General features: G+C 47.5%; 4 protein-coding genes, 1 non-coding gene and 2 pseudogenes across 8 annotated transcripts; 3 read left to right on the top strand and 4 right to left on the bottom strand.

Annotated features, from left to right (window-relative positions):
- Positions 1–57976: 57976 nt before the first annotated feature.
- On the top strand, positions 57977–68756 carry CST7 (cystatin F). Its single transcript, XM_032143083.1, has 4 exons — positions 57977–58283; positions 66071–66243; positions 67727–67843; positions 68464–68756. The coding sequence occupies exons 1-4, from the start codon at positions 58148–58150 to the stop codon at positions 68539–68541; spliced, it is 504 nt and encodes a 167-aa protein (XP_031998974.1). The 5' UTR covers positions 57977–58147; the 3' UTR covers positions 68542–68756.
- A 2556-nt stretch (positions 68757–71312) lies between these two features.
- Positions 71313–102234, bottom strand: APMAP (adipocyte plasma membrane associated protein). Its single transcript, XM_032143082.2, has 9 exons — positions 102069–102234; positions 93347–93463; positions 88437–88552; positions 81721–81813; positions 79771–79887; positions 78502–78676; positions 77832–77966; positions 77221–77413; positions 71313–72387 (listed from the first exon to the last, which is right to left on the bottom strand). The coding sequence occupies exons 1-9, from the start codon at positions 102161–102163 to the stop codon at positions 72178–72180; spliced, it is 1251 nt and encodes a 416-aa protein (XP_031998973.1). The 5' UTR covers positions 102164–102234; the 3' UTR covers positions 71313–72177.
- Positions 83580–83686, top strand: LOC116461596 (U6 spliceosomal RNA). Its single transcript, XR_004246128.1, has one exon. It is a non-coding gene; the product is annotated as a U6 spliceosomal RNA (small nuclear RNA).
- Positions 102235–115464: 13230 nt separating the features above from the next.
- On the bottom strand, positions 115465–170419 carry ACSS1 (acyl-CoA synthetase short chain family member 1). The gene is made up of 14 exons (XM_058433025.1): positions 169457–170419; positions 159785–159881; positions 140130–140329; positions 132735–132910; positions 132211–132363; positions 130675–130822; positions 129295–129432; positions 124408–124500; positions 123232–123344; positions 122806–122932; positions 122010–122137; positions 121799–121862; positions 118474–118592; positions 115465–117170 (listed from the first exon to the last, which is right to left on the bottom strand). The coding sequence occupies exons 1-14, from the start codon at positions 169767–169769 to the stop codon at positions 116991–116993; spliced, it is 2049 nt and encodes a 682-aa protein (XP_058289008.1). The 5' UTR covers positions 169770–170419; the 3' UTR covers positions 115465–116990.
- Positions 170420–182152: 11733 nt separating this feature from the next.
- On the bottom strand, positions 182153–193416 carry VSX1 (visual system homeobox 1). Of its 4 annotated transcripts, none has more exons than XM_032142412.3 (5): positions 192948–193371; positions 190709–190787; positions 190096–190219; positions 188953–189133; positions 182153–183273 (listed from the first exon to the last, which is right to left on the bottom strand). In XM_032142412.3, the coding sequence occupies exons 1-5, from the start codon at positions 193369–193371 to the stop codon at positions 183176–183178; spliced, it is 906 nt and encodes a 301-aa protein (XP_031998303.1). In that variant the 3' UTR covers positions 182153–183175. The 4 variants fall into 4 exon arrangements, 3 of the variants coding, with proteins under 3 accessions (XP_031998303.1, XP_031998304.1, XP_031998302.1); XM_032142411.2 differs by lacking the exon at positions 182153–183273 and adding an exon at positions 186727–187813 and having other exon boundaries at positions 192948–193416; XM_032142413.3 differs by lacking the exon at positions 188953–189133.
- A 5673-nt stretch (positions 193417–199089) lies between these two features.
- On the top strand, positions 199090–200471 carry LOC131382197 (V-set domain-containing T-cell activation inhibitor 1-like; annotated as a pseudogene).
- Positions 200472–260913: 60442 nt separating this feature from the next.
- On the bottom strand, positions 260914–261941 carry LOC116460982 (magnesium transporter NIPA3-like; annotated as a pseudogene).
- Positions 261942–288358: the final 26417 nt, after the last annotated feature.

The raw sequence follows: 288358 nt of genomic DNA, 5'->3' as shown, positions 1-288358 counted from the left end.
CAGGCAGAGCACTCTGCTCTCTTCTTGCCACCCTTCCTGGAACAGAGCCAAAGCTCCTGAAATTACCTTTAACTGGATAGCTGTTTTCCACTGAAGCTTTCTGCTTCTGCTTCTGTTTCTGTTTCTTGGGCTCGGTGCATCAAGTTTCCTGGTTTCCATTAAAAGCCAACACCATGACGAGAAAAGAGAAAAGCTCTGGAAATGGCACAGGGCCTTTCTTTAAGGGATGTGGTTGTCAGCTCCGTGCATGAGACTGGTGTGTGATTGGACTCTCTGTTGGCAGCCTTCATGGAAATGTGCCAACTTGTGGTCTCCAACTTCCCAGCCAAGCCTTGTTCACAAATGTGTGAAAAATAAAGCTACCCTTTTTCAAGTTTTAACAGCAGCTGTAAACTCATTCCAAGTCTCATGGTTAAGAGGTATGGGACATCTTGTTTTTCAGCCTGCTTCAGCTTAGGGGCACAGTCCTTGGTCACTTGTATTTATACATGATAGGTCTAGCTTCTATATTACTAACATAATTAAATAGCATCATCTACCTTCACTCCTGGAAAACTGAGGAATTTTTAGGAGCCCAGTTCACGGCATAAATCAGGTCTTGAAACATAGACTAGTGCTCCCTACAGACAGCCTACTAAATTTCTAAGACACAAGTGTGGCAAATAAAGTTAGCTGACAGGAATTTCTCCTTTTTCTGGCCAGCAAACCTCACTGGTGTTCACACAACTACAGCCTAACTCCAAGGGGGTGAGTGTGCACCATAAATTGGGCCATATTGAGTGAAAGTTCTCTGCAATTGCACAACTTCTCCAAAGCATGTAAGCACTTGAGTTACCAGGATGGTAAAACAAACCTAAATGACTTCTAATGCAAGATCATTCAAACATAATGACTTCTAATGCAAGATCACTTAAAAATATAAATTTGAAATCCTACACAAACCTAATGACCAAACCTAAATGACTTCTAATGCAAGATCACTCAAAACTATAAATTTGAAATCCTACACAAATTTTAGGAATTTGAATGTAGTACTTAAAAACTGATGGCATAGCAAAGTAGGGTTTATCTCAAAAATGCAACGTTGGTTTAAAATTGTTGAATGTAGTTTACCACATAATGAATAAAAGAAAAAGTCAAGATTATCAGTAGATGCAAAAAAAAAGGCATTTGATAAAATTCAATAGCTCATGAATTAAAAACTCTTAGCAAACATTCTGGGAAGATAGCAGAATAGAAAGCAAATCTGTCTCTCCACCAAGATAACAATTGCACTGGCAGAATCTCTCTGACATAGCTATTTTGGAACTCTAGAGTCTATTTAAGACTGTAACTTCAAGGAAAAGGTTAGGACATTCAATTGCAGTTAACTACAGTCAATTCTAGCTCTTGGCTACCCTTAGTACCAGCTATCCAGCCCCAGCCCCCAACCCTGTGGCAGGCAGCTGTGCACATGCTCCTGGAGCACACAACTAGTGGATTCCAGAGTGGACAAAAAGATCCTGTCCTCCATATGTCTGAGATTGGTGCCCTGATTGCTGCTTCTGATTACAAAGATGCACACAGACAGAGGTATTGGCCATTGTGGCACTCCCAGGCCCTCACCACATTGTTGTATGCCCTTCTCCTTTGGCCAAAGTGACATCCAGGGCATTTAAAGGGCTGGCGCCCTTCCCACCCTACCCTTTGTTTTATTTTTCTTCCCTGCTTGGGAGCTAGGCATTGAAAACTAAACCACTCAAAAGCAACCACTTTTAAGGGGGGAAACAGACCCAAGGAAAGGCAGAGACTCAGAAAAGACCTGAGAAGATCTTGAGTTTACACTTTAGGTTGATCCTTGGCACAGAGATGCCTTATAGCAATCACAAAAGAATAACACGATATAAGAAACCAACACATTAAAAAAAAACAGCAAGCCCTAGGGAAGGGAAAATATCTGATTTTCAGCGTTATCATATTATTAGACTCAAAGTTCCAGTTTGCAAAGCTTTAGAAATTAAACAACACACTCTTAACCAATGGATCAAAGAAGAATTCAAAAAGAAAATTAGAAAATACTTAGAGACAAATGAAAATAAAAACACAACATACCAAAATTTATGGAAGACAGTGAAAGTAGTTCTAAGGGAGAAATGTATAGCTATCAATGCTTACATTAAAAAACAAAAGATGGATCTCTCAAATCAACAACTTAACTTTATATCTTAGGAACAAACTAAACCCAAAACTAACAGAAGGAAAGAAATGATAAAGACTAGAGACAAGTGCAATAGAGAATATAAAAATAAGAGAAAATTAACAAAATCAAAATTTGTTTTTTCAAACCTTTAGCTAGATGGACTAAGCAAAAAGAGAAGACTCAAGTTATTAAAATCAGAAATGAAAGTGGGGACATCACCATCAATTCTACAGCAATAAAAAGGATTATAAGATAGTACCAAGAGCAACTACACTCCAACAAATTAGATAACTTAGACGAAATGGGAAAATATCTATAAATACAAAATCTACCAAGACTAAAACCACAAAAAAATAGAAAATCTGAATAAATCTGAAACTACTAAGGATATTGAATCACTAATCAAAAATCTCCTGACAAAGAAAAGCCCTGTAGCTGATTGGTTTCACTACTGAATTCTACAAAACATTTAAAGAACTAACACCACTCCTTCTCAAACTTTTCAAAAAAGATTGAAAAGGAGGAGACACTGCCTAATTCATTCTATGAAGCTAGTATTCCCTGATACTAAAGTCAAGTAAAGATATTATGAACAAAACATCCTGTCATGATAAAAGCACTACAAAAGTAGTAATAGAAGGAAACTACCTCCAGATAATAAAAGCCATATATTAACACCCTACAGCAAACACCATACTCAATGGTGAAAGACTGAAAGCTTTTCCTCTAAGATTGGAAACAAAGCAAGGATCCCTGCCATCAAAACTTCTATATAACACTGTACTAGAAGTCTTGCCAGAACAATTAAGCATGAAAACAAAATGAAAGGAATCTAAATTGGAAAGAAAGAAGTAAAATTGTCTCTGCTCATAGATAATATTATCTCATATGTAGAAAACCCTGAGGATTTCACCAAAAAACTGCTAGAATTAAGAAACAAATTCAGTGAAGCAGCAGTGAAGTCCACACAAAAAAGTCAATATTTGCATTTCTATATACTAACAATGGAAAAAATCCATAAAAGAAATTAAGATAATGACTCCATTTGTAATACTTAGGAATTAACCTAACCAAGGAAATAAAAGTTTTGTACAATAAAAACTACAAAATATTTCTGAAAAAAATCAAATAAGGCGTAAATAAATGGAAGGCACTCATGATTATAGATTGGGATACCTAATATTGCTGAAATGTCAATACTAGGCAAAGAAAATCTACATATTTAATGCAGTCCCTATCAAAATTTCAATGATGTGTTTTAGAGAAATTTTTAAAAACCCATTCTGAAATTTATACTGAATATCAAGAAACCCTAAATTGTCAAGAAAATTCTGAAGTTGGAGAATTCACACTTTCTGAGTTCAAAACTTACCATAGAGCTACAGTAATCAAAACAGTGTGACACTGTCATAAAGACAGACATCTAGACCAATGAAATAGACTAGGCAATCCAAAAATAAACCCTGACAATAATGTCCAAATAATTCTCAACAAAGGTGCCAAGACCATTCAGTAGAAAAGATCTCTTTTCAACAAATGGGCTGAGCAAACTGGATTTCCACATGCAAAATGATGAAGTTAGACCTTTACCTAATACCATATACAAAGATTAACTCAACAGGGATCAAAGATCTAAATGTAAGAGGTAAAACTATGAAACTCTTACAAGAAACATAGGGGGAAATCTTCATGAAAGTGGATTTGGCAATGTTTTCTTAGATATGACACCAAAGGTACAGGCAACAAAAGAAAAAAATAGACAAATTGGATTTTATTTTGTAAAAATTTTAAAATTTTGTGCATTAAAAGACACTATCAACAAAGTAAGAAGGCAATCCATAGAATGGGAGAAATTATTTGCAAATTATATCTATCTGATAAGGGATTGTTATCCAGAATACATAGAGAATTCCTAAAACTCAATGACAAAAAACAAACAACCCAATTTAAAAATGGGCAAAGAACTTTAATAGACATTTACCTAAAGAAGATGTAAAAATGACCAATAAGCAGACGGAAAGATGTTCAATATCATTAACTATTAGGGAAATACAAATCAAAACTCTAATGAGCTACCACCTCACATCTATTAGGATGGCTACTATCAAAAGAAAACAGAAAATAACATGTGTTGGTGAGGACGTGAAGCAATTGAAACCCTTGTACACTGTTGATGGGAATGTAAAATGGTGCAGACACTGTGGAAAACAATATGGAGGTTCCTCAAAAAATTGAGCATAGAATTACCACATGATGCAGCAATTTTACTTCAGGTCATGTAGTCAAAAGAAAGCAGAGTCTCAAAAAGATATTTGTACACCCATTCACAATAGCTAAAACATGGAAGAAATCCAAGTGTCCATCAATGGATGAAAGAATAAGTGAAACTTGATGCATACAGAAAATGAAATTTGGTGCATACAGAAAGTGAAATTTGGTGCACACAGAGAATTTATATGGAATCTCACCTCTGAAAAGGAAAGAAATTCTGACACACACTACAACATACACAAACCTTGAGGAGTTTATACTAAATGAAATAAGCCAACCCCAAAAAGACAAATACCATGGGATTCCCTTATATGAGGCACTTATAGTAGTCCAAATCATAGAGACAGTAAGTTGGAATGGTGTTGCCAGGGGCTGGGGGGGGGGTAGACTGAGGAGTTAGTGTTTAATGAGCATAGAGCTTCTGTTTTGCAAAATGAAAGAGTTCTGGAGATGGATGGTGGTGATGGTTGCACAATGATATGAGTGTACCTAATACCACTGAACTCTACACTTAAAAATGGTTAAGGCCAGGCATGGTGGCTCACACCTGTAATGCCAGCATTTTGAGAGGCCGAGGCAGGTAGATCACTTGAGGCCAGGATCTCGAGACCAGCCTGGACAACATGGCAAAACCTTGTCTCTACTAAAAATACAAAAATTAGCCTGGCATGGTGGCAGGTGCCTGTAATCCCAGCTACTCGGGTGGCTGAGGCACAAGAGTCACTTGAGCCCAGGAGGCAGAGGTTGCAGTGAGCTGAGACCACCCCGCTGCACTCCAACCTGAGCGACGGAGTGAGACTCAGTCTCAAAAAAAAAAAAAAAAAAAGATGGTTAAGAGGAAAATCTTATGTTTCTTATGTTATGTGTGTTGTTATGTGTGTTTTATCACAATAAAAAAACTGGAAAAATATCTTTGATAAAAACGTTTGTTAAGTCTTAGCACATTAGGAGTACAAAGACATTTGCCCAACCTAACAAGCTGAGCAAAAAGACTGAGCAAACCTCATACACAATGCACAAATGTTGAAAAGCAGTCCCCTTTAAAATCAGAACATAACAAGGACATCTGTGTTCACAACTTCTATTCAACATCCACTGGAGGTGCTTAGCCAGCAAAAGAAGACAAGTAAAATTCCTTTTTAAGCATGTACGAATTGGAAAGGAGGAAACAAATGTGTCATTTACAATTGATTTGGCTGTCTACATAGAAAACCCAAGGAAAAAGAAGTGACAGGCAAATTATTAGAATTCAAATTTAGCAAGAGCCCTAGATAATGAGATCATATTCAAAACTCAGCTGTATTTCTATAGACCAGAAAAACATAGAAAATTTGAGCCGGGCGCGGTGGCTCACGCTTGTAATCCCAGCACTTTGGGAGGCCGAGGCGGGCGGATCACGAGGTCAGGAGATCGAGACCACGGTGAAACCCCGTCTCTACTAAAAATACAAAAAAATTAGCCGGGCGTGGTGGCGGGCGCCTGTAGTCCCAGCTACTCGGAGAGGCTGAGGCAGGAGAATGGCGTGAACCTGGGAGGCGGAGCTTGCAGTGAGACGAGATCGCGCCACTGCACTCCAGCCTGGGCGACAGAGCGAGACTCCGTCTCAAAAAAAAAAAAAAGAAAATTTGAAAAATAACAGTTACAATGGTTTACCATTTAATTAAATCAATTTTTAAGGTGCATAAAAATAAGTCTAACAAAAGATACATGAGACTTTATGAGGGGGAAATGCATAAGATTGATTGAGAGACATTTTAAAAGATGTAAATATTTTAAAATACATTTTATTGTGTATATTTGAGATTGACAATATGATGTTTTAGGATATGTATGGAGAGGAAAATGGTAAATGAAAAGCTATGGATAGGAAGACTTGATATCACAATGTTAGTCCTTCACAACCATCAGCCAGCGGATTTAATGTAATCCCATCAAAATCTTCGTAAGATTTTTTTGGGAAATTGACACGTTGGTTCTAAAATGCACGTGGAGAGTCAAAGGCCTTAGCAAAGCCCACACCCACCTGATGAGGGAAGGTCCAGGGGAAGACTTGCCCTACTTGAGACTTGCCCTACAACTCAATATAAAGCCAAATAATTCACACTGGGATAAAGAGTGGGCAAGAACAGAACAGAATGCAGAGTCCAGAAACAGACCCCGAGTGCACGCAACCTAGTGCAAGGCAAAGGCAGAGCTTCAGACCAGTGGAGAGGGACATGCGTGAGTGCCGTGGAAGAGAGTGAAAATGGGTCTCCAGCTCTGCCATACACACAACCGATTCCAGCTGGATGGAGACTAAATGCGCATGTAGCACCATGAAGACTTTAGGAGCTAACACACGAAAATATCGTCAGGACTCTATAGAAGAGAATGGTTCATTCAACAAGACATGAGATTCGATACTGGTACATTTGCTGTTGTTATTTAAAAATGTTCGACAGATGCCAGTCTACAGAGATTGGAAAGATAAGTCGCACACTAGGAGAATATTTGCAAGGTATGTTTTTTAAAAGAGATTTTGAAGCCACAATATATGCAGATCTCCTTAAAAATATAAAAATTACAAACTATCTAATGGGAAAACACATAGATTTGCATTTCACTGAAGACAAACCCCAAATGGTCAGTAAACAGATGAAAAGGTGCTTAACTTCATTTCTAATCAGAGAATTCAAAATATAACCGTAAAGAATTACAATTTCACAGCAACCAGACTAGGGAAGAAATGACAACTTTAAATCTGAAAATTTAAGACTGGGCCAGAATGTGGAGTTAGGGGAACTCTTGCTCATAGGAAAAGTAACTGGTACACCCAACAAGAAAACCATTTGCCCTCAGCTAGAAAGGCGGCAAGAGATCATTTCCTGCAACCAGAAATTCTGTTTCCCAGCAATGCCCTAGAGAACCTTCTAAAAAGTGCATTGCTTATGGCCACATATACATGCAATAATAATACTAAAACCTGGATAGAAAAGCTGAATATCTGCTTCCGAATAGTTGGAGGGAGGGGACTGTAGTTAGGGATGTGCAGAAATGGCTTTCAACTGTGCCAATAATGTTTGTTTCTTTAAAAACTAAGTTAATCTGAAGCAAAGAGGATAAATCATGAACACTGGTTGAATTTGAGTGACAGGTGTACAGTGATAGGACCGTGACGCTTTTCTGTAACTTTGAAATATTTCATAATTTTAAAGTCAGTATCAGTTTTAAAGAGCAAGAACCTCGGTTAGGTTTGTAGTCCTGGTAGAGTGGCTGGTCTTTCATCTATGGAGCCAGAATCTGCCCTGAAAGTTATGAACAGGGAGGAAAAATATCCCAAAAAGAAGGTGCTGGGTTAGGACCTAGGCAAAGGGGGAGTGTGGAACTTTACAGTGGTTTAGCAGGAGGGAGGCCACTACAGCGTTCGGGAGTCTAAGTGTGCGTTTGTGAAATCTGCCCTCAGTGTTAAGGGGAGTCAGGTGAACTCTTAACCCGATTACATATGATCAGTGTGGAAGCAGACAGGGCTGACAGAGCCAGGAAAGCCAAAGTGGGTGAATCTCCTGGGACTCCAGGACTCCTTTCTTTGAAGACACTGGGCTTGGTGCACAGCTGGCCTCTGAAACCCATGTTTCTGGGGAGAATTCCTGCTGCTCCCTTATATACCGAAGTCCCCCTTTCATGGCCCCAGCAGCAGCTCTGTAATCCTTGTCTACAGGTGGGAACAGGGAGGCTCAGAGGGGTTCTGAACGCTGCCAGTGTCACGCATTAGAAAATGAGAGGTCCTGGATTCAAATCCAGGCATGGCTGACTCCAAAGCCCATTGGCCTTTCTCCTTAAGCCTCTTTCTCCCCACAGACAGCAGGAAGCGAAGGATGAGGCCCAGGTCCCCAGTGGAGTCTGGGGGAGCTGGCCTAGGCCTGAAGATCCTTAAAGGGGCAGGGTCCTGGAGGCTTCCCCACCCGTTTCCCTCCCCGGGCCTGAGTCACCCTCACAGGGAGCTGCTGGACACAGGGGTGCCAGGGGTCACCCCACCCTAGCTGGTCTGAAAACATCCCCAGGAAACCACGGGAGAAGGCAGGCCCACGCCGCCGGGCCCCCAGCATGAGGAGGGCTGACCAGGGGGTGGGCAGATCATCGAGCAGGAAGTCTTCTTCCTGCCAGACCTCAGGGCTGTCTCCCTGGCTGTACACTGAAGCCATTTTGGGTTCTCCAGATTTTTTTAAAGATAAAGCCAACTGCTCCATTCCGTTTTGTGGTGCTCTTCATCTTATCTGTGTGGAGTAATTTTGGCAGCTTAATTATATTCTCTGGGAAAATGTATTTGGATAGAAAAAAAACATCTCCAGCCCTGTGAGTGAAGCCGGCCTTCAGGGCCGCCCCTCCTGCGTCCTCCTCCCTCAGGAAGCCTAGGAGGTCTCCCCCACAGCTCCCCTGCAGGCTGGTGCTGAGCCTGTCAGGCAGGCTTGCTGGACCCATTCAACTCCTAGCAGCCCCACCTCCAGCCTCTGCGGGGAGGTGGAGATGGAGGCCCTCGCCAGCCACACCCTCTGAGCTGCTTGCCATTCCCCAGGATCCCGAGATGACTGGCACCCACCATTCTCTTCCCAGCATCCCTGGAGCTTCCAGGCAGCCGGTACTCGGGATGGGGTGAGAAGCAAGGCATCGGGAAGGGCCCGCATACAGCCACAGCAGCAGCAGCAACCGCGCAGCCTTTGGGGAATGCCTCCTGGGGGTCAGAAGCCTGAGGGCTCCTGTCCTGGGTGATCCAGCTTCCTTCCAAAGGGCCCCGAGGTTCTCGAGACTCAAGAACCCCTACGGGAGCCCCTCCCGGCCTTTGCGATTGTGGCGGCCACAGCTTCCCCTGTGGAGGTGGTCCTCACAGGGGTAGATGGGCCTGAGACGTGCACAGAATCCGCTCCCATGAGGGCAGAGGCCAGCGGGACCCCAGATGCCACCCTTCTGTCGTCGTCTCACAACAGGAACATCATCGCTCGAAATCTGGCCCTGGGTGTAAACCACTCCATCAGGCCCCTGGGTGTAGACTGATCTCAGCCACCCACCCTTGCTGCACGGACACCCCCAGCCCCGCAGATGCCCTGCAACAGACGGAAACGTCCTAAAAATTCCAAATGTGTCACGTCTCTGGGAGTGCCCACAACGAACACCCATTCCCTGCATGCCTTTGGCCAACCCTAATGGCTACAGGTGCCCAGTCCAGCTATGTCAATAAGGACACCCTGGGGTCACCTCCTCTCCTTGAAGAAATACCTTTCTTTCCAACAGCCAGGGCCCCCGCTGTCTCCGGCCACGGGGGTTGTCTTCTGCCCTTTTGGACAGGTGCTGTTTCTCTTTTCTACCCTCACTGGGCTCTCACCCGCCGGCAGGCTGTGCTGAGAGGTTCATTGAGCCAACAGGGGCTAATCTCCGGGATGCCTCCCACTCCCTGGGGCCTGAGCAGCATCTGTGTGAGGAGCCGGGCTGGCTGGTGGAGAGCAGGGAAACCCAAGGGAGAGGGTGAGCAGGGTCTTGAGCATGGGCTTGAGCGAGCAGGCTTGGCAGGGGTTTAGAGGGGAGGGCAGTGGCCCCAAACTGTGCCAAACTCTGGCCCGTTCATGGGAGGTCTCATGAGGTCTGGATAGGTGGTAGGGCTCCCTTGGGGTCCTGACTCAGTTAGGACTTGGCCCATTTGGGGAGCAAAACATCTCAAGCTGTCATTTGGCCACAATGCCACATTTTATGACTGAGTGGCATGAGAAGCAGAGTCCCCCAGACGCGGGCATCCCAGGGTGGGTCCTCGCCTGGGGTCACCTGATGAGTGCTCGGGGTGAGGTCAGACTCGGGCATCCCAGGGTGGGGTCCTCCGCTGGGGCCACCTGATGAGTGCTGGGGTGAGGTCAGACTTGGGCATCCTAGGGTGGGGTCCTCGCCTGGGGCCACCTGTTGAGTGCTCAGGGTGAGGTCCAGATTGGAGGACGCTGGCCAAGGCCCTGCCCCCATGTGGGGGGATGGACATCCAAGGTGGGGCTGGAAATGCGGGAGTGACGTGTAGGAGGGAAAGGAGGTGGAGGTGGGAGAGAAATGGGGGAGGACCCAGCAAGGCACAGGAACTGGATGGCACCTTATAGCATGGAAAATCACAGCATTTCCTCCACTGTGTGGCAGCGCCCCTACATCCAAAGACCTCGTATGGGTTCCACTGCTGCTGAAAGCCAAGTAAACTCTCAGACCAACCTTCCAGTAGATAAAAACTCTAGGCAGAACACAAAGTCAACCACCTGCAGGTCTGAGGAGCCCCCGGGGCAGGCAGATGCCAGTCAGGCGCTGACATGTGGAGGAAGGGGGGCCTGAGGGAGTTTCTGATGCCCACGGTTCCACCCTGTGGCATCCCCCACCAGCACCTGAGGCAGCTGGAACTCTAGGAGCAAATGCGCAGAACAGGAGAGGACAACATGGGGCTGCCACAGCCTTTCCGAGAGCAGGCAGGTGGAGCCCCAGGTCCCGCACAGCCTGCCTGACTCTGCTGAACTTGAATCCAGAGCATCTGCCTGGGATCCCACGAACCCCCTGTGGATCTTGCACAAGCCCCTGAACCCTCCCAGCAGCAGCACACCCAGAGCTGTCAAGAATGCAGACTCCCAGGCCGTGCCCTAGCTAAACTGAATCAGAGTCTCTGTGTGGGGCCCAGGACTTTTTTTAAACAAGATCTGCACCTGACTCACATGCATGCCAACGTTTGAGAAGCAAGCCAAAGGTTCTCTCTATCTCTGAAGTAATAGGTTTGGGGTCTTCAGTCTTTAGTTAGGGGATGGGAGTGTGAGGCTGCAGGGCCAGCGACCTGGGCCACATTGGAGCTCTGCAATCTGGGTACAATGCTGGGCTTACTCGCCAAACCCAAATTCAGCTGCAGTTCGCTTGGAAGGCAGAATTAGGACCCCTTGCTGCAGTGAGGCTGAATCGAGGTCATGCATGGAAGCAGCTTGCCCATAGCGAATGCTCTTGGTGCTTCATAACTATTAGCTGTGGTCGTGGCAGTAAGGGCCAAGGTGTGCTCATGGCTGCAGAGCAAAGGGCAGGGAGACTATCTCTCTCTTCTCAGGTTTCCCAGGATCCTAAGGATGCAGTAAAGTTACTGCAAGACCACTCCAAGCTCAGGGTGCACCGGACACTCCCCCTGCAGGGCTCCCTGTAATGGGAGTTGTTACATGGATGATTTCCACTCCCATGAAGCAAACTGCAGGACGAAAAAATGCTGAGAATGGTCCATTTTTCCCACCCTCTGTTCCTTACTAAATGCAGAGTCCAGTGGTGTCCAGATACATGGGGCCCTGTTCCTGTCCTCTGCCCACATCCCAAATCCACCCAGGCTCTAAAGCTGCCTCAGGGATGGGGCAGTCAGCATGGGGTGCAGATCAGCCTTCAGTGGACGTGACCAAGAAGAGGCAACTCAGCCCAGCCCACATCAACAGCTGGAGGAAGTGTGGCACAGTAGAGACAGGCCCAGGCTCTAGACCCAGATGTCTGGGATTCAGATCCTGCCTTGCAGCGCTGACCTTGGACAGTCATGTGACCATTTTGTGCCATGGTATCCTCAGCCATGAAATTGAGAGAATGACAGTTTATCATTACATTATGCCTCATAGGATAGAAGTGGTGTGAGGATTGATAGGAGCTTAGGAAGCTCAGGAGGGGGCCTGCACATATTAATGCTCAATGAATGCTGCTTGTCATGACCCCATTTGGGATCCATAAAAACACAAAATCTAAGCAGGTATGTTCTCACAGCTGAGAGGGGAGGGACTTGTGTGGAAGTCGATCATACAAATCGGGTCATTTTTGTCTCGCCAAACTAAAACAGAGTTGAGAGGCCAGGGGAGAAAACCACTCAAGGCACAAGACATTGCTCAAGAATGTAATTCTCTGCAAGCCTGGCTGCTGAGACTGCCTGCTATTGCCTGAAACCACTTTTATCTGTGGCTACTGAAACAAGCTGCTACAACTCTAAGGCTAATTTTGCCCACCAAGGTCACTCACCAGTCAGAGCCTACCAGCTCCCATAACCTTAAAAGTGACAATGAACATCCTGGACAAACAATACATTCCTTCTTTGTGTAAAACCTGCAACCTCCTCTTTGTCCTTTGGACATAGTGAAGACCACCCAATCTGTGAGAATACCCCTGAATACTATGTTCTCAGTTGCTATAAAGAACTATGAGACTGGGTAATTTATAAAGAAAAGAGGTTGAATTCACTCACGGTTCCACAACCTGTACAGGAAGCATGGCTGGGGAGGCCTCAGGAAGCGTATAATCATGGCAGAAGGCGAAGGGGAAGCAGGCATGTCCTACATGGCTGGAGCAGGAAGAAGAGAGAGCAGGAGGAGGTGCTACGAACTTTTAACAACTAAATCTCGTGATAACTCACTCACTATCACAAGAACGGCAAGGGGAAGTCCACCCCATGATCCAGTCACCACCCGCCAGGCCCCTCCTCCAATACTGGGGATCCCAATTTGACATGAGATTTGGACCGGGACACAAATCCAAACCACATCAGCCTCAAACTACTATTATTGCATCCCAAATAAAACAGTAAATTTAGAGATTTGTCTCCACATTTTTTATTTGACTTCAACACTTGGAACCATTGTTCTTCACTCAATACTACCGAGCCTTTTGCTGGGAGGGCACGAAGACCTGGGCCAGCCCTCAAGAGCCACCAATGGTACCCTGTCTGTCATGCCACCTGTGTGACAGGGTGGGGAGGGAGACTGCAGGACTGAGTCAAAGACCATGCAGCCCTAGGGAGGGCTACTTCCAAGGTGTCTCATCAGCGGGGTGGGAAGACAGTGCTGGGCCCCTCATTTAAGAGAGACATTGACTAACTGACCAGGAATGCCTTCCTAAAACCAGGCTGAGGGTGCTGCAATAGACTTTGTTTCTGACTCAGGGAAAGCAGGGCCCTCCAACCATGAAGTGGGCTGGCCACCAAATGTAGTCACGCAAACACTGGAAATTTTATGGAAGAGCCGTCCCGGGATCCCCTTACACACGGCTTACACACGGCTTACACACGGAGATTGTGGGATTCTAGTCACAAACTTGTGACTCATGTGGGAGATATGTGTGTTCCCCACATATATCCTGTGGCCATGGGAAGCTAGACCCATCTCTACAAGTGCTCTGAGGCCAACAGCAGCCACGTGGCCCCTTTCGCAGCTCTAACCTGCTGTGGTGCAGACTGCGTATGTGTATTGTGTTGTTGCATGTCAGCATTAAGACATGCACAGCTGCCACTTGACGTGTGACCCTTGTCTGGAGGCAGATTCAATCAAAACAGTTGTGAGAAGTTCCCATCTCCCTGGTGGGGGAAATGAGACAGTGTTAGGAATGGGCTATGACACAGCAGGGAGGTTACGTTCTTGTGGAAATTCGTCACCAGTCAGGGATGTGTAATAAAGTATCTTCTAGTGAAATGACATGATGTATGGGATTTGATTCAAAACATTCCAACAAGAAAAAAATGGGTAGTTTGTGTCTTGGGGCTGGGAGGCATAGATAACAGAGGCCCGGCAACGCCTGCCAAGGGCAGAAGCCATGATGTGAACACGGGTACTCATTATACTGTCCCTTCTACTACTGTATATGCTGGACATTTTTATAATAAAGAATTAAATCATTTTGATCACTGTTTTTAAGGCTTGTCTGTGTGTAAAAACACACACAAACACATACACACACAGTTTTTCCTCTGCATTCTGTATGGCAGAAGCACCTGACAGCAACAACTCAAGCTCATCCTGAGAATGACCCTAGGGTCTAAGAAGGATGTGGGCTGGGTCCTGAGCTAGGGAATCAGGAGTGGCCAACCTGGAGGCTCACACCTTATCTGCAAAGGACTTTTGCAGATAAGACCCCTGACTCATTCCTTGGAATGTAGAACATGCAAGGACGTAAGGCCCTTTGTTTTGGGTTAAATGGAGGTTGCCAGGTGAAGGGTGCTAAGTGAAAATGCTAGAGAACTGCGTGCTTTTTGTGAATGGCAGTAGTTTTCCTGTCCAGCCAACCGCTCCTGGATTGCCCGGTATGTAAGTCCTTGATAAACCCCACATCTCGTTCCACAGCTATGGGTCTCTTCTTCAGCCTCTCGGTCACATTGGTGTCAACAGGATCCAGCAGGATATTTTTATATGGCAATCAACACAAAATGCTTCCGTGACCAAATATTGGGGAGCCTCCCCACGCACTAAGCAAGCGATTCTGCAGCAGACACCAGTGGGGTGTCCTCTAATTCGATTCACTTCCAACACTGTCTACCTGGAGACAGTGCCAAATCACACAGTGGGAGGGCTCAGTTCCCAAGGGTGCTCCCCAACCCCATCTTCTGAGGCCAGTTGTGAGCCCCAGGTTATGACCTGTGCTTCTGATGAACTAGCTATAAATCAGGGGTTCCCATAACCCCTTGCTTGGGTTCAGCTAATTGGCTAGAGTGGCTCACAGAACTCAGAGAAACACATTTAGTGGTTTATTATAAAGGATATTAGAAAGGATATAGATGAAGAGATGTGTAAGGCTAGGTATGAAGAAGGGACACGGAGCTTCCACACCTTCCTGGGCACCACCCTCCAGGAACTTCCATGCATTCTGCTATCTGGAAGCTCCAGGAACCCAGTCCTTCTGGGGTTTGTGGAGGCTTCACTGTGTAGGCATAATCGACTAAACCACTGGCCATTTGTGATCAACTCAACCTCCAGCCTCTCTCCCCTCCCTGGAGGTCAGGGGTTGAGGCTGAAAACCTTAACCCTCAAACCTGCCTTGGTGTTTAAGATGACCAGCCCCACCCTGAAGCTACCCAGGGCACCCAGCCACCAGCTATCTCATTAGGATACAAAAGACATTCTTTGTGCTAGAGATTCCACAGGTTTTAGGAGTTGTGTGTTAGGAAATGGGTCAAAGACCAAATACAGATCTCAGGTATCAGAGTGAGTAACCACCTCCAGCAGCCCATCCAGGCTCGGGAGGGTGGATGTGCACAGGCCTCCTCCACCTGCACCCAGGGACCTCACAATGCGGCTGGAATTGGCATGGGTGGAAGTATCTATGCCTGAAAACCAATAACGGCCTCTCTCTCACTTTCTTTTTCTTCATATAACCAGTAGAGAAAGAAAAACAAACAAACAAACAACCTTTTTATCTGAGGAATGCAAAGCCCCTTTAAATTATCAGGCCCAGAGCAGCTTTGGAATGAAACAGCAGTCAGTGCTACGTGCGCTCCTGAAGCTAAATCATCACCTCCTGAAGGCAGCTGCCACATGGGCTCTGGACTGATGTCATGCAGCCATCAAACACCATGGGCTGATGCCATCACTCACACCCTGCAGCTCGACAGCAGGAGCCATTCTGTAACCAATGTAGGATTTTTCTTCTCAGTCATTTTGCAAGCCAGGGACCCCCCCAGCCAGTGATACCCCACTTGGGCCTCACTCAGCCATGCTGGCATTACCAGCTCACCTGTGTTATAGCTTGTACTTACATTCAGTGGTTCCCAAGCTCCTGTGCCATGCCCAGACAGAAAGAGGATACACTGGACATTGAAGGGTGAGGAGGGCAGAGAAGATTTTTATCAAGCAATGAAAACAGATTTCAGCAGAGAGGGGACCTGGGGCCTCTTATGGACTCAGAATGGGGAATGCATGCTGATTGTGAGCATGCAAAAAAGGTTAAAGGGAGGACACCACTCAAAGGTGGGCACAACAGTGTAGAAAACCAATTAGGAAAGGGTAGGTATATGTAAAATAGGTGAAGGCTGGGGACCAATCAGAGGAAATCACGCCAAACAGGAAGACAAGTTCTCAATCTGATCCAGTGATTTAACTTGTAGCTCGGCTTTCAGGGTTTGGACTGGAGCTGGGGCTTCACTGGGACCTGCCTTTATCTGCCTGGGCATTTGGCTGCCTCCTGCCTCTATCATTTCACCCCTCTGAAGAGGTACATCTAACTGCCATAACAATAGGGATGATGACTGATCTTAACTGCTTCCTGCCAACAAGGGGCGCTGTTTTGGGAAGACAACAGTCAGATTCTTATTGCACAGATGCAATAACCATATTGCCATAACAAGAATACTCACGAATAGTTTCCAAATTCTAGAGAAACCAGGCAGAGCAAAATAAATATGCACCAAATTTTGTTCACAGGGGAATATCTTACTTGATTCAAAGGTAGGCATGACAGTGTAGAAAAACAATTAGGAAAGGGTAGGTATATGTAAAATATGTGAAGGCTCGGGACCAATCAGAGGAAATCACACCAAACAGGAAGACACATTCTCAATCTGGTCTGAGGATTTAACTGTAGCTTGGCTGTCAGGCTTTAAACTGCCTTCAGCTTGGAGGTGGGGTTTCACCAGGACCTGTCCCATCTACCTGGGCATTTGGCTGCCTCCTGTTGCTATCATAATCAAAGCTCTTCCTGTGAACCACTGAGCACTCCTGTCAAACACCTTTATATCTGCATACTCACTTTCCCCTGTTTACCTTAAGAGCCTGCTTATAACAAAAGCTTAACAGGAGCACTTCCCAAGGCAACTTGGAAATGTGTCCCAGGCAACTGGCCTCACTTTGGCTCAAGTAAACTCTTTAAATTACATTTTGTGTCTCAGCCTCTTCCTTTTAGGTCAACACAGTTGATTACTATTTCCCAAAACCCCTCTGAACAGAGCCTTCTAACTCCTGCTCTCGCTGATGCATGCACCTCTAGACGCACAGATTGGATCCTGTCCTCCAACTCCCAGTGGCTTCTCACAGGCAGCTGGCCTCACTGCAGTGGAGATGCATGCTCCCCCTGGGGAAATCCCCTGGGATTTCTACCTCCAAGCATCTCTCCCACACCACCCCTCACCTGGAGGGCCTTCTACACCCCTGCAGGCCCATGCTGCTAACCTTCAGGCCCAGGCTAAAGGGCACTTCCATGGAGCTTGTTACCTGCTGCTGGCCACAAGTTCTCCCATGCCCCACTAACCTCTGCTTCCAAGGGCCCATAGCACACATTACCTGTGCATTCCAGGAGGCCTGGGCTCCTACCAGTGGGATGGAGCAGGGACCCCTCACAGGGGCCTGCTAGACCACCCCACACATGGAAATAAAGGAAAATCTTGAGTTATTTCAAGGGTCTAATGAGGCTGGACCTGCAATCAGACAGCTTGGAGTTGGTGGGGGTGGGGGGGTTCTGTTTCCTCCCCTGATGCTGGGCACCTCTGTGACTGTCCCAGCAGCTAGGCTGGCCACACATGTGGGTCACAGCTCAGCCAGCCTACAGGCAAACTCACAGAAGACACCTCCATCTTCCTGTGGAATTCTCTCAGGGACCCTCTCCCACCTAGAGGGCTGATTGGTTGGTGAGTATGCTAAAAAAGGTCTAACTGCATCTCAGTCAAAAGTAGATGAAGTTGTAGAAAGTATAAAGCACGCATCAAAATTCTGCTAATGAAAAGACAACATTTAGAAAATAAAAAGACAAACCACAGATTGGGGAAAACTTTTATGATGTGTATATCTGATAAGGGACAAATATCTAGCATATATAAAGAAATGCAAATCAATAAAAAGACAATCCAATTTTAAAATCATGAAAATATATTTTACAACATAAAGTATATTGATGTCCAATAAGCACATGAAAGTATGCTCAGCATAATTTGTTATCAGGGAAATGCAAATTATAACCACAATGAGATGCTGTTCCACATCCACCAAAGTGGCTAAAATTAAAGACAGATAGCATCAAGTGCTGATGAGGAAGTGGAGCAACGGGAACTCTCTCATTCATTGCTGGTGAGAATACAAAATGGTGTAGCCACTTTAGAAAATGGTCTGGCAGTTTCTTATAAAACTAAACACACACCTACCCAATGACTCAACAATTCCCCCAAAGAGAAATGAAAATATATGTCCACACAGTTTATTGTGCAATGGCAGATATGGCAGCATTCTTCATAATAGCCAAACACTAGATAAAAGATAACATACATCAACAAGTGAACAGATAAAATGTGGTCTGTTTATAAAATGTAATACTACTGGTCAATAAAAATGAGTGGATGACTAACATACACAGCATGTTCAACCTCAAAAAACATTACATTACACAAATGAAGTGTGATACAGAAGAGGGTGAACTATATGATTCCACTTACACAGAGTAAGAACAGGCAAGGCTGACCTAGGTGATGGAATTGGAACAACAGTTGCCTAGGAAGCAGGGTGGACTGACTGCTGGGGGCACCAGGGAGCTTCTGTGTGACAGATTCACTAATTAAATTGGGATGTGGGTTACCCAAGTGTACATATGTATCAAAGCTCGTGGATTCTCAGATTTTATGTTTCACTGTAGATAAATATTACCTCAATCAAAACAAATTTGCCAGCTGTTCTGGTTTAAATGGGTCTCCCAAAAGTTCAGGTGTTTGCTTCTCAAAAGAAGACATACATGCAGCCAACCAACACATGATAAAAAAGCTCAACATCACTGATCATTAGAGAAATGCAAATCAAAACTACAATGAGCTATCATCTCATACCAGTTAGAATGGCTACTATTAAGTCAAAAAAACACAGATGCTGGCAAGGTTGTGGAGAAAAAGGAATGCTTTTACACTGTTGGTGGGAGTGTAAATTAGTTCAGCCATTGTGAAAGACAGTGTGGTGATTCCTCAAAGACCTAGAGAGCAGAAATATCATTTGACCCAGCAATCCCATTACTAGTTATATACCCAAAGGAATGTAAGTCATTCTATTATTAAGGCATATGCATGCATGTGTTCATTGCAGCACTATTCACAATAGCAAAGACACGGAATCAACCTAAATGCCCATCAGTGATAGACTGGATAAAGAAAATGTGGTATATATGCACCATGGACTATTATGCAGCCATAAAAAGGGATGAGATCATGTCCTTTGCAGGAACACGGATGGAGTTGGAGGCCATCATCCCCAGCATACTAATGCAGGAACAGAAAACCAAATACTGCATGTTCTCACTTATAAGTGGGAGCTGACCAGTGAGAACACATGGACACATAGGAGGAAACAACACACGCTGGGCCCTGATGGAGGGGTGGGAGGTGGGAGGAGGGAGAGCATCAGGAAGAATAGCTAATGGATGCTGGGCTTAATGCCTAGGTGGTGGGATGATCTGTGCAGCAAATCACTGTGACACGTGCTTACCTATGTAACAAACCTGGACATCCTGCACATGTACCCCTGAACCTAAAATAAAAGTTGGAAATAAAAAGAACTTGAAACAGAAATTCATCGAATTTAAATAAAATTTAAAATCAGTAACTTAAGAAATGTGTTGGAACTTGGTCCCCAAAGCAATAGTGCTGAGAGGTAGAACCTTGGGAGGTGACTGGGTTCCAAGGGTCCTGCTCTCAGGAATAGATTAATCCACTCTTTGATTGATTAATGGATTAATAGGTTATTGAGGGAGTGGGTTAGTCATCACCAGGGTGGGTCCTTTAGGAAAACTGATTTGGCTGTCAGTGCATCCCTCCAGCCCTGTGATACCGTCTGCCCATGCCAGAAGCTACTGTCATGCCCTTGGACTTCCTAGGCTCCAAAACCATTAGCTACATAAATTTCTTTTTTTATACAAATTACCCAGTCTCTGGTGTCCAGTAGTAGCTACAGAAAACAGACTAAGACACCAGCCTCAAAGATCAACATTGGATTTATTTGGATTTGGTGTCACAGAGAAGTCAAGGCAGGCTGAGGTGACTCCATCCAACAGAACTCAACCCCTCAGCCATGAAAGACCTCAGTCTTGTGCCTCAGGGCAGTGACTACCTGCCAGGGACCTCCTGGCTCCAGGGTGTTGGAGTTTATGACCTGGGTTTGGGGAATGATTTGTACAAGTGTGTATTTCAGATGAATTTGTCATTATTTCTTCTCATTTTCTCCACCACCTCCTCCTCAGACCCCCCTCCATGCTCTGACCTTTCCCCACACCACCTCACCTCTGACATCTTTGTCTTTATTGGGCTTCCCCAAAGCAGACTTGGCGTGGGCAGTTTACTGGGAGGACTACTCCAGGTAGCAGGACAAGGGTGGGTGGCAAGGCCAGGAAGGGGGCTCACTATTGCCCACAGCTCAGCCACTGTCTCACCCATCCCACTGGGAGCTCTGACACTGTGGAAGGTGCCCCTCGGGGCCCCCCATAGGCAGGCAGTGTTCACCCACTGGCCCTGTCCCTCCCTGGTTGGGGCTGGCTGCCTCCCAGCCCTCCTGGTTCTGTGGGTGGGGATGCAATGTGCAGGTAACCTCTGGAGGAGCCACACACTGCTGACATCCTATCCCCTTGTCAGCCCCAAGACACAAAATGGAAAAGCTTAATTCCTGCTCCTTCCCCAGGGGGCTGGCAAGCTGTGGACCCCAGCCCAGTAAACTTCAGGGGTCAGCAGTGGTGTGCCCACATGGGGCCTGGGGCGAGCCCCTTGCCTGATTTCTGTAGGGCAACATCCCTGATCTGCACCCCACCACTTACAAGTGATGGTCTGGACCCGAGCATGAGTCTTCACAGGCCACGTCTATGCATGCCCTTGATGGCCAAGGTCTTGTTTCCAAGCTCAGCCCTTTTGTTTCTGATGAAGTAAGTTCTCACTGCAACCTTGGGTGCCCCCCATAGAAAAGTGGCCATCATCATTTCTGATGGAGAGGAATTGCCCTCTAGCCAGAACACATAAAGCAACTTAATCCACCCCACGGCAGAGCATAGCGCCAGCCTCCATCCTGGCAGCCCAGGAGCATCCAAGTAAACTGGACACCAGGGAAGGCTATGGGCTGCAGAAGGTAATAAAACATACTGACACCAGCAAGAGTTAATTAAAGATTTTACAAGAGTTCACTCAAGGAAGGCCTTTGAGTTCAAGCCAAACCCCAAAGCACAGAGAAATTAATGAAATCCACACTCATCCCTGCCTGGACATCTTCATCAGTAACAATAAGCACCTACAATTAGCACAGGTTCACTCTTTCTTTAATTACTTAATTTGCAAGAGCAGAGGGTGAAATTCAGCATTCCCCAGCCTGCAGAAAGAGGTACAGGTATTGTCCAGGCACACATTTGTCTTTTAACAGAACATTTTAGCTTTGGGCAGTGAAGAAATAAATTGGGCAAAGATGGGTTGCTGGGAGCCAGGGTTCATCCAGTTTTAATGGTGACACCACTCTCTGGGGACTTGGCCAGGACCCCAGCCCCAGGTGCTCAGCAGAGTTAGTGATACGTGGGAATGGAAAGAGTCACAGAGGGTACTCTATGGCCTGGCCAGCCCCTGAGAAGACCCCACCTGAGAGGGAGCCATGCACCGAATGCAAGCAACCTGCTCCAGGGAGGCACCTGCCCCTGGCTAGCAGCCAGAGTGCCTGAGGCCACCTGCAGAGGGGCTGGTATGGCTGCCCTGAGAATAAGACAGGCATCCTCAGGCAGGACGCCCAGGACACTGGCTACCACTCTAGACCTTCTGGCTCTTTTAGGGACAATCGTTTCCCCAGGAAACTGTGTAAGCTTAGACCAGCAATTCTCCAGGTGGCGTCCTGGGTGGGCAGCACCAGCCTACCCTGGGAGCTTCTGAGAGAGGCTGGAGAGTCCCCTGCACAAGAAGCCCTGCACACGGGCCCAGCCCTGTGCTCTCCATCTCTTGAACAGAGATCAAGCAGGCATTGGGTCGGGGGGTCCTGGGAATTTAACATTCACTGTAGTGCGGTTTACTTTGAAAAGTGCCAAAACAATAATCAAATTCATGGATGGATAAATGGATAAATACAGGATAAATGAAGAAAGAGTTCACTGTGAAATCTAGCATGTGGGCATGTGAGTGTTCACTGAACAATTCATCCAGCTTTCCTGGAAAAGTTTAAAAACCTTTATAATAAAATGTTGCAGGAAGAAATTAAATGAAGAACTGAGTGAGATCCCTTCCAATCCTGGATTGCGGTTCTCCCACATCAGGTGGTAACTGACACCCACGCCAACCACATGGAATTATCTGCAAATCCAAGCCAGCCGAACATACCTAGGGCAGAGCCCCCTGGAGACTAAGCATGATCACCAAGGATGGGTCAAGGGCGAGGGAAGAGGGGAAATCAACCCTAAACTCATCCACACAAAGGGGGCTTTGCTCAAGAAAGACCAATGCAGAAACTGCAACCTGGAAATTTACACAAGAGCTACAGAAGTTAATGATAGAGCAAAAGCCGGTGAAATACATTTATCCTCAGTTCCGTGTCAGCATTGGGCAGATGAGTGACACCTGGGAGCTACAGATGCCTGCGGGGAAGATCCACAGGAGCTTAATTACGCAGTCATAATGGGTCATCGGAGCAGAAGGGGATTGAGGCAGAAACGCCATCTCCATAAATTTACATCAGCACTCATGCTGGGAGAAACAGGAGGGAGGTCCTGGAGAGGAAGTGGGTGAGGCGGAGCAGGAGCCTCAGCTGGGTAGCCTGCCTGTGAACCCCGTGGAGACACCATGCACAAGGTTCTACCTGGGTGCATGGGAGCCTGTGAAATGCTCATTCCTGGGCTCCACACTCTGATCTACAGAATGAAACCAGAAATAAAATTCTAAGTCCCCCAACCAACTGCTGGACCCCTCCTCTCGGCCAAGGACATTCTAACATAAACCTGAACATCTAATTCTGGCCATGATGGGAAGTGGGGGCCGGACAGGCCTCATTATTTCCTCCTCCCATTTGAATTCAGGCACAGCTGACCAGCATTCACATCAAAATAGGGCAAGATCCTGTAGCAATGAGACACCGAATTCCAACCTAACTCTAGTATAGCCTCACATGACAGGCAGCAGGCCCTGAAAGAAATCGAAGTATTTTACACTCACTAAAATATCTTTCTTTGACAAGTTTTGAAATGTCCCTGCAAAGCTGTCTCTTGTGGGGAGAATCCACATTCTGTAGAGAATCTCCTTCCTTTCCAAGTCTCTTCCCTCATCCATGAGAGAATTAACTAAGGGCCTGGCACCCTTTCAGGTCTGATAAGAACTCTGGAGCCACTACTTGGAGGCTTCATCTGCATGATAAATCCTGCTCTCCACAATCCCCCATCTTAACTCATACATTCCCTTCTATTGATTCCAGGTCTTTAGATAATAACTCTTTCAGCCAGTTGCTGATCCACCTGTGACCTGGAAGCCTCCTCTTTGAGTTGCCCCGCCTTTCTGGACTGAACCAATGTACACCTTCCATGTATTGATTGATGTCTCATGTCTCCCTAAAACTCAAAAACAAGCTGCAGCCCGATCACCCCGGGCACATGTTCTCAGGACCTCCTGGGGCTGTGTCACGGGCCCTTGGTCCTTATATGTGGCACAGAATAAATTTCTTCAAATATTTTATGGAGTTTTTCGTGGAGAAGAATGAGGGGTCCCTGAGGAACACTGGCTGCATGTTCCCGGGTTTGCTGGCTGTTCTGATGAGCAGCACTGGAAGAGCCAGAAAGCCCCAGGGACCCCACCCACACCCCAGTGCCTCTCTGGGCTCCAACCCACTGACCCAGGGGCCACTGCCAGCACCGTCTCTGCCTGCTCTTGCATGCGGGAGGCACAGGCCAGGGCTGCTGCCCTCTACCTTGAGCCTAGCAGCAGCCTCCCCTCCTGTGGCCAGCACGAGGCCCCCAGGGAGCCTGAGCCCCAGTGTCCAGGGCCACAGCTGCCTTAGCCCTCCCTGTTCAGATGGCTCATGACCCTGCCCGGCCCACAGCCCGCCCTCCCGCCATGTGCCCTGGCACAGAAACAGACAAAGACCATCCAAAGGAGCCTAGGGGCTCAAGGCATGCAGCAGTGGGAGGCAGCACCACCAGGCGGGACCTGCATGCAGGCAGGGGTGGGAAAGCCTCATAGAGGAAAGAGGGGGCTTCAGAGGTGCCCCAGTGGGGGTGGCTGTTAGGCAAGCAGGAGGGGCTGCTAGAAGTGGGGTAGCCCCTGTGACTGGTCAGCGGATCATGTCTGGCTTTCTTCTCTGGCTGATCCTCAGTTGAAGAAGGATGAGGGAAACTGGCAGTTACTGGCCAAGCCTGTGGGCAGTAGTGGTCTGGCTTCCTGGGCTGGTGCTACAGGCTACGGGTCTGAGTTCTCCTGTCCTGTGTGCTCTGGCCATCACCTATTAGTATATTTCATCTCTCTCTGGGGTGCCCGCCCAGAGACACTGCCTGCGCTGCAACCTGTGTCTCAGGGTCTGTTCTGGGGGACTTAGCACAAGATCCTCCCTGGGGAATGAGGATGAAGGGTACCTGGGGAATGAGGATGAAGGCTACCTGGCTGTAACTGGTCTGAGCTGCAGGGCACACCCTGGAGCCCTTACCAGCCCCCCTACTGTGGCAGGCCGGGTCCCACTAACACAGGCCTCCATAACAACTGTTTGAGCATTGACTGAGTGGTTAAGTTAAACACTAAAAGCTGAGAGAGCCAGTCCCCTTATACAAAGGCTGGAATGTAACAAAAGGCCACCAAGAGTTTTGCCCAGGCCTTTCTTGGGCCTTGAAGCATGACAAGATAACGAAGGAATTCTTAACAGGACCCGTTTAGGATTGAACAAGTTTTTATTGGGGTCTGAAGAAACTCCCCAGACCTCCACAAACAAGTTTACTGGGGTCTGAAGGAACTCCCCAAACCTCCATGATTTAGCAGGAGACAAGATAAATCACCCCAGCACCTGGACCCATCCAGATTAAGTCAACTTACTGAGGCTCCAAAGGAAGGTCTTCAGGACTCAGACCTCAGTTATAGATTAGAAGAAGTTAATCACTTATGTCTTTAGATGATTTCATACTTACACATAGACATATAGCTTAGAAGGAATATAAGCTCTGGAAAACTTTGTAATTTTGAGTTGGTCTGGTGATATTTTCCAGGCCTTCTCCCTATACCGGGTTACAGAAATAAAAACTCTCTTCCTCCGCAGTTCATCTGCATCTTGTTAATGGGCTGCCAGGAATAGCAGCCCAACCCTCAGTTAGGTCTGGGAACACTACCCCTCAACATACACACACAAAGGGCCGGACGGGTCCGGCCGGAGCTCCCTGGCAGCACAGGGGGCTGCTTCTTCCTCCTTCCTGATAAGCCCTGCGGCCCCCAGCGATGCCCCTCCTAACACTGGAACCTGTGACTGTGTGCCTTGAGACAGGAGATCGGCTTGGATCATCCAGGTGGAGCCTAAATCTTATCATGTGACTTCTCAAAAGTGAGGAACCTTTCCCAGCTTTGGTCAGAAAGACATGAAGAGGGCAGAGGGTCAGAGAGCTGCCTCCCTCAGCCATTGCCAGCCCCCAGGGTTCCCCTGAGGCCCCGGTGCCAGCAGCTCCCTGCCCTGCACCTTCCCCACCCCATCCTCAGGCCTCAGCTCCCTGCCCTGCACCTTCCCCACCCCATCCTCAGGCCTCAGCTCCCTGCCCTGCTCCTTCCCCACCCGTCCTCAGGCCTCAGCTCCCTGCCCTGCTCCTTCCCCACTCATCCTCAGGCCTCAGCTCCCTGCCCTGCTCCTTCCCCACGCATCCTCAGGCCTCAGCTCCCTGCCCTGCACCTCCCCTGTCCTCAGGTCTCAGCCTCTTCCAAGGCTTTCCCAGATTTCCAGGTCCCATCCTTGGGGGAGAGGCTACTAGTTCTAGGCTATGAAACCCGATTTGAGGGCTGTAGCTGGAGGTGCTCTCAGCAGGGCAGGGTGGGGTCGTCTTAGGATGGACACGGAGTCCGGATCCACATACAGCCCTCGGTTCTCTCAGTGCCAGGAAACAGGTCACACGCCCATCTGCAGGGTGAGCCACTGGACGTGTGGCCCTGCTGATGACTGCAGAACCAACTTCTTCCCTTGGAGCAAACCGTTCTGGGGTCAGGAAACTCCAAGAGTGACAAGAGACCCATGGGGGACCACATGATGTCTGATGGGCAGCAGAACCCCCCAGACCCTGCTCCAGCCACAGTGAGCAGCCTCAGTGCCCTAACAAGGAGCACCCCGTGCCACAGGCCATGCCTCTGCTCACGCCGTCCCTCTGCTTTCACCCCTCTCTTTCCCTTCCAAGAAAACTCTTACACCATCATCACGATCTAACTTAAATACCCCTTCTACGGAGACTGTGCGTCCCACTTGTTACAGGTGAGCACCCAGTGGTCAAAGGAGAAGGCGCTCTGAGTAGGAGCCTGGGAGACGCGGGTGGTGGGAACCGGGGCTGCGATGGGCCTGCACAGATGTCCTGCCATGAGCCACGGCAGCCCTTACGAAGGGCATGACTTTGTGGTAGTGGCTCTTTTCTGCCAAGGGCAACTCCAGAGAGGCAGCTGGGGGATGAGCGTCTGAGTCCTGCTGTGGGGCCTGAGTGGTGCCCCAAGTCCACCAAGCAGCCTCAGGTCAAGTGAACAATTCCATCCCCAGCTCCCTGCGGATTCTGCAGACAGGTTCATCCCTGTCTAAGTGATGTCTGTCCTCCCCTCCAGGAGCGAGCCTTTTGGATCCAGCCTGGGCCTCAGTCAACACTTAGGCAGGCACCAAGAGTTCTGCAGACAGACCTGCTATCTCCCGACTGCCACCTGGAGTTCAAGGGAGAAACCACTGCAGCCTTCAAAACCCCCAGGAGATGCTTAATGCCAGCAGCCAGCCCTGAGAAGCTCTCCAATGAGCCCGCTGGCCAGGGCCAGAATGCAGACCCCACACTGCTGAGTGCAGCATCAGAGCCCCTGAGGGCGCTTCGTGCCTGCAAGCCATGAGGCGCCAAGGTGCAAAGGGCAATAGGAGTCCTGTCCTGCCGATGCCAGGTGCTTCCCATGCTGGTGACCAAGCCCAAACCCAAACCCACAGGCTGGCCATGGTGGTCAGGCTGGCCCCCCAGGGCTCCAAGCTGTGAGCTCCCAACTCCACAAGACAAAATTCCACATAAAGAGCCAGCCACTTCATCCTTCTATAAAGTTCTCCAGGCTACCGAAAGGTAGGCTGACTGATTTCACAGATAAAGATACAGGATGCCCAGTTAAATTTGAATTTCAGATCATGAATGATTTTTAGTGTAAGCGCATCCTATGCAATATATAGGACATACTTATACTAAATATTTATGTGTTGTTTATCTGAAATTCAAACTTAGTCTTTCTACTGGCCACTGCAGGTAGCAGGGAAGCCACACCAGACCTGGAAGTCATCCCTGGGTGAACACCACAGTGCTGGGCACAGCAAGGCAGGTTCATCTGCCTCCAAGGACCAACCCCACCTCCGCCTGCTCAGAACTGACCATGCATAGCCCCTGTCATCAGCTCTAACCTTCAGTCCTGTCTTCCATCACCTGGGAAAGGCTCTCAGTTCTTCCAGTAAATATCATTTCCAGCCTCTCTAACCCTCCCCCATTCCTGATGATCTGGCCACTGGCAACTTGCACCCCTGATACTGACCCAGCCACAGAGCTGCTTCTCATCTGTGTCAGTTACAGCCCCTCCATGCCGAAAGCAAAACCGGAAAACTCAACTGGAATCATCTTAAACAGTAAGGGGATTTATGGGAACTCCTACCTGGAAAATCTAGCGGTAAGTGAGCTTCAGGGTGGGCTTGATCTAGGGGTTTGTCATGACTGAGTCTCTACAATTCTCTCCCTCAAAGCTTCTCCTCAGCCTGGCTGCCCCTGTGTACCAAAAAGGCTGTCAGCAGCTTGGGGGCTACACACAGCTTCATACATATCCATGGGAGGGAAAGTGGGACAGAGAGAGGGGTAGACACTTTTCTCCCACAATGATAGAACATAAGTTCTTCACAAGACTCTGACTGAGCCACCTTCCATCCCTGCCCACCTCTAAACCAACTGAACCAAAGTGGGCCAAGAAGAATCGCTGCATGAGCTGGAATGGGCCGGCCCCTCCTGCACCTGGCACTGCAGGACCAGAGTCTCCACTGCCCCAGCTGTGCCCAGCATTGCGGGAAGCAGGCGGCCCCTGCGCAGGTTCATGAAGCTCACTTACTGCTAGATTCTCCAGGTAGGAATTTCAGAAATCCCCTTACTGTTTAAAACCATTCCAGTTGGGTTCTCCAGTTTTGCTTGGCTTTGTTTTTCAGCATGGAGGAGCTGCAGCTGACACAGGTGAGCAGCAGCTCTGTGGCTGGGTCAGTATCAGGGGTGCGAGTTGCCAGTGGCCAGCAAGTCAGGAATGGTGAGAGTTAGAGAGGCTAGAAATGGCATTTCTCCGAAGAACCGAGAGCGCTCCCAGGAGGCTTAGACTTTAATTCTCTCTGGACACACTTGAGCAGATGACGTTCCAAAGGTGCCACACCAATACGTCCCTCCCATCTGCTTTCTGGTGATATGACCTGACACTGTCCCACCAAGAGGTGGGGTCTGCTTGGTTTCCCATCTCTTGAATCTGAGCGGGTCTGCAATTCTGGCAGAAGTGATACTAGGTGACTTTCGAGGCTAAGTCATAAAAAAGGATGACTCCCACTTGCTGCTCCAGGGAACACTCATTCTCAGAGCCCGGCCACCACGCTGTGAGGAAGCCCAGGTGGCCACCGGGCAGGCCACGTGGAGGCGTTCCCGCCCCAGCCTACCGAGATCCAGCCAGCAGCCGGCGCCACTCCAGACATTTGAAGGAAGAGCCTTCCATGATGTCAAGCCCCACCCTCGGATCCCCCAGCTAGCATCCCAGACCTGGTGGCCACAGGCCCCCATCACGTGGTCCCGATCCCTGGCCTCAGAAGGTCTGAGAAGGATGGAAGGGATGGTGGCTCGAGGACTAAGCTTTGCAGTGACCCGTGCAGCTAAGTTAAGTGGAACCCTCCAACCCCCAAACGCGGAGATTCTCCACGTCAGAGGCCCGGTGGGTGGGTGAGGGGCCTGCCAAGCCTGGAAGATTTATTTGCAGGATTTTCCCCACGGACTGATAACTGAAATCGCAGAAGGCCTTGAGGCTTAGAGGCCCTGTCTCATGCCCAAAATTGCATTTCCCCAGAAAGGGCTCAGGGCGGCTGAGGTCCCCGCCGCCGCTGTGGAGCGGGCTGGGAACTAGGGCAGGTCCCGGCACAGGGGCGGGGGCGCTGCCAAGGGCTCACAGCTGAAGAGGGAAACCCGGGCCTGCTGAAAGCTGGGAAATGCGCTCAGGCCGGGCCGTGCTCATGGCTGGGATCACAGCGCCACCCTGTGGCCGACGCTCTCCTTCAGCTCGCAACAGTCTGGAGAAATGGAATTGCATTCTGCACGGAGAAATATAGACCGAAAAAGATCTTCCAGCCCAGCAGCCAGATAACCACCACTGACTTTTAGAAGTCGAGTGCAAACAGAACAGAAAGGTAGTGAACGCCACCGCTCCCGACTCCTCCCCTTCTTTGGAAATCTGCCCCAGGGGGTTTTGTGTTTCTTTCATACATTGTTTTTGCACAGAAAAAGTCTCTCTCTTGCACACATGAGACTCCTGAGACCACCTCACTCCTGCCCTGCACACTTTGTGCACAGTCCTGGATCAGCGATGCCCTTCAGTGTCTCCCGGCACACGCAGGCCACAGCCAGAGGCCACCCCCACCCCATTGGCAAGTTGGCGTCTGCAGGCAGAGTTCACGGGTCACTCAAACCCAGGCCTGGGCGCAGCAGAGGGCCTGAGTGGTCCTTGCCCAACAAGGGGGACAGCCTTGAGGACCCAGGAGCCAGGACCATGCTGCCGGGGCCTGATCCCCAGCCTTGAGTAACTTCTGGCAACTTCTTGCTCTCTGCATGCCGTTTCCTTGTCTGTAAAATGATAGGATTCAATGAAGACACAGCTGGTTCAAGAGATCTGCTGTACAACGTGGTGACTCTAGTTAGTGACAGTGTACACCTGCTTGAACATTGCTGCATAGGATCTTAAGTGTTCTTATGGAATGAGACCACTACTTCTCCTGTTGTCCTTCCCAGCTTCTCCCCCACCTCCACATTTCCCTAGTTTATAAGACAGTAGAAAAGGGAGAAAGCAAAAAGTTGGAAAGAAACAGAAGTAAGATAAATAGCCACACAACCTTGGCGCTGCCACCTGGCCCTGGTGGTTAAAATAATAACAATAATATTAACCCCTGACCAAAACTACTGGTGTTATCTGTAAATTCCAGACATTGCATGAGAAAGCACTGTAAAACTTTTTGTTCTGTTAGCTGATGTATGTAGCCCCCAGTCACGTTCCTCACACTTACTTGATCTATCATGACCCTTTCACGTGGACCCCTTAGAGTTGTAAGCCCTTAAATGGGCTAGGAATTTCTTTTTCGGGGAGCTCAGCTCTTAAGACGCGAGTCTGCCGATGCTACCGGCCGAATAAAAACCTCTTCCTTCTTTAATCCGGTGTCTGAGGAGTTTTGTCTGCGGCTCATCCTGCTACATTTCTTGGTTCCCTGACCAGGAAGCGAGGTAATTAATGGACGATTGAGGCAGTCTCTTAGGCGGCTTAGGCCTGCCCTGTGGAGCATCCCTGCGGGGAACTCCAGCCAGCTGGAGCGACGCGGATCCTGAGAGCGCTCCCAGGTAGGCAATTGCCCCTGTGGAATGCCTTTTCAGAGCAGTGCGTGGCAGGCCCCCATGGAGGATCAACGCAGTGGCTGAACACAGAGAAGGAACTGGCGCTTTAAGTCTGGACATCTGAAACTTGGTGAGACTGGTCTTTGGAACTTGCCCACTCCGTTTGAGTGGAAGTGTGGCCTAATCACCCACCGAATGCCTGTACTGGTACTTTGGTTTTTGTTTTTGACTTGACTTGAATTGCTTGATACTTTGGTTTTGTTTTTGATCTGGCTTGGATTTCTGGATACTCTGATTTTGGTTTTGATTCTGGTTTGGTGTAAACTGAAAAAGTGTGTGTGTGCCCTTTTTACCTGTTCTTTGTTCTGTGGTGTGTGTGGTGTGAGCTTGGTGTTTTGTCTCGAGGAAACATGGGTCAGACACAAAGTAAGCCCACTCCACTAGGAACTATGTTGAAAAATTTTAAGAAAGGATTTAATGGAGACTATGGGGTTACTATGACACCAGGGAAACTTAGAACTTTGTGTGAAATAGATTGATCAACATTAGAAGTGGGTTGGCCATCAGAAGGAAGCCTGGACAGGTCTCTTGTTTCTAAGGTATGGCACAAGGTAACTGGTAAGTCACGACACTCAGACCAGTTCCCATACATAGACACTTGGTTACAGCTGGTGCTAGACCCCCCACAGTGGCTAAGAGGGCAGGCAGCAGAAGTGCTAGTAGCAAAGGGACAGATAGCCAAGGAAGGATCCCGCTCCATCTGCTGAGGGAAACCAACTCCCGAAGTTCTGCTCGACCCAACATCAGAAGATCCATTGCAGGAGATGGCACCAGTGATCCCAGTGGTGCCCTCCCCTTACCAGGGAGAGAGGCATCCCACTCTTGAGCCCACAGTGCTTGCGCCTCCGCAAGACAAACATATCCCTAGGCCACCCAGAGTAGACAAGAGAGGAGGTGAAGCCTCCAGAGAAACTCCTACCTTGGCAGCTCATTTAAGACCCAAAACTGGGATACAAACGCCCCTGAGAGAGCAGCGGTATACTGGGATAGATGAGGATGGTCACGTGGTGGAGAGGCGTGTTTTTGTGTACCAGCCCTTCACCTCTGCCGACCTTCTCAACTGGAAAAACAATACCCCGTCCTATACTGAAAAGCCACAAGCTCTAATTGATTTGCTCCAAACTATTATCCAGACCCATAACCCCACTGGGGCTGATTGCCACCAGCTGCTCATGTTCCTCTTTAACACAGATGTAAGGTGAAGAGTGCTCTAAGCAGCAACTAAGTGGCTAGAGGAACATGCACTGGCTGATTACCAAAATCCCCAAGAGTATGTAAGGACCCAGTTACCAGGAACCGACCCCCAGTGGGACCCAAATGAAAGAGACAATATGCAAAGGCTAAACCGATACAGGGAAGCTCTCTTGGAAGGATTAAAGAGGGGATCCCAGAAGGCCACAAACGTTAACAAGGTCTCTGAGGTCATTCAGGGAAAAGAAGAAAGTCCAGCACAATTCTACGAGAGATTGTGTGAGGCCTATCGTATGTATACTCCCTTTGATCCTGATAGCCCTGAAAATCAGTGCATGATTAACATGGCTTTAGTTAGTCAAAGCACAGAAGACATTAGAAGAAAACTGCAGAAACAGGATAGGTTTGCAGGGATGAATACATCACAGTTATTAGAAATAGCTAACCAGATGTTTGTAAACAGGGATGCAATAAGCCATAAGGAAAACCACAAAGAGAATGAACATCAGGCCTGGTGAAATGCCAGCCTGTTTGTTAGCTGCAGCAATCAGAGGGGTCCCCCTAAAGAGGCAAGGGAAGGGATGCCCCGGGAAAGAAACTCAGCCTTGAGGAAAAGCTCCGGTCTACAGCTCCCAGCATGAGCGATGCAGAAGACGGGTGATTTCTGCATTTCCATCTGAGGTACCAGGTTCATCTCACTAGCGACTGCCAGAGAGTGGGAGCAGGACAGTGGGTGCAGCACACCATGTGTGAGCTAAAGCAGGGTGAGGCATTGCCTCACACAGGAAGCGCAAGGGGTCAAGGAATTCCCTTTCCTAGTCAGAGAAAGGGGTGACAGACGGCACCTGGAAAATCAGGTCACTCCCACCCTAATACTGCGCTTTTCCAATGGGCTTAAAAAATGGCACACCAGGAGATTATATCCCGCACCTGGCTCGGAGGTTCCTACACCCACAGAGTCTCACTGATTGCTAGCACAGCAGTCTGAGATCAAACTGCAAGACGGCAGCGAGGCTGGGAGAGGGGCACCTGCCATTGCTCAGGCTTGCTTAGGTAAACAAAGCAGCCGGGAAGGTCGAACTGGGTGGAGCCCACCACAGCTCAAGGAGGCCTTCCTGCCTCTGTAGGCTCCACCTCTGGGGGCAGGGCACAGACAAACAAACAGATAGCAGTAACCTCTGCAGACTTAAATGTCCCTGTCTGACAGCTTTGAAGAGAGTAGTGGTTCTCCCAGCACGCAGCTGGAGATCTGAGAACGGGCAGACTGCCTCCTCAAGTGGGTCCCTGATCCCCAAGCAGCCTAACTGGGAGGCACCCCCCACTAGGGACAGACTGACACCTCACATGGCCGGGTACTCCTCTGAGACAAAACTTCCAGAGGAATGATCAGGCAGCAGCATTTGCGGTTCACCAATATCCACTGTTCTACAGCCACCGCTGTTCTGCAGCCACTGCTGCTGATACCCAGGCAAACAGGGTCTGGAGTGGACCTCTAGCAAACTCCAACAGACCTGCAGCTGAGGGTCCTGTCTGTTAGAAGGAAAACTAACAAACAGAAAGGACATCCACACCAAAAACCCATCTGTATGTCACCATCATCAAAGACCAAAAGTATATAAAACCACAAAGACGGGGAAAAAACAGAGCAGAAAAACTGGAAACTCTAAAAAGCAGAGCGCCTCTCCTCCTCCAAAGGAACGCAGCTCCTCACCAGCAACGGAACAAAGCTGGACAGAGAATGACTTTGACGAGATGAGAGAAGAAGGCCTCAGATGATCAAACTACTCTGAGCTACAGGAGGAAATTCAAACCAATGGCAAAGAAGTTAAAAACTTTGAAAAAAAATTAGACAAACGGATACCTAGAATAACCAATGCAGAGAAGTCCTTAAAGGAGCTGATGGAGCTGAAAGCCAAGGCTTGAGAACTACATGAAGAATGCAGAAGCCTCAGGAGCCATTGCGATCAACTGGAAGAAAGGGTATCAGTGATGGAAAATGAAATGAATGAAATGAAGTGAGAAGGGAAGTTTAGAGAAAAAAGAATAAAAAGAAATGAACAAAGCCTCCAAGAAATATGGGACTATGTGAAAAGACCAAATCTACATCTGATTGTTGTACCTGAAAGTGACGGGGAGAATGGAACCATGTTGGAAAACAATCTGTAGGATATTATCCAGGAGAACTTCCCCAATCTAGAAAGGCAGGCCAACATTCAGATTCAGGAAATACAGAGAATGCCACAAAGATACTCCTTGAGAAGAGCAACTCCAAGACACATAATTGTCAGATTCACCAAAGTTGAAATGAAGGAAAAAATGTTAAGGGCAGCCAGAGAGAAAGGTCGGGTTACCCACAAAGGGAAGCCCGTCAGACTAACAGCGGATCTCTCGGCAGAAACTCTACAAGCCAGAAGAGAGTGGGGGCCAATATTCAACATTCTTAAAGAAAAGAATTTTCAACCCAGAATTGCATATCCAGCCAAACTAAGCTTCATAAGTGAAGGAGAAATAAAATACTTTACAGACAAGCAAATGCTGAGAGATTTTGTCACCACCAGGCCTGCCCTGAAAGAGCTCGTGAAAGAAACACTAAGCATGGAAAGGAAAAACCGGTACCAGCCACTGCAAAAACATGCCAAAATATAAAGACCGTCAAGGCTAGGCAGAAACTGCATCAACTAATGAGCAAAATAACCAGCTAACATCATAATGACAGGACTAAATTCAGACATAACAATATTAACTTTAAATGTAAATGGACTAAATGCTCCAATTAAAAGACATAGATTGGCAAATCGGATAGAGTCAAGACCCATCAGTATGCTGTATTCAGGAAACCCATCTCACATGCAGAGACACACATAGGCTCACAATAAAGGGATGGAGGAAGATCTACCAAACAAATGGAAAAAAAAAGGGCAGGGGTTGCAAACCTAGTCTCTGATAAAACCAACTTTAAGCCAACAAAGATGAAAAGAGACAAAGATCCCTTTACATAATGGTAAAGGGATCAATTCAACAAGAAGAGCTAACTATCCTAAATATATATGCACCCAATACAGGAGCACCCAGATTAATAAACTAAGTCCTTAGCGACCTACAAAGAGACTTAGACTCCCACCCAATAATAGTGGGAGACTTTAACACCACACTGTCAACATTAGACAGATCAACGAGACAGAAAGTTAACAAGGATACCCAGGAATTGAACTCAGCTCTGCACCAAGCAGACATCTACAGAACTCTCCACCCCAAATCAACAGAATATGCATTTTTTTCAGCACCACACCACACCTATTCCAAAATTGACCACATAGTCGGAAGTAAAGCACTCCTCAGTAAATGTAAAAGAACAGAAATTATAACAAACTATCTCTCAGACCACAGTGCAATCAAACTAGAACTCAGGATTAAGAAACTCACTCAAAACTGCTCAACTACATGGAAACTGAACAACCTGCTCCTGAAAGATTACTGGGTACATAACGAAATAAAGGCAGAAATAAAGATGTTCTTTGAAACCAACGAGACCAAAGACACAACATACCAGAATCTCTGGGACACACTCAAAGCAGTGTGTAGAGGGAAATTTATAGCACCAAATGCACACAAGAGAAAGCAGGAAAGATCCAAAATTGACACCCAAACATCACAATTAAAAGAACTAGAAAAGCAAGAGCAAACACATTCAAAAGCTAGCAGAAGGCAAGAATAACTAAAATCAGAGCAGAACTGAAGGAAATAGAGACACAAAAAAACTCTTCAAAAAATTAATGAATCCAGGAGCTGGTTTTTTGAAAAGATCAACAAAATAGATAGACCACTAGCAAGACTAATAAAGAAGAAATGAGAGAAGAATCAAATAGACGCAATAAAAAATGATAAAGGGGATATCACCACTGATCCGACAGAAATACAAACTGCCATCAGAGAATACTACAAACGTCTCTACACAAATAAACTAGAAAATCTAGAAGAAATGGATAAATTCCTGGACACATACACCCTCCCAAGACTAAACCAGGAAGAAGCTGAATCTCTGAATAGACCAATAGCAGGCTCTGAAATTGTGGCAATAATCAATAGCTTACCAACCAAAAAAAGTCCAGGACCAGATGGATTCACAGCCAAATTCTACCAGAGGTACAAGGAGGAGCTGGTACCGTTCCTTCTGAAACTATTCTAATCAATAGAAAAAGAGGGAATCCTCCCTAACTCATTTTATGAGGCCAGCATCATCCTGATACCAAAGCCTGGCAGAGACACAACAGAAAAAGAATTTTAGACCAATATCTTTGATGAACATTGATGCAAAAATCCTCAATAAAATACTGGCAAACCAAATTCAGCAGCACATCAAAAAGCTTATCCACCATGATCAAGTGGGCTTCATCCCTGGGATGCAAGGCTGGTTCAACATATGCAAATCAATAAATGTAATCCAGCATATAAACAGAAACAAAGAAAAAACCACAGGATTATCTCAATAGATGCAGAAAAGGCCTTTGACAAAATTCAACAGCGCTTCATGCCAAAAACTCTCAGTAAACTAGGTATTGATGGGACGTATCTCAAAATAATAAGAGCTATCTATGACAAACCCACAGCCAATATCATAATGGGCAAAAACTGGAAGCATTCCCTTTGAAAACTGGCACAAGATAGGGATGCTCTCTCTCACCACTCCTATTAAACATAGTGTTGGAAGTGCTGGCCAGGGCAATTAGGCAGGAGAAGGAAATAAAGGGTATTCAATTAGGAAAAGAGGAAGTCAAATTGTCCCTGTTTGCAGATGACATGGTATCTAGAAAACCCCATTGTCTCAGCCCAAAATCTCCTTAAGCTGATAAGCAACTTCAGCAAAGTCTCAGGATACAAAATCAATGTGCAAAAATCACAAGCATTCTTATACACTAATAACAGACAAACAGAGAGCCAAATCATGAGTGAACTCCCATTCACAGTTGCTTCAAAGAGAATAAAATACCTAGGAATCCAACTTACAAGGGAAGTGAAGGACCTCTTCAAGGAGAACTACAAACCACTGCTCAATGAAATAAAAGAGGATACAAACAAATGGAAGAACATTCCATGCTCATGGGTAGGAAGAATCAATATCGTGAAAATGGCCATACTGCCCAAGGTAATTTATAGATTCAATGCCATCCCCATCAAGCTACCAATGACTTTCTTCACAGAATTGGAAAAAACTACTTTAAAGTTCATATGGAACCAAAAAAGAGCCCGCATCGCCAAGTCAATCCTAAGCCAAAAGAACAAAGCTGGAGGCATCATGCTACCTGACTTCAAGCTATACTACAAGGCTACAGCAACCAAAACAGCATGGTACTGGTACCAAAACAGAGATATAGATCAATGGAACAGAACAGAGCCCTCAGAAATAATGCTACATATCTACAACCATCTGATCTTTGACAAACCTGACAAAAACAAGCAATGGGGAAAGGATTCCCTATTTAATAAATGGTGCTGGGAAAACTGGTTAGCCATATGTAGAAAGCTGAAACTGGATCCCTCCCTTACACCTTAAACAAAAATTAATTCAAGATGGATTAAAGACTTACATGTTAGACCTAAAACCATAAAAACCCTAGAAGAAAACCTAGGCAATACCATTCACGACACAGGCATGGGCAAGGACTTCATGTCCTTTTTCTTCATGTCCAAGAAAAAAGCTCAGATCTGCCGACAGCAGGTATGTTACTTGGGATTTACTATCTGACAGGGGGAGCGCAGCCTGGCATCAGAAAGAAAGCAGGTCATTTGCAATCTACCGGAGCCTAAGACCAGAAGGCAGGTGAGAGAATTCTTAGAAGCTGTGGGGTTTTGCAGACTGTGGATCCCAAACATTGCAGTATTAGCCAAGCCTTTGTATGAGGTCACAAAGTGGGGGGACCAGGAACTTTTTGAATGGGGATCCCAACAACAACAAGCCTTTCATGAGTTAAAGGAAAAACTTATGTCAGCCCCAGCCCTGGGGCTACCTGATGTGACAAAGCCTTTTACATTGTATGTGTCAGAGAGAGAAAAGATGGCAGTTGGAGTTTTAACGCAAACTGTGGGGCCCTGGCCGAGGCAGGTGGCCTACCTCTCTAAACAACAAGACGGGGTTTCTAAACGATGGCCCCCATGTTTGAGGGCCTTGGCAGCAACTGCCCTGCTAGTACAAGAAGCAGATAAGCTGACTCTTGGGCAAAACCTGAACATAAAGGCCCCCCACGCTGTGGTGACTTTAATGAATACTAAAGGACATCATTGGCTAACGAATGTTAGACTCACCAAGTACCAAAGTTTGCTCTGTGAAAATCCCCATATAACCATTAAAGTTTGTAACACCCTGAACCCTGCTACCTTGCTACTGGTATCAGAGAGCCCTGTCAAGCATGACTGTGTAGAAGTGTTGGACTCAGTCTACTCTAGCAGACCTGACCTCCAGGACCAGCCTTGGGCATCAGTAGACTGGGAAATGTACATGGATGGGAGCAGCTTCATCAACCCACAAGGAGAGAGATGTGCAGGGTATGCTGTGGTAACCCTGGACACTGTTGCTGAAGACAGATCATTGCCCCAGGGCACTTCAGCCCAGAGAGCTGAATTCATTGCTTTAATTTGGGACTTAGAACTCAGTGAAGGTAAGACTGTAAACATTTACACTGACTCTCGGTATGCCTTTTTAACCCTTCAAGTGCATGGAGCGTTATATAAGGAAAAGGGCCTATTGAACTCTGGGGGAAAGGACATAAAATATCAACAAGAAATTTTGCAATTATTAGAAGCAGCATGGAAACCCCACAAGGTGGCAGTTATGCATTGCAGAGGACACCAGCCAGCTTCCACCTTGGTGGGTTTGGGGAATTCCCGTGCTGACTAAGAGGCTTGAAAAGCAGCATCTGCCCCCTTCCAGGCATCAGCCACAGCCCCCCTGCTCCCTCAAGCACCTGATCTTGTACCTACTTATTCTAAAGAAGAAAAGGACTTTCTCCAGGCAGAGGGAGGACAAATGATGGAGGAAGGATGGATTCAGTTACCAGATGGGAGAGTAGCTGTGCCACAGCTGCTAGGAGCCACAATTGTACTGGTTGTTCATGAAACCACCCATCTAGGTCAGGAGTCACTTGAAAAGTTGTTAGGCTGGTATTTCTACATCTCACATTTGTCAGCCCTTGCCAAAACAGTGACACAGCGGTGTGTTACCTGCCGACAGCATATGCAAGGCAAGGTCCAGCTGTTCCCCCCGGCATACAAGCTTATAGAGTAGCCCCCTTTGAAGATCTCCAGGTGGACTTCACACAGATGCCAAAGTGTGGAGGTAACAAGTATTTACTAGTTCTTGTGTGTACCTACTCTGGGTGGGTGGAGGCTTATCCAACACGAACTGAGAAAGCTCGTGAAGTAACCTGTGTGCTTCTTCGAGATCTCATTCCTAGATTTGGACTGCCCTTACGGATCAGCTCAGATAATGGGCTAGGGTTTGTGGCTGACTTGGTACAGAAGACGGCAAAGGTATTGGGGATTACATGGAAACTGCATGCTGCCTACCGGCCTCAGAGTTCCAGAAAGGTGGAGCAGATGAATCAGACTATCAAAAATAGTCTAGGGAAAGTATGTCAGAAAACAGGATTAAAATAGATACACGCTGTCTGTGGTATTATTTAAAATTAGATGTACCCCTTCTAAAAGAACAGGATATTCCCTTTATGAAATATTATATCATGGGCCCCCTCCCGTATTGCAGGGACTTCCAGGCGCTCCCTGAGAGTTAGGTGAAATTGAGTTACAGCAACAGCTACAGGCTTTAGGAAAAAATACACAAACAATCTCAGCCTGGGTAAATGAGAGATGCCCTGTTAGCTTATTCTCCCCAGTTCACCATTTCTCCCCAGGTGATCGAGTGTGGATCAAGGACTGGAACGTAGCCTCTTTGTGCCCATGGTGGAAAGGACCCCAGACTGTCGTCCTGATCACTCCCACCACTACGAACGTAGAGGAAATCCTAGTCTGGATCCACCACAGCCATGTAAAACCTGCAGCGCCTGAATCCTGGGAGGCAAGACCAAGCCCGGACAACCCTTGCAGAGTGACCCTGAAGAAGATGACAAGCCCTGCTCCAGTCACACCCAGAAGCTGACTGGTCCACAAATGGCCGAAGCATGAGGAAGCTCATCGTGGGCTTCATTTTTCTTAAGTTTTGGACTTATACAGTAAGGGCTTCAACTGACCTTACTCAAACTGGAGACTGTTTCCAGTGTATTCATCAGGTCACGGAGGTAGGACAGCAAATGAAAACAATCTTTCTGTTCTATAGTTATTATCAATGTATGGGAACGTTAAAAGAAACTTGTTTGTATAATGCCACTCAGTACAAGGTATGTAGCCCAGGAAATGACCAACCTGATGTGTGTTATAACCCATCTGAGCCCCCTGCAACCACTGTTTTTGAAATAAGATTAAGAACTGGCCTTTTCCTAGGTGATACAAGTAAGAAGACAAAGGAATCCCCAAACAAGTAACTTTAAGATTTGATGCTTGTGCAGCCATTAATAGTAACAAGCTAGGAACAGGATGTGGTTCTCTTAACTGGGAAAGGAGCTACAGAGTAGAAAATAAATATGTTTGTCATGAGTCAGGGGTTTGTGGAAATTGTGCCTTTTGGCCATGTGTTATTTAGGCCACTTGGAAAAAGAACAAAAAGGACCCGGTTCATCTTCAGAAGGGGGAAGCCAACCCCTCCTGTGCTGCCGGTCACTGTAACCCACTAGAAATAATAATTACCAATTCCCTAGATCCCCATTGGAAAAAGGGAGAAGGTGTAACCCTGGGGATCGAAGGGACAGGGTTAAACCCCCAAGTTGCCATTTTAGTTCGAGGGGAGGTCCACAAGCGCTCTCCCAAACCAGTGTTTCAAACCTTTTATGAGGAGCTGAATCTGCCAGCACCAGAACTTCTGAAAAAGACAAAAAATTTGTTTCTCCAATTAGCAGAAAATGTAGCTCATTCCCTTAATGTTACTTCTTGTTATGTATGCGGGGGAACCACTATCAGAGACCGATGGCCTTGGGAATCCCAAGAGTTGGTGCCCACTGATCCAGCTCCTGATATAATGGGGGCTCATCCAGGATCACATCAGGACTGGACGGCTCTCACTGGACTATACTGGATATGTGGGCACAGAGCCTACATTCAGTTACCTAATGAATGGGCAAGCAGTTGTGTTATTGGCACTATTAAGCAGTCCTTTTTCTTATTACCCGTAAAAACTACTGGTGTTTCTGTAAATTCCAGACATTGTATGAGAAAGCACTGTAAATCTTTTTGTTCTGTTAGCTGATGTATGTAGCCCCCAGTCACATTCCTCATGCTTACTTGTTCTATCATGACCCTTTCACGTGGACCCCTTAGAGTTGTAAGCCCTTAAATGGGCTAGGAATTTCTTCTTCAGGGAGCTCAGCTCTGAAGATGTGAGTCTGCCAATGCTACCGGCCGAATAAAAACCTCTTCCTTCTTTAATCCGGTGTCTCAAGAGTTTTGTCTGTGGCTCGTCCTGCTACATTCTCATCATCAATAAGGATGTATGGTAGTGTAGATGTTCATTGGCTTGATTTAGCCATTCCACAATGCAGACAGGCATACTGCAAAACTTCATGCTGTACACCATGTGTGTTCAATATGCATTTGTCAATTAAAATAAATTTTGTTAAAGAGAAAAAGGAAGAAAGTCATACAGTGTTAAGGAGGTTCCTGGTGCCTAGTAGGACTATAAACACCTTCCTCTCATCATTATTATTTCTATCATTGTAATTAATGATATTACATTACCCTGTGGCCCCCTGGCACCCTTGGTGGAGGCTGTAGTTTTAGAGGCCACAAGTCAACTCAGATCCCTGCCCTTCTCACAGGGTGGCACGGCAGGGCCACTGGGACAGGACAGCCCCACTATGAGCACTGCATGATTCCATCAACCCACACCCACATGGCACAAATGCCTCCCTGCAGGAGCCTGGCCCTCCCAGCCTCTCCTGGGTCAACCACGACCTCCCTCCCAGTGAGGGGCTCTGATGGCCACACCCTGCTGTCCCTGCAGCCCTGCAGCTGGGTGTGGTGAGGACTGCGTGCTGAGGTCCACACTGATGTCAGCACCAGCTGCAAGGACAGAGGGTCCCCTTCCCAGAACTGAGCACACTTGCTTCAGATGACCGCTCACAAGGACCCCAACTGACAACCCACCAAGCCGTGTTCTAGCCCCTACACTCATCCCTGCCTCTGCAGAAACAACAGACACTCAGGGAGTCACAGGTCAGACCTGCAGGACTTCCCTCCAGAAAAGGGGTAGCCTCCAGCAGTGTCCTAGGCTGGCAGTTCCAGAATGTTCTCAAGTCACCAGGCGGGCACATTTGCAAGCAGACAGCTATGCAGATGGTCAGACTGTGACCTGAGCTGTCAGAAAGGCCAGGGAGTAAATGAGCCTCACTCCCCTGAACCTCGGTTTTCTCATGTGTAAAGTGGGGACACTCACATGCACCTGAAAGGGTCATGATGAAATGAATTGAACCAATGTGAGAACGCACACAGGAGGCCATCAGTACACGTCAACAGCTCTGATGATCTCCATCCACTCAGCCACCTCCACGTTTGCTGCCTCCAACCACAGCTCTTGGGGTGGCTCTGGATGTCAGTATAGCTGAGTCGACCCCGGGAACACAGGTGCAGGGCTACACAGCCGGCTGCTTTGACATGACTTTCAGGAAACATGGCTTTTCACAATCACAATAACAGCTGCTGCTTTTTGAGTGCCGTGTGGGGACTGCTCTAAGTGCCCCAGGGCACTGTCTCATTTACCCTCACAGGGCTTCCAGCAGTGGCCATTTCACCCCCATGTGTCTTCAGATGAGATGGAGGCCAAGGCTGGCTTCACATGTGCGGCACTTCCTACGGCCCCAGAGATCCTGGCTGGGGCCCTTCGTGCAGGGCAGAGTCCGAGGTTCAGAAGGCCTGTGTGCCACCTGCAGTCACAGAGGCAGCTGAGCTGGGGCCAAACTCAGGGTCCCCGACAACCAGGCCCGCACCCATCCAACAGGCCTGACTGCCCTCGGCCTCTAGCACCCCTAGCCAGGGTCAACAGCATGGGACCCGCCCTGACAGGAGTCCTGTCTTGACTGGGCCCAGGGATGCTGTGTCACATCAGGCCTGCCTTCCCATGCATCCTCAAACCGCAGGGTGGGCAGCTGCAGGCCAGATCCCCAACTCCCTTCAGGGTTCTAGGCATTGCCCTGTTCTTCATTTCTGTGGCTCCCCACCTGTCCCATGCAAAGGTCCTCAAACCCAAGCCCCAGATAGCACCAGAGATGCTCTGAGCAGAGGTGGGTCCATCTGCCTTTGTAAGTGAATATGAGCATCTGCACACTATACCTGCCTTCTAAAGGCTCTGAGAAGTCCTGCATCAAGAGACTGCTTGGTTTTCTTTACCTCCACATTCCTCATGTGTTTTTGTGCAAGAGAACATATGGGTACACACACCTGACATCTGAGAGTTTGGAAGCCACACTCCTGCTATAAGGAAAACAGAAAACAACCTAGCTGTCAGGGAGCTCACACTGAGCCATGCCCCGTCACTCCTCTCCACCTCACATGAAGCCTAAGAGATGAACAGTTAAACCTCTCCTTTATCCCTTCTTTTGTTTGGGTTTATTTTGTAACAGACAAGGAAGCTAGAGTAAGGGGAAGTCCAGTGAGCCCCCTGCATCCCACAGCCGGCACTCAGGAGACCCCTGAGGCCTCCCAGGAACATGGCATTTCGTGGGCCAAGGAGGGTGGCAGGGTTCCCGGTACAGAGAAGGGCTGGGCACCACTTCTCCTTCCTGAGCTTTCTGAAGGCCAGAAGGACACCACCGTGGCTGGGCATGTGGCATAGGGATCAGTGCCTGGGAGAAGGGGCCCCACTGGCCCTGCAGCCCTTGGAGGTTGCAGAGGGATTATAATGATTCTCATTGTCATCATTATCAGTATCATATGGATCTCGATGCTTTTTAAATATCTGTGTATTTTAATCCCCTGTAGTTATTATTCTTATTGATGCTAACTTGTCCCTTCCCTGGGCCAGTGGGAGCCTCTTCAGCTTGGCTCCCCTGCCTTTGACATGACCCTGACAGCCTTTGAGGGTTTCCCTGCTCTCTGGAAGGGGAGACGTTTCTGGCTCATCTTGTACATTTCCTGCCCTGACCTGGAATCAGCCATTTCTCCAACAGCCTTAGTCCTTAGTGAGAAACCACTTTTGGGGTGCTCACTGCCACCTGGTTGGTCACTTTTTGTGGCCTCTTCAGTGCAGAGTTAGCAAGGGTTTGTAGCAAACTTTAGTAAATGTGGCAACAGGCTCTGTGGTGGCTCCACTGTCCCAGCCTTGTGCTGTCCCTCCCCTTCAGTGTGGGTGGGACCTGTGACTCACTTCCAGCCACTGGAATATGGCAAAAGTTATGGGAGGTCACCTCCATGTTAATGGTGAGACTGTAACCCATTTTTCCAAGATGGAATCTCTCCCATGCCAACTTTCAGGAAGCCAGTGGCCCTGTCAGGAAGGCCCACATGGCTGGGAGCTCAAGGCAGCCTCCAGCCAACAGCCAGTAAGGAGCTGAAACTGACAATCTCAAGGAACTGACAGCTGACAAGCCCTTTAGCTGAGAAGCAGCCCCTTCCCCAGTTGAGCCTCTGATGAGACTGCAGCCCCTACCAGACCTACATTGCAGTCCCAGCCACATTGCCCCACTCCAGCCCTGGCCAGCTTGGTGAGACTCAGAAAACCCAGCTCGGCCAGGCCAGACTCCAGGCCCACAGAAACCATCCATGAGACAGAAAAGTATGTTGTTTGAGCTGCTAAGTTCATGGTCATTGCTGCAGTAGATGACTAATACAATAACAGCACACTTTGTTAGATTCTCCTTACAGGTTGCAGAATTGGTCCACAATCATAGTAACAAGGCAAGTGACCCTGAAGGCAGGGCCTATCCAGGGCATCTACACAGCAATGCTATCTGTACTGAGATGTGACCTACTAGTAAAACACAATGTGATTGAACTGACTGTGTGCCGACCTGTGGGAGATGGGGTACAGGACAGTGGGGGAAACCCAGCTGCCAGCTGCCCAGGGGTCCAGGCCACCCACACTCCACCTCCCTCTTCTTCACTCCAAGGCCAGGCAGGGAAGGGCTCCCAGGAGACACACAGAGGAGAACAGAAGACAGCCTGTGACTGCTGGAATCCCTCCAATTACACAGACAGTCCTTCCTGCCCACCTGAGTGAGAGCAAGGAGGATCCCTGCAGCATGGGCTGGCCTTAGAGGTCCTGGCTCCACAGAGTCTGGGGGCTTCACAGCCCGTGAGAGATGCATCGGTGGGCATGGCATACCTATGGGGGAGAAGCACACGCCTGTAGCCTTGGCTTTGCTGTGCCCATGTCTATAGGCCACCCCTTGTCCCTCTCACATTCACTCACAGCCCTTGGGACAACAGAACTTGTGCAGAAGCCCTGCTTTATGACCAGAGAATGGGCCAAGCCAAGTTCTCTGCAAGGTCAGATGACTGGCCAAGGTCAGCACTGGGCACACCATGGAGGCCAGAGGATGGTGAGCAACAACACAGGTTAAATCAAAGCTTCTCAAACCTTGGAGGCCAAAACATCTCCTGGAGGGTTTGTGATGACAGACCCTGGGCCCCATCCTCAGGGTGTCAAATCCAGCAGGTCTGGGGTGGCACTGAGAATCTGCATTTCCATCAGGTTCCCAGGGACGCTGGTTCTGCTGGCCCAGGGGCCACACTTTAAGTAGCAAGGGGCTAAAGCATGGGGGAGTGAATGAATGAAGAAATTCATGGATGAATGAAGAAATGAAGGACTGAGACTTAGCACGAAGCCCATCACCCCTGCAGCAGGTCAGTGGTGCCTTGGATGAGAAATAGTGCACTTAACACATACAACCACACATGGACAGAGAGATACATGCAGACATGCGCACATCCACACATGTGCAGTTTCACACACATGTTCACTCACATGCAGAGACACATATACAGAGCCTTTCAGCCAGACTCACAGAACACAGACAGATATAAACACAAACACACAGACATGGAGACACAGACACACAAACAATATGCACTTGCACACATTGAGACACAAAGAGGCACAGACGAAAGTGCACCTGTGTCACTTGTTTCTAGTCAGGGCTCTCCTGAGATTGAGCACTCAGCCAGCTTGGCTTTGGTGAGTGGAAGTCCACATTGCTGAGCCCATGCATAACCTCCATCCCTGCCACCATGGCCACCTTGTTCATGAGCCTATTGGCGATGGCAGGGAGTGCTGGGGAAAGAGGCTGACTGGCATCCACAGACTGGGTCATCCTATCCAGTTGATTATTAAAATCCTCCTGTGCCGAGGTCATCCTTTGATGAGCATTCACATAAAACACAAATATCATCATGATTTTTGTTGCCCATTCAGAGGAATCTGTCCACATGCCTCTTCCCCAATTTCCTTGTCACTAATTTTCCAATTATGCTCTGTCCAAGTCCCTGACCATCAGTCAAGCCATTAGCTACAGCCCATGAATATGTATATAATCACACATCTGGCCATTTCTCCTTCCAAGCAGAGTGCACAACCACATGCATTGTCCAGAGTTCTGCCCACAGGTAGGATTTCCCTTCACCACTGTCCTTCAGGGATGTCCCAGAAAGGGGCTGTGGTGCTGCAGCCTCCACTTTCAGGTGGCGCCTGCCTATCATGCAGAACCGTCTGTAAACCGGGCAAGAGTCTTCTCTTTCTCTGTCACCTGATTGTAGGGAATTCCCCAAGAGGCCATTAGTGTGTCTGGAAGAGGGAAGGCAGAGTAACAGGAGTGGGAACCTTGGGCATCAGGTCCACTTCTTCATGTAACTTACTTGTGTCTTCAGAGCCTGCTGAGGCCTGATCTTGTATAGACCACTTCCATTGGTGATGGAGTGCAGCTGTGCATGCCCAAGTTTGTGGCTTTCCGGGTCAGATAACACCCAGCTCATGATAGGCAGCTCAGGGCACATGGTGACTTGGTGGCCCATGCTTAATTAAGTGTTCAGCCTGTACTAAGGCCCAGTGGCAGGCCAAGAGCTGCTCCTCAAAGTGAGAGTAGTCTTCTGAGGAAGATGGCAGGACTTCACTCCAAAATCCTAAGGGGCTGCACTGTGATTCACATTGAGGGGCCTGCCAAAGGCTCCACACAGCATCTCCATCTGCCACTGACACCTCGAGCAGCATAAGATCTGCTGGGTTGCATGGCCCACCTGGCAGAGCAGCTTGTGCAGCAGCTGGACCTATTTCAGAGTCTTGTCTTGTTCTGGGCCCCACTCAAAACTAGCAGCTCTTTTAGTCGCTTGGTACCTGGGCTGGAGTAGCCACCCAAGTAAGGAATATGTTGCCCCCAAATCCAAAGAGGCCCACTAAGCATTGTGCTTCTTTTTTGGTTGTAGGAGAGGCCAGAAGAAACAACTTATCCTTAGAAGGGCTTAGAAGGGCTTAACCTTAGAAAGGCTGCTAGGGCCCTAGAAATTTCACTAAGGTAGGAGACCCCTGAGTTTTTTTGTTGGATTTATTTCCTAGCTCTGACACACAAATGTCTTACTAGTAAGTCTAGAGTATCTGCTCCTTCTTGTATGCTCACTCGCTCTGATCAGCATCATGGCATCAATGTAATGGACCAGTGTGACATCCTGTGGCAGGAAACAGCAATCGGGATCCCTGAGAATGAAAGTGCGGCAGGGGGCTGGAGTACTGATACACTCTGCGGCAGGACAGTGCAGATGGACTGCTGGCCTTTCCAGCTGAAAGCAAACTGCCTCGGGTGGTTTTTATTAGCAGGGACAGAGGAAAAAATAACATTTGCCAGACCAATGGCTGCATACCCGATACCAGGAGATGTGGTGATTTGCTCAAGCAATGAAAACACATCTGGTACAGAAGCCTGCGATTGTAGTTACCACCCAGTTAAGCCTATGCTTAACTGTCATTCCCCAAGATGCATCTCTCTCCTGCACAGGCCAACAGGAGAGATGAATGGGAATGCAATGGGAATTGCCACCTCTGCATCCTTCAAATCTTTGATGGCAGCACTAATCTCTGCCATTCCTCCAGTAATGTGGTATTGCTTTTGGTTTACTACTGGTGGGGGGTGGTTAGAGAAGGCACTAGTGGCTTCCACATGGCCTTTCTCATCATAATAGCCCTCACTATGTAGGTTAGGGAACCAGTGTGGGGATTCTGCCATGTGCTGACATGTCTTCAATTATGCATTCCAGAACTGGGGAAATAGCCATAGCATGGGCTCTAGGGCCATTGGACCCACTGTGAGATGGACCTGAGCTAAAACTACACTGATCTCCTAACCTCCATAAGCCCCTATTCTGACTGGAGAGCCACAGTGACATATCAGGTCTCCTGGAATTAGTATCAGTTCAGAATCCGTATCCCATAGTCTCAGAAAGGTCTGATTATTTCCTTTTTCCCAATGCACAGTCTCCCTGGTAAAAAAGCTGTAGATCCCTTTCAAGAAGGCTGGGAGAAATATTGACAGTATAAATGTTTGGGACTTACTGGGGTTCTTTCTCAAAGGAAAGTGACCTCCCCTTCATTCAAGGGATTCTGGGTCTGTAAACTGGCTCAAGTCTTTGAATTGATTGAGGGAGTGTGACTCCCTGTTTTTATGATTAAGGTTCAAATTTTGTTCACTTGACCTAGAACTTTTTGGCTTATTCAGATCAAGGAGGAATTTAATGGGCTTCCTATCCATTTCACTTCTAGGAACACCATGATCATCAACTAGCTGATGTCATGGGTATACGGGAGTCAGACTACTTGATTGCTGCCTTGACCATGCCATCCATCAGCATAACCATTCTCACCTTGTCTTTGGTGATGCCAAGAATGCTGCCTCTTGGTCCCTGCCACCCCAGGATGCAAATACTCCCACTGCATTTAGGTTTCCCAGCTGAGTGGCTGCCATTTTGGCCCAAAGAGAAGAGTGACTACAGAGGTCTTCAAAGATGCTGGGGTTCCCCCTCACAAATCTATTTCTCAAAGTAATTGTAAAAGGGGAGTCTTCTGGGCCTTCCCAGTGGGGCGAGTAGCCCTTAAATAACAAATTCACTCTAACACTCCAATCTCTCAAAGCCTTTCAATCCCTTTCTCTACATTAAACCAAAGCAGGCCAGGCATTTTCAATTCACTTACTATGGGTCATCATTTGATCCATGTTTCAGCCAACCAATCAGCCAAACAGCTAAAGCCCTTTCTAACTCTCTGAGCTGCAATATTAAATGCAGAATCTTTGCTTAGTGAGCCTATATCAATAAATTCAACTTTATGTTTCTTCCACCATTATATTATACAAAACCCTCAATATCTATTTTCACACATGTCCCCTAGATTTCTATTCACATAGATTAGAAAACCTGAGTAGCTCTTTAAGAGTTTAGCACATATACTCATGGGTCATACCCTGTACCTCACCTTGAGGGACCTGATGGGACTTGAGCCTAGGTATAGGCCTAGAAGCAAAGGGGGTGGGTCCTGAGAAGAATCAGTATTGTCTTCCTTCCATGACAATTGCCATTACGGTTTCCTCAGGAAATGCAGAGTTAACTCCTGAGAGAGCGGGATGCATCTTTCACTGAAAGTGGAAAGGACTCTCCACTGGCAAAGAAGACCCATTAGAATTTAGGGGCTCAATGTCTCCAGCTTCATCAGAATCTTCCCACATGTCCCCATTCTAACTTATAGGATCTCATTTTTTCCCAGTCAATGCCCTCACTTTAACAGTCAACCTCAGCAAGGCTGGGAGTTCAACTTACATTCAGCCAATTGAAAGACGAGATTCTATATTTGATTTTCAGCAATCTCAGCCTTGTGGCTTCAGGGAATACCTAGCAGCTTTCAGGTCATTTATGCAACACAACTGAGTTGGGAATTCAAATCCTTGAGTTCATCTTTTACTTTCACCACTTTGTCCAGTGACATTAGGAACAACCAGCCAACCCCATTATATTTGTTAGATTTACAAAAATGTTTGGAAGTATTATATGCATGGTCACCTAGAACGTGTTTCTTACAACTGATTGATTAGCAGAACCCAATGAAGATATTTTTCATATTGTTATTGCCAGATCACACCAGATCTGGCACACACAGACTATCAATGCTCTCTTTACTACTGGAAATACAGTCACTAACAGTCTTTAAATTTAATCATATCAGAGAGCCAATTCCAGAAATTCCAGAACAAATGCAGAAAACTTATCCTTAAAATTTTATTCCTTTACAACCCCACTCCTGACAAAATCTGTATTAATCAGGGTTCTCCAGAGAAACAGAATCAATAGAAGATATAGAAAGACAGAGATTGAGACATATAAAAACATACATATATTTATTATAAAGAATTGGCTCACACAATTGTGGAGGCTCAGAAGTCCACACCTAGGATAGCTGGATGGTATAAGTTCCAGTATAAGTCTGAAGCCCTGAGAACCAGGAAAGCCAATGGTGTAAGTTCCTCTACAGATCCAAAAATCAGGACAGTCAATGGTGCAAGTTCCAGTCCAAGTCCAAAGGCAGAAGAAGACTGATGTCCCAGTTCAAAGAAAGGCAGAAAGAGAGAATTCTTTCTTCCTCAGCCTCTTATTCTATTTAGGCCTTTAATGGATAGGTGAGGCCCACTCACACTGGGGAGGGCAGTCTGTGTCACTGAGTCCACCAATTCCAATGGTGATGCCATCCAGAAATGCCCCCAAGACACACCCAGAAATGTTTAACCAAATATATGGCCACCCTATTGTTCAATTTGACACATAAAATCAACCATCACAGCAAACATACACAAACTTACACACATGCATATAAGTACATACACATTCAGAAAATATTTACACACATTCACACTAGAAAAAGGCAGACTCCTGGACACATATGCATACACACACAGAGACACAAACACATTTACACACATCTACACACATACCATGTACACATGCACACATTTCCCCAGAACCCATGACCATGTTATTGTAACAGCAGCCACTTGCTGCTGTGGCATTTTATGACTTAACTGGGGCCACCATGTGCTTTTGCTTGCCTGACAGGCCTGGGCATGGCAAGGCCAAAGAGTGTGAGTGACCATCACCCGCATTCACAGATGGAAGGGCCTAGGCTGAGTGAAGCTGTAAGGACCAAGCCAAGTCCCACATCCACTCTGAGCTTCGTCCAGTGAGTCTGAAAGTGAGAAAAGCACATGACACTACCAGCAGCAGCAAGCAGTGACAACAATCTGCCCTCCTGGCTCCCTGGAGGGTCAAACCTGTTTCCCTGCCTGTGTTTGGTCATGGGCAAAGTCACCAATGCTGAGGCCTCTGAGGTCATTCTCCCTCTGCAGGAGTGAATCCCAGATGGGACACATGAAATCAGGGCACAGGGGCCTGGAGAAGAGTCATTGCCCACAGCCCTGGTGCACAGTGGCCAAAAGGCATAGGATTTGAGTTTCAGGAGCAGCAGAGCAGGACAGGCAGAGCAATGGGGGACAGTCGCAGCAGCTGCTCTTTCCTGAATGCCACCTTCTACCGTGTGCTAAATTCCTTTTCCTGGTAACAGTCCTCACAACAAATCTCCAAGTGGGCAAAGACCTGAGAGGCCCTGAGAGATTATGTGGCTTGTTCAGTCCTGCAAACCCAGATCTCCCTGCCTGAAATCTAGTATGACCCAGCAGGACCCACCTGGGGCACAGCTTCCCTGGGACGGTGTTAAAATGAAGGTTCTGACTCTGATGGCCGGTCACGCAGCTCCTCCCACCATGACCTTCAAGGCCCAGGTGTCTCCCTCTCCTTCCCACTGCCTACACTGCCCAGTTTGGAAGGGGTACAGGAACTTGCCTGAGGCTGAAACCATAACTGCTGGCTCTATTCCAAGCCATGAGCATTTACACTGAGGAAGTCTGCAAATCCTCATCACAGCTTCTATGGGGAAACTGAGGTTGGGAGAGACTCTTCCTCAGCTAAGGTCACTGAGGTGTTGGGAGGCAGAGCAAGGGTTTTGATGCAGGCCACCCGGCTCCAGGGCCCCACCCCAACCGTGGGCTGAGCATGCAAATGAATGCTCAGGCCAGGAAACCAGAGGCTCAGAAGAACCTCTGAGTTCTTTCCTCCTGGGCTGCATACTGTTCTTTCCCCTCTTTTATAGAATTTGAGCCAAAGATGGAAAGTGATCAATTGCTTCATCAACAAACCCTGCTCATCTGTTTTCCAGGTGCAGAAATCACCAAAGGCAGGGGGAGGACACATGCTGAGATGTTCATCCTCAGAAGCTGCAGTCAGGACCTACCTTCCCATGGAGTTGCCACAGCCAGATGACCACTCACCTCATAGGGACAGAGAGCCTCCTGCCTGGGGCCACTTGGAACACCAGAAGTTTGGGCAGGAGGGGTGTATAGTTTGGAGGAGAAAATCAAGTGATTTCTCAAAACTGGTTATTCTAGTTAGCAATTTGTCTAAACTTTTTTTTTTTTGACCTGATGTTGCTGAGAAACACAGCATGAGAACTTTGTGAAGCATAAACAAGTATCAATAGCCAAATCAATCAAGTGGAAGAAAGGATATCAGAAATTGAGGATCAACTTAATGAAATAAAGTGAGAAGACAAGATGAGAGCAAAAAGAATGAAAAGGAATAAACAAAGCCTCCAAGAAACATGGGACTATGTGAAAAGACCAAATCTACATTTGATTGGCGTACCTGAAAGTGACGGGGAGAATGAAACCAAGTTGGAAAACTCTTCAGGATATTATCCAGGATAACTGCCCCAACCTAGCAAGACAGGCCAACATTCAAATTAAGGAAATATAGACAACACCACAAAGATACTCCTTGAGAACAGCAGCCCCAAGACACACAATCATCAGATTCACCAAGCTTGAAATGAAGGAAAAATGTTAAGGGCAGCCAGAGAGAAAGGTCGGGTTACCCACAAAGGGAAACCCCTCAGACTAACAGCAGATCTCTCTGCAGAAACCCTACAAGCCAGAAGACAGTGGGAGCCAATATTCAACATTCTTAAAGAAAATAATTTTCAACCCAGAATTGCATATCCAGCCAAACTAAGCTTCATAAGTGAAGGAGAAATAAAATCCTTTACAGACAAGCAAATGCTGAGAGATTTTGTCACCACCAGGCCTGCCTTACAAGAGCTCCTGAAAGAAGCACTAAACATGGAAAGGAACAACTGGTACCAGCCACTGCAAAAACATACCAAACTGTAAAGGCCATTGACACTATGAAGAAACTGCATCAACTCATGGGCAAAATAACCAGCTAGCATCATAATGACAGGATCAAAATCATAATAACAATATTAACGATAAATGTAAATGGGCTAAATGCCCCAATTAAAAGACACAGACTGGCAAATTGAATAAAGAGTCAAGACTCATTGGTGTGCTGTGTTCAGGAGACCCATCTCACAGGCAAAGATACAAATAGGCTCAAAATAAATACATGGAGGAATATTTACCAAGCAAATGGAAACCAAAAACCAAGCAAGGGTTGCAATTCTAGTCTCTGATAAAACAGACTTTAAACCAACAAAGATCAAAAATGACAAAGAGGGGTATTACATAATGGTAAAGGTATTAATTCAACAAGAAGAGCTAACTCTCCTAAATATAATGCACCCAATACAGAAGCACCTACATTCATAAAGCAAGTTCTTAGAGACCTACAAAGAGACCTACACTCCCACACAATAATAGTGGGAGATTTTAACACCCTGTCAATATTAGACAGAACAATGAGACAGAAAATTAACAAGAATATTCAGGACTTGAACTAAGCTCTGGACCATGCAGACCTAATAGACATCTACAGAACTCTCCACCCCAAATCAACAGAATATACATTCTTCTCAGCACCTCATTGCACTTATTCTAAAATTGACCACATAATTGGAAGTAAAACACTCCTCAGCAAATGCTAAAGAATGGAAATCATAACAAACAGTCTCTCAGACCACAGTGCAATCAAATTAGAACTCAGGATTAAGAAACTCACTCAAACCTGAACAACAAAACGGAAACTGAACAACCTGCTCCTGAATGACTACTGGGTACATAATGAAATTCAGGCAGAAATAAAGATGTTCTTTGAAACCAATCAGAACAAAGACACAATGTACCAGAATCTCTGGGACACATTTAAAGCAGTGTGTAGAGGGAAATTTATAGCACTAAATGCCCACAAGAGAAAGCAGGAAAGATCTAAAATCAACACCCTAACATCACAATTAAAAGAACTACAGAAGCATGAGCAAACAGATTCAAAAGCTAGCAGAAGACAAGAAATAACTAAGATCAGAGCAGAACTGAAAGTGATAGAGACATGAAAAACCCTTCAAAAAATCAATGAATCCAGGAGCTGGTTTTTTGAAAAGATCAACAAAATAGATAGACCACTAGCAAGACTAATAAAGAAGAAATGAGAGAAGAATCAAATAGATGCAATAAAAAATGATAAAGGGGTATCACCACTGATCCCATAGAAATACAAACTACCATCAGAGAATACTGTAAACACATCTACACAAATAAACTAGAAAATCTAGAAGAAATGGATAAATTCCTGGACACACACACCCTCCCAAGTCTAAACCAGGAAGAAGTCGAATCCCTGAATAGACCAATAACAAGTTCTGAAATTGAGCCAGTAATTAATAGCCTACCAACCAAAAAAAAGTCCAGGACCAGATGGATTCACAGCCAAATTCTACCAGAGGTACAAAGAGGAGCTGGTACCATTCCTTCTGAAACTATTCCAAACAAGAGAAAAAGAGGGAATCCTCCCTAACTCATTTTATGAGGCCAGCATCATCCTGATACCAAAACCCGGCAGAGACACAACAAAAAACAAAATTTCAGGCCAATATCCCTGATGTCCCATCAATGTGAAAATCCTCAATAAAATATGGCAAACTGAATCCAGCAGCACATCAAAAAGCTTATCCACCATGATCAAGTCGGCTTCATACCTGGAATGCAAGGCTGGTTCAACATATGCAAATGAATAAACGTAATCCATCGTATAAACAGAACCAATGACAAAAACCACATGATTATCTCAATAGATACAGAAACGGCCTTCAGCAAAATTCAACACCCCTTCATGCTAAAACCTCTGAATAAACTAGGTTTTGATGGAATGTATCTTAAAATAATAGCTATTTATGACAAACCCACAGCCAATATCATACTGAATGGGCAAAAACTGGAAGCATTCCCTTTGAAAACTGGCACAAGACAAGGATGCCCTCTCCCACCACTCCTATTCAACATAGTATTGGAAGTTCTGGCCAGGGCAAGCAGGCAAGAGAAAGAAATAAAGGGTATTCAAATAGGAAAAGAGGGAGTCAAATTGTCCCTGTTTGCAGATGACACGATTGTATATTTAGAAAACCCCACCATCTCAGCCCAAAATCTCCATAAGCTGATAAGTAACTTCAGCAAAGTCTCAGGATACAAAATCAATGTGCAAAAATCACAAACATTCCTATACACCAATAATAGACAAACAGAGAGTGAAATTATGAGTGAACTCCAATTCACAATTGCTACAAGAGAATAGAATACCTAGGAATACAACTTACAAGGGATGTGAAGGACCTCTTCAAGAAGAACTACAAACCACTGTTCAAGGAAATAAGAAAGGATACAAATAAATGGAAAATATTCCATGCTCATGGATAGGAAGAATCAGTATTGTGAAAATGGCCATACTGCCAAAAGTAATTTACAGATTCAGTGCGATCCCTGATCAAGCCATCATTGACTTTCTTCATAGAATTGGAAAAAACTACTTTAAAGTTCATATGGAACCCAAAAAGAGCCTGCACAGCCAAGACAATCCTAAGCAAAAAGAACAAAGCTGGAGGTATCATGCTATCTGACTTCAAACTATACTACAAGCCTACAGTAACCAAAACAGCATAGTACTGGCACCAAAACAGATATATAGACCAATGGAACAGAACAGAGGCCCAGAAATAACACCACACATCAACAACCACCTGATCTTTGACAAACCTGACTAAAACAACCAATGGGGAAAGGATTCCCTATTTAATAAATGGTGTTGGGAAAACTGGCTAGCCATTTGCAGAAAACTGAAACTGGACCCTTTCCTTACACCTTATACAAAAATTAACTCAACATGCATTAAGGACTTAAGACCTAAAACCATAAAAACCCTAGAAGAAAACCTAGGCAGTACCATTCAGGATATAGGCATGGGCAAAGACTTTATGACTAAAACACCAAAAGAATTAGTAACAAAAGCCAAAATTGATAAATGGGACCTAATTAAACTAATGAACTTCCACACAGCAAAAGAAACTGTCATCAGAGTGAACAGGCAACCTACAGAATGGGAGAAAATTTTTGCAATATATCCATTTGATAAAGAGCTAATGTCGAGAATCTACAAGGAACTTAAACAAATTGACAAGAAAAAAACAACCCCATCAAAAATTGGATGAAGGCTATGAATAGACACTCAAAAAAAGACATTTATGCAGCCAAGAAACATATGAAAAAACACTCATCATCACTGGTCATTAGAGAAATGCAAATCAAAACCACAATGAGATACCATCTCATGCCACTTAGAATGGTGATCGTTAAAAAGTCAGGAAGCAACAGATGCTGGAGAGGATGTGGAGAAATAGGAACGCTTTTACACTGTTGGTGGGAATGTAAATTAGTTCAACCATTGTGGAAGACAGTGTGGCGATTCCTCAAAGATCTAGAACCAGAAATACCATTTGACCCAGCAATTTCATTACTGGGTATATACTCAAAAGATTATAAATCATTCTAACTATAAAGACACATGCACACGTATGTTTATTGCAGCACTAGTCACAATAGCAAAGACTTGGAACCAACCCAAATGCCCATCAATGGTAGGCTGGATAAAGAAAATGTGGCACATATACACCATGGAATACTATTCAGCCATAAAAAAGATGAGTTCATGTCCTTTGCAGGGACATGGATGAAGCTGGAAACCATCATTCTCAGCAAACTAACACAAGAACAGAAAACCAAACACTGCACGTTCTCATTCACAGGTGGGAGTTGAACAATGAGACGCATGGACACAGGGAGGGGAACATCACACACCAAGGACTATCTGGGGATCAGGGGCCAGGGGAGGGATAGCATTTGGAGGAATACCTAATGTAGATGATGGGTTAATGGGTGCAGCAAACCACCATGGCACGTGTATACCTGTGTAACAAACCTGCATGTTCTGCACATGTACCCCAGAACTTAATTAAAAGAAAAAAGAAAATTAAGTGATTTTGCTTTTGAAAATTCCTGCTAATGTTTTTGATGCAACATCTCTTTCGTGTGTGGCTCAGGGGTAGAACATTGCACCAGGATTTGCTCATGGGTCTCGTGTCTCTTCCTCCTCCCCCACCAAATGACGGCTGCTTGGAAACTTTTATAAAGGAAGTGGTTGCTTTGTGGCTGATAGATCTGAAGGTGAAGAGCTTCTGGCCAAAATGATTCAGCAGCAAAACACTCCCCTCCCCAGCACCATGCAGACAGCCCCCTAGACCCACCCCTGCCCCATCCCACAGTGGTTTGCAGGGTGGGGTTCCATGCTGTGGCCCCGGCACCTGCCCCTGGGCTGGGACAGACCACTGCCCTGTGCTGCCCGAGAAGGCTCAGCACAGGCACCAACCACCGCCCAGCACTGCCCCATGCTGCCTGAGAAGGGTTGGCACAGGCACTGACCACTGCCTCCAACTGCCCTGCGCCATCTACCCAAGAAGGCTCAGCACGGGCACCAACCACTGCCTCCAACTGCCCCATGCTGCCTGAGAAGGCACTGCACGGCCACCCCCCACTGCCCCGCACTGTCCCCACCCGGGCAGCCATGCGAGCGACTGGAACTCTGCTGGCCTTCTGCTGCCTGGTCTTGAGCACCACTGGGGGCCCTTCCCCAGGTAAGTGGCGTTCTCCCCTGGCTGCTGCCCCGTGGTCTCTCCCTGAGATTGGCCTCTGGTGCCTTGGGGCTTCCCTAGGGCACTTTCCTGGCTTGGAGCCCCCACAGGACCATGCGGTGGTGAGAGGTGCTGGGAGTGGTGAGAGGGGCAAGGGGCTCCATCCAGCTGCAGATACCTTTGGGGGTAGCAGGCTACAGGGATGAAGGGTTTGGGGGCTGCCCCAGAAGGCTAGGGGCAAGGGAAACGTCTTTTATTCTCTGGCTCTTCACAGAGGTCTGAGAAAGGTCTAAGCAAGGCAGGTCTCCTGCAGCCCCTCTGAGGGACGGAGGCGACAGGGCAGCCACATGCTTGTGGTTAGCCGCTTCTATCTGATGGCTTGTCCTTCCTTCCTGCTGGCTGTTGTCCTGTGACTTGGTCCCAGGGACCCTAACGATCAGACTTTTTCACCCTTCCTGAAATCCACTCCCTGAGGGTCAGCACTCATGGGGAGGGGGGACAGGGAGGAAACAGCCACTGCCTGTGCACTGGGAAACTGAGGCACAGCCAGGCTAGGTGATTTGCCCAAGTCACACAGCCAGGGACAACCTGCCCTCCCCCAAAGGGAACTGGGCTATGCCCTCCCTGGCACAGGAATCAGACCAGGATACTGATGGAGACTTGGGAGGCCACCACCTCATTTAACCAACCAGGAAGCTGGCACCAGAGGGCTGAGGTGACCTCCACCAGCAGACAGGGACAGAAGGGGGCTGGAGCCTGGCCAAAGGGGCCCAGGCGGGGGCTGTGCAGCAGGACCATTTACAAGAGGACGGCTCCAGAGCACCCAAGGAGTCCTTAGAGGGTTCTCACCTCCTCCTGGTGAGTCAGGATACTGAGGACTCAGTGATGCTGGCAGACACTGTGTCGCGCTCCCAGGCCTGGCCTAGGGCGGGTGCTGCGACTGAGCGGCCAAGGGGACAGGGCAGGCTGGAGGAGGGGCCGGGGGCAGCTTCTGCTCTCACTGATGGGAACATGCCACCGCCACCAGCTCTGGGTAGTGCTCAGCGAACATGGAGCTGACCCATGGCAAGCAGAAGGCTGGGGACAGCATACCTGGCCCTGCCTCCCAGCTTGGGAGCCTTCTTCTTAGCTCACGCGTGGAGCCCTCCACCTGCTTCCCAGCCTCACAGGGGCCTCTCCTCCTGGCCCTGTCCTGATGCAGTGCCGCCTGCCTGCTGCCATCCTGTGCCCTGCCCCTTCCTGTCTCCAAGGTCCGAGGGGGAAGCAGGGAAGAGAGGCAAGTTCACCCCGGAGAAGTGGCTCCTTCTCACACCTCAGAAAAGGCTCTCCTGGAGAGGACATGGAGCCGACTGTCCTAGCATGTCCTGGGATCTAATGAAACCTACTGACTGCTGAGGGGTTTCAGAGTTCTGCTCATCTCACGGAGCAGGCTAGGGACTATAGCAGGGTGACATGGGAGCCGATGTGCTGGGCAGCTGGCAACGTCACTTTCCTGGGTGGTGTTCCCGGCTCCTCGCTGGTGTGTAATGCTGCACCAAGCCTTTCCTTCCATTCCCAGCAGACCTGCTGTCGGCCACCAAACCCCAGACAGAAGCTCCAGAGCCCACGTTCACACACACAGAGCGGGCCCTCAGCCTCAGTCCTACCATCCATGAAATGGGAAAATAACTGCACCCCGTCTCCGGCCCTGGGGAGGCTGAACAGAGGTGGCTCGGGGAAGGCACAGGCATGGAGGTGCACGGGGCGTGGGGTGCTCTCCGCCGGCCTCAGCCCCCTGCTCTGTCTAGTGCAGGCCCTTCTGCCGCTGTGCTGGTGACAGCCCCCAACACCCTGCACAGGTGCTGTGATCATTTCTGGTGCTTCCAGCAAGGGCCTTCAATCTTCGGCTGTACAGGGAGGGTGCTGGGAGGCCCCCAGTCTAGTGGCAAAAAAGAGATGGGAACCTGGGCCCCAGACAGAAGCATGCATCCTGCCCCCACCCCACGATTCCTACAGCCCCTCCACTGCCTCCTCTGAGAATAAATTACAGAGCCTTCCTCATGACTGAGGGGGCTAGGGGGCGGGGAAAGCAACAGGGTGGTGCCGTCTGAGCATCTGGCCTCTCTCCACACCCACGCACTGAACTGCACAGACCGCAGCACTGAGCCCCTCAGGGCACCTCCCCTCCCTGAGGCTTTCAGAACCTAGGAAATTGCCACACTGGCTTCCACCACCCTTTTGAAAAGGGCTGTTTCTTTCTCAATCTGATGGGCATCTCTTCTGGGAAGCTCTGCCAGGTGCCATGTCATCCTCTGTCCCCTCCACTCTAGCTGCAACGGCCCATCTGCCTGGACAGGGGCCCTGGGGTCAGCTTCCCTCTGCAAGATGATGTCAGTGCTTACTTCCCAGTAGCAGAGAGACCACTTGCAGCCCGGGGACCTCCTGCCTCCTGGGGAGCACTGGGAGCTGCCACAGACTGAGCCACCCTCTACGTGGCAAGATTTGTTTTTCCCAATGGGGACATTCATTTGCCCTGAGACCTCTGCTGTGGCCATGTGCATTTTGATATATTTGATAATGATTACAGTGTTGCACATCATTTATTGACAAGTGCTTCGTGTATGTTGCCTCATATATTCTCACGGTTGTCAGCATCCTCATTTTACAGGTGAGGACATGGAGGCTCAGAGAGGTTAGGCAGCTTGCCTGAGATCATACAGCCAGGGAGAAGCAGAGCTGGAATTCAAACTCCGGGTGTGTATCAGTGGGTTAAGGTCGGGACTGATCCTGGGAGAGCTCAGTGTCCTGTCTGTGCCAGGGGCATGTGTGTGCCCTCAAAAGATAGGCTCCGCCATTAGCCATCAGGCAGAGACCCAAGAGCACAGCGGGCAGGTGTGGCCCCAAGGACCCAGGCTCTCTGAATTTTGATGGTGTCACGTGAGAGGGCTTGGGGTGAAGCGTCTCCAGGTGGGTGGAGTGAACACCAGCACCTCTAAGCTGGACATGCACCCCCCACAACACCCCAGTGCTCAGGCACAGCCATGCAGACCTTATGCTCTGGGTGATGGGGGCCGATGGGGCCCCTCTCAAAGAGTCTCCCCACCCAGCTCAGTACTGGCCCATGGAAAGGGCACCCCCTCAGGTGACACAGGGAGGGACACCAGCAGGGACCATCTGCGTCCAGCTCTCAGCACCCAGGTCCCCATCTCAGGGATGGTTTCACAAGCAGGGGCTTCCCAACCTCCCAGCCACAACTAGAACACTCCTGAAAGAGGGAGGTGGTGGGCAATGCCAGCCCCTGCTATGCCCACCCATTTTCCTACTAAAGGCAGGTGGGAAGGGTCTGCCTGGTGCCACCACAGTGATCCCTCCCCATGCTTTCTCTCTTCTCAGATGGCTTAGTGCCAGCTCTACCACCGGGCCAATGCTCTGAAGACAGGAATGTACCCTGCCCAGGGCATGCCCAGCAGCTGTCAGAAGCTGCAGCTCCCTGCTGCCTTGGGCAGAAGCCCTGGCAACTCCCCTGGCCTGGCAGCTTCACATCTGCACCCCAGTGAATGCTGGTCCTCGGGCGACCCGATAGGTCTGTGCCCCATGCACACAGCCAGTCAATGCTCAGAAACACAGGGCTGCAGCAGAAAATCAGGGTGATCGCAGGGTCGCCGGACAAGGAGATGGAGGAAACTCAAATCCATCTCCCCAAAGAGGCTGGGGCCCGGGTTTTTAAGGGTTGTGGAGTGGCCGAAGTGTGGAGATCGATAGCTGGAAGGGGCAGCGTGATGTCACAGCACACAGAGAGGAAGAAGCTGTATTTTCGTGATGATCCCGTTCCTCCGTGGGGGGTTTCCAAACTGGTTGCTGGAATTGGGATGTGAAAAACATCTTGGGCCAGACAGCAGCCTGATTCAAGCTTAATTATGAGTATCTTTCTGTCCAGAACCTGGCATGCAATTCTTGTCAACCTGCGGGGACAGTTTCATTCGCCTTCCTGTGACCATGTGTCCTGGGGCCTGCTCAGCACCTGGTATCATCAGGCCCTGCCCGCCCCTGCCCCACCTCCAGCTTCTATGTCTGGAAGCTCCCTGCCTGTCTCAGGCACGGCCCACCTCCCCTCCCACCCCGCATTAGAAGCAGTGTTGGGCTGGGGTCAGGCTGCCCCGGCAGGCTCCTGGCACAAGCCTCGCACATGGCAGGTACCCCACTCCCCTCAAGCAGGCCTGGCATGCCCCAGGCATTGTTTCTATACAGACGAATTTTATGTGCCTTTTGTTTCTTCTCGCAAGCCTGATGGTCCGTGGGTTCTTTCCGTTGACGTCATCCTGGCCATCACCACCATCACCCTCTGCACCCAGCAGCAGCCTCCAGCGGGGTCTCCTCAACTCTTCCCAGCACGTAGCTCCCTCCTCCCCTAAGTCAGTTCAGCCACCTTCCAGCTGCTCCCCCGTCCCCTGCCCCATTTTACCCTCAGGTTGGTGTCCTGTCCTGTGCCGCAGGCCAGCTCTGCCTCCCCACCACTGTGGGCGGGGCCTGTCTCAGAGTCCACCCTGCATCTCCCTTAGCACCTGCCAAACAGTCCTTCTTGAATGAGGAAAAAGTGAGAGTGGTGTTTCGAATTAGTCACACCTGGGTTTAGTGTCCCCCTGCACTCCAAGCTCTTGGTCTCCTCACCTGCATAATGGGCATGCATGAGAAGAAACAGCATCGCGGGGCCCTCCAGACAGAGCAGGCAGAGGAGGAGAGCACCCATTCTCCTGCTCCCCGCCTTCAGCTGCACTGAGCAAACCCAGAGCCCCCTCCCTGGGGGTCCTCTTCACAGTTCTTTGACTCCAGCGGAGGCTCTCAAAGAGCTGCACTCGCTCACCACCTGCTGGGCCGCTTGTTTTCTTCCCTGAAGATGACTGGCCTCTTTGGGGTGTTAATTCTTAATGATCAACATTTCCTTGTTAATTTCTCTTAACAAATCATCCTAAAAATAGGTTTGACTTTTAAACATTTTTAGATTAAAAATTGAGCTTTTAATATCTGTTTAGACAACTGTAAGACAGTGAAAGGTTTATTGACTTGAAGCCTACATTTTAGGAAACATGTAGTTAAATAAAAATATACCAATTTCAGTATTTTTCATAACCTTTTTTTGTAACTTTACCACAATCTTTTAGAAACTAACGTCATGAGCTTGGAAGGGAAATTTATCTGAAGTCCAGCGTAAACTGAGTTTCACTTCATTTTTAAAATTCTGTTAATCTCAAGCAAAATTAAATACATTTTATTTTTAAAAAGTTAATAGTGGTTAGCTTTAAGATATTAAGAATAATTATTTTTTGTTATGCTCCTCTGTATTTTTCAAATTTCCTACCAAAAATAGGTAAGTTTATAGTCAGAAAAAGCCATAAAATGTAGTTTTTACAAAGAAAACAATGGACAGCCATATTAATGTAATGTGAGGAAAGAAAGCAAAAAAAAAAAAAAAAAACCTCTAATCTCTGATAGCAAAAATACACTGAACACACGCTACCCCTTCCACACACGTGTCTCTCTTTCTCTGCTGTTCAGATGACAGTGATGAGCAGAAACCAAGCTTGTTTCCAGAAGAGTTTTTTGTTGTAACTAAAAGCCACATTCAACTTCCTGTCATCAACAAGCACAAGGACCAGAAGGAGCTGCCTTTGGCACTGGGGCCCCCTCCTTCCTGATGGTAATACTGCAGGTCCCAAGGGACCCCTCACTGCCAGCACCAGTGTCAGAGTCACCTGAGAGCCTGGGGAAATGCAGGTTCCAGGACCTCCCCTAGAGGGCCAAGCTCAGCCCCTGGCGTTCAGGAACAGAGCGGTTTCTGTTCCATCTTCAGAGGCCTAAAGTCTTAGTCTTCTTTTTTTTTTTTTTTTTGAGACAGAGTCTCGCTGTGTCGCCCAGGCTGGAGTGCAGTGGCACGATCTCGGCTCACTGCAAGCTCTGCCTCCTGGGTTCACGCCATTCTCCTGCCTCAGCCTCCCGAGTAGCTGGGACTACAGGCGCCCACCACCACGTCCAGCTAATTTTTTGTATTTTTAGTAGAGACGGGGTTTCACCGTGTTTGCCAGGATGGTCTCAATCTCCTGACCTCGTGATCTGCCCGCCTCAGCCTCCCAAAGTGCTGGGATTACAGGTGTGAGCCACCTAAAGTCTTCTTAAGCAAAGGCTGCAGCAGTTTCAGGGGGGATGTGTGTGACACTAATTACTGTGAAGGACAGTCCCAGGGCATGCCAGCGCAGGACACAGCTATCCACCAGCACACAGAACCAGCACGTGGCCAGCATTCTCTATGGGGTGGGGCACCGGCACTGCACTGCTTTTTTGGGATGGAAGGCCAGGCTCCCTGGGCTGCTAAAGCACAAGGCAGGCACAGTCATCCAGAGCCCAGCCATGAAGCTCACCTTCTGGCCCAGAACCAACCACGGGACAGCCATTTGCCAGGCGGCCTCCCTTCACAATGGAGACTCTTTACCGAGATGGGGCAACAATTCCAAGGCCACAGAACTTCCAGTCCCATGCCTTCTCTGCCCACTCCCAGCGCTGCACCACCCAGCCTGGGGGTGCCACGTGCTGACCAGAAACCTCGTCATCCTGTCTACCGTTGGTGGGGTCTGGTGTGCACCCACAGACATCCAGGACCCAGGAAAGGCCTCTTGCAGACCTCATGCAGCAGTGGGAATGGCCTCTGGGGCCCTCGCTCTGAGTTGACACTGACGGCCTGGCAAGGCCTCCTTGCCGTGCCCAGCTATGAAGCCTGTCCCCTCCCATTCCCCAATCACCCTGCCCCCAACACCCTGGGGCCCAGCTTTCCATCCAGTCCATAGCAGGCACAAAGAACGCGCGTCCTGCAGCCTCAGACACAGATACTAGGGGACATGACTGTGGGGGAGGCCCCCGATGCTGCTTCCCCATCTTTTATCCAAATATAGCCCTCCTTGGTACAGGAAGGGCAGGCCTCCCCGACCCCAATGAAGCTTTTGGACACAGTGCACTGTCACTCATAGGAGTGAAAAGACTGTCCCCAGAAAGTCAGGAAGCAGCGCAGGGGTACCACATGCTGCAGGCTGCCAGGAGGGGTGGCCTCCTGGCGGCTGGGCCTGACACTGAGAGCGAGGCGGGCAGAAGGCCTTGAGACGAGGATGGCGCCATCTCCTTCCGGTGGGAGGCACTACCTCCATCCACCACCCAGAGGGCCAGGCTGGGGTTGACTTTCCCTACGTCCTAAGGCTACATCCCGTACTGAGGATCTCACCTGTGGGACATGTTCCGCTTTTAACACTTACGTTGGAAATAACCCTGGGTTCTGAAAGTGTGGGACAGGTTCGTTGCACCCCCTGGCACCTGGTCCTCAGTTCTGAAAATAGAGAAATAAATGCACTGCAGGGGTGTCGGGGGGGACAGGTGAGGGGGGGCAGGTGAGGGAGAACAGGTGAGGCAGGCAGGTGGGGGGACAGGTAAGAGAGGACAAGTGAGGGGGGCAGATGAGGGGGCAGGTAAGAGAGAACATGTGAGGGAGGACAGGTGGGTGGACAGGTGAGGGGGGCAGATGAGGAGGGACAGGTGAAGGGGGGCAGGTGACATGGGGCAGGTGGGGGACCAGGTGAGGGGTGGGTAGGGTGGGGGCAGGTAAGCGGGGACAGGTGACAGGGGCAGGTGAGAGGTGGAGCAGGTGAGGGGTGGGTGGGGCCAGGAGACACACGCCAGCAGAGAATTGAGCATCACGGAGGCATGAGGCGTGACACCTGGACTGAAGGCCCCGCTAACATCAGTGTTCTTGTTTGGTTCTTTGTCTCTTTCAGATACTTGTTCTCAGGACCTTAACTCAGGTGTGAAGCCAGGATTTCCTAAAACAATAAAGACCAACGACCCAGGAGTCCTCCAAGCAGCCAGATACAGTGTTGAAAAGTTCAACAACTGCACGAACGACATGTTCTTGTTCAAGGAGTCCCGTGTCACAAGGGCCCTAGTTCAGGTAACGGTCTGGGTTCTGGTCACGTCACGGACACCCCTGGGAAGCCGAGCTGCTGCAACAGGACACCTAGGAGAGCAGGGCAGATCTAACGTGAAGTCCCTCGTGAGTGCAGAGCTCTGAGCAGAAAGCAGACACACACGGGGTGGGAGTGGACAGCAGCAGCTGAGGCCAGCATCCCCCAGGGCCAAGCACAAAGGTTCCACAAAGCACACGGCTCCCGGTCGGTTACCAGGCCCCCGGCCCAGAGCCTACTAGGCACGGGGTAAGGAGGCGCCAGGGCCCTAATGGGGCTTCTGGAGGCGGGCGCCAAGGCTGACAGGGAAGAAAGCCGCTGTCCAAGGAGCTGCCCCTGCTGGGACCAGGGTCCTCACTCGGCCTCACCCTTCACGTGCCCTGCAGCCCAGAGGTGTCCTTGCCACTTTCCCCCTGGAGTGCTCACTCACGTCCCAGAGTCCCAGAGCTCTGCCCAAGCCACTGCCCTTTCCCTGACTCATTCCTACTGCGCCCGCTCAGCACCCTTCCTCCTAGGGGACCCTCGTCTGTGTCCTGAGAACACCCACTTGCTAATGTGGGATGCAGGCTGTGGATGACACCCACCACCGTGTGCTGGTGCCTGTAAGGGACAGAAGCAGCCCTGTCCAAGGCAGTCTTCACAGTGTTCACGGTTATGCTGGGTCACAGGGAGGGGCGATTTTTATAATCTAATTATTTTTGACAATTGCAAACTTGTGAAGGGCAGCATGTTTTCATATGAGAAGCGTGCTACAGAAGGCAATGTGGTGTGTAGCCAGGGTCCTCACTCCGCAGCCTGGCCTCAGGGACAGTGGATCTTCCCTGGGTGATGCAGGCCCTCCCTCCTTCTCTGGGGAGGCCAGTGGGATGCCCTGGGTCTGAGTCCTCAGGGTTCTCTGGGAGGATACTTGGAGGTTGTCCCTCTCTAGCTTGGCGATATTGGGGACAACGTAATTCCCCTAGAGCTGAGACTAAAACCTGAGGAATTTTTCTTCAACTCCTCTAAGACCACAAATGAGAATGAACCAGGCAGCTGCCATATCCAAGTGGAGAAGGGCTGTCCAGAAACTCAAAACTCCCGACCCCAGGAATGGAGAGGGGAAGCCCGCAGACCCCAGGCCTGACACAGAGGCCACAAGAAACAGCCATCATGGGGCTGGAGTGAGGGCTGCAGGGCGGGCTCAGCAGGGCATGCAGGAGACCTAGTGTGACGTCCCTCCTGAGTGCAGAACTCTGGGCAGAAAGGAGACATCTGTCTCAGGAAGAGGCACAAACCCAGCATGGGGCAGGGAGGGGAGTGGGAGGGCTCTGCAGGCTCTGCTGTAAGCCCGAAGCATTGCCCCAAGATGCTGGCCCACTTCCCTTCTCCTCGGTGGGCACCTGCACCACTGTCTTGAGGCCCCGCTTCCTAGTGGAGGAGCCTGCCTTCCCTCCCCTGTGCCCAGTAACCCAGTCCCTTTGCTCCCTCCAGATAGTGAAAGGCCTGAAATACATGCTCGAGGTGGAAATTGGCAGAACTACCTGCAAGAAAAACCAGCACCCGCGTCTGGACGACTGTGACTTCCAAACCAACCACACCTTGAAGCAGGTAAAGCAGCAGGCCTTTCCCTCAGATGCGCCCTCTCTTCCCCAGCCCACTCCCTCCCAGGGCTGTGAAAAACACCCTGTCACCACGTCTCTAACGCAGAGCCCCAAACCTCACCCCCGAGGAAGCCAGGCCTCCCGGACTCCCGCACGACCGAGGACCCGGGAGAACAGGAGGTAGAGCCTGTGCCAGGAGCTCCTCAGACGACATCCTCCAGTCCCAGAGGCGGAGACACAGCTCTGGAAGAGCGTCCTGGGGTGTGGGTGGGGAGGGTTAGAGTAAGAAAAGCTTTCAAACAATCCAGAAATTATATATATATATCATATATAGCATATGTATACATATGATATATATCATATATAGCATATGTATACATATGATATATCATATATAGCATATCTCTGCAGAGAGAGCAAGAGAACAGGAACATAGCAACATTCAGCAATTATAGAGGTGAAAAACACATCTTCTTAAATCATTCTTTCAAGTTTTCTGTAGGTTTGAAATTTTTCAAAATGGAAAATAGGGGCAGAAAAGCTCCTCCGTGAGGAACACCCCTCCACGAGCAGAGGGCTCCCCGCAGGGAAAGTCTGAGCTCTCAGGTGTGCCCTTCTCTGTTTCAGACTCTGAGCTGCTACTCTGAAGTCTGGGTCGTGCCCTGGCTCCAGCACTTCGAGGTGCCTGTTCTCCGTTGTCACTGACCCCGCCTCTTCAGCAAGACCACAGCCATGACAAACACCAGGATGCACACTCCGTGTCCCCTCCCACCTGCCTCATGACCCAGCCTCACAGACCCTCTCAGGCCTCTGACGAGTGAGCGGATGAAGTGCCGCTGGGTCACCACAGGACAGCTGGAATGGCAGCATGGTAGCACTTCCTAACAGATTAAATAGATCACATTTGCTTCTAAAATTAACTCCTGTTTCTGAGGCTGCGCACCTAGGTTCCGGGTCTGGGTGTAGGGGACTGAGTCAATGGAGGGAGTTGTGAAACTAAGGGATGATCCCCTGTGGCTACAGGCCCCCAGGAGAGCAGGGGTACAGTTCTGGGTCTGAATAATCGGCAGAGCTGTGGGTGGGGACCCTGTTGGCCACTGGGCGCCTTGGCCTGTCGTGATGAACATAGCTGGGAATCAAGATGAACAGCCAGCAGCAGCCATGCCGGCCTTTTTAGGGGAGAGTCAGGAGGTGAGGCAAGCCTTACCAGGGATCCCCCTTGCCAAGGGGTCTCACAAGCTGAAGTTACTTCCTCTGGGGCTCTGGCCAGCCTGAGCTGCTAGCTATAACCCCCCGAAGGCCAAAGCCCCAGAACAGGTGAGCTGTCCACACCAGGAGCAGCAGGGCCACAGATATGCCTCCCTGAGGTTCAGGCCTCCCAGGGACTGCAGGAGTCCCAGCAGGACTCCCTGCTGCCTGAGTGGGGGAAGAGCAGCAGACCGCTCCCCAGAGCCCTCCAGAGAGGACGCCCCACTGAAGATGACTGTGTTGGGGGTGCAGGAGGAGGGAGAGGCCACCGAGGGCTGGAGGGCACCAGGATTGGAAGAAGACTGGAGGAAGTGCCAGACTGGGCTACCTTGAGCCCTGGGCGCCCCAGAGGACTCTGCTGTGCAGCCAAGGTTCGAGTCAGTGCTCTGCCATGATCCATAGGCTGCAGGGGCCACTGCCCAGTCAGGCGCTGTCGCCCTTGCTCCCAGCTTCACCCGCGCTTTCTCCAGTCACATCCCCGGGAGGCTGGCTCAGCTGTGCTAGCTGTGACTCTGGCAGTCACTAACCTAACCCCTTGGAGCCTCAGTTCCCATTGGTGCAATGAGGCCATGTCTTCTGGAATCATTAAGAGTCAGCGTATGTGAACAACTTTCAGAACTACAGACCACTCTGCAAGTGTAAGCTGATGATAAAAATCTCAAACTGAGATCTCTGTCCTGTGAAACATAACAGCTGAATCTTGATGGAGTTTCTGTAAGGGATAACAGAGGCACACAATGAGTCACCTGATTAAGAGCATGTTAGTAATTCACGTTAGAACGAATCCGTTTTACGTTTACAGCAAAAGCATATCACATATTTAAACCTAATAAGAAGACTCTATTTCACACCTCACCATGTCAAATTACCAGATAAGACACAGGAAATGACACTTGGAGACAGAAAATCAACAGCTAAGTCAAAATCAAGACTTCATTGCTGAAAACTGTGAAAAACAATTGGCCACCTTCTTTATATTTGTGAAAATTAAGCACTGAAAGCAAAGCTCTCTGTTCTCAATTTAAAAAGGGAAGTCTACCTATAAGCCCAGCACATTTAAATAGTTTGTATGACAGAATGATTAGGTATTGTCTTATTTTCTTTGTATAATTGACATACAAGGCACACCATTTGTTACTAAAAGTATTTCTAATGACCACTAATTTTCTTTCCTATAGAGTCACACAAAAATGAGTTGTTTATCTGACACAATGTGGGTCACACCAATTAGACAGAAGCCAATCTTTGCCTCTGTCCTACTGGTGCTGCCTCCAGGAGCCAGCCTGGAGAAGCAGGGACACTCCTGACTCTCTTCCCCCAACACAGGGCCTGGCCAGCGCTGAAGGAATTAACTATCGGACTCCCGACTCTCTTCCCCCAACACAGGGCCTGGTCAGCGCTGAAGGAATTCACCATCAGACTCCCGACTCTCTTCCCCCAACACGGGGCCTGGCCAGAGCTGGGGGAATTAACCATCAGACTCCCGACTCTCTTCCCCTAACATGAGGCCTGGCCAGCGCTGAAGGAATTAACTATCGGACTCCCGACTCTCTTCCCCCAACACGGGGCCTGGCCAGAGCTGGGGGAATTCACCATCAGACTCCCGACTCTCTTCCCCTAACATGAGGCCTGGCCAGCGCTGAAGGAATTAACTATCGGACTCCCGACTCTCTTCCCCCAACACGGGGCCTGGCCACCACTCAGGGGAGAGGATGGCACAGGAGTCCAAGGCCAGCCAGTGCACACAGATGGTCCCGATGTTACCACAGCTATCAGTTCTCTGAATTTTTCTATCATTACATATTTATCTCATTTTTTTCTTTTATATCTATTTAAAATATTGTCTCTGTGAAGTTATTACAAACATCTTTGGAGACACAATCTCTTGTTACTCTCACAAATACCCAGGAAAGAAAGGAACAGATGTCAGCCCCGTTTCGTAGGCTGGGAAACAGGAGGGAAGTGTAATACCAACTTATGCCAGAGGGAGTCAACATCAAGAGCAGATGGCCTAAGGCCACCTTCTCCCTGCCTGAAGACAGCTGCCTGAGAGAGGTCCCGCGGCTTCCCTCCTGAGCTAGTCAGATGGACTGCTTGGCCTTAAAACATCATCCTCACCAAAGACAATCCTTACATCAACACCTGATGGAATTAAATTTCAGTACTGTTAATTAAAGTAGAGAAGAAACTCCCAGGCCACACCATCAAAAAAGGTTAATCAGCAGAAATCGATTTATCATTATTTATTATCAAAATCATGACCAGTGTGTAGACATACTTGTGAAAATATACAGCAACTTGGAGCTTATAACACAGGAGCAAAGATGACATTAACACGTGCACTGTTCACATCTTGGGGTCTAGAGGTCAAGAACGAAGGTCACAGACGTTACTAAACGGACCCCTGCAGTAGGTACCGAATTGCAGAATCATCCAATTCCAGCATGGTCAGTGCAGAGATATTCACAGAAAGAACCCAGCCAAGTCCTCTCTGAGCTGCTGGAGTCAACACGCTTTTCATACCACACTATGGAGAGCCCACGTTCCACACAACCCTTGAGAACACAGTTCCATGTCTTGGCTTACACGGCTCTCACCGCTGGCCTCAACACCCTTGGGCCATGCTCCCTCTGCTCTTCCATCCCCACCCCAACAAAGGTATGACCACACATTATACAATAGTGAAGAAGGACTTTGAGGCCACAGGACAGGGCTGCAGCAGCAAGCTCTCTGGGTAGTGCGTTACTGCTGCACTCGCCTGAGCCCTGTTCCAAGTGCAAGGAGCTTCCCAAGTCCTAGAGAATGATTGTACTTAGAAAGCTTTGTTTTGTTTTTTTAAGAGAAAATGGCTTTACATGAATTTATGTTCCTCATGGCAGATATGTTATGCTTCCCTCTAAACAGAAAGATGAGCCCAGGTGGGGCCCGGGCATCCTCGAGGGATGAAGCAGCCATGCCCACCACCCCTCAGGGACTGACAGGTGCATGTGGACACTTGAACCACGACTGTGTCCACAGCTCCTCCTGGACCAGGCCTGGTGCCTGAGTGTGAAGACTCCTGGCCTGCGTGGCAGGAGCAGCTATCCGGGAGGGCTAAACAGCCTGGAGGCTGAGTCTGCAGAGGAAGGGTGACCTGAAAGAGCCCAGGTACAGGTGCCCATCATGCTCGTGCACCTCGCTGATGTAGGTGGCCACCAGCCCGTCGGGATCATGCAGGCTTCTCCGGAAGGCACCACTGTCGCTGAGTTCTAGGACGAGGCTGTACCGCGGCACAAACTTCATCACCGTCTCTTGACTAAAGAGCTAGAGGGAAGCACAGTGCAGGGAGAGTTCACCAGCTGGCCAAGAATGCTGTGCGCAGATCAATCGCGCCACCCCCACCATCCAGGAACGGTCTGACTCCTTCCCATGACAGGGCAGCCCCACAGGGCAGTGCCCCACAGGACAGCTAACCCAGCTCCCACTCCCAGCCCAGGGGCCCCAAAGCAGGCCGCACCCCACCCCTGTCCCTGTGAGGATCAGGCCAAAGAGGCTCCCCAGCACAAGGACAGCAACGTCCCGGCTGAACCCAGAGAGACACATCACATCCGAGGCGGTCACAGCACTGGAGCCAAGGCTCAGAATGACCTCCACTCACCAGATCACAACTGGCACAGCTTCCCTGGAATACACAAGTCTTCTGTTTAGATTTAAAACATTTCAAATAGGCAAGGTGCAAATGATGGAGATTTGAGAGCAGCTCACGTTCAAAAAAAGCGAGCAGGTCCACAGACCACACAACATGGCTTCCAAAACAGAAAGCAAAATTCCACTGCTTTCCTCAAAGCATGGCGTGCAGATCCTGAGGGACGCCTCCAGGGATGGAGGCAAAAGAGCCCTGGACTCTGTGGTCACACGGGACTGTTGAAGAGTTTTAAGCAGAGAACAGATGGCAAGAGGCGTGATTTCTGGCAGAGCAGAAGGACACCTGGTCGGAAATTATGACAAGGCACTCCACTGCCTAAGACCAAGGAATGGAAATTAACAGACAGATTTCTAGCTTTTAATACAAGGGAAAATACCCAAACAAGTGTCCAACGAATAATGTCTCCCAGTCACTGGAAATGTTGAAGCAGACAGACAAGCTGACTAGACTCTAGGTTCAACAGCGATAGATCAACTGCATCACAGCTCAAAAAATTGCCAAGGTTTCCCACTACCCACGAAATGCCACCTCCTGCTGTTCGGCCGTGGATCCTTCCCACTCTCCTCTCTTCTCTCTTCTCCCTAAGAGATCTCATCCTCTCTCACTATTACAACTAGTCACTTTCCCAGAAAGCTCTCAAATCGCCATCTCCATTTCCAACACCAGTGCTAAGTCTCTCACTGTCTGGGACCCAGGTCTGCCTGGACTTTCTAACAGCACTTCAAATTCAACAGCCTCCTCAGTCTGGAGACAAGGCCAGGACCCCAGCCCTCCCTTGATCCCGGTCTCTCTGTGCCCTACAAGGCCAGCTGCCAATCTTGCCATCTGTTGTGTGTGTCCCTGGCCTGGGCCCTGCCCTGCCGCCTCTCCCCAGTCACTGAGACAGCTTCCACACAGGCTCCCACAGCCAGCTGAGCCCTGCTGCAAGCTGTTCTCCTTGCAGTAGCCGCAGTTCTCTTTAAAAACATTCTTTGTACTAAATCACTCCCCTCCTAAACAACTCCATCAGGAGCATGGGGCTGAGCAGGGTACATGTGTGCAGGGGATGGCAGACCATGGTGACCCAGACCAGCCCACTCCACTTAGGTGAGGAGGTGTCCCTGCAGGGGGGTGGCCTGGCATGGGCTCAGGGCCCACAGTGGGTGAGGAGGTGTCCCCACAGTGAGGCCCAGATCAGGCTGTGAGAGCCCATGAAGCTGAGGAGGTGTACACCCAGGGACAGCCCGGTGCAGGGATCACAACCCTTGATGCAAAAGGCAGCCTCCAGCACACGGTCAGGGAGAAAGGGGACAGCCCTGCATGGGGTGCTACACCCCTGGTTGGGGCCATGTGACAGGGCACAGCAGCCACAGATTGGTCACATGCACAGAAAATGGTTGAACAGGTAAACCTAGGGAGGACAATGGGATCCAGGTTTCTCACTGTTAGAGAGGTACAAATAGGGGGAGAAATAAGGGGAGGAAACTTGGATCAGTCCTGTGGTGTTGTCATGGTTTTCAATTTACAGATGACAGATGCAGGCATAAGCGTGAGTGGCGTGTGTGTGATGTCTACGCATGCAGGTATATGTGAGTATGCATCATGTGCCTATATTCCCAGCGTTGTCCCTTGGGGACCTGGGAGCAGCAACACCCAAGGCAGTGAGTACACTCAGCACCCAGATCTCCTCCACAGGGAACCAGGGCTCCTGGAAGAAATGGCCGATTGCAGAGCTGGAGCAGGGACAATACGACAGGAAACTGAAACGACTGATATGCTGGAAAGTGAGGAGCTAGCCCAAGACAACAGGACATGCCCAAAGGCCCAGAAGCCACACTGAAGGGGCTCCTCCTGGCCACAGATGGGTAATTTGAGCATCAAAATCAATGATGACTGTAACATAATCACCATTAAGAACATGGGAAACCGTAAGATGGCACTGGTGATTACTTACAGAAACCACCTCTCTGCGAGCAACTCAGTAATTAGACATGAAAGAACCATGTCCAGGTGGAGACACCTGGCATTCCCTGCCTGAATCAGGTGGCTGAAGTTGCCACCCCCCCAACAGAGCAAACTGGTATCACACCCTCATGACAGCCACGCCAAGATGAGCACAGCTTCACTGCTGCGTCACTGCTGCCAACGATGCGAGACCAGAATCTAAACATGAACAACAAACCCTACTGGAGGGACATTCTGGGACACAGCTGACCTGTACGCTTTCAAAGGATCAAGACCAAAAATTCAAAAAAAGACAGGAGCTGAATATCCCCCAGACTGAAGGAGATTAAACAGAGCTGACAACTAAACACCACTCCTGATCCTGGGTTGAATCGTTTGTTATAAAGGACAACACGGGGACAACTGGCAAACTGAATGGGGCTTGCAGACCGGACAGTCAGAGGGGAGCTGTGGGCATCTCTTGGTTTCAATTGGTGGTGATGAAGGAGAACATGCCAAACACATGCTCGGGCATCTGCAGTGAGTGACAGGGCATTAGGCCAGCAGCTAACTCGAAAACAGTGCTGGGAAAAAAATTCCTTGTACCCTCCCTCTTTCCACAGCTTTGATACTGCCTCGAAATTAAAAAAAAAAAAAATCAGGCCGGGCATGGTGGCTCATGCTTGTAATCCCAGCACTCTGGGAGGCTGAGGCAGGTGGATTACTTGAGATCAGGCGTTCGAGACCAGCCTGGCCAACATGGTGAACACTCGTCTCTACTAAAAATACAAAAAATTAGCCGAGCGTGGTGGTGGGCGCCTGTAGTCCCAGCTACTCAGGAGGCTGAGGCAGGAGAATCGCTTGAGCCCAGGAGGCAGAGGTTGCAGTAAGCCAAGATCGTGCCACTGCACTCCAGCCTGGGTGACAGAGCAAGACTGTCTCAAAAACAAAAAACAAGAAAATCTTCAATGACTTGGATTATATTTTGAATACAACTGAACCTTCTTTCCAAGTCCATGGGGCCGTGGTCCTCCCCGTCAGCCCTCCTCACCCAGCCGCAGGAAGACTCTGTGTTCCCTCATGCTTGCAGCCCCCTCCCTAACTGTGCCCTCAATCAATGGTACGTCCTCGTGCCTACATGTGCCAGGCACTGTTTCAAGTGTGGAGGATGACAAATGAACTAAACAGAAAAACACCTGCTCTGATGGTATGCATATTCTATTCAGAGGAAGAGACACAAACAACCACCACTCATACTACCCTATGCTAAGGGCACTATGTGCAGATTCTCACTAAATGTTCCCAGCACCTGACGAGGCACTATTATTCTTTCCACTTTACAGACACAGCACCTGAGGCAGAGAGTCCAAGTCCCCGGCCCAGGGTCCCACAGCTGGTCTGGCAGCCTCTAAAACCCCTGTTCCAGCCCACCTGCCATTCTGCCTCCCCCTAGGTCCCAGCAGGAACAGATGCTGTCTCTGGAGCCAATCAGGCAAAGAGAAGCACAGATTTCTCAGCAGATTAGGACTTCCCACACGGTGACCCACAGAACTCACATCACTGAAGCCGTGAGCCAGTCTAACTGAGAATGTGCACGCAGCCCCCAGGAGGGGTCCAGACACACAGCCCAGCAGCAGGACTCAGCAACTGCTGCCTGTCAGCCCCAGGACCATAAGCTAGTATTTCCATATCTGTTCAAATACTCAGTATCAATTTCAAATACCTATTCAGCCTGTGACATGGAGCTTGCTGCAAAAGCAGATCTCTGTATTACGCAAGTGCCCATGACAGCAAGTGACCCCTCCACAGTGTAAACGTGCTGAGTTATGATGTGGGGTACTTCATGGAAGCCACTGGGAAAATGGCAAGATTTAAAGGCTGTGTTGAAGGGGCTGTTGTGTTGAAGGGGCTATGGCTGGCCATTGGTGGGGGTGGGTGACTTTTTTTTTAAAGGGAAAGATTTGAGTGTGGTAAGAGGTCAAAGGGCGGAACTCCATAGAGAAGGGTGCCTGGCAGTGAGGCTGCAAGAAGGCAGCAGGGAGCAGGCGGGACGGCAGCTGTGGTGACTGGGTTACAGGGGTGGCCACACCTGCAGGGAGGGGAGGAAGGGGCATCTGCTGACTCTTTCCCTGAGGAGGCAGAGAGGAGGGTGGAGAGCAGAGAAGGTCTGGCACAGCCATGGCAGATGGAGGAGCAAGACTGACAGGCACGCGGATGCCCAGAGCCACGATGGTGAGGGTGGCAATCAAAACACCCAGAAACAGGGAACCAGAGATCAACAGGCAGGCAGATGCCCAAAGCCGCGATGGTGAGGGTGACAATAAAAACACCCAGAAAAGGGGAAACCATAAGAACCAAAGGGTCCAAATGTTTAAGTCTGCATTTCAGATGAAGAATGAAATGTGTTTCTAAGTGTCATTCAAAGCCAAATACTACAAGCAGAACTAGATTTTTAAGCCATAAGGGTTAAAAAATATGATTCAATTCATTTCCATTTTCTTTCTTGGAGTAACAGTTTTTATAGTTACCTTAAAAATCATCCTTTTAATCCAGGGTCTCTCAGATAAGAAATCCAGCATGGAAAACCCAGGGTTAGGGCGGATGGTCGACATGCCGACCCAGTACCCCCCAGAGCTGCTGGGCCGGATGTTGTCTGGAAATCCAGGCATGTTCTCCACAAACAGATCAGCCCCGCCCTTCATTAGGCCAGAAACGTAGACTCTGAAAAATTCACCCAAGCAGACAGTGAACCATAGCCCCTCAATTTAAGAAAAAAATTTAAGCCAAGCACCAAACTGGTCTTGGTCCAAACATATATATGGGAAGTGCTCTAACTATGTCCATCATGAACAAAGGCACAGCTGCTGAGAAGAAACCTTTGTGCACAGGGCCCAGCATGAACACAGGGGAAGCAGGTCGGGGGAGGACCAAGGCCCTGCACCAGTCGGCCTTAAGACACTCTCCCAGACTGCGACTCGCAATGGGAGAAAGAAAGCACACCCTTGAATTTTCTTTAACATGCCATGCAGAAGGTGCGCTGCTGCCTCTGATTTCCGTCGATCCCATTTCCATGCCCACCCCACCCCGGCCATGATGCGCTCTGGCCAGCAACTGACGGCTCAGCTAATCCCAAACACACCTTCGGATCCTGGCCATCGTTGTTTCTGCCACCAGGACAAAGTCTTCTGCAGGAGACAGCTGGACTCCATTCGGGAACCGCAGCTGGTCCAATAAAACTTTTACTTCCCTGGTCACAGTATCGTACTCCAGCAGGCTGTGGAACACCAAAAGCAGAGGGTTATGGGGGAGAATCCCTGGCTCCCACTCTGGGCCTTCAGGGTATGGGCCTGCTGAAGGTGACTCCGCCTCACCCGGAGCAACAGGCCCTGGGTCCCCTGCTCAAACTTGATTCGAGGCTGGCCCCTGGGGGCCCTTCCCCATCCACAGCAGATCCAGTGTCCCCTCCAGAGAACCCCAAGGTCAATTCTCTTGCTCACCTGGGAGCTGGACAGGAGTCCCCCTCAGAGAGGCAACCCAAAGCCCAGGCCTGCCTCCGGGTTCTCTCCCGACTGCCTAGACTTGCACCCTCAGACGGACTGGCCTGTTTTATTTCCTCAAAGAAAACGAAAGCATCTTGTTCCATTTTGTGACATCCTTTACCTGCCTCCAGAAGCCACTAAGGTCCTGTCCTAGAAGCGGAAATATGATGCTGGAAATACTCCCTTGGTCCCTAGAAGTAACAGGCTCTGCTGAAGCAGCTGGCCTGGCTGGTAAACTCAACAAATGGGAGACCTGGAGCAAGGCCTCACCGCCCGTCATCTGTGCCCTCCATCACCAGAAGCAGGTAGTCTCGTCTTTGCCATTTGCTGCTAGAATCGGTGAAATAAATCTTCCTCCCATCCTGAGTGACCGTAAGATCATTCACAAAGGACATTTTCTTCCCCTCAATGGGTGTCTCGGAGGACAGCAGCAGTTTCACTTCACCTGAAGTTTAAAAGGAGAGAAAAAGATTGACTTGAACTAGGAACTTCTCAATAATTTCAAAATATTAACCAGCCTAACTGATTTAAAAAGAAAAACTGAAACTTCTCCATGTTATTTGTCAGAAGATTTATTCCTTTTTATAGTAAAAACGATATTAGGTGTTACATGATTTTTTTTAGACTAACTTCATTAAAGGCAGAACCTTTTCTACAAGGATGAGGAATTCTTTCTTTTATAAGGCCAACTGACTTGATAACATCTATTGCAAGTGTTAGGCAGGCTTTAGTTCTATTTGTTAGTTCTATTTGAGAGAAATATGACATTCTACTCAACTGCTTTTAGAAAAAAAAAGCAGTAGTAAGTTTTGAAAAGTAAGAGAAAGAACATGGATTGGGTGCTAAGCACTCTCGAGGTGTGATCGCCTTTAAACCTTACAACAATCCCACGGGCAGGGCTACTATGACCCCGATTTGATGAGGAAGCTGGGCACAGAGCAACCCAGGGACCTGCAGTCGCAGCTGGTGGCCAGCAGAGTGGAACGCCCCCAAGCAGCTGGGCTGCAAGGCCTATGTTCGGGCCCCCATGCACTGCATAAGACAACGGACTCCTCCCCAGCAGGAACCTCCACTGAGACACACAGAACGTATTACAGCCTGGTCAAGGGGACTCATGAGCAGTCAGGGGAGAGAAGAGGAGGAACTACAGGAGAAAATAGAAAGGAAGAGACAAAGGGGAGGGCCACAGAGAAGAAAAAGAGAGAAAACAAATAGACAAGATGCAGAGAGACACACAGAAAAATAAGGACAGAAAGAGGTCTAACTTCCTCAAAGTAAGTCGTTTTGAGACCCTGTGGCTAAAATATAAATACTAGGAGGAAATTAGGGTAAGGGCCAAATGGAATCATGGGTAGGGAGTTTTCTGGTATTTAAAACTAGCTGACTTTTGCAGGCAATGTTTTCAGTACTGTTCAGTGAATAAGAAATATCAGAGTCTTTAGTAGACTGTTGTTAACAAATCTTATTAAGTCTACACATACATATATTGTTTAAAAGATCTAAAATCTTCATAGAAGAAAACAAGATATTGTCACATACGTTTCCAGGGATTTACTTCAAATAGTCCCTTGTATGCATCAGCCACAAAGAGAGTCCCATTGGGCCCTGCACGGACACCCAGGGGTCTCCCACACACAGGCTCATCATCTCGGGTTTCTAGAAAAACAAACAGATGGGGATTGGTAGCTGGTCCCAAATTCTACCTGTGCTGTCCTCAGTTCCAAGCATCTCATCCATCCCTTCCCATACATCATGCTGTACAGAACAAGACAAGACCATGGCATTAGAGCTACAACTGCCCTGTAGGTGCTCACTGCAGGTGCTTATTGCAAGGTGTTCATTGTGGGGTGCTCACTGCAGGTGCTTACTGCAGGGTGTTCATGTGGAGTGCTCACTGCAGGTGCTTACTGCGGGGTGCTTACTGCAGGGTGTTCACTGTGAGGTGCTCACTGCAGGTGTTTATTGCAGGGTGTTCACTGTGGGGTACTCACTGCAGGTGCTTATTGCAGAGTGCTCACTGCAGGTGCTTACTGCAGGGTTTCCACTGTGGGGTGCTCGCTACGGGTGCTTACTGCAGGGTGTTCGCGTGGAGTGCTCACTGCAGGTGCTTATTGCAGGGTGTTCACTGTGGGGTGCTCACTGCAGTGGTTATTGCAGGGTGTTCACTGTGGGGTACTCACTGCAGGTGCTTATTGCAAGGTGTTCACTGTGGGGTGCTCACTGCAGGTGCTTACTGCAGGGTGTTCACTGTGAGGTACTCACTGCAGGTGCTTATTGCAGGGTGTTATTGCAGGGTGTTCACTGTGGGGTGCTCACTGCAGGTGCTTATTGCAAGGTGTTCACTGGGGTGCTCACTGAAGGTGCTTACTGCAGGGTATTCACGTGAGGTACTCACTGCAGGTGCTTATTGCAGGGTGTTCACTGTGGGGTGCTTACTACAGGTGCTTACTGCAGGGTGCTCACTACAGGTGCTTACTGCAGGGTGCTCACTACAGGTGCTTTTGCAGGGCATTAACTGTGGGGTGCTCATTGCGAGTACCACTGCAGGTGTTCACCATAGGTGCTCACTGTAGGTGCTTATTGCAGGGTGTTCACTGTGGGGTGCTCACTGCAGCTGCTTACTGTAGGGTGCTCACCATGGGTGCTCACTCCAGGTGCTATTGTAGGTGCTCAGCATAGGTGCTCACTGCAAATGCTTATTGCAGGGTGTTCACTGTGGGATGCTCACTGCAGGGTGCTTACTGCCAAAATGGCACGGAAAAAGGCAGATTAAAGAACTGATGTAGAGTATAATTCCATCATACATGTGGGTGTGGATGCCCATGAACAAAAGGATTTCTGAAAAGTCAGCCACTAAAATGTTCAAAACAATTACATCTGAAAAGACTCAGGTGATTTTTATTTTCTCCTTTGTACTTTTGTGTTGTTTGTGTTTATTAAAATGCATCACTTTAATAAAAACATTCCAGCTATTAAAAAATAGTAACTATTAAGTCTATAGACTATCAGTTTTAAACAGTGAGTCTTCTACTCTAGTTTTCCAAAATTTGAATGACTTAAGGATATTCTCACTTACAGGGCTGAAATTCCTGAGACCAAAGCAGAATAACACTTACACATCCGAGTAATGACAAGGCCACCTGCTTTTCCACAGCAGCACTGTGATAACACCTATCAGCCTCTGACGTACCACAAAGGTAAACAGGGACCCCAGTAAAATGGTGAGGGGGGAGGCCCACGCAGTACCAAGCAGGGGCCATGGCCACTGCCCAGCTGCAAAATGGGAACTGCAGGTGACCATCAGGCACCGTGAGGCCCAAGGACCACCAGGCAAATGAAGAGCTTGTGGTGACGTCATGTTCCATCTACTAGATGGTCAGAGGTTCTTTTTCTCCCACAGGCATTCTAGGGAAAAGCAGTTCCACACAGCCATCTGACATTTTTCTGAAAGACTGGAAGAGACACGTCGAGGGATTATCACCAACTTACTGCAAGGGCCCGAACCAAACCGGGCAATGGTCTCTATTTCACCATTTTCAAGTTTTACGACCCGGCCATCTGCTGTCCCAGTAAACATCACATCTATTTAAAAACAGAAAAAGGAGGAAGAGCAATGTTAGCCTAAGAAATGTGACTAAAGTGAGGAGCGCCTCTGCCCGGCCACCCATCGTCTGGGAAGTGAGGAGCGCCTCTGCCCGGCCGCCCCGTCTGGGAAGAAGTGAGGAGCGCCTCTGCCCGGCCGCCCCGTCTGGGAAGAAGTGAGGAGCGCCTCTGCCCGGCCACCCCGTCTGGGAAGTGAGGAGCACCTCTGCCCGGCCGCCCCGGCCGGGAAGAAGTGAGGAGCGCCTCTGCCCGGCCGCCCCGTCTGGGAAGTGAGGAGCACCTCTGCCCGGCCGCCCCGTCTGGGAAGAAGTGAGGAGCGCCTCTGCCCAGCCACCCATCGTCTGGGAAGTGAGGAGCGCCTCTGCCCGACCGCCCCGTCTGGGAAGTGAGGAGCGCCTCTGCCCGGCCACCCATCGTCTGGGAAGTGAGGAGCCCCTCTGCCCGGCCGCCCATCGTCTGGGAAGTGAGGAGCGCCTCTGCCCGGCCACCCATCGTCTGGGAAGTGAGGAGCGCCTCTGCCCAGCCACCTATCGTCTGGGAAGAAGTGAGGAGCGTCTCTGCCTGGCCGCCCCGTCTGGGAAGTGAGAAGCGCCTCTGCCCGGCCGCCCCGTGTCCCCTCCACCCGGCCTGGTGGGACCGCCCGCCCACCGGCGGAATGAGGCCTCTACCCGGAGGAGCGCCTCTGCCCAGCCACCTATAGTCTGGGAAGAAGTGAGGAGCGTCTCTGCCTGGCCGCCCCGTCTGGGAAGTGAGGAGCGCCTCTGCCCGGCCGCCCCGTGTCTGGGAAGAAGTGAGGAGCGCCTCTGCCCGGCCGCTCCGTCTCGGAGGTCTACCACGGAGGCCAGAAGCAATGTGGGGGCTGGACGTGGTGGCTCACGCCTGTGGTCCCGGCACTCTGGGGGGCGAGGCGGGTTGATCACTTCGGGCTAGGAGTTCGAGACCAGTCTGGCCAACATGGCAAAACATGAAAAATACAACAGACAAACCAACCAACCAACTCAGTGACAACAAAACAGGTCTACCCTGGAGTCATACTCTAATTTTTTCTATTTTCCTCCCTTTCTGATCCTTTATCCCACTTTCTTTTTCTTCCTCTTCCTTCTCCCTCTTCTTTGTCAAATTGAGGATTGAGTTATTATCACTGATCCATATAAAGTCCCTCTCTCATTTATTTTAACTCCCACCCCCCATTTCTATTCCCCGACTTCCCATGTGCAACCTTCCTAATATGTCTGATATGCATCTTTTTGTTTGTATGTATTTTTAGAAAATGTTTATTGTTTTTGTGTGCAAAAAAATTTAAAAATAAAAATAAAAATAAATAAAATAAAATAAAGAAAAATAAAAAAAAAAAAAAGAAATGTGACTAAGCCACATTCTCCTGCAAGAGGACTTGTTTGTGTGTTTCCCCTGCCCCTCTAGAGGAAATGCCAATTCTCAAGATGAAAGAGAAGCAATTTCTGGGAATATAAAAAATCCTTTAAACTTAAAGCGATAAAACTGCGGGGGCCTAGGGAAGCAGCCTGTGGGCGTGAACCTGACTCAAGAGCAAGGGTGCAGCAGATACCAGTCAGTGATGAGAACTGTGAGGATCTTCTCCAGTCCTGAAGCACTCAAGCTGACACTCAGCACTTAGGGGCATGAGTTCATATTCACCTCACATCAATGTCTGCTGCTGATATTGATTATATCCAACTAAAGGAGAACTGCCAGAAATCCTTCAAGAGAAAATTACAGCACATTAAGCGCTTACTTCAGCAGCACATATACTAAAATTAGAACGATACAGAGAAGACTAGCATGCCCCTTGAGCAATGATGATACACAAATTCATGAAACATTCCTTAGTTTTCAAATGTATATTGCAAACTCAAGGGTAACCACCACTACAAAAAGTAAAAAAAGAAGTATAACTGATATGCTAAGAAAGGAGAGAAAATGGAATCATATAAAATACTCAGTTTAAAACTACAAAAGACAAAAAGAGTAGAATGCAAAAATAGAAACAAAGAATAAGGGCAAAGAATAGAAAACAGTAACAAATACGGTAGATATTAATCCAATATATCAATAATCACTTTAAACATAAATGGTCTAAATACACCAACTGAAAGAGAGACATTGCCAGAATTATTCAAAAAACAAAACCCAACTCTATGTTGTATACAAGAAACCCACTTTAAATATAAAGACATATATAGATTAAAAGTGAAGGGATGAAGAAAGCACGTCATGTTAACACTAACCAAAAGCAAGCCAGAGTAGCTGTATTAAATTCAGACAGAGAAGACTTCAGACCAAGGAAAGTTATCAGGGATAAAGAGGAGCATCACACAATGACAAAAGGGTCAATTCCTCAAAAAGACATAAGAACCTTTAATGTGTATATGCTTCACAATACAGCACCAATATGTGAGACAAAAACTGATGAAACTGCAAGGAAAAACAGAATCCACTATCACAGTTACAGACTTCAACAATCTAAACAAGAATAATCACATGATCATATCAACAGATACAGAAAAAAACATCTAGTAACATCCAACACCTATTCATGATTAAAAACTCTCAGTAAGCTGGGAGTAGAGGGAAACTTTCTTAACTTGATCAAGAACATCTATAAAAAATCTACATATAACATCATACTTATGGATGACAAACTAGAAGCTTTCCTGCTAAGATCAAGAACAAGGCAAAGATACCCCTATCACCACTCCTTTTCAATATCATACTGGAAGACCTAGCTAATGCAATAAGGCATGAAAAGGAAACAAAAGGTGTACAGATTGAGAAGAAAGAAATAAAACTGTCTTTGTTTGCAAGTGATATAATTGTCTAGGTAGAAAATCTGAAAGAATCAACAACAACAAAAATCCCTCCTGGAACTAAGCAATTATAGCAAGGTTGCAGGATACTGCAAGATAATGACTCACCTTCCTTTATACTAACAATGAACAAATGGAATTTGGAATTGAAAACACAACCCCATGTACATTAGCATCCAAAAGACTGGCATACTTAGGTATAAATATAATATAATATGCACAAGGTCTATATAAGGAAAACTACAAAATTCTGATGAAAGAAATCAAAGAACTAAATAAATGGAGAGATATTCCATGTTCATGGATAGGAAGACTCAATATTGTCAAGATGTCAGTTTTTCCCAACCTTAATCTATAGATTCAATGCAATCCCAATCAAAATCCTAGCAAGTTATTTTGTAGACACAGACAAATTAATCCTAAAGTTCATATGGAGAGGGCAAAGACTCAAAATATCCAACACAATAATGAAGGAAAAGAATAAAGTCAGAGGACTGAAACTACTCAACTTCAAGATTCTCTATAAAGCTACAGTAGGCCAGGCGCGGTGGCTCACACTTGTAATCCCAGCACTTTGGGAGGCTGAGGTGGGCAGATCACGAGGTCAGGAGATCGAGACCATGGTGAAACCCCGTCTCTACTAAAAATACAAAAAATTAGCCAGGCGTGGTGGCGGGCGCCTGTAGTCCCAGCTACTCGGAGAGGCTGAGGCAGGAGAATGGTGTGAACCTGGGAGGCAGAGCTTGCAGTGAGCCGAGATTGCGCCACTGCACTCCAGCCTGGGCGACAGAGCGAGACTCTGTCTCAAAAAAAAAAAAAAAAAAAAAAAGCTACAGTAATCAAGACAATGTGGTATTAGCAAAAGAATAGAAAAATAAATCAATGGAACAGATAAAATTTTCAGCCCAGAGACAGACCCACATAAATACAATCAACTGATCTTTTGACAAAGGAGTAAAGGCTATACATAATGGAGAAAAGACAGTGTTTTCCACAAATGGTGCTGAAACAAATTTGTTTGCATCTACATGCAAACAAATAAATCTAGACACAGACCTTATACCCTTCACAAAAATGGAATTCAAAATGGATCACAGACCTAAATGTAAAATACAAAACAAATTCCTAGAAGATAACATAGGAGAAAATCTAGGTGACCTTGGGTATGATGATGAATTTTTAGATATAACACCAAGGTGAGATACATGAAGAAATAATTAATAAGCGAAACTTCATTAAAATGAAAAACTCTTGCTCTACAGAAGATACTGTCAAAAGAATGAGACGCCAGACTGGGAGAAAATATTTGCAAATGACATGTCTGATAAAGAACTATTATCCAAAATACACAAACAACTCTTAAAACTCAACAATAAGAAAATGAGCAACCCAGTTACAAAAATGGGCAAAAGGCCTGAACAGACACATCACCAAAGAAGATATACAGATGGCAGGTAGGCATATGAAGATATTCCACATCAAATGTCATCAGAGAAATGCAAACTAAAACAATGATATACCACTACACACCTATTAAAAGGGCCAAAATCCAAAACACTGACACCACCAAATGCTGACGAGGACATGGAGCATCAGGAACTCTGACTAATTGTTAATGGGAAGGCAAATGGTACAGCCACTTTGGAAACGCTTAGTAGTTTCTTACAAAACTTAACTCTTACCATACAATCCAGCAATTATGCTTTTCAGTATTTACCCAAATGAGCTGAAAACTTAGATCCACACAAAAACCTGCCCACAGATGTTTATACCAGCCTTATTCATAACTGCCAAAACTTAGCAGCAACCAAGATGTACTTCAGTAGGTAACTAAACTGTGGCACATCCATACAATGGAATATTATTCAGTGCTAAAAAGAAATGAGCTATCAACCTATGGAAAGACATGGAGGAACTTTAAATAAATGCATACTACTAAGTGAAAGATGCCAATCTGGAAAGGCTACATACTGTGGGAGTCCAACTACATAACATTCTGGAAAAGGCAAAACTCTGGAGATGACAAAAAGATCAGTGGTTGCCATGGGTTAAAAGAAAAGGGTGGGATGAACAGGCAGAGCAGAGAGGATTTTCAGGGCAGTGAAAACACCCTGTATGATACCATAATGGTGGATACATGGCATTTGTCCAAACCCATAGAACGTATCAAACCAAGAGTGAACCCTACTGTAAACTACAGACTGAGTACTACTGACGTATTGATGTGAGTACATCAGTTTTAACAAACGTACCTTTGTGGTGGGGGATGTTGATCATGTGGGAGTCTGTGCATGGCATGTGTGCAGAAAAAGTATTTGACGAAATGCAACACCCAATCACAATAAAAACTCTTTTTCAGAAAATCTCTGTACCTTCTGCTCAATTTTGCTGTGAACCTAAAACTGCTCTTAAAAATAAAGTCTACTTAAAAACAAATAAAATAAAGCCTGCTATAGTTGGTGATTACTCTCTCCCAGCACTCCCCAGAGCTAGTACCTCCTTCTACTGTCAGCAACCTGCCAGCCAGCCCCCAGGGCAGCTTCCAAACGAGGTGGCAGAGACAGCAGTGGCAGGTCCCTGCGGCTCACACCCACCAGAGAGGACCCCACTGTGCCTGGCCAAGAAATGTCACCAGTTCATCAAAGAGAAAAAGCTGGGACCTGGTGACAAAGTACAATGAGAAGTAACCCAGTGAAAAGGAAAAAGACACGAAAGTGTTCTCTTTGGGAGGTAAGATCATTGGTTTGCACTTCAACTGCTGTTAAGTTTCAGTTTAAAGAGCAATATTTGATTTTTCACCAAAAAAAAGCTAAAGCTTATACAATTTACATAAATAAATGCCAATGTCTTTTTAAGAGAAATACAAAGTTCTATCATGATATTTACTCTTCTTGAAACAATTTTGACTTTGACAGCCAAGAAAACAAACCAACTGCAGAAATGGACTAGTCCTTGGGGCCTGTGTCAAATAACAGGGCCCGGGCAAGAGAAGCTGGTCAAACGTCACTAGAAGAGAGGCCACTGACCGGCCTTGAGAGCACAACAGAAGCACCCTGTGTGCACGTATCCACAGCCACCCACTGCCTGGAGAACAGAGTGTGTTTCAGAATAACAAGCAGCACTTCCAAGGAAGCTGCTCAGCAAGCCCACACCAGGTTAAGTTTTAAACTATCTGTGACTATCTGTGCCTTCCCAATACTAAACTTAATTCTCATTTTAACAAACAGAAAATGCCTTGTTCAAGGTTGCTAGAGACGCAAGTATTAGAACCAGACCCAATTCTAGTTCTGAGGCGTGGGCAAGTGTGATGCAGATGATTACCCTTAAGTGTACCCATCAAAGTGAGCTTTCAAACAGACAAACACAGTGGAAATATTGAGAACCATTTGTCTTCATTTCACAGTGAAATCTATACAAAGCAAATGGAACTAAGAAATACTGTGCTGTCAAATACCTATTTAACTTTGATAAATGAACTAAACATCAGTATCTGTATTTGGCCTTTTTCCTTTCACACTTTGAGCACAACAAAGTGTTCCACAGAGATGAATTCAAAATCACCCAGTGCTAAAATGGCATGCAACCTGGGCAGATGAGACCAGCAGGAAGAGCCACTAGGGCCTCCCACGTGATGTCTGAGGGCCAACTCCCACGTCCACAGCTAAGAAGGACGTTCAGGGCCCCAGTCCAGGGGCAGCGTGCCACTGCAGCTGCTCCTACAGAACCCGCCCCCTCAGACAACAGACAGCCTGGAAGGCCCCCCCAGCTCAGACTTACCCCCAATATGTGCTATGGACTCCGGTCCAATAAGTTGATTTTCAAACAGCCTTTCTGCCTGTCGCAACTTCGTATTTGGATGCAGAACACCAAGCAAGAGCGGGGGTTCTTTGAAGCTGCAAAATAATGCAATTCCAGAGATTTGTCTATAAATACACATGTGAAGAAAATGTGTACTGAGCATCTACTCTCGGTTCTTTGATACAGATGGCACTTTCTAACAACATCCTCAGTTGCCAGAAATACAAGGGTTAAGAAACAACTGTTCTAGGATATCAGAAAACATCATGGTACAAAAGAAATATAAAAATATAAATGTGGTAGTGCAAGGCCTTCAGCAGTCCTGTCACCTGAGAGCATCCTGGGGCCTGTGCCCACCCACCTTGCAGCCTCCCCAGCTCCCCACCCCCATCCAATGCCTCAGGGCAGCTGGACCTCCTCACCCCTGTGACTCACAGCCCTACAGCCACTGGAGTCCACCTAGGGTGGTGGGGGGCAAGTGCCCATGTTTCACACCTGATGATCTGGCCTCGTACTTCACAGAGAAGATGGAAGGAGCAAGGGGAGACCTTCCTGGGACTGGAGCCACCATCCCATGGTCCAGCACAGGGCACTACACCTCCCACTGACACTCTCAGGGCCCACCAGGCTCTCCCTGAAGCAGAGGCCTGAGCTGGGCCCTGGAGCCCTTCTACTCACAGACACGGCTCCAGAAACTCCTGCCTCTACTCGTCCTTCCCATCCACATGCCAGTATGTCACGCCTCCCAACCCACCATCAAGTTCTGCTGAGGCCACTTTGAAAAGACACCATTGAACCCTTCTCCCCATGTCCTCCTTACCACCCTGGCTGGGGCCGCCATCCTCTCGCCCCTGCTCCCTCCCTTGACCCCTGTAGTCTACTCTAATCCAGCCGCCATGCCAGATCATGACCTTCCTCTACTCAGAGCTCCACAATGGCCCCCTCTCACCTAGAGCCAAGTCCTGGCAGCAGCCTCTGAGGACCGCAACCTGGCCACAGCACCTTCTTGCCCCCTCTCTCCCTTGTGCCTTCTGCATCCCTCACACCAGCCCCTCCCTGCTGGGTCCTAACCACACCAGCATCTCCCTATCTGGGGCCTTCTCACCAGCTCTTTGCTCTACCTGGAACACCAACCATCTCCCACCCAGGGGGCCCACTCTGACCACCCAACTGAATATCTGATACCTCCCTCCAACACAGGCCCCTACCCTACTCCATGCTCCTCATAGCACATACCAGCTTCTCATACAGTGTGTAATCTGCTTCTGTCATGTTTCTGGTCTGTCTGTCCCCACTAGAACATATGCTCCATGAGATCAGGGATTTCCTTCTGTGTTTTTCTCTACTGTATTCCCAGCACCTGGCACCCAACATGGTACACAGAAGGCTCCCAAAGAGCACTGCTGGAGGAAAGCAAAGTGGAGAGGAATATCTTCCAATTATCCCCTGCCCCCTGCCTCCAGCAAGGCAGAGAATTCAACACCAAGGAGCCAAGCATTGGGGAAAAGTTTATGACAACAGCAAAAACAGCTTCTTTAAAGCTCTCTTCACAGCAAAAGAGGAAGGAAGGGAAACCCCACCTGGGGCAAGAGGTGCCATGCTATGATGACAAGCAGAGCTGCCAGCTTTGCTCGGCCTCGCTCACCTCGACATGCCGGGCAGCGTGGGGTCACCATGGTCGAGAGGCCATACTACCATGACAAGCGGAGTTACCAGCTTCACTCGGCCTCGGTCACCTCTACACGGTGGGCTGCATGGGGTCACCATGGTCAAGAGGCCATGCCACAATGACAAGCAGAGCTGCCAGCTTCACTCGGCCTCAGTCACCTCTACACACCAGGCAGCGTGGGGTCACCATGGTCAAGAGGATCAGGCCAGCAGACGGGCCAGGAATGGCCACTCAGCTGATGGACGGGTGTTTGGGAGTCTACCCAGGGTACTACATCACTCCCGTGAGAGCTTAGACCACACTTAGAAATCTCTAAAAAATCAGAGAACAGGCAGACCAGGAGTATGGAGGGACAAAGAGAAGGATGGTGGCTCTTCCATTCTGGACTATTACACAGCTGGTTTCAGTACTTGAAGACAAAGTCACCAGGAAGGCTGCAGGGCTTTGCCAAAAACCTGCCCTGCGAAGCCACTTTCCCTTCTTTTTGGAAAGATTAGAGGGCTGTCACAGACACAGCATATATGACATCCTGATTCCTATAGAATGTACAGAGTGGTTTTCAAGATCCCTGTGACAATGTGGGGAGATGCGCACAGAGTAACAGGGCATCTGTATGATCACGGATGGCTGGCACAGGTGAAGAAAGCCTGCACTAATGCAGTGATACTCAACTGCAGAGAAGTGACCCACTGTGACCCACAGACTGCACAAACGTTTTCCTAAGCACTTCTGAGAACCAGCTCTCTGAGGTCCCCCACATCTCTCTCCCTAACACAGGAAGCCAGGGTATGGGGCACTGCTCTCTCCCTCCCCAGTGGGTCTCCTGTGGGCCCTGCCTGAGTTTTATACAGTGCTTCTATTTGGTCTTGATGTCCCAGACCACCCATAAAGGTTGTTGCTATTTTTTAATATCTCTCAGTTTGTCAGTTTCACCCGGTAGTAAAATATGTAGTTCTAACAGTACTGCAACTTTCAACTCCCACTAGAATTACTCTTTCTGTTGGTCTTTAAAATTATAGCAACTAAATCCATTCTCCAAAATGCTGCTCTATTTCTTTTTACCATAAATTTGACTTTAACTGCTATTTTTTCAGTGACTAGAAACATCCATATCCTTCCATGAAAAATAAACTTTTTGCTCCCTTCTGGAGAGAAACCATGTCCTTCCACAGAGTGACTGTGGGCTGAGAGGGCTGCAGCTGAGTCAGCACCCACTGGGATGGCGTGTACGGGGCACGGCCTGTGTCGCGGCCACATGTACTTGCATGAGACACACCAAGCTCTGTCACGTACCAGGCTTCTGCTTCTGCTCTGCATTTTGGGGCCTATCTTCCTGTTTTTGAGTGTGCCATTCTGAAAGCTGAGCCCAGGAGAGAGGTCCCTGTGGGCTGCAACGGTTCCACTGCCATTCCGAAAGCTGAGCCCAGGAGAGAGGTCCCTGTTGGCTGTGACAGTTCCACTGCCATAAGCTGAACCCAGGAGAGAGGTCCCTGTTGGCTGTGATGGTTCCACTGCCATAAGCTGAGCCCAGGAGACAGGCCACTGTTGGCTGTGATTCCAATGCCATAAGCTGAGCCCAGGAGAGAGGTCCCTGTGGGCTGCGACGGTTCCACTGCCATTCCGAAAGCTGAGCCCAGGAGAGAGGTCCCTGTTGGCTGTGATTGTTCCACTGCCATAAGCTGAACCCAGGAGAGAGGTTCCTGTTGGCTGGGATGGTTCCACTGCCATTCCGAAAGCTGAGCCCAGGAGAGAGGTTCCTGTTGGCTACGACAGTTCCACTGCTTCTCGTCCTTTCCTTCCTCATCAGGCTCTTTTACTCAACAGACAGAACTCACTTTGTACAAACAACTTCCAATCCCCGGTAGGCCCTGCTTCCTTTCAGTGTCTGGCCAGGGCTACATACCCCATTTCCCAGTGCATTTCTTCACCACTCTTTCCACACATAAAATCATCTTTCCTGAGATCAAAGGTCTTCAATCACTGAGGCTCCAACCTCTCTCTCCAACTCAAAACTCAGTCTCAGCCTTCTTTTCCAAGGCCAGCCCCCCAACCCAAGCTTCTAATCCCCGACTGTGGACACAGTTCACTCCCCCACCTTAGCCAACTGGACTATCCAAGAAGGCCCAGGTCAGTTTCCCTTTGGGTAGAATGAGCCATCCTGCTCTGTAGAGAAGGGTTAGAAAGAGAGAAGCCCCTCCCTCAACACATCGAGGGATCCCCCCCGCCCGCCACCCGACGCCCCTCCTTTGGAGACAGGATGTCCTCAGGCCTGGCTCAGGCAGAAAAACGTATCTGAGGACCCACTGGCACACCAGGAGTTACAGAGCTGACACTCTTAGGGCTGACTAGAGTCCCCAGTCCTTCACGCATTCTCAATCTTACACGAGCAAATTGTGTGTTTACAGCACCTTGTGCCTTTACTATTCTAAATCCAACAACAAAAAGTTCACTCAGCTACACATGTCAATCTAAGGTCAGAACTGTGTCCTCTACATTCTTAGTGAATCGGATCCAATATAAAGCCTTAATTTTTATGGATAAAACACTACATTATTCAGTTAGTATGTCATATTCACTCTTTAACTAGATATGATTCTTGTCTGAAGTTTTTAAGGCCTTACCTGGACTAACTCATTTAAAATAAGCTTCAGATGGCCTCACCCCATCAGCAGTTGCAAGGGGAACCAGGAAATTACTGAACCAGACTGCACAACCCTCCTGCAACTATGTCAACATGGAAGTCATAGATCGTCACATTGATGACAGCCTGGCTCTATCCCACTATAATTATAATTACTCATAGATCTCTGTTGGTGAAAGGTAACTTAGGAAAAAAAGAACACTAATTATGGGTTTTGTAGAAAATCAGTTACTTATAAAATTTAAATGAGGTAACTGAAGCTCCATTTGTGTGTGTTTTTGCTACTTGAAATGAATTATGGTTGACTGTCTAATGATTATTAAGCTTCTCTAATTTCGAATTTTTGTTTTTGGTTTATGCAGTTTTTTTTAAACAATGACAGCAAAAATACCATGCATATTTCCTGAGTAACATCTAATTCAGCATAAAAACCCAGGTACTAAAGAAATCACAAAACTCTGTTTCTCCTAACTTACCTTTCAGATCAGATTGATTTAATCACCCTCCTTTCCTTGGAAATTATTTCAGCCTATTACGTTTTGTCAAGCAACCCCTCCTGAGGACTGCGGGGCAGCCTACCTGAGAGGCTGTGGATCTATAGGAGATTCCAGCAGCATCATGGCTCCAAGCAGGGGAACGGTGAGAGAAACAGCCAGCATCAAGAAGGTCACTCGGAAAACTCTGCCGCTAAAGGAGCTGCCAGAAATAAAAGATACAAACGCGATCAGCTGAGTCTCAGACAGTGACAAGGTCAGCTGGTCCGAAAGCCCTCCTGGCAGGAGCAGGGACGCTCATCCAGTTTCCCCACTGCAAGCTGGCCGACCTCTGGCCTGTGATTAAACTTTAGCACTATTTGCTAGGATTGGCAAACACACTTTTGTTGTCGTTCTTTTTTTTAATCTTCCAGCTTCCCCTGCGTGGGATACGTTGGATCAATTACTTTCCAGATCTTGAATCCTCCAGCAGGGTTTTAAAGAAGGCAAACTCAAAGAACTGATGAACACAAAATGTAATGGGGAAAAAGAGTTCTAATGATGTAAATGATACACACTCATCCACAGAAAAGGTGGGTAATTCTCAAAAGCTACGCGTTCCCGGTGCATGGACTCAAAGCAGCAACATTCAGTACTGTGCAGCCCTAAGATTCTCACAGATACAAGAGACAGCTAAAGTCATGAAGGAAATGGAAGCAGAACAACTTTCTGAGGGTCCAATTCCCCAATCACTTTTCCCAACCTACTTTTAAGAATTTAAAAGGAAATCCCAGCTCTTCAACCTAATAGAAGAAGTCTGACAAATACTGACAGTTATCCACACAGGATCCATAAAATTACAATTCAAAGTCATCACTCCTGAATCCTTGGGAAGATGTGAAAGCTTCCCTGGGAATCCTTGGGAAGATGTGAAAGCTTCCCTGGGAATCCTGGGTGAAGTTTTGGACAAATGACCAGTAGTGCCTTAAATATCTCTGAACCAATCTTCACATACAGTATTTCTCATCTGGCAAACAAGTGAAAACATTTGGCCTCTTGCTACTAAATAAACCTCATAGGATCATTACGTGCTTACATGAATTGAACTCAAATTTACTAAATGCTTGACATTAATATTAACTTAAAACAAACAAAATCATGAGTTCCTAAGGTAGAATTTTTTTCTTCCATCAAAAAAATTAAAGTGTTGACGAAGAAAAAATTCAAGACTCACACTTAACAAAATAGACTTGATTTAAGGGGGCAGGGTTTGATTTTTGACAGAAGTGTAGTCTTCTGCCATTTAGATGTGTTAAACTCTGTTCCAGGTATGGTGTAGAAACATATAGGCCAAGCCCTCTTTCCCAACAGCCAGCCAGGGAACTGCAGGCCAGTTTCTCCACTCCAAAACCCACAGTTTCCCCCAATGTGAAATGGGGTGTTGGGCAGGGTAACTTCCTGAACATGCATGATTTTCACAAACGAATAAATCAGAAAAGAAAATAAATCCCTCTATCTCTACTGGGGTAGGTGGAAATAAAGACAAAGGAAAGACTAAGGGGAAGAAGAGGGAGCAGCTTTCACAAAGTGTCCCTTGCATTTTGGACAGCACCTCTGCAGAGTGGCTGGGTTCTGCCACCAACCTGAGTGGGCAGGAAACAGAGTCTTTCCAGAGCCTCCAGAAACACAGCCCTACTGACACCCTGATCTTAACACAGTGAGACCTGCCCAGGACTTCTGACCTACAAAACTATTATATAATAAATGTGTGTTGTTCAGGACACTCATTGTGTGGTAATTTGTTAATGGCAGCCATAAAAATTAACAGTTTTCTAAGTAAACTAGTTTCCAGCACCCTGGAAGTAGGGTGTTGCTGTAACAAATATCTAAAAAAACGTGGAAGTAGCTTTGGAATAGAGCTGTGGGTGAAGGAAGGAAGAATTTTGAGGAGCAGCACAGAAAAAGTCTAGATTTCCTTGAACACAGTAGGAAAACTACGGATGTTAAAAGACTCTACTCGTGAGGTCTCAGAAGACAGGAGCATAGCAGGAAAAGACCATCGCCTTGGAGAACACCTAACTGGGCACGAACACTGCTGGCACTGCTGGGGAGGGCGCGGAAGGATGTCAGGAGCATGGGATTGGAAACTGGAGCAAAGTAGATCCTGGAACGCAGTGGTAGAAAGCTTGGCTGAATCGTGTCCTGCAGTTATGTGGAAAGCAGAGCTTTTAAACACTGAAACTGGATCCAGCTGAGGACATTTCCCAGCACAGTGTTGAAGGCAAGGCCCGGTTTCTCCTGCTGCTTCCTCCTCCAGAGCAGGACGGGCCCGAGGGCAGTGTTAACCACTGCCTTCTTTCTTTGACATTTCCCTTTGCTGATGAGAATTCTATGTCTATTTTTCTTCTAATAATCTTCCAAAAATGAATTTTGTCCCTAACTTCCTCCTCTTCACTCATAAGGGGTTCAGAGCTCACCCCGTACATCTAAGACCAGGTAAAATGCCACAATGCCGGTCCTTACCCCTTTTATTAGGTGGGAAAGGAGGTGGTCCAGGCCCTACAAACCCAAACAAAATGCCACAGACCCAACCAGGGAGAGGCCAAGAGAGCCCAGGCTTCTGGAAGAGGGCAGGTGAGAATGAAGGGGAAAGTCAGGTCAACCTCTCCCTCCCAGTCCTGTCTCCAAACCCCAGGACCAAATAATCTTCTTCTAATGTGACGGACTTATACCAGTCAAGGGTATAAGCACCACAGGCATAGAAATGTCTACAAAGCACAGAACTATGACCTGATACGACGGCAGGCTCATGCAACCTGAGAGGTCTGCAGCAGGGAAAGGAGTAAGGACCAGGAAAAGAGGAATGGCAAACAGTCAAAATGAGAGGAACGGCAAACAGTCAAAATGAGAGTATGCCAAGAAACGTGCTTTACGTGGGCAACCAGATGGAACCAGGTATCTCTCTCCTTCACAAATGAGGGAAGTGGGCAGGGAAAGGCTCAAGTGGCTTTCCCACAGCCAATGCAAGAGCTGGAAAAGCACGACTGGGAGCCAGATGTGACCCTATGGCTGTGGTCACCATTAGAAGCGCTGCCTGCCAAGAGCAAGAGGAGGGAGCGGAGGATGCCCAGACCTACAGCCCTCAGAGCGGGAGTTTGAAAGCTCTGTGAAAATTCATGGTGATTTGCCTATTCTAGGCATTTCATATAAGCGGAATCATACAACACGTGACCTTTCATGACTAGCTTCTTTCATTCAGTGTGTTTTCTAGGCCCGTCTAAGTTACAGTGTGTATCTGTACATGGTTCCTTTTACCGGTTGATTATGTACGTATATACCACAACTTGCTGCCCACTCATCTGGTTTTTTGGTTTTTAACTATAAAGACACGGTCTCAGTATATCAACCAGGCTAGAGTACAGTGGCGGGATCATATCTCACTGTTATCTCAAACTCCTGGGCTCAAATGATCCTCCTGTCTCAGCCTCCCAAAGTAGCTAGGACTACAGGTGTGCACCACCACAGCTGGCTAATTGTTTTACTTTTTGTAGAGAAAACATCTTGCTACATTGTCCAGGCTGGTCTTGAACTTCTGGCCTCAAGCAGTCTTCCCACCTTAGCCTCCCAAAGTGCACCCTGAAATGAGCAGGCATGAGCAACCATGTCCAGCCCCACTCATCTGCTGAACATTTGTGTGGGAGGGGGGAATGGGAGTGATTACTTAATTGGTACAAGGTAAACAACTTGCTTTTATGGGGTGATGAAACAGTTTTGAAAGCAGAAAGAGCTGGTGGTTGCCCAACATTGTGAATACACTAAATATCATGGAACTGTGCACTTTAAAGTGGTTAATTGTATGTTATGCGAATTTCACCTCAACTAAAAAAAAAAGTTGACAGTGACAAGAATGTTCTAAACTTGGATTGTGGTAATTACTGCAAAACTGGCCATTATACTAAAAATCACTGATTTGAACATTTTCAGTAGGTTAATTTTATGGTATGTAAATTATATCTCAATAAAGATGTTAAAAAACAAAAACAAAAACAAAATAAAGTCAGTGACTCCACCATGCAAACTGCCACTCCAGTGGCTAGGACACTCTTCAACCCAAGTGATTTTCTTTAAGTGACCTAAAGTCTTCCAACACAATAGAAATGAAGTACTTGTACAATAAAGCAGGGCTGGTTACAAGTAAATAACAGAAACTCTTCTGACAGTGCGAGCCCCAAAGGGAGACAAGCACATGGAAAGGTGGATGGTGAAGATGTGTGGCTGCCAGCCCTGAGAGCTGCCCTCGCTGCACTCTGGTACTGAGTCCAACAGGGACGTGCCTGTCCTTAAAGGAATCTGATGCCATCACCCACCCCACTCCCAGGAGAGGAGAGTCCCTCTAGGGAAGGTACGTTGTGTTTTCACCTCATGACCTTCATTACAAACAGTAACAATCCTGCCAAAGCGCTACTTTGTTTTTCCTTGCCTAACATCATTCTACCTAAGGCAGATTTTCCTCATCTGTCTTGACTCCAACATCGTGACCTCTACTTTACCACACTGCAGCTTACATTTTTCAAATCTTGATGTGGTCATCTGATTCAGAGCTGGGGGCACCCCATTTAAATATCTGGTTGCCCCTTCACACAATCGTTAGAGGCTCAATTATGTCCCAAACAAAAAGTCCAGCCAGGACTGAAAGCCATGGGGCTTACAGCCAGAAAGGAGGCCAAAAATCCATTGACAAAGATTTGTGTCCCAATGCTGGGGGATCTACCAGTAACACTCCTAAAGCTGGAGAAGAATTTAGTCTACTGTTCCCAAAGGCAGCCAACTCCTGGATGGGCTACATCAAGATGACCTGGGCCAGAGATTCTGGTTTGGTGGGTACAGGGTGGGCCTGCGAACTCTTTCATCCGTTGTTCCTCATGTGCAGCTGGACACCACTAACTCTATGCAGCTCCCTTCCCGGTCAGACTTCACCAACACCTCCCCAACCTCACCTGATCAGCATCCAGCCTCCACTGGAAAGTTCTGTGGTCACGTATTAGAAATACTAGCTTAAATTTAAACAAAACTCCTTGAGCAGCACTGTCCAATAGAACTTTCTGCAATGATGGAAATACAATAGCTACTAGCCATGTGTGGTTCCTGAGCACTTGAAATGGAGTTAGCTTGTTATATAAATGAGGTAAGCACAGCTCCTGGACCCCTGCTCTGGGCGCCACACTTATTTTAGCCCAAGGTCCATTAACGTTTTGGCAGGCCCTCATCAGTGTTGCTTCCTGTAAACTCACAGTTAACCACAATTCTTCTGTCTTTTCTCGGTGTCTGCCTCCCTCTTACTCATTTTTTAACTTAAATAAAGGACACTGTATCGATCCCTATCCATTTTCACTGACAAAGCACTGCAGGTTCCCAACCTGTGCTGACACATCCAGGAACGCTGGCAACTTAGTTCTCAGGCACAGTTTGAGAAATCAGTTTGTTTGCCCCAATCTCTCAGAAGAGCCTGGAGGGATGCCCATCTCCATGAGGACATCTGCACCCTGAAATTGCCTACACTCTCTAAAGGCAAGAGCACAACCACAGTGATGCAACAGGATTTCACAACTGCTGTTGGCTGGGCCATGATTTACACAATCTTCTGTAGATTCACCAGCCAATTTGGCAGATTTTGAAGGGTATCCTCTAACTCTGCACACAGGACATTAGGGCCTTGGGTCCTGAACTGAAGTCCCAACAAGCAGACTCCAAGAGATCAAAATTCACCTGTGATTGTTGTGGAAAACCTGACAGCCCCAAATCCATGGGGTACCAGCAACCTCATGTGTCAAGGTGATCCCTGGAACCTGAGAAAGTCAAATAGCATCAACCCATCTTTTTTAGTGACAGCATCTTGAAATTGTTCATTTTTCACAATCCTTTAAACTGGGGCTCCTAGATTCATCAATTTATCCTTGAAAAAAATTAAGAAATCAAGAAACAAGTTTAAAAAGCCATCTGAAAATACACACCTGGGGCAAAGCTGAGACAAACACTCCAGCTGCCTCACTCCTCATGAATTCATGAATGCCCAATCTGTTTCTCCATACTTCCTCCCTTACTCTTCAGTCTCCAAGAGGAAAAAGGAAAATGCACCGAGCAGAGACTTTTAATTAGACTAAAATCCTTCAGAAGCTTATTGAAAAAGCAGAATTATACGGAATTTAATGTACTGAAGTATATTAAATCCTCAATATATTTATTCTGCATCCCTAAACAGTCATATATGGACATTAAACAGTTCTCTTCCTAGATAAAACTGTGTTTCAAACAGAAAGGAATAGTTCCACAGAGTACAATTAAGTTTGTAAAGCATTTCAAGAAATCAATGTCAAATAATAATTATAAGCTTGCACTGGTATGTTAAAGTGCTTAGCTCATCTATGTTCCACACTGAACAAAAGGATTTACCAACCAAATTCACCATTATATCTCAAATACAGTAATTCAAGAGCTTTGGCATAAAATCTTATTTCCAAAGCATAATTTAAAAAATACACTTCTCAATCACTGTCCAGCTGCCAGTTCTATCCTTCTTCATTCATTTTCATTTCTCTTTTGACTCTATTCTCTGTAACTTCATATAAACCACTTCACACACATGGACCTCAATGATCTCATCAGCAAAAAAAAGCAACCACCCACCTTTCATGCCAAGAGTTGGGAGACCAGCCAACGTATTGCTAGGGGTCCCTACCACTGCTAAAATCCATGTCTTAGTTCTGTCCGTTTAGTAATATGCCTTTCAAGGCTTCCTTTATTCTATTTAGCACATCTAAAGTGCTAAAGTTTACTCTAATAGGTTCGTGTTTTTACTTTTGAATTTAGATTCCTTTACTTCGCCCACTATACACAAGCTTTCCTGGCTTATGTTGAACCCTCGACTTTTAAAGTAATCAAGAATACTATTACATGAACTACTAGAAATGACCACAAAATAAATGAAAAATATAGGAGAAATGCAGGAGAAAAATAAGAAAAACAGCTACCATGTTACAATAATAACTTCGGAAAGGAAGGGTGGTGACAAGACCTCACTTTGAAAGAGATCATTACAGATATACAGAAAAGGGATAAACAAACAAGAAGGACAAACACAGGGAAATAGGAACAATGTTCATGGACAGGGAAGTCAAGGAAATAAGAACATAAATGTAAAAGGCACACTGGAAAAGATCAGGCAGTAAAAGATGACTTCAGAATCAGATTTACTTAGTCATTAAGGAAGAAATCCCCATAGAGAACCTGAAAAAAACAATGAAGTCTGCCTGCCTGCCCTGGGGCCAGAAGTGTGAGCCAGCAGACTGAGAGTTGGGACCACCTAACCAGTGCCCTCAGGGGCTGTATGCCCTGGTTTTCAACACACTGCACCTAATGACAAACTCAGGCCACTGCTCTTTCATTTCTCAGGTAAAAATGCCTTGTTTTCAAGATTTCCGTAGGAAAGTGTTGCCAATTATTGCATGTCCATTCTAAATGGCTCCTCAATCATCAACAGATGATTAATTCACAATATTCACAGTAAGTAGGGTGATCAAATTGTCCCAGTTTGCCCAGGTTTCGCACTGAAAGTTCTACATCCTTGGAAACCCCAGTCCAGGGCAACGCAGGATGGTTCGTCAGGATATATGGGAGCATCTTCCCGATCTTTTCACTGGCCCAAGGAGACAACTATCACCGCAAAGTCTTCTCTCTAAATTGCCTCTCTAGAGCCTAAATGCTCCTTCCTGCCATCGCTCTCCTTCAAATGTGTTCCTCTTATCATCAGTCAATAAACTCCGTCTACAAGGGCAAAAACTGCCTCTCATTCATATGTACCCCACCACCTCTTGGAACACTACTGATGAACAAATATTTCCAGTATTTCTATCAAATATAAGTCAATCAGTTCCACAACTTCAAGCTTGGTCTACGGGGCGTCTTGATTCTCCCTGAAACTTAAAAGTTACGAAATTCAGGACACAGAATTGAAAAGTGAATTTTAAGTATCTTATAGTGAAATCTATGTTTACGAATCATGATTCAGTTTTTACCTAACAAAACACAGAATTCTTATATTCTGGAAGATGGGAGAGGAGGCAAAGGGCAAAACCTGATATTTCTTAGGTGTCAACAACTACAGTTTCCTATGTTTCTCCATCCCTATCAGGAAAAACTCAAGCTGAATTCTCAAAAATTGCCTACAATGTCACTTCTGTTCTCCACTCTTTCCAAGAACCGCGGTGAGGACTGGTCACGCAGCGTGAGGGGGGCAGGTGCAGAAGAGCAAGTGTAGAAGCCATCTCTTCGCCGGATAACGAGGCAGGACCCCAGCATCTCGTGGGACCTCCTCCCTTCGGGAAAGTGCGAGCGGGGAACCAGGAAGACCTGCAGGGCCCTGGCCAGGTAGCTGTGCCCAGGGGGATCAGATAAGCCAAAGGAAGGGAAGCGCGAGGGGAGCGAGGGAAAGGCGAGGAAGCAACCGCTATGCAGGGTGGGGCAGGAGTGAGGGGAGGGAAGGCACAGGAGCGGCGCGATGCGGTCTCGGGTTCCGGAGAGCCGAGGATAACGCGGCGACTGGGCGCAGGGTGCACCCGAACCTGAAAGACCTGGCAGGTACATCCGCCTTGTCGGAGCCTGCTTCCTCCTCGGAAAAATGAGTTTTTCTTGGGGATGAAACGAGAGGGCTCTGACAACGCGCTCGGCACCGCATCCCCAGGTTACTGTTACTGCCGTCGCCGCTGTCCAAGAGGGTCGCCCTCCACTCCTAGCGGCCCGGCTCCAGCGCCCGGTCTGGGAGTCCGGCCTACCTGCCGTCCTTAGCCTCCGGGGCCTGGCGATCATCGTCTGTAACAACCTGCGGCCGCAGGGGCCGCCGCTGTCGCAGCCCGTCCGCCTCGCTCATGGTACGGGTGCCAGCCTCACCCGTAGGAACCACCCCACACTGAGCGGCGTCTGCTCAGGCTCCAGGCCCGCCCTCCCCCGCGAGCGGAAATGACGTTGCGCCCAGGGACCAATCCGCAGCGTTCTCCCCGCCCCTTCCGGCCTCATGGGCGGGCGGTCCCTGGTGCGTAGCTCCTCTGCGCTCGGAGGCGAATTCTGACCGCCCGGAAGCGGGACTCGGAACCTGCTCAGAGCTAGCACCCGGAGCTGCCGACATCCCCGCCTGTCTCGGACTCCGGGGCCCAGAACGCGAGTGGTTCAACCTCGGGCTCACCTAGCCCAGTCCCTGCGCGTGCCGCCTTCGTCTCATGTTTCTGAGGACGGGGATGCTCCTGACGCACTTGGGAATTGCTTGCAATTGGCCACTTTTATCATTAGAGAGGATGGCGCTGTTTATTAAATGTCAGCGACCCTGCTCTTACAGGCAGCGTCAAAAATAATGCATTCACACCCTTGGAGCGAAGTCACCTCCGCCTGAAAATTACATCATTCCCCGACTCATCCCGTTAAGGGGAAAACTTGGGCTAGAAAATGTTTCCCTCTGGTTAAGGCCAGATGTTGAGTATTAAATCTTTTTATGACGATTACAACAGACATTTGATAAAGTTTATTAAGGATTACCCTTAAGTAAAGGCCAGGTAGAAGTAGAAATTATCACTAACAAAGTTTAAGAAAGCATAGAGAGGCATCGTTCTTTCAACAGTATTGCAGTAAACCAGAAATGTTCCCAGGTGCTGGGAGATGACGGTGGGCAAATCACAGACAAGGCCCCTCCTTATAGAAATTAAACTAGTGGGAAAGATGACTTTAATCAGATCATCATCATAAAATAGACATGTAAAATTATCAAACGTAATAATTGCTTCAAAGGGGAAGAACTGGATCTTGTGAGTGCATTTGACAGGCAAAGGGATTGAAAGAGGAATCGAATCTGGAGGAAGTGACAGGGAGGATTTCCAGGCAGAAGAAATCAAAGCCTTTTACCAGTGGCACGAGGAATTGTCTCTGGAAAAGCCACGTTCAAAATGCAGTGTCAAGAAATAATTTCCTCTTGGAGGCTTTCCTGATAGAAACATGCCTTTACCTTTTTAAGTGCTATGGCACTAGAATTCCATGTGAATGTTTTTTATTTATTCATTCAAAGAGCTGAAGAACCAGTTGAGGGAAGTGGAGAGCTATGCATATCCACTTCTCCAGAGATCCCAGGTAATAATTCAGGCCTCGGCAACATTTTACTTCATTCTGTGTCATTGAGAATAGCCAATACAGCTATTAAATCAGGGATAGTGTTAACAAAGTACTGTATGGTCTGACGCCTTCCTGCCTGTCTGGACTATCCCTCTTGCTCCGCACCCCCCATTTCAGACACTCAGGATGGCTTACCATGTCTAATCTCATGCCTGGCTGCCTTTGTCCTTGAGGTTCCTTCTTCCTGTGACACACTCCCCTTCACCTCCACTTGGCCAATTATTTTTATCATTCAGGACCCACTTCAAGTATCCTTGCTGAAAATTCTTCTCCCAGTTTCCCAAGCAGAACATCTTCCTCTTTGTCTTCAAGGCACTTTAAGCATGCCCCAGCCATAACATTGAACTCACTGCATTGGAGCTATTTGTGTTCCACGCCCAGTGTTAAAGCCCACGCACTGCAAACACCCAGGGACACATCCAGAAGAAAAATAATGGCAGTAAGTTGGGTTTACTGAACTTGCTGCAGCAAAGAAATGCACCAGAGGACCTGTGGGGCTCCTCAAAATGGGGGAGTCATGGGAGAGTCCTTGTGGGGTTTGGGGGCTGGAGTTAGTCTGTCAATAGTCTTGCCCGGGATTGGTCAGAATCCGTTAACAAAGGGAGTCACTGGAGGAACCATCGCCTTAGCTCGGGGACATGGAAGTCCATTCGGAGTTACCAGGAGGTCAGCTCGTGGGCTTATCATGAAGCACGTAGGTAGTTGGTGTTACAGTGGTCTGAGGTAGATCATTTGTGCTGCATAGTACAGTTTTTCTGTTTTCAAGTCATGCTGAAGCCCGCTTTGCTTGTTGTATTTGTTTCAGTTCTCAGTTCTCCCACCCCACCTTCCAACCAGACGGACTTTGTTTCTCATCGTGCTGAAGCTAGTTATTGGCAGAGGAATGGGACCACTATGATTAATTTGATCAGGTTTCTCAGCACCACTAATATTTTGGGCCAGATAATTCTTTGTTAGGAGGCGGAGGGGGGCCTCTCCTGTGTGCTGGTGTTTCAGCAGCATCCCTGGACTCCCCCCACTAGATGGCAGTAGCGTCCCACCTAGTCGTGATGATAAAAAATGTTGCCAGACATTGACAGATAGCCCACGGAGGACAAAATAGCCCTTGGTTGAGAAGCACTGAGTGAGAACAACCAGAACTCTGCCACACCCAACGCTGGCACTGGGGATGAGGCTCACTTCCATCGGAACACTGGCCCACGTGGAGGGCATTTATCTCAACAAAAGCAGGCTCTGCCAGCACGGAAGAAGAAGCACATGATGCTGGCAGGGAGCCCACAGTGTGCCTTTCAGCTCAAACCAGAAGCAAACCCGACTTCTAGTCCAGTGCTTTTTCCCAGTCCCATGCTGTTTCAACTCCTTCCACAGAGATCTCCTGAAAGCCTGCCAGGTGCCAAGTGCGGTGACAAAATGAGGGTGAAATACAGTGAGCCAGCCTGCACAGGCGTTATCATCTGGGAGGGGAGAGAGGAAGCGTAACGAAGGACACCATAAAGCACTGCTGCAGAAGAGCTGCAGGGTGCCTTGGGGCTGCAAGGAGGAACAAGTGCCATCAGATGGGACTGAGGAGAGATGGCTTCTTGGAGGAAGGGGCTTTGCACCAGGACTTAGATAAATAAGATTATAATGGGGGGGGGGGGTTGGAGGATAGAGAAGGACAAGAAGCAGGCTAAGAGGGAAGAGTGGGGTGCCCAGGGATTGTTATACAAGGGGGTGATGATCAGGGATGGACATCAGGGTTATTGAGTGATCAAGAAAGAATAGCCACAAATATATACGCCTGTTATGTACCCACAAAAACAAAAAATAAAAATAATTTTTTTTAGCAAAGAATAGTCTGAAAAGGGCAAAGCAGGGCAGGAAGTAGCTGAACCCCTTCTTGCCCACAAGTCCAGGAGAGCGCAGAAGGCGCTGCCAACTCGGAAAAGGGCTGCAAGGGAAGTTGTTGTGTCGTGGCGGGAAGCTCCGGTTTTAATTCAGGTGGGACAGTGGAGACAGTAAAGTTAGGCAATGTCTACTAGTTTGTTCACCGAAAGAAAAGCACCTTAGAGATCATGCAGCTACCAGAAACAGACATCCACTAGAGCTGGCGGAGGATGAGGGAGGGATAACGTTGGAAGGATCTGGGGATACCTTATGGAACTCAGGCTCAGAAAGTACAGCCAGGCCTCACAGGGACTGGAACAAAGACCTGGGAACACAGGGGCAGAGTCACCCTCCGCCTCCTGGTGCCTCACACCGTCCTGTCTCTGCACCCTTCCGTGCTCACATGGCACGACCTGCTGGGCTGGCCCCTTCTCTTTTGCTGCCCTCCCCTGGAGAGCTGGAAGAGATCAGTGTTACTCATCCAGCTGTCAAAGCTAACACAGCCATAGGCAGTATTTTGGCACAAGATAAAAACAGAAATACAGGGACTATTTTGACCTTTAGGAAAGTTTTTCCATTTCTGATAAAAGGGACAAATGGGACTAGCACTGTCCCTTCTTCTGCCTGGAACCCGAGAGTTAAGCATGGAGTAGCAGCATCTTAAGACCACAGGAATACACCTTGATGTCTAAAAAACACACCCAGAACAGAAGAGCCTAGGTCCTTAATGGCGTCCCTGAGCTGTTCACCACAGCCAGCAACCACCTACCTCTGGGCTGCCTATCACATGAGAGAAACAGTCCTTTATGCATTGAGGCAGCTGTCAGGGGAGCAATTTGCACTGCCCCTCAGGGCCAACAGGCTAGCATTGTCTACCTGGACATATCCATGGTGAAAAAGCATCGCTTAAGCCGAGCTCTCCCTGGCTCTCCCATTTCAAGTATCCCACACCAACTAACTATGGTCTCCTTCTCCAAGTCTAGATTCCTGGACTGAGAATCTGATGTTCCCACCTTTGGTGAGGTTGATGATCCATGTTAGAGGATAAGACCCCATGGCCCATTGACCATTCATTGGGAACAACACAGCAGCCTCCCTGTTGTAGGCAGAAGGGCAGGACAGGCTCACTGAATGCATGGTCACCCCATGAGAAGCAGGGAGGAGCAGAGGTGAGCACTGAAGAGAGGCTGGCCAGGAAAATTGCCCTAACTGCCCATGTGGAGGATTCTTAAGGTCGACCTAGACTTGGCAGGAAAACTGTTCAGGAGGAAAGACATTCAGCAGTCACCTCCACCACGGGCGTGTACATTCCTGATTGTCTGTTGTTGAAAAGTGAATGGCCAGCCCCTTTGTTCCCTTTGGAATCTTAACACTGACATTTCATGATTAGCACAGATCACTCATTAGTCATGTTTTATTACATCCAGAAACCATCTCTTGAGAGTAACTACACTTGACCCTTGAACAACATGGGTTTGAACTACACAGGTGCACTCATAGGAGAATGTTTTTTCAATAAAAGTTACACCAGCCTCCCCTTCCACCTCCTCCACCTCTTCTGCCTCTGCCACCCCTGAGACAGCAACAACGCCTCCCCTCCCTCCTCCTCCCAGCCTACTCAATGTGAAAACAAGGAAGATAAAGACCGTCATGATGATCCACTTCACCTTCATGAATAGTAAAAATATTTTCTCTTCCTTATGATTTTTAATGGCATTTTCTTTTCTCTAGCTTAGTTTACTGTAAGAATACAGTATATAATACTTAGGACATACAAAATATGTGTTAATCCAATGTTTACAGCTATCATTAAGGCTTCCGGCCAATAGTAGGCTATTCATAGTTAAGTTTTGGGGGAGTCAAATGTTATATGTGGATTTTCAGCTGGACTAGGGGTTGGCACCCCCAACCTCCACTTTGTTCAAGGGTCAACTGTAATCATTTCCATTTTGATGATTCCTGTCCTGCTTTTTTTTCTGTTGGTTGAATAAACTTATGCATATTAGTAAGAGTTCAATGTTTCTTTGGCTCTCAGTAATGAAGAGATGTGTTGTTTGGGTGAGGTAATGTCCTTCTTTAGGAAGGGAATTGGCCCAATGTGTTTGTTCATTCAGAAGGCTGTGTGGCAAAAGTTTGGATCTACAGGAACAGAGAGACTAGAAAACCCAAGATTAACCAACTGATGGTTCTTGTCAGAAAAGTTCCACCCTGTTGCAAAAGAAGTTGGCAATGTTAGTTTTCTCAAAAGGTTTCCAAACTCAGGTGTGTACTGGTAACATCCTAGGGTATGGGACACCCAGCTCTCTTCCGTCTTCTACTTCTGGGTTTGTTTGGGATAGGCTTCTTGCCCTCTGGCTTGTCACCTCCATGGCCAGGGGTGGCTCCCTGTGGTCCAGTTCCATGGGCACTAACCAACAACTTTTCTTGTATCTGGAATAAAGACTGGCACAGGTGGGAGCCTCAGTTTCACGATTAGCAACAGACACTGGAACAGAACCAAGTGCAAACTCAGGCACCCACAAGTGGCAAGTTTGGAGGGTAATGGCATTCCTGTAGGATGGCTGATAGGGAGCAAGTTGACAGGGAGGCCTCCACTCTCCCATGGCCTTAATAGAAGGAGAAGAGGCAGCTGGACAACTAAACAAAAGCATGACTCTTCTCCCCCAGACGGATAAACTGAGCCTGTCTTCTCTGTTTCTTCCCTTTCTGCCCTCCAGAGAGCAGGGTGGGTGAGGACACCCTCATTTCCTCACTCTGATGCTTGTGAGACAAGGCAGCAGACAGGAGGATTTTTGTGTCCCAAATAGGTCTTGCCTTCTTCATAGGTCTGCCCTGTGCCTTCATAGCAATTCATTCCCCGCCCTCCACTGCAGAACTCCAGAGCCTGAGCCAGCGCCTCCATCCCCTGCCTTTCTCCACCAGGCCAAAGCTCTGTCCTTCCCATACATCAGCTAGGTCAGTGTGACGTCTGTTCACTCTTCATTCTACAGATATCACTGGGCACTTGCACATGCTGGGCACTGCTGTAGGCACTGGGGATTCAGATTGGTGTTATTTGCCGTGTTTATCAGTATGTGACTGCAGACGCAAGCTCTGAACACTCACTTTCACTTCAGTAAGTGCCACAGTGCTCCTAAGTCTTTATAGGGAAGCAAATCTGGAATCCAAGTCATTTATGAACTCACAGGAGGAAGGTCTCCTGAACTCAGTAACTGACTTAAAGCATTTGCGTTTTCTCAGGGGCCAAGTTTCTCACTCCACTCTTTGCTTACATGCACACACCGGAGAGGCAACCCTAAGGAGACGAACACCTCCTCCTTCCCTTCCCACAGCTCAGGTCCTGCTTCTCCAGTTTCCTTCCTCCGAGTGCCCTGTGCCAGGAGGCCCTGACAGTGTTGGGCTCCATAATGAGAGTATGGGCACCTTCACAATGGCAGCAACTGGACTCAGAGGCATTCCATGGAAGGGAAGAGGAGCTGCGTATGCCAGGCAGCAGAGGCAAAGCTTCAACCAGGCATCGTGAATTGTGGCTGTGCTCGATTGTGTCACCCCAGAGGGGCTGAACTTTAAGACAGTGGCTCTCAACTTTGGCTGCATGTTGGAATCATCTGGAAAGATGCCTGTGTGCCACCCCAGAAATTCTGGTATCACTGGTCTGGGGTACTGCTTGTGCATTGGGAGTTTTAAAATACTTTTAAAAACTAAATTTGAAATAGATTAGCACTTTAAAAGCAAATAGGAAATAGAGAAATACGTACAGCATTCCAATTTGGGGAACCTGAGTCCAGTGACTCTAAGACTGGAGACCTTGGGGAATCACTGCCGTCACCACTTTGTACTGGGGACCTGAGGGACTGCCCGCCTGCAGGAGACACCTGAGAGGCAGCTCTGGGCTGGGAGGGGCTGCAGGGATGCAGGTGAGATGCTGACGAAACACCCCTCTCCTCTGCTGGGCTGGCACTCTGCAAGGCTGTGATTTAGCCGTGGGACACAGATTATGATCAGGAATGGGTGGGGGTGGCATCTGAAATGCTGATGTTTTGTATCATGACCTTGGAGGGGGTTACCTGGGTTTTGTTTTCCATCAGCTTGTTTAGCTGTATATTTATGTACACTTTTCTATATAAGTTTGTACACTTGTACACTTTTCTGTGTAAGTTTGTTATATTCCATCCCCTCCCCAAAAGTCTAAAAAATAAAACAAAAACAAAAACAAAAAAACCTGTTGCCTAGTTTGAAAGTTCTCTCTATCCAGGTCCCTATCTTAAGTTGAAATAAAACTTAGGCTTGTTCAGTGATCTCCAAACGCTGGTTGACTGGACCAGGGCCTCGCTAACTGTGCAAAACACCTGGGGAGTTGTTAGAATTTACAGATTTGAAGACCCCAGCCTCCTGAGAGTGGAAGGAGTTGAAACAGCATGGGACTGGGAAAAAGCACTGGACTAGAAGTAGGGTTTGCTTCTGGTTTGAGCTGCGAGGCACATTGTGGGCTGCTTGCCAGCATCATGTGCCTCTTCTAACATGCTGGCAGAACCTGTTTTTGTTGAGATAAATGTCCTCCACCTAGGCCAGTGTTCTAATGGAAGTGAGTGCCAGGGTTAGGGGTGGATTCCGGTTGGTCTAACCCAGTGCTTCCCAACCAAGGGCCATTTTGTCCACCAGGGGACATTTGTCAATGTCTGGCAACAATTTTTGTGATCAGGACTAGGTAGGATGCTACCGGCATCTGTGGGGGGAAGGCCAGAGATGCTGCTAAACATCAGTGGAACATTATGCAGTATTTTCCATTTAGATGATGACTAATTAGATAGACTCACACTCCCAAAGGGGACAACAATGAACAAAACATTTAAAGCATTTGCTTGAAGAAATCAGAGAGCCTGAAACTGATGTGGAATTGCTGGACCAGGATCCAGGAACAACAGAGACCCAGGATGATGAGCCTGGTGTGTAACCACTTTTGTTTTTTCACACAAGGTCTCGCTCTGTTGCCCAGGCTGGAGTGCAGTGGCACAATCAGGGCTCACTGCAGCCTCAGCCTCCCAGGTTCAAATGATCCTTCTGCCTCAGCCCTCTGAGTAGCTGGGACTGCAGGCATGTGCCACCATGCCCAGCTAATTTTTTTTTTAATTTTAGTAGAGATGTTTAGTAGAGGCGGGCCTATGTTGCCCAGGCTGGTCTCGAACTCCTGAGCTCAACCAGTCCTCCTGCCTCAGCCTCCCAAAGTGCTAGAATTACAGGTATGAGCCACCACATCTGGCCTTGTAGCCATTTTTCCCCTGGGTGTGTATGCAGCTTCCACAGGAGAAAGTTGAGATGCCAAGCCGTATTTCTTTTTTTTTCTTTTCTTCTTTTTTTTTTTTTATTATACTTTAAGTTCTAGGGTACATGTGCACAATGTGCAGGTTTGTTACATATGTATACATGTGCCATGTTGGTGGGCTGTACTCATTAACTTGTCATTTACATTAGGTATATCTCCTAATACTATCCCTCCCCACTCCCCACAACAAGCCCCGGCGTGTGATGTTCCCCACCCTGTGTCCAGGTGTTCTCATTGTTCAATTCCCACCTATGAGTGAGAACACGCGGTCTTTGGTTTTCTGTCCTTGTGATAGTTTGCTCAGAATGATGGTTTCCAGCTTCATCCATGTCCCTACAAAGGACATGAACTCATCCTTTTTTATGGCTGCATAGTATTCCATGGTGTATATGTGCCACATTTTCTTAATCCAGTCTACCATTGATGGACATTTGGGTTGGTTCCAAGTCTTTGCTGTTGTGAATAGTGCTGCAATAAACACACATGTGCATGGGTCTTTATAGCAGCGTTATTTATAATCCTTTGGGTATATGCCCAGTAAGCGGATGGCTGGGTCAAATGGTATTTCTAGTTCTAGATCCTTGAGGAATCACCACACTGACTTCCACAATGGTTGAACTAGTTTACTGTCCCACCAACAGTGTAAAAGTGTTCCTATTTCTCCACATCCTCTCCAGCATCTGTTGTTTCCTGACTTTTTAATGTTCGTCATTCTAACTGGTGTGAGATGGTATCTCATTGTGGTTTTGATTTGCATTTCTCTGATGACCAGTGATGATGAGCATTTTTTCATGTGTCTGTTGGCTGCATAAATGTCTTCTTTTGAGAAGTGTCTGTTCATATCCTTCACCCACTTGTTGATGGGGTTGTTTTTTTTTCTTGTAAATTTGTTTAAATTCTTTGTAGATTCTCGATATTAGCCCTTTGTCAGATGGGTAGATTGTAAAAATTTTCTCCCATTCTGTAGGTTGCCTGTTCACTCTGATGGTAGTTTCTTTTGCTGTGCAGAAGCTCTTTAGTTTAATTAGATCCCATTTGTCTATTTTGGCTTTTGTTGCCATTGCTTTAGGTGTTTTAGTCATGAAGTCCTCGCACATGCCTATGGCCTGAATGGTATTGCCTGGGTTTTCTTCTAGGGTTTGTATGGTTTTAGGTCTAATATTTAAGTCTTTAATCCATCTTGAATTAATTTTTGTATAAGGTGTAAAGAAGAGATCCAGTTTCAGCTTTCTACACATGGCTAGCCAGTTTTCCCAGCACCATTTATTAAATAGGGACTCCTTTCCCCATTTCTTGTTTTTGTCAGGTTTGTCAAAGATCAGATAGTTGTAGATGTGTGGTATTATTTCTGAGGGCTCTGTTCTGTTCCACTGGTCTATATCTCTGTTTTGATACCAGTACCATGCTGTTTTGGTTACTGTAGCCTTGTAGTGTAGTTTGAAGTCAGGTAGCGTGATGCCTCCAGCTTTGTGCCAAGCTGTATTTCTAACAGCTCATTGTGAGTGAGTGAGTTCAGGGACATATTTTATAAGATTCCTCCTGAGTCCTGAGATGGAGCCCGAGTTGTGTGTCGCACCAGCTAACTCAGTCACATACTTGTATTGGTTCTTGCTCCTTCCCTGTTCCACACCCCTCATTCCTCACATTTGTTCCTAGAATCACATCCCTAAGTAATGTACCTGCATGCAAGCCTTTATATCAGGCTCTGCTTTCCAGGCAACCCAGGCTAAGACAGCAAGAGATACAGAAATTAGAATGTGAGAAATTTCATCATATGGGAAGTTGGGGTCCTCAACAAAATAAGAGAGAATAGGCAAAAATGATATTTAAAGAGATAATGGTTGAGATATTTCCAAAATGATACAGACATCAATACAGATCTAAGAAGTCCAAAACTGATACAGACATCAATACAGATCTAAGAAATCCTGCAGAACCCAAGCAAGATAAAAAAAAAAAATCAACAAAAAATAAAACTGCAAAAACCAAAGACAAGGAGAAATATTAAGAGCAGCCAAAGGAAAAGTGGTAGATTACCTTTAAATGACCATTTGTTAGTTTGACAGCCAACTACTCAACAGAAACATGGGAAAACAGATACCAATGGAAATGAGATCGTTGTAGTGCTGAAAAAAATAATTAACAGGCTAGAGTTATATACCAGTCAAAATATCGTTTAAAAGTGATCATGAAATAAATACTTCCAAGTAGACAAAAATTGAATGAATTTCTTATCAGCAGACCTTTATTAAAAGAAGTGACAAAAGTCCTTTCAGGCAGAAGGTAAATTATTCCAAATGGAAATTTGGAGGTATAGAAGAGATACCAAAAAATGATAAATATATGGGTAAATCTAAGTTAATATTGTCTATATAGAACAATAATAAGATACATACAACTATAATAATACTGCCTTGTAGAATTAAAATACAGAGAAAACTAAAATGCATGATTTATAAGTTGGAAGAGAGGTTTATATGTTGTTAAAGTGTGTTCTTAAAGTCTTTGTATTGACTGGAAATAGGGTAAGGTACCAATCAATATTGAAGGCTGCAACTTATAATCTAGGGTAACAATTAAAATGTTAAGAGTTTATAACTTCAAGCTAATGGGGAGAGGGCAAAAATTAGAGTAATAAAAAATAGTTACTCTAAAGGAAGGCAAAAAAACAGAACATAGAACAAACAGGACAAATAAAAAGTACTGAGTTAGATGGTGGATTTAAACCCAAATATATAAATAGTTACATTAAATGTAAGTAGACTAAATGTATCATTTAAATGACAAAGATTGCCAGAGTGGTTTAAAAAACCAAGGTGAAGCTACATGCTGTTTAAAAGAGACACATCAAAAACATAAGGCTATAATAAGATTAAAGTTAAAGGAATGATCCACTGGACACAATGGTTTCCTCCTGTGGTCCCAGCTACTTGGGAGGCTGGGGTGGGAGGATTGCTTGAGCCCAGGAGTTCAAGACCAGCCTGGGCAACACAACAAGACCGTGTCTCAAAAAAAAGGAAAGAAAAGAAAATTAAAGGGATGGAAAAAATATTACATGCAAATATTAACAAAAAGAAAGCGATTCTCCTGCCTCAGCCTCCCAAGTAGCTGGGACTACAGGTGCCCGCCACCACACCTGGCTAATTTTTGTATTTTTAGTAGAGACAAGGTTTTACCATGTCGGCCAGGCTGGTCTCAAATTCCTGACCTCAGGTGATCCACCCATCTTGGCCTCCCAAAGTGCTGGGATTACAGGTGTCAGCCACCGTGCCTGGCCTATTTCTAAAATTTCTAAACATTTAGTTTTTGTTATTTTATAGTTTTTGTTATTGGTATTTAGCTTATTTGCACTGTGGTCAGAGAGCATGCTCTCCTATGACTTCTGTGCTCTGAAGTTTGTTGAGGCCTGCTGTGTGCCTCAGCCTATCGCCAATTTTTAGAAAGGTCCCATTTGAGATGGAAAAGAAGTATTCTGTAATCATTGGGTAGAAGATTGTATACATATCCACTGGGTCAAGTTTGCTGATCATGTTGTTCAAATCCATGTTCCATCTCACTTTTACTCACTTGTTTCATCACTTACTGAGACAGACTTGACCCGGGGAGGTGGAGGTTGCAGTGAGCCGAGATGGTGCCACTACACTCCAAACTGGGTGACAGAGCAAGACTCCATCTCAAAAAAAAAAAAAAATTAGAAATATTTTTCCAAACAATCCATGATGCAAAGAAGTCATAATGTCAAGTAGAAAAGCCAGAACTGTACCCCCAAAAGAGCAGGTACCTCTGCAAACCTGGCCCTGGCACAGGATATCTGGGAGCAGGTTGGACAGCCAGTCTGTTTGCTCTGCAGAAATTTCTTTGTGGAATAGCAGAGGGGTATTGCAGCAATGCCAAATAAACATAGAACAGGATCCCAGAAGCTGGAGAAGGAGGAACCCTTGCCCAGAAGCCCTTGAGCAGCTCTGTTTGTTATTTCTGTAGCAACCAAGGGAACACTGGTGAGCACCCCACAGAGTAACCACAGGTCAGCATCAAAATAGGCAAGTAGCTGGCTGGCACTATTTCACAGCATCTTTACTTTTCTTCCCAAATTTGCAGTTTGAGAGAGGCGGCTCGCCCTGGGAACTCTGCTGGTAGGGCATCATGCAGCACAGTCCAGAATCACTTTCTTTTTTGTCACAACCTCTGTACAATATGAAGTAGGAAAGTTGTATTTGTTTGTATTCATTTGCTGCTGTAACTAAATATCATAGGCTGGGTGGCTTAAACCACAGAAATCTGTTTCTATGGAGGCCAGGAAGTATAAGATCAAGGGGCTGGCAGATGAGTGTCAGGAGCAGACCCAGACCACTGAGATTCCACCTCTGTGGCACTGATTCAGTGTGTCCTGATGAAGGACCAGCCCACCCTAGCAGAGGGATGACCCAGGGACCGGGCCTTGCTCCTCATGCACGCTACTCAGAGCCGGGTTGTCCCTCACTCTTGCCTGTGCCCTAGCCCAGCGCTGCCTGCGGCCTCCAAGTGATGGTGGTAGTGCACCTATCTGACCTGCTGTGCATGGCCTCTCGGCACTTGAAATGCAGCAACTGCAGACTGGGAACCAAATTTCTATTCTGCTTAAGTTACAGTTAAGTGGCCACATGTGGCTGATGCATTAGTGCAGTCAGCCATCCTTGGTAAGGCAGGTGAGCTCACCAAGGAGCAGTCAGGGCCGTGAGTGTGAACCCCCCAGGAGAAACCCCCTTCTAATTTTGTCTGTAGGATTATATTCAGGAAAAAAAAAGAGTAGCATTATTGGACCAAAAAAAATCACCACAGACAGAAAATCAACAAAATAAAGCTTTATTTGAACTCCCTCCCCTACAGATCATTCAGATGCCTGGGACCATGTCCAGGTTCCTTTCAGCAACATGGGAAGCTAAGCCATTTCACAAACGCACAGCTGTAGCTACACTACAGCCCCCCATGCCCAGGGCACAGCTTTGTTGCTAAGCCTGTAACAAAAGACCACCACTCAGTATTTGTGTGCGCTGCAGTCAACACCACCTCCTGGGCATCACAGGCTCACTCACCCAAGAGGCCAGCACAGCCACGACCGAGTGCGTACTCAGTAGCCCAGACACCCCCCGAACACTGGCACTGCCACAAGGCCCTGAGGGGTAGACTGTGGGGCAAAGAGGACAAACTCTCCCTGCCCTAAGGGACCCGGCTCACTGGGCCTCCTTCCCCTGCCAACCCTCAGCCCCTGCATGCCCAGCAGGGAGATAAGCACCCACTGGCGTCACGATTTCCATTATCTTGCTAATGTTGACAGCACCTAAGTCACATTAAAACAGAGAGAGACTGGATCCAAACCTCCAAGTCTCATCATTGGACCTCAGTGGTTCTCACCGCCCCAACCACAGAGTGAAGGTCAGGCAGCGTTTGCCAGGATTTGGCTCTGACCAAGTTAGTGCTCTAACAAGTCACCTGAGTTTCTAGTAGCTTCCCTGAAGAGCCCAACTATTTGGAGCATGTTGCCTCTCCTATCAAGAGGCATCTGGGGGCACAAAAATCTTTCTGGATCACAGCTTGAAGAAACAGAACATGACTGGAGTAGCTTCAGAACTAAGGTGGCCACATTCACCCCACCGCTTAGGAGTTAGCTCCATTATACACAACCAAGCACAGGAGAAACACTCACCAGGAAAGGATGCCGGAGGCTTGGAAGTTCTCAAGGGAACTGTTTAGACAGAGGTACAAACATGTCCAATTCAGACTTCCAAATACACTAACAATAATTAAAACTGTGGCCTCTGATCCTCATGTTTCCCCACCAGTAGAGGCAAAAAAGGAGATTTTCATAACTACATGTTAAAAAGAACATGTTCAAGTAAATCCACACGCTACATGTGAGTGTTGCATGCTGTTCTTCCACAATATAAAAGTATAAAAATAAGATTTCTGCCCTTTGTATCTAGACAGATCTGGAGAAAACACGGTTGCTACTAGCTAACTAGCTCTGTGTTATCTGAGCAGGCACGCTATCCCAGGGCCTCACCTTCCTGTGCTGGCTCAAGAGGGCAGAGAAATGGAGATGGCAATGCCTTTTCATTCCAGGAAATGAAACTCAGGATGGCAGAACCAGCCCTAGCCATGTCGCATAGCCTCTCCATGGGTGACACTCCTGGGACCTCCAATGGATGGCAGAAAGGGCTCTCAGCCCAGCTTCACGTGAGGGTGGTGTGGGTCATGTGTGGGGTGGGGGCTGCTTCTGGGACTTAGGAAGACGCCAACCTCAGGGGTACCTTCTGGGAAGGACAAGCCAGGGCGTGGGTGCCCGCCCATCCCAAGAGCCCCACAAGGTGCCAGCTCACTTAGCGGCAGCCTGCTTGTCCTTGCACTTCTGGTAGGCACTCAGGATCTCCGTGATGATGCTGGGGTCCTCCAAGGTGGTAGTGTCCCCCAGCTCCTGGGCCTCACTAGTGATGATCTTCCTCAGGAGCCGCCGCATGACCTTCCCAGACCTGGTTTTCGGAAGACGTTTCACCACCTGGCAAGGAACAGGCGCGGTGTTAGAGCGTGGATGGTGCCCAGCCTCCGTGCTAGCGTGGACTGCATTGAGATCAGAAGGGCTCTGCTCAGGGGGGATGCCCTCCCGGGGATCCACAGTAGATGTCTAAGCCGCCACCCCAGAGAATGGTGAGGCCCAAGATCTTGGCTTTATCCTCCTACTATCTGGACCTAAGCTGAAATCCACCCCGATGCCCTCCGCCAGGCAGGGTCCACCCAGGCTGGGTTCACCCCGTACTGCCGCCCGTCTGTCCTGCCACTGTGCCACGTGCAGGCACCCAGGTGGCAGCAGGTCCAAGCACCCACTGGGTGCCTCATCTCCATTCCCTGGCCTGGGACTTAGCAGGTTTTGTCTTACATCAGAGGTGAGAACTACTTAAGAGAAAAATGTTGTCTTAGTGTTTGAAAAGCTAACATGGAGCAGCTCAAACAACTACAGCCCATTCACTGCAAATGGCAATGCACTAAGAGCTGTGTTTGGGATCTTTGACAGTCACTCTGTCTTTTGAAATAGTTCAGTTCACCTAGGGTGAGTCCGGGTCTCCTGAAACTCTGGTCACTGGGCCAAATGTGTCAACTTTCGTAATACCAACTGGAGCCTGGCCCTGCTGCCTCCGAGGGCTACCAAACCCAGAGTCACTGTGCGCAATGTTCATAAAGGAGGCAATGAAAAGCTGAGGGCTGAAGAGGCAGCCCAATCCTCCCCTGATTCTGGCCCCCTGGGTTGGGGGTCTGCGATCTCCCTCACTGCCACCAGGAAAAGTGCTCAAGAACCACACAGGGGCTGGAGAACCCTGGTACTGTCCCCATGTCTCTAATGAAAATCCCTAAGGTTCTTCGCCAGCAGCCCCATTTCTGTGACTAGCCTGCACATGCCAACATACGAGAGCAGAGGCCTGCCTAGGTGACCTCCTGGACAGGTGAGCTGGCTGAGTGTGGAAACCTGCCTAGGTGGCCTCCCGGACAGGTGAGCTCACTGAGCATGTAGGCCTGCCTAGGCAGCCTCCTGGACAGATGAGCCCACTGAGCATGGAAACCTACCTAGGCGACCTCCTGGATGAATGAGCTGGCTGAGCTTTTGGAACTACATCTCCCACCCTCTCTTCTCCCTCTATGACAACACAGAGACCCACCATCCTCACCACCAGCCAGGAAAACCAAACAGCTAGTGTCGGTTTTGATGCTAATTGGAAAAGAGTAATATGCTCCTAAAAGATCATTGTCATTTGACAATTGTGGGAAGCACAGCAGCACAGCCCCACCTTTGTGGGAGGCCCACTCACCAGGATCTCATCAGGCACAGCATATTTGGCGATCTTGGTGGCCACCATGGACTTGAGCTCCTGCACCACCACATCTGAGTCACCCACACTATCTTTCAACACAATGAAGGCAAAGGCAGCTGAAAATAAAGCCAAGTTTGGGGATGTATTAAATACTAGACAACGAGCCAACTCCTGAGGCAGGGTGCTGTGCACAGACTGCCAGAAATCCGAAGGGCTTTTGAATCCTATGTTAGTAACATTGTAGCAGCTGGTTTCTTTAGTTGCAAACCCAAAGATGCACTGCAGTTTCACGAAAAGTGGCAGCGATTCTAACAGCTCCACAGATGTTCCAGGTGAGTGCACATGTGTGGCTGAGAGCTTGGCATCTCAGCTCTAATGCTGACTGGCTGTGTGTGACCTGGGACATGGGACCTCCCCTCTCTGTGTCCTCATCTGTGAAATAACTCATAATGTGGTTTGATGGAATGAGACTTCCATGAGAAGGTGCACAGATGCACAGCAAGTGGGCACCATCAGCCTTTGGGGGCATGTGTGCGACATGGTGCCATGGGCCAGGGTAGCTATTTCAGTTCAATTAAATCAGCAGCTCCCCGGCTGCATGAGCCACACTTCAAGTGCCATGCAGCAGCACCATGAGCAGCCAGAGGCTGCCACCCTCCATAACACAGACAGCTGAGAGGCTGCTGAGAGTTCTGCTGGGCAGCACGGGCCAGCCCACATTTTAGCATAAATACTAGGTTTCATTTTTCAGTACCCTGGCATGTTCCAGGAAGGGTTCACACTGTGAAGAGGGATCTAATTTGATTGTTTTCCGTATAAGGAGTTGCTCGTCCTGGTGCCATCCCTGATAGCCTGCCCGTCCCCACTGGCCTGTAAGATGCTCTGTCTGTCCCTCAAAGCTTCTATATATGTGTGGCTCTCCTACTGCTCATCTGCCCCAGCCCCATGCCACCTTCACCCATTCTTCCCCTGGCATGTAGCACCTAACTGACTGTGTCGTTTCCTTGGTGATCATCTTTCTTGCTCTTTGTCTCTCTCCTCTACTCGACCCCTCCAGCATGCTAGCTCTATGGCGTCAGAGACCTTCTCACTCACTGCTGTGTCCCCAGCATCTAGAACCATGCCTCCACACAGGAGGTGCTCAACACATGGTTGTTAAGTGCATGAATGGATGATTGGTTTTCTGAACAAGCTACGCTCTGTAAAGACCTACAGCCTTTGCCTGAAAGGCCTTCCCATATCCATGTGTCAAACTCCTATTCATCCCTCGAGACTCAGTTCAGCCACCTCCTGCTCTGTGAAGCCTTTCCTGACTCCACCCATGAATCTAGTTTATGGCACATGCTATGCGGGAACAGCCGTCAGCCCCCCTGCTGCCACCCCACTAGGCTGTTAGATCTTTGAGGAAAGAACACCGTTTTTCTTATCTTGGTCGTTGATATGGGATCAGAAGTGGGCCTAGACTGTTGAGTTCTGAGGATGGTGCTGGAGGGAGGAAACCTTCCACATGGGTGGAGGAGTCAGTTAAGAGCCAGGAGGAGGCAGGCAAGGCTCAGGACACTGGAGACAAGAGAGACAAGAGCCTGGCCAGCAGCACCAGAGGCTTGCTGGGTCTAGGTCCTAGACAAGTCCAGGGGCTGCCCTTTTTCAGAGCTACTGCAAAACAGAGAGAGTGGGGACAAATATACGATACTCACAGGCAGCTTTAGAGCCAACCAAGAGCTGTTCATCAGCTCTTCATAATTATAGAATGGATACTCAAATTCATTAGAAATCAGGAAAATGCACATCATCATACACATGATACACAAATCCTCCCCACACATCTGGCAGACATTAAGAAGCCTGGCAACACCAGACTTGCAATAGCTCCACACACACAAAACATGCCCTGGGCAGCAGCGTCCACAGCAGACCATGCCCCAGCACCACCCCAACAGACCTAAGGCTAGGTTGCCCTATGAAAGACAGTGATTGCGATGCCCAAACGTTTGTCTAAAGGTCACTTCCATTGTCCTTTCCTTGATCTTGCACTTGCTTTATGGAGTTCAATCCAGGGGCTGCTGAACCCCCAGACACAGTGGACCATGCCCAGACCCCTCTCAGTGGCCCCAGGGAGTACTGGCTCAGCCACTCGACTCAGACATAGATGGGGCTTTCAAATCCCAGGACACATCAGTGCCCTGTGGACCCCCAGCCCAGAGACATGACATGCAGGAGTCCTCAGAGGAGGGGCCCAGTCTCCTGCCAGAGCGAGGTACCCTCAGGGGGGCATTAAGTTACCCTAGTCACACCTGAGAAACTGTCCTCATCTCCATCCTCTGACCCTCCTGATCACATCTGGACATGTCACCGGGCAGGGGTCCCTACCAGCTCTCTCCCACATCCCAGCCTTACCACATAGCCTTTCCATGGCAATTGAAAATGCTGTTTGTAAAGCACTGAAACAAATTCTCAATCTTGCAATGCGTCAATTTAAAGACAGCATTTAAGTAAATAATGGAACAACAGCACATAGAAGTGCAGGGAGGCAGATGATACCTGGGACACACTGTGACACAGGTGGCCTCCCAGCGAGAGGGCAAGCCTGACCCCAGGCCACTGGGCAGGGCAGGAGAAGCCAGTCTGCCCGGCAGTGCCCTGGCATGGGGTCAGTGTGTGTCCAGGTCACACCAGGCCAGGCAGCGTGCCTGGACGGACCTGGCATTGCAACACCTGGGTGCTCCTTCCCCTTCCCAGACCCAGCCACCAAGAAGCTGACAGACCTGAAACAAAGCGTGGCCTTGGTAAAGACCATTCTAGTCCCTCGTTCTGCATTCCCCCAGCATGTCGCTGTGCAGTGGGAACCACAGGTCAGATTCGTCCAAAGAGTCCCAGTGCAGCACACAGTCTGCACACTCCAGAGCACCCTCCGGCACACATGCGTGGCGGCTGCAGAGCTGGCTTGAGTGCTATGACCAAGCCCGTGAGGACACGTGAGGCTGGACATTTTCTCATAAACTCTCTGTAACGGGGCTGGATGTTGTCCCCACCAGATACCCCATGGACAGAGGGGGAAACCCCCCGAGCTTAGCCAAGCCCAACTGGGTCATGGCCACTGTGGATGTGTGTCCTGAAAGGACAGCAGAACCAGGGCATTTCAGAAACCTGACCAAACACGAGTGCTGTTCAGCCTCCTCCCCTACAGTTTCCACTTGAGAGAGAAGCTTGGCCCACAGTATCCCCTATGGCCCCACTCTCCAGAGTCTGCTCCTCGTACAGAGGTGCCCATAATGGGTGTGGGGTCAGGAATCAGGAAGGAGCTCATCTCCAGGACACTCACCTTCTCCTTTGATGTCGTGGGGGTAGCCAATGACAGCACTTTCCGGCACTTCAGGGTGGTCGGCCTGTGTACAACAGAGAACAAAAGGGCAAAATGTGGCGGCCCCGGGTGCTAGAAGTGACTCGGGCCAGGGACTCCCACCCCGACTTGCAGGCCCACAGGGGCATCATGGAGGTGCAGGAGTGAAAGGGGAGGCCCAGCCTGTGCTCACGATGGCGTCCTCGATCTCTGCGGTCCCCAGCCGGTGGCCACTGATGTTGATGACATCATCCATCCGCCCTGTGATCTGGTAATAGCCGCCCTCAGTTCGGTAAGCCCCGTCTCCAGTGAAGTAATAGCCTGCACCACAGCAGGGAAATTCAGCACCAGGAACCCTGAGCCAGGACCCACGTCCCCACCTCAGTCAGCATGAAGCTCTGCAGCCCAGCACACGGCTGAAGTCTCGCCCATCGGCCCTCCTTGCAACTCCGATGCTTCCCTACGTTCTAGAGCATGGGCAGGCGGCTCCAAGACATCGAGACTTCGGGAAGCAGAAGGTATACAAGCAGCACATCCAAGATGCTTCTCCAAAACACTGAGTTTTGTTTACAAGCTTGAGACTGAATATTACGAGTTCCAACAAGACAGAGGAGATAGCGCTCATATAAATTTCCAACCCAAGGACAAAAAGGGAAACTGGGAAAAAATAAAAGTAAACTGGAAGAAAACTCCCAGCCATAGCTAACAGGATCCTACCACGGGCCTGGCTGCAGTGCAGGACTTCACACCCACACCTAAGTAGCCCCAAGAAAGTCCCCGAGTGGGGAATCCCTCCCACTGTCAAGATAAGGAAAGCCAGGGAGGTACAGCAAAGGGAGAGGGGGGCGGAGTCAAACTCTGGCCTCGGGAGCACTTGTTCCCGGTCACTGTGCTACGCTGCACTCAAATCCCATTAAAAATGTTTTCTGAGAATAAGATCCCAGCAGTCAGCTGAAAAGGAATGAGAGGGTCCCTGACAGCCGGCTCACCTGGGTAGGCCTTGAAGTAGGCATCCACAAATCGCTGGTGGTCACCATAGATGGTCCTGGCCATGCCCGGCCAGGCCTGGGAGATGCACAGGGCCCCGGAGACGTTGCTGCCCTCCACGACGCTGCCCTGTAGACCCCGGACATGCACGTGAGACAGGGCAGGCTCTGGGTGAGAAGCGTGCCAAAAAAATGACAAGCCCTGCCCTCCAGGGAGCTGTCCATAGCTCTCCCCTCTGCCCCTGAGGAGGGCCCCAAGCCGCCTGTGTGGCCACTACCCAGTGCACGATACCAGCTGCAGTGAACGCTGCAAGGTCAGCAGCCTCCTGCCAGGTACAGACCTGGGCACACAGAAGAGCGCTGGGCTGGGCAGGCAGGGACAAGGGAGGGCAAGCAAATGACCCCCATGCGGGGGAGGCCCATACACACCTTCTCATCCATGAGGACGGGGATGATGCCAAAGAAGGGCCTCATCGCCATGGCCGGGAGGATTTCCGCCCCTTCTTCCGAGGGCCGTGGTGCGATGCAGATGCCACCTGTTTCTGCAGGTACGACAAGAAAGAAATGCATAGTCAGCCCCGGACCCAGGGATACATGTATCCAGAATGGGTGGTGGGTGGGACTGTCCCTGTTGTGGGCAAGGAAACGCCTCAGGGACACAACGATCTTTGAGGCAAACCAGATGTGGGTCTGGTGCCTTCCACTGCGGATATGAGAGGCGGCCCCACGGTAGCCTCAGCCCCAGGAGCTCTGGCATCCCACAGCCAGGTGCAGGCCCCCTCACCATGTCAGGCCCTTGCTTGAAGTGGGAAAGGGCAGAGCCCACCCACTTGCACATGAAGACAGGGAAAAAGAACTGCTTCTGGGCCAGCGCCCCTTTGACATGAACCCAACAACGAAAAAAGATGCCCCCAAATCTACCCTCACATTATTTCCAGCCTGTACCAGGGAAATGCCCCAGAGACTCAGCTAGAGAATCTCTGTCCCGGGTTTTCCCGGATGGATGGGGCTGTCCCATGGGAACACCTCATTTTCTGGCTGGAGGATGAGCCCTCAGATAGTTACATTCATTACCTCTATGGTGGTCTCTCACCCCAAGCCTCCTAATAAGTCAGATACCCAAGAGAAGGGGGGACAAATCCAAACAAAATGTCACAGGAAAAATTCCTTTTCCCACTAAAATTTAAATTTAGACTCATGCTCCCTTAGAAGATGGGGCCTGTCTCATCAGATGTTCCCCTGTTCAGAAAGGGGCACTAGGAAGGGACACGGCCCCTGAGCTCCTGCTGCACACCAGGCCTTGGGCAGCAAGCTGGGCTGTGTCACCTCAGTTCACCCTCACCCGGGCATGTGGAGGGCACCCCCACCTCACAAAGGAGGAAACCGAGGCTCAGAGAAGTCGTGACAAGAGGTCCCACAGCTGGGAAACAGCAGCCAGGCGACCTCTGAGTTCCCTCACTCTAGGCCCCAGGGTTTCCGCAGTCTCGGGTGTTGACGCGTCTTCTATCGCACCTGCTGCTAAGAGCTCGGACCCCAGTCCCAGCCTCACACCTGACCCTGCAGACCCAGCACTTAGACCGGAACCTGTTCCCCAGGCCTCCTCACCTGTCTGCCACCAGGTGTCCACCAGCGTGCACCTGCTGTCCCCCACCACCCTGTGAAGCCACTCCCAGGCCTCACAGTTGATGGGCTCTCCCACTGAAACCACACAGAAAAGAAAAAGATGTTAACAGGCTGCAAATAAACCTGAAACCAAAAGGAAGTTTAGTTTTTTTGTTTTTTGTTTTTTGTTTTTGTTTTTCTTTGAAAACTGAGTCTCACTCTGTCGCCCCAGATGATCTCGGCTCACTGCAACCTCCACCTCCCAGATTCAAGCGATTCTCCTGCCTCAGCCTCCCGAGTAGCTGGTATTACAGGCGCCTGCCACCACACCCGGCTAATTTTTTGTATTTTTAGTAGAGACGGGGTTTCACCATGTTGGCCAGGCTGGTCTCGAACTCCTGACCTCAGATGATCCACCTGCCTTGGCCTCCCAAAGTGCTGGGGTTACAGGTGTGAGCCACTGTGTGCAGCCAAATAAAGAGATTTTTAAGGAGAAAACAGCTCCGTAATTTTTGTTTTGGAAGAACATACAAGGAGATCTGAAAATGCAGTGAGACATACCATATTTATGGTCATCAAAGAAATGCACATGACTATGACATGTTTACCATTAGATGATTGATATCAAAAAGCCAGTAAGAATGTGGGGAAAACAGGATTTCACAGACACCATTAGGAGGGTAGTTTTGTTCAGCAATTTTGAGGAGCAATCTAGATGTTTCTCTTAACATTTAAAACTCCATACATCCAATACAACTACTTCGAGCAACTGCTTAGGGCAGAATCTACTACAGCTAAACACCTCAAAACATGACCCCTGACGTACACCCCACAGAAATGACTACAGATGCCACCAGAAGTGGCTATGTAAAGGGTGTCCTCAGCAGCTCTGCTCATGTTAGAAACCACATACATCCCTCAGGAGTAGGTGGCTAAATAAAACATGGCACACTCCTGCAGAGGAACGCCACACTGCAAAGAAGATGGCGAACCTCCACGACCCACAGCAGCATGGGTGAGTCTGAGGCATGACGCTGAGCAAGGAAAGGGTGCGCTGTGTGATCCCACCCAGCTGAGGTTTAAGTGCAGCCAGATCTGTCCATGGTGATGCAGGCCACACTGTGGCCATGGCTCGGGTAACTCCCGTGACTGGGAGGAGCCATAACGGGGCTTCTGGGGACTAGGAATTTCTGTAGCACTTATACACGTAAACATCTCTCAAGTTGAACACTTAACATCTGTACCCTTTAGTATACATTATATCTCAATAGAAAGGAAGAAGATATGCGTACACCCTAGGATTCTCAGTATCTACCTTATGACATTTCCACACCAGGCCAGCACTCAGCCAGAACTCACCAGGCTAGACGTGCTGTCACTAAAACACTGAAATACTCTCGTGCTGGTGGTTGCCTCTTGCTCAGGACGACTCACAACCCACAGCCTGTCCCGACAGTGGCCCCCGCGTCCATGCTGCATGATCAGTGCTGGCCACATGGGCAGCTCCGTGTCTTGTGTGTCACACCTGCACTCAGAACATCCACGAGGGGCAGGGAGATGCCCCGCAGTGCTGGTGGACACGCTGGGAGACTGCGACAGCCTGCACCCAGCCACAGGGATGTGACCACACAAGCTAGGGCAACCCCCACAGCAGGGCAGATCCATGTGGAAAAATGCTGATTCTACAATCTTAAAAGAAACGTTACAGCATAATAGCACAGTGTGGTAACTTTGGTGTTAAAGAAAACATCATTTAACAGAGCTGCATCCACTACATGAACTTAACTGAGGAGACAGGGCCGAAGGCGCAAGAGCAACAATCCCTGGAGCACAGGTCCAGGAAAACTTCAGCTTTTTTTTTTGAGAGAGAGACAAGAATCTTGCTCTGTTGCCTAGACTGGAGTGTAGTGGCACGATCATGGCTCACTGCAACCTCGACCTCCGGGGCTCAAGGATCCTCCCATCTCAGCCTCCCAAGTAGCCAGGGGACTACAGGCATGTACCACCATGCCCAGCTCCTAAGGACATCAGCTTTAAGTACAGTGCTCCAATTTCTTCTTTTCACAAGAGCGTATCCATGTATTACTTATGAAATTGAAAGTTTAAAAAAGCTTTGAGAAAAACAAATTTAGGGGGAGTGTCTTGAGTGAGTGCGATTCTGACGACTCAATGGATTAAATGTTGCGAGGGCTGATCTCAGCTGCCTGGAATGGGTCTGGGCTGTGGAATTGCACCAACAGGTGTGCCAGCACAGTGCTGGCCCTGGCCAAGGTGTGGAACACACTGCCTCCAGCACTGCTCCGAGGTGCTGGGAGCCCCAGGTGCAAGACATCACAGGATGCCACGCTGCCTGCCAACACTGTATACCGAGAACAGAACAGTGAGGTGTGTGATTAGCACCTGGCCTCCTGCAGGGCTCTGCGGCTAGAACCAGTTATGCAACGGGAATAGGAATGTGCCAATCAACCAGCTAAATACACAAAACCCAGCTGAGCCTCTGCCAGGGGCTGGCCCCCTGGCTCAGAGGTGTTCCAAGTCTGTGGGGACCCCTACGTGAGGCAGAGGCTGCTGGGATACACATCCCACTCTAATGCAGCTGCCAGAGCACACCCCTTCCTAAATGCACTTAGGATATTACCCCTTGTCATTGGACCCTGTGAATCTTTCTTCAGGAGACAAATCCCATGAGTGTATCTGGAAAACCAAATCTTGCCCTTCAGCCCTGTCCCCACCTAATGCCTAGGGCCCACTCAGGTGGCCCTGCTGACAACACCTAGAGGATCTGGGAGAGTTTCTATGGCCCTGGCCACCCTGCTGTTTGTTCCCAGTCCCCAAGCACTGCATGGCCCAGGTAGTCAGAATCACACGGGCCTCTCAAGCCCAGCTCCAGCATGCCAAGAGAGACCACCCAAACTCACCACTTGTTATGGTTTAAATGTTTGTCCCCTCCAAATCTCACGTTGAAATGTAATTGCCATTGTAACAGTATTAAGAGGTGGAACCTTTATGAGGTGATTATGCCAAGAGGCTTCCACCCTCATGAGTGGGATTGGTGCCATTGTAAAAGGGTGAGTTCAACCTCCTCTTGCTCTCTCTCGCCCTCTCTTTGCCCTTCCACCATGGGATGATGCAGCAAGAAGGCCCTCACCAGATGCCAACACCTTGATGTGGACTTCCCAGCCTCCAGAAATGTGAACAAATAAATTTCTGTTCATAATAAATCACCCAATTTCAGGGTATTCTATTACAGCAGCACAAAGCAAACTAAGATACACCATCTAGAAAGGAGTCCCATACTCTTTCTGAGAGGTGGAGGGGACAGTATGGCAAGGGAAGCAGAGTGAACCAGGACCCTAGGACCTGTTGAGGGTACAGGGTGGGGGCACAGAGCCCATCAATCAGGTGGAGGGCAGAGTGAGTTTCACGGACTCTAGAACAAAGTGCTGGGTTCAACACAGGCTGCCCTACTTGCTGAGTGACCTCAGGCAGGTTCTCTGACCTCTCTGTGCCTCCTCTTCCTTCTCTGTAATGTGAAGCAATATCTGCTGTTTGCTCAAAGGACTGATGTGAAGATAAAGGCATTTAATACATATTTGCTCTTATTAATAGTATTCAAACTCCTCCTGCTTTTTAATCTGGAAAGCTCTTTGAGAAACAGAAGGTTTTTACTGTTAATGGGGAAAATAAGGGAAAAGAGGAGGAGGAGTCATTGGATGCCTGCTGTTCCTCAGGAGCTCTCCCCATTAATCATCTCCATGCTACACATTACACTAAGGCTCACATCTGACCCTCTGTGGCATCCTCACCACCCTGTAGGTAGGTCTCATCCCCATCTCACATTTGGGAACAAGTGGTGAGCTCTGCAGGGCACAGCCCCAGCTGCTGTGCCCCTCAGCCTGCGGCCCAGATGCCCACATGGCCTCGTGGTCACCCAGCAGTAGTAGAATCACATGTTCACTGGGTGGTACATGCTCCCTTCCCAAGGATGCATGTGGCAGAATGGGACACTCTTCCATGGTCACTGCCCTGCATGCTTCCCTGGTGAAAAGCCACCAAGCAGCCACCACGCATGACCACACATGTCAAGGCAGACATGAAATGTGGCAGGGATAGGACAGAGAACAGCAGTCACCAGCACCCAGTCCCTCCCAGCACCAGACCGAAGGACAGACACTGCTGATACTGTCGAAACCATGCCACCGTCACGTTTCCAAAATGTTTCCATGTGACTTGGCAATATTCATCAACATTACCAATAGGTCTAAGCTTTGAACTGTCTGCCTGGAAATGTCCTCAGTAACAGCAGAGCAAAAGTGCAGGATGGTATCCACTCCACGGACTTAGAGACAATCAAAAGGTCCAACTATGGGGCAGTGTTTAGCAAACTGTAGTTATACTATTATTATTATTATTATTTAGACGACTGAGTCTCACTCTGTCACCAGGCTGGAGTGCAGTGGTGCAATCCTAGTTCACTGCAGCCTGAAACTCCTGGGCTCAAGCAATCCTCCCACCTCAGCCTTTGCCACCACACCCAGCTAAGTTATACAATTAAATCCCATGCAGCCACTAAAGAACTGACTTGGCCCTTAACTTATTGAGTGGTAAGTATTACTAATGAAGATTAAGCTACAGAAATTGGGCACAGAAACAACGGCACAGAAAATGTCTGGAATGTTGTTCCCCAGACTGGTAACTGCTGCCAGCTCTGGGGAGCGGCTTACAGGTGGGAAGAGGTGCTGGTGCTTTCTACCAGATCCAGTCTAGCATTGCATGAATTCACACACACAAAGCCAGGCAGCTTCATGACTGAAGTCCTGCTGAAGCCCGTATTGGCTCTGAGGGTCTAGGGCAAGCACACCCTCTCCTGCTGCAGGGCAGGCCACTCACCTGACCCCAGAGTCCGCAGGGAGGAGCGATCGTACTTCTTCACCCAGGCATCACCGTATTTCAGCAACAGCCGGACAGCCGTTGGGGCGCCATAGAACTGATTGATCTTCAACCTCTCTACTGTCTCCCAGTACCGACCTACAGAAAGGCCGAAATTCACTGTCAACAGGAGAGCTGACATGATTTACTTTAAACTCAGAGATCAGCCAAGACTTCCTGAGTGCTGGGCATGTGCAGACGCGCATATGTCCATATAAAAGGGATCCCTCCAACCCCCCACCCCCGCCAGTGAAAGATGGAAAGAAGCCCCATGAGACAGGTCCCCAATGGCCGCTCTCCTCCAAGCACTCCCCAGATCCATGGGCGGCACATTCAGGAACAGTCTTCACCTGGCTTAGGGTGATGGCCTAGTTCAAGGCAATACTACGTGGATTTAATAATCCATGGAGCGTTAACACAGAGCTTTCACTCGGTCACACTTACGTGGGCTCTAAAGTGGTGACTGGTGCTTCCCCTGGTGACAGTAGAGCTGCCACTGCATGTGTCCCAGGGAGCAGGGCCATGTGCCCGGCCTGCACACCTCTGATTCCTGTAAACCCACCACCCACACCATCCCCTCCACATGGGACACCGAGCTTCCAAGGGCTGAAGTGGTGGCCTGAGACAGCACCTGGGCCATGGCCCTTAATCCCTGGTCTTGTCCCTACAACTTCTTCCTTGAGCACACCCAGCCCCCGAAGGCAGGGATGGAGCACTGGGAGGTGATAACACAGTCCATGCACAGTTGTCAGCGCCATGGAATGCTGGGGCAGCAGCCTTTGGGCAGAGCCACCATGATCTGCTTACATTAGAGAAAATATTTGAAGACACTGTGCTGTGTGGGAGGACAATGCCCAAGGGAGCCAGACATCACCTTGACTTCAAAGTGATCTCAATTTAATGGAGATGGTTCTAGGCCGTGCATAACATGGTCTGAGGGATGGCCCTGAAGGCTCAGGGGGCAGGGCTGGGGAAACAGAAGAGGCGGGCAGCTGGCCCTGGCCTCGCGAAAGGGCTGGATCTGGGCAAGTGGCCTAGAGGTGAGAAGGATGCCAAAGCGATGGCCCGAGGCTGGCAGTTTAAGTCAGAGGGCAGGAGTGCAGGAACAGGGGCCTTGAGATGTCCTCCAGCACCAAGTCAGACTCCCTGCTGCTGCCCGTCGGATCTTTCTGAAGACCCAGTGCCTGGCCCCACCAGGCATTTTGACAGCAGGACCTGGAGAGCCACACCCTCACCAGGGCCCAGGCGTCCCCCTTCCATGAACCTCTCCACAAGCCTCGAGCCTCAGGCTGTCTCCCCTGACACCAGCATGGGGTCCCAAACAGGGTTCACCATCCTTACCAGCATCGGGATAAACTGGGGTGCTCTCAAAAAGGACACTGGTGGCACCATTGCAGAGAGGCCCATACACCACGTAGCTGTGTCCTGTAATCCAGCCGATGTCAGCCACACAGCCGAAGATGTCACCTGGCTGGTGGTCAAACACAAGCTGCAGAGACAGGAAAGGAGCATCAGGAGCTTGTCCCCCCACCCCACCATGTTCACACGAGGTCACTAGGAAATGGGCATGCGTATGCTGCAGTCCATAGCTGTGAGAGGCAGCTGGCTCCTCAAATGGCCTCCAGCAGCAGGACAGGTGGGCACACTGCAGAGTCCGTCTAGTTGTATGTTTAACACATGGACACCTTTTTGATTACCTTATGCCACGATTTTTTAAACCCCTTAAGAACTACAAAAAATAAAAGCAAAAAAGGCCAAGAATGGCATCAAGCATCATCAGCTTTGAGGAGCATGAGAGGACAGACATCCAAATCCCCTTTATTCTTCCACAGCAGCTGAGTGGAGCCTGATCCCATCTCAGGATCTAACTGCCCATGTGCAGGAAACACAGAGGCAGAGGGACAACAGGCACACCCCAGACCAAAGGACACCGGAGAAAAATGGCTGGACATGACAATGGCCAAGTGTAAGGAAATGGGGGAGCATAGGCTTAAAAAGACTTAAAAGACATATCAACAATATTTTAGGCTGGACACGGTGGCTCACACCTGTAATTCCAGCAGTTGGAGAGGCCAAGGTGGGCAGATCACTTGAGGTCAGAAGTTCAAGACCAGCCTGGCCAACATGGCAAAACCCTGTCTCTACTAAAAATACAAAAAAAAGTTAGCAGGGTGTGGTGGCAGGTGCCTGTAATCCCAGCTATTCAGAAAGCTGAGACAGGAGAGTCACTTGAACCCAGGAGGCAAAGGTTGCAGTGATCTGAGATCACACCACTGCACTCTATCCTGGACAACAGAGTGAGACTCCATGAAAAAACAAAACGAAACAAAACAAAACCAATATTTTAATTGGCAACAGTAAGCTACAGTGCCCATGGATGCTCATATGGATCACAAAAGTATCACAATAAACACACAGGGCAGGGGCACAAGACGCATCAGGACATGCTGGACGGGGCTGTGGCCACATGGGCCTGGAAGGGGCTTCTGAGAAACCAGCGGCCTTCCACTTCTTGATCAAAGTGGCATTTGCCTTATAATAATTCATTAAGCTACACATTTAATTTGGGCGGTTTTCTGTATCTGTTCTAAAAAGAGTTTTTAAAAATCTTTGGGCGAGTGGCCCTTAGTGTCCTGCTGCCAGGTTACATGGTCAGATTATCTGGGAGTTTCCAGACAGTGCAGTGGGGGCTTGAGGCAGCCAGGGCCCTGAGGAGCTGTAGGGTGGGAGGACTCAAGGGGCCCTGCCCCGAATAGGCCAAGAAGAAACACTGACCTCTCACACCTACAGGCCTCGCTCTGCAGCCAGGAGGATTTCCAGCCCTGCCCCTGCCTGGAGCCCTGCCAAGGGCCCAGCACCGCCCGCACAGTCCTGTACCTTGTGGGTCAGGGCGGCATACAGCAGGTAGCCTGCCTGGGTATGGACGATGCCCTTGGGCATTCCGGTGCTCCCTGAGGTGTACAGCATGAAGAGCATGTCCTCACTGCTCATGCTCTCTGGGGCGCACACAGGGTCCTCCTTGGCCATTTCCTGGCAGCGAGAAGAAACAAAGAGCCCACCGAGGGCACTCAGCCTCTCTGAGAGAGCACTCCCCTCCACAGCAGGACTCCACACACGGGATTCAGAATTCACCTGCTCTGACCTGTCCAAGCTCAATTCCAAATGTGGAAAGGACACAAAACAAAAGGGTGGGTGCAAGCATTTGTGTTACAGTAAGTGTTCCAACATGCTTGTCGTATCGGAGTTTTATCTTCCCAGTCAGGACTCAAGCTCACCAAAGACCACAAAGGAACCCTGGGCACCTCTAGGGAACCCAAATTGAGAACCGCAACCCGAGAAGCCTCAGAGCCAGCTAACTTGATATGACCTGTCCTCAAACTGTGCAAAGCGAGGTAACCCACCTGCTCCAGCGGGACGTCCAGATCCCCCATGTGGACCTTGCTGTCTGTCCTGTGAGCCACCAGGACATGCTGCACGGTGGGGCAGTGCTTCACAGCCTCATCCACTATTTTCTTCAGCTCCACCACGCGCCCACCCCGGAGTCCTTGGTTGAAGGTGATAACCACCTTGCACTTGGCTAACAGAGACAACACAGACATTTCTGATCAGTCTCCTCCCGACTTGAACCCTCATAGCCCTGACTCACATAGGACATCCAGGCCTAGGAGTGTGAGAAACTCAATCCAATCTTGAGTAAAAGACTCAGTGGAAAAAGTGAGGGGCTGCCTGCTCTCCAGCCTTTGTGTGCCATGAAGAAGCACCAGGCCTTTGTCCAGTTCTGAGGCTAAGGGGAAGGAACCAGAGATAAATTACTTTGAAGCTCAACTCTTCCTCCTTGAGTCAGCAGCATAAAGACAATTTCCCAACAAGACTTCCACCTTTCTCTCCTGTCTGCCCAGGAGCAAACCCCAGGAAAGGGTCCACCATGCCACCTGCAGCAATCAAGGTGACAGAGAAACACCAAGAGGCAGAGACCAAGAAAGCTGGACAACCAGAGGCCAAGCCCGAAGGTGTCCCATGTAGCCAGGCCCTGTCTAGAGTGACTTGTGTGGGCCAAGAGCCTTCACTGTCCAGAGATCAGGAACCACACCCCAGTGGATGACTGGGAGCTGCCTGCCCTCCTCACCTTCAGAAGAAGGCCCTCCTGATCCCACACCTGCTCTTCAATGACCAATGGTGCTCAGCCAGGCCCAGGGGGAAGCCAGGAGGACCCTAGCTTCCATGGCTAACCTAGGGGGAGGCCCAGAGCAGGGAAGAGGGGCGCACCCACAATGGGCCTCAAGACCCCAGGAAAAGGAGGTGTCCTCCATGCTGTGCCCCATTGCGGGATGACCCAGAGGGATCACAGCCACAGGGGGTTACTATACGGCCCCTCAGGAAGAGCCTGGGACAAATGCCCAGCTGTGACTCTGACTGGCAGGGCCTCACCCACATCCCTTAGGCCTTTCAGTCATTCTGCACCAAAGTCCTCTTGCAGAGCTATGGGCAGAAGTGCTGGGGAACCCTTAACCAATGGCTCTCCATAGTTGGGGTACAAATCCTGCAACTCCCTACCCTTTGCATGGAGCCATTTGAGGCAGGTATGCCACATTCCCATCCAAAGCCACCACTGCCCTACCACACTTCCAAGATAGACTCTGGTCTCAATGTCCCTTCTGGGAGAGTCCTACCTAAATAAATCTGAAATCACTTTTGCACAACATGCCCACCCTTTCTCCTCCTAAGAGCCCTGGAGATGTCATGGCCATGAGGGTTCCCTGAGAATTTTCCAGCACACACAGGGCCATCCAGGGGTCAGAGAGATACCCTAGACCTGCCCAGATGCAGCCACCCCTGCATCTGGCACCAAGAGCCGTGGCTACACACACTCTTTGCCCTTCAAGCCTCAGCGATAGCTCACCTGGGGAAACCAAGTCAGTTGGGTGGAGCCTATCAGAGACTTTCCAGACCTGCATCCCCAAGCAGGGGTTGGTCCAGGTGAGCCCCTATGGGCAAGGAAGGGAGATGGACCAGCAGGAAGGAATGAACCTTTCTCAAGGGGATGGGAGGCAAAGAAAGCTCATGGGAGGCAGGATCTCTCACGAAACAATGACCCCAGCCCATGCAACATGCTGAAGTCACACTACGCAGTGTGATGCTGAAGTCACACTACACAGCAGGCAGTTCCTTTCCCGCCTCCCGAGGCACACACCTCACTCCTGACTCGCACCTGTCCACGGCCTCCCTGCCCAATAGGCTCTCCAGGAGAGGCCTCTAGGAGGTACCCAGGAGCTTCCGAGCACCATGAGCATGTCTGGCCCACTGGCGCCCTCCAAGGCTGGGCCACAGCACGGGTGCTGGCAGGAACCACGTGCCACTCTGGGAGGATTCGATTTTCCCTCCCTGGTTTTGAGCAGGCACCAGCATCAGCGTTCATTTTCTGCTGCTTCCTTAACAAATGACCACAAACTTAGTAGCTCAAAACACTCATTTTTAGCTCACAGTTCTGTCGTCTGGACAGGCTTGGCAGGGTTCTCTGCTTACAGTCTCACAAGGCCAAAGTCAAGGACAGGGCTGGCTCCTATGTGGTGGCTCTGGGGGAGCATCCACCTCCAGGCCATTTCAGTGGTTGGCAGATCTCAGTTCCACACAACTGTGGGATTAAGGTCGCCCTTTCCTTGCCGACTGTCAGCCAGGGGTCATTCTCAGCGGCAACAGCCACCACCTGCCCTGGTTCGTGGCCCTGTTTATCTTCAAAGCCAACAACGGAGGGTAAAGTTGCTTTGAATCTCTCTGACCTCCCCTTCTGCTTCACTTCCTCTGCCTCTAGTTGGAGCAAGTCCTGTGAATTAAGGGCTGTGGGATTAGATGTAGACCACCTGGATATCCTATTGCCTTATTCATATGTGCAAAGTCCTTTCACCATGCAAGTGACATAGCACAGCTTCTGGGGGATTACAGTGTGGCCATCTGAGTGGGTCATTATTCTACCCCCATAGTCTCTCTCAAAGCCATTCTCCTGACCTCTACCCTCCCCTGCAACACTCTCCACTCCTCAAGCAGCCAGAAGCAAGAGGGAAGACAAATAAAGAGGGATGGTCCAAGCCTGGAAGCCAGGCCAGGGGACTGAACTCTGGGACTGTGCCTGCTGACTGAGGTGGCTGCCCAGACATGTGAGAGCCTGGCGGTCAGACTCACAATATGCACCCACCTCTCAGTGGCCAACTGAAGATGGCTCTACCTTCTTTCACCTGCTCTTATAGAGAAGCAGGATCCAGGTCTCCTCCCCTTGAATCTGGAATGGCCACGGACTGGTTTGGCCAATCTAGTAGGGCAAGAGTGATGCCAGGCCTGTGCCAGCCTGGCCTGTAGGACACTGGCAGTTGCTATTTCCTTCCTCTTGGAGCCATGTGCTGCCATGTGACAAGCCTGACTGCTGAGGCTGCAAGGCTATAAGGAAGCCCAAGTCAGCCACGTGGAGAGGCCACATGGAGAGAAAGACAGCCCTGCCAGTCCCCAACCCTTCAAGTCAACCTGACTAATGTCCCAGATGTCATGGAGCAGAAAACAGCCATTCCCCTGTCCCCATCTGATTCCTGTCCCACAGACCCATGAAATAGAATACTAAAACTTATTGTTTTCAGTTGTATTAAGCACTAAGTTTGGGAGTAGTTTGTGACACAGCAATAGAAAACCAAAACAGCCCCTCATTGACCCAAGAGGACACAGATACCCATCTCGACAGAATCTTGTCCCCAGGAACCTGGCACCTGCAGAGCTGCACAAAAAGGCTGAAGGATATCAGGGCAGAGTCCTCTTCAGGACAGGGTCCTGGCCCCTGCCCTCGCATGCTTGGTTGTTTAGGAATACTGAGGTTCTGGGAGCTGCCCCAGCAACCAGCTACTAAATCCCCACATGCTGAAGTCACCAAGAGTCAACTGCTATTGCTTGTTTCAAACAATCTTAACAGAAGCACTGGGTGACCATGGCCACACCAGCAAGAGAGGAAAGGGGCAGCTTAGCATAATGCCAAAAGCATCAACTGTGGCAGCAGAATGTCTGTGTTCAACTCCTGGCTCTGTCACTTACTAGGTATGTGACCTTAGGTAAGTCACTTAAACTCTCTGCATCTCAGTTTACCCATCTTCTTCCCTTTCTAAAGACCAGAACCAGATGACTTCACTGGTGAATTCTATGAAATATTTAAAGAATTAGCACCAATCCTTCTCAAACTCTTCCAAAAAATTGAAGAGAAGGAGATACTTTCAAATTCATTTTATGAGGCCTGCATTACCCTGATACTAAAGCCAGACAAAGATTACTACAAAAAAGAAAACTACAGACAAATATCTCATATAAACAATGATGCAAAACTCTTCCACAAAATGCTAGCAAACTGTATCCAGCAGTATATTAACAGAATACACCATGACCAATCAGGACTTACCCTAGGAAAGGAAGGGTGGTTCAACATGCAACAATCAATCACTGTAATACATCACACTACTACAATGAAGGAAAAAACACATCTCAATTGACGCAGAACAAGCATTTGACAAAATCCAATACCATTTGATGATCAAACACTTAAAACTAGGAATAGAAGGGAACTTAATTGATAAAGAGCATCTGAAAACCCACAGCTAACATCATATTAATGGTAAAAGACTGAAGCCTTCCCCCTAAGATCAGGAACAAAACAAGGATGCCCACTTTTTACCACTGCAATTCAACATTGTAAACGAAGTTGTTGCCAGAGTGATCAGGCAAAAAAAAAGAAAGAAATAAAAGACATCCAAATTGGAAAAGAAGTAAAACTATCTCTATTCACAGATGACATGATCTAATATGTATAAATCCTAATGAATCCACAAAAAACTATTTATTAGAGCTAATAAATCATTAAATTTGCAAGATACAAGATCACTATGCAAAAATGAGCTGTATCTCTATATATTAGCAATGAAAAATCTGTAAAGGAAATTAGGAAAACAATTCCATTTATAAAAATTCATAAAAGAGTAAAATACTTAGGAATAAATTTAGCCTAGGATATGCAAGACTTGTACACTGAATACTACAAACTATAGCTGAAAGAAATTTTAAAATACCTAAATGAATGGAAAGATATCCCATGTTCGTGGATTAATATTGTCAATATGGCAATAGCTTCCAATTTTTCTACAGATTGAATGCAATCAAAATCCCAACATCTTTTCTTGCAGCAATGGAAAAGCTAATCCTAAAATTTCTATGAAAATACAAGAAACTCAGAAGAGCCGAAACAATCTTGAAAAAAGAAGAACAAAGTTGGGAGACTCACACTTCCTGGTTTCAAAACTTACAAAGCTACAGGGTCAAAACAGTTTGATACTGAGATAACAATAGATACATAGGTAATCATATGGATAAATGGAATAAGATAGAGAGCCCAGAAATTATCCCTCACACATATGGTCAAATAATTGTTGAAAATAATTTGACCATATGTGTGGAATAATTTGACCATATGTGTGGAAAATAATTTTCAACAAGAGTACCAAGTCCATTTAACAGGGAAAAGAACAGCCTCTTCAACAATGGCGCTGGGACCACTGGATAGCCATAGGACAAAGAATGAAACTGGACCCTTACCTCACACCCTGTACAAAAATCAACTCAAAATTAAAGATATAGATGTAAAAAGGTAAAACTCAAACTCTTTGAAGAAAATATACGAACAGGGAGGCTGAGGTGGGCGGATCACGAGGTCAAGAGATCGAGACCATCCTGGTCAACATGGTGAAACCTGTTTCTACTAAAACTACAAAAATTAGCTGGGTGCAGTGGCACGTGCCTGTAATCCCAGCTACTTGGGAGGCTGAGGCAGGAGAATCACTTGAACCGAGAAGGCGGAGGTTGCAGTGAGCTGAGATCATGCCACTGCACTCCAGCCTGGAGACAGAGCAAGAATCCATCTCAAAAAAAAAAAAAAGAAAGAAAAAAAAAGAAAACATAGGAAAAAATCTTCACAGCATTAGATTTGGCAATGTTTTCTCAAATAATACAGCAAAGACACAAGCGACGAAATAAAAAATAGATAAATTAGACTTCATTAAAATTTAAAACTTTTATACACCAAAGTTTACTATTGAGAAAGTGAAAAGACAACCCACAGAATGGGAGAATATTTGCAAATCATATATCTGATAGAGGTCTAATATTCAGAATATATAAGTAACTTACATACTCAACAATAAAAAGATAAACAAGCAATTAAAATATGGGCAAACAGCTTAAGTATGCTTTTTCCAATGAAAACATACAAATGGCAACAAGTACATAAAAGATGTTCAATATTATTAGTCATTAGGGAAATGCAAATCAAAACGACAATGAGATACCACTTCATTCTTACTATGATGGCTATTATTTTTTAAAGTGAAAAACAACAAGATGCAGAGAAACTGGAGCCCGCATACACTATTAGTGGAAATGTAAAATGGTGCATCTCCTTAGCAAAACAGTTTTACAGTTCTTTGATAAGTTAAACATGGAATTACCACATGAGTCAGCAAGCCCACTCATAGGTATATACCCCCAAAATTAAAAACAGGTGTTCCTATACGTGAACATTCATAACAGCTCTATTCACAATAGCCAAAAAATGGAAACAACCCAAATGGCCATCAATTAATGAATGCATATTATTCACCTATTAAAAATATGAAATACCGACACATGCCACAACATGGATGAATGGAGAATGTCTGCTTAATGGGTGTAAAGTGTACATTTTGAGTGATGAGAAACTTCAGGTACTAGATACTGATGATGACTGCATAACACTGTGAATGTACTTAATGTGACTGAATTGTATACTTTAAGATGGTTACAACAGTAATTTTAGGGGAGGTGAATAATAATAGTATTATTGCATAAAATACTTATGAAGACTAAGTAAATTAAAGGACATAACCTTTGTAGAGTGCTTAGAACAGTGCCTGGTACACAGTTGGTATTACAGAGTTCTAGAGAGAGGAAGAAAAAGAGAAAGAGGTGGCAGCATCACCCTTGAACGTGGGGGAAGAAACTGAAAGGAAGCAGAAGGGCTTCCCAGCCTTTTATACAGAGGGAGGTCAACAGGGGTCTGAGAACTCTACCCATTAGTTCTATTTTCTATGAGACACAAGAATTCTCAATGGCCCCTAGAACCTGGCACCTGCCTTGCGAAGCCAGCTCAGGGGACTTCCTCTAGGAGACAGCAAGGAGCAGAGATCAGACTGCATGGACATAGGGCCACCATCCAGACACTCAGTCCTTTGACAACAGGAAAACAAGGAAGTTATTGTTCTGCACAGTGTCCAAAACACACTGACCCACATGCAGACAGAAAGACCCCCTTCACCTGACTCCAGATCCCCAAAAATCGTCCACCTCTTCGCTCCTCAGGATAGAAGCCTTCCAGTTGTTGACCTGCGGGACCTTCCCTGTGCATCTCCAGCCTCATCCCACCTCCACACTTCCCTCCTGCTGCACTACACCGGCCTCCACTAGGCCCTCATGCTGCGCTCCTCCTCCACTTGGCCTCTGCCTCTGCTGTTCCTCCAACTGGAACTCTCCCTTTTTCACCTGGCTAAATCCAATGCACTCAGCTCTCAGCCCACAGAACAAATTCTCATTCGGCCATGTGCCTGTCCCTAGTACGGTCTGTCATTTGTCTGTGAAACATTTTATTAATGTCTGCACTCTGATGGTCTCTACACTGATGGCCAGGCCCCCAGGAACAAGGATCAGGGAACTCCAGGGTTCCTCCCTCCCCATGCCCACCTCCTCACCATCATTGATCCTCCCAGCCAAGGACTCCGCACTGAAGCCAGCAAAGATGACTGTGTGGACAGCTCCGATCCTGGCACAGGCGAGCATTGCTGCCACAGCCAATGGGGACACGGGCATGTAGATGGCAACACGGTCCCCACGGTGGACTCCATGCGTCTTCAGTGTGTTGGCCAGGCGGCACGTGGTCTCCAGCAGTTCCCTGCAGCACAGGGAAGAGAAAGCCATCAGAGATGGAAGAGGGCCAAAACGCAGCGCAGTCTGGGGGTGGAGCAATACTGCAAATTTTATGTCGTATACACCCAGCCCAGTGCCAGGATAACAGGCACTTGAATACTTGATGCATGGAAAGTACTTTTCCAGAAAAAGAAAAGTTTTTGACATTTGTAGATTGCTATTGGCAGAGATTCACTGCCACATTGCTAGGGTGACAAGGCTATCCTTAAGTCCACTTATGGCAGGGTTTTGTTAGGGGAACAGGAGCGTAGGGGAGCCATGGTGACAACATTTTAAAATCAATTCCATCTTAAAACTAGCAAGGCACATTCCTTGCCAGTCATGACCCACAGTCATAAGATGTTTACAGCTGAGGAAGCAGCTTAATACCTGCAAAGACAAACTTGCAACAACAGAACGTCCAGATGCCCCAATATTGCATAACATATGCTTTTAAGATGATTATAGGCATGCTTTGATGTACTTATGCACTAAAATGCCAAGGATAGCTTTATTTCAATCAACAGAGTAATAAATGTCACTTTGTCAGCCTACCCGCAGGGAGACATAGCTTAGCTTTTACATAGATAAGACCCCTATATAAGAAAAAAACAAAACAGAGGCATTCTGTCCTCTTGCTGAGGACGCTCTACTATGTAACTGAGAGGCTTTCAGTAAACTGTCTTTTCACTGCGCTCTGCCACTCGCCTTGGATTCCTTCCTGGCAAGATCCAAGAACCCTCTGCTGGGATCTGGATGGGGACCCCTTTTTCCAGCAGCAGCTTCTCAGGGACCACAAGTGTCTGAGGCATAGATCACCACGGTTCCAAAACTTCTGAAAATGTTTGCCTCCAAAAGAAAGACTGATCTCATAAGACATTTAGTCAAGAAATGACAGATCCCAGATTTCTGAATCAACACAGTCGAGGGGCACCAAACAACGCTTTCAGGGAGCAGGCCCCCAAGCCCAGATAGGGCGGACCCCAGCTCTGCAAAGCCACAGTGAGTCGGGAGTGAAGGCCGCACGCAGGACAGCCACATCTCCCTGCAGCCCCGAGACAGCACTGGCGGGTAGAGCAAGCACCCTGCTTTCTCCCCAAGCTAGGGGACCATGGACAAGGGGAAGGGAAAGCACTGGGCACAAGGTGGGTGAGCAGCATCCCCGCCCAGCCCCCATGTCGTCCACCACGTCGCCTATGTCTATGGAGTGCGCGTGCCCTTCTTCTCTGGCCACGCTGGAGCCTATCACCAGGTTCACCCGCCAATCAGGGTGCAGCATCTCTCTGGGCAAGCTGATTGGCTCAGGGCTGACAAGTGACCCAACCTGGTCCAGTCAGAGTCAACCATACTCAACTCTGGGAAAACTGGGAGCAGGCGAGAGCCGCCAACTTGCCGGTCATGCAGCGGGAAGTGGAGGAAGTGGAAGCGATCCAGAGGGTGTCTTTCCTTTCAGCGCCTCTTCCCTCTGAATCTGGACCTGGCAATTGCATTAACCACTTTCCCACTCTTGCTGTACTGACTTTAATTAATTATTTGCAATAAAAAGAGCTAACACAGAAGGAAGAATGAGGGGAAGCCAAGGCCCTTTCTCTCTGGGCGGGGCAGGCCACCAGCCCGCGACCCCTGCCCTCTGCAGGGGCCCAGAAAGCAGACCCTCCTTGGGCTCGCAAGGCCCCTCGCAGCGTGTTTGCATAGCTCTCCTCTGTTCAAAGGGTAGTCAAGGAAAGGGCTCCCGAGAACAGTGAAGCTCAACGAGGCCACCCAGGAAACCACAGCAGAATGAAAATGAGCTGTCCACATCACAGGCAGGGGCTCAAGGAGGCCTTTGTTTCTTCCCAAGGGCATCTGCAGAAGGGACCACATGAGAACCAGATCGCAAGGCCAGCCCGCAGTTCTCCCCGCAGCCAGCACGCCTGCCCAGCCTGGCTCCAGCGGCCTCTTCTGTGGGATTTCATCGTTTTCCGTTCAGGCTTTCAGAAGGAGGACAAAGGCGCCTTTCAGTGGCGCCCCACCCACCCCTTGCCAAGGTTTATGATAAAAGACAGAACACTCCCCCGGAAAACCCCCAGCACCAAGCTCTACAGAATCTAGGGCTCAGAAACACTCCTGCTACTCCGGGGAGGAGGCTGGGGTGGCCTGTGACCGGCTGAAGAGGGAGCCGTGGTCAATAGCAGGGAAGAGTCACTCAACATCTTCGGCCAGATTCCGTTTTCATAGCTCTGAGAGCTTAAGCCTCGCTGCTACGAGAGATGAAGGCTTGAATGTACGCTCATCAGTAAATGGCGATGAAATTCAGTCCCTGTTCTGCAGACGGAGGGCAGCAATCTGAAGCCAAGAAACGACACTGGACTGTCCCTACAGAAAGGCCTGGGGTAGCTTTCTGTAGTAGCTGCCTAGGCATGGGAGCTTATCTTTCTGAGCTCCCATGTGACCATCTGAGAAACAGCAAGCACCCTCCACCTTGTACAGCTGTCACAAGTATTAATAAAAAGCAAGACTGACTTGGAACTCTGCCAAACATTCAGTAGCTATCGTCTTTCCCATCAGATGGAAACTCGAAGAAATCTTTGTTTGAAATCGTTTTCTTAAATGACAAAAATCAGCTAACTCACTTCAGTGAATGCCTGAGATGTTAAAAATCCCATTCTAGGCACCTTGGGAGTGAGTGGGGTGTTTGCATTGGAGAAAGGAATTGACAGGGAGAGTGTCCTCCAGGGGCACAGCTCCGATGAGGAAATGACGGCACATTTGAAGGTGTGCAGGGCGCTGAGCAGCTCAGCTTGGTGGTACAGCCACTGCGGGTGGCAGGGAAGGGCAGCAGGGAGTGCTTTCTAGATAGATTGGCTGTTGGGAGGAGGACTGGGGCAGAAAGAAGAGTGGATTTTCCCTATAGGGGCAGAAGTCACCCAGTCATTGGAGCTGGACAGCTAAACGACAGCCTCCAGGGAGGATCTAGAGACCAGGTTTCCTTGGAAGACTGAGGGGCCTCAACATGGGCCCAAGAGCTGAAGCAGGGTCTGGTGAGTCTCACACTCTTGCTGCTGAGTCCAGAGGAGGGTTTCTGATGAAGGATTTGATCCAGGTAAATCTCAGAGCTCTCTCCCCTCCTATTTTCTCTGCCAAGGTCATAAACCTTGAAGTGGAAAGGATCCTTGGACGTCAGGCGGTGCAGCCTCCTTGGGGTTCTGAAATCTGGCAGCCACATTCTGGCCTACAACAGCCCAGCCTCTCCTTAAACATCACACTGCCAGAGCTCACCTCATGGGGCCACCTCTCTGTCACTTTAATAGGGAAACAGTCTACCAAAAATTGGACCAAGATTTACAGCTCTTCAAACTCCACCCCTTAGTCCTACCTCCGACCTTTAAAGCTTCCCAGAATAAATCTAATTTCTCAATGACAGCCCTTCAAATTCCTGAATACTCCCTGCCCCTCATCCTCTTGGAAGCTTTTCCTCCCCCAGGTTCTCTGGTCCAGCCCTCCATAATGGCACTCAATCTCAGTAGACACCCCCAGACTTCCAAATGGATCCCCACATTCTCATGGTGCCTGCCCAGAGCTGAATGTGGGTACCCAGACCCTTGACCTCAATTCTATATTTAACTATGTTTTCTTTTTATTATTTTTTTTTTTTTTTTTGAGGTGGAGTTTCGCTCTTGTTGCCCAGGCTGGAGTGCAATGGCGCAATCTTGGCTCACCGCAACCTCCACCTCCCAGGTTCAGCCTCCTGAGTAGTTGGGACTACAGGCATGTGCCACCATGCCCAGCTAATCTTGTATTTTTAGTAGAGACAGGGTTTCTCCATGTTGGTCAGGCTGGTCTTGAACTCCCGACCTCAGGTGATCAACCCACCTCGGCCTCCCAAAGTGCTGGGATTACAGGCATGAGCCACCACCGCGCCACGCCGACCATATGGATTTTTTGTTTTGTTTTGTTTTGTTTTTGAGATGGAGTCTCCCTCTGTTGCCCAGGCTGGAGTGCAGTGGCACAATCTCCACTGGCTGCAAGCTCCGCCCCTTGGATTCATGCCATTCTCCTGCCTCAGCCCCCCGAGTAGCTAGGACTACAGGTGCCCGCCACCATGCCCGGCTAATTTTTTTGTATTTTTAGTAGAGACAGGGTTTCACAGTGTTCACCAGGATGATCTCGATCTCCTGACCTCGTGATCCACCTGCCTCAGCCTCCCAAAGTGCTGGGATTACAAGCATGAGCCACCGCACCCAGCCGATCATATGCATTTTTAAAATACCTGACAGTTGGCTCAAATTCAACATGAGGTCACTAACCTGCACCCTCCCAACTCCTAATACATGTAACAGATGCCCTTTAACTAGGGCTTTCTCATATTATGGCCATGGAAATGTTTTGTGTTTTTTTAAAGCAGGCTTTTCATTTATCCCAATCCAATTCTATCTCAATTTCTCCCCATCTTTCCAGCTGACTTTTTTTTTTTTTTTTTTGAGATAGAGTCTTGCTCTGTCACCCAGGCTGGAGTGCAGTGGTGCCATCTCCGCTCACTGCAACCTCCACCTCCCAGGTTCAAGAGATTCTGCTGCCTCAGCCTCCTGAGTAGCTGGGACTACAGGCGTGCCCCACCACACCCAGCTAATTTTTGTATTTTTAGTAGAGACGGGTTTCACCATGTTGGCCAGGCTGGTCCCGAACTCCTGACCTCAAGTGATCCACCAGCCTTGGCCTCCCAAAGTGCTGGAATTACAGGCATGAGCCACCACACCCAGCCGATTTTTGAAGCCTGGATTTTTAAGTTTAAACTCTCGTTTTTCATTAGCAATATCCTCCAGACATATATTATTGGAAAATATGGTCAGCAAACCTAGGTCTTCAAATCATTGAAAAATAAATGTTATTCAAGTAAGTGATCCTGCCATTCCAAATACTCAGGAACATTTGAAAGCATGTTTTTGGATATTCATAATTTCTCAGACTTCCACAAAGCGAAATGCTACTGTTTCTGTATCAGAAAGATAATGCAGCCACTCAGTGACTGGTGCCTTGGGCTACAGTTGCAGGAAACAGTGGCTTCCTCACTACCTGCAGGATCCTCTTATGTAGCACCCTAGTGGGTTTCCAAAGCACGGGGACATGCAGCTTTCTGAGTCACTAAAATGAGTTAGAGTTTTACTTCTAAGTCCAAGAAGAAATATAACACTTGTTGTTCAGGTACTGAGCAGGATATTTAAGTTTGTCTGCAATGTACTCTGCCGGGTCAAGCTTTTGGTGCGGACGTATGCAAATGATGTGCACAAAAATACAAATTTGGCCTTGTGTTTCTGGTGCTTAACACTAGGAAAACGCTGACTGGCCTTGGGGAAGGAAGAAGACTTGTTACCAACTCTTAACATCAGTTGGGAATAACTTTTATCCAATGCTAAAGATACAATCTGACTGCAAGTAATTGTGACCAACATGATAACTGCCTGAACTCAGACGGTACAAATGCACCCCTGCCCCCCATCCCACGCCTCAGAATTTAAAATTAGTCCAAAACAGGAAACAGCTGGAAACAGAGTTCAGAGAAAAGAGAGGAAGAAATACACCGGTATTTTTTTTTTTATCTATCTTTCAATCAGACCTAGTTTCGTCACGGTTAATATTGAAAGTGTCTTTTTCTCCTAGACATTTCCTGATGAAGGCCCAGGGTAAGTAAGTCCTGTGTGTGCTGCCGTGTTGAAGAAATAAACAAATTGAGGCTGGTCCTAGTGACTCACAGCTGTAATCCCAGCATTTTGGGAGGCTGAGGCAGGCAGATCACTTGAGGTCAGGAGTTCAAGATCAGCCTGGCCAACCATAGCAAAACCCTGTGTCTACTAAAAATACAGAAATTAGCTGGGCGTGGTGCTGCATGTCTGAATCCCAGCTACTTGGGAGGCTGAGGCAGGAGAATCGCTTGAACCCGGGAGGTGGAGATTGCAGTGAGCTGAGATCCCACCACTGCACTGCAGCCTGGGTGACAGAGCTAGACTCTGTCAAAAAAAAAAAAAAAAAAAAAAAGAAGAAGAAGAAAGAAAGAGGGAAAGAAATTAAGAATGCATGATTGCTTATTGCCTACAATTATTCTGGCACTCAGTATTCACGAAATAAACACTAGCTCACAGACTTCTTTATTGTCCATCAAGTACAAAGTCTGCTTGGGTAGAGATCTGGGTTTTGCTTATTGCCTTCCTCCTGGCATCCACCTAGCTCATATAAGGTACTCAATAAATATTTGTTAAGCAAATGGGCACAGCAGGTGAGCATGAAGTGGGAAGGACCTCAGCCAAGAGCGACACCCACCCTGCAGACACCCTGTGTCCTCCTTCCCCTGAGGGGCTAGGCTGCTGTCACCTTGCATCACGCTGGCATGAAAATGTGCTGCTGCTCTGAGAAGCAAATGGGAAGGACCCCCCTCTGAGAAACCAGCCTACAGAAACGTTTCATTTTCTTCTGCCAATAAGAGAAGTAAACCCAGGTAATTGTCTTGATATGTGAAGGCCTCTGACAGACACAAAGCATTTCCTCGGGCTCAGTCACTTCTCTCCAAGCACCAGTGCTGACGGGGGCTGGGGAAGGTCAACTCCATGGTCTAGATCCAAAACTTGAAAGGACATTCCTATGCTGTCTCTAGAATTTGATATTTTCTTCAGCCTGCTGTGTCAGGAAGGTAGAGGTAGTAAGAGAAGAAAGGATCAGCCTTAGGGAAGGGAAGCCTGGCGAGGCTGACCCCTTCTCACACAGGAGGAGCGTGGAAGGCCGCGCAAAGCATGGATGGCCAGCTCACGTCTCATGGACCCAGGCCTGGGGAAAAGACTCCTTCCCTCCTGGCAGCCTCCTCTGGCCCTGACATTACTGTAGCCACCGACTGTCATTCAATGGTGGTAAGATTTGCTCACTCTGCTCTTTACTACCACTGAGAGAACAGAAGACCAGGAAGTCAGCTAGCAGGGCTCATACACCAAGTATGAAATTTCTCACGTCATTATTTGGTGTCATGACCGTGACATTTAGCAAAGAGAAGCTGCCATGAAAACATAAATTGGCAGCCGCACTTGAACATGAATGGTCCCCTGGGCCAAGGCAGGCCCAGGCACAGCAAGGGCCCCCAGGAGACATGAGCTGAGTTGCTAGTAGTGATGCCAGCTCAGCCAGTAACAAGATCACTAAAGCTATGTGTGTTCCAAATTCCTTATGGAAAATGAAAGTCTCTTCCCTGAGGTTTTTGCTAGACTATGGAAAGTACTGAACCTGCAAGTTTATCACTCAGGAGTCTCACGGGAGGCCAAACAACGACTGATCAGAGAGCAGGGTTCCCAGCGCAGCCCCCCACACCACTGGGGCCTGTATTGTCTCATCTGTGAAATGGCCTAATAATAGGACCCACTACCAAGGTGGTCGTGGAGACCAAATAAGAAGTTGCAGGCACCTTTGAAGGTGACTTGTAAACAGCGGCCATAATGACTGCAGAAAATACAAGACATGGGAAAAAGAGAATTATTGAACACTAATGGACCTTTAAGAAAGGTGGGCACCTCAGGCACCTCCTTCTCAGGAGGGCAGGTGCAAAATGCTGGTTTGCCTTATGGAAGCTGCAGTCTCCGTGTCGCCGGCTCAGGGCACATGCACCTCAGCTGTGTGAATGCCTTGCAGGAAGCCCTCACCTGCACAGCCTGCCTGCTCCATGCCCCCAAGGCGGGTGCTGAGGGCGGGAGTAGATCTGAGAAGGATGCAGAGCCTCCTACAGTTGGGGTTGCTGCCAGTCTGGGGGTTCCAGGCACTCAGCCCGAGGCCTGTGCTTCCAAAAGGCCAGAGGGAAGGCAGGTCCACCCCACATGCTCTGCACAGCCTACCACCATCTGCCATGTCATCCTGTCACTGCCCCCCTGCTGGCTACCCAAGCTTCTCCAGCCACAACTGCCTGCCACTGCGAGCCCAGGAAACCTCCTCTCCAGGCCCATGGCCTCCTACCTCCTCAGCATCCAGGGGGTATTCCCTCCCCTGCCCCTCCTCCCACTTGCCCTCACCCCACCCTCAGTTCACAGCCCCATCCCATGGAACAAGGATAGAACAGCTATCAAGCAAGTATCCTGTACCCAGGGCTGCTCCCACGGAGCAGGTTCCCATGGAGAACCCACTTAACTCTAACAACAGCCCATAGGCTCCGAGCTCCCCTTCCCTTCTTCACTTTCATGATGAGGAAATTGAGGCATAGAGAAGTTGAGCCACTTTCTCAAGGCTATGCAGCTGAAGGAGTCAGGGCAGGAGTCAAACCCAGGCCCAGCTCCAGGAGCCTTGCTGTCAGCCAGCTCCTCAGTATCAGAACCACTCCTATCGCAAAGGCTCCCAAACTTCAAAAGATTTGCCATCTGCCAATGCTATAATTACTCACGTAACATTTTTCTTGAGTTAGTTCACTTTTTTAATATAAATTTATTCTAAGAATGAACCTGAGGCTGATTCTCATTCAAAAGGGAAAGTTAGCAAGAGAAGTGCCCAAAGTCCCCACACTCATGGGGGTTCAATCGAGCCTTTCTTCTTGTCCCCAGAATGGAGGACAGGGCCAAGGGTGGGTGTGGAGCGGCATTTTCCTTCATCATTCAGTGTTCGGCTCCTCGTTCAGGGCCACCTGCCCAGGGCATGCCTCCCCAGGCACAGCCAGGTCAAATCCCACATCCTTAGTTTTTATTTTCTCCTCTGACCAGAGCCCAGGATGCAGTCAGCTTCTAAGAAAGCCTTGTAGGACGAAAGTACCAGGCCAGACTCCAGAGAAACTCTGTCCTCATTCCTATTAACGCCTGGTTTTCCCTTCGTCCTCAGCACTTGGCCTTTGGCCCAAGTCTTGTCTCTGGAAAGGAAGTTCTTTCCCTTCCATACACAAAGCCCAGCTCACATGACTGCGGGAACCAGGTGTCAATGCCTGAAGAACTTTGGAGGCTCCTACAGGCTGGCAGCCCAGGACAAGAGCACACTGGGGGACTGAAGTCCTGGAAGCCAGCCCCGAGAACAGCTGGTGCCCTGGCAGAACATTCATCCCTGGCTGGACAGACTTGTTTACCTCCTGGGAGAAAGCCACAGAAGTGAGTCCTTTCCCTTGTGGAATTTGGAAAAGGATGTAGGTTTTAACATTCTGTAAACATTCACTTTCCCCTGTGGTTAAAAAAAAACCACAGGAGATTTCTCAGGTCCCACTCCAGGTTTGCACACCCCACATGCCCTCTGTTCCGCCTCTCCGAGTGGCTCTGCCAGAGCCCATTCGGCTGCCACAGACACAGCACAACACAGGGCAGCCAACTTCACACAGAACGCTCCAGAGCCTGGACGCAGGTTGGGGGTCCTTCTATTTATCAGGCTTTCCTGGGAGTCCACACAACATTCCAGATTAACACCTGGAGGAGAGTAAGCCCTGGAGGGGAAGTTCGCAGACACAGCCACACAGGTGGAAATCCAGAGAGCACAGCTGCTTGGCATACCTGCCTCGGGCCCGGCGACTTTCCCTGCCTCTTGGCAGCAGCCTAGAGAAGCGTCAAACTCCTCCAAAGAACAGGAGGCTCCTGCTCCCCAGTGCTGTGCTGGATAGCAACCAGTTTCTCAGCAAAAGAAGCCCTGACTTGTAACATTCGCCAATGATCACGGTGCAAATATTTCCAGCTCCTGATAGCACTGACTCCTGATAGCACTGACTGGACAAGGAAGATATGCACACACAACTGCTCCACGGAGCCCATTCGACACCAGCCCCAGCCTGGGAGCCTGCAGCCCCAACACCCAAACCACCCAGCCCCAGGGGCAGCCTCCTCCTCTCTCTTTGCAGCCACACCCCAGAAGCTGCCCAGATGCCCCATCCCAGGTCACCCTTAAAGTTCACTGGAACTAATTTTCCCCTTTATAAAACAATAATTGTTAATAATTTATGATTTCATTCCTTTTATTTAATAATTATTCATTTAATGATAAGTAATTACTAATAAAAACCTGTTAATTTGGCCAGGCACGGTGGCTCATGTCTGTAATCCCAGCACTTTGGGAGGCCAAGGCGGGCGGATCACGAGGTCAGGAGATCGAGACCATCCTGGCTAACACGATGAGACCCCGTCTCTATTAAAAATACAAAAAATTAGCTGGGCATGGTGGCGGGTGCCTGTAGTCCCAGCTACTTGGGAGGCTGAGGCAGGAGAATGGCGTGAACCCGGGAGGCGGAGCTTTCAGTGAGCCGAGATCGCGCCACTGTACTCCAGCCTGGGTGACAGAGCAAGACTCCGTCTCAAAAAAAAAACAAAAAAAAACCTGTTAATTTGGAAGGAAGGGGAGGAGCGAAAGCATGCAGCTTTTTCAGTCCACCCCGTGTGACCTCCAGGCCACAGTCCCTCTGACCCTGGGTTTAAGATGGCATGGAGGGTCTGCATAAGCTCAGGGCTGGGCTTCCACAGATGGCACCATACTCCCGGGCATAAGACCACGGGCTGAGAGCATGCCCACAGACTCTCCATGGCAGCCCTTTTCCCCAGGCCACCGCACATGGCCTTGCAGCTCATCCCTGTTCAAAGGCACTACCCCAGGGATGCTAGAATCCCCACCAGGCTGAATACCCCTTTGGGAGGGGAGCCCTTCCACCAAAGTGGCCCCATTCGCACCAGGAAAACATGCCAGAAACCATACAAAATGTTAGCCTGGAAAACTGTCCCACAATTTAGTTGTGAAGCCCAAAAAACTAATGGGTTTCTAATGTGAAGATAGAAGACTCTTCTTGTTGAAAATGGGCTGGCCTGCAGGGAATCCACATGAGATGGGCCACCGTGGGTGGAATAAATACATCAGGGTGAAGACCAGAGCCTGTTAGTTACAGCAGATTTTGAACAGCTGTGGTGGCCAAAGGCCTTTGCACACTGGAATGACTTTGAGGGTTTGGTCACCTGCATGAGGAGGAAGGACTCCAGGCTCCATTCGAGTGGCCTGGGATCTGAGAAGGTACAGGTGGGATCCTCCTGCCCTAACAGTGGGTTGTGGAGCCCAGGTGTCAGCCCAGTCAGGTTCCACAACCCACCTGCTGGCCTAGAATTGCCTGTGGTCACCACAGCGTCTTCTCCCTCCCCATCCACGCCAGCCTGGCATCCTCCACCAGAGTCACCCTTGCTCCCGAGGTTCTGCCTGTGAATCAGCCTGCATCAGACAGCTGCGCATGGGAGCGGCTGCAAGGCGTGCTGCTGCTCTGCTGCTGTGCAGAGCGACTAGAGGATGCTGAGTTTCCTGGGGCAGTCCCGCTCGCTGTGAGGGTGCCAAGACACAGGTAAACCAGCAGCAACGGTGGTTTCCTGAGCCCTGGACTGAAGCTGCAGCAGTGTGTTTGGAAACTCAGCAGTGCCATTGAGGTCTCTGGAGGCCCTTCTGATTGTGCCAGAGGTCGGAGCTGAGGGTCCTTCCAGAGGCTGCTCCTCCTACCTCCCAGGGATTTGGAAGCACCCTGCCCAAACTCCCTTTCCACTTAAAAGAACAGTGAATCCTGACAGATTTCTGACAAGCCATTGCAGCAGCATTCCCGGGGATGCATTTTCAAATACAGATTCCCAGGGCCTTCCCAGAAACTCAGAATGGCCCAAGCAAGGCCTGGGTACTGTCTCACTAGAAACCCTCCCCAGGGGACTCCGAGGCATGGCCTGCAGCTGGAAATCACAGCTGTAAATTCCAACCAGAGTGACACAGTTGCTAAAGCTGCCTGGCGATTTCCCTGGCATGTTTGGAGACCACGAGGAATTCCTGAAGACGTTCATGTCTGAGAAGATCCCACATGACCGCTTCTGAATTCCCTGTCCACATGGCCTCCCTCCCTTGGTCGAGGCTGTTCCCCTAAAGGCTTCGTCCACACAGAACCAGCAGGGAGAGTGGGACTGTGCTGGCCCAAACAGGGGGCGGACACATTCACCATACCTGCCAATGGCCCTGAAACCTCTCTCCAGGCTTCTCAGGGGAACTAGACTGGATTTGTTGGTGGGAAATTGTCAAGCCCCCATCCATCCCGACCCCCTACTGTCACCATGTTCAGATGAGGTCAAGACAGCCATGGGGAGGGTCAGGAGAAAGAATGACAGGGGAGGCCTCTGTTCCAACAGGCCAGCAGCACCGTGCCACCACCCCCTGTCCCGGCGCCAGTAACTCCACAGCCTTTTACCCTACCTCCTCTGGCAGCCAGCCCTCAGTCCCTGAACCCTGCACAAGGGGTCCTGGAGTCCTCTGGCATGAGCCCCTTAAGCCTCAGCTGGTGCCAGTGTCTGATGAGTGTCTGCTGGTCCTCTGAGGCCCCAGACACCTGGAAGATATGGCCCTGGCCAGCAACAGGGCATCCTGTCTGCATGCAGTGGAGTTCAGCCTGGGCACACCAGGACAATGTTTATTTTGAGTTGTGTGGAGGGCCAGAAGCCTCAGCCGCAGAGCCCAGGGGTCCCATTCACACCTGAACTCCACTTCTGATGGGACTATAGACTCTTCAATACATCCACCACAGCCAGAGCTGGGGGACCTTTTCAGCTGCATGAACTCCCAAGTTCCTAAAGCTCTATTGATACCAGAGTCCCCAGCTTTAAAAATCAGGGTCCCAGGCAAACATCAATATGAACTGAGAACCTTGGTGTCAGCTCCTGCCCAAAGTCAGACCCACGGAGGCAGTGTAAGAGCGGCAAGGCAAGACTGGACATCGAGGAAACACCAGGTGACTTGAGGAAGATGGAGGGCTGGTGCCCCATCCATCCAAGGCCTTGTGTGCAGGCCTGTTACCAGGAAGTAGGGGTTCCTGGGCCAGCTGGGATGTCTAGTCCATCCTCACCCCACTGCCGTCCCCTACCCAGGGCTGCACTGGGCACCCTGCTACAGGGGCGCACTCACTACTGAATGGGCTTTGGTTTCCATTCCATGCACCGGACCCCACATCTAACCCACGGTAACACCTTCACTCTGTGTCTGCCTAGCAGGGGAGGAGGCAGTGTCAAGGGCAGGAACTTGGGAATGAAGATGTAGCCCCCCTCATGGGGAAGGGATGGGGGTGAGCTGAGCTGAACTACAGTTCACCTGCAGTCTGGGCAGGTGAGAAGGTTTCACCCACTGGCCTCTGTGCTGCCCACACTGTGCTGGTGGGGACTGGACACAGGCAGGACCGAAGGACCCCACAGTGCAGCCCACAGCAAATTTGGGAGTCACTTACCCCCTGCCTAGTGCCTGCAGAAGCAGGAGGGAAAATGCAAAACAGAGGCCACAAAGCCATGTCCTGGTCCTCGCAGACTCATCTCCAGGCATGGCCCTCCCCCTAGGGAGGCTGTGCCCCCACCAGCCCACGCCCCCTCCCCCGCCTCCTCCTCATCACCCGCTAGCTCCCACCCCTCCCCTCGGCCAGCTCTTCCTTCCCGTCCCAGAACTGGGCCGTCCCCAAAGGCCCCTGCATGGTAGCAAGGGGTCACAAAAGCCGGGATCCAGCTTCACAGCAGGCATTTGCTCGTATGTGTGCCCCTCGAGTTAAACCTCGGCACGCTGTGCCCCAGAGAATTCTCAGAAAGGTCCCGTCCCCATCAAGAGGTCTCTGTGGACACAAACTCCCTCAGTGTGGGTCGCTGCACTGCAGTCTGAAGATGGGGCCTTTCTAAACTATGACGTGCCAGGACCTCAGCACCCAGGAGAACGCAAGGGAGCATGGGCAGTGTGCGTAGGAAGACCCCAAATATTCCAGCAGCAGCAGCCGCAGCCTGGGGCTGGAGGAAAGGTGGATGCTGCTTCAAAAACAGCCCGTCCCAAGGAACATGGGTTCCTACCAGATTCTGGCTGTAGCATACGGATTCCAGACCAAGCGTCCCAGCCCGAGTCTCAGAGGCTGCCCAGGCGCCCTCCTCTCAGGTGGGGCAGCTAGGCCGGGACTCCACGCCTCACCCCACCCTGGGAACTCCACAGACCACACCGAGTTTGCCTTCCACAACAGCCGCTGTGTCACACACGGGTCAGCGAGGCTGTTCCCCCACAGCCTTCCGTGAGTTAGGATCCTCCCCAGCTGCCCTGATGTTTTAATAAGGGAGTGTGCTCATTAGGGTAATTAACTTGGGAGGTGAGCAGGAGAGCAAGGGGCAAGGGTCACCCACTAGGGACATGGGGAGGGGGCACATTTTAGCTGATGCACGTGTCCTCCCAGGCAAAGTCCCACTGAGTACCGTCACCCCTGAAATCACCACCCACTCACTCTCGGCCCCAGCGGCCACAGGGCCACCCATGTCCTGCCCTTCTTCAAATCTGAAACCCTTTGCTGGCCTTCCTTCACCTGGCCCTGACCTGCGGCTGAAACGGACCCTCATCCTCCAGACATCCCTCTGGTTTTCATGCCACGTGCCCCTCTCCACCCCCAGCAGCCCAGTGGAGGAGAAGTGTGACTGCATTTTGCAAATGAGAAAACCAAGGGTGGGAGAGGTGGAGTGACAGGCTCTAGGTCTACAGCCAGGGTCAAGTTGGGCAGGGCACAGCCTCCCGCCTCCACCAGTTCCTAGACCCTGGCCCCTCCCCGTGCCATGTCCTCACCAGTCCCCCGCTCCTGCCTTCACCACACTTCCCCTTCCTCTGCCTCTCAAAACTCAACCCTCCACAAAGCCTTCTCCACCTAAGTGTCTGTGACAGGACTTCCTGCTTCCTGCTCCCCCCAAGGGACCAGCCACTTCTGTGACCCCCCTAAATGGCTGTGTTTGAAGACATCCAGGGCCGACAACAGAAACAAGCCTCTCAGAGAGGTGGCCCCAGGGTCAGTCCCCGCCACACCACAGCTGGAGTGTGTGACAACTCCCTCTCCCTAGGGTGAACGGCCAGGCCCGGTCATGCACAGCCCTGCGGGCCTCCGCATCAGGTGCCAGGCCGCACAGATTCGCAGTAAAGCCCCATGCCCAGCCCAGCACACCCAGGGAGAAAGCCTCCCTCAGCTCCCTGGGACTCTGAGGCAGGTGGGGTTGGGGGAGGCCTGACATCCCCTCTGCTCCTCTGGTCAGGGGTTTCTCACTGTGCGTGACCCCACCCAATAAAAAGGCCAGGAAGGAACAGCCACAGAAATCACCCCCACCAGTGGGAGTTTCCACAGGGGAACAGTTCCCAGAGCGGCACACGATGCCTGTGCTTCCTCGCAGACTCGGGGCCCAGCTCTGCTCCTCCGCGATTCACGCACGCCTGCCAGGGCTGGAACACCGGGGCCATCGAATCCCTCCTTTTACAGATGAGGACACCAAAGCCCAGAGGGATGGGTCCGAGGCCATAGGACAAGCCAGAGCTAAAACTTGGTCCTCTGGCTTAAGATGCTCTCATTTAAGTTCAAGTTCACGCCCCCCTACAGAGACCCTCAGAGAAGAGGTTCACTGATTTGGAGGCTCTGCAGGCACCCCCAACCTGGCATCCACAGACCACTCTCTCCTCTGTATTGGGGCACACCCTGCTGGCTGAGAAGATCTGGACCTGCACAGGGCCTCAGGCTGCTTCCTGCACCTGGAGTCCAACCCTAGCCTGGGAATTCCTGGCCCAGACCCCAGGCTCCAGGCTCCAGGCTCCAGGCAGGGAGAAACACACCAGCTAGGCAGCAGCCATCTCAAAGCCTCGTTCATCTACCTGGGCCACCCCTTTTCCGAAAGAGAGGAACTTGCATTTCTCCACATGGCCACCCCCAGGGTCTCTAGAACCTGCCCATGTGAACCACAGTGTGAAGGACAGCCTTCTAAAACAGGCACCGGCCAGGCGCGGTGGCTTACGCCTGCAATCCCAGTACTTGGGAGGCCAAGGTGGGCAGATCACTCCAATCCAGGAGTTCCAGACCAACCTGGGCAGCACAGCAAGACTCCATCTCTACAAAAAATAAAAAGCTTAGCCAGGCTTGGTGGCACACACCAAGCTACTGGGAGGCTGAGGCAGGAGAATCACTTGAGCCCAGGAGGTCGAGGCTACAGTGAGTTGTGACAGCACCACTACACTCCAGCCTGGGTGACATTTTTGAGCCCCTGCCTCAAAAATCAATAATTAAAAATAAAATAAAATGGGCATCTGTTGGAGAAGTGCAGGTAAACAGCCAGAAAGAGCCACTGCCTTCCCAGAGTGCTGCCTGGCCCCACAGCCTTGGGGCCACCAGGCCTACAGCCTCTGGCAGGCACTGTCCTGCTCTGGGCTTTCAGCTTGCTGGTTCACCAGGGGAGAAGGGCTGCCTCAGCTGGCTCCGGGCAGAGGAAGACTGGAAATGGAGCTGAGCTGGGACCCTGGAATCGGGTGGCAGACTGCCCTGGGAGATGGGTGCAGACGTCCCAGGCTGAGCCCTTCACCTCCCAGTGGGAAGTGAGCACTGCACTTGTGAAGGAGGAAGCGGGGCAAAACGGTGGCAGGGAAGGGGCTCCTCCTTCCTGAGCCTTGCAGCCAGCCAGCATGAGGCCCAACCGCGCTGCCCAGTTACAATGCTGAAAACAGCTCTGGAATCCAGTGAGTACTCAATAAATAGCAGGTACATCATTATAACGGCCATTCTTACTTGCTAGTGCGTTCAGGCTGTCATCTCCCCGTGCCTACTTTACAGTCATCTCCATTGTGATAATTACCCTGGGTGTACAGATGGGAAAGTCACACCGGGGGAGATTAGGGAGCTGCACAAGGTCACAGGCCAGCAGCAGGATGGTACTAAACTGGAACTAGAACGTGCCTCTTTCTGCTGACCCTGTACCCCCGAGGACCTGGGGAAGCAGGGATTGCAAATCCTCCACTTGCAGGGTAAAGGCCATGGGCACCCGTCCCAGGGCTGCATCTGCCTGTGCTGACCCAGCGTCACCTGTGCCTAAGGTCACGGCGGGGGTCAGAGTCAGGAGGTCTCCCTTGCCAGGTCACCTGGGATTGTAACACACAGACTTCCTCACTGCCTGCAAGCTTCCTGCATCACCACCAGCGTCCCAACCTCTACCAGCCGCACGGGGTTTCTTTAAAGGGCCCGGGCTGCTAGTCTGGACATTGGTCTTCCAGCAGAGGAGGCCTGCAACCATCCTAGGCACCTCGAGTGCTGTGGCACCAGGCCCGTGGGCAGAAAAGCACTGTGTTCAGCGGCAGTGATGTGTCTGTCGGGAGGACAACCAGTGCCAATGTCTGGGGGCTTTCCTCAGAGAAAGGAAGAAGAAAACCTCACATCAGAAACCTAGCATGACCAGGACAATGAGGAACTCACATCCCTCAAATACGAGCTGCAATTACAGGTAACACTTTTCACTCCAACAGTAAATAGAAATGGCCACCTGGTACTAAGCCTGGCTAAAGTCTGCAAAACCATTTTAGAAGAAGTCTGTTTATTTGTTTTTTTGTTTTTTTTTTTTTGAGATGGAGTCTGGCTCTGTCACCCAGGATGGAGTGCAGTGGCACAGTCTTGGCTCACTGCAACATCCACCTCCCAGGTTCAAGCGGTTCTCCTGCTTCAGCCTCCCAAGTAGCTGGGACTACAGGCGCACATCACCATACCCAGCTAATTTTTGTATTTTTAGTAGAGACGGGGTTTCACCATGTTGGCCAGGTTGGTCTTAAACTCCTGACCTCAAGTGATCCACCCACCTCACCGTCCCAAAGTGCTGGGATTACAGGCGTGAGCCACTGCGACCAGCCCGTTTATTTTTAGAGACAAAGTAATAAGTACTTTGCCAGGGCCATTTCAGTGCCATGGACCTGAAGCTGTCCTTAGCTTCCACAGGCTGGCTGCGGTCCTGAGAATTCTCACATGGTTTATGTTTAACCACCCGTCTCCACAGGGCTCCAGCCCCTCTCACAGACTGAACCGCTACTTAGCACACACTCAGTGCGCCCACGGGCAGCGTCCAGCCGAGGGGGCGTCGCACACAGCCCGCCTGCCCCAGGGTCCAGGCACACCTGAGAGACTGATAGAGGGAAACATGCCCAGCCGTGGCACTCCCTGCCGGACCTCCAGCTGTCCAGTTAGCTCCTTTGCCCCCGACCCCCAACAGAGGGTTTTCATCTTTTACTGAGGAACTACTCCCGGGGCAGCAGCCTCAACTTCCTTCTCAGAAGGGGCTTTGTTCGCAGGCAAACGGAGCTGGGCCCACCGTGGTGAGGGGCAGCTGCAGCAGCTTGGGTCTTCACAGCCAAGCGCGCTCCTGTGTGCAGGGGCCACCTGGGGGGCCGCTCAGTTGTCCAGTGGGGCCCGAGGCTCCCGGGCAGAAGAATGCTGCTGGCCTATGGGCCACACGGCATCTGCAACCAGGGACTAGAGATAAGAAATGCATGCTGTATAGGCTGTGAGTCAGGCCGGTGGGGGAGACGGGTCAGCAAAGGAGCCCTGGCCGAGGCTAGTGGAGCTGTGATGGGCCTGAGGGCTCCTGGGGGCCGAGGGGAGGAACGAGCAGGACAGGGCCCACGGGGAGCCACAGCAGATCCACTAGCATCGCTCGTCTGCCTCCAAAAGTCAGCGTGAGCGCAGTTTTAGCAGGTTTGGTGAATTTGGTCTGTGATAAAATTGGAGTTCAAGAAACAAACAGGAAACTGCAAGTGCGCCTTGGCCCCCAGGTCACCCGAGTGGCAGGGCAGTGACCGCTGCTCTCAGGCTGCCCAGTGCGGACCTGCCTGTCGGAATGCTCCTCCATGTCCCCTCGCTCCAGTGTCCCAGCCACGTGCACCTTCCTTCTACTTCTGGGACCCCTGCACCAGGTCTGCCCCTGTCTCCTCAGGGCTGCTCCTCTTGGCCCATAGGACCTCAGCTGGAACGTTGCCTCCTCCAAGAGGCCTTCCTGACTATTCAGCTCACAGTGGCCACCCAGCCGTGCTCTGCCATGTGCTTGGGGATTGTTGGTTACTGTAACACATCCCAGCCCATACTGACACGAAGGCACCCAGTGAAGACTTGCTAAGTAATTGGACAAGAAGACCCTGGAGCTGCCCCCAGGAGAGTAATCACGCTCGATGATTGTGTGTGATGGGGACTTAGGAACTCACAGTTTAGGGGCACAGTGGGCCTGAGGCATCTCTGTAAGGGAAAGGTGAGCCTCAGGCAAAGGCGGTTTGCATGGAGAACCAAGGTGCTGCACCGACAGAGAAGCCCCTACAGGAGGCAGCTTGGGGAAGGCCAGTGCAAACCCCCCAACGCACACAGCATCTGAAGCATGCTTGGCACATATAATCTGCTTGAGGAATCAGAGACTAAACAGATCAGCTTAAAAACAAAACAACTCTTCTAAAGACAATTTTATTTATTGTCCCATCCTCACAAGGCGCTGAGAGCGTGGCCAGGCAGGCTAGACCGGCTTTTACTGTGTTTCATTCTGCTTGCGTTCACGTTTACTTTTCCTGGATAAGAGAGCACTTGCAAAGCCAAAATGCACTCCCTGAGACTCAGACGGCCCCTCCCTGACAGCCAGACTCAGCACACAGGACCGGGCTGGGCGCCTCCCTCGCACCTTGAATATTCGAGGGCACACAGTACCTGTAGGTGATCCTCACTTCCGTTCCAGGCTCGTCCCGCTCCCAGATCAAAGCAACACTCTCGGGGGACTTCTGAACATGCTGGTCCAAGCAGTTAACTGTACAAAAAGAGGGTTTGCAGATGTTACACTTGGTGCTTTTGGATGAGAATTCGGCCAGGTTGAGGGTTTGGAGCGGGGGTCTAGTTTACTGTGGCTCTCTCTTCCTCCACTGACAGAGACCCTGTGCTCATCAGTGATGATGTTTCTACCCCTTGCAAGGAGAAGGGTGAACAAACATGATCTCAGAGGTACAAGGTGATGTCCTGCAAATATTCTGAAGTGGTTGCTTCACACCAGTGGACCCAACCCTGGCTGCATATTGGCATCTCCTGGGCCACCTCTAGAAACCCTACCCAATGGGCCCTGGGCCTTCAAAGCCTCAAAGCCCCCATGGTTGGTTCTGATGTGCAGCCAGGGCTGGGCACTGCAGCCTTAGTTAGCTGTTAGTGCAAACAGGTTGTTCTTGTTTCAGGGCTTGGCTCCTGCAGTTCCCATGTGCCCAGTGCTGACCTGCCCCCAAAGTTAAAGGTGCAAGAAGGGACGAGGACCCAACTCCCCCACGTGTTCCACCGGCACCCAGTAAACCAGCCTTGTTCCAAGAAGTGGCTCGTGATAGGGAAATGTCCTGGTTTTGCAGAAGGCTCTGCTCCCTCCCTCTCCATTACCCAAGCTCCCACACATGACGCCCCAGCAGAAACAGTCAGCTCTGCGGCACACCATGAGACTGAGGATTAGCAGCACAGGGCTCCTCCGCTGGCAGGCTGGTCACTATTCATTAGATTCCAAAGCTGAGCCCCTTCTGGCAACCCTCAAGCCAGCTCTCCTCACTCACTGGCCCATCAGTGGGTCCCCAGGTATGCAGGGACATGAGCCCCATGATTGGCTTTGGGGGCAGTAGCACCTGCCCACCTGGTCTCTCAGGGTCACCCCTGTATCCTGTTTGTAAATTACACCTCAAAAAATGTAACAAATGAAGGCAGATTCCAGGAAAAAATTACTAATACTAGTAACAGACACAGGAAAGTTCTTTGAACTACTGTTAATAGAAAAATAAAAGAGAAGACATGCCCAAAAAATAGAAGAAAATAAAAACAAGAAGACAAACTAAGAAGGAGCTCAGTGGCAGACCTGAATTTACACAACATCTCTGTGTGTGTTGCGGGGGGCGGGCGCGCTAACCTCTGTTCACTGTAATCATGCCAAGCGCTGCATTAACCCCACAATGTTTTGCTGGGTGTTGGGGAGTCTCTTAGGAGCAAAGAGAAGGAGCATACAACTCTGAGATGGTTTAACCCAACCAGTCCTGGGTGCCAATCCTGATCAAGGCCCCACGCTGAGCACTGAGGGAAATGCCAGGACAGATTCACAGCCCCTGCCATGGGTGCAGGAGACAGATGCAAACGTAAGAAACATGCAAAAGTGACCAAACACCTGCCTGGCGGCAGGCTCATGACACTTGTCCAAACAGGGCACTGGAGCTGAATTTACCCTGGGAAGGCAAACCCTAGGAAGTCAAGAGCAGCCTGGGGCTGAAACAATAATTACTGCAAGAGCCTCCACGGAGACAGCGCCCGCAGCACCAGCATCTCCCATTATGGTTGGGAAAACAGAGGCCCCAAGAAGTTAAGCTGCCTGTCCAAGGTCACACACAGGCGGAGCTGGATTCAACGCAGGCAGATTGGCTCCACAGTCTGTCCCACCGCCCTACCCTCCAAAGTCACCTGAGAACAGTCCAGTCCTTCACCAGGAAGTGAAGAACTGCTCTATGCAACAAGTGGGAGGGAAGCGAGCTTTGCCAGTAGTGGGGGAATTGGGGAGGAGGGACGAATCAGGCTTGGTCTTACAGACGGGAGACAGAACAGTTGAGAATAGTGAGGCCAATTCAGGCAGGCAACAGGAACATGTAAACCCTGAAGGAGATGGAAAAACAACACAACTGCCAGGGAGAAAATTAATACACGGGTACAGCAGATATTAGCCAACGTGGTCCCTAGGCTGAGTCCAGCATACAGTTGTGCTAACCACCCTGACCAGGGTGTGCGGGCATGCGTGTGCGAATCCAGTTCAATATTTAAAAATCAAGAGCTTTCACGTGAAAGCCATGGACTTCTGGCTTCTGAATAATCAGCAGGAGACCATCCCTCCACAGGGGGTCCTACACCCCGCTGCCTGCCTGTCACCTCCAGTGACTCTGGGCAGTTATGACAAGCCTGGGAATGTCCAGCTGAGGATCGACACTGTCTGCACCCACCATCCCCCCTCGGGAGCTGGTCACAAATGCAAACCTTCAGCCCCACCCAGACCTGCTGAGTCCCAACCAGCCTCATAAGAAGCCCCAGGAGATGTGAACCCACTCTCACATCTGAAAAGCTCTGCCTGACATACTTGCTCCTCTCCAAATTTGACCCTGGAGCCCCCCGGAAGAGTGGCCTGCCCAGGTGTAGATGAGCAAATGCCTCTGCATGGCCTGGTGAGCTGCCCAGGGCCCCAGCCAGGACAAAGCAGGAAGGGCTCGAACCACGCTGGACACTTCGCCTTGGCATTCATCTCATCGCCTCACCTGCTCCCACAGCAGCCAGGGCACCAGGACACTCTTCTCAGAGAGAGTGACTGCCTGACTTCAAACAGGCCCTCACTGCCTCCCAGCCCAGCAGGACATCCTGCACCATTTTATACCAAGCAGGAAGGCAGAGGTGAGGAAGGTGGAGAGGGGCAGGCCAGCCCCAGGATGGACAGCACCCAGGTGCAGCTGGGTGGCCCGTGAGATAAGCCCTGTGTCCCTGTCTTTCCAGGGCTGACAGGTGGCCTGAGTCCAGCAGATCAGAACGGAGCCCCAAACACAGTGTCCCCCAGGTGCCTCACCACATGCAGAAGGTGCTCAAAAAGTGGCCACCAAGGCCCCAGTGACCTGCCTCTCCCTGCTGGCCGGGCCACATCTGGTGAGCTCCCCTGCCCTGGGGCCTTTGCTGTGGCTTCTCCCTGCCTGGGGCGCTGTGCCTTCCTCACACCCACACTGCAGGTCTCAGCCCAAGGCACTCACTCTCCCAAGCACCTCGCTGTCCTGGACCCTGCGCATCTCCCAACTCTTCCGGATGCTCACTGCCCGCTGCACTCCCTAGGGCGAGGGCTGAGTGTCCTGCTCAGGTCTGGGTTCAGGTAGCCTGGTCCAGAGCACAGAGCCGAGGAACAGACCACTTGCATCCTCGAGCCGAAGGGTCATATTGGGGTGTAACTGGCACCAGGTGGTCGCCTCATGCCCAAGGGAGGGAGCAGACCTCTTCTTGTCTTTGTGGCTTCATCCCTCAAGTAGAAGACGTTCTCTTTTTTGGCCCAAATCAGTGCTTCTCAACCTTGAGTAGCATCAGAAGTCCCCAGAGGGCGTGTTAGCTGCAGCCGGTGTGCCCCGCCCCCGCTCTGGGCATCCTAGTGATGCAGCCGCTGCTGGTCCTGGGACCCGACTCTGACGATGTGTGCACATCGACCTACAAGCACATCCACTTTCTACGCAGATGCCAGATTTCCAATGGTTTTCTTTTTCCTTTGGGCCAGGGGTGATTACACATACTTGCCAGCCTCGTGAGCCACTGGCTGGCAGCCTGGAATCACCACTAAAAACTCAGGGTCTAAAGTCCAGCCCCTGTCCAGCCACTCACTAACCACAGACAATGCACATATCATTTAATCCAAGCCCATTTCCTAATCCTCGGAGTGCGTATAATGATCCTTGGTCTGGGTGGGACTGGAAGGGTTAGGTGCCATTGGGTTGTTTCTGGCTGTGGGTCAGATGGAGTCAAGGTGTCCCCCAAGAAGGCAAACAGAACAACCCTCCCCCCGTCTTTGTTCTGGCCACCACGGCTGGTGCTCAGACCACACAAGCACCTGGAGAAAGCTCCATGTGGGGTTTGGGGGGACAGTGGCCCTAACACCCATGTGCACACGGCTCTTCGCACATAGTTATTGTTCCTGCTAGTGCTTCAATTTCAGGATGAAAAGGTGGAAGGGAGGGGGAGGAAGGAGGTAAGAAGGTGAGGAAGGACGGAAAGGAGGAAGGAAGTGGGGAAGAGAGGGAGGAGGAAAAGAAAGTTTAAAAAAAAATCTGCCCAAGGAACTGGGCAGTGAGACAAGAAAATTCCATTTCTCAGCATTTCCAAGAAGAGTTGGGCAAGGACCTATGGCAATTTAAAGTGTAGCTGAAACTCCACCTCCTATTTCCGGCCTTTCCCAAGTTTCCCAGCACATGATGGATGACCTGTCCTTCCCCTCTCAGGGGCCCACACCATTTCACACTGCCCCATGCTGCCCGGTAGTCCCCATTGCGGGGCACAATGCCATTCCCCAAGGGCAGGGACCGTGTCCCTAAGATTACTTTATCATGGAGACCGGCGTTGGGAATTACATCACAATTCCCCTCCCACCCCAGTGTGGACTTACTCATTTACTGACTTATGGTTCATCTCCTCATTAGAATGTGGGCTCTGTGGGATTGAGCATTTTCTGGATTATTCATTGCTGTACATGAATTGGAGCCCTTATTTCCAAATCTGTGCAATGGGACCACCAACCACTTCATGTTGGTGCCATGAGGATGCGACAAGCCATGCGGAGCAGAGGGCCAGCCAGCCAGGGCGCTCCATCTCACTCATAGACGCCCAGGGCCCCACCCGGGGCCTAACACAGCTGGACGCAGTCAGCCAATGCCCGTGGCTGGGGCAGGGGTTTGGTATTTTGTTTTAAAAAGGCATTATAAGAGTATTGGGATTTCCATTACAATCCTGACACGCATGTAGGAATTTTCAAGTACTCTTGTTGGTTATTTAAATACATCCCTCACACTCACACACCCTAACTGAAAGTGGAACCCAGCATACAGAAATTCAATTTGAATAGGGAGTTACTATTCACAATGGGCTTTTTTTTTTTTTTTTTTTTTTTGAGACAGGGTCTCACTCCATTGCCCAGGCTGGAGTGCAGTGGCGTGATCTCAGCTCACTGCAACCTCCACCTCCTGGGCTCAAGGGATCCTCCCACCTCAGCCTTCCAAGTAACTGGGACTACAGGTGTGCACCACCATGCTCGGCTAATTTTTTTTTTTTTTTTTTTTTTTTTTTTTTTAGAAATGGGGGTCTCACTACATTGCCAGGCTGGTCTCAAACTCCTGGGCTCAAGCGATCTGCCCACCTCAACCTCCCAAAGTACTGGGATTCCAGGCATGAGCCACGGCGCCTAGCCCACAATGGACTTTCTTTTAATAGCAATCTTCCCTGGCAGGCTTTGAGATGTTACCTCAGTCACAAAAATTGTTTTGGACAATTTTCCCAAAGCATCTGTTATTTAAAGTAAGTCGTGCCCCTGACAGCTGGGGAGGACTTGGATTCCTCAGGAGGATCCTCCTCCTAAGATTAGGGGTTCCTTTTTCATGTAGAGTTCCCTGAAAAACCTTAGAAAAGTTACTTTAATCACTGGAATCACTAGGAGGAAAATGAAGCATAGGCACACAGCGTCTTACCGCTATCAGTGTCCTGCCTTCAGAACGATTGGAGGCATGCCACAGAGAGGAAACTACAGCAAACAGAGGAACTACAGCAAAAGGGCCTCTATTCCTGCAATTAATCTCCAAAAAGCATCCGAGAAATTTCCCAGTGCTCAATGCTTGGTTACAAAGAGGATTTTTACACTCTTGCTTAAGAGTACACACACTGAAAAACATCACTTAAAATTGAGGGTTTTAAAAATAGAGCTTAGCTGTGCATTTTGAAAGCAACACATGTCATTACCCTCTGGTTCTGCATTTACAACTTCCTGACATCTTGAGTTGATACGCCACAGGGCAAAAACAGCTGCAGAGCCCTACAAAGGACAGAGCCAAATTTCACAGGTGGGAAAGAATCCCTTTTAGAACCTGGCCCTCCAAAGAACCTTCTGCAAGGCAGTTTTACACAATAGAAGCAAGTCACAGAAGGGCACAGACACTCTGTCTACCCTGCCTGGTGAGTCTCAGACACCATAACCTCGCCTGGCTATTGGAGTTGTGGGATGGGCAGGATACTATGGTGCTTTGAAAGCCACCTCAGCCACCTGCATGCTCTCCGAAGCCTATTCCCCACCTATCCCAGGCTGATCAGATGTAAGCTCATGTGGTCCAGTTCAGACGAAGCTCAGCTCTCTCAGCAGCGCTGCTGAAGGCCAAGCACAAGGTCACAGCCTCCCCACATGCTTCATTAATAAATAACAAATGGCCAGTGATTGGGGATGTATAATGTGTTAAGAAAGTGCTGAGTGCCTTACAAGCATTTCCTCATTTCATTCTAACAGCCCTGGGATGGGTGTGCTGATAGATACTCCCATGGATAACAAAACAGGTGCAAACAGTCAGGTCCCCTTCCCCAGGTCAGAAGATGCCTAATAACATCTGTGCTGGTCTCTTGGACCTCTGGTTGCAGGACATTGCCTGGGCCCAGCCACCATGCTGTGACAAGCCTCAGGAGGTGCTTTGGGCCATAATTCTGGCTGAAGCCAGCCTGCAAGTTGTCCCAAACCAGGCCCCAGACTTGGGAGTGAGAAACAGGCAGATGACTCCAACCTCAGACACTGAGGAGCAGAAGCAAGTGTTAAATAAAATGTATAAGAGGCCGCTGGTCTGGACTGAGCTGCATCAGGCCCAATAGATCACCTAAAAATGGAGTCACTCTTGCTAAAGTGCCAAGTCACCAAATGGAAACTAAGTTGTTTATCCAGCCTTCTAAGAAACAAGGAGAGTGAAAGATAGCTAAATCTCCAAACAAGCTGGAGTGATAAGGGAACTCCTTCCGCTTTCACCTTTACAACAAAAGTAGCTTTGAAATAACCGGTCCACTTTTTGTTCTCCATGTCTGCATTCTTCAGCCCCTTCTGTCTATAAAACCATCCTCCTCTGTTCAGCTCATCAAACATTCATTCTGTTTTATGGAATGGGGTGTTTCCCAATTCTATAATCACGAATAAAGTGAATTAAGATCTTTAAACTAAATTTGTGGTAATTTTGCCCTTTGACATGAGTCATCTCCACCGGGCCCTGTCCAAAGTCCTGACCCACAGACTCTGCGAGGAATATAAAATTGTTGTCATCCTGTGCCACTAAGCTTAGGGGTGGTTTGATGTACATCGATAGTAACTAGGACAGAATTCAGTTACATACTGCCCTTGTTTTACAGATGAGGAAACATGCAAAGTACAGTACAGGGAAAGCAAGAAATCAACCCGAGTCATGATTCTAAAGACACCTGGAGCCACGAAACTGTGTTGCACCATCCACAGCCCATTGTTTGCTTGCTGTTTGTTTAATAGGGCCAAGGCCGGGACACTAATCCCAATTCTGTTTTAGAAGTGCCTTCATCTGCCCTGGTTTGAGGCATACAGACCAGTGGTTCTCAAGCCCGAGTGTCCTCCGGAGCACCTGAAGGGCTCGTTAGAAACACAGGTGTCAGGTCCCACCCCAGGGTTTCTGATTCCAGATGTCCAGGATGGGCTCCAGAATTTGTGTTTCTCAAAAGTTCTCAGGTAATGCTGATGCTGCAGGTCTGAGGACCATGCGTTGAGAACCACTGGTATTCTTGAGGGGGTGAGGTGAAGCTTTCTTCAAGAGTGATATTCCTTTGGAACAAGCCATCTGACTTTATCATACACAGCTGACAGATCAGGCCAAAGTGTTCTCACCCATCCCACGACTTTCTAGAGGCTCCCAGAAGAGTCATGGCCTGGCCTGGCCCTTTTTCATACTGTCCCCTCTATGGTTTGCAGACACCGGCAGAGGAAAGAGATATTGCTGACCCATGTACAGGAGGGCACTCACATCCCAGGGGAGAAAGCTGATGAAAAGCTGTTTTTCAAATTAGTTTTCTGAAGCTCAATTTCTGGCTAAGGTAGCCATAAAGGCCATATTATCAGGAGAAATAAGTGAAGGAAAAGGAAACAGAAGAATGCTTGCTGACCACACCCTGATCCTGACCGATCGAGGTTCAGAAGGTCCTTGCTGTTGGCCCCAGGAGGTCCACCCCACTGTCTTATCTGAGTGGGGCTGCAACTGTGCACAAGCCAACTGTGAATGTTCCCCATGACCTTGGCCTCACAAGTCCAGAGCAGGTTACTTTCCACCTCTGTCCTTGGGCAAGCTGCTCTAGTCTCCTTCAAGGGCACATTGCCCCAACTCTGCAAACCAAAGGGTTTGGTTTTTTTCCCACTAGTTCAAGGGCACTTGCTGCTGACTCAATGTTAAAGAAAACACTTATCTAGTAAATGACTCATTTTAATTAAACCAGCAAAGTAATATACAATATCGGGGGGCGGGGGGGAGGTCCAAAGTTCCTTTCAATTTCTTTGAAAAATAACTGCAAGACACTACCTATAGTTGTATGACTATTTCTGAAGTTAAACTAAAATCGCTACTGCTTATGGGTCACCAGTAAGCGCCGGGTCTGCTGCACACCTTGCAGCAGTCAGCCTAACCTCTAAGCATGACTGCCCCCATCCTCACAATGAGGAGACTGAGGGCTGGGGAGGCAGAACAACAGGGACAACTGAGGGAGGAGTTGGAGAAAATGGGGCCCTGGTGACCCTGCCATAAAGACCCGCAGGTCCTTTCTTAAACACTCCCAAATCCAGCAAGCTGGTTATGGCCACCCTTCTGGCCTGCATCCCTCTGATCAACACCGTGTCTGCCAGCCCCTCCCCGCAGGCCCCACACCCAGGCCCACCCTGCATCCGGGGCCTACCTCACACTTGGCACCCACTCAGCGTGGCCAGCCCTGCCTGCAGTTCAGGGCCTCCCCCTCGCTGCCCAGTCAGCCCCTTAGGTGGGGGCGAGGGTGCGGTGTACGACCCCCAGCCCCAAATCTTAGCAGAGCAGCAGGGGCCTCTGCTCAGCAAGTTCCAAACAACTGACCACCGGCGGCTGCTGGGGCCGGTTTCCCGGGACCTCAGACCCCGCGGGTCCAAAGCAGGCCCCAGGTCGCTGGGGTGCAGTTCTCTGAGGCCGAGAACGAGAACGGGGAGGCCGCGGTTACTTCCTTCCCGCCCACAGGCCCCAGGCCCGCAGCGAAGAAATACCTGGTTCCAGCTGCCACGCTGGGTTTCCTCCTCCCCAAGTCTCCCCCCACAACTCTGTTTACGTGAGCAGGGCTTGTCCCCAGGCTGATCCCCGGGCATCGCAGCCCGCAGTGACAACCGCCACCGCTTTGTTTTTCCCTCCACCCCGGTATGGGAACCGGAAAGTCCCGACTCCGCGGCGCTCGGGTGCAGCCCGCGGCTCCCCGCCGGCTCTTGCTCCGCGGCACTATGCACCCGGTAACGCAACTCTGGAGTCCGCAGAGCGCGGAGCCGCGCCGAGCAAGGCCAGCAGCGGGGCGTCCCAAGCGGCCCCCGGGTCCCCGCGGGCGCCGGCCCGAGCTGGGCACGTGGATCTGGGGCCCGATGGGATGAGGGACGGGGTGACGTGGAGCCACTGCTTAGAGCGGGCGAGGCGGACGGAATACCGGAGGAGGGGCCCCTGCAGGGGTGCGATACGCGCTGCCCGGAGACGGCTGCCGCTGGCGGGAGGCTCCGACTCCCCTCGGGACCCAAGAGTTGGGGGCGTCCTGGGTCTCCCGAAGCCCACTCACCAGAGACATTTAACTGGCCTCCCAGGAACCAGCCGATCTTGCCAGTGCTGAAGTCGCAGTCCCAGACGGTGTGATAGGGGGTGTCCCACACGAGAGTGTCCCGCGCCAGAGACCCCCAGAAGGCGGCCGGCTCCCGGGCTGCCTGTGCACTCAGCGCAGGGTACGAGCCGGGCTGTGCTGCTGCTGCAACTGCGGGGGCGCTGCCCGTGGGTCCCGAGGCCGCCCTGCGCGGCGGCCGCGCGGGCTGCCCCGAGAGCCCTCGCAGGCTGCCCAGCAGCCTCCCGACGCCTCGGCTCAGGGTGCGCGCGGCCATCTAGCCAAACTACCTGAGCTCTCTGTGCTTCCAGAGTGGGTGCCTCACGCCCGGGGCGCCCCTTGGAGTCTCCGCGGGCCCCGCCCCTGCTCCGCCCTTCGGCCACCATCCATTCCTCCAGGGCCCCTTCCCGGAGCCCGCCCGGGTCCCACCCCTTCTTCTGCTGCCCGGGAAGGGGGGCGCTTAGGAAGAGGGGAGCCGCGTGGGGAAGGGGTGCAGGGGAGCGCAAGGCGGAGCAGGGTCCCAGGCCCTGGCCCAGGCGCTGCGCTCCGGCGGGTCTGCAGTCCCACCCGGACGTTCCTCGCGTCGGCCTGTTTTGGTTTCAGTTTGCGCGCTCTCCTGCAAGCCCCGACAGCTTCTTCGAGCTGCCAGAGGCACATGCGGCCCAGGACGCAGGCTCAGGGCCTGGGGCGAGGGGACCCTCTGGGATGGGGAGGAGCCGGGAGGGACCCGGCACCAACGTTAAGGGGGTGGTGCACCCAAGCGCACTGGTGGGTCCCAAGACAATAGGTCGGTCAGTTCCGCATCTCAGAGGCTGAAGCCAGGTTTTCATGCCTTTGTGCGCCCCTGAGAGTGAACCCCTCCCCTGGCGTCTCAGCGGCACGCGAAAGGGGCTGGCGGGGAGCCTAGAAGCCAGGAGGCTGCGCAAGCCTGAGTCCGTGGTCTGGGGTCCCATGCTCCAGCCCCCCAGCTGCCGGCCTCCGTCCTGGCGGGGGTCACGTCCTGCTGGGGGTCGGTGGTGGGTGATATGGGACGATGAGGACTTTCTCCAGTTGCTGCAGCATCTGTAGCCTGAGTTCAAACTCTGTGACCTTGAGCAAGTTCCTTAACTTCTCGGTGCCTCGTTTTCCTTTTGGGGAAGACGGAAGTAATATCTCCCTGGGGGGCGGGGACGGCGGAGGTGGGGAGCTGCAGTAAGGAATATATTAGACAATGTCTGTCAAGCGTCTACCCTTGCGTGGCCCCGTAGTAAGCTCAGTAGTGGGGATGATGTTTTTGCAGCTGTGGAGCCAGGAAGGACAGAAGGAAACGTATAAAACTGGTCTCCACCGAGTTCTTAAATATTTTGACTCCCAAGAAGTAAATTCATAACAAAGGGGTAAACACAGGGAAGAGAGGTTTTGGAAAACTGGTTTCTTGAGTTCTTTGTGATGGGAAAGTTTCTTCCCTTTGAGCTGTAGGGCTTGCAGAGGGGAGGAGCCTGCCATTGGAGGAGCCTCCGCGGGGGCCAGCCACCAGCCCCTGCTGGGGAGTGCTGCTGTCTGCCAGAGAAGACAGGAGCGTACCTAGGGCTGGAGAATCAGTGACATCTACTAGCGTAACACATGCCCTGCACAGTGCTAGCGCTTGACCTGCATTTTCTCCTTTGTTTATTTATTTATGATACTTTTTTAGAGATAGGGCCTGTAGCCCAGGCTGGAGTGCAGTGGTTCCTATCACAGCTCACTACAGCCTGGAACTCCTGAGCTCAGACGATCCTCCTAACTCAGCCTCCTGAGTATCTGGAACTACAAGCGTGTGCCACGGCACCCGACTAGTCTACTTAATTTAAAACTTATCTAGTGCTGTCCACCCCCACCAACTGTCAAACTCCAGGTGGAAAAAATGAGGAAACTGAGCCCAAACAAATAAAAGGACTTAATAAAGAGCATGCGACTGGCTAAGGGAAGAGCAAGACTAACACCCAGTGCCCCCAGTGGGGAGCTTGTTGGCCTAAGTTCCCATTTGAATAGAATATTAAAGACACCCAGTACAGGGCACTGAGAGGCAGAGGTCAGTGAGTAGTAAAATTGTAAACTGAGAAAGCTCCTAACTGTGGCAGGAGGTCCCAAAGACGGCCACCAACTCTTCCTTCCCGCGCCTGCACGTGATGGCGTACTGCTCTGTCCAGAGGAGGACCCTGGCTGGCTGTATTGCTTTGGCCAGTACAGCCTGGTGGGAGGGATGCTCTGACAGTTCCATGTGGAGGCCCTGAGAGACCCCGCAGCCCCAGCTTGTCCTCCCATGGAACCCAGCTGCGAGCTGTGAGGAAGTGGGGCTGGCCTTCCAGAGGAAGGCACCCAGGGAGAGGATGAAGCTGCCCCATCTACAGCCAGGACCAACTCCCAGACAAGAATGAGGCCAATGTGGAGGCTCCTGCCCCAGCCAAGGCAGCCTCATGAGTCACCCCAGATAACACCTGGGACGCAAAGGAAACTCCCAGTCCACTTACAGAATTGTAGAAGGAATGAATTGTTGTTTTAAGCCACTAAATTTTGGGATGGTTTGTAACTCAGCGGTGGTAACTGATACAACAACTGAGGCTGAAAAATGCATGGTTCTTTCACTCACTGGCCATTGCCTCTCGTGCCCTGTACTGGGTGCCTTTCCTCTCTCTGCCTTCCAAGTGTTGAAGTGCCCAGGAGCTCAGCCCTCAAATCCCCCTTTCTCCCCTGCCCCCTAGGAAACAGCAGCCAGCTCTCCAGCCTCTCACTTTCATATTGACACCTCCCGCCTGGACCTTTCTTCTACATCTCAGTCCTGTATTCAAATGTCTCATTCGCATCTGAAACATACCACGTCCTGGGATTCTTCCCCACAGCACGGATCTTCCATGTCAGTGAATGGAAATGGCATTTTCCTGTTGTTTGGGCTCATACCCTTGTCATCCTAGATTCCTCCCCCTCGCACTCCACATGCAGCCCGTCAGCAAATCCTGTGGCTCATCTTCAGAACACCTGCAGCATTAACCTCTTCCCCCATCACCATTCCCTCCTACTACCATCCCAACCACACCTATCTCTTTTAGGATTATTCAGTAGGCTCCAAATTGCCTTCACCCTTGCCCCTGACAGCCTAACCAGCAGCCAGTGCAATTCCTTTAAAACAAAAGTCAGAGGAACTTGATCTGGAGCTTCGAACAATCCAAAGCCTCCCCAGTCTCCCCAAAACAAAGACCACATCATTCCCTGGCCCACAGGCCATAGCCTCACTACTCAACGTGTGGTCCATGGGCCAGCAGCATCACTTAGACACTTTGTAGAAATGCAGAATGCCAGGCTCCATCTCAGATCTGCTGCCTCAGAATCTGTATCTTAAGCCCCAGGGGAGCTGCATGCACATTCAAGTTAGAGAAGCGCTGCCCTCCCTGATCCAGTGTCCCCTCTTCCTCTGCTCTCCCTCACTCATTGGGGCCCCAGCACATCAGCATCCTCCTGTCCTTCCCATCACCCGGCAGGCTCCCACCTCAGGACTGCCACACGATGTCCCTTCTGCCTGGAATGCTCCACCCAGTTGTCCATAGAGACTGCACCCCACCTCCTTCAGGTGTCTTCAGACATCCCTGCATCCAAGAGCCCTTCCTTCCCTGTCACCTACATAAAGTTATACTTCCGCCCTCATTCCCTAGTCCCAACCCCTGACTTGATTTTTCTCCATGGCTGTTACTTATTAGCTCTGTGTTTATCTTCCCAGTCTTTCTAGCAGGAGGGAGCTCTGTGAGAAAAGAGACCAGCTATGCTGCTTGTGACTGGGCCTGGCACCGACAGCCACCCCATGGAGAGTGCACGGCGATGGCTCATTCTTCCCACTACCTTCATTTCTAAGGTCTTCTACAATTGCAATGAAAAAAGTACACAGAACTAACTCTGTTTTAAAATAAATACTACCTTGTTCCTTCTGGTTGGATAAGAAGAAGTGATCATTTCAGAATCAAACATGTCAGAACCAACCAGGTGGTACAGAACTGCACTTCTTGCTGCCCGAGTTACCTAGAGGTGGCCTTGAGACCTTCCTTCTGAGTGTCACAGCCCAGGCCAAGGTTGTCCCCACTGCCTCCCTCCTGGCAGCCAGTCATCAACTCTCGCAGAACAAGCACAAGGTTGAACAAGCACAAGGAGCACCGGCTCTTGGCCCTGCATCCCGGGGGGCCCTCAGAGGTTTGAAGGGGGCAGCAGGCTATGTGGGCAGTGCTGGTCACATCTTCTCCCTAAGAAGCCGCTGGCCTCGACTTCAGGAGAGCTCACCTTGGAACGCTGGATGCTGTCAGGCAGGGGCTGCAGACACACGAAGGGCTTGGGAGGCAGGGTTCTTGGGAATCCGGGATTCGCTTCTGTCTCGGGACTGATGTTTAGGCCAGAAATGCCAACACAGCTGTGACTACTGACCCTACAACCTGCAGCAGTGAATGCTCTTGCCCTCGCTGTACATGTGTGAAAATAAGCAGGAGGACAGAAGCTCACCCGAGGCCACCAGCTAGTAGGTAGCAGAGCCATAGCATCCAGAGCATCTTAATTTAACAGCTTTAGGGACAGAGCCCACCAACACGGCCTTCGCCATTTGCCTTCATAGCTCCTGCCATGCCCATTACTCCAGAGTCGCAGTGCTCGGATGCTCAAGAAACAGTCTTGACTGATAACGGATCCCCAGCCACTCCCTGTGCACTCAGTAATCTCCAAAGAGCTGGTAAAGCCCTCCCTTCCTCTTCTTTCCTCCATCTCTCCCTCTTCCTATTCTCTTCATTTGTCTCTGTGACCCCACACACACACCTCTTTCCAATGACACTCAGAAGAAACCTGTGAGCTTCTCCCATGTGCACCACCAAGAGCTGAGGGCTGTCAGTTGGACAAGGATGGTCCAGTTATGGTCCCTGCAAGCAAGCAGGTCACAATTCAAATTGGGGAGAGACAGACACTGTTCGAATAGCTGAAATGCACAGTAAAACCAAAACACAGAATTTAGAAGAGCATGGCAGAGCTCAGAGCAAGTACGGGACCCAGATGCTGGGAGTCTGGAATTGGCTTCATCACCAGTTCACTGAGTTCCTTCTCGACTTTGCATCGGCTACAAAGAAAGATCACCAGATCGGGGAAAAGGGCAAGCAGGTTTTATTCCCGGCCGGACATGGAGGAGAGAGCGCTTGCTCTAAAGACAGCTTCTTCCAGAGCGGTGGGAAGCTGGGGAAGGTAACAGGGTTAGATGTGGGGCAGGGGCTACGTAAGCTTATGTGGGGAGGAACTTCAGACACGCAGGTGCAGATCATGAACATGCTCTTCATACAACACGTGTGCAGAAAGTGGCAACGATTCTCTTCTATGAGTGGGGACTTTGGCATTATAATGATATGCTAATGATCTAAAGGTGACAGGGGCCACTGGTTCTGGTTTGCTCTGGTTTTGGGCAGGACTTATCTTCGTCTGGTAATTGGCGAAGCGTCCTGAAGTTCCCAGGCCACCCAAAGTTCTTTTAAGCAAGCTTACCTATAGATAAAGAGATTAGAAAAAAAATTGCGTAAGAAAAAATAAGGAGTTTTCTCAGCTATATCTCCAGGGCTGCCCTGGTGGCAGCTTCACAAGGTGACAGGGCTCGCTTCCCTTCTGGCTCCTATTTCTCGATGTCCCCACGAACTCCGGGTGAGGATGAGGCATGTGGAGTCTGCGCATACACCTGCTTCAGCAGGGGGCTTGAGGATCCTGCTGCATGATCCAGCTTATGGCTGCAACACACCATAGCCTCATGCACTGTGGCACCATACACCAAGCCCTGCAGATGCGCAGTGCGCCCCTGACCCTGTGGGGTCAACCCGACAACACACAGCGAAGCACAGGATGAGAGGGTGGCCACAAGCGCAAGAAGACCTGGGAAGTGGGAGTGCAATCCAGCAACTGCCCAGCATCCTTCCTGGGGCTGCAGGATGCCCAGCCAGGCAGCTATGCTCTCTGACGCTCTGAGGGCGGTGCAGGAGGCAGAACAGTTGGGCTCTGTGGTGGGGCAGCTCCCGGTCAGCACGAGTGACATGGTAACTCAATTCCAGCAGCACCAAATCCTCGTAACTCTTAATCACTCACCCCAGCCATCCATGAGAATGCAAGGCTGGGGACATCATCCATCCACCAGCCATAGAACGGACTTCCCCACAAGACCCCTTGCAGCCCTCAGTGGTCAAGGAAGACACCACGAGAGTCATTACACCTGGGAGAACAGTCCCTAACTGCCAGGCTTGCAGGGCCAAGGGGGGCACAGCAATCTCCCCCACATGCCAATGCCCTTTCCCATTCCCAAGCTGCCTCTCCTGGGGGTCCCCCACTGTGGTAGCCGCACTGCCTGCTCTCGCTCAAGGCCAGGCGTCACTTTTAGTGCTACTTGAGAGCTGTAAGTCTCTGAGATCACAGGGATCTCTTGGGGTCACTCCAAGGGCAAAGCTCTGAGAACTTTGAGCTGTGGCCACCGTCCTGCCTACTGTGTGGATCAAAAATGGCTTCCTCCTTCATGGAGCTCCTGACTGTACAGATAGCACTAGACAGGGAGCCAAGAGAGAGGCCTAGAACCCCTCCTGGCTTCTGCCCTCTGTTCTGCCTCCAACCTGCCATGTGGCAAGGCCGCTGACATCTCTAGGTCTTGGTTTTCTCATCTGCAAAATGAACCAATGAGATCCAAATTCTGAATCCTTGAGCTCTAAAATTCCAAGAGGTGTATGAGTCCCATTAAGGACACGCCAGACTTAATAGCCAGAGTTTCTTCTCCTTTCCTAAAATCACAGCCTCTGCCAGTGTGGGGCCCTCCACAGATCTCCCTAAGGACCACCGGACTCTGGCTCTGGAGAACTCCTGCCCTCCTTCCTTCGGTTCAATGTCTTCTTTGTCTCACAACTGCCCCACCCCCATCAAGGGGGAGCTGTCACTCTGGGCCAGGGACAACCGCTGTTTCTCACACTACTTTAGGGCTGGAGCAGAGACATAGCCACCCAATCCCATGTCTGAGGGATATAGACAGGAACACCCTTTGTGGTTTTCTTTTCATGTTAGTTCAACTAGAATTAACTTTATCCCGAACTTAGTGTAAGAAGGCATTGACATTTTGGTAGATTTCCAGTCCGGTAGCTTCTAAGAATGGCAGCCAGCTCTGGCTGGGAAGGTTTAGATTTTGACTTGCATAAAACTAAAAATTGAGAGGTGAAGCTAGGAAATGGATCCTCAGCTAGAACTCTGTGTTTGCTTTGGTTTGAATTTGAGTGACAACTAGAGTGTGGACCTTAGAGGAGGAGGCTTATAGTCCAGAGGACAAAAGGGTTAGTCCCAAGTTCAACACTGTGCTCAGAGAAACAGACTCCCACACCCGGGCAGAGGCACCGGCAGCAGCAGGGTTTCCACTGTGCCCGAAAGACCAGGTGCCACCTGCCCTCGTGGCTTTGTCCTGTAGTTTCATCGTCCAGCAGAAGCCTGAACCAGTCCCCACACACATGCAGGGCCAGGGGTCCTGATGCCTGCTGGTGGCCCACCCTGTCCCCTGAGTGGTCTTGGAGCCAGATGCACTGCTTGAGCGGTCACGCCGATATTGCTCGGTTGCTTGTTTTGCAGCAATCACCTGGTTTTTTGATCCTTCCATGATAAGAGGCTACAAGGGGGAGAGGGAAACCAGGGAACAGCCTTTGGCTAGATCTGAGATGTCAGCCCCTTTGCTCTGTCCTGAGAAGGCAAAGGTCACTAAAACTGCCATCGCATCTCTGCCTACCGCCTCAGGTACTTCTTGGGCTTCCCAGCCTCTCAGCTCAAACTCAAGTGTGAAGGTTTATGATGCAGTCACAGCTTTGAGCAGAGACCACAGGCAGGGGAGGAATTTGTCTGCAAAGGCGCTGATCACTAGGGCTGGACATGGCTTTCTCAGGGACCAGTTTCTGTGGGTCCCAAAGAGAGATGAAACATGGCCCCAGCCCCGAAAACACCAGCGGGGACCCAAGAGGATGTGTATCTATTGATGTGGAACTAATAGCATTAGTCAAATTTCTTACCGGGCTGAATGTTGAGAAATTGTAAAGCTGGCCAACACTGCCCCCTGGCGCTGTAACTGATGCTGCTTTCCAGCCTATCTAAGCAATCTGTCAAGTCTGCCACAGGACAAGCCAACCAGAAGAACTCACGCATTCCTTAAGATCATATTGCCATCAAAGGAAGCCCAGGAGCATTTCCCTAATAATGAGCCCTCTCGGAATAGCCTTTGTCTCCTTAGTAAATTAATCAACACAGATTGACTATGGCCAAGGCAGTGTGATAGTCCTGAACTCGGGGAATTCTGGATGAGGATATGAGAAATCTGTTCGCCCTCGCAAAAATACATACTCCATCAAGACGGAGGACTGGGTACGGGAAGTGTACAGACGATAGATAGATAGATGATAGATAGATAGATAGATAGATAGATAGATAGATAGATAGATAATAGATAGATAATAGATAGATAGATAGAGATAATAGATTAAATACATAGATGATAGATAATAGATGATAGAGAGATGATAGATGATGATAAATGATAGATAGATAGATGATAGATGATAGATAGATGATAGATAGATAGATAGATGATATAGTTAGATAGATAGATAGATGATAGATGATAGATAGATAGATAGATAGATGATAGATTCCTTTAAAAGTCTGATAAATTGGGAAAACAAATCCCTTGGTGGAAGAGAAATTCTGAGGAGGAGCCCCTGGCAGGTAGCAGGCAGATGGGTTGGAATTCAAGGCAGAAACCATAACTGAGGGATATAGTCAGGAACACCCTTTGTGGTTTTCTTTTCATATTAGTTTAACTAGAATTAACTTTATCCTGGACTTACATGCAAGCAGGCATTGATGTTTTGGTAGATTTCCGGTCCAGTAGCTTCTGACAATGGCAGCCAGACCTGGCAAGTGGCTTGAGAGGGCAGCTGGGAGCTCTGGGAAGCTGCTCTGGGGAAAGCGTCAGGTTTTTTGGCTGGGGACCAGGGAGAAGTAGAAGTAAAGTAAAGCCATGCAAAAATTTTTGTCTGGATGGAGGAATGATATAAATGCAGGCTAACTCTACATAGTGATAGAAACATATGTTTATTAGGTATGTTTAAATTTTATGTATAATTCTTAGAAAACTAAAAAGAGTATGTGATTTCCAAACCATTGGTGAAAGAAATAGAACAAAAGTTGGTCAGTTTTAAAAAAACAAAACAGGAAAGGGTGGAGTGGGGAAGGAACAAGCAAGGATGGCAAGTTGGGAAATATAAAATAAGATCAAGAGATATGTCCATACATCATATCAGTAATAAACAAATTAATTAAATTTTCCCATTAAATAGAAATTGTAGCATAGAGTAAAAAAGAAAGAAAATTTAGAAAAGAGGATGCAAGACATGGGGCATGGGATAGACACACATACACCACACACACAGACACACCATACATACACCAGACACACGCACACACCACACATACGCCACACACAGACACAGCACACACACGCACACACCAAACACACCACACACACGCACACAACACACACATGTGCGCACATACAAAGACACCACACACCACACACACACCACACACCACACACACATGCACATGCTCACACACACGTGCACACATACACCACACACACGTGTACACTTGTGAGCAAACACGCGCACACACGCACACACACATATTACATATGCCGTGTGCACACACACACCACACAACACACACACCAAACACATGCACACACCACACATATGCCACAGGTGCATGCACACACCACATGCACACACACCACATGCACACACACCACACACACACATGCACGCACACACATTTGGAGTTTTAGAAGGAGAGAATGGGGAGAAGAAATATTCAATGAATTAAAAGCTGCAACACTTCTAGAATTAATGAAAGACAATACTCAGGCTCAGGAAGTACACAAATTCCAGTCAAGCTAAATAAAAATGAAAACAGCACCTCTACACATGATTGCGAAACTGTCACAAACCAAAGATCAGCAGCAATTCTTTAAAGAGCCAGAGAGTGAAGATAGATTACCTACACAGGAATGGTGTTTAGACTGACAGCTGACAGCTGAGTAAAATCTTTAAAGTATTTCAGGAAAATAATTGTCAAGTTTGAATAGTGTAGTTAGTGAAATCATCTTTCAAGAACGAGCACAAAATACATTTTCAGACAAACAAAAACTATAGGTTTTTCACACTATTACTTCAGGATTACTTCCAGAAGAAGGAAAATTATCCCCCAAATGAGGATAATAAGGGTGGTGTGCCTGCAATGGAAGGCCAATGAGCAAGGAAATTGTTACACTTGTGGGTAAATCTAAAGAAACATTAGTGATATGAAATTATAGCAATAACACCTGCATCATGGGGCTGAGAAAAAAACAAGGTAAAAGAAAAATCCTGAACAAGAGTGTAGAAAGTAAGAAATCAAAAGTAGCATCCTATAATTCCTCGAATGTTCAGGACAGTTTTACATTTACATCAATATGCATGTCAAATTTTCTAGATTAACCACAAATAGAAGCAGAATATATACCTTCTAATCTAGTAGAGGGGGAAAAGGGGTAAGAAAACTGAGCAGTTCAAAAAACGGAGAAAAGGAGAAATAGATTTCAAAGAAAGGGTAAAAAACATTTGCAAATACACACAAAAAATAAATTTGTTAAAATAAAATTTAAATGTCAACAATTATAATTGATGTAAATGGAGTAAATTCTCTAGTTAAAGACAAAGATTTTTGGAATGGATTTTCAAAATCTCAACTATATACTCCTCAATAGACAAACCTAAACCTAAAACATATTTAGAAATGTTGATAGTAAAAGTATAGAAAACATTTACCAAATAAATATGAATTAAATATCAGACAAAATGCACAGTAAGACAAAATGCAAGAAAGTTAAAAGGGGAAACTTTGTATGATAAATGTTCACCAGGAGATCTAGAAGTTCTTAACCTGCAGACACCTAATAATACAACTCCAAAAATATGAGCAAAAATTGATGGAAATACAAGGGGAAACTGAAAAATTGACCCTCATAGTATTTTCAGGCCATGTATAAGAAATCCCAAAATCATTTTTTTAATTGGGACAGTGACTGTATATCATCTAGATTCACAAAAGTGGCTATTTCACTGGATTCAAACTTTGTTTACAAAACTGAACTCGGTAAAACTAGTTTGTGTGTGCAGATGGAATTTTAGGTCATAATAGTTCTTCCAGATTCTGTGATGCATTCAGTCATGGCTGGGTTTGTTGTCCCTGGCATCCTCTCCTGCTCCTGCCCCCAGTCTTGTGGGCTTGTTGGTAGGTGCATTGACTTGGGAGAGGATGCAGGACTGAGGAGTGGGAGAGGGGATGGACAGAATGCCCAGCAAGTGTTCCTTCTCCAGTCTGTCACACCAAGGGCAACCAGGGCTAGGTGCCACCAGGATCTTCACATTGCTGCGTAGAATGACTTCAGAGGTCTCCATCACAGAGGCAGAAGAGGAGAATTTATCACAAGAACTCCCCCGACTGGTCACGGGCTGCCTTGTGTGTGCTATGGACTTCTAGGAAGCCCTTCAGCGTCCACAGGTGGAAGTACCAGGCAGCAGTACCTAAGGCATCCACATCTCAAAGTCAGAGAAGCCCCAGGGCAGTGTTCAAAGAAAAATCTTAGGCAAACTAAATGCAACAGAGTTTAATTGAGTAAAGGATGATTTGTGAATTGGGCAGCCCTGAACCAGAATAGGTTCAGAGAGTCACCAGTGCTGCCGCATGGCCAAAGAAGACTCATGAACAGAAAAAGGAAAGTGACACACAGAAAACGGAAGTGAGGTACAGAAACAGTTGGACTGGTTACAGCTTGATGTTGTCTTATTTGAACACGGTTTGAACAGTTGGCCCCCTGTGATTGGCCAAAACTCAGTGATTGGTACGAGAGTATGTTATAGCCTATTTACGCATCCAGTTAGGTTATGGTTTACTATGTACAAGAAACCTTTTGGCCAGACTTAAATATGTAAGGAGGCAGCTTTAGACTAAACGGAATTTAACAGCAGGAAGCAAGACCAGTTGCTGTGGCAATGGCCGGGTAAGAGATATTTGAGGAGATGTGATCTGGGGCAGAGAAGTGTCCCACACAGGAATTTCTTGTAAGACTCATTGCATTTCTTGGGAAAAGGAATGCCCCCACCGACCCCCTGCACACACACACTCCTGTGCAATATTGGGCTTCACCTTGGTCATTGTTATGGAATCCCTAGCCCTCCAAGGGCTCCCTACATGGGACAGTAAAGGAGATCACAGAATCTCCCTCACTTCCCAGTTTAGTTACTGCACAAAATTGACTGTGTTAAAGAGGGAAATAGAAAAGAGGCAGCCTGGTTGGTCGAAGGACAAAAAATTTCAGTTCTGCAGGAGGAATGAGTTTAAGTCCTGTATAACACGGTGACTACAGTTAATAACAATGTACTGTGTACTCGAAATCACTAAGGGGGTAGATTTTCAGTGCTCACACCACAAAAAAAACTGTATGTGAGGTAATGCTATGTTAATTAGCTGGATTTAGCCATTCCACAACGTATACACATTCCAAAACATTATGTCTTACACCATAAATATATACAATTTTTATTTGTCAATTAAAATTTAATTAATTCTTATAAAGAAAGAATGAAAAGGAGGAAGTACTTCTTAGTAGGTGATCTTCAACAGAAGAAAGTGAAAAAAAGTCCTAAAATGTCAGTATGAGACAACAGATACTGCAATGACAGGAAGGGTGGGTAACGGACAATTATGTGAACAAACACATTTCAAAGCCTGGGTTGAGATCAGGGGTCAAAGAGACAACTACGGCTGGTGACTTAGAGGGTCAGTAAGAGGAACCAGGGCAGAAAAGCACAGAAACTTCTCCACTTAAAATTTCAGGCTGCAAACTCACATGGGTGCCAAGCTGAGCACCTGGGCAGGCACAGGTCAGCCATGCTGGCCGAAGGGGATGCCCATGTGTCATTCATGATGGAAAGAGAGGAGAAGAGCAGCCAGCCTTGGGGGAACTCTTAAGTTGGAGTAGCTGGGGCAGTGGCTCACGCTGTAATCCTAGCAACACAGGAGACTGAGGTGGGAGGATCACTTCAGCCCAGGAGTTAGAGGTTGCGGTGAGCTATGATCGTGCCACTGCACTCCAGCCTGGAGACAGAGTGAGACCCTGCCCTAACACTCGGTGTCTTTTTTTTTTTCTTCAAGGCATTTTGGGTTGAAGAAGTCCAGAAAAGTCAGAACAATGCCCTGGTATGGACAGTTCCCTTTCAACAGATAATCTTGCGTACACGCAGTTCCGAGTGATAGACAAAGCCTCTTAATAAGGAGGGGCGTTTCTGTAAGAGCAGCTTTCTGCACCACTTGGACCTAGCTGTCATGACTGCAGGTTTATTCTCATCAGCTGGTAACAGATATGGGAAAGAACACACTGAACTTGGGAGACCAATGCTTTCAACTCCCAGGTTGTTGAATTCCTTGCACATCGGGGTGCAAGCTGGTAGCAGTGATCATCGAGGATGACACAGGAAAATCGGCATGCTTCCTGAGGCAGAACAATGCTACCTGAGCACTTCTCCAGAAGGACAGACTTTAGCAGCATTACAGGGTTCAGCTGAATGTCATCAGGCACCACAGCGGGGTTTGGGCAGCCTGTGTGTCTCCTGCAAAGTCCAGTGAACGGGAGCCTCCAGGAGCAGAAGTTTGCACTGGAAAACAGGGAGAGTATTTCACAACAACTCTTGTGGATATGTAGATAGAAAGAGAGAGGGGAAGGTGGGACTGAGAGAGAGCGAGAGACTGTGGTTTGGTGAACCTAGCTGAAACAGATGCACACAATTGTGAGCTTAAAATGATTGTTTTAAGCTACAGTTTGGGGATAATTGAAGGATCTTCTAAGCCAAAGCATCTGAAAACTTTATAGTTTTGCCTTTCACACATCCCACACATACACCATGTCTTTAATCCACCTGGAAGTGTTTTCCTGTAAGGTGTGAAGTACAGGTCCAGTTGTATGTTTTCCCACATGGACAGTTGTCCCAGTAACTTACCAAAAAGCCAGCCCTCCTCCGGTGTCAGCCACACCCTCTTTGTGTCCACACGTATGTGTGCTGCCTGCTCCTTTTCCTGCTGCATGGGTCCATTTGTCCCCCTGAGCCAATACTATCCTGCTGTGATGATCACAGCCTTAATCAAAGCACTGACCTGGGACAGACTCAGCCATCACCTCGTTCTTTAAGGGTGTTTTCCCGATCCTTGGCTCTGAATTTCTCATCCATTTGACAATTGGCTTAGCAGGTTCACTTCATTTCTCTGCAGCCCAGTGTCTCACCCTCTGAGAATGCAAAGAGATAATGAACTTGAACATGATTCATTGACCACAGAAAAAAATTGTGTTTTCATATATTGTTTTTATACGATTAAACCTAAGAAAAAAGCATTATTTGTTATATCTTGTCCTTCTATCATTTCTCAAAATATCACCTTAATTCATGAATGTCCTCAAGTCCTGAGGTGCTGCCTCCTGCTGCTACAGGGCAAGGAGTGTTACACTAGTTCCTATTAAGAATGTTTCCAAATTCGCCTTACTAAAATTGTAATTTTTTGAAATCTCCTTTGGGATTTTAACAGCCACATTTCAGCTGGCAAACAACTTTGAAAACTGGAAACAATTCAGTCCTGCTGTCAGTCTGTAGCCAGATTCCAATATGACGTGCTGGGGGATTTGAATGAGGGTTGAGAGGACCACGTGTAAAATCCTGCTGGCCTCTCCATTCTCAGATTGGCACTGTGAGAACCACGCAGGAGTCACTGGCAAGATGTGAACTCTTTAGCCTGAAAAATTTTCATATAATATTTTAAAAGCGTTTTTGTCTCATGTGACTTTAACCCTATATTGAGAAAGCGGTGTTAATATTTTAATAATATTAATATTTAAAATTATTTTATTTTTACATACTAATTTTACAAAACTTAGAACATATTTAAAAAGTCAAAGTATCCATTTGTCCATGATCTGAAAAACGTTATGAATATTTTAAAGAATTTTCATCTATTTTTTCATCTTTATGCACGTTTCTCGTTTTCTCTCTTAATATCACACACACACACTACTTTACCTCCTGCATAGGGATGACCTATTGGTTGGCTGGTTACCAGTCATACCCCTTTCTTTCTTCTTTGTTGAAAGGGGCCAAATTACATTAGTTAATGGGCAAAAAGAGCGGGCGCTGGCCACAACCCAGCCCCAGAGGTGAATTTTGATTGGACTAAACCAAACAAGGAATTCTGCCCACCTGGCTGGTGATGATTGGCTTAGGCCTGAGCGTGACATGCAGTGCTGACCAATGAGGAGTGAGAGAGGGTCTGCTTGCAGGTGGCGGTTTACTCCTTGGTGAAGTGTGGCCATAGGTAGTCTCCACTGCGATGTCTAGACTTCAGGAGCCTCCAGTGACCTTGCAGGGACAAGCTTGAGTCCTGGATTCCTGATGATGTTCCTGAGCGGCTCAAAGTCCTCATCTCCAGACTCTAGTCACACTGGACAGCAGTGGTCCTCTGTGGGGCGTGGCCAGTTGAGCTCCTGGTCCTTGCACAGCCAGGGAGAGAGCAGCCCGATGACACACTGCGCCCTGCTCTTAGAGCGACGTTTTGCTGTGTTCGTAGAGTTCTTCTTGAGTTGTTGTTGCAGACCATTCCAACAAGCTATTATTCCATGATTTATTTGGTTGGTCCCATATTGTCAAATAATGATAATGATAACAAACTTTCTTGTTTGATTTTTGATATTAATAGAAATGCCAATAATTACAGTAATAATAGTTAATATTTAATTTGCTCCTTCCTCAGTTACACCAGAAACTGATCCAAGTACATTGCTCATGTCATCTCATTTAATCTTCAGAAAATGAGTGTTCTGCTGTCATCCCCATTTTACAGTTGAAAAACAGAGAGATTAGAAAGGTAGTGTAACTCATCCAAGGTCACATGGCTAGAGGTGAAAAAGCCGCCTCATAGACTCTGCTCTTATATATGTATATATAAACACGTGTATGTATGTATATATTATAAAATATTAACCTGCCATATTGAAGAGAGTTCCTTATGTTAAGAAAAGATCCTTCCATTTTTACTTTAGTGCTTCTAGCCCCTTTCTCTCGTGTGACTTCCTATTTTCTCCTTTTCCTTTGTAATATTACATAGAGATTTGTCCACTACTTGCATATTTTGTATGCAGAACCAGTTGTTAAGGTTATTCATTTCATTTTCATTCTGCTTTACATATTTGTTTATTTCTATCTTTTTTCTTTTTTTAGGGTTTTTTTTTACTCAGCAAAATTTTGTCAGCATCATTCCACATTAATAAATAAGCCTTACTGTTAACAATTTTAGTGGCTGCCCATATTGTCTAAGTGTGATGTATATAAGTTGCACAGCTTACTGGTTCCCTCTCCCAAACTCAATCCTGGATAAGCTAAGGAAGAGGGATGGAAGCAACAACCGAGGAGCAAACATGAGGAAATGTGTTGAGAACTCTCTGGGAGGCAGAATCTGTGTGGCTACAGAGCCTGGAGCCAGGGCTGCTGTCTCCAAACAGGAAAGACAGAAGAACTAGAGTTCATGCCAACTGCTCATTATGAGTGCAGTCTCAGGCCTCAGTTATGATTTCTATTAGTCAGAATTAATACAAGAACATAGGGCTTATCATTTTCTGTTGCCACAGAAAGGAATTGGTGATGTTTAATTTTCCCAAGAGTATGGAACTAGGATGAGAAAAATAGGCCAAAGAGAGAGAGCTTCTGTTTTCTCACCTGCAGAGATGGGAGCACCAAGCCTAGCCCGACAGATCACTGTGCCATTTCCCAGACAAAGCCCTCACAATGAGCAGTTCCACACTTTCCTTGTACTGCCCTTCCTTCTTCATGAAGCACCACATTTTCCCATCAACTAGAAGGTATCTCTCTGGCCTCTGAACTCCAAAGAGTGAATCAGACACAGCTGCTGCCCCAGAGGAGTTGACAAAGCAACACATGGTAAGAGCTGCAGTCTGAAGAATAAAATGCGTCACATGTCCCCAGATTGAGAAGGGGTGAAGGGAGAGCATGGCTGGGATCAGAGATAGTGGAGATGTACATGTGTGTAATAGAGGGAGTGCCTTGAAAAGCAAACACACCACAAAATGTTTATTTTTAAAGAATAAATAAATGGCAAAGGAAATGCAGGAAAGGAAAGATTTACAAAATCCAAGTCACTAAAGTGCTTTGAATCACAAATTTTGAAAGACCAAAAGCCTGGTCTGACCTAAAAACACTGTTTCCAGCTATCCAACAATTGTTTAAATATGATCCCATGCTATTTTTAAAGGAAATGCAGAAACGACCAGAGTATGGCTTTCTTTGAGTTCCAATATGCATAGCCTATCAAGTGACACTCAGGAAAACACAACATTACTCCCTAACAAGAAAATTGAAATATCCAAGGCCAAGTTCAAGGTAAAGACAATATAATTCATTCATGTGTCTGTATGGAGTCTTCACTATAATGATATCAGATTCTTCTGGAGATTAAACAATTTTATATTTCCTAATTGAGAATGAGGACATGAGACCTAATCTATTCATCTAGACAGTACATTGAACCACACATCTCAAATGATGCCCAGCAGTGAAATCATTTTTGAACTTCGGATCCTCCCTGCTCAAGCTACAAAAGAGAATCAAAAGTTTTGCACCAAATTAACTGGTTAAAGTGCCATTAAGGAACCATTTACATTCTAGAATGAAATGGAATTTTCCCTAGGTCACTCATCTGTCCTGTTAAAGCAAGTGGCATCGCATTTTATCTTGACATTGTCAGAAGAAAATCAAACTGAGAGTATATGTCTTGGACCATTTTTGTCTTTTGGAAAATGCCAGTGAGGAATATGCACATTTTCAGCCTTTGACAGTGGGACCTGTGGGTCTCATATGGCTCCCACCTTCCCTGGCTGGGGCCCCTCCAGTGCCGTGGAGTTGGAGCCTCCTTGAGCACCAGCCTCAGGGTGCACTTTCTTGGTCTCCTGCCGGGCAGAGCTGGAGAGGTCGATAGCCATATCTTCCAAGCCATTCTCAGGGCTCACTTTATCCAAGCCTCTCTGTGGTCCTGACTCACTCTGGCTAGAACCTTCTTTGAAGTGGTCAGAGCCCCAGAGTCCTGCCAACTTATCTTCACTTCCTGGCTTCCTTATCATCCCCATGGATTTTTTATGCATCCCTTGCAAAAAAAAAAAAAAAAGGAAAAAAATAAAAATAAAAATTTAAATTCAGCAATGAAGTAAATTTCCTTCTTACTGTTCTCTAAATCCCACTAGAATTGTCCTTGTCAGTGCCTATCTCTGGGGCCTACAGGAGAGGCAGGTAGGTAACTCCCACCTTAGGGGTTTAAAGCAGGTGTCTGACCCCGGGTCACATCCAGCAAAGGTGTTTTGGATGACACAGTGATTGGCATTGGGCCCACTTTCCCCAAGGCTGCGGTTTCGCGGATGCCAGTAAGCGCCCTCCCCCACCTTGTGCAATTTCAGATGAGCCGGCTTGGGTCACTGCCCACAGTGCTCCCTCTAGTGTTTCAGTTCTTGAGAGCAAAGTCAAGACATATCTATGATTGGAACCTCCAGTGCCCAGGATAGGGCTGCTTGGTAGCTGTTCAAAAACTGTTCGCTGAGCAAAAAACTTCCTCCAACTAAACCTAAAATGCCTCCATGATCCTCCTAACTAATCCCCCCGTGCCCGGAGGTACTCATCTGTGACTCATTCCCACAATCTGTGATCCCTGCCTGTTGGTTTCTGGTGACGACAAACAGGGCAACAAGGGTGGAGCATCCTGCGAGTGCTGGGCCTCAGCAGCGGAGACTGTTTGAGCACCAAAAATCTAAGGGGCAGAAAAGCCACTCGGCAGGTTGTTCATGGCAGAACCAAGCCCGGGGCCAGCCCTCCTAACTCAGATGGAGGGGCTCACTGTCTCCTGGGGTCGCTGCTCAGCACTGCCCTGTTTCCTATTACTAAGTGCCCTAAATTGTATGGTTTCTAAAAATTCTAACAGCATTCAACACTTGGGAAACATATTTCATATAACGCAATGATGTCACTTCACCCTTAAATCCCAAATACATATTTAGCATGCACAGCCCGGTGAGACTTCCACACGGCCGAGACAGTCTCTGTGAAAAATGAGGCAACCATCCAGCTGCTGCAAGCTTTGTTATTAATTAAAAATAATAAGAACGGTTCTGGACCTGAATCTCAGTAAACTGACATTGCTTTGCTTTGGAAATGGCTGCCTCTGTGGGGACACCCGGGGATTCCCCCACCTCCTACAACACCTGGAGCGGTGCGCTCCCGGGGGCCCTTCCTTACCCAGGAGCCAGGGCGCGCAGGAGCCCAGCAGGCCGCCCTCGGCGGAGTTGAGCACGGAGTCGGGCAGCGGGATGCAGTGGCGTACCATGGCCCCGTACAGCCCGTACTCGGCCATCACGCTGCTGCCGCCCCAGCGCTTCTCCCTCTTGCGCCATTTGGCCCTGCGGTTTTGAAACCAGACCTGGTTGGAGGCAGGAGAAGCAGAGGGCACACAGAAGAGACAGTGAAGAGGGGCGCCTGGAGGAGCGGAGGCGGCGTCCCTGGGCTCGGAGCTTCTCTCCCGAGCATGATCCCATGCTATTTCTGAAGGAAATAGCTCCCGAGGGCCAACCAGCCGCGCTCAGGGAGCGCGCCCAGGAGCCCCCAGCGGCGCCCAAGTGCGGTCCGGACTCACGGGCATTCAACGCGGTAGGGACTCGCGTGACCACGTCCACTGAAGTTTCCATAGAGTCAGGAATGAAAAAAAACTAAAGAATCAAACTCCCTTTTCCCACATTGTGTGAAGAGGTCAACTACAGTGTTTCCTGCTTTTTCTCATTGATTGGAAAGAGTTCACTGGGGCAATGGCTCCTCCCAAGCTTAGGCTATTGGGTTGCTGGTGATATTTCTCATTAAAAACATTATATTAATAAAAGACTACTATGAAATACAGTGTAGCTGTTAAAAAAGAGTTAGTGACATATCTTCTGACAAAACCAAGAGCAAAATTCTATGTATGTATGTGAGTGTATGTACATATGCACGTAGATATGTATATGCACATACATATTCAGGGGCAGATAATATACTCCACAAAGTAGAGAAAGGTCTCCTCAGGCATTTGTGTTGATTTCTTTCAGGGTTTGAGATGGAGAGGTAGTCTCTTTTTTTTTTTTTTCATTGACATATTTTTATAGTTTCTAGTTGCAGCACACATTATCATGTGATTTTAAAGAATGATTTGATACTAAATAATAATAAAACGAAAAAGGCATGAGGGTCATAGGGACATGCTCTTGTGGTGCCTTCAGCTAAGGGACCCTCAGTTTCTATGCAAAGGGAGCGTGTTGGCTGTAGAGAAGGGACTGCTGATTGGCTCACTGAATGTGGGAATGACACATTCTCTGTGGTATCTTTGGAAAGGAGAAAAGGGACCCCAGACACCTGTATCCGGTCTTCAGGGAGCTCAGTTTTCACAGCCAGCATTTCTCGGGCATACACATCAGGGTAGTGGGCCTCGCTGAACGCCTTCTCCAGCTCTTCCAGCTGGTGAGCAGTGAAAACTGTCCTGCAAGGACCCCAAAACACACACGTGGGCACGTGTCCCCTGGGGACAGCAGCCTCCCTGGCCTTAAGGACCACCGTGTCTGCTTCCCCTGCTGTCCACACCCTAGAAGCCACTTCATGATAATGGAACACCCCACCTCTGAATGATTAGCCGAGGTAAAGTCCAGAAGTTTGATTCAAACAAAAACAGTTCTTTAGCTCTTTCTTAATGAATTCCGTCAGTTCATTCTGACAAAATCCATTTGACAGACCCACAAAATTGTCTTTAAAATGCTGCCAAAAAAAATGCTAGCAAGATTGTAGCATTTTCCCAGCCTCCTAGGAACTGCAGAATTATCTTCCCAAATGGCTTCTGTGCCCTTCCCATTGCCAACCAGGAAACCACTGAGCCTGCCATCATGCCGGGCCATAAATTCTCAGACGCAGGTGCCATAAACCTTGGGCTGTGTCCCAAGGAAAGGCAGGCAGAGGGGACTGCCTGGCCCTGTACCTGTGCCGCCGCTTCTTCCTCTTGCCCAAGGTGGGGGATGCCTTTAGGTCATTCCTGTCTTCAGACTGGCTGTCCTCATCTGCTGGCACAGAAAGAAGAAGAGGACTTTGAGGATGATCATATTATCCCCTCTATTTCCTGGATTTTACTGTGAGGATTGAAGTTATGAATCTCTTGGGTATTTGAGTAGTTTACAATATGAGCTAGCATTTTTAGTGCCTACTAGATCCCAGGCTCTGTGCTTAACACTGTCCATACATTATCTCAAGTATTCTTAATATAATAATAAAACACCAAAATGGCTATTATTATCATCCTATTTTTACAGATGAGGAAACTGAGGCACCGAATGGTTAAATAATTTGCCCAAGATCACACAGGTAGTAAATGGTGAAGTTGAGAATTCAAATCCCAGATTATCTGAAGCCAAAACTACTCAGCCACTGATTGCACTTTCTATCCCCACACTGCTTCCAAACACATCCACCCCATGCCCCTAGCCTCATCATCTTAACCTCTACACCAACATTTCCCAAAGGAAGTCCGGGGCTTGTGACATCAGAACCCTTGTCAGAACTGCATCCCTTCCCTGATGCCCCAAATCAGAATCTCTGGAGGTGGGGTCTAGGAGGCTCATTCTTGACAAGTGTGCTCAGATGATTTGTAGTTGCCCTTGAAAATTTGAGAACCACTGCACTGTGCTTTACCTTTTTATGCCTATTACATCAAAAAGTCTAGGTGGAAAAGAAGGTTAGAAGACGAAACTATTGTGAGATTCATTGCTAGAAGGCATAATTGCCTCAAAATATCTTTAAAATGAATAAAAGCAAAAATAACTAAATAATACTAGTTTTATTCACCCATCAATTAGTTCACGAGAAACCTGGCTTGGATTAAAACATTCTGTATTGGGCTGTCCAACCTGATGAGACACAAGACACATAAGGTTATTGAGCACATGAAATGTGGCCAGTAAGATCAAGACATGCTGTAAACATAAATCACTTAGTGGAGTTAGAAGACTTAGTGCTCCTAAAAAGTAAAATATTTTTGTATTGATTAGGTGTAAAATGATAATATTTGCCATCATTGTTGGGTTAAAATATAGTATTTAGATTCATTTCACTTTTAATGTGACTGTGAGAAATTTCCGTCAAACATGTAATCACATTTCATTTCTCTTGGACAGCTCTGCTCCAGACTTTCAGAAATGCTGGCAGAGTAGGATTTAGCTGCCTTTGGTTTTGTAAGAAAGAACCCATCCCATGAAAACAGTTTTTCCATTTTTAGTGACACTAATAGGGAGTTTCATTTTATCTTACGTAGAGGCTCATGAAATAAAGTCCTTTTAGAGTGGAGCAAAAACGTGCCTGCCTGTTGATCTGACATGCTTCCTTTTAGTATCAGGAGACCCAGTGTACTCTTTTTGCCTTGGCTGCCTGGATGCTCAGCTCTAGGTTCTACCACATACCTTCGCCAGTCCACCCTTTCTTGTGTAATTCTTCTCTCCCACACCCAAAACCGCTAGTTTCCTTAGCCCTTGTCCTTTATAGAATTTCATTTCTTCCTTCTCTTTCCCCGCGACCCGCCTGGATTTCTTTGGGGAATGGGTAGGCCGGGAACACATCTCTAGGCGTAACTACAATGAATCCCCAAAGTTGCTTCTTTCTCCTGCCTAGCGGACTGGGAGGACGCTGCACCGGGAGAGGAGCGCAGTACCCGGGACTCTCTTTTCAGCACCCCGAGGGGCGGACAGTTCCAGGGCTCGAGGCCCAGTGCTCTTCAAGGACCCGTCAATCATTCGATCATTTCCGCCCGCGTTTCCACCTGGTACCTTGTTCGGTGCTGCTGGTGAACAACACAGGCCTGGGCCTTCCCGACCGACGCAGCTGCCAGAGGCCGAGACTGGCGCCTGGCGCTGGGGGGAAAAAAGGCCCTCTGGAGATGGTTGTTGAAGACCCCAGGGTCTCATCAAAGGGTTCCACCCGGAACCAGGTGGTGGCGGTCCCACATCGCTGAGGGAACAGGACCCCGGATGAGAGGCAGGGATTTGGGATGCAGCAAGGGGCAGGCGGTGCAGCTCCGCGAATGCCCCTCCCGGGACGGGGCCTCGCTCTGGGCTCCTCGCTTAGATCTGGGCCGCTGGGGCCAGGGGCGCGGTGGGGCAATGGTCTGTGACCCCTGCGCGGCTCAGAGCCTAGGGGACCGGGACAGGAGCGGAAAGCGCGGGCCTGATTACCGGACGTCGAGACGCTCTCGCTGCGCTTCTGGCGGCCGAGCGCAGGCGGCGGACGGCTGAGAGCCTGCGGGGCAGTGGGCTCGGGGTCCCTGGGCGGCAGGAACGGCACGTCCGCTAGGAGCAGGCAGGGCGCTCGAGCGGCCGCCGGCGTCTGCGTGCCGAAGCCACAGAGGAGGCCGAGTCCCAGCGGGAGGGCCCCACGCGCCAGGCTGGAACCGTCAAGCCCCGGGCCTGGGCACGGCGCGGCCGCCGGACCCTCGCAGCCGGATCCCTGTCCTGGGCCGGCGGGCGCCGGCAGCTCGGCCTCCAAGCCCAGCAGGTCCGTGATGGCGAAGCCCCGGGGGCGCGAGCCCCTGGGGGAACCGCCAGGCACCAGCGCCCTGCTGCTAATGCGCCCGTCGGAAAGCGCGTCCCGACCGGTCATGGTTCCTTAGCAAGCAAGGCGCGATCCTCTCTGGATCCCGTTTGCGGAGGGCCCAGCTTAGAGGAAGCTTTATAGGATTGGGCTGCCGGTCGGGCGCGGGAGGCCTGAAGGGCTCCAGTCAGCTGGGCGGGGGCGCGTCGCAGTTCCGGACCTCGCGAGATGGGGACGCCACCAGTTTCCCTCCCCTCGGTTACCGCCCACCCAGCTGCAGTCCCCTCAGTCACCTCCTTCTCCTCTCTTCTCTCCAGCCCACCCCACCCCCATTCTAGGAGGGAGGGGAGGAAAGAAGGTAAGGGACAATGACTCCGCTGTCTGCCTGTCCCTCGAAAAGTCGCAAGTTCTGCATCCTGACGTGGTCTTCTCCTTCCTTCCAGACTCTCTGGGTGGAGGCCCCACTCCCAGCTGCCCTGAAGCTTCTCTGATGCGACCCAACTGCCTATTAAGACCTAGGACCCCATTCCCAACCACACCCCGATGGCTACCACCTATATGTCCCCAGCCAGCCCTCCACCTCCGCCGCCGGTGCCACGAAGGCCTTCCTGTAAGAAGGCCTTCTCTGAAAATCCCCAAGGGGAAAGGAATGAAAACCGTGTATTTAATCCATGGTCATTCTACCTCCATCCAAATCCACCCCCAGGTCCATCTCCAACACTCCACGGGCTGGACTGTAGGGGGTGGCAGACTCACACGAGCTGGGGAAAGGGAGAGAAGCAGAGACAGGAGTGGACTGCCCGGGGCTGAGACGGGCAGGGTACCAGGTTTAACCAACAAAACACGGTAGGCTCAATGAAATGTGATTTCAGATAAAAAAGGAGGGCTTTTTTTTTTTTTTTTTTTTTTTTTGGTGGGAGTATGTATCAGTATTTTATCCAGCAACCCTAAATTGGGGAGGAGTGGAGTGAGGTAAATTGGAATAAAATAGATTCTGTCTACTGGAAAGCACACCTTTTCATCGGGGCTTACAATTTATTGTCCGATTTCACGATTATTCAAGGAAAGCCTGATTCTTAATAAAGCCTGATTCTTTGAATAATCAGTGAAACTTTCATATTCGCTAAAGTTGGCCCCAAAGCACGTGGTTAAGTCACTCCTGGTTCGCGCTTTGAACCCAACCAGCCCTCCTCGCTCGGAGCCCTGAGTCCCCCCTTCCCAATCCCAGAACCCCGGAAGCAGATCTCCTCAGTCCCACTCCCTGAGGGTCCTACAGTCCGAGGTCCCGCAGCAAGGGAGGAGCAAACGCCTGAGCTCTGCGGGAACCCAGCGCGGTTGCCTGCGCGCACGCAGGGACCGAAGCCTGAGCCTGGGCCCTGCAAAGTGGGTCTCCCACTCGCTGCGCGTTCGAGTGGGGCCTCCGCTAAACATGCAGATTAAACAAGGGGCTTCCGATAAGGATAATTACAGGAGGCTGCGCATTGACTTTCCATTACTAAAGGAAGACCCAAATCTCCCCTTGCAAGCTGTTCCCGGGATTACCAAAACAATCACTTTCCTTTGAGTTAATTGTCTTTTGAACCGCTCCAGCTCGGGGGAGAACGCTTTAGACGCCGGCGTTGTTTTCGGCTCCGCGAGGAATTTTCCCCCAGATTTACCTCTGGGTTTAGGGAAGGCGTTGGGCACTTGGGACTGCGTAGTCGTTTGTAAATCCGAATTTGGGGTCGCAGTTAAGGGAGATACCTACGCTTCCACATAGTTTGTAGCCCGAGACCGGTCAGGCAGGCAGGGTAGTCGATTCTAAGGTGGCCCGACCGGGGTCGCCCGCGAGTGGAAAGCCTAAGGGGCGCGGGCGGACGCGGGCGCCGCGCCTGCAGCCCTGGGTGCCGACCAAGTGGCCTCACCTTGGACAGGTCTTGGGGTCTCCCTCCCCTAGGTCTCCCTGGAAGGTAGGCGATCACGGGAGTGACAGACCCCGAGTAGATAGCCAGTGATCCAAAGACACCAAAAGACCAGACGGTAGGAGCCCAGCCTCAGACACTCTCTGTGGTGACCGCGGCGCAGTGCCAAGAACACCCCGGCTTCCAAATCCTCGGGAAGGATCGTCTTAAACTCATTTTGCAGGTGAGAGCAACTGGGACTTATTAACCCAGTCACATCGGACACAGAGACGTGGCGAGGGCGACACAGAGCAAGAGACTCAATCAAGGGCCCCTGTTGGAGCTCTAAGGGGACTCAGAGATGCAGAAGGAACGAACTTCTAAGGGGTCTTGCAATTCCTGGACTGGGGCGTTCCTAACGCATCCCGGGACCCCAATGCCAGGGAGGGGCCTGCAGGACCCCAGCGGTGGGCGAGTTGGGTCCTGGGTCACCTTGTGTTTCGCAGCGTGGCGGTGGCAGGAGCGCAGCGCGGGAGGACACTTTCATAGCCTCCTACAGTGAGAAACGCCCCCACCCGATGCTGCGCTAATCTGTGTCCCCGCTGCTGCCGGGGCCCTGGGATCCACTTGAGCGCCCTACGTGGTGGGGATCCACTCAGAGCCCAGCGTCAAGTTATACGGGCGCTTCGCTCAGCGTCAGCCAGGACCAGAGAAGGGCTTCTTGCCGTTTAGGAGACGTCTGCAAGAGATAAAGAGCTAGCCCACGATCCACCCACAATCCTCGTGTCCCCGGGGTGCCCTCGCAGTTGCCAAACCTACGTGCCGCGTTTAGGAGACGCCTCCGCGTCCTGGCGGCCAAAAAGAATGGGCTTCTTCTAGCTTCCCCCTCCCGGATACCACTTGCAAATCTATTGCCAGAGGCGCAGCCCCCGCGAGCGTTCCCGCCCCGGGCGGCCCCCAGTAGTCGTTTTGGGTCCCTAAATCCGTTGAGGGTTCCAAATCTGTCTTCATCAGCCAGGATTACCCGGGATTTAACTAATCAACAAAGGTTTCTCCGCTCATTATTTTCTAGGGAAGATCTCCAGCCCCTCTGTCGCCGACTGCGAATGTGCCTTGGCAGCGCCAGGCTGAGGTTGGACCTGCTGTGGGTGGCTCAGCAGACACCCCTCTTGGGCTTCTCAGAGCCGCAGCTGGCCAGGCTGGCGGGATAAAGTGCTCAGACACAATGGGTGGGATGCCCGGAGAAGGTGAAACGGATCGCCCTTTGAGTCTGCAAAAATGACCCCCACGGCTCTGTTCTTCTGATTTTCCTCCCACCTCTGGCTGCTCCGTCTCGGATGCTTTTGTGTCTTCAGTTAAAAGTTGTAGCAGAGGCTGTTTGGCCCTGCCCACCTCCAGCCTGACCCCTCCAACTGCACGCCTGCCCAGCCTCCAGTGCCCGCCACATCTTTACCTGGGGACTTTTCCCGACCTTCAGAGCTCACTCTGCCCACTAGCCAAAGGTGCCGATAATTAACACGTGGAGAACTACTAGACCAAACACTGACGGGAATTGCGGTGTAAGCACCCCCCCACACACACACACACACCCCTGCACAGAGTGACTCTTAGAGGTGCCTTCTACTCCGCCTCCCAGAGATCCTAGCAGGAGGAGCTTTAGTTACTTGCTGATGATTGCATTCCATTTTGCCTCCTATCTAAATGCTGTTGTGCCTACCCAGACCCCCTTTCCAGAACTGTCGCACCTTCTTCCAGCTGTTGTGAGTGTGGGGCCCTCGAATAGGAAGAATTGCCCTCGGCTGACAAAGGCCCCTTAATCCAGAGCCCCCCACACCCTGACAGACACACGCACTGTGTCATCAACTGACAGAGGGATGGTAGGAGGCCTCTCCTCTTGTTTCAAAGGACAGCTCTGCAGAGGCGCTTCTGCTACAAGCCCCTCTCCCTTCATGGATCAGACCAAGTCAGCTCCTTGCTCAGCTTGTTCCCACCCCATCTTAGCCCCTCATTCCTGAGACCTTGTCTCAATATCTCTCAGGCACCCAGACCCTGTCCCTGGCTCTGCTTCTAGCCACCTGAGCTCAGACACTTCCTGTCTCCATCTCGCTTTTACCTGGGTGTTCCTGGAATGCTCAGCTCAAAGTCTACAGAGCCCTTCTTTCTCCTCAGGTGGAACCCCATGGGGCAATCACCATCTCCCTGCCCAGACCTCCAGAATCTTCTCCAATCTGGACCCCACTCTCGAAGCCCAGGCTGTTGTCTCAATGTACTCCTGCATGTCTGAACCAGTCTCCCGGGGCACTGAAATGCAGCACACCCAGAGCTGAACACAGCAGCCTCCCCTGCAGCCTGCACCTCCCCAGGTCTCCTCTTCCTCCACCCCGGGGCCCACACAGAATTGAATGTCGTCCTCAGCCCCTCACTCTCCCCACAGGCTCTCCTCCCACGACTGAAAGTGATGACGATGGCCAACCTCTCTTGGCTTCTCACTGGGGGGCAGCTATTATTATAAACACCTTATCACAATGGCCACATTTCATCCTGACCAGAGCTCTATGGGTAGATAATATTATTGTCCAGATGCTTCAGATGAGGAAGTGAAAATTTCAAGTGATTGAATAATTGCATAAATTGCCCAAGGTCACTCACTATCCAGTAGCAAAGACAGGATTTGAATACAAGCAATGTGAGCTCATGGCCTAACTCTGACTGTGGGTGACTTGCTGCCCTGCATCCCTCTTCAAACCCTCTCAAAGTGGCATCTTCTCTCCTTTGCCTGCTCTGATTTGACTGTGTGCCCTGAAGTTCGTGTGTTGCACCTTAATCGCCAATGCAACAGTGTTGAGAGGTGGAGGCTTTAGGGAGTGATTAGGTAAGGAGGGCTCTGCCCTGAGGAGCGGATCAATACCATTGTTGCAGGAGTGGGTTAGTTATTGTGGGAATGGGTTAGTTATCGTGAGAGTGGGTTAGTGACCATGGGAGTGGGCACATGAGTTTGGCCCCTTCCCACCCCCTCTTCTGCTCTTCCTCTCTCACCATGTGACACCTTCCACCATGTGATGTGGCAGCAAGAAGGCCCTCACCTGATGTGGTCCCTTGACCTTGAACTTCTTCCCATTCTCCAAACCATGAGCCAAATAAACCTCTATTGTTTATGAATTACGCAGTCTGTGGTATTCTGTTACCGCAGCACAGAACAGACCATGACACCACCCATTGCCACAGGATGGCTCAGACCAATTGCTCACTTGCTGGAGTGGAATTTATTTTTTAGTCTAGGGCTACTCAGTATACAAATGAGTTTCAGAGTGCCCTAAAGAGGTGGCTTCTGAAAAAAAAAAGAAGAAGAAGAAGAAAAAAAAAAAAACAGCAGGTAAAGTCCTCCTTGTCCCACTCCTTGGCAGTTCTGTGACCTTGACCCAGGAAAAAAAGGAGAGGGAGGGTTTTCTGCAGCAGCAATGGTGGGTGTCCCGTGGCTACCCTGCATGCTATGGCACACTCACTGCTGTGCCCTGTGGTGATTTGGTCTTGTTCCCAGGTGCCTGGGCTGCACATCCCTGCCCTTCCTCTCCAGCTGTCCATCAGTCTGGGGAGGGGGGTGTATGGGGGAGAAATAATGCCATTCAGTAAGGCAATTTTCTGTGTAAATTGGCTGGATGACATTTCTGTGGTTTGCATCCAATAACCCTGTCTAGGGTGTATGGCCAGGGCTCTGCCCTCTGGAATCTCCTCCTACCTCCTTCATGCCCCTCCTCATACCCCACCACTGCCATCTTTATTCCACAGCCACAGTGATCCTTGCCTGAGCACAGCCTATTGCTCCCTACTGCAGATTCCTCAATGGCTTCCCCTTGCCACCTGGGTAATGCTAACTCCTAACTCCTTCCTGCTAGTGACTGAAGAAGCGATGGTATCACATGCCCAGGTAGTCAGTGAACAAGTGGGCTCTTGAGAGTCAGCAATGTGGTATATCCTATAAAACCAACCCAGGGTGCTGGGATCACGGCTGTCCATCCTCTCATCAGCTCCATGAGAGCACCAGCCCCCGAGTTCCCTTTCTTGGCTGGATGTTCTGATTACTATTTTAAGGTAACACATTATCCCAAAGCTTAGCTACTTAAAATAAACCATTTCATTTTGGTCACAGTTTTGTGGCTCAAAAATCTGGGGAGAGCTCAGCAAGCCGTTATCACTTAGAGCCCTCCTGTGGTTGCTGTCTGTGGTGGCAGTCATCTGAGGGCTCAACGGGGCTGGGCTGGGTGCTCAAGGCAGCCCGCTCACATGGCCCAGGCTGATAGGCCTCGTGGGCTCTCGGGGAGTTGGGAGCATCCCACAAGAACCAGGCAGATGCTGCACGGCCTTTGCTGGCCCTTCCGCAGAAGTCAGAGCATTACTTCCATCACGCTCAATCAGCAAGGCCATAGTGTGAATTTTCGGGGAGTGGCACTTTTGCTTTCACGGGCCCCTTCTTCCATAAAAATATTTGAAGTTATATTTTGTGCCTATGTTGGCATAAAGGTGAATATAATCCAGTCTAGATTCATTATTGTATATTCTTTATTATTGTACTCATTTTTCCCTCTGATTTTAAAATATATTCAAGGGCATTAGAAGCATAGGCCCTGGGCACTGTACCCAGGGCATTAGTGTGCACTGGCCCTGCTGACTGGTCTAAGCAGCCACAAGCCACCAGATTCAAGGACGGGACACAGATTCAAGGTGGGACACAGGACCCAGGCCTGACGGCAGTGCTTGCTGATCAAGTGATAGTTGGCAATGCCTCTCTGCAGCTGAAAAACATACAACTCACAGATGCTGGTACCTACAAATGTTATATCATCACTTCTAAAGGCAAGGGGAATGCTAACCTTGAGTATAAAATGAGCCTTCAGCATGCCAGAGGTGAAAGTAGACTATAATGCCAGCTCAGAGACCTCGCAATGTGAGGCTCCCTGATGGTTCCCCGAGCCCACAGTGGTCTGAAGAGCCCTAGTTGACCAGGGAGCCAAATTCTCAGAAGTCTCCAATACCACCTTTGAGCTGAACTCTGAGGATGTGACCATGAAGGTTTTGTCTGTGCTCTACAATGTTACGATCAACAACACATACTCCTGTATGATTGAAAATGACATTGCCAAAGCAACAGGGGATATCAAAGGACAGAATCTGAGATCAAAAGGCGGAGTCACCTACAGCTGCTGAACTCAAAGGCTTCTCTGTGTGTCTCTTCTTTTTTTTGCCATCAGCTGGGCACTTCTGCTTCTCGCCCCTTACCTGATGCTAAAATAATGTGACTCGGCCACAAAAAAATCATGCAAACTCATTGTAACAACAGGGATCTACAGAACTATTTTGCCACCAAATATGACCTAGTTTTATATTTCTGGGAGGAAATGAATTCATATCTAGAAGTCTGGAGTGAGCAAACAAGAACAAGAAACAAAAAGAAGCCAAAAGCAGACAGTTCCAATATGAACAAGATAAATCTATCTTCAAAGACATATTAGAAGTTGGGAAAATAATTCATCTGAACTAGACAAGTGTGTTAAGAGTAATAAGTAAAATGCATGTAGAGACAAGTGCATCCCCAGATCTCAGGGACCTCCCCCTGCCTATCAACAGGGGAGTGAGAAGAGAGGATAGTGCGTGTCCTTTGTCTCTGAAATTTTACTTATATGTGCTGCAATGTTGCTCTAAGGAAGCTCCCAGAAAGTATCTATCCCAATATATCCCATCTTATATTCCACAAATTAAGCTGTAGTGTACATTCTAAGATGCTGCTAATTGACTGCCACTTTGCAACTCAGGGACGGCTGCATTTTAGTAATGGATCAAGCGATTCACTTTTTATGATGCTTCCAAAGGTGCCTCAGTTTCTCTTCCCAACTGAAAAATGCCAAAGATAAGAAAAATGATCATAATTTTAGCATAAACAAACCAGTCTGTGACACCGATTTTATAAGTAAACTGAGCACCATCTTTTCAAACAAATGCGCGTTTATTTCTCAGATGATGTTCATCCGTGAATGGTCCAGGGAAGGACCTTTCACCATGACTATGTGGCATTATGTCATCACAAGCTCTGAGGCTTCTCCTTTCCATCCTGCGTAGATAGCTATGACCTCAGTTTTCAATAGCATCTAGAGCAGTGAGACTCAACTGGGGTGATTTTCGCCCCCATCCCTGGGGGAATGTCTGAAGACAATTTTGGTTGCCACAATGAGGGAGTGGAGGAGGAGACAGTGCTACTAGCATCTAGTGGGTAGAGGCCAGGGATGCTGCTCAACCTCCTACCGTGTACAGGACATCTCCCCATTACAATTACCCAGTCCCAAGGGTCAACTCTGTCAGGGCTAAGAAACCCTGATTTAGAGTAGAAAAGGGCCTAAAAAGAGGGAAACAAACAAGTCTGTCTGCTTCCTCACATTAGTCATTGGCAAATAAGCATTCTGTCTCTTTGGCTGCTGCCTCAGCACAGAGAGCCAAAACTGTCGGACACCAGGATAACATCTCTCAGAGAACAGAGTTGACAAGGCCTGCGGGAAATGCCTGATGGGATTATCTTCAGCTTGTTGCGCTTCTAAGTTCCTTTCCCTTCATTCTACCCTATAAGCCAAGTTCTGTAAGAGAGCTGCCTGAGTTCTACCTCAGGTTTTCTTACTCTGAATTTAGATCTCCAGACCCTGCCTGGCCACAGTTCAAATTAAGGCAACAAACATACACCTTCCATGAAGCACACAGAGACTTTTGAAAGCAGGGACAATGACTGTTTGAATTGAGGCCTTGAGGAATGAGGCTTTGATGGAAAAGAATGCTTTGTTTCCAGCCCCCTTCCCACACTTTTTGTGTCTTAACCACTGCCTTCCTGGCCCTTGGAGCCACCGTGTCTGTATTACATTTTGTTATAGAAAACTGATTTTAGAGTTCTGATCGTTCAAGAGAATGATTAAATATACATTTCCTAAAATAAAAGGACACATATATTTTATTTAGCATTTCTAGAGAAAGTTTTCAGTTTAACCAGTTCACAAATACTATTAAAAATGGAAATCAAATACTCTCCTTCAGATAAAATTTTCAGGGTTCTGGTCGCAAGCATCAAAACCAACTGTCACTGATTTAGGCAAAAGGGGAATTTATTGGCTTGTGGAATGGCCTGTTAGTCAATTTGCATTGCTGCAAAGGAATATCTGAGACTGGGTAATTTATAAAGAAATGAAGTATCTTGTTTTGTTTTGTTGTTGTTTTTTGTTTTTGTTTTGTTTTGTTTTTTGAGACATAGTCTTGCTCCGTCACCCAGGCTGGAGTGCAGTGGCATGATCTCGGCTCACTGCAACCTCCACCTCCCAGGTTCAAGCAATTCTTCTGCCTCAGCCTCCCAAGTAACCGGGATTACAGGCACCCACCACTAAACCCAGCTAAATTTTTTTTGTGTATATTTAGTAGAGATGGGGTTTCTCCATGTTGGCCAGCCTGGTCTCGAACTCCTGACCTCAGGTGATCCACCTGCCTTAGCCTCCCAAAGTGCTGGGATTGCAGGCATGAGCCACCGTTCCTGGTGAAGAAATGTGTTTTATTTGGCTCTTGATTCTTCAGGCTGAACAAGCATGGCACAGGCATCCGCTCGGCTTCTGGTGGGGCCTCAAGAAGCTTTTAGTCACAGTAGAAGGGGAAGCAGGAGCCAGTGTATCATAAGGTGAGATAGGGAGCAAGAGAGAGAGGGAGGGGATGCCAGCTTCTTTTAAACAACTAGATCCCATGTGAACTCATAGAGAACTCACTCATCACCAGGAGGCGAACACCAAGCCATCCATGAGGCATCCCCACCATAACCCAAACACCTCCCACTAGGCTCCACCTCCAACACCAGAGATCCCATTTCAACAGGAGATTTGGAGGGGACAAAACATCCAATCTATGTCAAATGGGACCCCATATGTGATAACTGAGAAGAGATCATAGTGCAGCTGGACCTGCAGAAACAATTGTGGGGAGCCCCCCTCCTTTGGCTCCATGTTTAGGGGCCACAGGCTCTGCCTCACTGAAGCATGTTCTGTGCCACCCTGCAGAGCAATGCCCCACATGGGCTCTGTGCCCAGGAAAGACACTGTTGGGGCCACACACCCGCCCCATGGGCCCTCTGGAGGGAGGGAGCATTTGGAGGAAGAGACAGCCACTGCAGGCACAGAGTGTATTGTGTCTACACTTTCACCTCTTTTCTACCTCCTGTGCATTGTGATGAAACTGTCCTGGGGAGAGAAGGAAAGGAGATGGATTTGGCCAGAGCTCTGTGGTCACAGCACATTGGAGGAGTGCAGGAGGCTGTAAAGTCAAAGGCAGAGAGGCTAGTCTGCCCACAAAACGAGAGGCCCTGGCACTGGAGCTCAGGAGCTAGAGGTGCTGACCACTTCTTGACAGAGCAGGAGTTTCACCATCTTGGACAAGCACTGTCATTTGAAAGTTCACCTTAATCAAAAACCACCTAAATCCAAAGGGCATCAGCCTAAAGGCTAAGGTCAACAGGACCATAAACCACAAATAACATCTCTGATCAGAAACATTCCAAACTCCTCCCTGACCAGAGATATGCTAGCCCCAAGATAAGCCCCCTCTGGCCGGGAAGATGTCAGCCCCAAGGTAACAGACAGTCGGACCCCACCATAAACTTCTCCCCACACAGAAACATTCCAAGCTTGTAATAAGCCCCCTCACCCTAAAACCAATATATACTCGTAGTCTGTAAGAGAAAGCACTCCTGACCGAAATCAGCCAGAAGACCCTCTCGGATTTTTTTCTTAAATAAACCTGTCTTTAACTGTTAAACTGTGTTTCGTGTTTCTTTCCTCTTTAACTTTTACACTTCTCTTCTAGATTTGCTCCCCAGAGAGGCGGGCTGGGATGCCCAGGGTGGTACGGGGGTAGGACACCTCTATCAGTAGTTCTACCGAGACACCATGAAAGCAGGGTGTGTCCCCAAAGAGAAATGCAGGTGGCCCCAAAAGAAAGAGGAAGGATTGCTGGGTAGGCAGAGATGGCAGATGGGGTGTCAGAAGGATAGGGCCACTGCCAGGGCCAGGGCCAGGGCCAGGAATTAGGCAAGAGAAGGAATCTCTCTCCCGGTATAAAACTAGACAATGCTGTGTCCACATCACATGGTGAGACCTGTTCAAAAGAACTAATGGGGAAATAGCCTGGAGCTCTCCTAGAGGACAATGAACCTGAATCAGAGTTAGGAAAGGGCCAGAGCACAACTTTCCCCAATCCCAAGGCATAGGACAGAGCCCAGCCTCCTCCTTCCCCAGTGATGAGGCCAGAGGTCAGCCTCTTCTTTCCCCAGCCACAGGGCCAGAGCCCAGCCTCCTCCTTCCCTAGCCACAGGACCAGAGCCCAGCCTCATCCTTCCCCGGCCATGGGGCCAGAGCCCAGCCTCTTCCTTCTTCAGTACCCGGGCCAGAGCCTAGCGTCCTTTTTCTCCAGTGATGAGCCCAGAGCCCAGCCTCCTCCTTCCCCAGCGGTGGGGCCAGAGCCCAGCCTCCTCCTTCCCCAGAGATGAGGCCATAGCCCAGCCTCCTCCTTCCCCAACAGCAGGGCTGGGGAATTGCCCCAGGCCACCCACCTCAGAGTCAGCAAAGTCTGAGCAAATATCTCCTTTGCATCCAGCGGATACTGGAGGTTGGCAAGACCCAGAGAGGAGTACCTCTGTCACCTGGGGGACTGGGGAGGGTGGAGGGAATGGGAAATGGGGGGCTGTTGAGAGAGGAGGTCTGCTCAGGACCCCCTCCTCTGTCCTTTCCAACACACACGGTTTTCCTGAGGCCCTTCGACTCCTGGGTGAAGAATTTCATACCCTCATGGGACATGGGCCAGGGGAGCATTTGGGGAGCACTTGTGTGGGGGTGGGGCTCAGGCACAAATGGGGTTAGAAGGGCATGGGCCTGTGGACTGTCCAGGGCCTCGTGGGTCAGGAAGACCACCGGCATGAAGACCCTCCAGGCTCAAGACTAAAAGCCATTCCCTGCAGGGCTCAGCTGGAAACTAAGGAGCCCCATTGCTGCCCTCCATGGTCCCCCATTGTAACAGCTGCTGCTCACTCGGTAACCAGGAGAGCACAGGCAAGGGGGGACTCAGCAAGAGGAGCCGGGGGCTGGGGAGGACCCATCTCCGACATTCTGAGCTCCTGCTACCACATGGCTGACAGCTGTGCTGCACCTATAGGCTCCACCACTCCCTTGAACCCTTGCCTGCTGCCCTCCTTCCCCTCCACAGCCAGGCTGCCCACTGCATCTGCAGCCCCATAGCAGGTGGCCTCATCCTGGTGGGTGAGACCAGGGCTCAGAGAGGCTTGGTGCTTCCTACAGTCATAAGGTGAGTGGGGCCTGGCTGTCTCCATCCTGAGGCTGTGTTCTCTCTGTGACACTCAGCTCCTCCCACTCCCCATCTGAGGATTAGTCATCAGTAGGGCCACCTTCAGCTTCTCCTGAGTCCCAATAGGAGGGAGCCCAGAAGTAATGTGATGTTGTTGTTTAAGCCACTGTTGTCTGGAATGGCTTTTGACGTAGCAATACGTCACTGAAAGAGTTCACGTTTTAAATAGTCACAAAGAATATTCCCAGCACACTGTCCATATGAAGAGCTTTAAGTGAAATTATTAGAGTGCTATTTTTAAATAAAAGGCAATTTGATGCCCACCATCATCCACTTTAGAAAATGCATTAACAAATATTTCCTGGAGAAGTTCCAAGATGGCCAAATAGGAACAGCTCCAGTCTACAGCTCCCAGCGTGAGAGATGCAGAAGACAGGTGATTTCTTCATTTCCAATTGAGGTACCAGGTTCATCTCACTGGGGCTAGTCAGACAGTGGGTGCCGGACAGTGGGTACAGCCCACAGAGCATGAGCCAAAGGAGGGCAAGGCATCACCTCACCCAGGAAGCGCAAGGGGTTGGGAAATTCCCTCTCCTAGCCAAAGGAGGCCATGACAGATGGCACCTGGAAACTTGGGTCACTCCCACCCTAATACTGCACTTTTCCAATGGTCTTAGCAAACGGCACACCATGAGATTATATCCTGCGCCTGGCTCGGAGGGTCCCATGCCCACGGAGCCTCGCTCGTTGCTAGCACAGCAGTCTGAGATCGAACTGCAAGGTGGCAGCAAGGCTGTGGGAGGGGCGCCTGCCATTGCGGAGGCTTGAGTAGGTAAACAAAGCACCAGGAAGCTTGAGCTGGGTGGAGCCCACCGCAGCTCAAGGAGGCCTGCCTGCCTCTGTAGACTCCACCTCTGGGGGCAGGGCATAGCTGAACAAAAGGCAGCAGAAACCTCTGCAGACTTAAACGTCCCTGTCTGACAGCTTTGAAGAGAGTAGTGGTTCTCCCAGCATGGAGTTTGAGATCTGAGAACGGACAGACTGCCTCCTCAAGTGGGTCCCTGACCCCCAAGTAGCCTAACTGGGAGGCATCTCCCAGTAGGGGCTGACTGACACCTCACATGGCCGGGTGCCCCTCTGAGACAAAGCTTCCAGAGGAATGATCAGTCAGCAACATTTGCTGTTCTGCAATATTCACTGCTCTGCAGCCTCTGCTGATGATACCCAGGCAAACGGTCTGGAGTGGACCTCCAGCAAACTCCAACAGACGTGCAGCTGAGGGTCCTGACTGTTAGAAGGAAAACAGACAAACAGAAAGGAAATCCACACCAAAACCCCATCTGTACGTCACCATCATCAAAGACCAAAGGTAGATAAAACCAAAAAGATGGAGAGAAACCGGAGAGAAACCAGAGCAGAAAAGCTGAAAATTCTAAAATTCAGAGCATCTCTTCTCCTTCAAAGGAACACAGCTCCTCGCCAGCAACAGAACAAAGCTGGACGGAGAATGACTTTGACGGGTTGAGAGAAGAAGGCTGCAGACGATCAGTAATAACAAACTTCTTCGAGCTAAAGGAGGATGCTCAAACCCATTGCAAAGAAGCTAAAAACCTTGAAAAAAGATTAGATGAATGGCTAACTAGAATAAACAGCATAGAGAGACCTTAAATGACGTGATGGAGCTGAAAACCATGTCACGAGAACTACGTGACGCATGCACAAGCTTCAGTAGCCAATTCGATTAACTAGAAGAAAGGGTATCAGTGACTGAAGATCAAATGAATGAAATGAAGTGAGAAGAGAAGTTTAGAGAAAAAAGAGTAAAAAGAAATGAACAAAGCCTCCAAGAAATATGGGACTATGTGAAAAGACCAAATCTATGGCTGATTGGTGCACCTGAAAGTGACAGGGAGAATGAAACCAAGCTGGAAAACACTCTTCAGGATATTATCCAGGAGAACTTCCCCAACCTAGCAAGGCAGGTCTACATTCAAATACAGGAAATACAGAGAACGCCACAAAGATATTCCTCGAGAAGAACAACTCCAAGACACATAATTGTCAGATTCACCAAAGTTGAAATGAAGGAAAAAATGTTAAACGCAGCCAGAGAGAAAGGTCCGGTTACCCACAGAGGGAAGCCCATCAAACTAACAGTGGATCTCTTCGCAGAAACTCTACAAGCCAGAAGAGAGTGGGGGCCAATATTCAACCTTTTTAAAGAATTTTTAACCCAGAATTGCATATCCAGCCAAACTAAGCTTCATAAGTGAAAGAGAAATAAAATCCTTTACAGACAAGCAAATGCTGAGAGATTTTGTCACCACCAGGCCTGCCTTACAAGGGCTCCTGAAGGAAGCACTAAACATGGGAAGGAACAGCTGGTACCAGCCACTGCAAAAACATGCCAAATTGTAAAGACCATCGAGGCTAGGAAGAAACTGCATCAACTAACGAGCAAAATAACTAGCTAACATCACAATGACAGGATCAAATTCACACATAACAATATTAACCTTAAATGTAAATGGGCTAAATGCCCCAATTAAAAGACACAGACTGGCAAATTGGATAAAGAGTTAAGACCCATCAATGTGCTGTATTGAGGAGACCTATCTCACGTGCAGAGACACACATAGGCTCAAAATAAAGGGATGGAGGAAGATGTACCAAGCAAATGGAAAAAAAAAAAAAAAAGCAGGCATTGCAATTCTAGTCTCTGATAAAACAGACTTTAAACCAACAAAGATCAGAAGAGACAAAGATGGTCATTACATAATGGTAAAGGGATGAATTCAACAAGAAGAACTAACTATCCTAAATATATATGCACCTAATACAGGAGCACCCAGATTCATAAAGCAAGTCCTAAGAGACCTACAAAAAGACTTAGACTCCCACACAATAATAATGGGAGACTTTAACACCCCACTGTCAACATTAGGCAGATCAATGCGACAGAAAGTTAACAAGGATATACAGGAATTGAACCCAGCTCTGCACTGAGCAGACCTAATAGACATCTACAGAACTCTCCACCCCAAATCAACAGAATATACATTTTTCTCAGCACCACATCACGCTTAGTCCAAAATTGACCACATAGTTGGAAGTCAAGCACTCCTCAGCAAATGTAAAAGAACAGAAATTATAACAAACTGTCTCTCAGACCACAGTGCAATCAAACTAGAAGTCAGGATTAAGAAATTCACTCAAAATCGCTCAACTACATGGAAACTGAGCAACCTGCTCCTGAATGACTACTGGGTAAATAAAGAAATGAAGACAGAAATAAAGATGTTCTTTGAAACCAATGAGAACAAAGACACAATGTACCAGAATCTCTGGGACACATTTAAAGCAGTGTGTAGAGGGAAATTTATAGCACTAAATGCCCAAAAGAGAAAGCAGGAAAGATCTAAAATTGACACCCTAACATCACCATTAAAAGAAGTAGAGAAGCAAGAGCAAACACATTCAAAAGCTAGGAGAGGGCAAGAAATAGATCAGAGCAGAACCGAAGGAGATAGAGACACAAAAAACCCTTAAAAAAATCAATGAATCCAGGAGTTGGTTTTTGAAAAGATCAACAAAATTGATAGACCACTAGCAAGACTAATAAAGAAAAAAAGAGAGAACAATCAAATAGACGCAATAAAAAATGATAAAGGGGATATCACCACCGATCCCACAGAAATACAAACTACCATCAGAGAATACTATAAACACCGCTACACAAATAAACTAGAAAATCTAGAAGAAATGGATTAATTCCTGGACACATACATCCTCCCAAGACTAAACCAGGAATAAGTTGAATCCATGAATAGACCAATAATAGGCTCTGAAATTGAGGCAATATTTAATAGCCTACCAACCAAAAAAAGTCCAGGACCAGACGGATTCACAGCCGAATTCTACCAGAGATACAAAGAGGAGCTGGTACCATTCCTTCTGAAACTATTCCTATCAATAGAAAAACAGGGAATCCTCCCTAACTCATTTTATGAGGCCAGCATCATCCTGATACCAAAGGCTGGCAGAGACACACACACAAAAAAATAGAATTTTAGACCAATATCCTTGATGAACATTGATGCAAAAATCCTCAATAAAATACTGGCAAACTGAATCCAGCAGCACATCAAAAAGCTTATCCACCATGATCAAGTCAGCCTCATCCCTGGGATGCAAGGCTGGTTCAACGTATGCAAATCAATAAAATTAATCCATCATATAAACAGAATCAAAGACAAAAACCACATGATTATTTCAATAGATGCAGAAAAGGCCTTCGACAAAATTCAACAGCCCTTCATGCTAAAAAAAACTCTCAATAAATTAGGTACTGCTGAGACGTATCTCAAAATAATAAGAGCTATTTATGACAAACCCACAGCCAATATCACACTGAATGGGCAAATACTGGAAGCATTCCCTTTGAAAACTGGCACAAGACAAGGATGCCCTCTCTCACCACTCCTATTCAACATAGTGTTGGAAGTTCTGGCCAGGGCAATCAGGCAGGAGAAAGAAATAAAGGGTATTTAATTAGGAAAAGAGGAAGTCAAATTGTGCCTGTTTGCAGATGACATGATTGTATATTTAGAAAACCCCATCCTCTCAGCCCAAAATCTCCTTAAGCTGATAAGCAACTTCAGCAAAGTCTCAGGATACAAAATCAATGGCAAAAATCACAAGCATTCCTATACACCAATAAACAGACAAACAGAGAGCCAAATCATGAGTGAACTCCCATTCACAATTGCTAAAAAGAGAATAAATTACCTAAGAATCCAACTTACAAGGGATGTGAAGGATCTCTTCAAGGAGAACTACAAACCACTCCTCAAGGAAATAAAAGAGGGCACAAATAAATGGAAGAACATTCCATGCTCATGGATAGGAAAAATCAATATCATGAAAATGGCCATACTGCCCAAGGTAATTTATAGATTCAGTGCCATCCCCATCAAGCTACCAATGACTTTCTTCACAGAATTGGAAAAAAAAAAAACCTACTTTAAAGTTCATATGGAACCAAAAAACAGCCCGCATTGCCAAGACAATCCTAAGCCAAAAGAACAAAGCTGGAGGCATCACACTACCTGACTTCAAGCTATACTATAAGGCTACAGTAATCAAAACAGCATGGTACTGGTACCAAAACAAAGATATAGACCAATGGAACAGAACAGAGCCCTCAGAAATAATACCACACATCCACAACCATCTGATCTTTGACAAACCTGACAAAAACAAGAAATGGGGAAAGGATTCCCTATTTAAAAAATGGTGCTGGGAAAACTGGCTAGCCATATGTAGAAAGCTGAAACTGGATCCCTTCCTTACACCTTATACAAAAATTAATTCAAGATGGATTAAAGACTTAAATGTTAGACCTAAAACCATAAAAGCCCTAGAAGAAAACCTAGGCAATACCATTCAGGACATAGGCATGGGCAAGGACTTCATGTCTAAAACACCAAAAGCAATGGCAACAAAAGCCAACGTTGACAAATGGGATCTAATTAAACTAAGGAGCTTCTGCACAGCAAAAGAAACTATCATCAGAGTGAACAGGCAACCTACAGAATAGGAGAAAAATTTTGCAACCTACTCATCTGACAAAGGGCTAATATCCAGAATCTACAATGAACTTAAACAAATTTACAAGAAAGAATCAAACAACCCCATCAAAAAGTGGGTGAAGGATATGAATAGACACTTCTCAAAAGAAGACATTTATGCAGCCGATAGACACATGAAAAAATGCTCATCATCACTGGTCATCAGAGAAATGCAAATCAAAACCACGATGAGATACCACTTCACACCAGTTAGAATGGCAATCATTAAAAAGTCAGGAAACAACAGGTGCTGGAAAGGATGTGGAGAAATAGGAATACTTTTACACTGTTGGTGGGACTGTAAACTAGTTCAACCATTGTGGAAGACAGTGTGGCCATTCCTCAAGGATCTAGAACTAGAAATACCATTTGACCCAGCCATCCCATTACTGAGCATATACCCAAAGGATTATAAATCATGCTGCTATAAAGACCCATGCACGTGTATGTTTATTGCAGCACTGTTCACAATAGCAAAGACTTGGAACCAACCCAAATGTCCATCAATGATAGACTGGATTAAGAAAATGTGGCACTTACACACCATGGAATACTATGCAGCCATAAAAAAGAATGAGTTAATGTCCTTTGTAGGGACATGGATGAAGCTGGAAACCATCATTCTGAGCAAACTATCACAAGGACAGAAAACCAAACACCACATGTTCTCAGTCATAGGTGGGAATTGCACAATGAGAACACTTGGACACAAGATGAGGAACATCATACACCGGGGCCTGTCGTGGGGTGGGGGGAGTGGGGAGGGATAGTATTAGGAGATATACCTAATGTAAATGACAAGTTAATGGGTGCAGCACACCAACATGACACGTGGATACCTATGTAACAAACCTGCACATTGTGCCCATGTACCCTGGAACTTAAAGTATAATAATAAAATTAAAAATAATAAAATAAAATAAAACAAAGTGATAGCACTGAAAAAAAGAAATGTCATATATCTGAAGTTGATACTCATGTGTAAGATAAACCTATATTGTAAGTTTTACAGTAAAGTTTAAAAAAGTGATACTTAGATTACAGCTGGTACTACTTAAAGTTACAATAAAAAATGAAATATAGATTTTGATACTCAATATTGTTTAATGAAAATTTATTCTGAAATAAATTACTTTTGGAAAATAAAGAAAAATTTCCTTTTCAAAGAGAAATTTAACACTGTTCCTTTCACACCTTGAATTTGTATTTATTCTAGTTCCCCCAAAGAATTTGACCCTAATATATATGTTTTGTGCTTGAAGATCCTTCATTGAACAATGTCATATGTCTCTATAACAAAAATACATCATTTTAATTCTAATTTTAAAAAATTTCCGGCCGGGCACTGTGGCTCACACCTGTAATCCCAGCACTTTAGAAGGCCGAGGTGGGAGGATCACGAGGTCAAGAGTTCGAGACCAGTCTGGCCAACATGATGAAATCCCATCTCTACTAAAACACAAAAATTAGCTGGGTGTGGTGGTGGACACCTGTAATCCCAGCTACTCAGGAGGCTGAGGCAGGAGAATTGCTTGAACCTGGGAGGTAGAGCTTGCAGTGAGCCGAGATCATGCCATTGCACTCCAGCCTGGGCTACAGAGTGAGACTCAGTCTCAAAAAATAAAAAATAAAAATTTCCCGAAATCATATGTTTCTATGTACTTAAAATGTCACCTGGGTTGAATTATAACAATTATTATTAATGCACAGTTGAGCAGTAGTAAATATACTTAAAATTTAAAGAATGATTAAACATAAAAACTCCTATTTTATTGGAGGAACGTATCTTTTTTGAAATAGAACTTCTTTGATTGGTTCATCATGCATAGGTGGATGCTGTTTATTGCTAGCCTGACAGTTTCATCACCCATTTCATCTCTTTTCTCAATTTTACAAATGGGGCATCAAGATACCTGCTCACATGAAATCCATGGGACTGGAAGCAGTTTCTCTATAGCAACATCACTCAAATATTTGGTTTTTTGTTTTTTGTTTTTTAGACAGAATCTTGTTCTGTCACTCAGGCTGGAATGCAGTGGCACGATCACAGCTCACTCCAGACTCTGCCTCCCAGTTTCAAGCGATTCTGGTGCCTCAGCCTCCCTAGTAGCTGGGACTACAGGTGGACGCCACCATACCCAACTAATTTTTGTATTTTTTGTAGAGATGGGGTTTTGTCATATTTCCCAGGCTGGTCTCGAACTCCTGAGCTCAAGCAATCCACCGTCCTCAGGCTCCCAAAGTGCTGGGATTAGAGGTGTGAGCCACTGTGCCCAGCCCACTCAAATATTTGAACCCCTTCCCAGTTACATGCTGCAAACTCCATTTTTGCTCGATTATCAGTTGACAACCTAATCAGGTGCTCTTTAGATTTGTTAAAACAAATAATGAGAAAACACCTGACATGCAAGGTTATTTCTTTTCCAGTGTTTAGAGCCTTATTTTTGAGGAATTATAACCAAAAAGGCTTTACTTAGACCTATCAAGTGACAATAAATTGTACCTATTTTTCTCTTACTTAGCGGCACCTGGTTTATTGCCATATATTAAGATCTGTTAGTGATACTTTGCTTACGGAACAAAACAATGAAACTAAAATGAGGTAAAATTGGAAAAATGTACATTTCAGAAATGTTTCTGGCAGCTCTGAACAAAAATGAATATGTCAATCTATTTCCATTTTGTGTGTCACCTTAAAGTGCCTTAAAATGCATGACAGATGGACAGAAAGACAGATACAGCTATATACACATATACATAGGAATTGACTTTATAGTTATGCTTCTGACAGATTTAGCACAGCCTCTCCTGATGCAAGTGGGAGGAATTAATCCTGCTCAAATGAAGCCGGTTTTCTCAAATTCAGGGACTTGATTCCTAGATTATGCTTTAGGAACATGTTGATCCCGCCCATGTATACAGTATATGTTTGGAACTGCAGTGTAATCCAGGCTTAACAGCATGAGCGTTAATGATTGCTAAGTGCTTTATTTACAGTACATTCCACAGGGCACTTCCTGAGAGAAAGTGGATAGAAATGGCTCCTGACTCACAAAAGGATGCTTGTGCCCAAGTTTTTTGTGTTTTTTGTTTGTTTGTTTTTGAAACAGAGTCTCACTCTGTCGCCCAGGCTGGAATGCTGTGGCAAAGTCTTGGCTCACTGCAACCTCCACCTCCCGGGTTCAAGCAATTCTCCTGCCTCAGCCTCCCGAGTAACTGGGATTACAGGCGCCCACCACTATGCCCAGCTAATTCCAAGTTTTAAAACTCTTTTTTACATCTTATGTTTTATGAATTTCCTCCAGTACACTTTATGCAAAAATCAGTAAAAATATTTCTCCTATAAGTCTAAACAAATGTTTAAAAATGTGTAAGATAGGAAGTTATTTCCAACATGCATATTCTTTTCACATGCAGAAGTAATGGTGAGAATTTTTCATCCCCTTTGCAGCAGACGCCCCTGGGCTGGGCCCTCAGCAAGCTCATTCCCGTGGCTGGGAAGGCTGGGGAGGCAGAGCTGGCTTCCTAGCAGCCTGGGGTTTCCTAGGGTGGTTTTTGTGAAAGTTACATATGCTAAGAAAGTTTGGTTGTAGGATCGGTGCCTGACCAGATGCCTTTGCCTTTTACTGGCTGGTGCTGCCACACACACACACACACACACACACACACACACACACACACACCCCTGCTGCTGTGAGACTTGGCAGCTACAGGCTCACTGGGCATCCTTCCCTGGAGAACTGCCCGAGGCTGGCAGAACCACCTGGCTCCAAAATGCCTGGAGGCCCTAGCTTCTTCCACTCACCCTCAGCTGACCCAGTGGGTCCTCCACTGTGCCCCTTCCTCAAGGCAGGACTTGCTGTGGGACAATTCATCCCTCACATCCTTGCTCAGTTCCTTCCACTCTCCTATCCAGCTTTGCTCACTCCCTTCTCCTCAATAACACACAAGCACCAAATCCCTGCCTTAGGCTCCGCTTCCAGGAGACCACCTAAGCCAAGTGGTCATTTGGCTTAGTCAGCCTCCACGACTGGAATGTATATGGCTGTAACTGGTAGAACTGTACATTTAAAAGGGTGAACTTTATTGCTTTTCAATTATACCTCAATAAACCTGCCCTTAAAAACAAGATGAACTTCATGGAAAAATAGTTACTGCTATTTTGGAGAAAACATCCAAATTTTCATGTCAACCAATGAAAAACCTCAGAAAAGCAAAAAAGAGAGGCAGGGAAAAGCTATCCTGCATTTAAAATATTCTCCTGGCCCACCAGCATGCAGCAGCCACAGGTGGAGGACAAGGCAAGGGGTGGGTCTTTCCAGGGTGCCCCAGGTGCTGACTGAGGGGCCAGTATGTGATAAAATCTCCTTCTTGAGAGAAAAGGAGGAAGCACAAGACAGGGAAGGGAAGCGCAGCTCCAGGAAAGGGGTGGGCTGAGGGGCTATGGTCTCTGCTGTGCCTTTCAAACGCGTGTCGCGTGTCGCGGGGAGCTCTGAGGGCTGTGCTCTCATCTGCCTGGCTGCCCTGCTCACAGGGCCAGCATGTGATTATTTGGGATCTGGCGTGGGTTTTCTCTTGTTTGTTTTATTTTTCACTTACCAGCTGCGTGTTAATAGAAAGTCCCCTGACTGAAGGATTTGCCCGGGATTTCTGTAATAAAATAGAAGGATTTGTCACAAACGCTGGAAGGACCCTCTGCAAAAGTGGGATTTTTCACGTGATCATGAGCCCCAGAACATATTGTCATCCCGGGCTGCAAGCCTAGCCTCCTCGCTGAGTGGCAGTGACAGATGTCTCCTGTTAATGTCCAGTGATTAAATGTCACTGCAGAGGCCCCTCCTCGCCCACACAACCTGTTCCTTTCTTTCTACAGCCACTGTGTCACACTTGTCACAAAATCCACATTTTCCGCACATGGTTGGCCTTCTCCAGCGGTGAGCCCTTGTGCCAACCCTGCCCTGCCCTGCTCCCTCCTCGGCCCATCCCCGAGTACACTGGGGTACAAATAGTACCATCACTGCTAAGTGATAATAAAGGCTGGCAGGAACACATCCTCAGCTTGGGGCAGCTACAAGGAAGGAAAGAAATAAGGAAAAAAGCTCATGAAGATGCTGGAATCGTAGTCTCCTCCTGGGAATTCAGCCCAAGAAAACAATTTATCAGAAATAAAAAGCTCTATTTAGATGGAGATTTATTGAAGCACTTGATATCATAACAAAACACTGAGAACAACTTGAAAATCCTTTTATAGGTAAATAAATGATGATAAATTATCTTGATTGATTATGGCTGGACTCTTAATAATTATGGGGCACTGGTTAAACATGGCAAATTGAGCAGCAGTTTTTGTTTTCATTCCTTCCCTAAGTGCTACCAAAATAAAAGCAAAAGGGAAAAGTATACAAATTCACAGAGACAAAGAAAACGGGAAGGGAGAAAAAGGCAAAGGAAACAGTAGACAAGGAAGATCAACAAAGATGGAAAGAGCAGAAAGAACAGAAAAGGCCCAAGTTCCTGAGGAGGGGACACCACTAAAATGTGGGTCATCGTGTGCCCCAGAAACCCAGAAAGGCTCAGGAATTGGACTCCCCAAGTGCCAGGGAAAGCAGGATGAGGCCTGGAGCTAAGAGGGAAAGTCTGCAGGGGGAACAAGCAGATGCCTAGAAGACACTGCCAGGGCTCCAGTGGCCCCAGAACCATCCTCCCCTAGCCATCGGGAAGTGGGAGTGTCTTCTCTGGAGAAATGACTTTGATACATTTCCAAGGTGGAGACATCCAGCAGTGGGGGCAGGACTAAGGCACCAGACAGAAAGGGGTGATTATGGGAGAAAAACGTGAGATCACTCAGGCCCAGGTCACTAGCCTGGTGCCTAATGACCTGCAGGAAAACCCACAGGTTAGCAAGTGCCCTCACCACACTCACGTGCACATCCTCACATGCACTCATACAGACTCTCACGCACACACACACTCTCATGCACACACACACTCTCACACACGCACTCTCACATGCACACACACTCATGTGCACACACAGACTCTCATGCACACACTCACATGCATGCACACACTCACATGCACGCACACACTCACATGCATGCACACACTCACATGCACACACAGACTCTCATGCACACATACTCACATGCACACACTGTCACGTGCACACACAGACTCTCACGCACACACACTCACACGCACACTCTCACATGCACATACAGACCCTCACATGCACACACACATGCACACACAGCCTCTCATGCACACACACTCTCACATGCACACACACTCACATGCACACACAGACTCATGCACACACACTGTCACATGCACACACACTCTCACATGCACAGACACACACACACTCTCACATGCAGCACACACATTCACATGCACATACAGACTCACATGCACACACACTCTCACATGCACACACACTCATGCACACACAATCACATGCACACAGACTCTCATGCACACACACTCACATGCACACAGACTCTCATGCACACACACACTCTCATGTGCACACACACTCTCATGCGCACACACTCATGCACGCACACACTCTCATGTGCACACACTCTCACATGCAGCACACACACTCACATGCACATACAGACTCAAATGCACACACAGACTCAAATGCACACACACTCTCACGTGCACACACTCATGCACACACACTCACATGCACACAGACTCATGCACACACACTCTCATGTGCACACACACTCATGCACACACACTCTCATGCACACACTCATGCACACACACTCTCACATGCACACAGACTTTCATGCACACACACTCTCACATGCACACATGTACACACTCTCATGCACACACTCACATACACACACTCTCATGTGCACACACAGACTCTCATGCACATGCACTCTCACATGCACACTCATGTGCACACACAGACTCATGCACACACACACTCTCACGTGCACACAGACTCATGCACACACACTCTCACGTGCACACAGACTCTCATGTACACACACTCATGTGCACACACAGACTCTCATGCACATACACTCTCACATGCACACACAGACTCTCATGTACACTCTCATGCATACACCTGGACTCTCACACACAGACTCTCACGTGCACACACACTCTTATGTGCACACACACTCATGCACACACACAGACTCTCATGTGCACACACACAGTCACATGCACACACACGTGCACACACACTCGCACATGCACACAGACTCACATGCACACAGACTCTCACATGCACACAGACTCTCACATGCACACACACTCACATGCACACACACACTGTCATGTGCACACACAGACTCACACACACTCTCACATGCACACACAGACTCACATGCACACAGACTCTCACACGCACACACACTGTCATGTGCACACACAGACACACACACACTCTCACCTGCACAGACTCTCATGCACACAGACTCTCACACACACTCTCACGTGCACACACAGACTCTCACATGCGCACACACAGTCACATGCATACCCACACAGAACTTCCACTTGCTTTTTGTTTACTCATTCTTAAATATGAAAATGTAGCCGAGGAAAGCCTGTAATGTTGGGCACAAAGACTAAAACAAATAAAAAACAGGAGACCCAGTGGAAATAGAGACAAAGCATAGAAGAGAAGAAAGCTTTAAAAAGAACTACAATTAATGTCCTAGAAGAGACGAGAGGGGTTGTCTCTATGAAACTAATAGAAATCAGAACTGATCTTTTTTAAGAAGTAACAGAAAGTAAGAATAACCAAACAACCTCTTGGAAATGAAAAGTGTAATAGCCAAAACAAAAATTCAGTGGCAAGAGTTTAAGATAAAGTTGAAGACATCTCTCAGAAAGTGGTGGGGAGAGGCAAGGAGATGAACGATAAGAGAAAAAAGGTAAGAAAGTGAAAGATCACTTCAGAGATGTACCTCTGAGAATCACTCTGAAGCGATTCTGTAATTCTTGGAGCGATGTCTTCAGGTCTTTCACATATGGTTGATCAGAGTTCTAGAAAGTACAGGAAACACGGAGGGAATTTTCAAATGAAGCACAAAAGAAAATGTTCCACAAGGGGAGAACTCGTCCCTCTATCCAAAGGCCCACCAGACACCCAGAAACACAAATGACTAAGGAACATCATCAGGAAATTACAGAACACTGGGAACAAAGAAAATATCCTAAAAGTTTCCAGAGAAAAACACAGGTCAAATACCATGAGTGAAGACTCCGAGAGGACTTCCCAACACAACAGCAGAAGCCATGGGAGCAGTGCTTCCACATCCTCAGGGGAGATTATTTTCCATCTAGAATTCTATCCCCAGCCAAACTGTCAATCCATTGTGGAGTGATATGAAATGTGAAAATAGTGATAATTTTAGACCTATAAAGTCTCAAAAAAATTATCCCAAATCATCCTCTTGGAGGAAGTTACTAGAAGGAGGATCCACCAAGATGAAAGCCACAAACCAAGAAGGAGGAAGACATGGGACCCAGGAGACAGGGGTCCCACAGGAGGGAAGCTGAAGGAGCTGCTGGGATGCTCAAGGGGATGTCCCAAGATGGTTCCTGCACAGAGCCCAGGCTGGAGAGGAGACTGGAGGGCTGCAGGAGATATGTTTGTAGGAAAAATAGATCAATGAATCACAAGATGATCTGATGTACTTGGCAGCATTAAAAAATTATCATAGCAGGTGAGGGAGGAATTGGTATGAGATTCCTGGAATGCAAAGAAAATGAAAAAGAAGGCAATGATTAACTCTAGAGAAAATCAAAACTTTCTACAAGAAATGAAATGTAATTATGGCATGGTGTGTAGTCATAATAATGTAAATATTATCAGTTTAACAAATATAAAGAGGATGTGAGAAAGAGAAGTAAGGAAAGATAGCAAAGTCCTCATATGGCATAATTTCTAAAATGGCTAAATAAAGAAATGGCTATATAGAATATTATTCAGTAATAAGAATACACAATCTAGAAACAGGTAAGAGGATTAAAAGTGATTGCCTCAAAAGTGGGAAGTAGCGAGATATCTTATCCCAGGATCCCCCCAAACAGACCCTGAGACAAGCATTTGGCACAAGTCATTTGTAAGATGATTCCAGGAAACACGGGTAGATGACAGGGGGCAGGGGTGGAATGGGGAAGGGAGGGAGCTAACAGAAGATGAATCAATGATCAGGATGTCCCTGTGAGCAACTGGGAACTTCCGAGAGACAGTGTAGGGCACATCTGAGAAATGTCACAACTCACTTTCCTCACTAGCTCAGGGCTGCTCTGTGGGCACCAGCTCCCTGGAACTGTGTGCCTCCTCCATGCAGGGGCCAAGCCCACTCCATGGTTGGATAATACCCCCAAGCAGAGGTCTGCAGGTGCTCGAGGTAGGAAGTCATCAGTGTACATGGAATTGTCCACGGAGACTTCAGATAACCTCTGAAGCAAGAAAACAAAAAGAAAGTAGATAGCAATAGGGTACCAAAAGAGTTGCTACACTGACCAAGGTCCTTTTGTACATTATAAACTATCTGGTGTCCTTGAGTATTTAAACTACAATGGAAGCTCTCTAAAATGACCACTAGTCAACCAACAGACACTCTCTCCTCCCACCGTTCGATGCCTATCGCACAGTGAATGTTCATGGCTACTGTCAAAAATGACGTCATACTTCATTCCTACCAATCCAGTAGTATGCCTACCAATTGTCAGTAGAGATTCTTCCCAAACCTGTTTATGACAGTTGTAGTTGTTTGCATTATACAACTTAGTTAATAACATGTAAACCATTTAAATAGGAATAATATGTAAATCAATGAGATAGAAATGCAAAACTAGAGTTTATTTTACATTAGATGTTGAGGAAACATTTGTAAAAGATTAGGAGGGAAATGTAAAAATCTAGAAGAGCTATCTTGATTTCTGCTTCTGGCAGTATAGTAAACTCTCCATTCTCCATCCTGGTCTGAGTGGGAAAAAAAAATAGTCTCTCCTGAAAATTGAAAATCAGATGTGGTGTTCTTACACTACCGTAACCATGAGGGTATCCTGACCAGACCCAAGACACTGAAATAACATAATTGCAGTTAAATTAAATTAAAGAATTTCTAGATTGGTAGCATTCTCTGGTACCCAGCTTTGGAAAACACCAATCTTCTACAGGAAAAAACATTCTCAATCCAATCTCCTAAGAATTTCCACAGATCAAATTAAGCTAAGTGGGAACTCAAAATAAAAATTTATCAGTCAGTGGAGAAAATAAACATAGGATTTAGATTCCTTCCCCACAAGACTTCAAATATTATAATTATTAAATACAGTGTATAAAATAGGTATGAAAAGTTTGGAGTTATAAACCATGAAGTTAAAAAATCAGCAAGACTGAAAATACTACCAAAATTGAACAATCAAGAAATGTTTTGTTTCTTTATTTATTTTTAGAGACAGGGTCTTGCTATGTTGCCCAGGTGGTCTTGAACTCCTAGACTCAAGCAATCCTCCTGCCTCAGCCTCTCAAGGTGCTGGGACTACAGGCATGAGCCACCATTCCCAGCCCAATGAAGATTTTTTTTAAGTAACAGTCATGGTTTAAAAATAGAACTCTTGGACAAAACAAAATAATCACTAAAGTAAAAATCTCTTTGTCTAGGTCAACAGCAGCTAAAGATGGAAATCATGAGCAAGAAGACAGAGCTGAAGAAGATGCTCAGATTGCAGCACAGGAGAGCAGTGAGGTGGAAAATATAAGAAGGAGATAACAAGGAAGACTGAAGAAGATCTAACTTGTGTCTAATCAGAGCTCGTAATGGAGATAATAGAGCACACAGAGAAAACGTTTGCTCTGATAATGCTAAGCATTTTTCAGAATTAAGGAAAGGCTTGAATCCCACCGATTAAAAACTGTAATATTTACCCAGCAGGCTTATAAAAAGACGAAGAAAATATCTTAAACAGCAAGTAGAGACAAAACACAATTACCTACAAAGAAACAAGAGCTAGACTTGTATAGAGCAACAATGAAAGCCTGAAGACAGTGGAGTAATATCTTCAAAAGCTGAGAAAAAATAACTATCAGCTTAGAATTCTATACAACTGCTATAATATTTCAAGAGTGAGGGCTAGTTCACAGATGATATATATATGTGTGTGTGTGTATATATATATATGTGTGTGTGTATATACACACACACACACATCCTAAAGGTTTCACACAGAATACTACATGAAATAATAAACGATTTCAGCAGAGTAGCATGATACAAAATCAGCACTCACAAGAAATTAGCTGACCAGCACAGTGGCTCACGCCTGTAATCCCAGCACTTTGGAAGGCCGGGGCAGGTGGAACTTTTGAGCTCAGGAGATCGAGACCAGCATGAGCAACATAGCAAAACCCCATTTCGACCAAAAGAAATACAAAAATTTGCTAGGCCTGGTGGCATGCATCTATAGTCCTAGCTACTTGGGAGGATCACTTGAGCCCAGGAGGTAGAGGCTGCAGTGAGCCATTGCCCTCTAACCTGGGCAACAGTGTGAGACCCGGCCTCAAAAAAAATTAGCTGCATTTCTGTTAACTAAAAATGAACAATCTGAAAAGGAAATTAAGACACAAATCCATTTAAAATAACATCTAACGTCAAAAAGAATAAAATACTTGGAATTAACTTTAGGAAGCTAAGAATTTTACACTAAAAACTACAAAGTATTGCGGAAAGAAAGAAGACATTAATAAATAGAAAGACACCCAGTGTTTATGGCTTGAAAGACTTCATGTTGTCAGGATTTCCATACTACCCAAAGTGATTGACAAATTAAATGCAATCCCTATCAAAATTCCAATGATATTTATTGCAGAAATTTTAAAAATTCATCCTAAAATTTATAATGGAACCTCAAGGGACCTGGAATAGCCAAGACGATCTTGAAAAAGAATAAAGTTGGAGGCCACGTCCCAATTTCAAACTTACTACAAAGCTACGGTAATCAAAACAATGTGAAACTGGGTGTAAAGACACACATAGAAACCAATGTGATAGAATAGAGAATCCAGAAATAATTTCTTGTACACATGGTGGAATGATTTTTGACAAGTGTGCCAAGAACATTCAATGGGGAAAAGATGAACTTTTCAACAAATGGTGTTGAGAAAACTGGATATCCACAAGCAAAAGATATGCAACATTACCTTCACCATATGTAAAAATTAACTTGAAATGGATCAAAGACCTACATGTAAGACCTAAAACATTAAAACTCTTAGAAGGAGATAAAGAGAAAGCCTTCATGACATTGGATTTAGCAACAATTTATTGGATATGACATCAAAAGCACAGGGAAAAGAAAAATAGGGAGATTGGATTACATCAAACTAAAAATTTTATCCTGGAAGGACTCTATCTAAACAGTGAAAAAGATAACCCATAGAATAGGAGAAAATATTTCTAAACTACATATCTGATAAGGGGTTAATGTCAAAATTATATTTTTTTAAACTCCTATATCTCAGCAACAACAACAACAAATGCAAACCAGTTCAAAAGTGACAAAGGACTTGAATAGACATTTCTCCAAAGAAGATATACAAATGGTCCATAAGCATCTGAAAAGATGCCAAAAATCACTAGTCATTAAGGAAATGCAAGTCAAAATTACAATGAAATAGCATTTAATACCCATTTGGATAGGACTATTTTAAAAATGACCCAAAAAACAGAAAATAACAAGGGTCATGAGGATGTGGAGAAACTGGAACACTTGCATGCTGCTGGTGGGAATGTAAAATGGTGCAGTCACTATGGAAACCAGTGTGATGGCTCCTCAAAAACCTTTTACCACCGTGACTGTGCATTGAGGAAAAGGAGATCTTCAGGCCTTCAGAGACCAACAGACACTGGCTCTGAGGTAACACTAATTCCAGGAGACCAAAACATCACTGTGGCCCACAACTCAGAGCTCAGGTGATCAATGGAGCTTTAGCTCAGATTCATCCCACAGTGGGCTCAGTGGGTCCACAAACACATCCTGGGGTTATTTCCCAGTCATGGAACGGATCATTGGAATAGACATACTTAGCACCTGGTAGAATTCCCACATTGGCTGCCTGACCTGTGGAGCAGAGCTACTATGATGAGAAAGGCCAAGTGGAAGCCACTAGGACTGCCTCTGCCTAAAAAAATAGGAAACTAAAAGCAATGCCGCATTCCTGGAGGGATAGCAGAGATTAGTGCCACCATCAAAAGATAGTTGGGGGCTGAGCAAGGTGGTTCACACCTGTAATCCCAGCACTTTGGGAGGCTGAAGCAAAAGGATTGCTTGAGGCCAGTTCAAGACCAGCCTAGGCAAAAGAGTGAGACCCCATTTCAACAAAAAATTAAAAAATCAGCCAGGCAGTGTGGCATTTGCCTGTGGTCCCAGCTACTCGGGAGGCTGAGGTGGGCAGATCCCTTGAGCCCAGCAGTTCAAGGCTGCAGTGAGCTATGATGGCACCACTGCACTACAGCCTGGGTGACAGAATGAGACCTTGTCTCTTAAAAAAAAAAAAAGTAGGGTGGGGTGAAAGATGCAGGGATGATGATTCCCACCATATCCCACAACCCCATTCAACTCATCTATTTGACATGTGCTAAAAACAAATAAATATTGGAAAATGACAGTGGCTTATCATAAGATTAACCAGGTGGTGACTTCAATTGCAGCTGTTGGACCAGATGTGGTTTCATTGCTTGAGCAAATCAACACATCTCCTGGTACCTGGTATGCAGCCATTGATCTAGCAAATGTTTTTTCTCCCTCTCTATTAATAAAGCCCACCAGAAGCAGTTTGCTTTTAAGTGGGAAGGCCAGCAGTACACCTGCACTGTCCTGCCTCAGGGTGTATCAATGCTCCAGCCCCCTGCTACACTTTATTTCACAAGTGAACTGAAGGATCTTGATTGCATTCCCCTTCCAGAAGATGCCACACTGGTCTGTACATGGATGGCATGCTGATTGGTCCTTACGAGCAAGAAGGAGCAACTACTCTAGACTTATTTCTAAGACTCTGTCAGAGGGTGGGAAATAAAGCCAACAAAAATTCAGGAGCCTTCTACCTTCGTGAAATTTCTATGGCCCTAGTGGCCTTTCTAAAGTGAAAGATGCATTGTTTCTTCTGGCCCCTGCTATAACAGAAAAAAAAAAAGCACAATGCTTCGTGGGTCTCTTTGGATTTGGGGGCAACATATTCCTGACTTGGGCAGCTACTCCAGCCCAGGTACCAAGCAACTAAAAGAGCTGCTAGTTTTGGGTGGGGCCCAGAACAAGACATGGCTCTGAAACAGGTCCTAGCTGCTGCACAAGTTGCTCTGCCAGGTGGGCCATGCAACCCAGCAGATCCGATGCTGCTGGAGGTATCAGTGGCAGATGGGGATGCTGTGTGGAGCCTTTGGCAAGCCCTTCTATGTGAATCACAGGGAAAGCACTTGGGATTTTGGAGTGAAGTCCTGCCATCTTCCTCAGATGACTACTCTCACTTTGAGGAGCAGCTCTTGGCCTGCCACTGGGCCTTAGTACAGGCTGAACACTTAATTAACCATGGGCCACCAAGTCACCATGTGCCCTGAGCTGCCTATCATGAGCTGGGTGTTATCTGACCCAGAAAGCCATAAAATTGGGCATGCACAGCTGCACTCTATCACCAATGGAAGTGGTCTATACAAGATCAGGCCTCAGCAGGCTCTGAAGACACAAGTAAGTTACATGAAGAAGTGGACCAGATGCCCAAGGTTCCCACTCCTGTTACACTGCCTTCCCTCTTCCAGACACACTAATGGCCTCATGGGGAATTCCCTGCAATCAGATGACAGAGAAAGAGAAGACTCTTGCCCGGTTTACAGATGGCTCTACATGATAGGCAGGCGCCACCTGAAAGTGGAGGCTGCAGCACCACAGCCCCTTTCTGGGATATCCCTGAAGGACAGTGGTGAAGGGGAATCCTCCCTGTGGGCAGAACTCCGGACAGTGCATGTGGTTGTGCACTCTGCTTGGAAGGAGAAATGGCCAGATGTGTGATTATATACATATTCATGGGCTGTAGCTAATGGCTTGACTGATGGTCAAGGACTTGGAAGTAGCCTAATTGGAAAATTAGTGACAAAGAAATTGGGGAAGAGGCATGTGGATAGACCGCTGAATCAGCAAAAAGGATGAAGATAGTTGTATTCCATATGAATGCTCATCAAAGGATAACCTCAGCACAGGAGGCATTTAATAATCAACTGGATAGGATGACCCAGTCTGTGGATGCCAGTCAGCCTCTTTCCCAGCAGCCCCTGCCATAGCCAATGGATTCATGAACAAGGTGGCCATGGTGGCAGGGATGGAGCTTACACATGGGCTCAGCAACATGGACTTCCACTCACCAAGGCCAAGCTGGCTACAGCCACTGATGAGTGCCCAATCTGCCAGCAGCAGAGACTGACACTGAGCCCCCAATATGATACCATGCCCTAGGGTGATCAGCCAGCTACCTGTGGCAGGTTGATTAAAGTGAACAGCTTCCATCATGGAAGGGGCAGGGCAATGCTTTGATCTTATTGGAATAGACACTTACTCTGAATGTGGATTTATCTTCCCTAAATGTAATGTTTCTGCCCAAACTATCATCAATACTATGGAATGCCTCATCATCACCATGGTAGTCCACACAGCATTGCTTCTGATCAAGGGACTCATTTCACAGCAATGAAGTGTGGCAAGGGTCCATACTCATGGAATTTACTGGTCTTATCATGTTCCCTACCATCCTGAACAGCTGACTTGAGAGAATGGTGCAATGGCCTTTTAAAAACTCAGTTACAATACCAGCTAGGTGGCAATACCTTGCAGGGCTAGGGCAAGGTTCTCCATGAGGCTGTATATGTTTTGAATCAGCATTCAATATATAGTGCTGTTTCTCCCATAACCAGAATTCACAGGTCCAGGAATCTAGGGGTAGAAATGGGAGTGGCACCACTCACTATTATCCCCAATAACCCATTAGCAACATTTTTGTTTCCTGTTCCAGCAACTTATGCTCCGCTGGCCTAGAAGTCCTAGTTTCAGAGGGAGGACTGCTTCCACCAGGAGACACAGTGATGATTCCATTGAACTGGAAGTTAAGATTGCAACCCTGCTACCTGGGGCTCCTCATGCCTCTAAATCAACAAGCAAAGAAGGGAGTTACTCCGCTGATTGATCCAGACCACCAAGGATAAATTAGACGACTACTTCACAATGGAGTCAAGGAAGAGAATGTCTGGAATACATGCAATCCCTTAGGAAATCTCTTAGTGTTACCGTGTTCTGTGATCAAAGTCATTGGAAAACTACAACAACCCAAGCTAGGCAGGACTACTAATGGCCCAGACCCTCAGAAATAAAGGTTTTGGTCACTCCACCAGATAAAGCACCACCAGCTGAGATACTTGCTGAGGGCAAAAGGAATACACAATGGGTAGTGAAAGCAGTTAGCTATGAATACCAGCTATAACCACGTGACAGTTACAGAAATAAGGATTGTAATTGTTGTATTTCTCCCTCATTGTATGTTATGAACAGGTTTGTGTGTGTGTGTATATGTGTGTGTGAAGCAAATGTGTTTTATTACCCTTCTTATTCCCTTATCATATAAACAAGCTGTATTGATTTTATATCGTAGTGTTTATTATTAACTTTTTATCTTAGATTGGGCTGCATAACAAATTATAGCTGAGTGACTTAAATAACACTTTATAAACCATCAGCTGAGTGACTTAAGAAACATTTATTCCTCACAGTTCTGGAGGCTAAGTCCAAGATCCAGGCACCAGCAGATCTGGCATCCGTGAGGGCCTGCCTCCTGGTTTGCAGCTGACCATCTTCACATTGTATCCTCCCTGGCTGAGAGCAGAGAGGAAGTGAGTTCTTTCATGTCTGTTCTTATAGGGCACTAATCACATTCACAAGGGCTCCACCCTCATGACCTAATCACTTCCTAATTCCATCACATTGGAGGTTAGGACTTCAACCTATAGATTTTGGAGGGACACATTCAGTCCATAACAACATCAAGTATTTAAGTTACAGAATATCAAGAAATCCTGCCTTGATCTTTCCGTGATCAGCCCCCCTCTGAAGTGCTCAGTCAACGTTAGCATACAAAAAGACATCACTTTGGAGATCCCAAGGATTTTAGGAGTTGTATGCCAGGAAATAGGACAAAGACCAAATATATATATTTCACAATATCACATGTACACTTATAATGAATTTTATGGTATGTGGATTGTACCTCAATTAAGCTGTTTTTTCTTTTAAAGGCCAAAACATGTTTGGATGTAACCCAAAACATCAGGACTTCAGGTTCCTCCTGACCCTAACCACGGCTGGCACCTTTTCTTCCTCCTGCGTCATGTCCTGTGCTCTGTGTTGAAACTGGGTTCCCATTAATTATTAATTTTTCTCCAGAGAATACTTGTTAAAGACGAATTAATGCTATTGTTTTAGAGCAAATGCTGCCCAAATACTGTCTTTAGTAGAATTGTAATCAGCTTTACCCACTTTCCATCTAATCTGATTGAATCAGATTTTCTACAAAGTCTTTTTTTTCTTTTGTTGCTATTAAAAGGTCACCTATTTGATCTGCCTCAAACTCTTAAGTTCTTGGGATCCATTTATAATTATAAGTTCACAGGTGACCTAACCATGGATTGAATTACAATACTTTTAATTAAAATAGAAAAAAGGGAGGGGAGAGAGGTGGACATTCGCCATAGTGGAATTTGGGGGAATGCTGGGTGCTGCTTGGCTGAATCTATTTTAGCCTGTCTTCTCTAGCCCCTGGTTAGAAGTCTGTTCACCATAATGCCTTCTGACCCTCTGCACTTACTCCATCATAATTATCCTTTAATACTCTTATAAATGAACTTTTAGCTTATCTTCCATTAATTCTCCAGAACAAGCAAAGCCATCTGAATAAAGTGTTTAACCCTTTCCTGGCCTTCCCTTTCCCAGGGGTCTGTGGAAAGTTGCTAGGAAGGGAATTTCTTTTTTTTTTTTTTTGAGACAGAGTCTTGCTCCGTCGCCCAGGCTGGAGTGCAGTGGCACAATCTCGGCTCACTGCAAGCCCCGCCTCCCGGGTTCATGCCATTCTCCTGCCTCAGCCTCCCGAGTAGCTGGGACTACAGGTGCCCGCCACCATGCCCGGCTAGTTTTGTGTATTTTTTAGTAGAGACGGGGTTTCACTCTGTTAGTCAGGCTGGTCTCGATCTCCTGACCTCATGATCCGCCCGCCTCGGCCTCCCAAAGTGCTGGGATTACAGGCTTGAGCCACCACGCCTGGCCTAGGAAGGGAATTTCATTACCCTCCTGTGTAGAAGTGAACTTGAATCAGTCACCTGTCTCTTCTCCCGACCACAAGTGAGGCTCACAAGTTGCATGTGGAGTCAAGTGGGTACCCCAAGGCCTCTGGGCATCAGGCATGGGAAGGACACAGCTGCCCCAAGGATGAGAAACACCCAGGGCACCGCAAGAGTCCAGGTGCTTGGCGTGGAGCACTTGTGGCCTCTGCGGTGTTGTGTGGGCCCCAGGACGCACTGGCCAGGAATGGTGGTCCACAGAGGACTGGGGCCTGCTCTCGTCCTCATACTGTGTGGGGAAGCTCCACCTTGGGAGCCAAGCAGCTCAGTGGGGGCAGGACAAGAGCCCCAGGCCAGGCCGATGTGAGGGTCCGATCTCCACCCTGCCACTTCGTGGCTGTGTCCTTGGGCAATTAACTTGGCCTCCTCAGTCAGTTTCCTTGTCTGTAAAATGGAAATGGGCTTAGTGCATATTCTACAGGGGTGCGGTGAGACCTAAAGGAACCAAGGCAGCTAGAGCTCAGTACAAGACCAGTAAAATCCCCTGCATGGCGCTATGGGGCTGAGCCTTGCCTGCCCCACTCACCTGCATGCCCTGGTGGTGCTTCCTGCAAATGCCTGTAAATAGGATTTTTGGCCTGAGAGCTCACGAGCTCACGTGGCAGCCAGGAGTGCCAGAGAGTGAATGCCTGGCCCTCAGGTGCACATCGCTCATCCCTCATGTGGACGCCCCTCAGATGGACACCCTTCAGGTGGGACCCTTCTCAGGTAGGACTCCCCTCAGGTGTGTGCCCCTCAGGTGGATTCCCCTCAGATAGATGCCCCTCAGGTGGATTCCCCTTAGGTGGACGCCCCTCAGGTGGACGCCTCTCAGGTGGATTCCCCGCAGGTGGATTCCCCTCAGGTGGACGCCCCTCAGGTGGACTCCCCTCAGGTGAGATTCCCCTTAGGTGGATGCCCCTCACGTAGGATTCCCCTTGGGTTTGTGTTCAGTCTCCAGAGTCCCCAGAGCTCCCTGTTGGGATGAGGCCCTGGTCGCCTACCACAGTCACATTGCAGAATGATGCTGGTATTGGTTCCTCCTCCCCTGCCTGCCTCACTTTCCAATCCCTTACTAGAGTTTCCTGCAGTCACCAAGAAATGATTAGCTATGTCCGTTTTGTCCCTACCCCATCTCCCACTTAGCACCAAAGCTGGGCTGCGGTCAGCTGCCTCCACTCTGTTTTCCAGCTTCATGTTTGGGTTGCACCTCCCTTCCGGGCCGCCAGTCGACCACCTCTGGTCAAACATACCAACAGGTGAGCTGCCCTGCACATTGGGAAGACTGCAATCATCACCTACCATCTTAGTCAGGTGGGCTTTTCCCAAGTAGATGCAGCCACTGTCTAACCAGTGTCTACACCGCCTCTGAACTCCACGGAGCTCCCACACCGTGCTCGACCTTCAGGAGGTTTTTTTAAATGCCAGTTCATACTCCCTGCCCCCAGGAAGTTAGAGAAACAAAAATGACTTGCATCTCCGTAGGGTCAGCCAGAATGGACATCACGGTTTGGAGTCCACAGAAGCAAAGCCAAGTCGGGGATTCACGTGCATGTGGTTTATTGGAGGGTGCTCACCAGAAGAGAGGGAAAGGAGGAGGCAGGGACTTTGTCCCACCCATGCACCTCTCCACCCACCCCTCCTGGCACTCAGAGGCCACAGGCAGTTGGAGAGGTAGAAATTGCAGCTCTGGGCCAGGCAGCTTCTGCTCCCAGAGGGGTCCAGAAGCAGGTGGCAAGAGTGAGGCCTGAGCCCCCACAGCACCTGGGAAGGACACAGCCTTACATGAAAAGGGGATAGCAGGGTGTCAGAGCAGGGACCAAAGGCACGTGCTATAATGGCCTAAAGATTCATAGTGTGTCTTAGTCTGTTCAGACTGCTGTAACAAATACCTTAGCCTGGGTAATTTACAGACAATACGAATTTATTGCTCACAGTTCTGGAGACTGGGAAAGCCAAGATCAAAGCACGAGCAGATTCAGTGTTGGGTGACAGCCTGTTCCTCATAAATGGTACCTTTGAAGTGTCCTCACATGGTGGAAGGGGCCAGAGGCTCCTTGGAGCCTCTTTTATAAGGGCACTACTCCCATTCATGGGGGAGGGGGGAATCCTTATAACCTAATCACCTCCTAAAGTTCCACCTTCTATACCATCACATTGAGTATTAGGTTCCAACATATGAATTTGGGGGGTGGGAGTGTATCTGAGTCCAAACTCACTCTGCTCACCACATGACAGCCAATAAGTCAAGAGCAAGGAGCTGGGGCAAAGAAAGTCACTTATTTCAGAAAGTCAGCAAACCAGGAAGATGGTGACTAGTGTCCTAAAGCACCATCCTAAAAGTCGTGAATCCCAAGCTTCTTTTTATATTGGGGAAGGGGGAACAAGAAGGGGTTTGAGATCAGGAGATGACCGATGACCACAGACATCTTGGAAGCAATGAGGATCTGAGGAGGTTGTGAAACATCTGTCCTTGGTGAGGTTACAATCCTCCTATAAATCCTTAACACAAAATTGATACTTGTGTGTGCACCCTATTTATCTCCTTGGGGGTTAGTTTTGTAAAGGAACTATTGTCATCCTTGCTTTAGTTTAACCAAATTCCTCTCATAGTTAGCTTGGCCCATGTGCAAGAATGAGCAAAGACAGCTGGCTGGTGAGGGTAGAAGGCAGACGGAGTCAGCTATGTTCCATTTCTCTCACTGTTACGGGGGCACCAACACTCAGACCAGAGCACAAGCAAGGGTGTGTCTAGAACTCCAGGGCCAGAGGTCCCAAAGGATCTAGAAGGTATAGAAGGACCAAGACTCAAGGTCAACACATAATCCAGACAAGGAGAGCTTCTGGTTCAGTCATGTTGGTTAACATAAAAACATTGTGTACAAAGTGTTACGTAGAAATAGAAATACATCACATTTAGTGTAGAAATAGAAATGCATCACATTTAGTTATACAGCTGATGAACCCAATCCTACAGAAAAATGTAAAATGTTATAAAAGTCGGGCTGTTCTAGGAAAGCCAAAGCATCGGTGACTACCCGTGCCTGTGAGAGGCTTCCCTAAGAAACCAGAGTGTTCACAAGAGGGCAGGCGGCACTGGAGGGCTGGGGCTCAGGAGGCCTTTAACGCTTTTGCCTGCTGACCTTGGAAGCAGCCCCCACAGCCAAGGCTCTCCCTCCCCGCAGCTGCCTCACATCTGGGCCCTCCCTGGCAGGAGACTCTTGTCTCTGTAGGGTCAGCCAGTTTCCCCCATGTTTCTACTACAGGAGAGCAAAGCAGAAAGGTCCCCATCCTTGGTAAGTAGAGTCCCTTTTGGTCTTGGGTCCTGCCCTGGCCACGCACTTTCCTTCCTTCAGTCTGCACTGCCCTTGCCCCCACTCAGTCCCCGGGCTTCAAGCTTCCTGCAGCTGAAGCTGCACGATGAGATCCCAACAGCTGGCACTACCTGAGCCTGCCCTGGGCCTGTTTCTCTCCTGACCCTCTGAACATTCTCTTGGGCATATTCATCCATTCCAAAAGGTTCAGCCAGTCTCACCACACCTGCCAGTGACTCCCAAACCCAGACCAGCAGTCTGGTCTCTGTCCTGAGTCCCAACTGGAATCCAGATGCCTGCTCAGCACAGACAGCTCAGCTCAGTGGTCAAGCCCGCCCACCACCTCTGCTGGGTCACTTCTCCCCACGTATACCAGGAATGTGGTGCCTACCTGAACTTTCCCTGAACTCCACAGGCAATTAGTCCCCACATCCCCTCCTAACCAGCTCTTGGGGCTGTGCCTCCTCCCAGCCTAGGGTTACCGCCCACTGCAGGCCCCGTCCTCTCCCTCAGATTCCATGGTGCCTCCTACAGTCTCCCTGCACTTGGTCATTGCCTGCTGGGACCATCTCAAGACCAGCTGAACCCTTTATTCTCCTACTGAAAACCCCCCGTGGCTCCTACTTGTCTTTGGATGAAACACATTTCTTAGGTCCCCTCTTTGTTATTTCCCCCAATCCAGCTGTACCTAACCCCACAGAGGCCACAATCTCTGCCCCCTCCAGCCTGCCTCCTGGAAGCCCCCTCATCTTTCCTTCCTTCCTGACTCCTGTGCATGGTTCCAGCCTTGGCCAAGAGTTCCCTCCTCCAGGACGCCCCTGCATCCCCGCTGAGCCAGGCACCTTCCTTTGAGGTCCTTTGCACCCTGAGAGGCCTCCAGCCAGGTGCGTGGGAAACAGGAAGAGCCTCCGTGCATACCGGTGGAGTGGCTGAGGCCTTGGCGATCGTGGGCATATGCTGCTTGCATGCTATGTGTTCCATGAACAAACCACTCAGCCTTTCTGAGCTTCAGTTTCCCTCTCTGTGAGATAGAGATGGTAAATGTGCTTTAAAAAAATAATAATAAGGTTGTTGTTAGCATAAGTGCACAGTGCCTGGCATATAACAAATGCCTGATAAACATCACGAAATGGAGTAAAAGTCATTAGAGATACCTAAACCCTCCATCTTAGAAAAGCTGAAAACACAGACCTGAGAAGAAGGAAGTCGTTAGAAAAGTCTACATATGGGTCTCTATAACGATGGCTCAGGTAGCTAACCGTGTCACGTTACTTACCGTGTTTTTCGGGCCATGTGGATGATGGCTTCAAAAAAGGGAGGCACCTAGAGAGAGAGACCAGAGGGCCCAAAGAGATAAAAGCAAGAAATGGTCAGCAAGGGAGACAGCATCTGAATTCATGAAATAGCAGTTACCTCACTGGATCTGGAAAGAGAATGGAAAACATGTAAAGCACAACCAGATGGAAATGGCATGGGCTCCAAAAATGTCCCCACTGCACGCAACCCCCAAAACCCCACTCAGGGGCACAGTCAGGTCTGACCTCTGCAGAGCAAGACTGGCTTTTTGTGTGAGTTCAGGCCTCATGCTTCAGGCCTACCCTCCTAATGGACCGCCACACACGCATCCATGAAGTCTTAGCAGCCCGAATGGGGAGCTTCAGAGAGCCCTCCTCCCAGCTCAGCTTGTGCGCACCCCCTCCTCATTCTACCACCTAGGTCATCCCCATGGAACACGGGGTGCAAGGAGCCAGCAGACACCCCAGAAGGTCCTGACAAGTGATGACAAAGAGAGAGGAAGTTGGAAGACCCGGATTCCAGTGCCAACCCCGTGGCTCACCATCAGCCGTCCTCTAGTCTCCATTTCAATCATCAGGAAAATGGGAGAGTAGAGTAGATAGATTTATGTATTGTGTGTTTTAATTTTATTCTTGGAAAAGAAATACATGCAGATGGTTCAAGTTTAAAATTACAAAAGGATATTCGGTAGCAACTCTCCCTCCCACCCGCGCCCCTGCCTGCATCACCCCTCCTGGAGGCAGCCAGCCTGTGTGCGCTTCAGAGGTACTTTGTGCATTTACTAACAAGTGCATCCTTTGCTTTGTTTACACAAATGGCAGCTCCCACACACACCTCCCACACTTTGCCTCATTTGCTCAACACTGCACCTTGGAGACTGTCCAGTGCACACACACAAGTGCTGTCTCATTTCTTTTTCTTGAGACTGTCTTCCACTCCATGGAGGCACTGAAATTCTGGGTAGCTTCTCAGGGTCCCTTCCAGCTCTGAGATTCCACGTTGTCCATTCAAATGTCTTTCAGCTGCCCACAGTGGGCTGAGGTGGGCACCCCTGCCACAGAGGAGGCTTCACCTCTCCTCCTCTAGAGGTGCTCTGGAGGGGACCCCCTCCCATAAACCAGGCCATTCCTCACAGCAGACCTGGGACAGTCACTTTCTAGCCAGGTGGCAGACTGGCAGGCAAACCAGACCTGAACATCTTTGTTTCTAGGCTGTGAGGGACAAGGCTTCCACAACTACATGGGAGATTCCCAGCGAATTCACCCCACAAAATACCCAAACACATTTTAGGAAATGCCTGGCCAGAAAGGACGGCCCTCACCTTTTCCCAGAGCTGGTCTGGTCCCTGTGTCAGGATAACGTCCCACTAGCCTGGTTTGTCTCCTAGAAAAGAAAAAGAGAATTGTGACAAAAGAGGCCGCATCCTCATCTGGTGCCAGGGTTACCTTGTCCAGCTACAAAAAAAGCACTGGGGTCAGCCTACAGAACTGTTGAGAGCCCCACGGAAGTCTCAGGCAGACCACACGCTCGCCGGTGACCCTCCTTATCCAGCAGGGAGCCAGGAGGAGAGAGGGGGAGCGAGCACCACAGAGGGTAGAGGAGAGAGGTGGGCAAGCAGGCAGAGAGAGAGGGAGCAGGCAGAGCCAGGGAAGTGGGCATCTGAGGCCAAGCAGGAAGATGGGGAGCACAGAGACTGTTAAAGTCACCAGAGGCCCCAGACCTGAGAAACAATGGCGCAGAAAGGGTATCCGGAGCAGAGAAAGACTGATTAGTAGGCCAGTAATTAGCAGTTACCTAATGCTGCATACCTAAATGTCCATGACTTAGTGGTCTGAAACTGCAACAATCATTTATCATCTCTCGTAGTTTCTGTGGGTCAAGAATTCACTAACGGTCTGGCCGGGTGGTTCTGGCTTGGAGTCTGCTACAGCCTGAATGTGGCCCATGGAAAGCATGTGCTGGAAACGTAATCCCCAGTGCAACAGTGCTGGGAGGGGGCTACTGAGAGGTGATTAGACTGTGAGGGCTGTGCCCTCTTGAATGGATTAATTCTGTTATCATGAGAATGGGTTTGTTATCTCAGTAGTGGATTCATTATAAAAGAACAAGTTTGATCCTCCCTCTCTCTGTTTCTCTCTCTCCCTTCCCCCTCCCTCCTTTTGCCCTTCCACCACGGGATGATGCAGCAAGGAGGCCCTTGCCAGATGCTGGGCCCCCAATCTTGGACTTCCCAGCCTCCAGAACCATGAGCCAATAAATTTCTGTTCATTATAAATTGCCCAGTCTATGGAATTCTGTTATAGCAGCACAAAGCAGACTAAGAGGGCTGCAGTCAGATGTCAGCCTGGGCTGCCATCATTTGAACACTCTGCGGTGGCTGGGGGATCCACTGTCAAGGCAGCCCTCACTGGCTGCCCAGCTGGTGCTGGCTACTGGCAGGAGGCCTTAGTGTCTCTCTGTGTGGGCCTCCCCAGGGCTGCCTGGGTGTCCTTTTGGCATGTGGCTGGCTTCCCCCAGCATGAGTCACCCAAGAGAGCAAGGCGGGAGCTGCAGTGCCTTTTCTGACCCATCAACATTCTGCTGGACACAGAGGCCAGCCCTGATTGAATGTGGAAAGGACTGCATGAAGAGTGTGGCTCAAGGAGGCCAGACCCATCGGCAGCCACCTGGGAGACTTGATGATCACAGAGAGAGGGAGACAAGACATTGTATGGAAACTGTGAGTGACTGTGTCAAGTTCATAATATTCCGTAAACTTGGATAGAGGAAGAGAAGGATGAATGATTAGCAAGGAGAGGAGAAAAAATAAAAAGCAAAACTGGACAGTGGTACCTGAAACTTTTTCTTTTCTCACCTTCCTTGTTATTTTAAATGACTTTTTTTTTTTTTTTTTTTTAAGACGGAGTCTTGCTCTGTTGCCCAGGCTGGAGTGCAGTGGCACGATCTCGGCTCACTACAAGCTCCGCCTCCCGGGTTCATGCCATTCTCCTGTCTCAGCCTCCCGAGTAGCTGGGACTACAGGCGCCCACCACTGCGCCCAGCTAATTTTTTTTTTTTGTATTTTTAGTAGAGACGGTGTTTCACCGTGGTCTTGATCTCCTGACCTCGTGATCCACCCGCCTCAGCCTCCCATAGTGCTGGGATTACAGGCATGAGCCACCGCGCCCGGCCTATTTTAAATGATTTTAAATAATATCAGTAATGCATGCATATATCTTCACAATAAGAATGTCCAACAAAGCTCCCCTTAACCAAACCACCTTGAATGCCACCCCTCCCCAGAGGTCATCGCTGTAACCATGCTGAGTCACATCCCAGGACTTGCCTTCACAGCTTTCCTTTTACATTGCAGCGTGTGTGTGTGTGTGTGTGTGTGTGTGTGTGTGTGTAGGAAATGAATTTCATTTCATGAAAAATGTAACTCCATTTTGTATTTTTTTACATAAATTGTATCATATCATTGCTCTTAGAATTTTTTCCACTTATCAATACGTCTTGGACATCATTGTGTGCAGATGTACGTAAGTCTATCTCATTCTTTTTGACCACTGCATGGCATTCCACAGTGTGGCTGCACCATGATTGTAACCATTTCCCTAATGAAAAATATTTAGGTGGTTTGCATTTTTTCTATTACTAGCAGTAAACGTTGTATGTGCATCTTTGTACACTTACTTCTAGACTATGATTTCTGAATATATATGTATCTTCAGTTGTCAATTCTTAATTGTATTATGTTGTAATCAGTAAGTGTGACCTATATCACGATTTCTTTTTTTTTTAGCTTGCTTTTGGCAAGAGTGTATTTTTTTTAATTTTATTATTATTATACTCTAAGTTTTAGGGTACACGTGCACAACGTGCAGGTTTTTTGGAGTTTGTTGATAATTTTTTTATGGCTTAACACATGACCAATTTCTGTGACTGTGCTATGTATACTTGAAATAATATACACTCTCTGGTTGGTAAAAAGACCCATTAGCTATTATATGATGTTTGTCTCTGTTAAGAGTTTTGTTTACTTTTATCTTCTTGATCTCTGTCAATTTCAAGAGCTGTGCATTAAAAATCTCACACGATAGTGGATTTGTAAATTTATCTTTGTATTTGCATCAGTTTCAATAAAAGTTGCTAATATTTATTCACCACCTGCTGTGTGTCAGGCCCTATGATAAGGACATAGCATATAGTATCTCATCTGATCCTTACAACAGCCTATAAGGGAGGCATTATTATTATCCTTGTTTTTTCAGATGAAAAACCCAAAACAAAGAGGAACCTGATATCACATACCTAAAAAGTAGCAGAGTTGAGACTTAACCTACTCTTGGCTCTAAGTATGCAGCGTGGACCACACATCATGACTGCTTTTCCTGGAGCCCTGCTCCTATTTTCTGTAGCCCTGAGAAAGAAGGAAAAAAGCTGCCAATTTCTATGACATGATGCTTTCTTATACACGAGAGTTTTTACATTTATCAAAAAAGTTCTTTTAGACTTTTTTTTTGAGACAGGATCTCGCTGTGTCACTCAGGCTGGAATGCAAGTGGTGCAATCATGGCTCACTGCAGCCTCAACCGCCTAGGCTCAAGCAATCCTCCTACCTTAGCCTCCCGAGTAGCTGGCACTACAGGTGCACATCACCATGACCAGCTAATTTTTAAAATTTTTTTGTAGAGAAGAGGTCTCACTATGTTGTCCAAGCTGGTCTCAAACTCCTGGGCTCAAGCAATCCTCCCACCTCAGCCTCCCAAGGTGCTGGGATTACAGGTGTGAGCCAATGAGTCACCACACCTGGCCTTTTAGACATATTGATAAAACATTTTGTCATAGATTTCTCTTGAGCATATATGAAAAGGACACACATGTGTCCTAAGACTTGCTTCCTCCCAGAACCCGATGCCTCTGTGTCACTTTTGAACTAGAGCCGACTCTGTCCCCTGAAGAGTGTTGGGGATACAGGATTTATTTGAACGTGCTCCAGTATTGTCTCCGAGGTTTTCTTCCAAGGCATTCACATCCATTCACATTGGCACTGCTGCTTTATTGATGTTACCAAGAAATGTCAACAGAAATTAGGAATCATAGACACGTGCTGTTTTGCTCTCGCTCTCAGCTGTGTGTTGAGAATGCAGTCGTAGGACAGCAGGGTGATGCAGGAGAGCTGCTGGCATCGGCAGAGAGAAATGGGAAGACAGCCACATCTTCAACGGAAGGCAAGCTGCCCGATGCACGGAGCCCCTGAGGCTGCCTGCAGTTACACGAGCTGTTCAGATGCCATGGACACCAAGGGTATTTGAGTGGCTGAAAGGTTGACAAGGATTCCACAGAGTGGCAGCAGAACCAGGACCAGGACCAGGGGAGCACCACCAAGGAAAACCTGGAAACAGCCACCTGGGGGCAGGAGCCACACCTACTTCAGTTTATGAGAAACAAGTTCACTCGTCCAAACCCAAAGAATGGACTCAGACACCCGGAGAACTGCAAAAATGAGACTTTTAATGACAGTCTTGCAAGATTGGGTATCTGATGGATAGGCGCACCCAGCACAGCTTCAACAAGCAATTTATCCCCTAGTGCACAGGTCCCTCCCCCAGTTCCTCAAATGCTGAGTACTATGGGGGTCACAGTCTTCCTGGACATCGCCTATGGGTTGGTGGGTAGGGGTTTTAGGCATTTTCTTTACAGTTGTCTTGCTGCATCTTGTTGCAGCCACAATGCGTTGCAATCCTAGTTAGCTCAGGGGCTCTTCAAGTATTTGACTTATGACCTAAGTATCTGGGCAGGCTGATAAGAACAGACAAAGTGAGCTATTTTGCAGGCTAGTAAACTTTCATCTTAGACTAAACTTCTTTGGTTCTGGTGAGGGCAACTAAGGGGGCAAGGGGCAACAAAAAGGCATCGGCTCTCCAAGCAGGGGCCTAGCATATCCTGTTTCTTCTGTAGTTTGCTGACCTAAACTGATTCAAGGCACTATGTCTTGGAAATGAACCACTACATACATTATTTCCTTCAAGTTCATCATCATGTTCCCAGCACCCAGCACAGTGAGGGAAACAGAAACAAGACACAGCAATGGAGACTTCAGTGCTCTAACGGCCCCCAGATAGCTGTGTAAACCCCTCCTGCCCGTCTGCCCTGATGTGGAGAGCGCCTCACAGAACTGTGTTGGGACTGGAATTTAGTGAGCAGGTCCATGGCGTCCCCACTCTTTTATGGAAGAAACCGCACCAGGACAACTGTCTTTAGAGCTTCCCAAACCACACTGTTACTTTGCCTTCCGTTTAAAATCTCTTGAAATCCACACCACAATGGCACGGTCCCTCAATTCTCTCCAGAAAAAACTGGGATACTTATCCCCCCATGATGGCAAGTGAAGAAGAGTCCAACGTGTTCATGGGCAAATTATCCAAGCATTTATCAACCCCTAGCTTGGAAATTCTTTGGCTGACTAGTTTCTGCCCCCTGGTCTGTCCACGTTAGGAGAGGACTGGGCGGGGGCTTGGCCAAGGTGAGGTAGCTCCAGGAACGCTCGCAGAGACAAATACTTTGTCCTTTTTTGTCCTCTTTCCTGCCAACACCCCACAGGGGTATTTTGCTGAGGAATGAGCGTGCCTCCACCAGCACGGGGATGCCCGGCATCTGCCAGCACATGTTTTCCGAGTGTTCCCAGTCCCACCCTGGTTCCAGAGGGGGCCATACAAAGCACAGAAAACCCTCTCTGTCTTAAAACAGTGTAGCTAGCAAGTCAAAACCAGCACCACTCATTAGTTAGTGAGCAATTCGGTGCTAATTGGCAGAAAATACGTGAAAAAAGGTTCACAATCATATTTTAAAGTAGTTTTATTAAAGTATAATATTCATACAAAATCATAAATGTACCAGTCATAAATGTACAGCTCATTGAATTTTCACAAAGTGTTTACACCCAGATCAAGAAGAGAAAATTACCAGAACCTACCAGCACCATCCCCGCTCCATGCAAAGATCCCACTGTCCTGGCTTCCAGCACCACAGCCTAGCTCTGCCCATAGTTAAACGTAGCATAGCTGGAATCATAGAATGTGAATGCCCTTCCTCCTGGCTTCTTCCACCCAATATTATGCTGGTGAGCTCACGGGTGCTGGGGCTCACTCATCGCCGTTGCTGTGCGGTATCCATTTATCCATGCTGCCCCATTGGCGGGCGTTTGCCATCTCTCCCATTTGGGACTATTACAAATAGCACTGCCCTGGAGGGCTTGGTGGCCACACATCCCCATACCTGTTGTGTGACTGCCCAGCCAAGGACTTGCTGGGCACAGGGGGCACCTGTGGTCAGCTCTTGTGGATATCACCAGGCAGGTGCCCAGAGAGGTTGCTCACGGTTCTATTTAGTGATCCTTTTGACTTCACATTTAAATAAAATTACCTCCCAGGAGGGAAAACACACTACTATGGAGAGCCTCATGCATCCTGGCACAAGACATGGCTGTCACCAGAGGACGGCATTGAGGAAAGGAAAGGAAAGCAGCCATGCAGTCACAGGTGCCCTTGAATTTCCCCTCGGAAGCCACTCCGGGGTGTGGGGGGCAGGGGAGACTGAAACTTCTGCTTTCAGTAGACACAGCTGTGAAGACGATCCCATGTCCAGGATCCCTGGAGTGCCCCCAGAACATCTCTCATCATTAAGAAGGCAACGACAGGCTTCCACGTGGAGGCTGCCAATAGCCAGGAGGCAAGACTCTCTGGGCTCACCCTTGCCAGGCTGGGCGTTGGTCCACACCCCACTGTTGCTTAAATTGTTTATCATTCATTCTCTCTCTCTCTCTCTCTCTCTCATTTCTCTTTCCCCAACTCTCTCTTCCCATCCCCACAACTTGTGTAATTGTGTAATTGTATTTATAAAAGTCAAATAAGGTGACTCCATTTTATCACCCTCTTTTTCAAAGCTGATGCAGCTAAGGCTCAGAGAGGCTAAGTAGTTTGCCCAGGGTCACAGAGCATTCACACACACACAACTCCCTGGCCCCACAGGGCATGATCTTTCAGCTGTACCATCTCTCTACAAAGCCACCAGGATCATATAATAAAGAATGTAAAGAGACTCTCTTCCTACCAGAAAGTCCCTTATATGTGAGCAAACCCCTAGGATGCCAGAAGGACTCTGAGATTTGTGTAGAAATCCCCTGATATTTCAGTTCTCCCAGCGAGTGGACACCTATTTCTCATCACGAGGCTTCGATGTCTCAAAATTCATCCCCAGTGTTCTGAAAGGGGTAGATTACGCTCAGGAGTGACCAGCCAATTGTTAGAGAAGATTTCAGTCGAGGCTTTGCTTGTGAAGGTGCGCTGCTCACAATTTGACTTCCCCTGTGTGGAACACGAATGTGGAGGCCCAAGCGGAGCATTTATGAGCACCAAGGCTGGGGCTCGCTCTCAGGTCAGAGTTCAAATTGTCCACTGTCTGCATCTCAGTTAAGATGCGCCCGTCAGTCCTAACATGGAACCCAGAGTAGTGTCTTTCTCCCCTGAGTAGGTCTTGATCCAGAGATCCATTTAGGGCCCCCTAGAAACAAGCATGAATGCCTCTGGTCCTTCCAACCTCCCCAGAAGCAGAGAGAGGGCACGCAGCTGGACTGGGTTGCCTTAGCTGAGCTGTGGCTCGTGGATAGCAGTGCCTGCTGGCTGCCGCAGCCAGGAAGGAGGGGCTGCTGTTCCTGAAAAGCATGGTCCTCTCCTCTGGCAAGTCCACCGTCATACCAACCACACTCCTACATTTCAAAGAACTTGCACTTAAATCAAACTGCCAAAATATAATCAAGTTGCATGACTCTGATTTTAATTTAGGCCTAAATTTCTCCAGTAGTGTAGGGAACACTCAGGTGGCCAGTGCTGGGAGCCATATCACCAAGTGGCATTTGCTTGGGAAGCCAAAGTCCCCCAAAAAGAATTGGGCCTGGAGAACCTTACCGATATGTCATCAGTAACATTAACTGCCCCTTGATCAACCTCTTCCTCTTTGTAATTATTTTTCCTCCACGACTCCTGTGACACTCTTTCCCATGGTTTTGAAGACAAAGGAAAGTGTGCCGCCAAGCCTTGGGCATTGACAAGCCACACAACATTTACTGCAACTTTAAGAAATTGTTTAATAGGAAAGGAATCTTCCTAAAAGCATTTTCTGATCATCGTTAAAGAACTCAATCCCCTCTTTTAGCTTAGAGATAAATAAAGTGCTGATTACTGGTGCAAAGTACCTTGAGAATTTCCCATTTATTCCCCAATGACATAATCCTTATGCCAATAAATTGACCATGTGATGTACATGCTCCTGTAATGCCACGTGTTAATGTCAGGGAATACATTCACAATCTGATTTGATTTTTTTTGGAGTGGGGAGAACCTGAAACAACATAATGCAGACACATAATCAGCAGACACAAAATAAGCTGTTCATCCGATTTCACACACACTCACAACAAAACCTCACTTCTGAAATCACCATAATTACTTTTTTAAATAATTCATTTTTAATGATTATAAAAGTCTGCATTCCTATGGTGGAAAATATAGGAAATAAGAAAATAACAATCACCACTAAGCCTATGATCCACAAATAAGTCCTGTTAACATTTTTGGTCTATTGTATTTTAATACTTTTCAAAACATACATAATTTCACAACCCAATATCACATTGTAGGTGCAGCTTGTACTGATTTTTTTTCACTTTGCATGCAACGTTGTCAAAGTATGTCAAAATATGGAAGGATATATACTAAGGTGTTAGTGATAACCTCTGGGTGGCAGAAATATTGTTATTTTCTTATTTTCTTTATGCTTTGTTACCTATATTTTCTAATTTTCTACAATGCACATTCATTATTATGAAAAGATTATTTTTAAATTCAGAAAGATTATTTTCCATGGCTGCATACCATTACATCTTACGGATACACCTTGATCTACTTAATCTTTATCAAAATGGTGGACAGCTGCCCTTTCCAAGGTCTTGGGGGGGCCCCTTGGAATGTGTTCATGTGGTCATACTTTTTGTGAAATTTGCAACAGTGAACTATAAACACAGTCATTTGAGACCATTCTAACTTCCCTCCTGCACATCTTTGCTGTCAGGTTGTACTGGGAGGAAGTCGAATTGAGGGCATTTATGGGACTTGCCATTATTTCTCATTGTGCCTGTTACTGCAGCCACCCTAGCATGGGGATGCTTTCAGGGTGCTCCCAATGTCAACAAATCCATGAGGATTTAAAGGGATTCTAGGAAGATGGCAGCAGTGACATGGGTTTTGAATCTCCTTGAATCCTACACAAAAATAACATGGAAATTAGATAGTAAAACCGAAAACACATGGGCAAATGGCCAAAAACAACAAAACTAGATGATACAGTCCCCACCCTCTAGGTCCTACGTACAAGCAAGCGGGGGCGACCACCATGGCCACGGCCCTGCGTGATACCAGCGTCTGTGTGGAGGGAGAAGAGGGAAGCAAGGGAAACCTGGAAAAAAGATGACTTGGGAAAGAATTCAGGACAAATGAAAATCATCTCAGAAATGAGGGCTAAACTGGAAGGAACACAAGGGCAAATAACAGGCGGTCAATGCATTGAGAGAAATAGGAGAAATTTGTTTTAGCCATAAAGACATAAAGGAAAAAATAAAAAAATGACAAGTAGGCAAAAAAGATTCAGCATATAGGTAATAAAGTATCTAGAGAAAAAACCTGAAGTAAAATAGCAGAACAAATACTAAACTCAGCAACGGAAAAAAAAAAAAAAAAAATTTCCCATAATTTAGAATTTAGAAAACAAAACAAAACAAAAAGAGTTGAAACTACATTCTGAAAGAGCACAGTGAGTACCTGAGAATATCAACCCAAAAGGACCAGCACCAAGACACAGGCTAGGAAAATTACTGAACTCTAAAGACAAATAAATAATTCCTTTGCGAATCTGGGTGGAACAAACATGAATGAACATAAAATCAAAGGGAGAGAAAATCTGATTACCATCCATGTGGAGAGCAACACTTACTCCAAAAGGAGATAGAGGAATCTATTCTGCAACCCAAAGAGCTGCTTTCGGTCAGTGCCACGGGGCTACATCTGTGCAGGGGGCATAGGCAGGCCTGGACGCCCGTGTATGGCAGGGTGATAAGGCCCAGAAGGGAACATCACACACAGCCCAGACTGGCATGGAGCCACTAGTTGGACATCTGCAGGGGAGCGTAAGCCAAGAGGGAATCCTCTAGGAGGAGATGGGCCAAGCCACACAAGTGCAGGGAAGAGAGAGGAGGGAGGAGGGACAGCCACATTGTGTCATGCTGGAGTGAGTAGGTTTGTGGGGACTCAAATGTGCCCTTTCTACCGAAGCACAAGCATTCAGGACAACCATCACCAAGCTCAGCTGCAGTCCTAGCACCCTACTGCTGTCTGTTTTCACAGGAGCACCTGTCCAACAAGAAGTGCATTGAGGCACATGTACACAGAACTGTGACATGCAGTTTGGCTTTGGAAATCTTGAGCACTGCACCATGCCCAGGAAAACTGTAGATGTCCTTGGCTGTCCTGTACCAGAATGACCAAATCATCACTGTGTCTGCACAGTCCCAGAAATAAAACCACCAACCTAGTTTTCAGCCAACTCAGTTTTTAAGTTAGTAAATGTACAGTTGTAAAGTTCAAAGTCATGAAAAACAAGGAAAGACTGAGTGACAAATGAAAGATTAAGGAGAGAGACATGATGACTAAATATTGCAGGGCATCCTGGATTCAATTCTGAAATAGAAAAATTACATTCGTGGAAAAACTGGTGAAACCCAGCTGAAGTCTGTCATTTAGTAAATGGCATTGCACAAGGGTGAATTCTTAGTTTGGATCAATGTCACATAGCTATATAAGTTGCTAACATTTGGGGAAACTGGGTAAAGGGTATTTGGGAACTTTGTACTATGCCTGCAACTCATCTATAAATCTAAAATTATTTCAAAATATGAAGTTTAAAAAATAGTTAACACTTTGCAATAATAGCACAGAAAAAAACAACTAGTTATTTGGCTGAATCTGTTTCTTTTTTACCTTTTTGATGGCACTTAGAACATCACAAGGTACTGTAGGTGGATCCCAAGTGTTCTGCCCCTGTGTTGAGGTCAGAGCTCTCCCTGGACTTGCCCCCATGATCCCCTTAGCAAGGAACTGCTGGGGATGCCCAGGAGCTGTAGTACTGGTCCCTACTGTGGCCATGAACCCCAGCATGGAGAGAAGAAATCAGTGGGCGACACCTTCCTGGACGTTCCCTGTGCCTGTCCAGCCACTGTCCTCGACAGTTTTGCTCTCTGACTACAACTGGATGTGGGGATGTTGTTGATGCACTTGAAGGGTTGGACGCCTCGCCCATCCTTTCTCACCCTGCAGCACAGTGCTGATGCAGCTAAGACCATGGCCCTGCCTTGCATGCCCACAAAGCCACACCCACACTGTTCCGGAAGGTCTCCCTTAGTCTGGCACCAATGCAAACACCTCAGCACTGTCATCACGGCAGCCCGTCCCCAGAGAGCAGAGACTGACCCCAGCCAGATGCAGGCTGTCAACCCCAGAGGGACCCCCAGGGGGCAGGAGTAAGGCTTGGGAGGCAGAGCTGACAGAGCTGGGGTGGGATATTGAGTCAGCCCCTCTGTGTGCCTTTGGTTAGTGCGCCTGAGAATGGTCCCGGGCAGGAAGGGGAGCATTCCCCCATTGGCCCCCATGCATCGCTGGTCCAGGCCCCTGAGCGCTGGCTCGCCACCGGCAATGCACACTCCACGACCAGGGAGCCCCACGCAGGAAGGCAGAGGCCACGCCAGGACACATTACCCCTGGGCAAAGCTCTCAGAATCCTGCCAGCATGCAAGGAGAAACTGAGAGGATAGGCAGTGGCGGAGGCAGGGTCCAGGGCAGCTGCCCCATCCTCCCAACAGAGCAACTGCGAGTCTCTGAGGCATTCTCTGTCCAGGAACCCAACCAAGCCCACATGAGGGCAGGTGGGAGGGCCAAGGGGCTAACACCACCGGGGCAGCCTCAGCCGCTTAGTGCTAGTGGATCAAGACCCCAGCTTCCCCACCTGCCAGGCAAGACCATTCTGAGGCGTGATCCGCACATGGTCCTGGGGGTCCCTAGCAGGTGTGAGCCCCTGCTGCCCACAGTGGAAACCTGTGTCAATGCACACTCCCGGTCTGGCTTCCCTCCCTCTCACATCCCCTCCCCGCAGCTGCCTCCCAGGACCACATTCACGACTTGCACCCAATCCTACCCATCGGGACTGCTTTGCAGAGAATCCATTTAAAACTGACCAAGTGGGCGTTGGAACCCTGCACTGTCTGATTCAGACCCAAAACGTTTAAACACAATGCTAATACCCTCAGTTGTTGGGAATGTCGGGTTACTCGTGGGTTCCATTTGGATACTGGCCCCTGTGACGGCTACAGGACATGGGATGCCACTCATCCACTGATGCCACCTTTCTACCTCCTGCCCCAACAACGCCTCGGCAAAATGGGCACCAGAGACTCCGGGCATATTCCGTGCTTCTCCAGATCCAGGGACCACGGAGGAGGGAGACTGTCTTCACCTCTCTGCTCTGCAGCTTTAGATCCTGCATGCCACTCACCATCCCTGTGGCTCCAGACCCCTCCATGGGTTTATCTCCCCCAAGGAAAAATCATCACGGGGTTCTTCCGTTTACACGCACTGGCTGCAGCCACAGCCTGGGGGACCAGGGCTGGACGGCGCCACAGGTAGAAGAGGGCCCGGATTCCCCAGTTACCTCCCAAGTCACCGTGGGAGGCTAATCAGGCCGCGCTGACCTTCGCCTCCAGCAGGGCCTCGGCTTCACTCCCTTCAGGGGCCTGGACATCATCTCTGGGCCTGGGCACACCCTGGGACAGTCAGAGGCGGCGGCTTCCATGCGCCTCCCTCCCTCCGGCCTCACCCCCTTCATTCTCTCACTCTAAAACCTCCCGGACAAACCACTAAAAACTCTTCCTTTAAATCACCGGGGGAAATGATGCGACTGTTGTGGTGGTGGGTCATTTGGTTTTGGGTCGCGTGACCTCAGTGAGTGTGTCCCCGTGGGGGAGCCGAGAGGGCTGATGTCCCTCCGGATGCGGGAGAGTCCACTCCAGGATCGCTGCTCCTGGAAAACCGCGTGCGGGTGCAGCCGAGCCCCTCAGTTGGGGAGGGAAGGCACTGGAGGACGAGGCCCGGAGGTGAGTCCGCAAAGCCAGGCTGCCAGGCTAACCACCGACCAGGCTGCGGGGACGCTTTCAGAACATCATGCGGGGGAGCCGGCTGGCCCTGGGTGTCTGGGCCGGGGCCTCTCCAAGCCCACCTGGGAGAGCACTCCCGCCTCCCCCCACCCCGGGGCGCCCACCACCCCGGCCTCCGCGGTCGCCCCGCGACAGCGCCCCCAGGGCCCGGCGTCCTGGGCCTCCGACTCTGCCCCGTTTGCTAACCCGGACCCTCGCCGCGTCTTCCGGCTCCAGTATCCCCGGGAACCTCCTCCCTTTCATCACTCGCCTCCACAAGACCTTCTGAGGCCACATCTCGAGGCAACAGCTCTGTGCCCCGCCTTTGTTTGGCCCTCAAAATTGTGCTGTGCTCCCTCATCTCCAACAGCGTTACGCTGATTTTCGAGCTTTTCCTGGCTCCCCCAGGCTCTTTGCTGGCGTCATTCGGTTCTCCGCCCATCCCCGTGGGCACGTGTCCGCTGTGCCAGCTCCGTACGAGCTGCAGTTAGAGTCGGTAGATTACAGTGAAGCTGCAGTCAGCAGCTTGTCTGCCTGGCCCTGCACACCGTGAGACTCGAGGCAATGCCCAGGACCGCCTGGGGAACAGAGGAGGGAAAAGCCAAATCCCGCAGAGGAAGGACGAGAGCTGGCAGCGAGGTCAGCTGCGAAAGGGGAGAGAGGTGGGCAATCCAGGTCTGGGATGGGCCAAACTAAGCTCGAATCGCTGTGTCAATGGGCTGGTCACTTATCCCTTTTAAGCCTCAGTTTCCTCATCTCTAAAATGTGGATAATAACAGAATCCTCACAGGGCATCCAGAGATGGAGGCTGTGCGATGAGCCGAGCCCAGGCCTGTAGAGTTTTCTGTGCTCCGTGCTGTTGCTGTTGTCATCATTAGCCACCGTTTTTCAAATCTCAGAAGCCTCTTAGACAGAAAACCAGCTGTTCTTGATGGCCACTTGTGAAAGGAGAAGCAGATTTGTTAATCAGAATGATTCAAAGAACTTTCTCCCAGCAACAGTTGTTAAATCCAGGCCTTGGAATTTCTCTGAAAGAGAATTCTGCTGGGTGCCCTGCCTCACACCTGTAATCTCAGCACTTCGGGAAGCCGAGGTGGGAGGATTACTTGAGGCCAGGAGTTCAAGACCTGCCTGGGCAACATAGTGAGACCCATATCTACAAAAAATAAAAATAAATTAGCTGAGTAAGGGAGAGCACACCTGTAGCCCCAGCTACTCAGGAGGCTAAGGCAAGAGGATTGCTTAAGCCTAGGAGGTCAAGGCTGCAGTGAGCTATGATTGCACCACTGCACTGCAGCTAGGCAACAGAGTGAGACCCCGTCTCTAAAGAAAATAGTAAGTACAAATAAATAAAAGAGGATTCAGTATGATCAGGCTTGAGTGGTTCCTGAGAGACAAAAGACCTAGATCATTCCTTAAGTTCCCCCTGGAGCCCCAATATCTTGATTCTGTGACTCTTCACATCTCCCTAATTAAATTGTCTGGTTTAATCCTCTCCTCGGCCTCTGTTCTCCCCAGCCTTGCATCCATTCCATGCCCACCTTCCGTGCTGGGGATGACTTACAAACTGCAGGCTTGCAGATTCACAATCACTCAACAATATGCTGCACAGACAGACTGCCCTCCTCCATGGACACCCTCCTTTGTGTGAAGGCCAACTGCTTATGGGCAGTTGGGATGTCTTCTAAGCAGACAAAAGGCCTGCTCAAGTGTGCAACTATTTGGGGGCAGTGGCCACTCCCTCCGCGGGTGGTTAAGGGCTGTGCTGCCTGGAGCCAGCTGCTGAGTCCTGGAGAAGAATAGAGCAGGCATGTGGACACGACAAAAGCTGCCCGGCCCTATGGCCCAGGCCAGCCCAGGACGCAGCACATCCTCAACATATGGGTCCCTGGGGGGGTCCCCTCATTTAACAATCATGATTTCCCTCTTTAGGAGACAACAAGATTTGGAAACCTTAAATGGGCTGTGTGACTAAATTAAATTCCCAAGGCAGCCAGAACCAAGACGCTAATTGCCTTGGCTCATGGTTCTTACCCTCCATGAGACAGATTGGCTCATTTTTCAGGCGACTAATTATTAATTTGAAGCCATGAATAGAAAGAGATGGGAAGGACCTGTCACCTCCCGCTTGGTGAATGCTAAAGCTTTGTCATTTGCAGGCACAGGAGAGTGCCGACGGGCCTTTGAGTGAGCCAGGCGACAAGTCAGGGGTCCCATATGTACAAACTGCATCCTGGTGTTGCTTCTGCTCTGTGCAACGTGGTGGGAGCCCACTTACAATCAACTGCCAACATCAGAGCTCATGGGACACAAGGGCCATGTTATCTGAGGCCTCAAAAAATTCAGACTTCAGAGAGCTCTCCAAAGTTTGTATAAAAGTCTCTGCTGGTATAAAACAGTGCAATTCTGAGTTACACTGTCAGAATTTTAAAATGTTAAAGTCCTTTATACAACTTTAAACTTGTGTATTAGCTGGGCGCAGTGGCTCACAACTGTAATCCCAGCACTTTGGGAGGCCAAGGTGGGTGGATCACCTGAGGTCAGGAGTTCAAGACCAGCCTGGCCAACATGGTGAAATCCCCGCCTCTACTAAAAATACAAAAATTAAGGCTGGGCGCGGTGGCTCACGCCTGTAATCCCAGCACTTTGGGAGGCCGAGGCGGGCGGATCACGAGGTCAGGAGCTCGAGACCATCCTGGCTAACATGGTGAAACCCCGTCTCTACTAAAAATACAAAAAATTAGCCGGGCGAGGTGGCAGGCGCCTGTAGTCCCAGCTACTCGGGAGGCTGAGGCAGGAGACCTGTAATCAGAGGCTGAGGCAGAGATTGTTGAACCAAGAGGTGGAGTTTCAAGACCGAGACCGCCATGCATTACTTCTCAAAAAAAAAAAAAAAAAAAAAAAACTTGTGTCCCATGAATAAACCACACCTTTGACACTATTAATATTTTTAATAAACTCAACAATTATCTTGGGAATGGTACAACTTCTTTGCACTGTATTTTGGTATATTAAAGGCATTCGTTACTCATTAAATGCAAACAACTAGACCAGGCATGGTGGCTCATGCCTGTAATCCCAGTACTTTGGGAGGCTGAGGCGGGTGGATCACCTGAAGTCAGGAGTTCAAGACGGGCCTAGCCAACATGGTGAAACCCCATCTCTACTAAAAATATAAAAAATTTTCTGGGCTTGGTGGTGCATGCCTGAGGCAGGAGAATCGCTTGAACCCAGGAGGCAAAGGCTGCAGTAAGCAGAGATCATGCCTTTACACTCCAGCCTGGGCAAAAAGAGCAAAACTCCATCTCAAAAAAATAAATATATGCAAACAACTAAAATTTACCATAACTTTTGGTAACTCATTTTCTCCCCAGCTTTCTATTATTTAAAATTTCAAATATATAGAATTGATAGTACTTACAATGAATCCCCATAGATCTACCACACACATTCTACAATTAATGCTATCAATTGTAAATCAAAGAACATGACTGAGGCAAGCCTCAATCTTTTTAGGAAGTTTATTTGCCAAGGTTAAGGACATGCCCAGGAAAGACCATAGATCCATAGGAAAAATTGTGGTCCATACCTTTCCTGAAGACGGTTTGGGGATCTCAATATTTACAAGGAAAAGAGTGGGTATTGGAGAAAGAGGAGGAAATTTTTTAAAGGTGTGGGTAGATAAGAGGCAAATGGTTGTATTCTTCTGAGCCTTTAATCAGCCTTACACGTGAGAGAGGGACAGAGAAACAGGCACTTACGTATTCATGTAGCTCAGCGATTCTACATTTTTACATGATATAAAATACACATAGGGCAGAGGAAGCAATCAGATATGCATTTGTATCGGTGAGCAGCAAGATGAACTTGAGTTCTGTCCTTTGTACCACACCTGTGAAGATAAGCCATCAATTTACATTGCCAGGGGGAAATTCAACAGAACTGTTTTAGGGTAAAGATCTTGGGAAACACAAGGAATTTCCTAGGCGGCAAATTGTAAGGGAGGCATGTAGCTTTGTTTTATCTTCATTGCTGTCTTATTTAGGAATGAAACGGGAGGCAGGTTTGCATGATCAGGATTCCAGCTTCACTCTTCCCTTTGGCATTGTGAATTTGGGATCTCAAGATTCATTTTCCTTTCACACAGTCTATCACATTTGTGGTGTATTTCACATGAAGTTGCTGGCATCGGGGCACTTTACCTCTAAACACCTCAGCATGCATACCATTACCAGCCACATTTATGGGGATTTGGAGGTAAAACTTATACAGAATGTCACATCCACTCGAAAGCTCACCTTCTGTGAGTTTGGAAATGCGTACCCCTGTCAAGATGCACAGGATTCATGGCCTTAGAATCCTGGAGGCCCTTCCCAGTCAATCCTGTCCCACCTCCAACTCACCCCCAGTCCAGCCCCACAGGCAACCACAGTTCATTTTTTTCACCATAGTTATAACTCATTTTTGCTATAATATTTATATCCTAATATATCTGGAACCTCAGTAAGTAAAAGTGGTCCAGGGCCCTGTCATCTTCCATGAGGTCCAGAGAGCCTCCTTACTATTCTTTTTTTTTTTTTTTTTTTTTGAGACGGAGTCTCGCTCTGTTGCCCAGGCTGGAGTGCAGTGGCATGATCTCGGCTCACTGCAGGCTCCACCCCTTGGGTTCACACCATTCTCCTGCCTCAGCCACCCGAGTAGCTGGGACTACAGGCGCCCGCCACTGCACCCGGCTAATTTTTTGTATTTTTAGTGGAGATGGGATTTCACTGTTGTTAGCCAGGATGGTCTCGATCTCCTGACCTCGTGATCTGCCCACCTTGGCCTCCCAAAGTGCTGGGATTACAGGTGTGAGCCACTGCACCCGGCCCTTTTTTATGTTTTAAATCACTAAATCATCAATGTGCCCCTCCAGGTCTAAGAAGGTGAAGGGCAAATTACAAAACACAAGCTGGCTTTAAGCCCATGAGTCTGCAAGATGTGTTTTTCTTTTCTGCAAACAGGGAATATTAAGCCTGGCTGCTTTGCCTGTTCTCATGGGACACTTTAAAACGAGCAAAGCCTGCACTGTACACTTTGTTGGAGAACCCAGAGCTCTTTGAATCTTTTGAATTGGAAATACAATCTGAAAAAAAAAAACAATTAGAGATTGATGTAAAAATCCCATTTTTTAGGCCAAAATCAACAATGGATGCTAAAATTAATGGGTGGAAGGTTGAGTAAGAAGATATTTACATAGTCTCAAAGCATCTCCAATGAGATACTTAGCAATTTCAAAAGGAAATATAGTAACATGGCAGTGGAGAGGCCTGCCAGGGATGAACTCCAGCATCATCAGTGATCGGACAAACTCAAACCCACGCCTTCTCACAGGACGCGCAGAACAGGTACATCACTACGGTGATATTCTTGATGAAACCATGTCATCTGAATCTATCAGATGAACCCCAAATTAAATGCCATTTAATAAAATAATTTACTCTCAAAAACAGTCAAGGTCATGGGAAAAAAAGACTGAGGAATCGTTTCAGATTAAAGGAAATGAGACGTGACGGCTGATTGCAAGACATGATCAAAGAGTTTCTTTTGCTGTAAGAGACTTTAAATGGAACAACAGCAAAATCTGATGAAGATACATAAATTATAAAGAGTATTATATCAAGGTGTGTTAATTTCCTAATTTTAATAACTGTACTGTTGTTGTGAAGAGAAGATACTTGTTATTTTATAACAGCTTTGCTGAGATATAATTTATATACCATAAAATTCATCCTATTAAAAATTCATTCCATGGTTTTAGCATATTCATAGTTATGCAATTATCACTTAGATTGTTTTAGAATATTTTCTTTGCTTCAAAAAGAAAACCATAGCAGACATTTAGCCACTGTTCCTTCCTTCCTCTTTCCAGCCTCTGGCAACCACGAATCTACTTTTTATCTCTGTGGATTTGCCTATTTGAACAGTCCGTGTAAATGGAAACATCCAATATGTGGCCTTTGTGTCTGACTTCCCTCACTTAGCGGAATGTCTTCAAGGTTCATCCGGGTTGCAGCATGTCAGAACATCACTCTTGTTGTGGCTGAGTAGTATTCCACTGTGTGGGTCTACTGCCTTGTGTTTATCCATTTATCAGTGGACGGACATTCGGGTTGTGAATAGTGCTTCTATGAGCATTTGTGAATAAGTGTAAGTATTTGTTAGAATATCTGTCTTCAATCATGTAGGGCATATATATCCAGAAGTTTAACTGCTATATGGTATTTTTATTTTTAACTTTTTTTTTTCTGAGTTAGGGTCTTACTCCGTCACCCAGGCTAGAGTGCAGTGGTGCTATCTCAGCTCACTGCAACCTTGATCTCCTGGGCTCAAGCAATCCTCCCATCTCAGCTTCCCAAGCAGCTGGGACTACAGGCATCCACCATCATGCACTGCTAATTTTTGTATTTTTTTTAGAGATAGGGTCTCACTGTGTATCCCAGGCTGGTCTTGAACTCCTGGCCTCAAGCAATCCAACTGCCTTGGCCTCCCAATGTGTTGGGATTACAATAACGAGCCACTGTACCAGGCCTATTTTTAACTTTTTGAGTAATTCTCAAACTGTTTTCCAGAACAATTGCTCCATTTTACATTCCCACCAGCAATGCATGAGAGTTCTAATTTCTTTTTTTTTTTTTGAGACAGAGTCTCACTGTCACCCAGGCTGCAGTGCAGTGGCATGATCTCGGCTCACTGCAACCTCTGTTTCCCGGGATCAAGTGATTCTCCTGCCTCAGCCTCCCGAGTAACTGGAATTACAGGCCTGCACCACCACGCCTGGCGAATTTTTTTGTATTTTCAATAGAGATAGAGTTTCGCTATGTTGGCCAGGGTAGTCTTGAACACCTGACTCCAAGTGATCTGCCCACCTTGACCTCCCAAAGTGCCAGGATCACAGGCTTGAGCCACTGCACCCGGCCGAGAGTTCTGATTTCTTCACATCCTCACCAACACTTGTTTTCCTCTCCTTTTTTTTAATCATAGACAACCTAATGAAAGTGAAGTGGTATCTCATAGCTCTGACTTTCATTTCCATGATGTCTAATGATGTTGAGCATCTTTTCATATCCTTGTTGGCCCTTTGTAAATTTTCTTTGGAGAAAAGTCTATTCAAGGCCTTTCACCATTTTTTAATTGGGTTGTTTAAGTTCTAAGTGTTATTTCTATGTTCTGGAAAGTAAGCCCTTCTTACACATATAATTTGCAAATATTTTCTCTCATCCTGCAGATTTTCTTTTCGCTTCTTGAAAGTGTTCTTTGATGCACAAAAGTTTTTAATTTTGATGGGTTGCAGTTTATCTAGCTTTTCTTTTGTCATCTGCGTCATAGCTAAGATTATATTGCCAAATTCGAAGTCATGAAGATTTATCCCTATATTTTTCTCCTAAAAGTTTTACAGTCTTAGCGCTTGTGTTTAGGTCTTTGATCCACTTTGAGTTAATCTTTGTATACAGTATGCAGCATAGTCATTCTTTTGCATGTGGATATACAGTTGCCCCAGAATTATTTGTCGAAGAGACTTTTTTCCAATTAATGATCTTGGCACCCTTGTTGAAACTTAATTGATCATAGATGTATTGGTTTATTTCTGGACTCTAAGTTCCATTTCACTGGTCCGTCCTTATGCCACAACCATGATTCTTTGATTACTGTAGCTTTATAGTCAAGCTTTGAAATTGGAAAGTGTGTGTCTTTAAACTTTTTTTTTTTTTTCAAGATTGTTTTGGCTATTTGGGATCTCACAATTCCAGATGAATTTTAGAATCAGCTTTTTCATTCTGCAAAAAAGACCATTGGTATTTTGAAAGGCATTGCAGTGCATCTGTAGGTCACTTTCAGGAGCACTGCCATTCTAACCTCTATGTCTCCCAATCCACAAACACAAAGTGGCTTCCAATTTGGATCTTTTTAAGTTTCTTTCAGTAATGTTTTATAATTTTCAGTGCACAAATCTTGCACCTCTTGATTTAAATTTATTCCTATGTATTTTATTCTTTTTTATGCTATTATAAATAGAATTGTTTTCTTTTTTGATTTTTTAAATAGAGTCAGGATCTTGTTCTGTTGCCCAGGCTGGAGTACAATGGTGATCCTAGCTCTCTGTAGTCTCAAACTCCTGGGTTCAAGTGATCCTCCTACCTCAGCCTGCTGAGTAACTGGGACTACAGGCAAACGCCACCACACCTGGCAATTTTTTTAAAGAGACTGGGTCTTGCTCTGTTGCCTAGGCTGGTTTTGTACTCCTGGCGTCGAGCAATCCTCCCACCTCAGTCTCCAGAAGTGCTGGGATTACAGGCATGAGCCACCACACCCAGACAGGATTGTTTTCTTAATTTCTTTCTCAGGTTGTTTATTGCTAGTATATAGAAGTACAGCTGATTTAATGTATTGACCTTGTACCCTGCAAATTTGCTGAACTTGTTAATTAGCGCTTATGGATTTTTTATGAATTCTTTAAATTTTTTATATGTAAAATTATGTCATGTGCAATAGAGATAATTTTACTTCTTGCTTTCCAATTTAGATGCCTTTTTTTCTTGTCTAATTTCTTTGGCTAGAACTTCTAGTGCAATGTTGAATGGAAGTGGCAAAAGTGGATATCCATTCCTTATTTCTGAGTTTATAAGGAATGATGTCAGTCTTTCAGCTTTGATGGTGGGATGTTAGTTGTGGGATTTTCACAAATGTTCTTTTTTTTATACTTTAAGTTTTAGGGTACATGTGCACAACGTGCAGGTTAGTTACATATGTATACATGTGCCATGCTGGTGTGCTGCACATATTAACTCATCACTGAACATTAGGTATATCTCCTAATGCTATCCCTCCCCCCTCCCCCCACCCCACAACAGGCCCCGGTGTGTGATGTTCCCCTTCCTGTGTCCATGTGTTCTCATTGTTCAATTCCCACCAAATGTTCTTCATGATATTGAAGAAGTTTCCTTCTACTCCTAGTTTGTGAATTGCTTTTATCATAAAAAATGTTCAACTTTGTCAAATGCATTTTCTGCACTGATGGAGGTGATCATGTTTCTTTCCTTCATTCTATTAACATAGTATATAAAACAGATTGATTTTCATATATTGAACCACCCTTGCATTCCTGGAATAAGTCCCACTTGGTTATGATGTGTACTCCTCTAAAGATGTTGAATTAGATTTGCTAGTTTTTTGTATTTATACTGCTATGGACTGAATTGTGTTCCCCCAAAATTTATAGATTAAATCCCTAACCCCTAATGTGGCTGATTTAGAGATAGGGCCTTTAGAAGGTAATTCAGATTATTAAGTTCATGAGGCCTAATTCAACAGGATTGGTGGCCTTATAAGAAGAGGAAGAGAGAAATATCTCTCCCTCTCTCTTTTGTCACATGCACTCAGAGCTAAGGCCATCTGAGGACTGCAGTGACAAGGTGGCCATCTGCAAATCAGGAAAGAGCCCCCTCCAGACAACCTCGCCGGGCCTTCATCTGGGACTTCCAGCCTCCAGTACTGTAAGAAATAAATGTCTGTTGTTTAAACCACCCAATCGATAGCATTTTATTGTGGCAACCCAACCTGACTAATATGTGTACTCACAAGGGATATGATCTATATTTTTCTTTTCTTGTGATGTCTGTATCTGGCTTTGGTATCAGGGTAATGCTGGCCTCAGGGAATTAGTTAGAAAGCTTTCCCTCCTCTTCTACTTTTTGGAAGAGTTTGAGAAGGACTGTTGTTAATTCTTGTGTGAGCACTAATTTGTAATCCTTAATGACACACATGCAGATATTCACATAATAAATCTTAAGATATCTACGTGATGACAAAGTATTGAAATACATACATAAACTACCAGGTAAGACTAACAGTCCGAATATAGGGGTTCAGCATTTTATTCTTCCTTAGACAATATCTTCTGTTTGGGAAAATAATTTTAGTGTTCAATTTGCAATAACATATTGTTTTTTAAGGCATATGCCCAACAGTGATTTTTATATAGACAGTTTTCAATATTTCATTGTTTCTCCGCATACTCCAACTCATTAAGTCTTTCCCAGTCTTCCTCCTGGGCATGCATATATGCCAACACCAGTTCATTTTCCCATCCAGGGTATACACTGAGCCTTGTGTTTCAGGAACCTTTGACCTGAGCATAACATACCAAGGGCAAAATCTTTGTAACAGGTGACACAAATAAATATTTAAAACTTAAATTCACCAGAACAGAGAACCACCAGTCTCAGGTTGGATGTCAAGAAAACTGCCATTAATTTCCTCACCAAGAAGGTGTCCTAAAGAAATCAATAAAGCTCTTAATACTGAAAGAAAAAAATGAAATAATTTCTGCAGTTTTCAAATGCTATCTTTTCAGAAGATACTTTCACAACTCAGCCTCCTGACGTAGCTGGGACTCCAGGTGCACACCACCACACTCAGTTGATATTTCTTACATTTTTTTTAGTGATGGGGTCTTGCAATGCCCAGGCTGGTCTGAAACTACTCCTGGGATCTAGTAATCCTCCCACCTCAGCCTCCCAAAATGTTGGGATTACAGGTGTGAGCCACTACCCAGCCAGAAGATACTTTTCCTACAAACTTGTGTTCATAGCTTATATGTCTGATATACAACTAAAGTGAAACAGCAATGAACAGAGTAAACACATATTTGATCTGAGGTATAATTCCATGGACCTTCCATGGATCATCAATTTTCAAAAATTTAGAATGCATGGAATCGTACTCAACACTACACTGTGCTGAAAAGACTGCAATGGCACATTAGGGCCTTGCAGCCATCTCAGGTTGTCATTGTAAACACTGGTCATAGTTTAATAAAACTGGGGAAATGCTGAAGTCAGCTTAAAAGAATTCTGAAGAATAAGATTTACTATTATTACCCTGGGAAGTCTTGAGCTACCTTAGAAAAAAGAAACAAAACCTAATAACATTAAAAGTTAGAGCAGAAAAAATCCAGTCAACCTGAAATTTTTTTTAATGACAACTTTTCACTTAGAATTTGTGTTTTGAGAAAAATAAGCTTAGTATAGAAATAAGACAAGAAAAAGACATAAGAGATAAGAAATAAGATAAGAAAAATAAGTTTAGTATAGAAATAAGATAGCCAATTTCTTTTCCGTAAAATCAGTAAGTGATAGTAAATCTGTCCATTATGTTAAAGACCACCAAAAATGGAATTGCTGCCATGCATTTGAAACAGGAAAATGTTATGGACATTTTAATGTGCAAAAGGTATTGTCCTGCAGTAGCCCCTAAGGTATTAATATTTTGTTTTGCAGGAAGTTGACTCTCTATTAGGATATACCTATTTTTAAAGATTAGTAACTAATCATAATTTCCTTAATAAGGGAGGAAGTAGCAAATTTCAACAGAGCCATTAAGATAATTCGTTCAGATTTTTCACAAAGATTTTTCTAGCTGTTTCCAAACAGTCTATGGAAAACTCACCCTTTAGGGATAAAACACTTGAGAACAATTGAAGTGTACAATATAATCCTGAAATAACCTAGCGATTATTTTACAAAAAAATCTCCATATCAACAAGAAAAATAACCTTTGGGATAATAGTAAAAGAAAGGAACAAAATGAACATAAGTGACTCCAAAGCTGAATTTACCTGAACTTCTTCAGAAACTTCATTTTATGTCATCCAGGTCTGAGTTAATTAAAGGAACCTGTGAAAGCAATCGCATGTGTGTTTGTTTCTGTGAAAAGAAAAAAACAGTTTCCTTTATTTGAGGTCTAAACTATTTTTCTCTTCCTCCATTCTTCCTCTTTAATGGGTAGTAAATTCTTATGATATGTCAGTAAGTTACAATTCATAAGCTCTTCATGGGTGGGTATGTCTTGTGTATTCTAGCCCATTAAGGAATAAATTTCCAAAGCGGGCTTGTTTTTCCCTTAAAATAATTAATTAGCTAACCAGTTTAAGAAGAAGGAAGTTGCAGATGGGAGGACAAAGCACCAGTGATCTCACTTCTCAGTTTCAATAATTTGAAATTATGACTCATCAGAGAAAATGACTGATACTCTGCTTATCAGAACACTGCTAACTTTCTATCAATGAATGTAAGTCATACAGCCACCAAGGAAAAAATGAAGAGCCACCTGGCAGAGACAAATATATTGTGGCCAGAAGAAAGAGATTATTCTGAGACACACATAGCTCTTTGACTTCTTTGATCCCTAGGGAATATTTCAAAATTTGCAGAAATGAAAAGCAGCAGATGTCTTCTGGAGGAGCATCAATCTGATTTTCAAATTTAGTGGCCAAAAAGATGGCATTTATACTTGGCCTCACATCTAAATTAGTTAGAACTTCAAAAATGCTAACTTTCCTAGTTCCAAGAAGCAAGCATTCATTTTCCTCTTTGAGTGTCTCATACTGGTTAAAATTCAGTGTTTCTAGAGACTTCAATTATCAGTTCTGCTAAACAAGGTAATGTTATCATTGTATCCAGGGCTGAACCCTCCAAGTTCTCTAGTAAAACAGGATTGCTCTCATTGCCATTCAGAGAGATGACTTCTTTCTTAGCAGTGGATGTCAGCTTACTCCAGGTAATGTCAGTATTTTTAAAAGCATGTAGAAGAAAGATGCCAAGGATAATAGTGAAGAATCCACTCAGGGTCTCGATGATATCTCCAGCTTTCATGCCATACCACTCTTGGAGTAAGATGGCAGAGCAAGTCACTACCACGGATGTGAAGAACGCAGAATAAATGGGAGTCACAGGAGATGTATTAACGGTGTCTGGTGCCTTGAGATGGTTAATCTGTGTAGTCACCAAAAACACAAGTATAGCCAGCAAAAAATGACCAGGGGATGCTTCTAAACTGGCTTCCATTCTAGTAATTCCTTAATGGCAATACCCAGGCCTTTGGCAGAAGAAACTGAAAATGCTCCAGTCAAAGAACAGATTGAAATATAGACCAATACATCGGTCTGTCCTTTCTTGGGAGCCACAATCAAAATCAGCACTAAGAAGATTACAATTATGATCACAGCAAAGGAAATAAATCCTGGGTCTCTCAATTTCATTTCCATTTCATGCAAAGAAGTGACTTCCTCTTCTTCTGGGGCATGGATAACCATCACAGTTGACCCCAATATGCAGCCTGTTTTCCCATAAATGTTCAAGTGCTCATTTAAAAAATAGGAAGATAATACTGCACTTATGAGAACACTCAGAGGGCTGGGGGGGTAAGGGTGACCAAGATGGCAGGTGCAAAAGCATAAGCAGCAAAATGTGCAGCCTCTCCTGCTCCCATAGCCAGCACTCCTGCCCCCCAGAGCCATCCTTCAGGTCAGAATGTCCACCTTGTCCAGCTCTAGTGACGCTTTTGTTGGCCAGTTGCAAGAGACCCTTCTTTTTCAATATGAAGCTGGAGCCATATCCTTCTTGGCAGGGCTCTCTGTGCCACAGCCTCACATGTGCCCCCATATCCCCAGATGGGGCTCCAGGATGCAGACGCTCTTTCCTCAGCCACCTGGGCCTCTCCTCCCCATGGACCTGCCAGATTGTTGTTAATTCTTTTTTTAAAGAAAACCACTCTATTGAGGTAAAATGATCATATAAAAAGCTGTATATATTTAACGTATACATTTCAATAAGTTTGGGGATAAGTATGTACCTGTGAAATCATCACCACCATCAAGGCCATAAACACATCCATCACCTCCCGAAGTTTCCTCCCACCCCTTTATTATTATTATTATTATTATTATTATTATTATTATTATTGAGACGGTCTTGCTGTGTCACCCACGCTGGAGTGCAGTGGCATGATCATGGCTCACTGCAACCTCTGCCTCCCAGGCTTAAGTGATCCTCCCACATCAGCCTCCTGAGCAGCTGAGATCACAGGCACAGGCCACTATGCCCAGCTAATTTTTGTATTTTTAGTAGAGACAGGGTTTTGCCATGTTGCCCAGGATGGTCTCAAACTCCTGACCTCAAGTGATCCACCTACCTCGGCCTCCCAAAGTGCTGGGATTACAGCTGTGAACCACTGCACCCAGCCCCTTTATTATTTGTATTTGGATTTTGTTTTTGTCACTGTTTTGATAATAACACTTACCATAAGATTAACTTGCCTTAGTAAATTTTAGGTATGCAATGCAGTATTGTTAGCTATAGGTATCATGCCACAAAAATCTCCAGAGCTCATTCATCCTGGATAACTGAAGCTTGGTACCTTCTGATCATCATCTCCCCACTTCCCCCTCCCCCCAGCCCATGAAAACCACCATTCTACTCTCTGCTTTTATGAGTTTGATTATTTTAGAGTCCACATTGCTATGGTTTGAATGATGGCATCCCCTCCAAAATTTATGTTGAAGCCATCCCCAGTGCAGTAGTATTAAGGGGTATGGTCTTTGGGATGTGATTAAGTCATGAGGGCTCTACTCTCATGAATGGGATTAGCACCCTTATTAAAAGGCTCAAGGTCAAAAGGAGTGTTCTCTCACCCTTCTATCTTCCTCCATGTGAGGACACATGCATACCCTCTGGAGGAAGCAGCAACAAGACACCATCTTGGAAGCAGGGAGCAGCCTTCATCAGACACCAATGCTAGCGTCTTGATCTTGGACTTCCCAGCCTCCAGAAACATAAGAAATAAATTTCTGTTGTTTATAACTTACTCAGTCCCAGATATTTTGTTAGAGCAGCACAAATTGACTAAGATACACCCATAAATGAGATCCTGCAGTATTTGTCTTTCTGTGCCTGGCTTACTTTGCTTAAAATAATGTCCTCCGGGTCCATCTATGTTGTCACATATGGCAGGATTTCCTTCTTTTTAAGGACTAAATAATATTTCTTTGAATGTATATACTATATTTTTTTATTAAGTGAAATCAAGTTTATTAAGGAAATAAAGGAATATAAGAATGGCTACTCCATAAGCAGAGCAGCCCTGAGGCTGCTGGTTGGCTGTTTTTATGGTTATTTCTTGATTATGTGCTAAACAAGGAATGGATTATTCATGAGTTTTCAAGGAAAGGGGTGGGCAATTACCAGAACTGAGGGTTCCTTCACTATATGGTATATAGACCATACAGGGAAACTTCCTGACATTGTCATGGCATTTATAAACTGTTGTGGTGTTGGTGGGATGTCTCTTAGCATGCTAATGCATTATAATTAGTGTATAATGAGCCAGAGGTCACTTTCATTGCCATCTTGGTTTTGGTGGGTTTTGGCCAGCTTCTTTACTGCATTCTTTTATCAGCAAGGTTTTTGTAACCTGTATCTTGTGCCAACCCCCTATCTCATCTTGTGACTTAGAATGCCCAACCTCCTGGGAATGCAGCTCAGTGGGTCTCAGCCTTATTTTACCCAGCCCCTATTCAAGATTGAGTTGCTCTGGTTCAAACAACCTCTGGCATATTTCCCCCCTCCCTTTTACAAGGGAACCTTTAATCCTAAAGGCTGTAAGCAGATGAAGATCTATCTTCTTCAACTTCTTCAGGCTGAATAGGGGCAATGATATTCCTCCCTAACTATTAAGGCATCTCATATCCAGGGTAGAGCGGAGCTGAGTCAGAAAGCATTGGTATGGTGAAAAACAGTCCAAAAACAACTGATAAGACTAGAATCTAATAACACGTGTACCACAGTTTTTGAAACATAATTTTTCTCTCTCCAGTCTCACATTTTTATTAAAGACAAATCATGGTAGGATGAATTTGTTTGCAAAAATAAGCTTCAGTCTTATACTTGGCCAGATTATTTGTAAAGTGCAGCAAGAATAATTTTTCACATAGCCTTTTTTAATTGGCTTTGATGGAACATTGTTCCATAAGATGAATCTCAGATAAGACTTTTTTCAAAGCCAAGCCCAGCCTTGAGTTTGTACCCTCAAATACCTATAAGTTGGGAAATTCCTTTTCTCTTGTGGTCACAAGGTAATTTGGGGCTCCTGGGCCTGTTAGAAAGTGACATACTTGGCCAGGCACGGTGGCTCATGCCTGTAATCCCAGCACTTTGGGAGGCCAAGGAAGGCACATCATGAGGTCAGGAGTTTGAGACCAGCCTGGCCAATATGGTGAAACCCTATCTCTACTAAAAATACAAAAATTAGTTGGGCGTGGTGGCATGCACCTGTAGTCCCAGCTACTTGGGAGGCTGAGACAGCAGAATCACTTGAACCTGGGAGGCGGAGGTTGCAGTGAGCTGAGATTGCACCACTGCACTCCAGCCTGGGTGACAGAGTGAGACTCCATCTCAAAAAAAAAAAAAAAAGGTGACATTCTTTACTTACCACAGGTTGGAAACCCTGTACAGGGACTATGCAGACAATGTATGAGGCCAATTTTCCCAAGGGGCTTTTATTGGCTCTATAAGTCAAGTTTGATTCTTAAAAGGAGAGCATGTCATTCCAGTCAAAGTCTTGGTAAATTAAGTAGTTTCTCCAATTGTGTCCTGTTACAAAAGAAAACAGATTATTATTGCACTTATGCAAATAACTATATTGCCGTAAGTTATGAATACTCAGAAATAGTTTTCAAATTCTGGAGAAATCAGGTAGAGAAAAACAAATATGCTCCAAATTTTGTTCACAGGAGTATACCTTATTCAATTGTTAAAAGCTGTATATAGCTCAAAAGAAAAGTTTCCTTGACTCTGGAAAACAAAACAAAGGATCCTCAGCATTTTAAGCAAAAATTTTCAAAAAGATTACTTCAGTTTTCTATTAGATCAGTCCATGCAGTTAACTCTTGTTCTGTTTGATATTCATGAACACTTCAGCTCTCCAAGAGAGTTCTAAAAGTTTTTTTTTTCCCCTATTTTAATGTCACAGTCTCCAAAGTTATCAGAAACCTGCAGTCAGGAACATCTGTCAAAGTCCTATAGCTGATTGCAAACCTCATTTTAAAGAGGATCAAAACAAGACAATTGTCTGTGAGTGACAAAAAAAATCTTAGCACAGTCACTATTAAAGCCAAAATTAACTAAGAAATTTGGTTACTTCTTGCTGGCTGTCAAGATGGCAGAATAGGAATAGCTCTGGTCTGTAGCTGCCAGTGAGATCAATGCAGAAAGTGGGTGATTTCTGCATTTCCAACTGAGGTACCCAGCTCATCTCATTGGGACTGGTTAGACAGTTGGGCACAGCCCACAGAAGGCAAGCCAAAGCAGGATGGGGCATCACCTTACCCAGGAAGTGCAAGGGGTCAGGGAACTCCCTCCCCTAGCCAAGGGAAGCCGTGAGGGACTATGATGTGAGGAATGGTGCATTCTGGCCCAGATACTGTGCTTTTCCCACAGTATTGGCAATGCACAGATCAGGAGATTCCCTTGGGTGCCTACACCACCAGGGCCCTGAGTTTGAAGCACAAAACTGGGCAGCTGTTTGGGCAGACACTAAACTAGCTGCAGGATTTTTTTTTCATACCCCAGTGGCACCTGGAATGCCAGTGAGACAGAAATGTTCACTACCCTGGAAAGGGGCTGAAGCCAGGGAGCCAAGTGGTCTAGCTCCACGGATCCCACCCCCATGGAGCCCGGCAAGCTAATATCCACTGGCTTGAAATTCTCACTGCCAGCATAGCAGTCTGAAGTCCACCTGGGATGCTTGAGCTTGGTAGGGGGAGGGGTGCCTGCCATTACTGAGGCCTGAGCAGGTGGTTTTCCCCTCACAGTGTAAACAAAGCCAACAGGAAGTAAACAAACCCACTGAACTTGGCAGAGCCCACCAGAGCTCAGCAAAGCCACTGTAGCCAGACTGCCTCTCTAGATTTCTCCTCTCTGGGCAGGGCATCTCTGAAAGAAAGGCAGTAGCCCCAATCAGGGGCTTATAGATAAAACTCCCATCTCCCTGGGACAGAGCACCTGGGAGAAGGGGTGACTATGGGCTCAGCTTCAGCAGACAAACATTCCTGCCTGCCAGCTCTGAAAAGGGCAGTGGATCTCCCAGCACAGTGCTCGAGCTCTGCTAAGGGACAGACAGCCTCCTAAAGTGGGTCCCTGACCCCCATGCCTCCAGACTGGGAAACACCTCTCAGCAGGGGTCAACAGACAACTTATACAAGAGAGCTCCAGCTGGCATCTCGAGGGTGCCCCTCTGGGATGAAGCTTCCAGAAGAAGGAACAGCCAACAATCTTTCCTGTTCAGCAGCCTCCACTAGTGATACCCAGACAGGGTCTGGAATGGACCTCCAGCAAACTCCAGCAGACCTGCAGCAAAGGGGCCTGACTGTTAGAAGGAAAACTAACAGAATGGAATAGCATCAACATCAACAAAAAGAATGTCCACACAAAAACCCCATCCAAAGGTCACCAACATCAAAGAACAAAGGTAGATAAAGCTATGAAGATGAGGAAAAACCAGTGCAAAAAGGCTGAAAATTCCAAAAACCGGAATGCCTCTTCTCCTCCAAAGGATCACAACTCCTCACCAGCAAGGGAATAAAACTGGATGGAGAATGAGTTTGACAGGAGTAGGCTTCAGAAGGTGGGTAATAACAAACTCCTCTGAGCTAATGCGAAGAAGCTAAGAACCTTGAAAAAAGGTTAAAGGAATTGCTAACTAGAATAACCAGTTTGGAGAAGAACATAAATGACCTAATGGAGCTGAAAAGCTCATGAAAAACTTCGTGAAGCATATACAGGTATCAATAGCTGAACAGATCAAGCAGAAGAAAGGATATCAGAGATTGAAGATCAACTTAATGAAATAAAGTGTGAAAATGAGATTAGAGAAAAAGAATGAAAAGGAACAAACAAAGCCTCCAAGAAATATGGGACTATGTGGAAAGACCACACTTACGTTTGATTGGTGTGCCTGAAAGTGACAGGGAGAATGGAACCAAGTTGGAAAACACTCTTCAGGATACTATCCAGGAGAACTTCCCCAGCCTAGCAAGACAGGCCAACATTCAAATTCAGGAAATACAGAGAACGCCACAAAGATACTCCTCAAGAAGAGCAACCCCAAGACATATAATCAGATTCACCAAGGTTGAAATGAAGGAAAAAATGTTAAGGGCAGTCAGAAAGGTCGAGTTACCCATGAAGGGAAGCCCATCAGACTAACAGCGGAACTCTCTGCAGAAACCCTACAAGCCAGAAGAAAGTGGGGCCAATATTCAACATTCTTAAACAAAAGAATTTTCAACCCAGAATTGCATATCCAGCCAAACTAAGCTTCATAAGTGAAGGAGAAATAAAATCCTTTACAGACAAGCAAATACTGAAAGATTTTGTCACCACCAGGCCTGCCTTACAAGCACTCCTGAAGGAAGCACTAAATATGGAAAGGAAAAACCGGTACCAACCACTACACAAACATATCAAATTGTAAAGACCATTGACACTATGAAGAAACTGCATCAACTAATGGGTAAAATAACCAGCTAACATCATAACGACAGGATCAAATTCACACATAACAATATTAACCTTAAATGTAAATGGGCTAAATGTCCCAGTTAAAAGACACAGACTGGTAAGTTGGATAAAGAGTCAAGGCCCATCGATGTGCTCTATTCAGGAGACCCATCACACATGCAAAGATATACATAGGCTCAAAATAAAGGGATGGAGGAGTATTTACCAAGCAAATGGAAAAAAAAAAAAAAAAAAAAAAAGCAGGGGTTGCAATCCTAGTCCATGATAAAACAGACTTTAAACCAACAACAATCAAAAAAGACAAAAAGGGCATTACATAATGGTAACAGGATCAATTTAACAGGAAGAGCTAACTATCCTAAACATACATGCACCCAATACAGGAGCACCCAAATTCATAGAGCAAGTTGTTAAAGACCTACAAAGAGACAGAATCCCACACATTAATAGTGGGAGACCTTAACACCCCACTGTCAATATTAGACAGATCAATGAGACAGAAAATTAACAAGGATATTCAGGACTTGAACTCAGCTCTGGACCAAGCAGACCTAATAGACACCTACAGAATTCTCTACCCCAAATAAACAGAATATATATTCTTCTCAGCACTGCATCACACTTATTCTAAAATTGACCACATAATTGGAAGTAAAACACTCCTCAGCCAAGGCAAAAGAATGGAAATCATAACAAACAGTCTCTCAGATCGCAGTGCAATCAAATTAGAACTCAGGTTTCAGAAACTCACTCAAAACTGCACAACTACATGGAAACTGAACAACCTGCTCCTGAATGACTACTTGGTAAATAACGAAATTAAGGCAGGAATAAATAAGTTCTTTGAAACCAATGAGAACAAAGACACAACATACCAGAATTTTGGCACAGCTAAAGCAGTGTTTACAGGGAAATCTATAGCACTAAATGCCCACAGGAGAAAGCAGGAAAGGTCTAAAATCGACGTCCTAACATCACAATTAAAAGAACTAGAGAGGCAAGAGCAAATAAATTCAAAAGCTAGCAGAAGACAAGAAATAACTAAGATCAGAGCAGAACAGAAGAAGACAGAGACACAAAAAACCCTCCAAAAAAATCAATGAATCCAGAAGCTGGTTTTTTGAAAAGATTAACAAAATAGATAGACTGCTAGCCAGACTAATGAAAAAGAAAAAAGAGAAGAATCAAATAGACACAATAAAAAATAATAAAGGGGATATCACCACTGATCCCACAGAAATACAAACTACCATCAGAGAATACTATAAACACCTATGCAAATAAACTAGAAAGTCTAGAAGAAATGGATAAATTCCTGGACACATACACCCTCCCAAGAGTAAACCAGAAAGAAGTCAAATCCCTGAATAGACCAATAACAAGTTCTGAAATTGAGGCAGTAACTAATATCCTACCAACCAAAAAAAGTCCAGGACCAGACAGATTCCCAGACAAATTCTACCAGAGGTACAAAGAGGAGCTGGTATACCATTCCTTCTGAAACTATTCCAAATAATAGAAAAAGAGGAACTCCTCCCTAACTCATTTTATGAGGCCAGCATCATCCTGATACCAAAACCTGGCAGAGACACAAAAAAGGAAAATTTCAGGCCAATATCCCTGATGAACATCGATGCAAAATCCCTCAATAAAACACTGGCAAACCAAATCCAGCAGCACATCAGAAAGCTTATCCACCACGATGAAGTCAGCTTCATCCCTGGGATGCAAGGCTGGTTTGACATATGCAAATGAATAAACGTAATCCATCACACAAACAGAACCAATGACAAAAACCACATGATTATCTCAATAGATGCAGAAAGGGCTTCAATCAAATTCAACACCCATTCATGCTAAAAACCCTCAATAAACTAGGTATTGATGGAATATATCTCAAAATAATAAGAGCTACTTATGACAAACCCACAGCCAATATCATACTGAATAGGCAAAAGCTGGAAGCATTCCCTTTGAAAACCGGCACAAGACAAGGATGCCCTCTCTCACCACTCTTATTCAACATAGTATTGGAAGTTCTGGCCAGGGCAATCAGACAAGAGAAAAAAATAAAGGGTATTCAAATAGGAAGAAAGAAGTCAAATTGTCTCTGTTTGCAGATGACATGATTGTATATTTAGAAAACCCCATCATCACCAGCCACGGTGGCTCACACCTGTAATCGCAGCACTTTGGGAGGCCAAGGTGGGCAGATCACCCGAGGTCAGGAGTTTGAGACCAGCCTGACCAACATGGAGAAACCCCATCTCTACTAAAAATAAAAAATTAACCGGGCGTGGTGGCACATGCCTGTAATCCCAGCTACTCAGGAGGCTGAGGCAGGAGAATTGCTTGAGCCCAGGAGGCAGAGGGTGCAGTGAACCAAGATCACGCCCTTGCATTCCAGCCTGGGCAACAAGAGTGAGACACCGTCTCAAAAAAGAAAAAAAAAAAAAGGAAGGAAGAAAGAAAGAAAAGAAAACCTCACGTTCTCAGCCCAAAATCTCCATAAGCTGATAAGCAACTTCAGCAAAGTCTCAAGATACAAAATCAATGTACAAAAATCACAAGCATTCCTATACACCAATAACAGAGAGCCAAATTATGAGTGAACTCCCATTCATAATTGCTACAAAGAGAATAAAATACTTAGGAATACAACTTACAAGGGATGTAAAGGACCTGTTCAAGGAGAACTATAAACCTGCTCAAGGAAACAAGAGAGGACACAAACGAATGGAAGAACATTCCAGGCTCATGGATAGGAAGAATCAATATCACGAAAATGGCCATACTGTCCAAAGTAATTTATAGACTCAATGATATCCCCATCAAGCTACCACTGACTTTCTTCACAGAATTAGAAAAAACTACTTTAAATTTCATGTGGAACCAAAAAAGAGCCTGTATAGCCAAGATAATCCTAAGCAAAAAGAACAAAACTGGAGGCATCATGCTACCTGACTTCAAACTGTACTACAAGGCTACAGTAACCAAAACAGCATGGTACTGGCACCAAAACAGATATATAAACCAACGGAACAGAACAGAGGCCTCAGAAATAATGCCACACATCTACAATCATCTGATCTTTGACAAACCTGACAAAAACAAGCAATGGGGAAAGGTTTCCCTATTTAATAAATGGTGTTGGGAAAACTGGCGAGCCATATGCAGAAAACTGAAACTGGACCCCTTCCTTAACACCGTATACAAAAATTAACTCAAGGTAGATTAAAGACTTAAACATAAAACCTAAAACCATAAAAACAATAAAAGAAAACCTAGGTGATACCATTCAGGGCACAGGCATGGGCAAAGACTTCATGACACAAAAAGCAATAGCAACAAAAGCCAAAATTGATAAATGGGATCTAATTAAACTAAAGAGCTTCTGCACAGCAAAATAAACTATCATGAGAGTGAACAGGCAACCTACAGAATGGGGGAAAATTTGTGCAATCTATCTATCTGGCAAAGGGCTAATATCCAGAATCTAAAGGAACTTAAACAAATTGACAAGAAAAAAACAAACAACCTCATCAAAAAGTGGGAAAAGGATATGAACAGATACTTCTCAAAAGAAGACATTTATGCAGCCAACAAACATGAAAAAAAGCTCATCATCACTGGTCATTACAGAAATGCAAATCAAAACCACAATGAGATACCATCACACTCCAGTTAGAATGGTGATCATTAAAAAGTTAGGAAACAACAGATGCTGGAGAGGATGTAGAGAAATAGGAATGCTTTTACACTGTTGGTGGGAATGTATATTAAGTCAACCATTGTGGAAGACAGTGTGGCAATTCCTCAAGGATCTAGAACCAGAAATATCATTTGACCCAGCAATCCCATCACTTGGTATGCACCCAAAAAATTATAAATCATTCTACTATAAAGACATATGCACACGTATGTTTATTGCAGCACTCTTCATGATAACAAAGACTTAGAACCAACCCAAATGCCCATCAAAGATAGACTGGATAAAGAAAATGTGGCACATATACACCACGTAATACTATGCAGTTATAAAAAAGGATGGGTTCATGTCCTTTCAAAGGACATGAATTAAGCTTGAAACCATCATTCTCAGCAAACTAACACAGGAACAGAAAACCAAACGCCACATGTTCTCACTCATAAGTGGGAGTTGAACAATGAGAACCCATGGATCCAGAGAGGGGAACATCACACACTGGGGCTTCTCAGGAGGTGGGGGGCTAGAAGAGGGATAGCATTAGGAGAAATACCCAATGTAGATGACAGGTTGATGGGTGCAGCAAACCACCATGCCACATGTATACCTATGTAACAAACCTGCACGTTCTGCACATGTACCCCAGAACTTAAAGTATAATAAATTTTTTAAAAGGAATTTGGTTACTTCTATGGCATACAACAATTTTACATAGCAATTATAACTATTAATAACATACACTAAGTCATATCAGAATTATAGGAGTTTCCCATAATTTTGGAACACATACCAATAATATATTTATACAGATATAGCCCAAAGAAAGCCAAACAGCACTTCACATTTGACAATAGTTTCTGTATGACTTTTATACCAAATAAGTCAAATTTCACCTTTAGATTAGTGTACTCTTATGTTAAATCCAATTCTTAATAAAACCTTATAGACAAATCTACCTAATTTTAATATTTGACCATAAAGTAAGATTCTCATAAACCTTTTATAATCCTTTACGAATTTTTGTGAAAGAACAGATCAGTGCTCTAAGAAAAACCTGTTGTGTTCAATTTATGGAAAAACTATATAATATCCCTTTTACTTTGGCCAATATGTTCACACAGAGAATTTTTTACAAGATTAATTTTTCACAAACTTTCCATAACTTGTTCAAACCTTCAGCTTTATTATACTAACTTAAAACAATCCTTTAGCCATCTAAACTAGGCCCAAGAAAACCCACAGTTCATTGCCTTCTTATAATCTCTTACCAAAAACACATTTCACCTTCCTTACACACCTTGCATGTAAAACTGTTTCTTCAGTAACCTACTAAAAGTCATTACAATTTTTATTTTTCTGACAAAATATTTGATTTAAGCACTTATTATTTTTAAGCCAATTAATCAGAATTCTTTCATATATAAACATCACACACAGCACATATAAATACACAGACAGACAGAAGATCCAGTATTTGTAGGGTTTTTCATTTTCCAGTTTCTTATTTAGATTACTGGTTTCAGGGTGGAGCCCTTGGAGGAACAGGGCCAGGAAAGCATGCAGTTTCTATGGCCTAACAAGTAGGCACAACTGGAAGGCAAAAAAAAATCCCCAAAATTAAAGGTCCCATTTTTCATATTGGATCCTAGATCCCCAAAAGAGAAACACTACAGAACAACGTGCAGTGATTTTACCATGCATTTCATTGCAAAGCAATCCAAAGACAATCAGCACATTCTATGATTAGCCCATCCCCCTGCGAGTCTTATCTCTTACTGTGGGGGTGGGGACATTTTCATACCTTCTAGGTAGCCAAGAGCATGCTTCTTTGATCCAAACATATAAAGAGCTGAGTATCTCCCCATAACTGCCATTAGCTACCCCTAAAAGTATATTTCCTACCTAGTCATTACACACCAAAGCTCTCTCACAATGTGAAGTAATATCTGGTATCCCCAGAAGTCAAAAATGTTGGCTAACACGATGCAAAACAAGAGAACCTTAGATTTTGAGAGAGATCTATCCACTTTCAGTTCTTGGGGTTTCATGAGGAAAACAGAGTTTTTTCCCAAAACAGGGTCTGCAGCACCTTTTATTTTTCTCAAAGAGTTCCAGGCTGTTAGAGCTTCAATATGTGGTTTTAAGTAAGCTGAATTTTAACCATAGTGCTCTTTTTAAAAATCCTTTTAAATCTCTTATTACCCAACATTAGTCATGCCAAATCACCAGTATTTCTGGCTTTTGAACTTTACCAAACATAACCTCTCAGGTGTTCAGAGAAACGAAAATTCAAGATGGTTCATGGAGGGGAGGAGAATCAACAAATGGTAAAGGTCATATAGGTATCAAACAAGGAGTGACTCATTCCCTAAGCCAGGAATTGAACCCTGAACCCAGGCTGCCATTGGAAACAGACAAAGCCTTAGCCACAAAGCTTCAGCATTGGGCAGTTTCCACTGCTTTTCCCAGAAGGGGCTTAGAGTAGCCAATTTTGAGCTTGCAATGGCTTTTAACTGCTTAAGATAATTTTTAGAGCCAACTATGACATGAATTCCAAAATTTCTGTTCTCTGGCTGGTGGAGACCAAGAGAAAATACTGCCACGTGGTTACAAGGTCAAGCTCCCAAGGACATGAAACAAGATGAGAGGGAAACTTCATGCAATATTTTTTTTTTCAGAGACCTGCAGCAAGGTTTGTAACTGACCAGTTTGCTGGGCTGGCTTGTACAAGCAGTCTTATGGGGTCCTAAGCCTGTGTTCTATCCTAAGGTACTCCTCTTTATGACAGGACAATACAGAAAAACAAATTTATAGCACAAAGTACACCAGATTTTCCACTCCACTTAGCACCCAATATCAAAATGGCAAGGCTCAAACTTGCCCCTAGATGGGCCCTGTCATGTTTAATCCACTGCACTCCAGTGGTGCTCATATGTATAGGAAGAGAGCCATGGATCTCTTGGCCACACTTGTCTGTAATAGAGCTTCTGCAACATGGAGCTGGGGAGAGATGTGAGATGCCATCTACTATGGTGAATCCATAGCCCAAAGTCAGGAGCTCAGGTAGGGAGGGAGTCCATCTTGTTGACCACATCCACCTGGAGTCAAACTTCAAGGAGGGAAAGGAAGGAGATCATGGCTCAGTGCCACAGACCCCACCATTCTTACCAATATTTAGTAATATCCTTGAATAAATGCTTTTCCATTTGCAGTATGCCCTTAGGAGAATTTCCAGAGATTTTATGTGGCTGTTTCTTTTTAATAATTTTCACCAGTGATGGTTGTTTTGCTTGGGAGAGGGTCTGCAGAGCCCTTCATGCCACCATCCCAGAAGTGCACCTCCAGGGGACAATGAGTTGGGGCTGGTATAGCACTGTTTTGGCAATAGCTGACTAGTACAACAAGCCTACTTCCTTCTCCTAAACTACAATCCAGCATTCACTGTTTACTCTTTGCTACTCATGGGGTAGATATTGTTTTTAATCCCCATTTTATACATGATAAAAGTAAAGCTCAGAGAAATTGAGCTTCATCTCACCATCAAAGAGCTGCTAAAGCACAGTGGTAGAACATGAAACAGAGCACATTTAAGTACATGTCCTACTGAAAGAGCCGTGTTATTCACATGTTTGTGTGTGTGTGTGTGTGTGTGCATGCTGATATTTATTACATAGGAGGAGAATCACCTTCTTCTTGAATTTGAACTATGTTTTAAAACATATTATTTGGGGTCATAATGGAGTGTGAGTAAAGTAGTTAAGACATATTGGCCGGGCATGCTAGCTCACACCTATAATCACTTTGGGAGACTGAGGCAGGGGATTGCTTGAGTCCAGGAGTTCAAGATGAGCCTGGGCAACACAGCAAGACCCCTATCTACAAAAAATGAAAAAAATTAGCCAGGCGTAGTGGCATGTGCCTGTGGTCCTAACTATTAATACTTGGGAGGCTGAGGTGAGAGGATTCCTTGAGCCCAGGAGTTCAAGGTTGCAGTGAGCTGTGATTCCATCGCTATGCTTCAGCTTGGATGACAGAGCAAAACCCTATCTCAAAGCAAACAAAACAAACAAAAAGATCTATCAATTATAATAATAACTTTTCTGCACTTAATTCATAAACAAGAGGCTTCCAAACTTACCTAATAAAATGCACTTATGTCAGGGTCTCTCCCTCTTGACAGATTTGGAGGGAAAATGGGGGCTGCAGGATGTTTTCCTGTCTGAGCCTCCTCTTCATGATAGGAATGCAGTGCTCAGGGAAGCACATCCTGGCTGATGGGAGAAGGGAGGGAGTAGGCTAGAATAGCTCTGAGCTCCCTTTCTGCTCCAAAACTTTAAGATTCCATAAGCTAAAATGTCAGTGACTCTTCGCCCTATGGCCTTCGGACCCTAGTTTTCCAGCACCAACTTCAATCAGCTCCAACCACCAGCATCTTATCTCTGTGCCAGAACCTGCAAATGCAGCAGGTCAGACATACAGAGGGATTCACACTCAACAATGACTGACAGGACCCAGTGTATAAATATCCCAGCTCCCTCCTGCCTCAGGCTCCACATCCAAACCAAGGCAGCGTGAATCCAGAAGTGTTTCTGTGAAGCAGAGGAAATGTGACTGAGCAGAAAGCAAGAGCAGAGTTGTGTGAAGCCAGGAAGAGGAGGGCACAGCCAAAGGCAGCCCCTGTCTGGGCAAACTGTGGGGTCAGCAGTGCAAGAAGAGCAGGGGACTGGAGGCTCAAGGGTCAGCTCTAGTTACACGACATTCCAAAATACAGATCCCTTTTTGTTCATGATCTAAGGTGTGGCAAAGCTCAAAATTGGGGGCACATCACGACCTCTCAAAAGTTACAAGGAACTTTGACACAAAATGGGGTCTCGGAGCTGTAGTAACCTCAAGCCAACCCAGCCCTGGCTCTCCAGAGGGAGAGGCCAGGCCCAGGTCAGCACCAGCCACATCTCACACCCATCCTCAGCAGAAGTCACCCCTGCAGGAATGCCAGGGTCCAGGGGACACCATGCCCAAGCAGACATGACAGAGGAACTCCAGGCTTAGCAGCTCCGCATTGACATTTCTGCCTACCCACTGTTACCCCTCTTTCAAGCCCAACCTCCTCCAGGCCCAGCCACAGCACTCCCCCTCCTATGTGGTCACTAGGAGTACTTGCCTGGAGCCAGGCCCACTGGGTTAGGATCCTGGCTTGTGAGTATGACTTTCAGCAGGCCTTTTTTTTTTTTTTTTTTTTGAGACAGGGTCTCACTTTGTCACCCAGGCTAAAGTACAGTTGGGCAATCTCGGCTCACTGCAGCCTTGACTTCCAAGGCTCAAGCAATCCTCCAACCTCAGCCTCCTGAGTAGCAGGGACCTCAGCCTCCCACGTAGCACCACCACACCTAGCTAATTTTTTATATTTTTGGTAGAGAAAGGGTTTCACCATGTTGTCCAGACTGGTATCAAACTCCTGAGCTCAGGCGATCTGCTTGCCTCGGCCTCCCAAAGTGCTGGACACCGTGTCCAGCCCCGGCAAATCTTTTGTGCCTCAGTCTCCTCATCTGTAAAATGAAGATAATAATAATTATCTCAGGAATTTATTTAAACAGTACAGGTACCAAAGTCAAGAAACCTGGCAGACACTGTCTTGACTAAGTGATCAAAGTTAACATCACCAACAAGGAGACATAATTACATCACAGGCCTCCTGACAGGATGCATTACTTCTGTGGCATTACCACCGAAAATGTATCATCTGAATTTAATCGTGAATAAACATCAAACAGACTCAAACTGAGAGGACTTCAACAAAGTAACTGGCTTATACTCTTCAAAAATGGCAAGGCCATGACATATACAGAAAATCCGAGGAACTCTTCCACATTGTAGACAACTAAGTGCAGTGTGTGATCCAGGAGGCAGTCCTGGGGCAGAAAGGAAGGGGGAAAAGGAAAGAAATTTTTGGTTCTGTTTTGTTTTTGCTCTGAAAGACAGGACTGGTACAGTCAGTGAAAATTTGGATGCATGGATTGGATGGCCGTGTTGTGTCAGTGCTAAATTTCTGGTTTCAATGAGGGCACTGTGGCTGTGTAGGGGAATGTAGGAGCCTAGGAAGAAGATTGACTCTCCAGAGGGAGAGAGCCAGGCCCAGTTAATAACTGTAGTTATTAAACTCTGGAGCAATTGCTGTCTGCCCTGCACAGTCTATGATTATAGACAGTCTTGTTGCTTAACTGCTCAGCAGACAGATGCTTGATTCCTGGGGCCATTGCATATTTGTAACACCCAGGAGGTCTAAAATATTGGCAGGCAAGTTTGTTTATCCAACACTGAATGAGATCTGGATTTGCCAGTCACTGTGCCAAGCACAGGGAGGCAAAGGGACCTGAGGCCCAGGCCCAGGCCTTTGTAGAATGTGCCCATTCCAGCAGGAGTGGCTGGAGGGCTCCCCACAGATAAGGACAGGATGGGGTGCTCTGTACCAACTGGTGAAATGAGAACAACTGCAGGAATGCAGAGGAGGAAAAGGAATGTGTGTGGAAAAAAGACAAATGACACGGAGAAGTAGTAAGAGCAGAAAGACCCTGTTTAACATGACCGTCAATGCATTTTCTTTGAGATGATTGTGGGCTTGCCTGAAAAGGTGAGAAGACAAGATATGTTCAAGGCATTCAGCCATGATGGCACCATTACACTCCAACCTGGGCAACAGAGCAAGACCCGATCTCTGAGGAAAAAAAATATATATATATATATTTTTTTAAATGACATTTCTGTATTTAATTCATAAGTGAGAGGCTTCCAAACTTACCTTAAAAATGCACGTATGTCAAGGCACAATCTCTCACTTTTGACAGAACTTGGGAGGAAAACGGGGGCCGCAAAATGTTTTCCTGTCTGAGCCTCCTCTTCGTGATGGGAATGCATTGCTCAGGGAAACACATCCCAGCTCCATGAGAGAAGGGAGGGAGTAGACTAGAATAGCTCTGAGCTCCCTTTCTGCTCGAAAACTCTAAGATTCCATGAGCTAGGGTGTCAGTGACCCTCTCCCAATGACCCTCAGACCCTAGCTTTCCAGCACCAACTCCAGTCAGCTCCAACTGCCTGTATCTCATCTCTGGGCCCGAAGCCTCTTTCAAGAACTTGAGTGTGCAGCACGTCAGATATGCAAAGGGAATAACACTCAACAATAACTGACAGGACCCAGTGTATAAACACCTCAGCACCCTCCTGCCTCAGGCTCAAAGCATTATGTCTTATGACTCAAGGCACTGAGTCATCATTTGTAATAGGAAAACTTGGAAATATATGGCAAGATATGTAATAGCCACACAACACCTCTCTCTTCCTTTGGAGTGCAGTGGTGCAATCACAGCTCACTGCAGCTTCTCCAGCCTCAGCCTCTCCAGTAGCTAGAGGTCTTGCTATGTTGCCCAGCTGGTCTTGAACTCCTAGGCTCATGCGAACCTCCTCCTCGACCTCCCAAAGTGCTGGGATTACAGGCGTGAGCCATGGTGCCAGGCCAAAAAAAAAAAGTGTAGACGGCCCCAGCCTCCTCCTTGTGATACTATACTGCCGCCTAATGTCCTCTCAACAAATGACACCAAATACATTCTCCACGTGGATTCAGAAATAACGGTATAAACAAGGTTGAAGTTGAACCATTTTATTGTGATAGAAAAACATTTTGGAAACCAGTCTGCACATATGCACATATGCTTGTGCATGTATGAAGTATATCTGGAGAACACAAATAAGCTGTTAACAGCAGATGCCTCCAGGAAAGGGAACTGGCAGGCTGAGAAATCTATCAGAATAATGGTGATGATGATGATGGTGAAGACGTTATTTTGTATCTTTTAAATTTTGAGGCATACAATGTCCTGCTAATTGAAAAAAAGTTTTAACTTAAAAAAAACCATTTATTAAATTTTGCTGCTATGATGACTAAGGGGCCATCTTTTCTTCATTAGTTGATTAGTGTTCTTAACAAACACTTACTGAATGCTTCCTGTGTGCTGGGCACTGTTTGGAGGAAAAACAGTGAGGAAGACACACTCCTGCCCTCCTGGAGCAGAGATGTTCAGAGGACGGCCCAGGGCACTGCATGGTGAAGGTGGCCGAGCCCACGGCCTGGGTCTTAGGCTGGCCGGCCACGTGGAGCGGCACTCACCCAGCCCTGCTGCCGTGGGTCAGTGCGGTGGGGGGCAATCACATGCAATGGGCTTCAGACCTGCATTGGGCCTCTTTGTTTGGGCACTTCAGCCTTATCCTAATTAATATGACACTTCACAAGCAGCATATAAGGGACATTTTATTCACCCACCAGGTGCAGCACGCACATTCTTCTCCAGTGCATTGGAAAACTTGCAAAAAGTTACAAAGAGGGATACAAAGATCATGTCGACAACCTCCACAGAGTGGATACAGAGATGACACTCTCTGGCCACAGCTCAATCAAGTGAGAATTCACTGATTAAAAGGTAAATTTAGAAATTAATTCAAAAATTTAAAAATGTTTCTTTTTTATCTTTTTTTAAAGTTTATTAGCAATCTAAAAAAAATGGTTCATAGGACATAAATCAAAGAAACCACTAACTTGCTAATCTCTATGACATACAAGTTCCATTTATGGTCATGAACTTCATAGTAGGCCAAATTTAGGGTTTAAAATCCAAGAAACAAAAAAAAATTATAGAATTTTAACCTCACAATTATTTGAATGTCATTTTGGAAAAGTGCTACCTGAGACGCAGACACTGAGGACATACCTGTATGTACATGTTGGTCCTGACCTCCACCTCCCTTTGTACTCACACTAAGAAGCACCTCAGTTACTAGAGTAAACAGAATAGAAGGAAAGAAGCTGTGAATAATTACTTATGAGAGAGGGGACATGACCACTGGCACAGGTGTTCCTAACTCGTACTGTGACATCCTCTCTCTTCAAAAACTGTCCTTAAATGTTTGAGGTGATGTATATCCTGGTTACCCTGATCTGCTAATTACACATTGTACATATGTATCAAAATGTCACATGTACCTCAAAAATATATACAACTATGATATAGCAAGTATTTTTACATGTTAAGTTCTAGGGTACATGTGCACAACGTGCAGGTTTGTTACATATGTATACATGTGTCATATTGGTTTGCTGCACCCATTAACTCATCATTTACATTAGGTATTTCTCCTAATGCCGTCCCTTTCCCTGCCCCCTTCCCCACAACAGGTCCCAGTGTGTGATGTTCCCTGCCCTGTATCCAAGTGTTCTCATTGTTCACTTCCCACCTATGAGTGAGAACATGCGATGTTTGGTTTTTTGTCCTTGCAATAGTTTGCTCAGAATGATGGTTTCCAGCTTCATCCATGTCCCTGCGAAAGACATGATCTCATCATTTTTTATGGCTGCATAGTATTCCATGGTGTATATGTGTCACATTTTCTTAATCCAGTCTATCATTGATGGACATTTGGGTTGGATCCAAGTCTTTGCTATTGTGAATAGTGCCTCAATAAACATAAGTGTGCATGTGTCTTTATAGTAGCATGATTTATAATCCTTTGGGTATACATCCAGTAATGGGATCGCTGAGTCAAATGGTATTTCTAGTCTAGATCCTTGAGGAATTGCCACACTGTCTTCCACAATGGTTGAACTAGCTTACACTCCTACCAACGGTGTAACAGTGTTCCTATTTCTCCACATCCTCTCCAGCATCTGTTGTTTCCTTTTTAATGATTGCCATTCTAACTGGTGTGAGATGGTATCTCATTGTGGTTTTGATTTGCGTTTCTCTGATGACCAGTGATGATGAGCATTTTTTCAATGTGTCTGTTGGTTGCATAAATGTCTTCTTTTGAGAAGTGTCTGTTCATATCCTTTGCCCACTTTTTGATAAGGTTGTTTGGGTTTTTTCTTGTAAATTTAAGTTATTTGTAGATTCTGTATATTAGCCATATGTCAGACGGGTAGATTACAAAAATTTTCTCCCATTCTGTAGGTTGCCTGTTCACTCTGATGATAGTTTATTTTGCTGTGCAGAAGCTCTTTAGTTTAATTAGATCCCATTTGTCAATTTTAGCTTTTGTTGCCATTGTTTTTGGTGTTTTAGTCATGAAGTCCTTGCCCATGCCTATGTCCTGAATGGTATTGCCTAGATTTTCTTCCAGGATTTTTATGGTTTTTGGTCTAACATTTAAGTCTTTAATCCATCTTGAATTAACTTTTTGTATCAGGTGTAAGGAAGGGACCCAGTTTCAGTTTTCTACATACGGCTAGCCAGTTTTCCCAGCACCATTTATTAAATGGGGAATCTTTTCGCCATTTCTTGTTTTTGTCAGGTTTGTCAAAGATCAGATGGCTCTAGATGTGTGGTGTTATTTCTGAGGCCTCTTTTCTGTTCCATTGATCTATGTCTCTGTTTTGGTGCCAGTACCATGCTGTTTTGGTTACTGTAGCCTTGTAGTATAGTTTGAAGTCAGGTAGCGTGATGCCTCCAGCTTTTTTCTTTTTGCTTAGGATTCTCTTGGCTATGCAGGCTCTTTTTTGGTTCCATATGAACTTTAAAGTAGTTTTTTCCAATTCTGTGAAGAAAGTCATTGGTAGCTTGATGGGGATGGCATTGAATCTATAAATTACCTTGGGTAGTATAGCCATTTTCATGATATTGATTATTTCTATCCATGAGCATGTAATGTTCTTCCATTTGTCCTCTTTTATTTCCTTGAGCAGTGGTTTGTACTTCTCCTTGACGAGGTCCTTCACTTTCCTTATAAGTTGGATTCCTAGGTATTTTATTCTCTTTGTAGTAACTGTGAATGGGAGCTCACTCATGATTTGGCTCTCTGTTTGTCTGTTATTGGTGTATAGGAATGCTTGTGATTTTTGCACATTGATTTTGCATCCTGAGACTTTGCTGAAGTTGCTTATCAGCTTAAGGAGATTTTGGGCTGAGACAATCGGGTTTTCTAAATACATGATTATGTCATCTGCAAACAGAGACAATTTGACTTCCTCTTTTCCTAATTAAATACCCTTTATTTCTTTCTCCTGCCTGATTGCCCTGGCCAGAACTTCCAACATTATGTTGAATAGAAGTGGTGAGAGAGGGCATCCCTGTCTTGTGCCAGTTTTCAAAGGGAATGCTTCCAGTTTTTGCCCATTCAGTATGATATTGGCTGTGGGTTTGTCATAAATAGCTCTTATTATTTTGATATACGTTCCATCAATACCTAGTTTATGAGACTTTTTAGCATGAAAGGCTGTTGAATTTTGTTGAAGGCCTTTTCTGCATCTATTGAGATAATCATGTGGTTTTTGTCTTTGGTTCTGTTTATGTGATGGATTATGTTTATTGATTTGCATATGTTGAACCAGCCTTGCATTCCAGGTATGAAGCCAACTTGATCACGGAGGATAAGCTTTTTGATGTGCTGCTGGATTCAGTTTGCCAGTATTTTATTGATGATTTTCACATCGATGTTCATCAGGGATATTGGTCTAAAATTCTCTGTTTTTTGTTGTGTGTCTGCCAGGCTTTGGTATCAGGATGATGCTGGCCTCATAAAATGAGTTAGGGAGGATTCCCTCTTTTTCTATTGATTGGAATAGTTTCAGAAAGAATGGTACCAGCTCCTCTTTGTACCTCTGGTAGAATTCAGCCTTGAATCCATCTGGTCCTGGACTTTTTTTGGTTGGTAGGCTATTAATTAGTGCCTCAATTTCACAGCCTGTTATTGGTCTACTCGGAGATTCAACTTCTTCCCTGTTTAGTCTTGGAAGGGTGTATGTATCCAGGAATTTATCCATTTCTTCTAGATTTTCTAGTTTATTTGCCTAGAGGTGTTTATAGTATTCTCTGATGATAGTTTGTATTTCTGTGGGATAGTGGTGATATCCCCATTATCATTTTTTATTGTATCTATTTGATTCTTCTCTTTTTTCTTCTTTACTAGTCTTGCTAGTGGTCTATCAATTTTGTTGATCTTTTCAAAAACCAGCTCCTGGATTCATTGATTTTTTGATGGGTTTTTTATGTCTCTATCTCCTTCAGTTCTGCTCTGATCTTAGTTATTTCTTGCCTTCTGCTAAATTTTGAATTTGTTTGCTCTTGCTTCTCTAGTTCTTTTAATGGTGATGTTAAGGTGTCAATTTTAGTTCTTTCCTGCTTTCTCTTGTGGGCATTTAGTGCTATAAATTTCCCTCTACAAACTGCTTTAAATGTGTCCTGGAGATTCTTGTATGTTGTGTCTTTGTTCTCATTGGTTTCAAAGAACATCTTTATTTCTGCCTTCATTTCTTTGTTTACCCAGTAGTCATTCAGGAGCAGGTTGTGCAGTTTCCATGTAGTTGTGCAGTTTCCATGTAGTTGTGCAGTTTTGAGTGCGTTTCTTAATCCTGAGTTCTAATTTGATTGCACTGTGGTCTGATAGACAGTTTGTTCTGATTTCTTTTCTTTTACATTTGCTGAGGAATGCTTTACTTCCAACTATGTGGTCAATGTTGGAAGAAGTGCTATGTGGTGTTGAGAAGAATGTATATTCTGTTTATTTGGGGTGGAGATTCTGTAGATGTCTATTAGGTCTGCTTGGTGCAGAGCTGAGTTCAAGTCCTGGATATCCTTGTTAACCTTCTGTCTTGTTAATCTGTCTAATATTGACAGCAGGGTGTTAAAGTCTCCCATTATTATTGTGTGGGAGTCTAAGTCTCTTTGTAGGTCTCTAAGGACTTGCTTTATGAATCAGGGTGTTCCTGTGTTGGGTGCATATATATTTAGGATAGTTAGCTCTTCTTGTTGCATTGATCCCTTTACCATTATGTAATGGCCTTCTTTGTCTCTTTTGATCTTTGTTGGCATAAAGTTTGTTTTATCAGAGACTAGGATTGCAACCCCTGCTTTTTTTTTGCTTTCCATTTGCTTGGTAGCTCTTCCTCCATCCCTTTATTTTGAGCCTATGTGTGTCTCTGCATATGAGATGGGTCTCCTGAATACAGCACACTAATGGGTCTTGACTCTTTATCCAATTTGCTAGTCTGTGTCTTTTAATTGGGGCATTTAGCCCATTTACATTTAAGGTTAATATTGTTATATGTGAATTTGATCCTGTCATTATGATGTTAGCTGGTTATTTTGCCCATTAGTTAATATAGTTTCTTCCTAGCATTGATGGTCTTTACAATTTGGCATGATTTTGCAGTGGCTGGTACCAGTTGTTCCTTTCCATGTTTAGTGCTTCTTTCAGGAGATCTTATAAGGCAGGCCTGGTGGTGACAAAATCTCTCAGCATTTGCTTGTCTTCAAAGGATTTTATTTCTCCTTCACTTATGAAGCTTAGTTTGGCAGGATATGCTTCTGGGTTGAAAATTCTTTTCTTTAAGAATGTTGGATATTGGCCCCCACTCTCTTCTGGCTTGTAGAGTTCCTGCTGAGAGACCTCCTGTTAATCTGATGGGCTTCCCTTTGTGGGTAACCTGACCTTTCTCTCTGGCTGGCCTTAACATTTTTTCCTTCATTTCAACGTTGGTGAATCTGATGATTATATGTCTTGAGGCTGCTCTTCTCGAGGAGTATCTTTGTTGTGTTCTCCGTATTTCCTGAATTTGAATGTTGACCTGCCTTGCTAGGTTGGGGAAGTTCTCCTGGATAGTATCCTGAAGAGTGTTTTCCAACTTGGTTCCCTTCTCCCCGTCACTTTCAGGTACACCAATCAAACGTAGATTTGGTCTTTTCACTTGAAATAGTCTTGTATTTCTTGGAGGCTTTGTTCATTTCTTTTTACTCTTTTTTCTCTAAACTTCTCTTCACCCTTTATTTCATTAATTTGATCTTCAATCACTGATACGCTTTCTTCCACTTGATCGAATTGGCTATTGAAACTTGTGCATGCATCACATAGTTCTCGTGCCATAGTTTTCAGCTCCATCATGTCATTTAAGGTCTTCTCTACACTGCTTATTCTAGTTAGCCATTCGTCTAATCTTTTTTCAAGGTTTTTAGCTTCCTTGCAATGGTTTCGAACATCCTCCTTTAGCTCAGAGAAGTTTGTTATTCCGACCTTCTGAAGCCTTCAGCTCATCAAAATCATTCTCCGTCCAGCTTTGTTCCATTGCTGGCAAGGAGCTGCAATCCTTTGGAGGAGAAGAGGTGCTCTGGTTTTTAGAATTTTCAGCTTTTCTGCTCTGGTTTCTCCCCATCTTTGTGGTTTTATCTATCTTTCGTCTTTGATGTTGGTGACCTACAGATGGGGTTTTGGTGTGGATGTACTTTCTGTTGATGTTGATGCTATTCCTTTTTGTTTGTTAGTTTTCCTTCTAATAGTCAGGTCCCTCAGCTGCAGGTCTGTTGGAGTTTGCTGAAGGTCTACTCCAGACCCTGTTTGCTGGGTGTCACCAGCAGAGGCTGCAGAACAGCAGCAAATATTGCAGAACAGTAAATATTGCTGCCTGATCCTTCCTCTGGAAGCTTCATCCCAGAGGGGTACCCACCTGTATAAGATGTCAATTGGCCCCTACTGGGAGATGTCTCCCAGTCAGGCTACACGGGGGTGAGAGACTCACTTGAGGAGTCAGTCTGTCCGTTCTCAGAGCTCAAACACCATGCTGGGAGAACTACTCCTCTCTTCAGAGCCATCAGACAGGGATGTTTAAGTCTGCAGAAGTTTCTGCTGCCTTTTGTTCTGCTATGCCCTGCCCCCAGTAGTGGAGACTAAAGAGGCAGCAGGCCTTGCTGAGCTGCAGTGGGCTCCACCCAGTTCAAGCTTCCCCAGCCGCTTTGTTTACCTACTCAAGCCTCAGCAATGGCAGACACCCCTCCCCCTGCTGGGCTGCTGCGTCACAGGTTGATCTCAGACTGCTGCACTAGCAGTGAGCAAGTCTCCACAGGCGTGGGATCCACTGAGCCAGGTGCAGGATATAATCTCCTGGTGTGCCGTTTGCTAAGACCTTTGGAAAAGCACAGTGTTTGGGCAAGAGTGTCCCATTTTTCCAGGTACAGTCTGTCGCAGCTTCCCTTGGCTAGGAAAGGGAAATCCCCCAACCCCTTGCTTTTCCCAGGTGAGGCAATGTCCCACCCTGCTTCGGCTCGCCCTCCGTGGGCTGCACCTACTGTCCAACCAGTCCCAATGAGATGAACCAGGTACCTCAGTTGGAAATGCAGAAATCACCCGTCTTCTGCATCGATCATGCTGGGAGTTGCAGACTGGAGCTATTCCTATCTGGCCATCTTGGAATGGATGGAGCAAAAATATTTCTAAATAACACATGGACAGAGAAACATTGTAATAGTGGACTTTAGAAAATGTTCCAAACTGACAATTACAAAAATACAACATAGCCAAATATGTGGGACAGAGCTACAGGGGTGCTTATAGGAAATGCAAAGCTCTAACTGCATTTCTTATAAGATAGGCTGAAAGTTGACTTCAAGTAAGACAGCAGCACATAGCTCCCACTGGGCAGCCTGGCTTGGGGCTCCCTAGTAGGGATAGTTTTTGAGGGGGACCTTGTCATATTTCTGGGGTCATGTGGAGGACACTCTGGTGTTACTGTTTCCAGTGCATCAAGGGTGAATGTCTTCTGGTTACCTAGCTACCTTGGCCCAAGCATTCTGGGACCTGGGAGACGGGGAGCCAGAAGATGGGTGGGAGGAGGGGCAGGCCCCAGATAATAGGGGAGCAGGGCTAAGGAACACAGGTAGCCAGCCTGAGGCAGCTCCCTCAGCCTCTGTGCTGAGAAATCTCGTTCTCCACTTCTCTGCCCTGAGAAACCTTGCTGTCTGGAATCCCATCGCCTGCAGATGCTCAGCCATGCAGGCCACTCCACACAGAGAAGCAGCCTGGAGCTCTCACCTTGGCTCACAGCCTCAGATAAGGGGCTTCCAGATACAACATAGTGCATTCGTCTCGAGCTCAGGCCCCCAAGTCAGCCTCTCAGCCCAGTGTAATGTGTCGCCCTGTGACCCACAGCCCTTTCAGCCTGTCAGAAATGGCTTCATTTTAAACTTCACCTGAACTCCTCCCTTCTCCGCAATCCTGTCTATCCCGTGCTGAAGGCAGGAGGCCTCTGATGTGGCTCCCTCGTTGCAGTCACTAACCCTCACTTTGTCGTGGACAGCTGTGCCCTGGTGCCCTTCATCAAAGGGGCTTTATCAGTAGACAGAAACACCCTTCCTGACGGTGAGGCGCTGGGCTGTAAAATACATATACATTCTTTAAAAAGGCAAGTGCTTGATGATACAGTGCTATTCGGACTTTATTTTTTTGAACCCTTAGCAATGCCCTTTCTCAACAAAACAAAACAAAATTTTACTTGGATTCTTAGATAATGGAATTGGCTGCAGGAAACATTTGTTCTTTCACCCCTCGAACATTAAAAATAACCCCAAGAGTGCTATCTGTACTGAGCATGAAGGAAATAATATATACAGTGGTCCATTTCCAAGACAAAGTGCCTTGAATTGGTTTAGGTCAGCAAACTACAGAAGAAACAGGATACACCACACCGCTGCTTGGATAGCCAATGCCTGCTTGTCGCCTCCCCACCCTCCCCCCTCCCCCACTGCCTTAGTTGCCCTCACCCAAACCAAAGTTTAGTCTAAGATGAAAGTTTACTAGCTTGCAAAATAGCTCATTTTTTCTGTTCTTATCAGCCTGCCCAGATACTTAGGTCATAAGTCAAGTACTTGAAGAGCCCTCGAGCTAACTAGGATTGCAATGTATTGTGGCTGCAACAAAATGCAGCAGAACAATCCTAAAGAAAATGCCTGGCCGGGCGCGGTGGCTCACGCTTGTAATCCCAGCACTTTGGGAG

Source organism: Hylobates moloch, unplaced genomic scaffold, assembly GCF_009828535.3.
Source record: "Hylobates moloch isolate HMO894 unplaced genomic scaffold, HMol_V3 SCAFFOLD_21, whole genome shotgun sequence".
In the NCBI taxonomy this organism is placed as follows: Eukaryota; Metazoa; Chordata; class Mammalia; order Primates; family Hylobatidae; genus Hylobates; species Hylobates moloch.
The sequence above is the reverse complement of the archived record's forward strand: the minus strand, read 5'-3'. Positions and strand labels throughout refer to the sequence as shown.

Excerpts from the sequence above, each read along its gene's own strand:
- VSX1 (XM_032142411.2), bottom strand. The coding sequence starts at position 193,371 with ATGACCGGTCGGGACGCGCTTTCCGACGGGCGCATTAGCAGCAGGGCG. Across the intron at positions 190,220-190,708 it reads AGGAAGAAGCGGCGGCACAG|GACAGTTTTCACTGCTCACC; the intron begins GTACAGGGCCAG and ends GGGTCCTTGCAG. Across the intron at positions 187,814-188,952 it reads CTGCGCGCCCTGGCTCCTGG|GGATGCATAAAAAATCCATG; the intron begins GTAAGGAAGGGC and ends TTTTTTTGCAAG.
- APMAP (XM_032143082.2), bottom strand. The coding sequence starts at position 102,163 with ATGAGCGAGGCGGACGGGCTGCGACAGCGGCGGCCCCTGCGGCCGCAG. Across the intron at positions 93,464-102,068 it reads CCGGAGGCTAAGGACGGCAG|CTCCTTTAGCGGCAGAGTTT; the intron begins GTAGGCCGGACT and ends TATTTCTGGCAG. Across the intron at positions 88,553-93,346 it reads ATAGATCCACAGCCTCTCAG|CTTCAAAGAACCCCCGCTCT; the intron begins GTAGGCTGCCCC and ends ATTATTTTGCAG.
- CST7 (XM_032143083.1), top strand. The coding sequence starts at position 58,148 with ATGCTGCCTGAGAAGGCACTGCACGGCCACCCCCCACTGCCCCGCACT. Across the intron at positions 58,284-66,070 it reads CACTGGGGGCCCTTCCCCAG|ATACTTGTTCTCAGGACCTT; the intron begins GTAAGTGGCGTT and ends TGTCTCTTTCAG. Across the intron at positions 67,844-68,463 it reads CCAACCACACCTTGAAGCAG|ACTCTGAGCTGCTACTCTGA; the intron begins GTAAAGCAGCAG and ends TCTCTGTTTCAG.
- ACSS1 (XM_058433025.1), bottom strand. The coding sequence starts at position 169,769 with ATGGCCGCGCGCACCCTGAGCCGAGGCGTCGGGAGGCTGCTGGGCAGC. Across the intron at positions 129,433-130,674 it reads CCCAGTTTATCCCGATGCTG|GTCGGTACTGGGAGACAGTA; the intron begins GTAAGGATGGTG and ends GCCTTTCTGTAG. Across the intron at positions 117,171-118,473 it reads CTGTGCCTGATGAGATCCTG|GTGGTGAAACGTCTTCCGAA; the intron begins GTGAGTGGGCCT and ends GTTCCTTGCCAG.